At 46.5% G+C, this 226,258-nt stretch overlaps 6 protein-coding genes and 1 long non-coding RNA gene across 14 annotated transcripts; 3 read left to right on the forward strand and 4 right to left on the reverse strand.

Annotated features, from left to right (window-relative positions):
* Positions 1–79,804: 79,804 nt before the first annotated feature.
* SCNN1A (sodium channel epithelial 1 subunit alpha) lies at positions 79,805–107,878 on the forward strand. Of its 3 annotated transcripts, XM_082204863.1 has the most exons (15): positions 79,805–80,040; positions 82,093–82,143; positions 85,677–85,722; positions 87,584–87,971; positions 90,031–90,280; positions 91,733–91,920; positions 97,198–97,298; positions 97,961–98,124; positions 98,856–98,954; positions 99,122–99,239; positions 99,389–99,467; positions 100,710–100,767; positions 102,115–102,170; positions 103,382–103,457; positions 105,663–107,878. In XM_082204863.1, exons 3-15 carry the CDS (start codon positions 85,677–85,679, stop codon positions 105,960–105,962), a joined length of 1,923 nt encoding a protein of 640 aa, XP_082060989.1. In that variant the 5' UTR covers positions 79,805–80,040; positions 82,093–82,143; the 3' UTR covers positions 105,963–107,878. The 3 variants fall into 3 exon arrangements, with proteins under 3 accessions (XP_082060989.1, XP_082060987.1, XP_082060988.1); XM_082204861.1 differs by lacking the exon at positions 82,093–82,143; XM_082204862.1 differs by lacking the exons at positions 79,805–80,040; positions 82,093–82,143 and adding an exon at positions 85,380–85,519 and having other exon boundaries at positions 85,583–85,722.
* Positions 107,879–111,637: 3,759 nt separating this feature from the next.
* Positions 111,638–120,578, reverse strand: VAMP1 (vesicle associated membrane protein 1). Its single transcript, XM_082205314.1, has 5 exons — positions 120,271–120,578; positions 117,040–117,166; positions 116,651–116,809; positions 114,955–115,006; positions 111,638–114,632 (listed from the first exon to the last, which is right to left on the reverse strand). Coding segments are annotated over exons 1-5 (357 nt in total). The 5' UTR covers positions 120,273–120,578; the 3' UTR covers positions 111,638–114,615.
* Positions 120,579–130,041: 9,463 nt separating this feature from the next.
* On the reverse strand, positions 130,042–134,104 carry MRPL51 (mitochondrial ribosomal protein L51). Its single transcript, XM_082205294.1, has 3 exons — positions 133,931–134,104; positions 131,222–131,329; positions 130,042–130,412 (listed from the first exon to the last, which is right to left on the reverse strand). Exons 1-3 carry the CDS (start codon positions 134,016–134,018, stop codon positions 130,216–130,218), a joined length of 393 nt encoding a protein of 130 aa, XP_082061420.1. The 5' UTR covers positions 134,019–134,104; the 3' UTR covers positions 130,042–130,215.
* Positions 134,105–136,155: 2,051 nt separating this feature from the next.
* Positions 136,156–164,840, forward strand: NCAPD2 (non-SMC condensin I complex subunit D2). Of its 2 annotated transcripts, XM_082204566.1 has the most exons (31): positions 136,156–136,434; positions 139,843–139,918; positions 140,710–140,768; positions 141,212–141,393; positions 142,120–142,253; positions 142,535–142,662; positions 142,817–142,940; positions 143,016–143,163; positions 144,131–144,328; positions 146,383–146,517; positions 147,025–147,109; positions 147,778–147,952; positions 148,140–148,264; positions 149,421–149,618; positions 150,695–150,869; positions 151,470–151,554; positions 152,569–152,702; positions 153,164–153,296; positions 154,369–154,453; positions 154,544–154,702; positions 154,912–155,132; positions 155,832–155,943; positions 156,088–156,211; positions 156,352–156,507; positions 156,712–156,889; positions 159,278–159,372; positions 160,167–160,247; positions 161,899–162,085; positions 162,275–162,419; positions 163,924–164,076; positions 164,369–164,840. In XM_082204566.1, the coding sequence occupies exons 1-31, from the start codon at positions 136,290–136,292 to the stop codon at positions 164,452–164,454; spliced, it is 4,221 nt and encodes a 1,406-aa protein (XP_082060692.1). In that variant the 5' UTR covers positions 136,156–136,289; the 3' UTR covers positions 164,455–164,840. The 2 variants fall into 2 exon arrangements, with proteins under 2 accessions (XP_082060692.1, XP_082060693.1); XM_082204567.1 differs by lacking the exons at positions 136,156–136,434; positions 139,843–139,918; positions 140,710–140,768; positions 141,212–141,393 and having other exon boundaries at positions 142,804–142,940.
* Positions 154,882–159,271, reverse strand: LOC309522143. Its single transcript, XR_014214902.1, has 4 exons — positions 158,496–159,271; positions 157,261–157,462; positions 156,767–156,918; positions 154,882–155,100 (listed from the first exon to the last, which is right to left on the reverse strand). It is a non-coding gene; the product is annotated as an uncharacterized lncRNA (long non-coding RNA).
* An 11,582-nt stretch (positions 164,841–176,422) lies between the features above and the next one.
* Positions 176,423–184,011, forward strand: GAPDH (glyceraldehyde-3-phosphate dehydrogenase). The gene is made up of 12 exons (XM_082205661.1): positions 176,423–176,530; positions 177,538–177,583; positions 179,645–179,744; positions 180,358–180,464; positions 180,570–180,660; positions 180,930–181,045; positions 181,183–181,264; positions 181,805–181,956; positions 182,053–182,131; positions 182,921–183,004; positions 183,442–183,539; positions 183,782–184,011. Exons 2-12 carry the CDS (start codon positions 177,561–177,563, stop codon positions 183,849–183,851), a joined length of 1,002 nt encoding a protein of 333 aa, XP_082061787.1. The 5' UTR covers positions 176,423–176,530; positions 177,538–177,560; the 3' UTR covers positions 183,852–184,011.
* A 13,131-nt stretch (positions 184,012–197,142) lies between these two features.
* IFFO1 (intermediate filament family orphan 1) lies at positions 197,143–223,775 on the reverse strand. Of its 5 annotated transcripts, none has more exons than XM_082206090.1 (9): positions 222,912–223,775; positions 207,986–208,046; positions 207,799–207,894; positions 206,579–206,719; positions 205,325–205,485; positions 203,060–203,180; positions 199,776–199,868; positions 198,139–198,269; positions 197,143–197,469 (listed from the first exon to the last, which is right to left on the reverse strand). In XM_082206090.1, the coding sequence occupies exons 1-9, from the start codon at positions 223,721–223,723 to the stop codon at positions 197,367–197,369; spliced, it is 1,719 nt and encodes a 572-aa protein (XP_082062216.1). In that variant the 5' UTR covers positions 223,724–223,775; the 3' UTR covers positions 197,143–197,366. The 5 variants fall into 5 exon arrangements, with proteins under 5 accessions (XP_082062216.1, XP_082062214.1, XP_082062213.1 ...); XM_082206088.1 differs by having other exon boundaries at positions 205,325–205,509; XM_082206087.1 differs by having other exon boundaries at positions 199,776–199,871; positions 205,325–205,509.
* Positions 223,776–226,258: the final 2,483 nt, after the last annotated feature.

Here is a 226,258-nt window from a genome sequence, read left to right on the forward strand (position 1 = left end):
TAAAAGCTTAGGCAGAGCTGCAAAGACCCTAAATATTCAGTCGGCCGCAATATCCTTCTTTTGTAAGGCGGTTCACTCCGCCGACCCTTGTGCGGACTTTGTTGTCCGCAAAGCGCTGGAAGGGTGGTGTAGGCTACAGCCCCCTAGTAATGACAAAGGGAAGCCCATAACATTCGACATCCTAAGCCAAATTCACAGAAAATTGAGAACCATCTGTTGGTCAAAATTTGAAGCCCAACTATTCTTAGCAGCCTATTCCAGCGCAGTTTTTGGAGCGCTCCGGATAGGGGAGGTGGTATGTGAAGGAGGCCAGGACAATGCTCAATGAGGTATTTTGTTGAATGATCTGACCCTTTCGCGCTCAGATTTGATTTTGCAGGTGCGCAGTTCAAAGACCGAGCAGCAGGGAAAAGGGGCCCTCATTAGATTATTGCCAACAAGGAAGGCTGGGCCCTGCCCGGTAAAGGACACCAGGCACTTCCTTTACCTGAGGCCGAGTTTCCCTGGCTTCCTATTAATTCACAGCGATGGGTCACTCCTCACTAGGCACAAATTCACACGTGTGATGCGTATGGCAATCGCGGCTTGTGGCCTCAACGCAGCAGAGTTCGCAACCCATTCCTTCAGGATTGGGGCGGCTACCACGGCCGTACACCTGGGCCTCTCAGCGGAAAGAATTAAGGACATGGAGCGCTGGAAATCTGATGCTTACAAAACCTATGTTAGAAATAATCAATGACTACTTTCTCTATACCTGATCGTATCTTGTCATTTCATTCCCCTTTAGGAAACACGAGAATTCGGATATGGATCGTGGGCCACAGTATTGTTCATTGGGCTGCTAAGCGGGCTGTCGTGACTGGCATGGGGCCAGGGCTGGGTTTACCCCCAAACATAGATGTGACTTGGATGGCTTGGATGGGCTGAATTCATGCCAATGTTAAGGAACAGAGCCGCGATTGAAGGCCCACCAGACGCTTTAATTATACAGCTTGGGGAGAATGACTTAGCCTATAGAAAAGCTGTAGATTTACAGTGGAATATATTCAGAGACTTTGAAGCGCTACTTACCTCTTACCCCAGTGTTAGCATTCTGTGGTCATCTTTGTTGGAAAGGCGCACTTGGAGAGATTGTCACTCCCCCATTGCAGTGAACAGAGCCCGAAAGTCCCTACAATGTACTGTGGCACATAGAGTGGCAGCGCTGGAGGGCAGGGTCATTAACCACCCCAATATCCAGTATGCCAAGGTGGCCCTCTACAGAGATGATGGCATGCATCTTTCTGATGCTGGAAATGATATCACTTTAGGGATTAGGGATTGGTTACAGGCTTGATGGTATTGGAGGCAAGCCTGGGCTCGAGTGGTGGTAGGCATTGGTGGGGGTACAATCTATTGTTATGCAGATGAAGGGGGAGAGGGAGCGCCATCACCTTCTCCCAAATAAAGGGTAGTCCAGTAAAGGATTCCAGGGGGTGTGGCCTTGTCCTAAGCCTATGGAGGTGTGGGCCCACGGCACGCCCCCACGTGGTGACCCCGGGGGAGGTCCTAGTTGACGTACCTCAGCAGGACTCCTCCCACTGGTGGTTAACCCTCACCGGCCAGGCCGGTTAGTAGTAGGACCAATGCCTAAGCCAATATCACTCAATTACTGTAATTAATAAAGTTGTGGCCTAATTTAACCCATTAACTCGAACTCTTGTGTCCTGTGTCTTTATTTCTATGGGGGGAGGCGGGAACTCATCACGCAACTTTGCCCCAGGATGAGAACGGAAATCGTGTGCCGGCAGCACAGCTGAAGCTAGAGTCCCCAGTAGCAAAAGCACACCTCTAGTTAAGAACAGTTTCAGGTTAAGAACGGACCTCCAGAACGAGTTACGTTCGTAACTAGAGGTACCACTGTATCAGCTTTCATACTTGCTGAAGAATGGAACAGAGAAGGTGCCTATGTTAGGATAGAATAATAGCATTGAAACAGGCGTTAAGGAGTTTCCTTCCTGTGTCTGGTCAGCCTGCTCAAGGTCTCTAGTTAGGCTGGTCTGATTACAGCCAGGAGGCCCCGAAAGGAAGGGGGAAAGAGGGAAGGGGGGAAGAAAGAGCTTATACAGTGGTACCCCGGGTTACCTAAGCTACAGGACTTTGCTTCAGGATGAGAACAGAAATCGTGCTCCGGAGGCACGGCAGCAGCAGCATTAGCTAAAGTGGTGCTTCAGGTTAAGAACAGTTTCAGATTAAGAACGGACCTCCGGAACAAATTAAGTACTTAACCCGAGGTACCATGCTAAGGAAATAAGAATCATCTCCTCAGTGCGGCACTTCCATTCCTTTGTTTTGGACGTGTTCTGCCCTCTCTTTTGCTCAGCTGAATAAACGAGTGTTTGTTGGATCTCTTCTGTCTCTGACGATTATTGATTTTCTGTGCCAAAGACAGCTGAGATTTGTATAGTGCAGCAATGAACAGTTTCTTTTTTAAAATTTGTAAACCATACCTATCATCTAGTTCGCTCCCACTCTTCTTGTTGCTTTAAAATATTAATTTGGCTTCTAGGGGGTTTGCTGAGTCAGATATGAAAATAAATATATATACATATATATATAGAATCCATTTTTAGGCTCCCCCCTCCATATACCGTCTTTTGCATTGAATGAAGTCTTCTTTCTAATTCACATCTTAACAACCTTGCAGCTGTTTCAATTCAGTAGCTTGTAACCGTGCCCAGACTGGTCTAGCATGCGTCTATACATTAATCCTAATTAAACTTTTAATGAGCAGAAGAACCTCTGCTTCTTAATGGTGGCAGAGGAGGGTTACCAACAGGCAAAGTGCTTTTGCACTCAGCACCTCCCTGCCTTACGCATTCCATATCGGAGTTAAAGCCAGGTACCGAGACAACCTGCAAGTGAAGTCCGCTCCCCCCTGGCTCGGTGGGGGACAGGACTTGCAAGTATAATTACCTCAATCATCCTTGTTTTCTCCTTCGCCAACGATCTCCCATTGTCATGGGAGCTGTCTCCATTAAGGCAGCCAGAACTGGAAGCCGTGTCTGCAGTGAAGTTAATACCTAACTACTAAAATTCTCCATGCGCTATGGCAAATGGAGAGTGCCATAGTGCTTCTTGTAGTGCTTCTAAATTGATAGGAAGGAGCACAGATTTAGCGTAGTTGATTCGCAATCCTGCTACCCTGTGATACATTTCTAACTGCCGCTTAGGTGGCTAAAGGCTGTTATTGGATTTTGCAAAGATGAAAGGGTGTCATCTGCCAACATACTCACTTTGTGTACCTCATCCAGCACAATGACACCCTCTGTAAAAGGCGTCTTTGCATAGTTGGGTGCCTAGTATCCCCATGAACAATGCAAACAGCAATGGCGACAGAGGGCAGCCCTTCTGGGTGCACCTTAAGAGGTCGATAACCTGAGTATGAAATCCATTGATTTCTTAAAGAGGTGCAAGTACTACAAAAACAATGAATCAATTCTAATAAAAATTCTTCTATTGGCCTGCACAATTAAACACCTTGTTTATTTCTTTGACCAATTAGAACCACGTCCCTCACAAACAGAATAAATTTATGAAATCATTTGATAGACATCTCTGTTTTCAGATGGATGAAAAATAATCATACTGGTGAACAAACATTAATCAAGATAAACAAATCCTAAAAGAATCATGTATCCCTGTTCGTCAAGCCAGATGCAAAGATGATATTTAGCACCACTGTCGAATTTGCGAATATGACAGCAGAATATATGATATAGATTTAGTAATGTGATTTGCATCCAAACAGAATCAACAAATGAAAATAGCTCACTCCCCTCCCTGCAAGTTTCTCTATTCTGGAAAGAAGGCAGAAGTATTCTGTTCTCCACTGGTCATATAAAGAGCAGCATCAGCATCAGCCTGTGCTAATATTACACATTACACTGGAAGAAACGCTTCTACTTCATGCTCAGAAAGATGCCTACCTTATTTGAATTGTTTGGCTTCGTTCTTCTGGTGATTGAAACCCTCACAGGAATGGTGGGAAATGGATTCATTGCTATTGTGAACTGCATTGACTGGCATAGAAGCCGAAAACTATCCCCAGCTGACATGATCCTGAGTTGTCTTAGCTTGTTCAGATTTGCATTTCATGTCGTTTTGATACGGGCTGAAATATCCAACCTCTTTTTCGTGGATGCTGTCATTATGCTGAACCTAAACATTTCGTCTGATTTCTCATGGCTATTTCTTAATACTGCTAGCCTTTGGTTTGCCGCTTGGCTCAGTGTCTTGTACTGTGTAAAAATTTCTAACTTCTCCCACCCTCTCTTCCTGCAAATGAAGCAGAGATTCCCTGGACTGGTGCCTTGGCTGCTTCTGGGGACTGTGGTCTTCTCTGCAATCACCACCACTGTAGCAATAACAGGCAGTAACATTTTTTCTAAATGTAATCTATATGAATCACATTTAAACAAGAACAATAACTCAGCAATTAACACATCCGATTCCTGTGAGTTTCTTATCCTACTATATATTTTTCCAAATCTCTTTCCCTTCACGATGTTTTTGATCTCATCCATTTTATTACTAACTTCTCTGTGGAGGCACAAAAATCTGTTACAAAACAGTGCAAGGGATGTCAGCACAGAAGTTCACCTGAATGCCATCAAAGCCCTGGCTTCTTTCTTCGTTCTCTATGTAACTAACATTTTTGTGGAAATCTTGTCGATAGTTTTCTTTTGGAAGGGCATTAACGACAATGGGGTGCATTTAATTCTTTTTAATGTGATTGCTGCATATTCCTCTGGTCATGCCATTATGCTGATCTTCATGAATCCCAAACTGAAACAGGAATCAATCAAGATGCTACATCAGCTAAGATGCTAAATGAAGCATTGAATGAATGAATGAATGAATGAATGAATGAATGAATGCACTCTCATGTCCAGACTGAACAGCAAGTGTTCTACCAATATAGATTCCTTCTTAGTTCTGTGCTTTCCTTTCATATATCCATATTAACTTCCTCCAAATTATTTACACAGTATTGTGAGGTGGCTGGTATATGGTTAATCAGAGCTCTGAAGATGCTGTTTTTTTCTTAATGGCTGCAGCTCTTTCCATGAATGGTCGATTCACCTGTATGTTATGTGCCTCAGAAAGAGCAAGCAGCATTGAAATGGGAATGAACAGAGACTTGAGAATGAACAAAAGTAAGTCGAAAGTAGAGGATCCAGCTTTTGTGGGGGGAATCTTCTGCCTGCAGTAGGAGATAATCTCCTGCGGCACTTTCCAAACTTGCGGCACTCTCCTGCGGCACTTTCTAATTTCCAAGTCTGGGATCCGCTAAACTGGTTTAACCAGGAGGAATGTTGAAGATTACTTTCATAGACGTATCATTTATTCAAATGTTTGCAAGTAGATAGTAGAGAGTGACTAAGGAATATACAGATATTGTTCCTGAACAGCAAGTGCTGCAAGCAAGGGATCTGTATAAATAACAAAAGCCCGACAGTTTTGACTCAGGCGGTGTACGCATTACCATTTTCCCCCAGCTCTAATTCTAGCGCACTCCCACCACTGGTGTTTGAATCCAAGCGCACGTGACTGAAGCCACAATCCGTATGTGTCCTGCAGCTTCTTGAGAAGTGCTGGTGTTCAATATCTTTGCCCTCAAACCAGCTTCCATCTGATAGAAAGCTGTAAGTTGCGGTATCTTTTTTAATTTTATTCACTTATTATATTTGCTATTCCGTTTCCTTATCAAGTAATTCAGAGAGACCAAAAAAACCCCCTCAAAGGCAGAAGTATTCTGTTCTCCACTGGTCATATAAAGAGCAGCATCAGCATCAGCCTGTGCTAATATTACACATTACACTGGAAGAAACGCTTCTATTTCATGCTCAGAAAGATGCCTACCTTATTTGAATTGTTTGGCTTCATTCTTCTGGTGATTGAAACCCTCACAGGAATGGTGGGAAATGGATTCATTGCTATCGTGAACAGCATTGACTGTTTTAGAAGCCGAATAGTATCCCTGGCAGACATGATACTGAGTTTGCTTGGCTTCTTCAGATTTGCATTTCATGCCATTTTGATACAGGTTGCAATAATAAACGTCTTTTTTGTTGACACCTTTAAGATAATGAATGTATATATTGCATACAATGCCTTGTGGCTATTTCTTAACACGACTAGCCTTTGGTTTGCCTCTTGGCTCAGTGTTTTGTACTGTGTAAAAATCGCTAACTTCTCCCACCCTCTCTTCCTGCAAATGAAGCAGAGATTCCCTGGACTGGTGCCTTGGCTGCTTCTGGGGACTGTGGTCTTCTCTGCACTCACCACCACTATGACAATAACAGGCAGTATCATTGTGTCTAAATGTAATTATAATCTATTTGAATCACATCTAAACAATAACGTCTCAGCAATTAACACGACGAATTCCTGTGAGTTTCTTATCCTACTAGATATTTTATCAAATTTCCTTCCTTTCATGATATTTTTGATCTCATCCATTTTATTACTAACTTCTCTGTGAAGGCACAAAAATCTGTTACAAAACAGCGCAAGGGATGTCAGCACAGAAGTTCACCTGAATGCCATCAAAGCTCTGGCTTCTTTCTCCATTCTCTACGTAACTAACGTTTTTGTGGAAATCTTGTCAATAGTTTTCATTTGGATGGGCCATAACAACAATGGGGTGCATTTAATTCTTCTTAATGTGATTGCTGCATATTCCTCTGGGCATGCCATTATTCTGATCTTCATGAATCCCAAACTGAAACAGGAATCAATCAAGATGCTACATCAACTAAAATGCTGAATGAAGTATTGTCTGAATGAATGCACTTTTATGTCAAAACTGAAAAGCAAGTGTTCTACCAATATGGGTTCCTTCTTAGTTCTGTGCTTTACTTTCATATATCCATATTAACTTCCTCCACATTATTTACACAGCATTGTGTGGTGGCTGGTATACGGTTAATCAGACCTCTGAAGGTGCTGTTTTTTTCTTAATGGCTGCAGCTCTTTCCTTGAATGGTCAATTCACCTGTATGTTATGTACCTCAGAGAGAGCAAGCAGCATTGCAATGGGAATGAACAGAGACAAAATAAGCTGAAAGTAGGAGATGTAGCCTTTGTGGGGAGAATCTTCTGTTTGAAGTAGGAGATAATCTTCTGGGACACTTTCCAATCCTATAATTTTAAATGTGGGGTCTGCTAAACCAGTTTAACTAGGTAGAATGTTGAAGTTTACTTTCGTAGACCTATCATTTGTTACAATGTTTGCAGGTAGATAACAGAGAATGGGACTTCCGGGGTGGCGCCATCGGCAATGGCGGACTCCCTCTGAACTGGAGGGACCAGCTCCGCGTGAAACGGGTCCTTTCCGCTGCGGCGAAGCCGGGACCCTTTTAGAAATCACAGGCGGATGAAACCTGTGACCGTGGGACTCGGCGGGCACCCTTAGCGCCCCCCAACCCACAAAGGAACCCATTAACGGGCTCCAAAGCGAAGAGGGGGAAGTGGCGCGGTGCTGTGAGTCAATTGTTTTTTCCGCGGAGCGAAGCCGCATAGCTGTTGCCGGAGAGCGCTGCCTTTTTCCTGGGACAATTTGGCATCTAAAATAATCACCCGTGAGTACTTAAACATTGAACAATTGGTCTGCGAATAAGAACTGGCGATTAGAAAGGAATTGGACTTAAAAATTTACCTTAATTTGGTACTGAAATGGGAAGGTCTAAAGAGGAAGTCAGCCTTCCGTTTCCTTGTAGTCAGAAGAAAGCAAAGACAACGTAAACTAGAGCTTAGAAAATCACTTTTAAAGGATCGGTTTTCACCATTTAAAATCGTTGAAGCCCCCTTCGGTAGCAGGAGAAGAAGGGGGATCTTTTTTGGACTGTTTAAACCTGCAGAAGTGAGTTTAAAGTAAAGTAACTTTCCACCGTCCTGACCCTGGAGCGGGGTGTCAGAACTGACGTTTTGAAGCTCATTGACCAGAGACAAATGTTTTTGACAGATAGTTAAAAGAAGAGTAACATTGTGATTCCACTGTTTCCTTTCGCATTTTAAAGGAACAAATATTGACAAAATATCTTAAAAAAAGAAACTTTGTTGCTATTGTCCTTAAAAGAAAGAACAACCAGAAGTTTTCCCCCTAGAGGGGGACTGTGAAACTGTAACCAATTCTAGGGAGCTTGCAGCTGCCACAGATTACAACCGTAGGAAAGGACTTGTGACCTTGCAGGACAATGTTTTCAGAAGCACTGTTGGGTGCTTTCTGTAAAATAAATGCCCTATTGGATCAGTTAAGTCAGAAGACGGATTTGATGACTAATGCGGCCAGAGCATTTGAACAGGTAGTGGGAAATTATATGGAGCCCACCCAGGAACTTAAACAGGAGTGTGTCCTGACAGAGCAGATGAGAGAAGAGGATGTTGCAGAATCTTGGGCGCCAGAGATGGAGGGACTTTTGGCCCAGCAGGAAAATGAGCCTTTGGATTTGACAAATGAACTTGGAAAAAACCAGATTTGGAAAGACAAAGTTTGGATTGATTTGGAAATGGGAGTTAGACTGACCCCCCTATGCAGGGATGTTTGGACTTTCCGAGTCTGGCAATGGGCCGTCAGAGGTTTGGAGCTGTTGGGACTTCCAATTTTGGAGGGAATTTGAAACATGTCTTAAAATACCACATGGAGTCTAGTCTGGACTATGGGAAAGGGGCTGATTTGTTGAAAAGGGTCAAAAACACTACCAAGCTGGAGTTCCCACGAGTGAAAGGAAAATATGAAGAAGAGCTGCGGATGGGACATGGAAGAGATTTGAAGGCCTCGGATATAAGATCACCAGGTTAATGTGCCAGACTAATAGGATAAAACGGACTGACAATCCCGGGACCGGGGGGAGGGGACGCTGGAAGAAGATTGGATTGTTTTTATTTTCTTTTTTATCATTAGAAATGTTTTATGAACGTTGGAAAAATGTTGAAATGAAATTACTTGGCTCTTGTAAAAATGTTTAAAGAATTAGGTAAAAAGGTAATGGTTATGAGAAGCTGGTAAAAATAAGATTTAAGTCTTAAGTTTTAAGGTTTTTTATAAGATAAGATGAAAATAGAATAAGGTAATGTAATGACAGAATATTGTGAATTATGGAAAGGATTTGCTGTGACAATTATTAATCAAGATACAAGAGATGGGAGGAGGAGGAGGTCATGGAAAGAAGGTAATGAAAGTGGAGAATTTGAAAATGATGGTTTTATTTTTTCGTTTTATTTTTCTGTTTTTGTCTTTTTTCTTTGTAATTTTTAAAACAAATTCTTTTTTCAATAAATATCATTTTTTTAAAAAAAAGATAACAGAGAATGGCTAAGGAATATACAATGGTACCTCGGGTTAAGACCTTAATTCGTTCTGGAGGTCCGTTCTTAACCTGAAACTGTTCTTAACCGGAGATACCACTTTAGCTAATGGGGCCTCCCACTGCCGCCGCACGATTTCTGTTCTTATCCTGAAGCAAAGTTCTTAACCCGAGGTACTATTTCTGGCTTAGCAAGAGGCCCCATTAGTGAAAGCACACCTCTAGTTAAGAACAGTTTCAGGTTAAGAATGGACCTCCGGAATGAATTAAGTTCATAACTAGAGATACCACTGTATTAGCTTTCGCACTTGCTGAAGAATGGAACAGAGAAGGTGTCTATTGTCAGGGAACTGCCATCGGTGCCGGAGGGAGAGAGCAAGCTCCAGAGGGATTCCAGAGAGCGTCCCGGGATTGGGAGAAGCAGCCCATCTTCTGGGGAAGAGAATCAGCGTACCACCAGTGGAGAAGGGGGGCAGATGGGGGAATCGACGAGGTGGTCCCATGACTCCTTGCCGGGGACCAGCGGGGAGAGTAAGGGTCCTCCGCTGCCTACACCCTCCTTGCACAGAAGGTTTCCGCGCAGGGAGAGTAGGAGGAGACTAGGCGTCAATGAGCTTCTTTGCTGGAAGAAGTTTAAGAAACGCCCACTGATGGATTCGGCCAGCGATTGAGACAGCCACGGGTGAGTGGCTGTCCGGACAGAAAAGGTTCACTTAGGCAACCCACCCAGGTGTCGGCACCGGCTTACGCACAAGCGACCCCTAGAACCATTACACCTATGTTAGGATAGAATAATAGTATTCAAACAGGCATTGAGGAGTTTCCTTCCTGTGTCTGGTCAGCTTGCTCAAGGTCTGTAGTTAGGCTGGTCTGATTACAGCCAGGAGACCCCGAAAGGGAGGGGGAAAGAGGGGAGGGCGAAAAGAAAGGGCTTATAAAGAAATAAGAATCATCTCCTCACTGCGGCACTTCCATTCCTTTGTTTTGGACGTGTTTTGCCCTCTCTTTTGCTCAGCTGATAAACGAGTTGGATCTCCTCTCTCTCTGGCTATTAGTGATTCTCTGTGCCAAAGACAGCTGAGATTCAAATAATTAAACTTTTAATGAGCAGAAGAACCTCTGCTTCTTAATGGTGGCAGAGGAGGGCTACCAACAGGCAAAGTGCTTTTGCACTCAGCATCTCCCTGCCTCTTGCATTCCATATCGGAGTGAAAGCCAGGTACTGAGACGATCTGCATGTGAAGTCTGTTCCCCCCTCTGCCCCAGGGGCTGGGGGACTTGCAAGTATAATTACCCTCAATCATCCTTGTTTTCTCCTTCGCGAACGATCTCCCATTGTCATGGGAGCTCTCTCCATTAAGGCAGCCAGAACTGGAAGCCGTGTCTGCAGTGAAATTAATACCTAACTACTTAAATGGAGAGTGCCATAGTGCTTCTTGTAGTGCTTCTAAATTGATAGGAAGGAGCACAGATTTAGAGTAGTTGATTCGCAATCATGCTACCCTGTAGTACATTTCTAACTGCCGCTTAGGTGGCTAAAGGCTGTTATTGGATTTTGCAAAGATAAAAGGGTGCCATCTGCCAACATACTCACTTTGTGTACCTCATCCAGCACAATGACACCCTCTGTAAAAGGCATCTTTGCATAGTTGGATGCCTAGTATCCCCATGAACAATGCAAACAGCAATGGCGACAGAGGGCAGCCCTGCTGGGTGTCCCTTAAGAGGTCGATAACCTGAGTATGAAATCCATTGATTGCTTAAAGAGGTGCAGGAACTTAGAAAACAATGAATCAATTCTAATAAAAATCCTTCTATTGCCCTACACAATTAAACACCTTGCTTTATTTCTTTGAGCAATTAGAACCACGTGCCTCACAAACAGAATAAATTTATGAAATAAATTTGATAGACATCTCTGTTTTAAGATGGATTAGAAATACTGGTGAACAAACATTAATCAAGATAAGCAAATCCTAAAGGAATCGTGTATCACTGCTTGTTAAGCCAGATGCATAGATGATATTTAGCACCACTGTCGAATTTGCAAAAATGGCAGCAGAATATATAATATAGATTTAGTAATGGAATCTTTCCAGATGTGATTTGCATTTGCACAGAATCAACAAATGAAAATAGCTCACTCCCCTCCCTGCAAGTTTCTCTGTTCTTGAGAGAAGGCAGAAGTATTCTGTTCTCCACTGGTCATATAAAGAGCAGCATCAGCATCAGCCTGTGCTAATATTACACATTACTCTGGAAGAAACGCTTCTATTTCATGCTCAGAAAGATGCTTCCCTTATTTGAATTGTTTGGCTTCATTCTTCTGGTGATTGAAACCCTCATAGGAATGGTGGGAAATGGATTCATTGCTATTGTGAACTGCATTGACTGGTTTAGAAGCCGAAAACTATCCCCGGCTGACATGATCCTGAGTTATCTTAGCTTGTGCAGATTTGCATTTCATGCTGTTACGCTACAGATTGCAATATTCAAACTCTTCTTCGTGGAACCTTTTCTGATGCTGAAGATAAACATTTCATCTGATTCCTCATGGCTATTTCTTAATACGGCTAGCCTTTGGTTTGCCGCTTGGCTCAGTGTCTTGTACTGTGTAAAAATTGCTAACTTCTCCCACCCTGTATTCCTGCAAATGAAGCGGAAATTCCCTGAGTTGGTGCCTTGGCTGCTTCTGGGGACTGTGGGCTTCTCTGCAATCACCACCACTGTAGCAATAACAGGCAGTATCATTGTGTCTAAATGTAATCCTTTTGAATCACATCTAAACAATAGCAGTGACTCAGGAATTAACACGACCAATTCTTGTGAGTTTATTATCCTACTATATATTTTTCCAAATCTCTTTCCCTTCACGATATTTTTGTTCTCATCCATTCTATTGCTAACTTCTCTGTGGAGGCACAAAAATCTTCTACGAAACAGTGCGAGTGATGCCAGCAGAGAAGTTCACCTGAATGCCATCAAAGCCCTGGCTTCTTTCTCCATTCTTTACATAACTAACGTTTTTGTGGGAATTTTGTCAATAGTTTTGTCTCGGATGGGCATTAACGACATTGGAGTGCATTTCATTTTTTTAAATGTGATTGCTGCATATTCCTCTGGTCATGCTCTTATCCTGATCTTCATCAGTCCGAAATTGAAACAGGAATCAGTAAGGATGTTACATCAACTAAGATGCTGAACGAAGCATTGAATGAATGAATGAATGAATGAATGAATGAATGAATGCACTATCTTGTCAAGGCTGAACAGCAAATGTTCTACCAGTATAGGTTCCTTCTTAGTTCTGTGCTTTACTTTCATATATCCATATTAACTTCCTCCCCATTATTTACACAGCATTGTGAGGTGGCTGGTATATGGTTAATCAGAGCTCTGAAGATGCTGATTTTTTATTAATGGCTGCAGCTCTTTCCTTGAATGGTCAATTCACCTGTATGTTATGTGCCTCAGAGAGAGCAAGCAGCATTGAAATGGGAATGAACAGAGACAAAATAAGCTGAAAGTAGAGGATCCAGCCTTTCTGGGGAGAATCTTCTGCCTGAAGTAGGATATAATCTTCTGGGACACTTTCCAATTCTGCAATTTCAAATGTGGGATCTGCTAAAACCAGTCTAACTAGGTAGAATGTTGAAGATTACTTTGTAGATGTATCGTTTGTTACAATGTTTGCAGGTAGATAGCAGAGAATGACTAAGGAATATACAGATAATGTACCTGAAAACCAGGGACAGGCGGGAACACACATCACTCGCGGCTCATCTAAGTACCTGGCTCTCACTCCGGTATGGATTGTGGGAGGCAGGGAGATGCTAAGTGTAAAAGCACTTTGCCTGACAATAATCCTCCCCTGTTGCCATTAAGAAACAGAAGTTCTCCTGTTAATTAGAGCTTCATTTGGACTAATGTACATGCACATGCGAGAATAGATGAGAGCATAAACTGCGGAACTCAACCAGCTGCAAGGTCTTTAAGGTCTGAACTTGAGAGATGATGTCATTAAGTACAAAAGGTGGGGGGAGGGGTACCTATGGCGGCTTTATATGAAGTTTTCTTCTCTACATTTATGATTCGGCAACCCTCCCATGAATGCTAGTTCAGATTGTATATGTGCAAGTGAGGAGGGATGAAACTGGATTGTAGATATGGAATATAACATTAAATGGAACTGTGTGTGTAAAAACAACAACATCAAGGAAAAAGGGAGGGAAGCTCTGGAAACTTGCGATGGAAACTTAGAGCTGACGCTTCCCCATCCTTTATTATTTATGGACTGAACTGAATAATGTTAAAAGGACTTGGAATTCAATATAATTCGAAGTACAACCGCTCAGTTATCTCCAGCCTGGCTGAAGGTGAAAGGAATCTGCAAACTTGCCAAGGAACTGATAAGGTTCATTACTGGGACAGTGTGATTTTTGCAGCTTTTGTCATAGTCGGAAACAACGAAGCATGGGACGGAGCAATGGAGCAATTTCTGACACAACAATGGGATATTAGCTCCACCCAAGGCATAATGGACAACAGCAACAACCGGGAAAAGAGAGACATAACATTTTACAAGGACAGGAAGAAACATCACGGACAGAATAATTGTCACACACGAAGAACAAGGATATAGTTTGAGTGCCTCACTTGTAGTTTCATAAATCATTTAATGTGTCAACATGAATAGAAATAATTAATACTGCAGCTGTTGTATTATTATTTTGATTGGAATGTAATTGAAATTAATAACATCTTGGAAGGCAGAAATGAAGAAAATCATCATACCATCAATTCTAGCATGTTGTGGGGTACCAATCATTTGGTATTTGAATGATTGGTATTAGTAATTGTATTATAATTTGGCATTGTTCTAATGAGGCTATCATTGGACTATAATTGAAAACTAATTAAAATTATTATCAAAAAGAAAGAAAGAAAAGTCTGGTCTCTGCTCTGTTTCCTGTGAAAGCCTGCTAGTGATGGATAGTCTTAATTGCCATTACAGTGGTATCTCAAGTTTCAAATGCCTCAGGTTACAAACTCCACTAACCTGGAAGAGTTACCTTGAGTTGAGAACTTTGCCCCAGGATGAGAACGGAAATTGTGTGCTGGCGGCACAGCGGCAGGAAGAGGCCCCATTAGCGAAAGCACGCCTCTATTTAAGAACAGTTTCTGTCCTGTCTTTTGCTCAGCTGAATAAACAAGTGTTTGTTGGATCTCCTCTGTCTCTGGCTATTATTGATTCTCTGTGCCAAAGACGGATGAGATTCAAATAGCGGAGCCAACAACAGTTTCTTTTTTTTATTCGTAAACCATATCTATAATCTAGTTCACTCCCACTCTTCTTGTTGCTTTAAAATATTAATTTGGCATCTAGGGGGTTTGCTGAGTCAGTTATGAAATTTTTTTTAAAAAATGAAGACCCATTTTTAGGGTCCCCCCCTCCACATACTGACCATTGCACTGAATGAAGTCTTCTTTCTTATTCACATCTTAACAACCTTGCAGCTGTTTCAATTCAGCAGTTTGTAAGCTTCTCCCAACTCTTCTAGCATGCATCTATACATTACTCCTAATTAAAATTTTAATGAGCGGAAGGATCCCTGCTTCTTAATGATGGTGTAGGAGGGTTACCAACAGGCAAAGTGGTTTTGCACTCAGCATCTCCCTGCCTCCCGCATTCCATATTGGAGCGAAAGCCAGGCACCAAGATGATATGCAAGTGAAGTCTGTTCCCCCCTGGCGCTGGGGGGACCTTGCAAGGATAATTACCCACAATCATCCTTGTTTTTTTCTTTGCCAACGATCTCCCATTGCCATGGGAGCTGTCTCCATTAAGGCAGCCGGAACTGGAAGCCGTGTCTGCAGTGAAGTTAATACCTAACTACTTAAATTCTCCATGCACTATGGCAAATGAAGAGTTAACTAGTAACCAGCCTCTTGTAGTGTTTCTAAATTGATAGGAAGGAGCACAGATTTAGAGTAGTTGATTTGCAATCCTGCTACCCTGTGATACATTTCTAACTGCCGCTTAAGTGGTTGAAGGGCTGTAAATGGATTTTGCAAAGATAAGAGGGTGTCATCTGCAAACATACTTTGTGTACCTCATTCTGCACAATAACACTGTCTGTAGATGCGTCTTTGCATAGTTGGATGCCTAGTACCTCCATGAACAATGCAAACAGCAATGGCAACAGAGGGCAGCTCTGCTGGGTGTCCCTTAAGAGGTCAAAACCTGAGCGTCAAATCCATTGATTGCTTAAAGAGGTGCAAGTACTACAAAAACAATGAATCAATTCTAAAAAAAAAATCTTCTATTGGCATGCACAATTGAACACCCTGTTTTATTTCTCTGACCAATTAGAACCACGTTCCTCACAAACACAATAAATTTATGAAATCATTTGATAAACACCTCTGTTTTCAGATGGATTAAAAATAACCATACTGGTGAACCAAAATTAATCAAAATAAACAAATCCTAAAAGAATCATGTATCCCCGTTCGTCAAGCCAGATGCAAAGATGATATTTAGCACCACTGTCGAATTTGCAAATATGACAGCAGAATATATGATATAGATCTAGTAATGGAATCTTCCAGATGTGATTTGCATCTCAACAGAATCAACAAATGAAAATAGCTCGCTCCCCTCCCTGCAAGTTTCTCTATTCTGGAAAGAAGGCAGAAGTATTCTGTTCTCCACTGGTCATATAAAGAGCAGCATCAGCATCAGCCTCTGCTAATCTTACACATTACACTGGAAGGAACACTTCTATTTCATGCTCAGAAAGATGCCTACCTTATTTGAATTGTTTGGCTTCATTCTTCTGGTGATTGAAACCCTCATAGGAATGGTGGGAAATGGATTCATTGCTATCGTTAACTGCATTGACTGGTTTAGAAGACGAAAACTATCCCCGGCTGACATGATCCTGAGTTGTCTAAGTTTGTTCAGATTTGCATTTCTTGCCACTGTGATACAGACTGCAATAATAAACCTCTTTTTTGTGGACCCTTTTCTGATGCTGAAGATAAAAATTGCATATGATTCCTCGTGGGTATTTCTTAATACGGCTAACCTTTGGTTTGCCTCTTGGCTCAGTGTTTTGTACTGTGTAAAAATTGCTAACTTCTCCCACCCTCTCTTCCTGCAAATGAAGCGGAGATTCCCTGGGCTGGTGCCTTGGCTGCTTCTGGGGACTGTGGTCTTCTCTGCAATCACCACCACTGTGGCACAAACAGCCTTTATTATGACTAAATGTAATCGTGATCTATTTGAATCACATCTAAACAATAACAATGTCTCGGCAATTAACACAACCAATTCCTGTGCGTTTTTTATCCTACTTGATATTTTATCAAATTTCCTTCCTTTCATGATACTTTTGATCTCATCCATTTTATTACTAACTTCTCTGTGGAAGGTACTATTTCTGGCTTAGCAAGAGGCCCCAGCTGAATAAACGAGTGTTTGTTGGATCTCCTCTCTCTCTGGCTATTATTGATTCTCTGTGCCAAAGACAGCTGAGATTCGAATAATTAAACTTTTAATGAGCGGAAGAACCTCTGTTTCTTAATGGTGGCAGAGGAGGGCTACCAATAGGCAAAGTGCTTTTGCACTCAGCATCTCCCTGCCTCCTGCATTCCATATCGGAGTGAAAGCCAGGTACTGAGACGATCTGCATGTGAAGTCTGTCCCCCCCCCCCCGCCCCGGGGACGGGGGGACTTGCAAGTATAATTACCCTCAATCATCCTTGTTTTCTCCTTCGCGAACGATCTCCCATTGTCGTGGGAGCTGTCTCCATTAAGGCAGCCAGAACTGGAAGCCGTGTCTGCAGTGAAGTTAATAGCTAACTACTTAAATGGAGAGTGCCATAGTGCTTCTTGTAGTGCTTCTAAATTGATAGGAAGGAGCACAGATTTAGGGTAGTTGATTCTGCTACCCTGTGATCCTGCTACCCTGTGATACATTTCTATCTGCCACTTAGGTGGCTAAAGGCTGTTATTGGATTTTGCAAAGATAAAGGGTGCCATCTGCCACCATACTCACTTTGTGTACCTCATCCTGCACAATGACACCCTCTGTAAAAGGCGTCTTTGCATAGTTGGGTGCCTAGTATCCCCATGAACAATGCAAACAGCAATGGCGACAGAGGGCAGCCCTTCTGGGTGCCCCTTAAGAGGTCGATAACCTGAGTATGAAATCCATTGATTTCTTAAAGAGGTGCAAGTACTACAAAAACAATGAATCAATTCTAATAAAAATTCTTCTATTGTCCTGCACAATTAAAGACCTCACTTCATTTATTTGAGCAATTAGAACCACGTCTCTCACAAACATAATAAATTTATGAAATAAATTTGATAGACATCTCTGTTTTCAGAGGGATTAAAAATAATAATACTGGTGAACAAACATTGATCAAGATAAACAAATCCTAAAAGAATCATGTATCACTCTTTGTTAAGCCAGATGCAAAGATGATATTTAGCACCACTGTCGAATGGCAGCAGAATATATGATATAGATTTAGTAATGGAATCTTTCCAGATGTGATTTGCATGCAAACAGAAATAAAAAATGGAAAAAAACTCGCTCCCTTCCCTGCAAGTTTCTCTATTCTGGAAAGTAGGCAGATCAGTTCTCCACTGGTCATATAAAGAGCAGCATCAGCATCAGCCTGTGCTAATATTACACATTACTCTGGAAGAAATGCTTCTATTTCATGCTTAGAAAGATGCCTACCTTATTTGAATTGTTTGGCTTCGTTCTTCTGGTGATTGAAACCCTCACAGGAATGGTGGGAAATGGATTCATTGCTATCGTTAACTGCATTGACTGGTTTAGAAGACGTAAACTATCCCCGGCTGACATGATCCTAAGTTGTCTTAGCTTGTTCAGATTTGCATTTCATGCCGTTCTGATGCAGGCTGAAATATCCAACCTCTTTTTCGTGGACCCTTTTCTGATGCCGAAGATAAAAATTTCATCTGATTCCTCATGGATGTTTCTAAATACAGCTAGCCTTTGGTTTGCCTCTTGGCTCAGTGTTTTGTACTGTGTAAAAATTGCTAACTTCTCCCACCCTGTCTTCCTGCAAATGAAGCGGAGATTCAGTGGGCTGGTGCCTTGGCTGCTTCTGGGGACTGTGGGCTTCTCTGCAATCACCACCACTATGACAATAACAGGCATTATGACTAAATGTAATATATATGAATCACATCTAAACAATAATGTCTCAGCAATTAACACGACCAATTCCTGTGTGTTTTTTATCCCACTTGATATTTTATCAAATTTCCTTCCTTTCATGATATTTTTGATCTCATCCATTTTATTACTAACTTCTCTGTGGAGGCACAAATACCTTCTACAAAGCAGTGCAAGGGATGTCAGCACAGAAGCTCACCTGAATGCCATCAAAGCCCTGGCTTCTTTCTCCATTCTCTACGTAAGTAATGTTTTTGTGGAAATCTTGTCAATAGTTTTATTTTGGATGGGCATTAACGACAATGGGGTGCATTTAATTCTTTTTAATGTGATTGCTGCATATTCCTCTGGTCATGCTCTTATCCTGCTCTTCATGAGTCCCAAACTGAAACAGGAATTAATCAAGATGCTACATCAACTAAAATACTGAATGAATGAATGAATGAATGAATGAATGCACTATCGTGTCAAGACTGAACAGCAAGTGTTCTACCAATGTAGGTTCCTTCTTAGTTCTGTGCTTTACTTTCATATATCCATATTAACTTCCTCCCCATTATTTACACAGCATTGTGAGGTGGCTGGTATATGGTTAATCAGAGCTCTGAAGATGCTGATTTTTTCTTAATGGCTGCAGCTCTTTCCTTGAATGGTCAATCCACCTGTATGTTATGTGCCTCAGAGAGAGCAAGCAGCATTGAAATGGGAATGAACAGAGACGAAATAAGCTTAAAATAGAGGATCCAGCCTTTCTGGGGATAATCTTCTGCCTGAAGTAGGAGATAATCTTCTGGGAAACTTTCCAATCCTATAATTTTAAATGTGGGATCTGCTAAAACCAGTCTAACTAGGTAGAATGTTGAAGTTTACTTTCATAGATGTATCGTTTGTTACAATGTTTGCAGGTAGATAACAGAGAATGGCTAAAGAATATAAATTGGTACCTCAGGTTAATAACTTAATTCGTTCCGGAGGTCGGTTCTTAACCTGAAACTGTTCTTAACCGGAGGTACCACTTTAGCTAATGGGGCCTCCCACTGCTGCCGCACGATTTCTGTTCTTCACCTGAAGCAAAGTTCTTAACCCGAGGTACTATTTCTGGCTTAGCAAGAGGCCCCATTGACTTCCGGTCGGCGCCAGCGTTAATGGCGGTCCTCTTTCCGAGCTCCGGAGGAGGACTGCTCTGCGAGTTCGGGTCTGACCCGCTACGGCAAGCGGGGGACCCCTAAAATCACAGGCGCGGAAGCCTGTGAACAAGGAGATTTGGTGGGCACCAGAAGCGCCCCCCCTTACCGCAGAAAGAGCCTTTTTAAAGGCTCTGGAACGGCATCGGGAGAGCGCGCTGCTGAGAGTCACTACCCAGCCCGCAGGGTGAAGCCGTGTCGCCATTAACGGAGAGCGCCGATTCCTTCCTGTAAATTTTGGACTGAAAAAAAAACCCCGTGAGTAAGACTGAACGTCTATCTGAAACTAAAGCTTATATTTGAAATTTGGCTGAAACGGGGAAGGTGAAAATTAAGGAAGTCTGCCTTCCCCCGACTGCATGACAGCTAAAGCAACGAAATTTTAAAGCTGCATCCGCAAGAGAAATTTTTTGCTTACTTAAATCTGACATTTGGACTTAGACCTTCCCTCTAGCTAGCAGGGCAGAGGGGAGGAAAAAGGGACTTTAAGAACTGCATGATTTATTTAAAAGAAAAAGAAAAAGTCTTCTGCTGCCTCAATAACCTGAAACGGACTGCTAAATAAGACAATAGGGCACTGAACTGCCTTTAAACTTTTGGGAAGTTACATGGTGGAAGTTTTGTTTGATACAAAGTTCTTGGACCCTGTTGCTACAATATATTAGAGCAGGCTGAAATAGTATCTATCGGAAAAAAGTGTTGTAACATATATTTACAAGCCTCCTGATATACTTGTTTTAAACTTTCTTTGTCTCCGTACTTGGACATTTTGATTTGCTCCCCCTAGAGGGTAAAGTAACGGTTGTTACAACCCAGGACAGTGGAATTTTCCATCAGGAGACTGTTCCCGTGGGAAACGACCTTGGGACATGAGTGGTCCAGCAGAAGAGATAACCACAAGAGCCAAAGCTAAACAACAACAATTTCAGCAACAGCAACAGCAACAAAAGAAGAGAGGCTCGATTACAGGCGTAACTCCTACAGGAACAACAGGACAAGAAAAAGTGACAGCTGCTTCCATGGATGCAGTGACACAAGCGTTACTGAAGATAAACCAATCCCTAGAGACTCTAACAAAGCAGAGTTCAGAAAATACACAGAAATTAACAGAATTAACAGCAAGATTGGATTTGAACACAGAATCTATAAGCTGGTTCAGGAAAATTCTGCAACACGTAAAATTGCAGAAGAAGCCAGAACCATTGCTGGAGAGACTCAAGAGAACTTAGAACCGATTGCTAAAAAGGTGTACGAACATGATGCAACTCTGGCTTTGTGGGAATTACAGAGAAAAGAGAGAAATTTGAAATTGAGACTAATTCCAGAGAACGAAGGAGACAATCTCGTGGAGTTTTTAACACAAGAGTTCACTGATTGCTGGGAAGATTTGGAGGAGGACGAATTTAAAATTACAACAGCATTCAGATTGGGCAAAAGACAGAACAGAAAGACTCTGAGGGATTGTCTGATTATCCTTAGATCTAAGGAAGAAAGAGACAAAATATTAAAACTACATTTCCAAAAGGCCTTGCAAATTGAAAACTCATCTATACAGATTTTTAAAGACATCCCTAAACATATTTTGGAATTGAGAGCCTTCTATAAGGATTTGGTTTATCTGCTAAAGAAGAATACTATCCTCTTCAGGTGGGAATTCCCACAGGGACTGTCTTTTGACTACAAGGGAAAGAAGGTGAAAATAAAGACGATACAAGATAAAGAGAGATTCTTGGAAAGAAACCGAGAGGACTTACAGAAGGGAACTGTGGATCCAATTGCAGAACAGAGGAGAGCATTAGACATTCTGAACCTATCGTTTGGACATAACCCACCACCATCAGAGGAAGAGCAACAACTTGGAGCTGTTGGAGGAGTAACAGAAAAATAACAAGATGGCCCTGCAATTCCTTAGTTGGAATTGTAATGGGCTCAACATGCCTTTGAGGAGACGACAAGTTTTTCATATTCTGAACAGAGAACAACTGGATTTGATATGTTTACAAGAGACTCATATAACCAGAGCTCACAGGAGATTACTCATAAACAAAAGATTAGGACAATAATTCATCTCATCGGACAAAGTTAAAAAAAGAGGAGTTGTGATCTATGTAAAAGAGAAGTGGGTCCCAAAAATGATGTTTAAAGATGAACAAGGAAGATATCTGGCAGTTGAGATACAAGTACAAGGAGAAAAATTTCTGATAGTTGGAATTTATGCACCAAACGAAGGCAAGGCAGAATTCTTCAAGAAACTCCATGAAACTCTGATGGAGTATTTGGATTACAATATGATAATTATGGGAGACATGAATGGTGTGGTCTCCACAAACATGGACAAGGCACAAAGACTGACAGTCACCAAGGAAGGGAGACTCCCGAAGACCTTCTTTGAAATGACGAAAAATATGGACTTAATAGACATATGGAGAACAAGGAACCCTCTTGAGAGAGAGGGAACTTTTTTCTCCCAAGCAATGATGACCTGGACCAGAATTGATCAAATTTGGATTACTAGTGGGATGGCTCCAAAGATTAAGAAAGTAGAAATCTGCCCAAAAACTTGCTCCGACCATAACGCCGTGAAGATGGAAATGAAATTTACAACAACTGGTCAATTTAGATGGAGGATGAATGACACCCTGTTTCGAGATAAGGAGATCCACATGAAGGCCCAAAAAACTGTAAAAGATTATTTTGAAATAAATCTAAAGGCCGATGTGGAAAAAAGAGTGATGCGAAAAAAGTAAAGCTGTGATGCGAGGATTTTTGATTCAACAAAATTCAATAAAGAAGAGAAAGCAGAATGAGAAAAAGGAAAAGATTTTGGAAAAGATAAAGGAAGGAGAGAAAAAATTAAGATCAAAACCAAAGTCCCAGGAGATTTTGAGAGAGATCAAGTTATACCAAACACAATATATGGAATTGATGAATCAAGAGATTGAATGGAAGATAAAGCAAATGAAACAAAAGACATTTGAATCGGCAGATAAATGTGGCAAACTTCTGGCATGGCAATTGAAGAAAAGGCAGAAACTAAATACAGTTACAAGCCTAGAAGTGGATGGAAAGAACATATCTAAACCTAATGAGATTAGAAATTGCTTTCTGAGTTATTTCAAAAAACTTTATTCTCAAGGACCACAAAATGAAGAAGACATAGATAAATTCCTTAATAAATATGGATTACAAAAAATCTCTCATCAAAGTAAGGTGGATTTAAACCAGAGAATAACAGAACAAGAGATAGAGGGTGCCATTCAGAACATGCAATTGGGCAAATCTCCAGGGCCAGACGGACTGACTTCCAGATATTATAAATCTTTGAAGGAATGGTTGGTCCAACCGTTAAAGGAAGTCTGCAACGAGATCCTAGAGGGGGGAAAGGCACCTGAATCGTGGAAAGAAGCGTATATTTCACTCATACCAAAGACAGAGACTGAAAAGACTCAACTGAAGAACTACCGCCCAATATCATTACTTAATGTGGATTACAAAATTTTTGCAGACATTTTGGCAAAAAGATTTAAAACAGTGTTGATGGAGAAGATTCATAAGGACCAAGCAGGCTTTCTCCCAAAAAGGCACCTATCAGACAATGTAAGGAATATAATAGACATTTTGGAAAAGTTAGAGGTGAATAAAAACACTAAAGCAGTGCTGATTTTTGTGGATGCGGAGAAAGCCTTTGACAATATTTCTTTTTTTTTTATAATCATATTTATTGAAATTTCCAATAATAACAGAATAAGAAAAAGAAAAAAAGATAAAGAAAAGAAAGAAAAAGAAAGACAAATTTAAACCCTTATTTTCATAGCCTTCTTTCTGTGACTCCCTCCTTCCCCTCCCGACTGTATTCCCCTTTCCCTAAGTTGGTTCCACAAGCTCTCATTCCGAATTTAAATCTAATATGTTATACCCGTTAGCCAATTTAAATTTATACAATCTCAGCATCACTCCTCATCTTTAACAAACTAAAAAAAGATTTTCCCCCCAAGATCTGCTCCCATTTCCTTCCACGAATTCCCCCTTTTTTATAAAAAAGACATGTTGGGTCAAAATATCAAAGTTATATAAAGAAATAAAAGATAATAGAAATAGAAAGATTCATAAAGTTGGTTACATAGCCTTTGGATTCTAAAATTCCCCATCCCTTCCCCGGTTTGAATTCCCCATGTCCATCAGTCTGTGTGTAGTCGGCCTGGAGATCTCAAGTCCACAGCCAGATTTTTCTCCATCTTGCCGGTTTTCTTTAAGTTTGTTTATTTTGATGATGTTTAACTTCAGTTATCCAGTCTAATAGAGGCCTTTTATTTTTCCTTGATCATTGTTGCTCCTCCCATTATTCTTTCCGTGTCGTAGCTGGTCCTTTGTTCTTTTGTTCTTACTGTCTCAGGTTTCTTGTCTTGTTCAGCTGCTAAAACCTTCTTGTTCCGAGATCTAGTATCTCTACAGAGGTTTGTTGTGCAGGAACTAAAACTTGCGTCCAGTTCCTTCCTTGTTTCAATAGAAGATTCTATTGTAATGTAGTCACCTCTGTAGACAAAATAGCATTCCAGTTTTGCAGCTTTCCCAGAAGATAAGACCTGTACACATCCCAGAGTAGTTTTCCACATACGCCACTTGTAATGTCCCGGAACCCCTCTAGGGGGATTGCAATAACTTTGTATCCTCTAATCCAAAAGTCAAGTTGTTGTTTCTTTTTTTCCCCAACAGTTTATGTCCATATTATATCAAATTGTAACGAAATTAACCAGCAAGATACTTGTAACAAAGTCCTCTTTATATTCTCGGAATTTGACAGCTACTTTGACAGCTGTCAAATTCTCCGTCTCTCTTCGCCAGGTTCTCCGAATCGCCCCGGTTCCCAGGGGGGGGGTTGCCTTTTCCCTCTCACCCTCCACTTTTCTCCTCCAGCACAATTCTTGTAGATTTCCATCGTGGAATTAATAATTTTTGTCAGCAATAAACTTCTAGATCGATCTTGGTTTCCCAGTCCTTGTTTTGGCATGTTTACAATCAGGGGGGGGACTGACTTCCTTTTTAGATCACCCCCGCTCGTACCGAATCCAAAAAATTTCTTTTTTTCCTCCTTTTATACCCATTTGCCAATTACTCACGGGTTGTTGTTAAATGTCCGAATTTCCTTTGGAAGAAGCCAGCGCTCTCCGTCGAATGGCATGCGGCTGCGCTCGGCAGGGGAAGCGGAGGACTCACAGCACCACTCCACTCCCCGGCACCCGATCCGTAGCCTTTAAAAAGGCTCCTTCACGAGCCGGGAGGGCGCTTGTGGTACCAGCCGAGTCACCATGTCCACGGGCTCCGTGCCCGTGGTTTTTAAGGGTCCCCGCGTCGCCGGCGCGGTAGGACCCAGCCCCTGCCGAGCAGACTCCCTCCGGAGCTCGGAGGGAGTCCGCCATTCGGCGATGGCGCCAACCCGGAAGTCTCCTTTGACAATATTTCTTGGAGCTTTTTGAAAAAGAATCTTCATGGGATGGGGGTAGGCCAAGGATTTGAGAACGGTATGGGTGCGATATATTCTGAACAAAAAGCCAAGTTGATTGTAAATAATGTGATAACTGAAGAACTTAAGATAGAAAAAGGAACACGACAGGGGTGCCCAATTTCCCCATTGCTTTTCATTTCGGTTCTGGAGGTGTTGCTGAATATGATTAGAAATGACCAGCAGGTTAAAGGTGTACAGGTCGGAGCTAAACATTACAAATTAAGGGCATTTGCAGATGACCTAGTATTGAATTTACAAGAGCCAAACACTAGTACGAAAAGGGTGTTAGAGATAATTCAACAATTTGGCCAGGTAGCTGGATTTAAACTGAATAAACAAAAAACTAAAGTCTTAGGAAAAAACTTAACAGATATGGAGAAGGAGAAATTTCAAGAAGAGACAGGTTTGACGGTGGTTAAGAAGGTGAAATACCTAGGGGTTTATTTGACATCTAAAAATTTGAATTTGTATAAGGACAACTATGAAAAATGTTGGTTAGAAATTAAAAAAGATCTAGAAATATGGTCAAATTTGAAATTGTCAATGTTAGGCCGAATTGCAGTTATTAAGATGAATGTATTGCCTAGAATGTTATTTCTGTTTCAAACTTTGCAGATTCTTGACAAGATGGACTGTTTCAAGAGGTGGCAGAAAGACATTGCGAAATTTGTCTGGCAGGGCAAAAAGCCCAGAATAAAATTTAAAGTACTTACAGATGCAAAAGAAAGAGGGGGATTTGCCCTGCCGGACTTAAAACTGTACTATGAAGCAGCAGCGTTTTGCTGGTTGAAAGAATGGATGCTCCTCGAGAATACAGATATCTTGGATTTAGAAGGTTTTAATATGTTTGGCTGGCATGCATATTTATGGTATGACAAAGTCAAAGTGCATAGGGCCTTTAAAAATCACATTGTCAGAAAAGTGTTGTTTAATGTTTGGATAAGATATAAAGATTTGTTGGAAAACAAAACCCCTAGATGGTTGTCACCCTTGGAGGCTAAGGCACTGAAGAAACTCAATATGGAGGTTGGATGGCCAAAGTATTGGGAGATTTTGGAACAAGATGGAGACAAATTGAAATTACAGAGTCATGAGAAAATGAAACCTAAAGTACGAGATTGGCTCCATTATTATCAAATAATGGAGGTCTATAAACAAGACAGGAAAATTGGCTTCCAGGTGGAAAAATCAAAATTAGAGACTGAACTGTTAGAACCCAATACTAAGAATTTGTCAAGAATGTATAATTTGCTGTTGAAATGGAATACACAAGATGAAACAGTTAAATCAGCCATGATTAAGTGGGCACAGGACATTGGTCATAACATTATGTTTGCTGACTGGGAAAGGTTGTGGAACACCGGAATCAAATTTACGGCATGTAATGCCTTAAAGGAAAATATTATGAAAATGATTTACAGGTGGTACATGACCCCAGTCAAGCTAGCAAAAATTTACCATTTGCCTGATAATAAATGTTGGAAATGTAAAGAAACTGAAGGTACTTTCTATCATCTTTGGTGGACATGCCCGAAGATTAAGGCTTTCTGGGAAATGATATATAATGAAATGAAAAAGGTACTTAAATGTACTTTCCCTAAGAAACCAGAGGCCTTTCTCTTGGGCATTGTCGGCCCATTGGTGTCAAAGAAAGATAGAACTTTCTTTATGTATGCTACAACAGCAGCAAGAATACTTATTGCAAAGTATTGGAAGACACAAGATCTACCCACCCTGGAAGAATGGCAGATGAAAGTGATGGACTATATGACATTGGCCGAGATGACTGGCAGAATCCGCGACCAGGGAAAAGAGACGGCAGAAGAAGAATGGAAGAAATTTAAAATCTACCTTAAGGACTACTACAAACTTGATGAATGTTAGAATGTCGAGGTTTTGAGAAAGAAAGGGTTACAGTGATATAAGATTAGATTAAAGAAAAGACTAAGAGAACAGAGGTTGGACAGAAATATTTAGAAGTTGCTAAAAAATTTCGGACATTGGGATGCAGAAAGGGGAGGTACGGGGGAGTCTGAGAAAAGAGGTTTATGGAAAAAATGTTATGAAATTATACGTGTTTGTATGTCTTTTTATATTTTGTTTGTCTTAAAAAACTTTGCAAAACCAATAAAAAATTTTATTTAAAAAAAAGCAAGAGGCCCCATTAGTGAAAGCACGCCTCTAGTTAAGAACAGTTTCAGGTTAATAACAGACCTCCGGAATGAATTAAGTTCATAACTAGAGGTACCATTGTACCAGCTTTCATACTTGCTGAAGAATGGAACAGAGAAGGTGCCTATGTTAGGATAGAATAATAGTATTGAAACAGCCGTTGAGGAGTTTCCTTCCTGTGTCTGGTCAGCTTGCTCAAGGTCTCTAGTTAGGCTGGTCTGATTACAGCCAGGAGGCCCTGAAAGGGAGGGGGAAAGAGGGAGGGGGAAAGAAAGAGCTTATAAAGAAATAAGAATCATCTCCTCTATGCGGCACTTCCATTCCTTTGTTTTGGACGTGTTCTGCCCTCTCTTTTGCTCAGCTGAATAAACGAGTGTTTGTTGGATCTCCTCTGTCTCTGGCTATTATTGATTCTCTGTGCCAAAGACAGCTGAGATTCGGATACTTAAACTTTTAATGAGTGGAAGAACCTCTGCTTCTTATTTGTGGTGGAGGAGGATTAACAACAGGCAAAGTGCTTTTGCACTCAGCATCTCCCTGCCTCCCGCATTCCATATTGGAGCAGAAGCCAGGTACCGAGACGATCTGCAAGTGAAGTCAGTTCCCCCCTGGCCCAGGGGGGACAGACTTGCAAGTATAATTACCCACAATCATCCTTGTTTTCTCCTTCGCCAACGATCTCCCATTGTCATGGGAGCTGTCTCCTTTAAGGCAGCCAGAACTGGAAGCCGTGTCTGCAGTGAAGTTAATACGTAACTACTTAAATTCTCCATGAGTAACCCAAGTGGAGAGTTAGCTAGTAACCAGCCTCTTGTAGTGCTTCTAAATTGATAGGAAGGAGCACAGATTTAGAGTAGTTGATTTGCAATCCTGCTACCCTGTGATACATTTCTAACTGCCACTTAGGTGGCTAAAGGCTGTAAATGGATTTTGCAAAGATAAGAGGGTGTCATCTGCCAACATACTCACCCACTGTAGAAGGCGTCTTTGTATAGCTGAATGCCTAGTACCCCCAGCAATGGCGACAGAGGGCAGCCCTGCTGGGTGGCCCTTAAGAGGTCAATAACCTGAGTATGAAATCCATTGATTGCTTAAAGAGGTGCAAGAACTTAGAAAACAAGGAATCAATTCTAATAAAAATTATTCTATTGTCCTGCACAAGTAAACACCTTGCTTTATTTATTTGAGCAATTAGAACCACGTCCCTCACAAACAGAATACGGTAAATTTATGAAATCATTTGATAGAAATCTCTGTTTTCACATGGATGAAAAATAATAATACTGGTGAACAAACATTAATCAAATCCTAAAGGAATTGTGTATCACTGTTTGTTAAGCCAGATGCAAAGATGATATTTAGCACCACTGTCGAATTTGCAAAAATGACAGCAGAATATATGATATAGATTTAGTAATGGAATCTTTCCAGATGTGATTTGCATCTCAACAGAATCAACAAATGAAAATAGCTCACATCCCTCCCTGCAAGTTTCTCTATTCTGGAAAGAAGGCAGAGCAGTTCTCCACTGGTCATATAAAGAGCAGCATCAGCATCAGCCTGTGCTAATATTACACATTACACTGAAAGAAACGCTTCAACTTCATGCTTAGAAAGATGCCTACCTTATTTGAATTGTTTGGCTTCTTTCTTCTGGTGATTGAAACCCTCATAGGAATGGTGGGAAATGGATTCATTGCTATCGTGAACTGCATTGACTGGTTTAGAAGCCGAAAACTATCCCCGGCTGACATGATTCTAAGTTGTCTTAGCTTATGCAGATTTGCATTTCATGCCGTTCTGATGCAGGCTGCAATATTCAAGCTCTTCTTCGTGGACCCTTTTCTTATGCCGAAGATAAAAATTTCATCTGATTCCTCATGGCTGTTTCTAAATACAGCTAGCCTTTGGTTTGCCGCTTGGCTCAGTGTCTTGTACTGTGTAAAAATTGCTAACTTCTCCCACCCTCTCTTCCTGCAAATGAAGCGGAGATTCCCTGGGCTGGTGCCTTGGCTGCTTCTGGGGACAGTGGTCTTCTCTGCAGTCACCACCACTATGACAATAACAGGCATTATGACTAAATGTAATATATATGAATCACATCTAAACAATAACAATGACTCAGCAATTGACACTACCAATTCCTGTGAGTTTCTTATCCTACTAGATGTTTTTCCAAATTTCCCTCCTTTCATGATATTTTTGATCTCATCCATTTTATTACTAACTTCTCTGTGGAGGCACAAAAATCTTCTACGAAACAGTGCGAAGGATGTCAGCACAGAAGCTCACCTGAATGCCATCAAAGCCCTGGCTTCTTTCTTCATTCTCTATGTATCTAACGTTTTTGTGTTAATCTTGTACATAGTTTTCATTTGGATGGGCTTTAACAACAATGGGGTGCATTTAATTCTTCTTAATGTGTTTGCTGCATATTCCTCCGGTCATGCTCTTATCCTGATCTTCATCAGTCCGAAATTGAAACAGGAATCAGTAAGGATGTTACATCAACTAAGATGCTGAACGAAGCATTGAATGAATGAATGAATGAATGCACTATCGTGTCAAGACTGAACAGCAAGTGTTCTACCAATGTAGGTTCCTTCTTAGTTCTGTGCTTTACTTTCATATATACCTATTAACTTCCTCCCCGTTATTTACACAGCATTGTGAGGTGGCTGGTATATGGTTAATCAGAGCTCTGAAGATACTGATTTTTTCTTAATGGCTGCAGCTCTTTCCATGAATGGTCAATTCACCTGTATGTTATGTGCCCCAGCAAGAGCAAGCAGCATTGAAATGGGAATGAACAGAGACAAAATAAGCTGAAAGTAGAATATCCAGCCTTTCTGGGGAGAATCTTCAACCTGAAGTAGGAGATAATCTTCTGGGACACTTTCCAATCCTGTAATTTTAAATGTGGGATCTGCTAAAACCAGTCTAACTAGGTAGAATGTTGAAGATTACTTTCGTAGACGTATCGTTTGTTACAATGTTTGCCGGTAGATAGCAGAGAATGTCTAAGGAATATACAGATATTGTACCTGAAAACTAGGGACAGGCGGGAACACACATCACTTGCAGCTCTCGCTCTGGTATGGATTGTGGGAGACAAAGCACTTTGCCTGCCCATAATCCTCCCATGCTGCCATTAAGAAACAGGTTGTCCTGTTAATTAGAGCTTAATTTGGACTAATGTACATGATTGTGCTGGAAGAGATGAGATCATAAACTGCAGAACTCAACCAGCTGCAAGGTCTTTAAGGTCTGAACTTGAAAGAAGACGTCATTCAGTACAAAAGGCGGTGGGGGGAGGCGAGCCCATGGCTTCAATATATGAAGTTTTCTTCTCTACATTCATGATTTGGCAACCCTCCCTTGAATGCTAATTCAGATTGTATATGTCCAAGTGAGAAGGGATGAAACTGGATTGTAGATATGAAATATAACATTAAATGGAACTGTGTGTGTAAAAAAAAAACCAAGGGAAAAGGGAGGGAAGCTCTATATTGCAAGAGGTTTACGGTGGAAGCTTTGAGCTGACTCTTCCCCATCCTTTATTATTTACAGACTGAACTGAATAATGTTAAAAGGACTTGGAATTCATTTAACTGGAAGTACAACTGCTCCGTTATCTCCAGCCGAACGGAAGGATGAAAGGAATCTGCAAACATGCCAAGGAACTGATAAGGTTCATTACTGGGACAGTGTGATTTTTTGCAGCTGTTGTCATATTTGCACAACAACGAAGTACGGGACGGAGCAATGGAGAAATTTCTGAAACAACAATGGGATATTAGCTCCACCCAAGGCATGAGGGAGAACAGCAACAACCGGGAAAAGAGAAACATAACATTTCCCGGAAGTTCTTCCCAGGAAGAAACATCACGGACAGAATAATTGTCACACACAGGAAGAACAAGGATATAGTTTGAGTGCCTTACTTGTAGTTTCATAAATCATTTAATGTTTCAACACAAAGAGAAATTAATAATGCAGTTATTGTATATGGGATTATTTGGATTGAAATGTAATTGAAATTAATAAGATTTTGGAATGCAGAATTAAAGAAAATCATCAAACCATCAATTCTAGCATGCATTAGACCACCTAAATTATATCATTTGGTATTTGAATGATTGGTACTAGTTATCGTATTATAATTTGGCATTGTTATAATGAGGCTATTATCGGACTGTAATTGAAAACTAATAAAAATTATTATCAAAAAGAAAGAAAGAAAAGAAAAGCAGGTGCTGCAAGCAAGGGATCTGTATAAATAACAAAAGCCTGACAGTTTTGAGTCAGGCTGTGTACACATTACCATTTTCTCCAGCTCTAATTCTAGCGCACTCCCACCACTGGTGTTTGAATCCAAGCACGCGTGACTGAAGCCACAATCCGTATGTGTCCTGCCGCATCTTGAGAAGTGCTGGTGTTCAATGCCTTTCCCCTCAAACCAGCTTCCATTTGATAGAAAGCTTCAAGTTGTGGTTTCTTTTTTAATTTTATTCATTTATTATGTTTGCTAGCCCACTCTCTGGAGGAGGAACGGGGCTATGGAGGGAGTGGACCGCCCCCGGCACCACTATTCCAGTAGGGTGCCATCGGGGCGGCCTTGCTTCCAAACCTGGATTTTCAAACTTTCTGTCTGGGATGGGTGTGGGGGGGGAGAGAGATATCTCTACCACATTATTGCATACATCCAGACAACAATGCCTGCCTACCTACCTACCTGCCTACCTACCTCTCTGTACTGGCGTACGAAGGCAGGGCAGTGGAGCGCACCGACCCAGGCACCATTTGGGGCCGCCATCGCGGCCACCCCCCTGGGACATGTGCCACATGCCACACCCTCCTGGGACGCACGTCACGCCCCCGGGATGTGCGCCAACCACGCCCCCGCCTGTTCTCCGGTCTGGGGGCTGCAGCATGTTGCTCCGCCACTGCCACTCTTCCACCACGGCCTCCTCTTCCACCTCTCGGGTGTCCTTTTTCACCTTGGGGCCTTGGCAAAAATCTCTGCAGAGGGAGCAATTTTGCTGAATCGATAGAAAACTTTTGCAACTTTTTGAAGGAAGCAGCTTTCATGTTTTCCAACAATTTGACTGAAAAATAAAAGTCTCTGAGCTGCCCAAAGATTTCATCCACTTTCCCAATCTGTTCCTTATTTTCTAAATAGACGGGTGCATTGAAATAAGGTACTTTGCTCTCCTGAGTTACACATTTGTAAACTATGTCATCTTCACAGGGGTGCATAAACTCTCCCAGGATGGCTACACTTTCTGGAGGTCTTTGGTCATATGATCTGTTTAAGCCTCCTCGTCCACCACCTCCATGGGAAAATCCACCTCTCCCACCACCCCACCCAACTCTACTGAAGCCCCCACAGCCACGATTGAAGCTTCCGCCACCTATAATGCAAACACATTATCCATCTATAAAACTTGGGGTGGGGTGGGGGGTTTCTTGGAATCCAGCCACAAAATGAATAAAAACAATTTCAAAAAAATCCCCTGATGCTTTATTGGCTTACCCCACTTCCCAGTTCAGAGAACTGGCTGGCCCAGCAAATATGTTCTAGGGATTGAAAAGCTGATTAGCCAAGAAAGCCTTTGAATCAAGCTTAATAATAATAACAACAACAACAATAATAATAATTTATTATTTACACACCCAGCCACTCTGTATGGCTTCCAACAAAATATTAAAAATACAGTAAACCACCCGACATTTAAAATTTCCCTAGACAGCCTTCAGATGTCTTTTAAAAGTCATTTAACATTTTGTGGCAGCAATAAGAACTACAGAAGGAAGGACTGTGTTAAAGGATTTTGTGGGCCCATTCAAAGTGAGTCCTAGATGAGATGGGAAGGGTGATGATGAGACAAATAACAAACACCACAACAGATATTTGGAATTGAAAATGGCCACAATTTTATTGATTACAGATGATGGTAAGTATTGGCGCAGGCACTGGATGTGTATCCTAAACCAGCCTTGTTCCAGAAGGGTGGTGTTAAACAGGGTCATGGCTGGGTTAAGGGTCACCAAAAGATGCAGGTCCACAGTTGTGAACTTCCACCACTGGGAAGATCTATGGCCCGTCTGCTCTGGACAGATTCTTCCGCCCAGACCCCTTTACTAGGGCACCTTGAATATCGTCCTCCTTGTAATGGGAGGAGGGAGATACACCATCTCACCACCCATCCAGGAATAGACTAAGAGTTCCACCCAAAGCCTTAACTGCCAAAGTTGTGACTATTGCTATGAGGAAGATAAAAACCTCCAGACAGGCCCGATTTTTCTGCAGGCGCAATTCCTTCACAGCCCCTAATATGGTGACCAATGATCTCCACAGCAAGGTCTTTAAGACAAGCAACCTACAGAGCCAGAAGGCACAGCCCGCGTACAAGGTGGGTGGGCGGGTTGACCTGCCGCTGACTGCACTGCGGGTGTCCAGCTTAAATACCCCATTAGTGGGCCAGAGTGAAGACTTGCTCCCTCCGGTTGGCCTCTGAAGCCCTGCCTCTCATGTTGCCCCCTCACTGGACAGTTTAAATCTTATATTTTGGCAGCGTATCCTGTCGTCCTCAGCGGCAGGCTGGCGCTTCAAGAAACAGCCAGCCACGAATACGGACGGGCCACCTTCTGTGGGGTGTGCAACACAGAGCGGTCAAATACAACATTACTAGAGTGGACATGTTTAGACATGGGGAGGGATGATTGTTCAGCCAGTAGATAGACTTACTGCTTCCTCCTGGGCTGGGACAAACTTCCTCTACATGTGGCCAGAGGTGGGCGTGACTTCACCTGTGCAGGTAACAAAAGTACAGGACTGGAAAGTACATCTCCCTCTTTTCCATTTTGCTTTCATCGAAGAAACATCAGCCTGAGATGCTGTCTTGGCTTCCAGCCAAGACAGGACAAAGGAACTATCCCATTATGGGATAGATTCCAGGTGTATATATTTTGTAAGTTAAGTCTGCCTTCTGAGATCCTTCTGTGAACAGAATGTGAGTAAACTATTTTATATACTTTTATATTCCTTTTGAGGAGGGAGTAAAGGGGAATTACAAGGAAACTTATTTTAGAAGCATGTACAATCCTGGCAAATACATTATCCGCTGTGCATGTTTAAAAAGGGGGAATGTTACTCTGCTAAATTATAGAACTTGTTAACACATGTTGGGAAAGATATAATTGATCAATATATCCTCTCCTGCCTCCCTGATCATTCCCACACCTTTCCACTCCCCAAACCCAAGAAGCCATGCCAGGTCACAACCATTAACCTCCCCAAGAAGGGTGTAAGTGATTTTTCTCCCCTATCCTGTCTCTCATGGTGCAGACTACGGCCTGTGCTGTCATAGGTAACATGAAACTTCACATCCCTAGATGATGCTATAGGGCAGGGACCTCCAAGGCCACCTTCTGGAATCCATACACCACCACCCCCAACAAAAATGGAACAAAGCACAGTGCTCCCAAAGACGATATTTAGCACCTATGTGGATGTTGCTGTCGCAGTATTTTTAATGTGAGCTATATACAAGTATTTACAAAAGCAGTTCATACAGAGTACCTGCACCTTAAGGCAAATGAATATTCTCCACCACAGCACCACCACACTACAGCACAACCACACCACAAACCACAATTGCTGTTGAACAGGCTTTCCTTTTAAAACAGGTGATAGCCAATCACATTCCTGCTGAGTCACTCTGACCCAGCACTTCAAAGAGTATTGCATCAGCCTGTTGAAGCCTGCAGACTTACTCATCATCCTGCGAATCCCAACAGTTGCAACTATGACATCGGAACACATGATATTGATTTAGTAAAAGAATCTTTCCAGGTGTTGTCTTGGTTGTCTTCAATCCTGCCCTGGTTATATTCTTAAGGGGTTGGGGTTGTGCTAGATGATCTCCTTTGATTTTTAAGAGTGGGATCTGCTAAACCAGTTGAAGCAGTCAGAATGCTGGATGTTACTTTCATAGAAGTATCCCTTTTGTATACAGTTTGCAGGTAGGTAGCAGAGAATGACTAAGGAATGTGTAAATCTGGTCCTCCTCCCACAGATCATCAGGACTGACCTCACCGTTGTGGTTGGGAATGATTGGGCAGCCACAATGACGCAATTGGAAGTCCCAGGTTGCTGTTGCTAAGCAGATCTGGCCAATGGGATTTCTCTGGATTAACTGGGGACCTTTTATATACCGCTGCACTTTGCACTGAGCTTCCTCTTTTCACTTTGTGCACCAGACCTGAGATGGAGCTCAGCGAGAGAGAAAGAGTTCTTAAAAACCGGTTGAATATTTTCCTTTTATTACCCCTGTTCTTAGCTTAGAGACTTTCTTTGCCCTTTCCCCTCTTTTCTGCCTCCCCCCTTTAATCCTCTTTCTCCCCCCTTCCCCTTCCCCTCTCCCCTCTCCCCTATTTCTTAATTCTCCCCCATTTTAGAGCCTCCCTGGGATCGCCTGTTGCCTTGCCCCTCCAGCGCAGATTGCTCCTGTTTTCTGTGGCTGGGAGCCCATTGTTTTAATTCCCCCTTTTAGGAGGGCTGCACCCAGCTCGTTTTCCTTGGCAACACGGGGTTGGGGGGGGCTTTCCCTTCTCAGGAGGATTTGGCTGGCCTGATTGTTAATGGACGTTCTTCCTTAGCCCAGGAGCATTTTTCTGGGTGCATGCATTTATTTTACCTGTCCTCTGAGGAGGTGGGGGTGCCTGTTTAGTGCCTTAACTTTAATTGGAACGCCTATTTCTTGCACAAAGCGGCAGATACCATTTGTGGGAACCCCTGATTTTGGCGGGAGCACCATCTTGGATTGCTTGAGAGTGACAGATGCCATTTTGTGTGCTTCTAGTTTTGGCTCAAGTGCCATTTTGAATCCCCTTTAGGCAGCAGTCGCCATCTTGGGGCCTTGGAATTTTAGCTTCATTGCCTTACTACCAGCCCCTCCTCAATTGCTTAAGCTTAATGCCTCCTAAGAGGATTTCAGTGTCCGCTGATGTTGCCTTGCCTGCTAAAAGAGCCATTAGAGGGCCTTTGAAATCCTTGAGATCGGATTGGTCATCCTTACCACCTGGCCAGGTGTCTAGCCGACTAGAGTCCATTATGTCGTGCTTGGCTGGGGACCCTCGGGCCTTGTCATGTTTTTATGCAGAATTCGATGACCTACTGCAGCGTTTTAGTTCTGCTGGTGATTCTTACCCAGGGCCTTCCTCATCTACGGTCCTTGAGGCCCATGGTCCTTCTGATTCCAGTGAGGAAGGGGAGGGATTTCCACCATCCAGTGCTCTATTTAATGAGTCTCAATTTTCACGTATTCTTGTGCCTCCGCTTTATGCGGGCGCCTTAGGAGCCTGGATGTCCCCAGACAGCAGTGGGATGAGGGGTCTGAGTTGCCCTCCTGTATCTGGAAGGACAGATCCTGAAGCTGAGGCTCCAATACTTTGGCCACCTCATGAGAAGAGAAGACTCCCTGGAAAAGACCCTGATGTTGGGAAAGATGGAGGGCACAAGGAGAAGGGGACGACAGAGAATGAGATGGTTGGATGGTGTTCTTGAAGCTACCAGCATGAGTTTGATCAAACTGCGGGAGGCAGTGGAGGACAGAAGTGCCTGGCGTGCTCTGGTCCATGGGGTCACGAAGAGTCGGACACGACTAAACGTCTAAACAACAACAACAACATCTGTCCCCCAATCCAGGTCTTCGGAGGCTGGGAATTCTGCTGGGCCAGGGCCAGTCAGTCACTCACGCTCTTATAGTTCTTTGCAAACGATGGCTGGATCTTCCGTCCAGGCACCCCCTCTGGCTTCCTCTGAGGAAGACAGTTTGCCAATTTCTAAGCAGCCTTCCACTGTGGGGAAGCATCACCGGAGGAAGCATTAAAAAAGCGTGCCAGGAGGTATCGAGATGGAGACCCCTCTTCTTCCACAGGTTCGTCTTCCTTGAGCACTGAGGAGGAGGAGGAAACCTCCATGAATTTCTAATGGGGCTTTGGAAAGGCCATTCCTGGCCTCCCGAAATGGGCCTTGGACCGCAGGACCAGTTCACATAGGAGCCTGGTTCAGGGCAACTCAGGAGTGCAAAGATGGTGCTCTGGTTGAGGAAGTTGAAATCTTCACCAGCTCTGCCAGCCTAGTCGAACAAATGCCTAAACAAACCACTCACTTTCTGTAATCAATAAAGTTGTGGCAATAAACTTTAAAATTATGCCAATAACCTAAAACTAGATTCCATGTCATGTGTGAATTTATTTATTGAGGTGGCTCCTGGGGGTCTTCACGTGCAAATACTGTTCTGAAAAGAGGACGCTGCAGGCAAGGGGTTTGTATATAGAACAATAGACTGACAGTTCCGAATCTGGCTGCCCATACGTTAGCATTCACTCAGGTTAATGTGGTTTGAATCCCACGATCAAAGGTAGAGGCTGAGACATCTCCCCCAGCCGTTGGGTGCCCAAGAATGGTGGCCGGGCTGTGCCACACTGCAACAGACGCATCACAATTCAGGTCAGGGAGCAGGTGTATGGACTGGAAGGGGAAAGTCATTTTGGACAACAATTGTTGTTCCCTGTTTAGGGAAGCTTTTAATATCTGAAGGACTATCATATTTTAATATTTTGTTGGAAGCTGCCCAGAGTGGCTGGGGTAACCCAGCCAGATGGGCAGGGTATAAATATATTATAACAACAGCAGCAACAACAATTTTTATATGCCTCCCATCTGACTGAGTTGCAATATTTCTCTATAAAAGCAGAAAACCTGGATAAAGTATTTTAATTTCATTAACCATATATTATGTTGCATGTACACATTCAGTTTCGGGGGTTTTAATTCTTCTAGCTTCTGCCTTTTTATGGAATACCACTCTATTGGTCTACATAATGTAACATCCCATTTAATTATCCAGCTAATTAGAACAAATACCCATTTGATAAAGACATATGTTTTCAAATTGATTAATAATAATAATAGTAATACTGGTGGACAAAGATTAATCAAAATCAGCAAAGTGTGTGTGTGTGTGTGTGTGTGTGTGTGTGTGTGTGTAGCCAGATTCAAATATGATAATCAGCATGTCTATGGAATTTGCACACATGACATCAGAAGAGGCAATATCGATTTAGTAATAGAATCCTTCCAGGGGTGATTTGCATCTGAACAGAATCAACAAATGAAAATAACTCCTCAGCTCTCTAAAACCTTTTCTGTCCTAGATAGAAGGCAGAGGTATTGTGCTCCACACAACTCAAATATATACAGTGTGGTGGCAGCAGCAGATGGTGCAAATATTACGCATTACAACAGAGTTGACATTCTCCTTCACGCTCAGAAAGATGCCTACTTTATCTGAATTGTTCGGCTTCATTCTTCTAGTGGTTGTGACCCTCACAGGATTGGCAGGAAATGGATTTATTGCTATCGTTAACTGCATTGACTGGTTTCGAAGCAGAAAACTATCCCCAGCTGACATGATCCTGAGCTGTCTTAGCTTGTTCAGATTTGCATTTCTTGCCATTGTGATACAGACTGCAATTTTTATCCTCTTTTTTGAGGACACTCTTCAGAAGAGGGACCTAAGCATTGCATATGATACCTCATGGCTATTTGTTAATACTGCTGAACTTTGTTTTGCCGCTTTGCTCAGTATTTTGTACTGTGTAAAAATTGCTAACTTCTCCCACTCTCTCTTCCTGCAAATGAAGTGGAGATTCCCTGGGCTGGTGCCTTGGCTGCTTCTGGGGACTGTGGTCTATTCGGCACTCGCCACCATTGTAGGAACAATGGACATTACACTCATATCTGAATGTAGTTCATATGAATCACTTCTCGGCAATAACACTGACTCAGGAATTAAGACGTCTGACTTTTGCAAGTATTCCATCTTTCTATATGTTGTTCCAGATTTATTTCCCTTCATGATATTTTTGTTCTCATCCATCTTACTACTAACTTCTCTGTGGAGGCACAAAAATCTTCTACGAAACACTGCAAAGGATGTCAGCACAGAAGCTCACCTAAATGCCATCAAAGCTCTGGCTTCTTTCTGCATCCTCTACGTATCTAGCTTTTTTGTGGAAATTTTGGATGCTGTCCTGTCCTGGATGGACACTGGGGACCTTTGGGTAACAATATTTTTTTTTAATGTGATTGCTGCATATTCCTCTGGCCATGCCATTATCCTGATCTTCATTAATCCCAGACTAAAACAGGAATCAGTAAGGATTCTACATCACCTAAAAAGCTGCATGAAGACACCATCTTAAAGGCCATCAAGTCATCATGGAAGTGTCATCCACTTTTGCAGGTACAAAATCTTCTGTCTGAGAACCGCCTAGAAGAAGTTCTCCTGCACAAGACTGCCCAACCACTGAAGAGTGGTTTGCATAGGAGAATATTGTACAATATTGTCTGACCCTGGGTTTGCAGGTGCCCACACGCTCTGAGGACACAGCTTAGGAGAGGTTCTCCTTCACAAAAATGCCCAGCTATCGCAAGGAGGGTTGCACAGAAGAACTTTCTGTTGGGTACGCCCTTGAATTCTGTAGTAGTGTATTATACAAACCTCCATAGACTCATGCATGACTATGAAGAGGGCATTTGTCTTCCCTCCAACAGATTCTCCTTTTGTCTGCACTTGACATGTTAAATATTCATAGAATCATAGAGTTGGAAGAGACCACAAGGGCCATCGAGTCCAACCCCCTGCCAAGCAGGAAACACCATCAGAGCACTCCTGACATATGGTTGTCAAGCCTCTGCTTAAAGACCTCCAAAGTAGGAGACTCCACCACACTCCTTGGCAGCAAATTCCACTGTCGAACAGCTCTTACTGTCAGGAAGTTCTTCCTAATGTTTAGGTGGAATCTTCTTTCTTGTAGTTTGGATCCATTGCTCCGTGTCCGCTTCTCCGGAGCAGCAGAAAACAACCTTTCTCCCTCCTCTATGTGACATCCTTTTATATATTTGAACATGGCTATCATATCACCCCTTAACCTCCTCTTCTCCAGGCTAAACATGCCCAGCTCCCTTAGCCGTTCCTCATAAGGCATCGTTTCCAGGCCTTTGACCATTTTGGTTGCCCTCCTCTGGACACCTTCCAGTTTGTCAGTGTCCGTCTTGAATTGTGGTGCCCAAAACTGGACACAGTACTCCAGGTGTGGTCTGACCAGAGCAGAATACAGTGGCACTATTACTTCCCTTGATCTAGATGCTATTGTTCTCCTCCCTAACCAATTGATCATTTTTGCTGTTGTAAATGATGCTTTTGATCTCATTTCTATCTGATGTTGATTTGCAGTTGTAATTGCAATATGAATACATCAGCCTAGGGAAAGAGTTAACTGGCACCCCGACAAAGTCCTGGCAGGTATCCAATTTCTCTTCCTTTGTCCGTCCAGCCTTGCCAAAGCCTTACCATGTCTCCAAACTCCCATCTTGTCCTGCCATCCAAGATAACAACCCCTTTTTCTTCTCCCAAGTAATAATTGACTCAGACCAGCTTATTAATTCCACATCCATTTAAAATTATTCTCTTTGTTTTATATTCCATACACACAGTTCATTTTTTTATTATTTGTAAACCATATCTATAATCTACTTCCCTCCCACTCTGCTTGTTGCTTTAAAATGTTAATTTGGCTTCTAGGGAGTTTGCTGAGTCAGTTATGTAAATAGAAAAAATATAAAGAATCCATTTTTAGGCTCCCCCGCCCCATACCGTCTTTTGCACCAAATGAAGTCTTCTTTCTCATTCAAATCTTAACAACCTGCAGCTGTTTCAATTCAGCAGTTTCAATTGCAGCTGTTTCAATTTCAGCATGCATCTATACATTTATCCTAATTAAACTTTTAATGAGCAGAAGAACCTCTGCTTCTTAATGGTGGTGGAGGTGGGTTACCAACAGGCAAAGTGCTTTTGCACTCAGTGCCTCCCTGCCTCCCACATTCCATATCAGAGCGAAAATCAGGTATCAAGGCAATCTGCAAGTGAAGGATAATTACCCTCAGTCATCCTGGGGAGAACTTGCAAGGATAATTACCCTCAATCATCCTTGGTTTTTTCCTTCGCCAACAATCTCCTGTTGTCATGGGAGCTGTCTCCATTAAGGCAGCTGGAACTGGAAGCCGTGTCTGCAGTGAGGCAGGAACGCGGGTGGCGCTGTGATCTAAACCACTGAGCCCCTTGGGCTTGCTGATCAGAAGGTGGCGGTTCGAATCCCCGCGACGGGGTGAGCTCCCGTTGCTCTGTCCCAGCTCCTGCCAACCTAACAGTTCAAAAGAACAGCAGTGCAAGTACATAAATAGGTACCTTCAATATGGGGTTCCGCAGGGCTCAGTTCTATCCTCCATGTTGTTTAACATCTATATGAAAGTGCTGGATGGGATTATGCGGAGGTTAGGAGTATGTCATCAGCAGTATGCTGATGACACTCAGCGGTGGAAGTGCAGGACCAATGTCTTGCCTCAGTAATGGACTGGATGAGAGCCAACAAACTAAAGTTCAATCCAGATAAGACTGAGACACTGTTCATGGGTGCTTCCTCAGACAGGATGGTTGGGAGGTCGCCTGCTCTTGATGGGGTTACGCTGCCCCTAAAGGAGCAGGTTTGTAGTTTGGGTGTACTCCTGGATCCTTTGCTGTCGCTTGAGGCCCAGGTAGCCTCAGTGGCCCAGAGTGCCTTCCATCAGCTTCGGCTGGTGGCCCAGCTACACCCCTATCTGGACAGGGACCATCTAATTATTGTTGTCTGTGCTCTGGTAACCTCAAGGTTAGATTACTGCAATACATTATACGTAGGGCGGCCTCTGAAGACGGTTCGGAAACTTCAGCTGGTGCAGAACTCAGCGGCCAGATTGCTCACCGGAACTAGACGATTTGAGCATATTGCACCGATCCTGGTCCAACTGCAATGGCTACCAATTAGTTTCCAGGCCCAATTCAAAGTGCTGGTTTTGACCTATAAAGCCTTAGGCTCAGGACCGCAATACTTTAAGGACCGCCTCTTCCCATATGTAGCCACCTGGACCCTGAGGTCATCTTCTGAGGCCCTTCTTCTTGTGCCTCCTCCTCGAGAGGTCAGGATGGTGGCAGCACGAGAACAGGCCTTCTCTTCAGTGGCTCCCCGTCTGTGGAATGCCCTCCCCAGGGAAGTTTGCCTGGTGCCTTCACTATACATCTTTAGGCGCCAGGCAAAAACATTCCTCTTCAACCCGGCCTTTGCCTGACCTGACATCCTATGCCCTTTTTTAAATGCTGGCTCTTTCCTGGGGGGAGATAGTAATCTGGTTTTGGTTTTGATTTTATGTAAGTGGTTTTTAATGAGAACTGCCCTGAGACCTTCAGGGATGGATATAGAAACAAAATAAATATTAATAATAATACCGCTGTGGTGAGAAGGTAAATGGCATTTCCATGTTCTCTGGTTTCCATCACTCTGTTCCATTGCGCCAGAAGTGGTTTCGTCCTGCTGGCCACATGACCCAGAAAGCTAGCTGTGGACAAACGCTGGCTCCTTCTGCCTGAAAGTGAGATGAGTGCTGCAACCCCACAGTGGCCTTTGACTGGACTTAACTGTCCATTGGTCCTTTACCTTTTACCTGCAGTGAGGTTTATACCTAACTACTTAAATCCTCCATGCGCTATGGGAAATGGAGAGTTAGCTAGTAACCAGCCTCTTGTAGTGTTTCTAAATTGATAGGCAGGAGCTCAGATTTAGAGTAGCTGATCTGCAATCCTGCTACCCTGTGATACATTTCTAATTGCCGCTTAGGTGGCTAAAGGCTGTTATTGGATTTTGCAAAGATAAAGGGGTGTCATCTGCAAACATACTCATTTTGTGTACCTCATTCTGCACAATGACACCCTCTGTAGAAGGCATATTTGTATAGTTTGATGCTTAGTACCTCCATGAACAATGCAAACAGCAATGGCAACAGAGGGCAGCTCTGCTGGGTGTCCCTTAAGACGTCAAAACCTGAGCGTCAAATCCATTGATTGCTTAAAGAGGGGCAAGAACATAGAAAACAATGAATAAATTCTTTTTTAAAAATCTTCTATTGGCCTGCACAAGTAAACACCTTGCTTTATTTCTCTGACCGATTAGAACAACGTCCCTCACAAACACAATAAATTTATGAAATCATTTGATAGAAATCTCTGTTTACATATGGATTAAAAATAATCATACTGGTGAACAAACATTAATCAAGATAAACAAATCCTAAAAGAATCATGTATCACTGTTTGTTAAGCCAGATGCAAAGATGATATTTAGCACCACTGTTGAATTTGCAAAAATGACAGCAGAATATATGATATAGATTTAGTAATTGAATCTTTCCAGATGGGATTTGCATCTCAACAGAATCAACAAATGAAAATAGCTCACTCCCCTCCCTGCAAGTTTCTCTATTCTGGAAAGAAGGCAGAAGTATTCTGTTCTCCACTGGTCATATAAAGAGCAGCATCAGCATCAGCCTCTGCTAATCTTACACATTACACTGGAAGGAACGCTTCTATTTCATGCTCAGAAAGATGTCTACCTTATTTGAATTGTTTTGCTTCATTCTTCTGGTGATTGAAACCCTCATAGGAATGGTGGGAAATGGATTCATTGCTATTGTGAACTGCATTGACTGGTTTAGAAGCCGAAAACTATCCCCGGTTGACATTATCCTGAGTTTGCTTGGCTTGTTCAGATTTCCATTTCATGCCGTTTTGATACAGATTGCAATAATAAATGTCTTTTTTGTGGACACCTATCAGAAAATGAACGTATATATTGCATACAATGCCTTGTGGCTATTTCTTAATACGCCTAGCCTTTGGTTTGCAGCTTGGCTCAGTGTTTTGTACTGTGTAAAAATCGCTAACTTCTCCCACCCTCTCTTCCTGCAAATGAAGCGAAGATTCCCTGGGCTGGTGCCTTGGCTGCTTCTGGGGACTGTGGGCTTCTCTGCAATCACCACCACTGTGGCAATAGCAGGCAGTATCATTGTGTCTAAATGTAATCCATTTGAATCACATCTAAACAATAACAATGACTCAGCAATTGACACAACCAGTTCCTGTAAGTTTCTTAGCCTACTATATTTTTTCCCGAATTTCCTTCCTTTCATGATATTTTTGATCTCATCCATTTTATTACTAACTTCTCTGTGGAGGCACAAAAATCTGTTACAAAACAGCGCAAGGGATGTCAGCACAGAAGTTCACCTGAATGCCATCAAAGCCCTGGCTTCTTTCTCCATTCTCTATGTAACTAACGTTTTTGTGGAAATCTTGTCAATAGTTTTGTTTTGGATGGGCATTAACGACAATGGGGTGCATTTAATTCTTTTTAATGTGATAGCTGCATATTCCTCTGGTCATGCCATTATTCTGATCTTCATGAATCCCAAACTGAAACAGGAATCAATCAAGATGCTACATCAGCTAAAATACTGAATGAAATATTGAATAAATGAATGCACTATCATGTCAAAACTGAAAAGCAAGAGTTCTACCAATGTAGGTTCCTTCTTAGTTCTGTGTTTCCTTTCAGATATACCTATTAACTTCCTCCTCATTATTTACACAACATTGTGAGGTGGCTGGTATATGGTTAATCAGAGCTCTGAAGATTTTTTTTCTCTTAATGGCTGAAAACCAGAGACGGGGGAACGGGCAAGTCTCGGTACTCAGCTTGTCCTGGTACCTGGCTCTCACTCCAACATGGATTGTGGGAGACACAGAGGCACTGAGTGCAAAAGTACTTTGCCTGCCGTTAACCCTCTTACACGGTCCTTAAGAAACAGAATAAAAAAAAATTCCTTCCAGTAGCACCTTAAAGACCAACTAAGTTAGTTCTTGGTATGAGCTTTCGTGTGCATGCACACTTCTTCAGAAGGAATTTTTTTTTTATTTTGACTATGGCAGACCAACACGGCTACCTATCTACTACTTAAGAAACAGAGGTTCTCCTGTTAATTAGAGCTTAATTTGGACTAATGGACACGATCGTTCTAGAAGAGATGAGATCATAAACTGTGAAACTGAACCAGCTGCAAGGTCTTTAAGGTCTGAACTTGAGAAAAGATGTCATTCAGTACAAAAGGCGGTTTGGGAAGGGGAGCCTACGGCTTCTTTATATGAAGTTTTCTTCTCTACGTTTATGATTCGGCAACCCTCCCTTGGATTCCAGTTCAGATTGTATATGTGCAAGTGAGGAGGGATGAAACTGGATTGTAGATGTGGAATATAACATTAAATGGAACTGTGTGTGTTAAAAAAAAAGGAAAAAGGGAGGGAAGCTCTATGTTGCAAGATTTTTACGGTGGAAGCTTTGAGCTGACTCTTCCCCATCCTTTATTATTTACGGAATGAACTGAATAATGTTCCAAGGACTTGGAATTCATTTAATTGAAAGTACAACTGCTCCGTTATCTCCATTCAGACGGAAGGATGAAAGGAATCTGCAAACTGGGATAGTGTGATTTTTGCAGCTGTTGTCAAAGTTGCAAAACAATGAAGCATGGGATGGAGTAATGGAGAAATTTCTGAAGCAACAATGGGATATTAGCTCCACCCAAGGCATGAGGGAGAACAGCAACAACTGGGAAAAGAGAGACAAAACATTTTACAAGGGCAGGAAGAAACATCACGGACAGAATAATTGTCACACACAGGAAGAACAAGGATATAGTTTGAGTGCCTCACTTGTAGTTTCATAAATCATTTAATACATCAACATGAATAGAAGTTATTATTACAGTACTGCAGTAGTTGTATATGGGATTATTATTGTGATTGTAATGTAATTGAAATTAATAACATTTTGGAAGGCAGAAATAAAGAAAATCATCAAACCATCAATTCAAGCATGCGGGAGGCCACCTAAATTATATCATTTGGTATTTGAATTATTGGTATTAGTAATTGTATTATAATTTGGCATTATTATTTTCCAAATTTTTTAATTATTTTCCACATTTATAACAGATATAACCTATAAAACACACAAAAGAAAACTTATTACTTCTAAAACCCAATTTAACTTTCATTGTTAACTGACTTCCTCACATCCCCCTCACCTGAATTTCATTGTATCACCTTGTAACAGCTCTCCAAAATCACCTTTCTAATAAAATTAACTACTTCAATTTACTATCTTCTTCTCTTTTCTAAATCCATAATGCTTTACAATTCATTCTTATTCTAATCCTAAGACTTTTTGATACTTTCAACTGACATCTAATTATCTTATGTTGCAATATTTAGCCAAATAATCTTTAAATTTCTTCCAGTCTTTTTGGTATTCCTTTTCCTTCTGATCGTGGATTCTTCCAGTCAGCTGGCCAGCTCCAAAAAGGCCAACATCTTCATCTGCCATTCTTCTACAGTTGGTATTTCTTGAGATTTCCAGTTTTTAGCTAATAGCAGTCTTGCCGCTGTAGTGGCATACAAAAACAATCTAGCATCTTTTGGGGGCAATTCCAATCCTATTATTCCAAGTAGAAAGGCTTCTGGTTTCTTAACAAATGTATTTTTCAACTTTTTTTTTTAATTTGGCATTGTTATAATGAGGCTATTATTGGACTGTAATTGAAAACTAATAAAAATTATTATCAAAAAGAAAGAAAGAAAAGAAAAGCAGGTGCTGCAAGCAAGGGATCTGTATAAATAACAAAAGCCCCAGAGTTTTGAGTCAGGCTGTGTACACATTATCATTTTCCCCAGCTCTAATTCTAGCACACTCCCACCACTGGCGTTTGAATCTGTTATAGGAATTCTAAGGTCTTATATATAAAAAATAAATGTTCATAAATGTACAAGACAAACGCATACATATGTATATAAACCACGTGTCTGAAATAGTACAGGAGAACAATCCTGACGCCATTTTGACTCACCCAAATTGACCTCAAGTATTTCTCTGCAAGGAGGAAGGAAATGGGAAAAGCTTTCCAATTGTCTTTGGACCACCTCTTTCTGTGATGTATGTATGATGTTTTGGGGGGTGGTCTTGAGCTACAGGGTAAGGTAAAGGTAAAGGGACCCCTGACCATTAGGTCCATTCGTGACCGACTCTGGGGTTGCGGCGCTCATCTCGCTTTATTGGCTGAGGGAGCCGGCGTACAGCTTCCGGGTCATGTGGCCAGCATGAATAAACCGCTTCTGGCAAACCAGAGCAGCGCACGGAAATGCTGTTTACCTTCCCGCCAGAGCAGTACCTATTTATCTACTTGCACTTTGATGTGCTTTTGAACTGCTAGGTTGGCAGGAGCAGGGACCGAGCAACAGGAGCTCACCCCGTGGTGGGGTTCCGAACCGCTGACCTTCTGATTGGCAAGTCCTAGGCTCTGTGGTTTAACCCCCAGCACCACCCGCGTCCTTCTGAGCTACAGGGTAGGCAATTTCAAAAGTCTGTATAAGAGCTTGCATACCAATGTTCTGGGTTTCTCCTCCCTCCTGTGTGAGGGGTGAGCACCCTGTTGAAACAGTTTAATAAAGATCAGGCTTACTAGCTGCTTTGCTTTAATATTACTGTTTTGGTCTCTGTTACTCCCGACCAGTAAGAGCCTCAAACGCACTCTACACAGTGTTCCATTCCTCAAAGGAATTGGACTATATTAAAGGGAATTTCCTCTCATAACAATTTGGCAAGCCAGCCAGGAGAATCAGTTTTCCCGGGGTTTGGGGTGCTGAGGGACCAGTTGCCCAGCGTGCACCCAGCCAATTGCAAGGGGGAGCAATCTATCCCCCAGCAGACCCAGATACTGGCATTAACTGGGATTCTCAGCGGAACCAACCAGGAAAAGCAACGCTGATCCAGCCAGCCAGAATTTGTTTCACCTGGCTGCTTCTGGGGACAGTGGTCTCCTCTGCAATCACCACCATTGTGGCATTAACAGGCAGTAGCGTTATGTCTAAATGTAATATATTTGCACCAATTCTACGCAATGGCAGTGACTCAGGAATGAAAACATCCCATTCCTATAAGTATGTTCTACTTTTTTACCTTCTTCTGAATTTCTTTCCCTTTGTGGTATTTTTCTTCTCTTCCATCTTTTTGCTAACTTCTCTGTGGAGGCACAAAAATCTTCAACTAAACAGTGTGAAGGATGTTAGCACAGAAGCTCACCTGAATGCCATCCAAATTCTGGCTTCTTTCTGCATTCTCTACATATCTCATTTTTGTGTTGAGATTTTAGATACATTCGCTCTGGAGGGACATTAAATGCGCTTGGATATATGTAATTGCTTTTAATGTGATAGTTGCATATTCCTCTGGCCATGCCATTATCCTGATCTTCATGAATCCCAAACTGAAACAGGAATCCGTAAGGTTGCTGCATTGGCTAAAATTCTGAATGAAGCCACCATCTTAAAGGCTACCAAGATCTTATGGAAGTGCCTTCCTCTTTTGCAAGAACAAAACTCTCTTCCTGAGAACCGCCTAGAAGATATTCTCCTGCACAAGACCCTAACCACTGCAGACTTGTTTGCACAGGAGAATGGTCTGCTGGATATGCCCATGAAGTCTTCATTTGTTTTGAAACCGTATTTATTTGCTTAACAATTCATCCACTGCAAACAGAATTATTTAGCAATTCGGGTTCCTCCACAATTCTGGGCTTCACTTTCGGAGAGCCATATTCAGTTTCTCCAAAGTATTTACACAACGTTGTAAGGTGGCAGGTGTATGAGGAATCAGAGCTTTAGAAATATTGGTGCTTCTTAATTGTTGTCTCTCTTTCCTTGAATGCACAATTCACCTGTACAGTATGTGCCTCAGACAGAGCAAGCAGCATTAAAATGGGAATGCATAGAGTAAGCTGAAAGTAGGGGGACCAGCCATTGTGGTGGGAATCTTCTGCCTGAATTTGGAGAGTCTGGCTGTCTTCGCTCCTGCCCTGGTTATATTGTTGTGGGGTTGAGGTTGCGCTAATTATCTCCTTTGATTTTTAAGAGTGGGATCTGCTAAACGAGTTGAAGCAGTTGGAATGCTGGATGTTACTTTCATAAAAGTATCTATTTGTACACATTATGAACGTAGGTAGCAGAGAATGACTATGGAAAGTCTAAGTATTGTTCTGAAAAGAGGAGGCTGCAGGCAAGGGATCTGTATAAAGAACAATAGACTGACAGCTCCAAATCTGGCTGTCCACATGTTAGCATTCTCTTCGGTTAACGTGGTTTGAATCCCACGATGAAAGGTAGAAGCTGAGACATCTCCCCCTAGGCTGGTGGCCGGGCTGTGCCACACAGCAACAGACGCATCACAATTCAGGTCAGGGAGCAGGTGCAAGGGAGTAGGAGGGAAAAGTCATTTGGGGGGACAACAACAAGAACAACATTTTTAATATGCCTCCCATCTGACTGAGTTGCAAAATTTCTCTATAGAAACAGAAAACCTGGAGAAAATGTTTTAATTTCATTAACTAAATATTATGTATACACATAATATTTGAATGTACACAATCAGCTTCCTGGTTTTTAATTCTTCTAACTTCTGCCTTTTTATGGAATGCCAATCTATTGGTCTGCATAACAGCTCTATGGGACCTTATGGTCTTCAAACAAAAACATCTTGGAGGTCCCAGGCTACAAGGAGGTTAGGCTAGCCTCACCCAGAGCCAGGGCTTTTTCGGCTGTGGCTCTGATCTGGTGAAACCCTGTCACAAGAGACTAGGGCCCTGCGGGACTTGACATCTTTCCGCAGGGCCTGCAAGACAGAGCTGCTCCACCAGGCCTTTGGCCAAGGCACAGCCTGACCCCCTTCTTTGGTAGTCCTCACAGAACCCAATGGTTGCCATTAATTTGATTTTGAATTAATTTTAGAATGAATTGATTTTAGAATGCTGTATTACTTTTACTGTTGTTAGCTGCTCTGAGCCCGGCCTCAGCTGACGAGGGCAGGATATAGATAAAAAACATTATTATTATTATTATTATTATTATTATTATTATTATTATTATTTATCTAACACCCCACTTCAATTACCCAACTAATTAGAACAAATACCCATTTGATAAAGACATGTTTTCAAATTTATTAATAAGATTAATAGCAATGTTGGTGGACAAAGATTAATCAAAATCAACAAATCCTCTCTCTATATATATAAATATATATAAATCACTTTGTTAAGCCAGATTCAAATGCAATATTCAAAATGTCTGTGGAATTTGCACATATGACATCAGAAGAGGCAATATTGATTTAGTAACAGAATCCTTCCATGGTTGATTTGCATCAGAACAGAATCAATCAACAAATGAAAATAACTCCTCAGCTCTCTAAAACCTTTTCTGTTCTAGATAAAAGGCAGAGGTATTGTGCTCCACACAACTCATATACATAAAGTGCGGTGGTGGCAGCAGATGGTGTAAATATTACACATTACAACAGAGTTGACATTCTCCTTCACGCTCAGAAAGATGCCTAATTTATCTGAATTGTTCTGCTTCATTCTTCTGGTGGTTGTGACCCTCACGGGATTGGCAGGAAATGGATTTATTGCTATCGTTAACTGCATTGACTGGTTTCGAAGCAGAAAACCATCCTCAGCTGACATGATCCTGAGTTGTCTTAGCTTGTTCAGATTTGCATTTCTTGCCATTGTGATACAAACTGCAATTTTTATCCTCTTTTTCAAGGACATTCTTCAGAATAAGGACCTAAGCGCTGTATACAATGCCTCGTGGTTTTTTGTTAATACTACTGAACTTTGGTTTGCCACTTGGCTCAGTGTTTTGTACTGTGTAAAGATTGCCAACTTCTCTCACCCTCTCTTCCTGCGAATGAAGCGGAGATTCCCTGGGCTGGTGCCTTGGCTGCTTCTGGGGACAGTGGTCTTCTCTGCAATCATCACCACCATCAAGGTAATAATGGGCAATAGACTCATTTCTGAATGCAAGGCATTTGAATCACTTCTAAGCAATAACACTGACTCAGGAATGAAGACATCTGACTTTTGTAAGTATTCCATCTTTCTATATGTTGCTCCAGATTTCTTTCCCTTCATGATATTTTTCTCCTCATCCATCTTACTAGTAACTTCTCTGTGGAGGCACAAAACTCTTCTACGAAACACTGTGAGGGATGTCAGCACAGAAGTTCACCTGAATGCCATCAAAGCTCTGGCTTCTTTCTGCATTCTCTACGGATCTAACTTTTTTGTGGAAATTTTGGAAGCCGTCCTGTCCTGGATGGACACTGTGGAGCTTTGGGTAACAATTTTTTTTTTAAATGTGATTGCTGCATGTTCCTCTGGCCATGCCATTATCCTGATCTTCATTAATCCCAAACAAAAAAAGGAATCGGTAAGGATTCTACATCAGCTAAAAAGCTGCATGAAGACACCATCTTAAAGGCCATCAAGACATTATGGAACTGTCATCCTCTTTTGCAGATACAAAACCTTCTGTCTAAGAACCGCCTAGAAGAAGTTCTCCTGGAAAAGACTGCCCAACCACTGCAGAGTGGTTTGCATAGAAGAATATTGTACAATATTGTCTGTCCCTGGGTTTGCAGGTGCCCACACGCTCTGAGGACACAGCTTAGGAGAAGTTCTGAACAAGAGTACCCAGCTGTTGCAAGGAGGGTTGCACGGGAGAACTTTCTGTTGGGTATGCTCTCTAATTCTGTAGTAGTGTATTATTTGTTGTTGTTGTTTAGTCGTTTAGTCGTGTCCGACTCTTCGTGACCCCATGGACTAGGGCATGCCAGGCACTCCTGTCTTCCACTGCCTCCTGCAGTTTGGTCAAACTCATGCTGGTAGCTTCGAGAACACTATCCAACCATCTCGTCCTCTGTCGTCCCCTTCTCCTTGTGCCCTCCATCTTTCCCAACATCAGGGTCTTTTCCAGGGAGTCTTCTCTTCTCATGAGGTGGCCAAAGTATTGGAGCCTCAGCTTCACAATCTGTCCTTCCAGTGAGCACTCAGGGCTGATTTCCTTCAGAATGGAGAGGTTTGATCTTCTTGCAGTCCATGGGACTCTCAAGAGTCTCCTCCAGCGCCATAATTCAAAAGCATCAATTCTTCGGTGATCAGCCTTCTTTGTGGTCCAGCTCTCACTTCCATACATTGCTACTGGGAAAACCATGGCTTTAACTATATGGACCTTTGTTGGCAAGGTGATGTCTCTGCTTTTTAAGATGCTGTCTAGGTTTGTCATTGCTTTTCTCCCAAGAAGCAGGCGTCTTTTAATTTCGTGGCTGCTGTCACCATCTGCAGTGATTATGGAGCCCAAGAAAGTAAAATCTCTCACTGCCTCCATTTCTTCCCCCTCTATTTGCCAGAAGGTGATGGGACCAGTGGCCATGATCTTCATTTTTTTGATGTTGAGCTTCAGACCATATTCTGCGCTCTCTCCCTCATTAAAAGGTTCTTTAATTCCTCCTCACTTTCTGCCATCAGTGTTGTGTCATCTGCATATCTGAGGTTGTTGACTCCTCCCATGAGGATGCGGATTTCCACGCACTCCGAGACCATCACTTTCCACATAGCCACGTTGGCTGGTCCACCCATTATTCTGGGTATGTGTTGGTTGGCCTTGCACGATCCGGTGGTTTCCTGGCACCAGCGGTCCCTGACTTTCAGGTCAGTGCACTGTTTGGAGAACTGCCTGGGAGTAGGGAAACCTCGAGACAGGGGGGCCCAGATGGCGGCAACATGCATGGGAAGCAAAGGCAGAATCCCTCCGCAATACCGAGACTTGGAGGAAGTGTTCAGTGAGAGGGAGGCCAACACATTACCGCCGCACCGGCCATACGATTGCCAGATTAACCTGGTCCCGGGGGCCAGGATGTCGGTGGGGAAGCTGTATTCCATGTCGGATCAAGAGATGCGGGAGTTGAAAGACTTTATTGACAAAAACTTAAAAAGGGGGTTCATCAGGGAATCCAAAGCTGTGGGTGGCAGCCCGGTGTTCTTTGTGGACTAGAAAGTGACGAGTGAGAAGAGGCTGGTCATGGATTTCAGGGCCCTCAAGTCCTTGATGGAACCCGTGGCCTTCCCCATGCCGAGAATTGACGACGTTTTGGCGAGAGTGCGGAAGGGATTTTTTTTTACTAAGCTGGACCTCCAGGGGGCGTACAATCTCACCAGGGTGCGTGAGGGCGACGAGTGGAAAACCACCATGTTTACACCGCTGGGGGCATTCGAATATCTTGCCATGCCTTTCGGCTTGCAATGTGGAAACCCGTGCTTCCAGGCTTTCATGCACCACGTGCTGGGGCCGCTGCTGTATCGTAACTGCGTTTGCTTTTTGGATGATATCCTGGTATTTTCTGACAACGAAAGGCAGCACGTGAAGGACGTGCGTGAAGTCCTGAGCAAGCTAAAGGAGCATCGTCTGTGGGTGAAGCTGGAGAAGTGCCAGTTCCACACGAAGGACGTCGAGTTCCTGGGCTACAGGTTGTTGGATAAGGGCCTGAGAAGGTGAAGGCTGTGATGGAATGGAAAAGCCCTAAGACCAGGAAGGATGTTCAGCGGTTCCTGGGTTTCAGCAACTTCTACAGGAAGTTCATTAAAAACTTTGCGCAGTTGACGGCGCCCATAACGGACCGCCTTAGTGGGAAGAAGTTTATGTGGACTGAAGCGGTGCAAGAGGGATTTGAGAGGCTTAAGAAGGTTTTTGCATCCAAGGAGCAGCTACTGCATGTCAACCCCGACCTGCTGCTGCGGGTGGAGACTGATGCGTCTGACCGGGCCATTGGAGCAGTACTGATGCAACAAGATGGCAAGGGGGATTGGCGGCCGTGTGCCTTTTTCTCCCGGAAGCTGAAGAAATCGGAGCTAAACTACAGTATCTATGACAAAGAATTGCTTGCTATTGTGGCTGCGTTCAAGCAATGGAGACACTTCCTGATTGGTGCGAGCCACCAGATACAGGTGTGCACAGATCAGAAGAACCTGGAGTGCTGGCGTACGGCATGTGTGCTGCGCCAAAGGCAGATACGCTGGGCGGAGTTTTTTGCTAACTTCAACTTTAGGATTTAGTACATGCCAGGGGAGCAGAACGTGAGGGCAGATGTGCTATCTCGCAAGCCCGAGTACCTGGGGGAAGAAGGACCTCCTGTAGCCAGGCTCATGTTTCCCAAGAAAAGGTGGACTTGGGGGGGGGGGCATTGGTGAAGGACGATGAACTGATGCAATTGATCAGAGACGATGCCTTTGCAAGGCGGAAGATGGACGAGCTAAGGGAAAAGGAGGGAGCTGAGGGAGGTTTTGATGAAAAAGGGGGGCTTCTATTCTATCGGGGGCATTGTATATTCCAGGTGAATCCCTAAGGGCCAGAGTCCCAAGCAACTTCACGACAGCTCCACGGCAGGACATTTTGGGCAACACAAAACCATGTTGCTGGTTACTAGGGAATTTTGGTGGCCCAAAGTGAGGGAGGACGTGAGGGAATATGTAAGAGGGTGTGACACCTGTCAGAGGGCCAAAGGGGAGAGGGCTGCTCCAGCAGGGTTGTTGGAGCCTTTGCCCACACCAGGGAGGCCATGGGAGGTGGTATCGGTAGATTTCATCACTGAACTGCCCAGGGCTAAGGGGAAAACAGCAGTCATGGTGGTGGTGGATCTCCTAACCAAGATGCGTCATTTTGTGGCATGTTCACATGCAGTGACGGTGGAGGAAACAGCCAAGCTGTTCATAGATCATGTGTTTAGGTTGCATGGGGTCCCTTCTAAGGTGATTTTGGACAGGGGGACCCAATTTACCTCACGGTTTTGGCGCAAGCTCATGAGTTTGCTGCAAGTAGAGGTGAGCTTGACAACAGCGAGGCACCCCGAAACCAATGGGCAGGTGGAGAGATCAAATGCTGTCTTGCAACAGTATTATGTCAGAGGCAGAATGACTGGGTGGACAAATTAGCACTAGTGGAGTTTGCTTACAATAACGCGGAGAACTTATCCACAGGGATGACTCCTTTCTTTGCCAATCATGGGTGTCACCCTAGGGCTTTCCTGGGAAGGGGGGAGGAGTCGTGGAGTGTGCCTGCCGCGGAACAGTTTGTGGAGGAAATGGAGGTGATTCACCAACAGCTCCAGCTGAACTTGGAAAGGGCCAAAGAAGTATACAAAAGGGAGGCAGACAAGCATCGGAGACCAGGGGAGGTCATCCGGGTTAAGGATAGAGTGTGGTTGTCCATGCAAGGGCTGCCCTGGAAAGGGGGGTGCAAGAAACTCAAACCCAGATGGGTGGGGACCTTTGACACCGGTCTTGAAAGACCTACATTGGCTCCCAGTACGTTTCCGAGCACAATTCAAAGTGTTGGTGCTGACCTTTAAAGCCCTAAACGGCCTCGGCCCAGTATACCTGAAGGAGCGTCTCCACCCCCATCGTTATGCCCGGACGCTGAGGTCCAGCACCGAGGGCCTTCTGGCGGTTCCCTCATTGCGAGAAGCAAAGCTACAGGGAACCAGGCAGAGGGCCTTCTCGGTAGTGGCGCCCGCCCTGTGGAACGCCCTTCCAGCAGATGTCAAAGCAATAAACAACTACCTGACATTCAGAAGACATCTTAAGGCAGCCCTGTTCAGGGGAGTTTTTAACGTGTGATATTTTACTGTATTTTTGGTTTCTGTGGAAGCCGCCCAGAGTGGCTGGGGAGGCCCAGCCAGATGGGCGGGGTATAAATAATAAATTATTATTATTATTATTATTATTATTATTATTATTATTATTATTATTCGAGGTCCTAGAGCAGATCAATCCAGTGGCATTTAAGTTGAGGCTGCCTGAGAGCATGAGGATTCATCCCGTCTTCCACAGGTCGCTGCTGTCGCCCTACAGGGAAGGGGGCATCCGGCAGAGTAGAGGGGAAGGGGAGGCTCCACCGCCTGAAATAGAGGAAAGGGAGCAATGCAACGAGGTGACTGGACTCTCATTGGAAAGGGGAACAACTAGAGTATCTAGTGGCTTGGGAAGGCGCCCAGTTCAGAAAAGGTTGCAGCTCTGAGGAGTACCTGGTGGAGGAGTTCCACGATTTATTTCCCGACAAACCAAAACCCCTGGGTAAGTTCTTTAAACAGGTGTTTGGGCCGACGGATGATGAAGAGGACTTCGGGGGTTTCCCACCATCGGTCGATGGGGGAGGGCAGAAGAAGTCGGTGGAAACTGCCAGGAAAAAGGACATCTCAAGGATCGCCGGGAAACTGTGGGTTTGTTGGAGGGCTGGAGGGATGTTTTTGAGGATACAGAAGATGAGGATGACATTTTCCTAGGTTTCCCTCCCGCGATCCCTGATATGGGCGAAACTGGAACAGTCGTCTCTCTTGAGGAGGAGAGGGGAGCCTTTGGGGAGGAGGTGGATGTCAGGGAATTGGAGGCAGAGAAGGAGGAGAGAATGGGGACTTACAGAGATAATCCTCCGTTACTTAGCAGCTGTACTTCTTCGGACGAGGAGGGTGACGAAGGGTTGTCAGGAAGCAATGAATCAGAGGGGGGAGCCACTTCCGGGGCCCAGCCACTCTCGTGACAGAGGAAGGAAGGGGGTGGGTTCAGGAAGTAGATTTGCTGGCGGAAATCGAAAGCTTCTTCAGTCTCTGCAACTGACTCACCATGATGGAGGCTGACTCTCAGAGCTCTTTGTAAATAGCAAGAAGAAACCAACAAATCTTGTAAATATGGCTGGATTCCCGGACTCTTATCTCTGCTAGCACTCACCAATCACCCCTGACATAAGGTTTCAGGGGAAATGAAAGCTGACATGTATTCTGAGCTGAAAGCTTTTGAAGCAAAACTACACATTTTGTAAAGCAAGTTAATGAAGACAGATTTTCAAACTTTTCACACTGCAATGAACTAAAATTTGGGAAGGAAAAGAATAGGCACTAAAACTATTGCAGAAGGAATTCCAGAACAGATTCCTTTATAATAATAATAATAATTTATTATTTATACCCAGCCCATCTGTCTGGGTTTCCCCAGCCACTCTGGGCGGCTCCCAACAGAATATTAAAAACACAATAAAAGATCAAACATTAAAAACTTCCCAAAACAGGGCTGCTTTCAGATGTCTTCTAAAAGTCAGATAGTTGTTTATTTCCTTGACATCTGACGGGAGGGCGTTCCACAGGGCGGGTGCCACTACCAAGAAGGTCCTCTTACCTGGTTCCCTGTAACCTCACATCTCGCAGAGTGGGAACCGCCAGAAGGCCCTCGGAGCTGGACCTCAGTGTCCGGGCTGAACAATGGAGGTGGAAACACTCCTTCAGGTATACTGGGCCAAGGCCATTTAGGGCTCTAAAGGTCAGCAGCAACACTTGGAATTGTGCTCAGAAACATACCGGGAGCCGAGGTAGGTTTTTCAGGACTGGTGTTATATGGTCTCAGCTGCCACTCCCAGTCACCAGTCTAGGTGCCACATTCTGGATTAGTTGCAGTTTCCAGGTCACCTTCAAAAGTAGCCCCACGTAGAGCGCATTGCAGTAGTCCAAGCGGGAGATAACTTGAGCATGCACCACTCTGGCGAGACAGTCCGCAGGCAGGTAGGGCATCAGCCTGCGTGCCAGATGGAGCTGGTAGACAGCTGCCCTGGACACAGAACTGACCTGTGCCATATGCATAAGAAAGAAATAAGAATGTTTCACAATACACTTGAAGTGGTGCCAGAAGATGCAAGTGGTTTTTTCCCCAGATGGAACTCACTGATTTGCAAGCCACTGATCATCTCAGAGACATATATAAAGAAAATAGGCTGATGAAGTTTTTATTCCAGCCTAAAATATACTTGGGATGCAGGTGGTGCTGTGGGTTAAACCACAGAGCCTAGGACTTACTGATCAGAAGGTCGGCAGTTTGAATCCCTGCGACAGGTGAGCTCCCCTTGCTCGGTCCCTGCTCCTGCCAACCTAGCAGTTCGAAAGCACGTCAAAGTGCAAGTAGATAAATAGGTACCACTCCGGCGGGAAGGTAAACGGCGTTTCCGTGTGCTGCTCTGGTTCGCCAGAAGCGGCTTAATCATGCTGGCCACATGACCCGGAAGCTGTACACCGGCTCCCTTGGCCAATAAAGCGAGATGAGCGCCGCAACCCCAGAGTCAGCCACAACTGGACCAAATGGTCAGGGGTCCCTTTACCTTTAAGATATACTTATCAACTGCAGGTATGTTCACAGTCTTTGGCACCACATGCTTCTGAAAACAAGCTTTTTCAGACAACAACACTAAACACCTCATTGAACAGCATGAAAGATTCTCAAAGTTGCTTGTAAGTAATGGAAAAAATGCAAAGGCTGCATGAAATTCCATTGTTAATTTCACTCATTCTCAGCAGGTGGCAGTGTTGCCATTCTGAGCTCTTTTTAAAAATAAAAAGTACTGTATGGTTTTCTGTGACCTCAAGTCTGCTTTCTGAGAAAATGTTCCCTTAATGAACATATATATTTTAATTTCATACCCTCCAAATGTTCTGATGTTCCAGGGACAGTTCCAGAATTACAGAAGACATCCCTATCTTCATTGGAAAAATGCTGGAGGGCATGTAATTTTGCTTGTTATTAGAAGAGAGGTAGGGGTGCAAATAAATAAAAATGTGCCTGCTTATATCTCTAATGCAAGTACAGTGGTACCTTGGAAGTTGAACGGAATCCATTCCGGAAGTCTATTCAAATTCCAAAACCAAGGCACAGCTTCCGATTGGCTGCAGGAAGCTCCTGCAGTCAATCGGAAGCTGCAGAGGCCGCTTCGGATGTTTGGGTTCCAAAGAAGGTTTGCAAACCAGAACACTCACTTCCAGATTTGCAGCGTTCAGGAGCCAAAATGTTCGACTCTCGAGGCATTTGGGATCCAAGGTACGACTGTACAGTGGACGCTCGGGTTGCAAACGTGATCCGTGTGGGATGCACATTCGCAATCCACAGTTGCGCATCTGTGCACATGCAGGTTGTGATTTGGCCTTTCTGCGCATGCGCAAAGCGCAATTTAGCACTTCTGCGCATGCGCGACTGCCAAAACCCAGAAGTAACCCATTCCAGTACTTCTGGGTTTCGGCGGTCCGCAACCCAAAAAAATGCAACCTGAAGCATCTGTAACCAGAGGTATGACTGTATATCCTCCATCCTGTATACCAGGCAAGCAAGCTGTGGCCCTTAAGATACTATTGGACTCCAACTCCCGTTGACCCCAGCTAACATGGCTGGTGGTTAGGGGCGATGGGAGCTATTGCTGTTGGCATCCGTTTGCCTCGAGAGGCAATGAAGTGCGCCACCAAGGGTGAATTGATTGATTGATTGATTGATTGATATTTATTACGGCCATTGGCCCGTCACACGACAGTTTCCCACCAACATATATATACTTAAACCTCCAAATTTAAAACAGCCAAAAACTTACAGAAAACAGACAAGAACCAAAGCAAAATAAGCAAAAGACCAACAACATACATTACAATAAATTTGCAAGGGTGAAGCCAAACCACTTCACTAGCAACACCGGAGCAACCTTCCTGGAGCGCAAGCTCGGGACACTCAGTACATGTTGTTTGGGGTGCTCGGTGCACACCAAGCATTGCTTATGTGATGTCGCACACATGTGGGACAACAGCTCCCACCCAATTCTCCTTTTAAGTTAGTGCGTGTGAGCAGACCGCTCTCCTGCACATATCTCATGCAGTGAGTTGAAGCTGCACAGGAGCATGACAATGCACAGGCATATGTTCAGGGAGTGTTCCTATACGCCACTGTGCAAGAAGCTGGAAATGGGATTAAATATGAATCTCTCCAGATGGCCTCCTGCAGGACCTAGACTTGTTTGATGAGCACAATTCAAATCTGAAGGATGTCAAGGAAATAAACAACTATCTGACTTTTAGAAGGCATCTGAAGGCAGCCCTGTTTAGGGAAGTTTTTAATGTTAGATGTTTTATTGTGTTTTTAATATTCTGTAGGGAGCCGCCCAGAGTGGCTGGGGAAACCCAGCCAGATGGGTGGGATATAATAATTGTTGTTGTTGTTGTTGTTGTTGTTATTTTATTTTATTTTATTTTATTTTATTTTAATTTTGCATGGCACTGGGGTCATATGACATCCAATAATTGCCAGCATGGCTGAATTTGGACAAATGCAGGTTATCTTTGGCTGGTATCGATATGAGAGAAGTTACAACCACTGAAATTCTCCCTTCATGTCAGCTATGGAAGGCAAAAGAACCTCGCTCAAGAGATGAGAGACTGGGGTAAATATCATGGGTGGTTTGCACGCCATTTGTACTTTGCACTCACCACAAGCCCAGCTCATTTGCAGCTGTTTTGAATTTTGGTCAGCTTTTCAAGCACTGTTATGATGACCTCTGTTGGGTGAACCATTACGGCGCTTTTATAGTTATGACAGCAGCATGCACATCACGCACTCCCTGACACATATTGAGAACTCTGTCACAGGCGAAAGCTGCTCTCTGTGTCATTTGCCAAAGGACCATTTGTGAGCCATTTGGTGGAAATCTGTGCTTCTTCTTTTTAATGTTTGTGTACGCTTCTGAAATGGTTAGGATCACGAGAAAGAGAGCTGAGACGGCTGTGTGCTGCTGGAGAGTTCCCATGCCCTAGATCTCTGAAACCCTAAATGGGAACTCTGCAAACAGTAACTGGTGAAAGAAGCTTCTCACTTCCTGTCCCTCATTCGTGTTTCCAAGCAACCAGGCAGGTTAGCTCTATTGCCAGGCAAAAGATGAGGCTGGAATTCCCAGCTCCTCACTTCTTCTTCCAGTGAGAGTTCAAAAGCAAGTTGAACGATCAGCTTCAATAAGAAGCTGGAGTGAACATGCAGCCCAAAATGAATTAGAAGAGACATATAGAGAATGGAGTATTACTGATGGAACAAAAAAGGGCTTTTAGAAATTAATAAAATAAATATACAGATTGAGCAATGTCCTCAAATTTATTATTGCTAACAAACTGGGAAGGTCAAAACTACGGGGAAGGGATGAAGTTTGGTAGGCCGTTCTGTTGATTGAATTAAGTGAAATCAGACTGACAGATGAGAGAAAGCAGGAAATGGAATTTATGATGGATTGGCAACCTTTTATGGAACTTTGGGAGACTAGATATTAACATTATAGCTACGTTATTGCTTTCCCAGAATGTAATGTTAATTGCTTGTCATCATAAGCTAAAATATTGAAGATTTGATTAAAGGGACTAGATATTTATATTATACATATGATTTACTCTAATCGTTTTCTCATGCAATTGCCATTAACAGTACATTGTGTTTTTGATATGTCTGTGTTGGTATTTTTTTCTTTTAAAAAACCCCCCGAGATTAAGCAATGTCTGTGTCACCTTCTTTCCAAGAACACCGTTGGGAAAAATACAATGTGAGTTTTGTGTTTTAAGAGCTTGAACACGAGCCCATATTCTTGCAAAATCCTGTGCACAACTTCAGAGCAATGATTCTTGGCTCTGGCTTCTCTCTTGAAAAACCACGAGCTCAGTGGTCCAGGGTCCACTGCCTGCGTCCAAAGTAGGTGGCGCCTCAGTACAGGCCGTCCTCTTGGCATCTACAAAGGCCTGCCTAGGAATGCTGCAACTGTGAAGTGTATGGTCATGCCGTTGCCTTTTCAAGTAGGAAAGTATGAACTCTTGTCTCACAAAATGCAAAGGTTACTGTGTTTCTCAGCAGGCTGTCTCTCCCCGGCCCCCTGCACAGATTGATACTGTTATTTCAGGTGGTACAACATCTTACAGAAGCATACTTTTAAAAAAGTTATTAGGTATTACGTTTCTACGCCACTCTTCCTCCCAAAGGACATTACGTTATTCTGCCCCATTCATTTCAGTGCAAGGAAACTCGATACAAAAGCCACCTCTACAACATGTCTCTGTTGCAATAATAGTGCATTAGTGGTAGATTTATACTGAACAGTCCACAAATCGTCCCACTTTATTAGTTGCTATGCAATGCTCCTCCAATAGAATTAGTCTCATTGTTGTCCATTTGGAGGGGCATTATTACACTGTAGTGCAGCCATACAGGGCAATTGGGAATGAGCAGAGGTGCCAGGTTGTCCTCAAGATTGTGATGGCCCAGCGAAAGTGTGAGTGTGACGTCACTCAAGCATTGCATGTCACGGTGTGTGACATCATGCGGCGTTGCGTCACCTGGAGAAGGCTCTGTGGGAGCCAGCACTGAAACTGCAATGTGCCAGGCAGCCTCAACACTGAGGGGGCCTCGCCTGTTTCCAACAAAGATTGAGGGGGCTGGAGACACGTCAGCCCCCTATAGTTGGTGCACCTGGGAATGAGGCGTTATGTCTGCCCCAAAACTTTTGCTGTTTCAAACTGTATTGAAAATAGGATTGCATCAAGAGCACAAGTTGTTGCCTCTCTGAACATATCCACACTTCCTCTTGTTCTTGTTCCCCTGGGGGGGAACTGCTCTTTTGTGCTCCATTGGAGCAAATGGCAATTCAGGTTTTTTTCCACTTTGATGTTTTCTTCAATTTAGCAAACTAAAGAGCAGGCTTTTCCTGCGAAAGGAGCGGGGCAAGCAGAAAACCACTCAGAGCCATGCTTAACGAGCGCAGGTCAAGCGGAGAACCACTCAGACCAGTGCTTCCTAGGCACGGAACATGCAGAAGTGTGGACAAGGCCTTATAATGTATCAACAATGAAAAGGATGTCTGGAGGGGCCTTTACTGAGAACAACAGGCCAGGAACTGTTGCAGCTTCTAATGGACCCTGTCCGTGCCCCCTAACGTAAGAGAAAACGATAACCATGTGATGTTGGATAGCAGCAGGTGTTTTACACAGCAGATTCTGAACAGGAGCAAAACTCCTGGAGAAGTTAACACACTGAATTTCAGGAATAGAACCCTGAAAGGCCCATGAGGTTCCTTAGCTTGCTACAGTGCCAGTTCTCAGGGACAGGCCCAGAACTGGTATCCTGCCCCCAGGCATATAAATGAGCAGTTGCCACGGAAAGAAGAAGAAAGACCTGCATTGGCTCCCAGTACGTTTCTGAGCACAATTCAAAGTGCTGGTGCTGACCTTTAAAGCCCTAAACGGCTTCGGCCCAGTAGACCTGAAGGAGCGTCTCCACCCCCATTGTTCTGCCCAGACGCTGAGGTCCAGCGCCGAGGGCCTTCTGGTGGTTCCCTCATTGCGAGAAGCAAAGCTACAGGGAACCAGGCAGAGGGCCTTCTCGGTAGTGGCACCCGCCCTGTGGAACGCCCTCCCAGCAGATGTCAAAGAGATAAACAACTACCTGACATTCAGGAGACATCTTAAGGCAGCCCTGTTCAGGGAAGTTTTTAACGTGTGATATTTTATTGTATTTTTTTGTTTTTATGGAAGCCGCCCAGAGTGGCTGGGGAGGCCCAGCCAGATGGGCGGGGTATAAATAATAAATTATTATTATTATTATTATTATTATTATTATTATTATTAGAGTTTGGATTTGATATCCCGCCTTTCACTCCCCTTCAGGAGTCTCAAAGCGGCTCACATTCTCCTTTCCCTTCCTCCCCCACAACAAACACTCTGTGAGGTGAGTGGGGCTGAGAGACTTCAAGGAAGTGTGACTGGCCCAAGGTCACCCAGCAGCTGCAGGTGGAGGAGCGGAGACGCGAACCCGGTTCCCCAGATTATGAGTCCACCGCTCTTAACCACTACACCACACTGGCTCTCGTGCAACGAAAGCACTGGATCTGCCCCCCATGGACCTTCTTTGTGATGTTGCTGCTGCTCAAATATTGGGTCAGTCAAGGGCAGTCATTAAGCCCTGTTGTCTTTTTGTTTGCCAAGAAAACTGATTCCACCAGGGCAGGACTTTCTCATGGCGCACTGAGCTGGCAATTTCTGCCTACTGGGAGCTGCTTCCTGGTTCCTGGCTGTGCGACTGCGGCAGAATAATTCATCAATCCCAGACCCACGCCCAGAGATTGCGGCCAGCAAGACCAAGCATGTGCTAAGGCCCAGAGTGATTTAGGGGCCCAACAAGCCGACAGCATATTCAGCATCCCCTGCAAGAACCAGCCTCTACAGAAGAGGACATGGTGATGATGGCTGTAAGCAGTGGCCTTTTCTGCCAGTGTCAACCTTGGCTTGCATTGATGCCTCTTGTTGCAGTATATGCTCCAGACTTATCATTGTGCACCAACAGCTGTCATGGTCTGGTTGGACGCAGAGGAACGGTGGGAGGATCCAGCTGGGAAACCCCTAGTGGACAAAGGCTCAGTGCCCAAGGACAGGTGGTGGGACAATGATGAGTGGTCAGAGGGAAAAGACTGGGAAGAGGTAACAGGGCTTCGTGAGCTGTGAGAGTTGGTGGCAGAGACAAGGCCAGAATCAGAGGCAGAAGCTGAAGCAGGAGAGGAGGGAGGCCAAGAGGCAGAGATGAGTCAGGCTCCCACTGTGACAAGCTCCCTTCCCACCTGGTATCCCAGAACCAGGAGGAGCATGAAACAGGAGGAGCAAAGTCAGGCATAGAATCATAGAATCATAGAGTTGGAAGAGACCACAAGGGCCATCGAGTCCAACCCCCTGCCAAGCAGGAAACACCATCAGAGCACTCCTGACATATGGTTGTCAAGCCTCTGCTTAAAGACCTCCAAAGTAGGAGACTCCACCACACTCCTTGGCAGCAAATTCCACTGTCGAACAGCTCTTACTGTCAGGAAGTTCTTCCTAATGTTCAGGTGGAATCTTCTTTCTTGTAGTTTGGATCCACTGCTCCGTGTCCACTTCTCCGGAGCAGCAGAAAACAACTTTTCTCCCTCCTCTATGTGACATCCTTTTATATATTTGAACATGGCTATCATATCACCCCTTAACCTCCTCTTCTCCAGGCTAAACATGCCCAGCTCCCTTAGTCGTTCCTCATAAGGCATTGTTTCCAGGCCTTTGACCATTTTGGTTGCCCTCCTCTGGACACGTTCCAGTTTGTCAGTGTCCTTCTTGAACTGTGGTGCCCAGAACTGGACACAGTACTCCAGGTGAGGTCTGACCAGAGCAGAATACAGTGGCACTAATTCTTCCCTTGATCTAGATGCTATACTCCTATTGATGCAGCCCAGAATTGCATTGGCTTTTTTAGCTGCCGCGTCACACTGTTGGCTCATGTCAAGTTTGTGGTCAACCAAGACTCCTAGATCCTTTTCACATGTACTGCTCTCAAGCCAGGTGTCACCCATCTTGTATTTGTGCCTCTCATTTTTTTTTGCCCAAGTGCAATACTTTACATTTCTCCCTGTTAAAATTCATCTTGTTTGTTTTTGCCCAGTTCTCTAATCTGTCAAGGTCGTTTTGAAGTGTGATCCTGTCCTCTGGGGTGTTAGCCACCCCAGGGTGTTAGTTATCTCCGATTGCCTGGGAAGGAAGAGACATAGATGGCTGTGGGGTGGTAGGGACTGTTAGTCTTGGCAATTGATCCATGGGGGCAAGATATATAGGGCATGAGTTGCTGTGCTCACTAGACCTGCCACTCATGAGACCTGCCACTCCACCAAGTCAGTGCAGATCCTGTTCTTTCCAATAAAGAGTTAACTCCGACATGCACGGTGTGATTTACTGCTGGCTTGCTCCTGTCAACAGCCAAGTAGTATAGTTAGGTGATTTTGGGGAGCATCCAGCAGGGAAGAGTAGCAGTGCCTATCAGCTTCCTAGCACTGGTTTCCCTGTGGCTTACCAGGAAGAAGAGGAGGAAGGACAAGGCAGGATTTTGTCATAGTGCAGGTGTCCAGGCAGAGACAATTCAGCACTTCCGTCAATGCATTCACACTGTGTCAACCTCCCCACCGCCTTGCACTCCCCCCTCTCCCTCCCTATAAGTCAGAGTGACGTGGGTGCCAGGAGGCCTAGTAAATGTCATTCTCCAGTCTTGACCCATACCTTTAAAAGAAGCCTTGCAGCAGTTTCAGATTTCCTCATCTTCGCAGTGCTTTAGAAAAATGCACTTCTCAGCAAGTTGACAAGTCATGGATGCTCTCCTCCTTTTCCATATTTTAAAATTTTAAATTTTAAAGGATACCTCAAAGTGCATCTAATTTAGTTTTTCATATGAAATTGTTATTGTGAGGCAGCAGTAACACAATTTGAAGGCACATGAGGTGACATGAGGCTAGCACCCTGCTAAAGCTAAGCAGTTTTGAGTCTGTTCTGTGTCTGGGTGGGTGGCTGTTTGGAAACCACATCAACACAGCCTTGCATTCCATGGTGGAAGAAAATAAACAAACAAATAAATTGTTGCCCCCCCCCCCGTGAGGGGGAACTCCACTTCCCAGGATTCTTTGAGGGAAGTCATGTGTTTTACGTATGTGCTGTGGATCTGTCCATACCCTTTTTAAAGAATTGAAAAACGGCTTCCAGGAAGGGAAGTCTATTATGTCGCTGCAGACTCCAGCCCATCAATGCACAGTGCGTAAACACAGTAGCATAGCATGGGTTGCTGGTGCCTGGGACAGAGCAAGTGTTGCACCTCCCTAGTGAACTGGGCAGCCTGAGGGTGGGTGCAGAGCTTGCATGGAGGGATGGGCAAACTGGCCCGACCTCATTGGCCAGCCCAAGGTGGGGCACGCACAGATGTCCCTTCGCTAGCCACATGGAGAAGGAGGCACCACCCTGGCCCCAAAGGCCTGGACCAGGTGTGGCTTGCCTCCCTGCAGAATTTTGTACCCAGGACCACTGCTCCCTGGTCCCCCTACCTGCTACACCACTGCATAAATACAGAGAACCAGTTTTTTCATAAACTCAGTCTTAGGGTGGGAGAGAGAGAGAGAAAGAATGGACACTGTGGTAAGATCGCTTCCAGCATGCTAATTTCATTAGTCATTGGAATTCATTTCTTTAGTAAGGACATTGAACATCCAGCAGTAATTTATGTCTTGTTCCATAGAATACATCTGTAGGGACTCTCTTGCTGGGTCAGACCATGTAGCCCACCATCCATTTCTGATACCAACAGTGGTCAGTCAAAGTCCCCTGAAAAGTTACACACAGATCATCAAGACAAGAAGTCCCCTTCTCCACACTGTTTGCTAGCTTCCAGTCAATTTCCAGCAGTACAGTTAGACAAGGATGCCCAGAGACCCTTGAGGCAAACATTAAAATAGTGCCCCATCTCCTCTCCTCCAAGGGGCAGTGCCAGGCTCCTTGCCAATCCCACCCAGCTTGACCTACTTGTTGCGTGCTGCTTACACCTGCCTGCTAAACAAACTTGTTCATCAGAGGTTCAGGCAGAACAGAGGTATTTGCAAAAGTGTTCCTGCAAATATTTGCAGAACTTAGAAAAGGAGTAGATGGGAACAGTAGCCCTTGGAGCTTAAGATCATTTCCTGGAGCAAGAGCCACAGAACTTGGCCCAGATGGTGCCACCTGTTCCATTCAAGTTCTCATCTGGACGGAGGAGGAGATATTTCTGGGGACAGGTAGCTCTTCACAAAAGTCAAGGCAACCCAGGGAATTCTATGTTGAAACAATAATCAGAATCAGAATCAGAATCATTGTTATTAATACCCCACACATATGGCTGGGTTTCCCAGACAAATGCCTGAAAGTTTCAGGAGTAGTTTCATCAGTGTAGCCACTTAGGCAATGCCAAGGAAGAAGAAATGCAACATATCCCCTCCCAAAAAAAGAAGGCACCAAACTGAATGAAAAACGTGTGTCCACTTTATCAAAACACTGTCTATTCAAGCTTCAAACAGTGACCATACAGCCGTCAAGTCTGCAGTCCGCTTAAGCCATGGGTAGGCAAACTAAGGCCAGGTGACTGGATCTGGCCCAATCGCCTTCCAAATCTGGCCCACGGACGGTCAGGGAATCAGCGTGTTTTTAAATGAGTAGAACATGTCCTTTTATTCAAAATGCATCTCTGGGTTATTTGTGGGGCATAGGAATTCGTTCATTATTATTTTTTTCAAAATATAGTCCAGCCCCCCACAAGGTCTGAGGGACAGTGGACTGGCCCCCTGCTGAAAAAGTTTGCTGACCCCTGGGCATGTAAGTAGAGGTACCACTGTGGTTCAGTTCAACAATTACTTTGAAAAAATACATATTTTGTTACGTGCAAATGGGTTTAGATACCTACTAGGTCCATAAATTACCATATAGCACATACAGTGGTACCTCTGGTTGCAAACAGGATCCGTTCCAGAGCCCCGTTCGCAACCTGAAAGGAACGCAACCCGCGTCTGCGTATCTGCGCAAACGTGGGTCATGATTCGTCACTTCTGCGCGTGCGCGTGATGCCATTTTGCATGCCTGCGCATGTGTGAGTGGCAAAACCTGGAAGTAACCCTTTCTGGTACTTCCGGGTTGCCACAGGAACCAACCTGAAAAAAATGTACCATGAAGCAAATGTAACAAGAGGTATGACTACTCAACACAAAAAACAGCGACAATTTGTTGTTGACAAAGGACAGCTGGGCATATAAAGGACCCCATTACCTTCAGTAGCTTAGGGCCTCATCAAACCTAAATCCGACCCTGACAGCCTAAACGGCCTCAGCCCAGTATACCTGAAGGAGTGTCTCCACCCCTATCGTTCTGCCCAGACGCTGAGGTCCAGCGCTGAGGGCCTTCTGGTGGTTCCCTCATTGCAAGAAGCAAAGCTACAGGGAACCAGGCAGAGGGCCTTATCGGTAGTGGCGCCCACCCTGTGGAACGCCCTCCCATCAGATGTCAAAGCGATAAACATTCAGAAGACATCTTAAGGCAGCCCCGTTCAGGGAAGTTTTTAATGTGTGACATTTTAGTGTATTTTTGGTCTCTGTGGAAGCCGCCCAGAGTGGCTGGGGAAACCCAGCCAGATGGGCGGGGTACAAATAATAATATATTATTATTATTATTATTATTATTATTATTATTATTATTATTATTATTATTGTAGTATATACATTAGCAGCTTAAAACGAAGTGAATTCTCCAGCCCCCCTGCCCACACACCCCTGCATTTCCAATAGCATTTGCATTCTGCTGTACACCCCAGAGACCCGGTGGGGATGTTTTCACCCAATGTGCATTCCTTGCTTGCTTTCCCCATGCCTGCACAGGAGCACACCCAGACTCCTATTCACGAAGCTGTCAGCAGCGCATTCGCAGTGGCTGTCTCGAATTTACACACACCTCGGCTTAACCGCAAAGTGAATGTGGCTTATGTCTGCAAATTGGACTGATGCTGGTTCGAAGGGAAACCCATCAAACTGCAGCGTTTCTCAAGAGAGTGCAGGATAGATATGGGATGTGGTGCAATGCCATGTGCACATGGCATCAAAAACCAATGGTGAGAGCACACTGAAACTGGCGCAAATTGCAATGCGTACAGTTATCAGTTAAGATCATAAGGCCTGCTAAGCTAGATCAGCCTAATTGTCCACTTCAAACACAAGACTGTCCACTGTAAACTACAGCAACAGATTGTTATGAACTTGCACTGTATAGTGGTACCTCGGGTTAAGAGGTTACCGTATTTTTGGCTCTATAAGACTCACTTTTTCCCTCCTAAAAAGTAAGGGGGAATGTGTGTGCGTCTTATGGAGCAAATACAGGCTGCGCAGCTATCCCAGAAGCCAGAACAGCAAGAGGGATTGCAGCTTTCACTGCGCAGCGATCCCTCTTGCTATTCTGGCTTCTGAGATTCAGAATATTTTTTTTCTTGTTTTCCTGCTCCAAAAACTAGGTGCATCTTGTGGTCTGGTGCATCTTATAGAGTGAAAAATATGGTAATTCATTCCGTTCTTAACCTGAAACTGTTCTTAACCTGAGGTACGACTTTAGCTAACGGGGTCTCCCGCCGCTGCCACGCGATTTCTGTTCTCATCCTGAAGCAAAGTTCTTAACCCAAGGTACTATTTCTGGGTTAGCAGAGTCTGTAACCTGAAGTGTCTGTAACCCGAGGCACCACTGTAGTTGAACAAATTCTTATTCACATATTTTCCTATCTGTATCTCACTTTTTTTAAATGTATTCACCTTGGGAGCAATCCAACGTGTTAAGGGGATTGTTCCCCTTGCCTGGCAGCCTGGCAAAATGGTTTCCCCTCTCCTCCCCCTGCACATTGTTGTTCCTGAAGTCTCCAGTACCAATTTTAGGGGTGCAGGTGGGCACATGGGGGGGGGAGAAGGAGGGAAAGTCCAACTGCACAAGCAAATGCCTTTCTGCAGGGCAGCACCGTCTTTAGCCGGGGGTGCAAGGGCGCTGAATTCTGGGGGACGCCAAATGCATTCCGGTGCCTTTCAACTGGCAGCAGTGAAAAGCAACGGAGCGGAAGTCGTCCCGCCCCCCCCCCGGTCGCTCTGTTACAAAAACAAAAGCACCCCCCCCCCCGCTGCATTGTTGTTACGGGTGAGCAATTTCCCTCCCCCAAAAAAACGGTCAACAACTTTGAGTTCGCCCCCCTAAAAAAGGGGTGCTGGGCAGATCTTTGCACCCCAGCAGCGGATATGCTAAAGACTGTCATGAGGAGAATGCTGCCCTGTGTCCTTATTTCTTTTACCAATAATAATAATAATAATAATAATAATAATAATAATAATAATAATTTGTTTATATGCCGCCCTTCTGACTGAGTTTCCCCAGCCACTGGGGGGGGGGGCTTCCAGAATATTAACACATCAAACATCTGATTTACAAGGTGCAAAACAGTTTACAACATTTCAGAATAAACTACACTGCATGCAAAGCAAGAGAAGCGACGAAACCGAAAGCCGTTCAGCAAGCAACAAATCCACAGCTGAGGGATCATTCCTCAATATTTATCAGTAAACAGGAGGCCTTGCAGAACAAAAAATGTTTTTAGCTACCTGTGGCAGGAGGGAAGTGTCAAGGCCAACCATCAAAGTATGTATGTGTCAACTCCCTGCAACGGGGAAAGGCATTGCGCAGTACGGAGGCTGCAACAGCATTTTCATCCTGGGAGTTCGCACACATCTCGGCTAGTTTTCAGGTGAAAACTTGTGTTTTCTCCCTGTTTGGTTCCATGAACAGTGCTGTGGGATATGTCCATACACTGTACATGTAAAATCCGTGGGTTCTGTCTCATAATTCATAGGTACAACCAGTGCTATTTTTCTTGGAAAAAAGAGGTGGTGGAACTCACCACAAACACCTCCCTCGTTCTCTTAGATTGGCTCTGGTGCGCACCTGAGAGGTGCTGGAATTGAGTTCTGGTGAGTTCTGGCTGAAAAGGCCCTAAAGGTAAAGGTAAAGGTACCCCTGCCCATACGGGCCAGTCGTGTCCGACTCTAGGGTTGTGCGCTCATCTCACTTAAGAGGCCGGGAGCCAGCGCTGTCCGCAGACACTTCCGGGTCACGTGGCCAGCGTGACGAAGCTGCTCTGGCGAGCCAGCACCAGCGCAGCACACGGAAACGCCGTTTACCTTCCTGCTATAAAGCGGTACCTATTTATCTACTTACACTTAGGGGTGCTTTCGAACTGCTAGGTGGGCAGGAGCTGGGACCGAATGACGGGAGCTCACCCGCCGTGGGGATTTGAACCACCGACCATGCAATCGGCAAGTCCTAGGCACTGTGGTTTTACCCACAGCGCCACCCGCATCCCCGAAAAGGCCCTAGGTGAGGATAAAATTGATACTATCACACTGGCTGTAGCAAAATTCCTCCCGGAAGCAGTAAAAAATCAGAAATCAGTATGTACAGGCTAAAGCTCCTTTGTTGGCTAGCATGGGCGATCTTACACCTTAATCACTGTTGATATATAGAAGGTGTGACCGGAAAGTTCAGTGAATAGTCACAGAAACTGGACAGCGAGAAATATTCGAACATACAATTGGCATCGGAAACCCACAAAATGCTCACAATTGTGCACAGAGATGAAGCTGTAACTCGAAAGACAGTGTGTGAGTGGTTTAAGCGTTTCCATGAAGGGTGGAAAACTATCAAATATGACCCTTGGTCTTGCAGACCATCGATGAGCAGAACGGCGGCAAATGTCAACAGAGTTCGTGAGTTATTGATGCAGGATCAGAATTTGTCCGTCCAAATGATGGCAGAAGAATTGCATATTTTGTATGAAATTGTTACTGAGGTCACTGAGTTGTCCCATCCTCCATATTCTCCCGATCTGCCCCACCGGAGTTTCTTTGTCCAAAACTGAAATCTGCACTGAAAGGGCACAGATTTTCCAACATTTCACACGTCCAAGCTGCTGTGATGAGGGAACTGAAAGCAGTATTAAAATAGGACTCTCCAGAAGTTTCCAACAGTTCTACAAATGTTGTCAATGGTGCATTGTATCAAAGGGGGCCTACGTTGAAGGCCGGTAAGGTATGTATGTTCGAATATTTCTCGCTGTCCAATTTCTGTGACCATTCACCAAACTTTCCGGTCTCACCTTGTACTATGTTGTATTGTGTATTTGGGGTCATAGTGATGTATGGAAGTGAGAGCTGGACCATAAAGAAGGCTGATCGCCGAAGAATTGATGCTTTTGAATTATGGTGCTGGAGGAGACTCTTGAGAGTCCCATGGACTGCAAGAGGATCAAACCTCTCCATTCTGAAGGAAATCAGCCCTGAGCGCTCACTGGAAGGACAGATCGTGAAGCTGAGGCTCCAAGACTTTGGCAACTTCAGGAGAAGAGAAGACTTGCTGGAAAAGACCTTGATGTTGGGAAAGATGGAGGGCACAAGGAGAAGGGGATGACAGAGGACGAGATGGTTGGGTACTGTTCTTGAAGCTAACAGCATGAGTTTGACCAAACTGTGGGAGGCAGTGGAAGACAGGAGTGCCTGGCGTGCTCTGGTCCGGGGGTCACGAAGAGGCGGACACGACTAAACGACTAAACAACAACAACAACAAATCTCCTATTTTATTTATACCATCAGCAGCTCAGATGCCTGGCAAATGGGCAAACCCTCTTTGGCAATGCCAGTAACCCTGTCATAGCCCTGAGGTGTGTGAATACCATGAGAAACAAAAAGTGGAACAGACAAGGTACAGCTAGCCGAAGGCAAATGTACTGTGAAGCCATGACAATCCACGCCATCCCAGAAGGACAAGATGTAAGCTGGCACACAAGCATCGCTAATGGATACTGATTTATTTTAAACTGTTTTTACTATTCTACTTTTTATTTGCTGTGGCCTGCCCTGGAAGCTTATGGTGAAGGACGAGCAATAAATCAAATGCATTAACAATAGATCTTGAGCCTGGAAAATAGGAACCACTAATCCTGGACGCTTCCTGGTGATCATCACCTGAAGTCTCTGAGAAGCTTCCAACTCACTTTTTTCTTTTTTCTTTCTTAGCTAATTGTTTACCTGCTGATCCCCCCCACCCTCCGCCGCCACCATTCCAGGAACACAATGTTCTTTAAGCAGTGTGCAGTTATAGCCTGGAGCAGAAAGTGTAATTCCTCCCCCTCACCTGTTTCAGGTGACAGGGAGATCGTAATCACATCAAGTAAGACACGAGGCGGAATGCTAGGTCCGCCAAGTTATTTTTTTTACTGGCCTGAGGAAATTGAGCGTGTGAAGCTTTTGATAGAATGGAACTAAGTGGCGGGGAAAGCCTACAGTCCGCTGTGATTCTCTGCATGTCAGGAGTTGTTTAAAAAGCGCAGGAGCAGAGACACCCAAGAAAGGTGGCAACTCTGCCGTTGCCACCAGCAACCCCCCTCATCCTGGTTGTCTCCAACCTGTCCAGTATGATTGATGGCTCATCTAAAAAAGGACTCCTTAGCAGAAAGCAAACTCTGATGTTCTGTAGGCCACCCACGTTCCACAGAAACATGTGCTTTACTCGCTGGAGTGCCCTTTTATGAGCCACAAGGAGCTATGGAGTCAGTTTCATTTTCATTTAAATGCATGTTCGGCAAGTGATTTCTAAAGGTCCGCTTTTTGAACTGAACGGTCGCGGCAGGGGCGCCAACTCCTACAGCAGAGGTCAGCAACCTAAGATCCATGGGCCACAAGCAGCCCACAGGGGTCATAGAATCATAGGATCATAGAGTTGGAAGAGACCACAAGGGCCATCGAGTCCAACCCCCTGCCAAGCAGGAAACACCATCAGAGCACTCCTGACATATGGTTGTCAAGCCTCTGCTTAAAGACCTCCAAAGTAGGAGACTCCACCACACTCCTTGGCAGCAAATTCCACTGTCAAACAGCTCTTACTGTCAGGAAGTTCTTCCTAATGTTTAGGTGGAATCTTCTTTCTTGTAGTTTGGTCGTTTAACTGGCCCACAAGCCGCCCCCAAACTGAGCCGCCCACTCGGCGAGTCCCTGCCCACTGCGCTAAACCGGCGCAACTTGGTGCGGAGACTCGCTTCCGCAGCAACGAAAATTGTGTCTGCACAGATGCTGGAAATCATGGGCAGGCAGGGCTTAATCACTCGTGCGCGATACAGCCCGCGGAGGGATCTCTGCTGGAGTGAACCGGCCCAGGCAAGGTAAACCTTGCTGACCCCTGTCCTAGGGACTGAGGTGACTTCAGCCCCCCCCAAATGTAGTTGATGGAACTGAGTCCCCACCCCCAAAGCTGAGTGCTGCCACTGTCGCGAGGTGTGCCAAGCCACCAGCACGAGACCTACAGGCCACTGGCATGAGGTGCGCCACACTACAGCCACCAGTGTGAGGTCTCCAGGGCATGAGGCTTGCCAGGCCACCACCATTGCAAGGATCGCTAGGCTGCCGGCAGGCTGCCTAGGCCACCAATGGCTATGTACTTCCAGAAGCTGGTGCCAATCATGCTCACAGCGGCTACTCCACCTGCTACTGCAGCCCCTGACCCATGCAGGCCACAGGAGGCAGAGGAGCTGTCTCCGGGGCCACTGGCCATGGAAACCAAGCTGCCACAAGACGCCTGAGCGTCATTCCAGCCCCATCTCCTACCTAAGTCAGCGTACTATATCTGGGTAGCGGAAGAGCCAATCAATAATGGCTCTGCCCATGGGCTCACTCAGATGCAGAGAGAAATTGGAAAGGGCCTGATGGAAAGCTGCTGGGAGCGGGGTCAGTTTGAGCCCCTGGGCCAGAAGTTGCCTAATGTATGCTTTCCTGGGTATTGTGTGGGTTAACTGTTCCACTTCGCCAGACTTCAGTTTATATGACGTTCTCAAGACAACTGCTTTGGATCAGATTGTTCCACCTAACATCGTTAGGAGCAAAATCCCTGGCCTTGGAACGTTCCTTCGAGCAGTTCCCAGAACGGAATCAGCTTACCGCTTAGGAGACAGAATTCGGGTCACGACTGGTTCTGTGCCTCATCTTAGTGTCATGAGCTGGCAGGACTCCGACGGGGAGGAGGGGTGTGGCCACGATTGGTTCATACCAGGGCAAGATGAAGATGGCAAAAGGGAGGTTGGGAACTTAGGACTTACTCATGGGACATCAGGGGATGTCGAGGAGGTAGCAAACAGTTCGCAGAAGCCAGAGGAAGGAGACCCATCACCAGAACCAGAGGTACCCTGATCTCCACAGACACATTGGGCTCTGAGGCATTGGGAACAGCAGGAATTGCACTCCAGGGGACTGAGGCAGGCATGGGCACTCAGCCCAGTTCACTAGTGGACCAGGTGGAGATCATGGGGTTCCTTCCTTAGGTTTGGGAGGAGGTTTGTGGTTGCTGAGATGGATTAGGCTCAGAGCAGGTGATGATCCCATGTTTCGTCAAGTGGAGGAGGACAGCTGCTCAGCTGGAGCAAACTCAGGTGCATCAATCTGTGGCAGTCAGGTACAACATTTCCTGTTTGCCCAGAGGGGACACACAGAGGGGTGTTACGCCAGCCAGGAGGACTTCCTGTCACACCTGTCTGGAGCATCCACCTCCTGCGTGTGACCAGGTGGATGGGCATGACCCTGGAAGACCCCATGAAGGGGCTAGTCACACAGCCATCTTCCCTTCCCCTTCTTCTTGATTCTCCATCTTCCTGGTGTTATTTTGCTGTCTGCTGGCTCTCAGCCAGCAGCACATGGGCTCAGTCCCCATGTGGGAAGAATCCACATCTTTCTCTGTAACTGTAACTACAAGCCAAAGCCTGCCTTCAGGCTCATACTGTGAACAGAATGTAAGTAAACTTCTTATTACCTTTAAAAGAAGACTGTTGTGTCATTATTGTTTTTAAGAGGGAATTAAAGGGGAATTTACCAGGAACAAATCCAATTTGGACAAGCCAGACTGGACTGCTTAACTCAAGAGATTCTAACAAATCTACCAACTAGTTTCCTGCAATGTACAGGGAATATGTTCTGCTGCTAACTCACTAGTGTGAGTGAGGAAGGATAATATTTAATCAATATATCTTCTCCTACTATCCACAACATTCCGACACAATCAAGATTGGGAAGGATGAAAGGGAAGCAAGGCTGAGATTCTGCGTCTGCTCTGGAGGTGGGAACCTGACCTCACAGATTGTCTTCGGACCTTGCTCATTGTATCGGACCTGGACCAGTATTTGACTATTAGGACTGACTTACCGCCAGGTACACTGGGGGTCGGGACATCTAGGTGGCCCTTTCCTGTGGGACTCTGCATCCCTTCCTCCAATCCAGACAGATCCCAAACACAAGTCTAGGACCTCCTTGGGCTGAACCTCGTTTGAAAAAAGGAGCTATGGTTAAGCTGAGGTGTGTACATTTGAGAACGCTGTTGTGCTTGCACAGACGACAACTTTATTGAATTGTTGTTTGAGGCAGGGGGGTTGTACAGTGGTGCCTCGCAAGACAAAATTAATTCGTTCCGCAAGTTTTTTCTTCTTGCGAGTTTTTCGTCTTGCGAAGCACGGTTTCCCATAGGAATGCATTGAAAATCAATCAATGCGTTTCTATGGAGACCGTCCAGGGACAGAGGGGAAGCACCGCGGGCCTTCCCCTCTGTCCCCAGACCTGTTTTAAAGCAAGGGAAGGGGCAGCGGGGAGAATCGCTTCTCCCCGTTGCCGCCCCTTGGTTCAAAAGGGGTCCTTCCCCTCTGTCCCCGGAGATTGCGGGGCTGGCAACGGGGAGAAGCGATCTTCTCCCTGCCGCCCCTTGCTTCAAAAGAGGTCCGGGGTGCGGGGGCAAGCTTCGTTTTGCGAAGCAAGCCCATAGGGAAATTGTCTTGCGAAGCAACTCGAAAACGAAAAAACCTTTCGTCTTGCGAGTTTTTCGTCTCGCGAGGCGTTTGTCTTGCGGGGCACCACTGTAGGTGCAGTGAAACTAACCAGGCAATGCACATCTAGTGAACACATCCCCTCCCCCTCTCTGGTGTGTCCAGCAACAGAAACATGCCACTTGAAACACAGTCCGTGGGACCGGCGATGTCCTCACTGCATTTTAAGCTGCTAATTATTTGTGGCCATTGCAGACATGGTCATCACCTCTATAGCCCTGGGGGATGTTGCTTCCTTGTAAGGCAAGCTCTTCCTGCTTCTTCTCTAGTTTCACTAAAAACTGTGGTACAAACAGGAAACATGAGGGGATCTGAGTCTGCAGCCTGCAGGGGGACAAGATATTACCTGGCGGCCGTTTTAAATTTGAGAAAGATATTGGCAGGCACTAACTGTTATGTACTGAGTTGAATAGGATCCAAAAGGCAGCAGTCTGATTGGTCCTAGAACAATAGGATTCAGAATGCAGCAGTCTGATTGGTCCACAGGAGCCACCCAATCCAGCTCCAGGTGGAAGTGAATCCACAACCTGATTGGCCTACAGGAGAATCCCGGAATTAGCCAATCACATGCGGCCCATTGTGTAAATAATGCATATAAAGCAGACATTCTGGGGGAACCTCCATTCCTCCTCACCACTATGAGCTGAATAAAGAGCATGAAATCCACTCTCGACTCCGAGTATATTTCACTAACAAAGCTTAGTGAATTGGGTGCGAGGGTGGATTTTGGGCTGCCAAAATTATAAGGACTTGATGAAGTAAATTGTGAAGCACTGCATTTCTGAAGGTGAGTCAATCAGAAGCCACGCTTTGGTTTCCGAACGTTTTGTAAGTCGAACGGACTTCCAGAACAGATTCCTTTCAATTTCCAAGGTACGACTGTACTAAAGACCTTCCCCCATGAATGGTACACTCCCTGATACCCACCCCCAGCAATATTCAGTGGCACCCAGTTAATAAATCAGATTGGGGGACATTTACTGTGCAACAAATTTGTGTGTGAATTCAAGTATACTATTATGGCCATTAAACATGAGCAGGGTCCTTGTATACCGTCCCCAACAACTTATTTCTCCCCCCCTTCCCCCATAGTTTTGCATGCTTGTGATGAACATGTACACAACAGCCAACTTTTATTAGACTTCTTCAAAAAGCTGACTCTGGAGGGATAACAGAGACACTTCCAGGCTGTTGCCATTTTCAGGTGGGGTTCAACCACATACAGGCAAAATTCAAGTTGTGCAGCAAATCCGCTTTTCCAAAAGACTGGGCTTTTTGCAATAAGGAAAGTGATGGGGAAATTCACTGGTGGAAAGCACAAGGTAAGACTTGCTTTGACTCAGTGGCTGCATACACATTGCACCTTTAAAGCACATTCAAATGACAGCTTTCTTCAGGGTTGATGGGAGCATAACTCTATAACCTACAGTGCCCAGAATTCTTTGAGGGGTAAATGTGCTCTGAATGTGCTTTGAAGGTATAGTGTGCATGCATCTCATCCAACTTCCCCGCAAATAAAATGAATGAAACAACCAATGCTGTCTAACCTCCCTGCAAACAAATCGGGATGAAAGCACAATAGACCAGTCATTTGGAAGTGTGCCAAATCTCTTCCACTCACCTCAAAGGCCAGTTACACCAGGGGTCAGCAACCTTTTTCAGCCATGGGTCGGTCCACCGTCCCTCAGACCATGTGGTGGGCCGGACTATATTTTTTTGGAAGGGGGGAATGAACGAATTCCTATGCCCCACAAATAACCCAGAGGTGCATTTTAAATAAAAGGACACATTCTACTCATGTAAAAACACGCTGATTCCCGGACCGTCTGTGGGCCAGATTGAGAAGGAGATTGGACCAGATCCGGCTCCCAGGCCTTAGGTTGCCTACCCCTGAGTAACACAGTCACAAGCCGGTGCAGCCCAAACACAGGGGAAACTGAGGTATGTTAGACCGGGGAGACCATGAGATGGAAGAAGTGATGCGACAAACGGGCTGCACACGGAGAAATCAAATTATAAAGCTAGCCGCTGTAATTCAGTATAACATAGAATAAATAGCATCCCTCTCTGAATGTAAAGTAAGATGTCCTGCAGTGGAGACATAGCCTCATCTTTTCCTTCTACTCATATCACCTCCTCCTTTCCATCTTTCTCAACCTCTCTGCTATTATGCAGTAAATTGAGACTCCTGCTGCTGCTGCTGCTGCTGCTGCTGCTGCTGCTGCTGCCTCCGCTGTCTAAACTTTTCTTTCATCCCAGCCCCTTCACATGGGCGGGGAGAAGCAGGGAGGGCCAAAGGAGCAGGACAAGTCGCCAGATTGATCTGGAAAGGAACCAGTTTAATCCCAACCATCAGGAACAAGGAGCTGCCAGCAAAGCAGGGGCCAGCCTCCTGAGATCAGGCAAGAAGAGATCTCTCTCTCTCTCTCCCTCTTCTGCAGCAGAGACAGCAGCTGCTGGGTGGAGCACCCCTCCAGGGAAAACGTAGCAGGACAGAAGCATCATCACCAAAGGCAACATGCGAGAGCCTGGTTTCCCTGCCATCTCTGATTCTAATCAACAGGTAAAGCCTGGGGACTGTGCAGTTGTGGGCAGAGGAGACAAGAGATACAAGTAGATAAGAAGGGGGGAAAGGAGAAAGTCAGCTGTCTCCCACTGGAATTAACCAATTCTACCGTTATTCCAAATCTGTAACGTTGTAAGAAAAAACTGCTCCTTTTCCCTTATGGGGTACCCAAGAGCCCATATAGAGTCCTTTACTTTAGCAACAGCCAGAGATGCATACGTTTAGCAGGTGGAGTTTAATTTTTCCCATCACTTTTATCCCCACGTGGAAAAAAACACCTTGAGTTTTGGCAAGCCAGGCAGCTCTTTAAAGGCACAGCACGGCCCACGACAGTTGGGGGGAGATAACTGTACATGGATCTCTGTTGGGGGACAGCAGGACAGCCCTGTACTTTTATTGCAGGATGAGAAAACAGGCACCTCCGCAAGCCGCTTTATGGCAGGCTCTGCGTTGTGGACGCAGGCAAGCTTTTCACAGCACCCACATACTATCGCCCACATTAAATTGCCGTCCCATATCTAACCCCACCCTCAGTTCAATCCAGATTTGCCATTTCCATGTTCTGGGGTTTCCTGTTTGTTTACCGACGGGTCTTCTGTATAAATGATAAATCTAAATGAAATGGAGAAATAATATGGGGTGGCATTTTGATGGGGGAGGCATTGTGTGGGCACAGCATAAAAACTGAATGTGTGGGGAGCATCGAGGCCACAATAACCTGCTTGGAGGAATTGTTCTCCTGAGCCCACTTTTGGAGTTTGGTTTCCTTCGTCTTGTTTCCACTGTGATGCTGAAGCAGCAGACAGACAGCCGCCAAAGACTCGCCTTCCCTTCCCTTGCCTCTCTGCCATGAAATGATGGAATGTAGCACACTAAAGTATATAATGTTTCTCTCAATCTCTCACGCACAACTCAGTGTCACCTTTGTTTGCCCAGGCACTCCTGTTGGGCTTTACTCTTTGCCTTGGGTCTTCTCAGATTTTTTACCTCTAACAAGAGTTGCCAGAATAATGATGGTGTTGGTGGTGGTGGTGGTGTTTTGCAGTGCTCCCCTCTCTGTGTTGAGGCTGCCATTTGTTGCAAGTGGCCTCGATTTGTTGTTGGAGTCTGGCTGCACGGTTACGTGCTTATTAAAACTCTAGCAGCAGGTTCTTCAAGAGAAAAGCAGCACTGGGAGGGGGAGATTTGCAGCAGAGACAGTGTCAGAGAATGGTGCTTAAACCCCATTGCTTTCCTCATCGCAATTCTCCTCACCTCCAAGCCCTTTCGCTCCTGCAGGTAGCGGTCTCTTTGCAAAGACCCAACAACATGTAATGGTGCAACCCCAGCAATACACAATCGCAGCTCTGGCTTGTTCATGTACCGTATTTTTCGCTCTGTTAGACGCACCGGACGATTTGACGCACCTAGTTTTTAGGGGAGGCTCCCCGCTCCCCTGTGGAGACTTCATCCCGTGGCTAAGCCAGAAGCTAGAACAGCCAGCGGGATCCCGCTCGCTGTCCTGACTGCTTTAGCCACGCGCAGCCTCTCCCGGGCAAGGGGAGCCTTCATCCCCTGCCCGGGAGAGGCTGCACGCGGCTAGGGCTCCCCCAAGAGCCGTGCTCCCTTTAAAGAGCGTGCGGAGTGTGTTGTGGCTCTTGGGGGCTTTTCCCCGAGGAGGGAGAAGTGTAGCCCTTCTTCCCTCCTCGGGGAAAAGCCCCGAAGAGCTGCACACACGCTCCGCACGCTCTTTAAAGGGAGCGCTGACAGAGCCTCCCGCCTGCATTCGCTCCATAAGACGCACACACATTTCCCCTTACTTTTTAGGAGGGGAAAAGTGCGTCTTATAGAGCAAAAAATATGGTACCTACCCCTCTCCACACATCATTGTTACAAGCAGTCTTCTCCTAGACATTCTCTTTTGAACCAAAAAGGTCCAGGTGGCTGAGGGGAGCCGAGCCCTCCCCCCATCTCTCTGCCCTCCATCGTTGCAGACATTTTTCTTCCAGTCCATCTCATTTAATACCAAATGGGGTGAGTGGCCATCGTTGCAGCCTGTCTCTTTTACAGGAAGTGAGCTCCGCTGGCAGGAAAGGTGTGTGAAGTGCAGAGCACTGCAAGGTAAGGAAGAACTGGGAGGTCAGAACCCTCCAAGTGTCCCTATTTTCCAGGGACAGTCCAGGATTTACAAAAGCCGTCCTGGTTTCTGATTTGATCCCGGAAAGCCCCACTTTTCCTTAGGACGTCCCCATTTTCATGGGAGAAATGTTGGAGGGTATGGAGTTATGCGACCCCCCCCAAAGCCAAGGAGATAAGTAACTATACAACCTTTAGAAGACATCTGAAGGCACCCCTGTAATGGATTTGTTTATTTTTTAGTGTTTAATGTTTTATTATGTTTTTATATATGTTGGAAGCTGCCCAGAGTGGCTGGGGAAACCCAGTCAGATAGGCGGGGTATAAATAATAAAATTAATAGTAGTAGTAGTATTGAAAAGGGACTCAACTACATTAGTCAAGAAGCAGAGTTTTGAATGTGTTATAAACATGCAACACCAGATGGCACCAGAGAGCACAGAAAAAAATCTAAGCGATTTTCCATAGCGTTTTTTTTTTTTTTTTTTTTTTTTGTTATAACAATTTAATTCCTGGTGTATTTATAGGTATTTATAGTGAGGGGGTGATTTTCCTGTGTGTAGATCCACCCAAGAATATCCCTATTTCCATTGGCTAAATGTTGGAGGGTATGGACAGTACGCACACCCGCTTTTTCATGTTTAAATAAGGCAGGCAACACTTTTTTACATGACAGGCGCATGACTAAACATCATTTTGCTTAGCCCTTTAGAGATGCCTTTGACAACCTGCTGCTCTGCAAATGTTCTGGACTAAAACCCCTGGTGCCAGCCAGAAGGGCACCAGTTTAGCAAAGGCTATTTTAGAGCATGCTATTTTATTAGAAGTTGCATATAATAGATACAGTGGTGCCTCGCAAGACGAAAAGAATCCGTTCTGTGATTCTCTTCGTCTAGCGGTTTTTTTGTCTTGCGAAGCAAGCCCATTAGAGGATTAGCGCTATTAGCGCTATTAGCGGCTTTTAGCGGCTTATCAGCTTATCGGATCAGCTGATAAGCGGCTTAGCGGCTTAGAAAAAGGGGGGAAGGGGAAAAAACCCGCAGGAACTCGCAAGACATTTTCGTCTTGCGAAGCAAGCCCATAGGAGATTCGTTTTGCGAAGCACCTCCAAAACGGAAAACTCTTTCGTCTAGCGAGTTTTCCGTCTTGCGAGGCATTCGTCTTGCGGGGCACCACTGTATAGTGGTACCTCGGGTTACGTACGCTTCACGTTACAGACTCCGCTAACCCAGAAATAGTACCTCAAGTTAAGAACTTTGCTTCAGGATGAGAACAGAAATCGTGCTCCGGCGGTGCAGCAGCAGCAGGAGGCCCCATTAGCTAAAGTGGTGCTTCAGGTTAAGAAGAGTTTCAGGTTAAGAACGGACCTTCAGAACAAATTAAGTACTTTAACCAAACTGCTAGGTGGGCAGGAGCTAGGACCGAAAGACGGGAGCTCACCCCGCCGCGGGGATTCGAACCGCCGACCATGCGATCGGCAAGTCCTAGGCGCTGAGGTTTTACCCACAGCGCCACCCGCGTCCCATCCTACGTAAGCTACGCAACCATTAAGAACAAAATTTGACTACTAATTATATTTCAGAGTTATATATTCCAGCTTTTCAGATAGAAGCAGTTTACAGGAATGCACCAGCCAAACATCAGTTTTCAAACAATTTTGCCAAGCAGAAGCTAAACTGTGAGGTTAGACTAAAGAATTACAAATAAATGAATAAATACATGTCATCAATGTGAAGAAAGCGATAAAGCCAGCTCAGTTTCTGCTTCTGACCTTCATGCTTCATTAGGCAAACGTAAGCACTTCCTTGAGTAATCTGAAGTGGCACTCTTTCTATCATGGCACAGAAAAAGATTGTCAAATATAATAGAATAGAACTTCATTTTTCACTTTGTTATGTATGGGTGCTGTGTTTTTTTTCTTGTGGTAGACTTTTTTTATAAAAAAAAGTAAATAAATCCTTATTGAAATATTAGCCAGTGTGGACATTTCCTGTTTAGTCTGCTGTTGCAAGGATCTGTCAATGACTCCATTGATTACTCATTACATTATGAGGGCAAAAGAAGCCAAACTAGATGTTACTTGGCAATATGTAGGTAGTTCGCATTGTCATTGTGCCCCCCCCCCCCGCCATGCCAGCTACTTGTGAAATCAAAAACAGCTATGACACATGAAACTATTATTTATTGCATTTATATCCCACCTCCCTCCCCCCCCCCCGGGAGCTCAAGGTGGCGTACATGATTTTCTCCCCCTCCTCATTTAATCCCCACAACAACCCTGTGAGATAGGTTAGGTTGAGAGGCAGTGACCAGCCCAAGGTCACCCCCAAGGAGATTTGTGGCTGAGCAAGGATGTGGGTGGCGCTGTGGGTTAAACCACAGAGCCTAGGGCTGGCCGATCAGAAGGTCGGCGATTCGAATCCCCGTGACGGGGTGAGCTCCCGTTGCTCGGTCCCAGCTCCTGCCCACCTAGCAGTTCAAAAGCACATCAAGTGCAAGTAGATAAATAGGTACTGCTCCGGCGGGAAGGTAAACGGCGTTTCCATGCACTGCTCTGGTTCGCCAGAAGCGGCTTAATAATGCTGGCCACAAGACCCGGAAGTTGTACGCCGGCTCCCTCGGCCAATAAAGCGAGATGAGTGCCGCAACCCCAGAGTCGGCCACGACTGGACCTAATGGTCAGGGGTCCCTTGACCTTTACTGTGGTACCTCAGGTTACATACGCGTCAGGTTACATATGCTTCAGGTTACAGACTCTACGAACCCAGAAATAGTGCTTCAGGTTAAGAGCTTTGCTTCAGGATGAGAATAGAAATCGTGCTTTGGCGGTGCAGCAGCAGCAGGAGGCCCCATTAGCTAAAGTGGTTCTTCAGGTTAAGAACAGTTTCAGGTTAAGTACGGACCTCCGGAACGAATTAAGTACTTAACCCGAGGTACCACTGTACCTTTTAAGGATTCGAAGCCTGGTCTCCCAGGTCCTGGCCTGACAGTCTAACCCAGGGGTCAGCAAACCTTTTCAGCAGGGGGCCGGTCCACTGTTCCTAAGACCTTGTGGGGGCGCTGTACTATATTTGGGGGGGGGATGAACGAATTCCTATGCCCCACAAATAACCCAGAGATGCATTTTAAATAAAAGCACACATTCTACTCATGTAAAAACGCGCTGATACCCACGGGCCGGATTCAGAAGGCGATTGGTCCAGATCCGGCCCCTGGGCCTTAGTTTGCCTACCCATGTTCTAACCACTACACAACACTGCGATAGGATTGGCGTCCAGTTCAGCTCAAACAGGAATGTACTCAAAAAAGACAGGTCTGTGTCCCTAAGCAGCTGACCGTCTAAATTTCTGCAGTGGGTGCAGTGGCAAATTACTTGCCTTGCCCCGGGTGCTGACAACCCACGCTACGCCACTGAGTGGGTGAGACAAAAGAAGAGAAGTGAGGGAATGGGAGAGGTTCAGCTAGTCAAGGGATGCAGATGAGCGGATAGAGTTACATTTTCTTACGTTTTGTTTCAGATGGATATGAGGACCAAGAGCCTGAGCCAAAGACTTCGTGGAAAAGGTAGGCTTCTGGTCACCAAACAAAAGGCACAAGATACACTTCTGTGTGATTTTAAGAATGTAAGCAGATCCCTGTCGGATCAGACCAAAGGGCCATCTTTTTTTAAAAAAATCATTTTTTTTATTTTCCAATAAAAAGCATCCCATTAAAATATCCAATCATAATACTCCAATTAAAATAAAAAACTAAAATAAAAAAGACCAAATTATAATTATTAATTTTTCAGAGCTCCCCACGGTCCAGATTTCTGAAGCATATCTCCACATCTCAGTCCTGCCAGGCCAAAGGACCATCTAATCTCACAATGACCAGTCAGATGCCTCTGGCAAGAGCCTCCGGGAATTGAGACACATGGCTATGACTGAGCATAGCTGTCAACCGTCCCTTATTTGGCGGGAAACTCCCTTATCCCAGCACCATTTCCCGCTGCTGTCCCTTATTGATGATGTCCCTTAAATTTCCCGGGTTTCATGCTCGGCCGGCTCGGGAGGGAGGCAGCGGCTCGGGGCCCTCCGCCGCGAGAGAGCACACGCGCTGGTGTCATCGTCCTGGCGTGAGGAGTTCCATCGGCCCTTCCCTGCCCGAGGGGGGGGGAGAGAGACTCTCGCCCATGCCGCCTGCAAGCCCAGAGGCGGCAGCGGTGATGGCAGCAGCTGAGGAGGCAGCCTGAGGGAGGAGGAAGAGGAGGGGATGGGGAAGGACACAGAAGGGCGTTGCTTCAGCGGCTGCTGCCGCGCCGCAACCACCTCATGCCGGATTGACAGCATCTGTCAATCCTACCAATGTATGTAACTCTTTACAATAGCAAAATCCCTTATTTTGACTGCTGATCCCTTATTTTCGAGGCTGCTGGTCCCTTGTTTTCAAATCTGTAAGTTGACTGCTATGTGACTGAGACAAGGGAGATGGAAAGGAATATGCTTTGAGGACCGAGATCCTTTCTCAGCCTAACAGGGAGCATTCAAGATGTCACAACGTACATTTGAAGCACCTCCAGAGCACCTTTGAAGCCCATGACTTCAACCCCGGAATTCTGGGAACTGCAGCTTTCCCCTCACATAACTACAATTCCCAGTTTCCTTAACAAGCTACAGTTCCCACGATTCTTTGCAGGAAAGCCTTGTATGTTGGATGTGGTTTAAATCTATAATGTGGATCTGTATTAGTAAGGAGGCTAGATTACAATACTATGAACCTGGGAATAAACCCAGTGAGCACAAACAGAAATTATGTGTGTAGGGTATCACTGACTATCACCAAGGCAAGCCTGACTGCTTGAGTAAGACCCTGAGGCAGTTTAGTGAACTAGCCGTCAACTCAAGGCCTGTACTCCATATGAATGAAATGTCAAATTTCATATTTGCCAACATCAAAGCTACCAAGAGATATGGGTGCATTTCTACGTACATTTTCTTCTAAGCCTCTCCCACTGTTACCTCTGTGTAAGCAAGCATTAAACCAGCTGCATGGCAGTCCAATTTCAAACATTTAAGTTAAACTTTCACATTCTAAGTGTGAATTTGCATTTCAGTTTCGAAATTTCCCTTTGAGAAGTTGAATGGAGAAGTTGGAAGTGGTTGATTTTATACAGTGGTACCTTGGGTTACATACGCTTCAGGTTACAGACGCTTCAGGTTACAGACTCCGCTAACCCAGAAATAGTGCTTCAGGTTAAGAACTTTGCTTCAGGTTGAGAACAGAAATCATGCACCGGCGGTGCGGCGGCAGCGGGAGGCCCCATTAGCTAAAGTGGTCTTCAGGTTAAGAACAGTTTCAGGTTAAGTACGGACCTCCAGAACGAATTAAGTTCTTAACCCAAGGTACCACTGTATATATATTTATTTGTGACTGTTCTTTTCAGCTCGAATTGTAACCGTGAAGGCTGAAAACCAGCCTAGACGCAAGAGGGCTGAACAGCTCAAAATGGAGACAAAGCAGGAGAAAAAGGAGGAGAAAAAAGAAGAGAGTTCTGGTCTCATTGAATTCTTTAGTTCCTATCAGGAGCTTTTCCAGTTCTTTTGTAACAACACAACCATCCATGGGGCCATCCGACTGGTTTGTTCTAAGAAGAACAAGATGAAGACGGCCTTCTGGTCAGTTCTTTTCTTCCTCACCTTTGGCCTCATGTACTGGCAGTTTGGAATTATCTACAGAGAGTACTTCAGCTTTCCTGTCAACCTGAACTTGAACCTCAACTCTGATAGGCTGACCTTCCCCGCTGTCACACTGTGTACTCTCAATCCCTACAGGTAAGCCTGATGATGTGCAATATTGCCGGTTGGGGCTGACTTGAGCCTTGCGTGGTCTACTTCCCCTGCCCAGTGTTTTAGGTTGATAAAGGGTGAGTTAGCACTCAGTATCCACAAACAGTTAAGGCATGGCTAACCTGTGTAATAGGGACGCGGGTAGCACTGTGGGTTAAACCACAGAGCCTAGGACTTGCCGATCAGAAGGTCGGCAGTTCGAATCCCCGCAACGGGGGGAGCTCCCACTGCTTGGTCCCTGCTCCTGCCCACCTAGCAGTTTGAAAGCACGTCAAAGTGCAAGTAGATCAATAGGTGAAGGTAAACGGCGTTTCCGTGCGCTGCTCTGGTTCGCCAGAAGCGGCTTAGTCATGCTGGCCACATGACCCAGAAGCTGTACGCCAGCTCCTTCGGCCAATAAAGCGAGATGAGCGCCGCAACCCCAGAGTCGGCCACGACTGGACCTAATGGTCAGGGGTCCCTTTACCTTTACCTTTAACCTGTGTAATATGATCCTGAGTATCTGATCTTGCATTGAAATGTGTTCCATGCCCGATCAGATCAAGGGGTCGGTTCACCTGCATCAGGCATCCATTTGTCTCAAGATGCAATGAAGTGCACCACCGAGAGCAAAGGCACACTGCTGGGGAATCACGGCGCCTGCTGTGGCTGCAGAAACTGGCAGTTCTTAACTGCTGCCTCCTGTGCTGTTTTTGCTGTATTAGCAGCACCACAGTGACCTCCCTGGAGCACAAGCTTGGGTGGTGTGCATGGAGGTCCTGGGCTGCCCAGACAACAAGACCCTTCTCTCAGCCTTGCTATGTGGGCCGAATGAAAGCAGAACAATATGTTTGGCACCAGCTTGGCTGCAGGAGTTGCTGGAAGGAGGCCCAGTAGGCACCATCCAACTATCTTGTGTATTGTTTACTTCTTGGCCCTTTTCTCCTCCTGAAGAGGTCCTGGCAAGGCAGCAGGTATGGATTTTTCCTCAGGGCTTACTCCCAAAGCCTTTCTCACAAATGAGTATAGCCACAACACAGCGGAGGTTTAGGACCATGCAGAAACCACCTTCTTGACCATTGGACCCACTATTGACCTAGTCCACTCATTCCACCTGAGCTTGTCTTTGCACGTAAAGGAAGTCTCCAACTCACTGAGGGTTTGAGACCCATTGGTTGCCCTCGCCTGGTTTAGTTGATCCGTCGAGGCCATTCCCAGGGTGTGGCCGCTGTCACGTGTTGACAACTTCTAGGAGCCACAGATGAGAGCTGAGTACAGGGTGAGGCCCAAAGGTGGACAAAACAACCCCAGAAGGAGCATGGCGTGTCCCTCCCCTAACACCCCATGCACCCCTAACCTGTGGGAATGTTCTGGGGTGCAGGAGACGATATATTGACTAATTATATCCTTATCCAACTTGTGCTAACAAGTTCCCAAAATATCAGCAGAGTTTATAGACATTCCCCTTTTAGTTCGCAACGGTAACGTGTGCACAGGTTCGCTAGAACCTCTATAATAATTACTCTGGTAATTTCCCCTTTGTTCCCTCTTAAAATACAAGACACAACACAGTCTTTATAAAAGTATAAAAGAGTTTACTCACGTTCTGTTCACAACATGGTCCCAGAAGGTAGACAGGCTTAAAAAGGTTACATATATTTAGAATCTATCTTATTGCAAGATAGACCTTATCTCCTCTCTTGGCTGAGAGCCAAGAGGGCATCTTTAGATGTTTCCTCATCGAAAGAAAATGGCAGAGAGAGAGAGACGGCTGCCTGCCCTGTGCTTTTGTCATTACCTGCACAGGTGAGGCCACACCCACCTCTGGTCACATGCGGAGGAAGTCTGTCCCCAGGAAGTTTACCTGCTTGCTGGACAGACATCCCTCCCCATGTTCTAACATGTACACTCTAGGAATGTTGTCATTGACTGCTCCTGTGTTTACATCCCACATAACCGACCATCAAGTAGACCATATTACCTTCTGCCCACCTTTCATGTACTGGATCCCTTGCGGTAAGTGTAGAGAAATGGACCCCTTTAAGCCCCTTCTTCCATCTTTTAGGTACAGTGCGATTCAGGAGCAGCTGCAAGAGCTGGATCAAATCACCCAGCGGACACTGATGGAGCTCTACAAATACAACATGTCCATGGAGCAGAAGAACTGGCAGGCCCAATCCTTGCGGAAACGCAGCTCCAGGAGCCTGTACCGCCACATCCAGCGCCACCCACTCTATAGACACAAGCGTGAGACCAGCATGGAGGAGAACAATCCCCAAGTGGACAAGAGTGACTGGAAGATTGGTTTCATTCTGGTAAGGATGACTTCCTATTCGTTTGGTGGCGCCTCTCTGCTTCTTCCTGCTACCCTCCAACAGGTTTGCCCTGCATGATTCACACACACACACACACACACACACACACACACACACACCAGTATTGTTTCAAAGTCCAATATCTCTGCTGGACTTCAAAAGCTGGAAAGAAAAGAGAACTACTTGAAAATGATTTAGAGATGGTATTTAACTCTGAGTAGACTTGCTAAAATGTATAAATCCTAATCAGATAAGTACTGAAGATGTAATGAAATGGAGGGTACGTTTTATCATATATGGTGGACTTGTAAAAGGGTAAAAGCGTATTGGGAAATAATATAGAATGAATTGAAAAAAATGTTTAAAAGTACCTTTCCAAAAAAAAAAAAAGATTCCTTTCTGTTGGGGATAATTCAAATGGAAATTCCCAAGTATCAAAAGAGGTTATTTATGTATGTTTGCTAGCCCCAAAATGAAAAACGAGCAAGGTCCCAACTAAAGAATGACAACTTAAACTGGTGGAATACGCGCAGCTTGGAGATTTAACATATACAATAAGAGAACAAGAAGAGCATACATTTAAAGAAGACTGGAAAATGTTTACTGAATATATGGGTGAAAACTGTGTACATTTAATAACACTGGTAGCATTAAGGTAAATTCAACAGTGTAAATAAGTTTTGGTGGATGTAACAATGGAATACTGAATGGTTTAGTTTATGCAAAATATGCAGGGATGTCTGGTATGCAAATTGAGCTTTGGAAAAAGAAGGGAAGTCATTGATTTAAAGTTGTTTGGATATTTTGAAATGTAAATTAGAAAAAATAATAATTAAAAATCACACACACACAAGCTGGAAAGGACAGTGACTGAATCTAACTCAGTGTCGCTCATCTACTCAAATGGTGCAGGTTCAGATTACAGTGGTACCTCGGGTTAAGTACTTCATTCGTTCTGGAGGTCCATACTTAACCTGAAACTGTTCTTAACCTGAAGCACCACTTTAGCTCATGGGGCCTCCCGCTGCTGATTTCTGTTCTCATCCTGAAGCAAAGTTCTTAACCTGAAGCACTATTTCTGGGTTAGCGGAGTCTGTAACCTGAAGTGTCTGTAACCCGAGGTACCACTGTACCTGCAACATTTAAATCCCCAGTTCATCAAAGAAACAAACAATGCTTTTCATCAGTAAAGATAATCTCTTTTTACTTTGGACGACGGAATAAATGTTAAATTGATGTATCTGCATCATAGCTATCCTGAACAACCATATGTCTTATGACAATCTTGCTTGTGTGACAACCAAGATTTGAGCCTCTCCTGCTTCCCCACCATTTCGTCCTCGTCAGGCATTTGGAACGACCCTCTTCCTCCATGTCCATTTGATCTTCCCACATTTCATTCTCTATGCCCTGGGGAAGTGGCCTAACGGGGTTGTTGACTTCCTTTTGCAGTGGAATGAAAACAAGACAGACTGCTTCCACCAAATGTACTCCTCGGGTGTGGATGCCGTGCGAGAGTGGTACAGCTTCCATTACATCAACATCCTGGCGAGCATCCCTGACGTCAAAGACCTCGACGAGTCCAACTTCACAAGCTTCATCTATTCCTGCCGTTTCAACGAGGAGACCTGCAACAAAGCGTGAGTCCCCAAATAACTGCTGCTTTATAAACCCACCTTCCCTACCTCGGTACCCGTTGCTGGTGGGGCTGATGGGAATTATAATCCAAAGCATCTTGAGGCCAACAGGCTAGGAAAGGCTCTCAATGATTGACATGGGTCACTCACTGTTCATGGGTATTTTAATTTTGGCCTAGTTTTGGAAAATACATACAGTGGTACCTCAGGTTACATACGCTTCAAGTTACAGACTCCGCTAACCCAGAAATAGTGCTTCAGGTTAAGAACTTTGCTTCAGGATGAGAACAGAAATCGTGCTCCGGTGGCGCGGCGGCAGCAGGAGGCCCCTTTAGCTAAAGTGGTGCTTCAGGTTAAGAACAGTTTCAGGTTAAGTACGGACCTCCAGAACGAATTAAGTACTTAACCCGAGGTACCAGTGTATTTGGTTTTTAAAATGAAAAATAAAAATGCCACCTTTCCATCACTGATTCAAAGTGCCTCAAAAATTCAATTTAAAAAAAACTAAATAGCTGATGAAGTAGTAGATTTCATGTTAAAGAAGACAGTTCACAACATGATCTGTGAACTTCCTTCTAAGAGAAGGGGAAGGAGCACAGAATTTTAACATAAATATCCCCTCCCCAGACACCTGCCTATTTCCTTGCACCCACTTCCATCCCCCAGGTAATCTGGTTTTTTCCACCACCAGACTCTGAAACCAGAAGCCACTCTAAGAGAAAAATTGTCTGAGGAGCATTTTTCTGAGGAGAATTGGTGGGCATTAGCAATGAGGGTAAAGGGGGGGGGATTCAGTGCAGCTCACATTTAAAGCTAAATCTGTCGAATTCAGACTTGCCAAAAGCCATACAAGAAGCAAAACACAACCACCTTTCAAAATGCACATTTATTCAAATTTTGCAATGCAGTTCTCTAGGCAAACAACATGTACGCACATTCGTGGAAATAACACATAAAAGAGCATTATTGAATTCATAAAAAATGGCTTGCAAAAATGTGTGCATTAATCAGAACTGCCTACAAAAATGTGTTCTCATTAGGAGAAATACTAAAATGCTGGCTATTTTTATGAGGATTTTTTATTATTATTGCAAATTGCTTCAGAAATGTGGAGCACTCAATTTAAGATTGGGGGAAAATGTGAAACAGAGAGAACCAAACTGCTAGAACTTTCCATCCCTAGTGGGTGGAAAGTTTGAGGACTTGTTCACACTTCAGTGCATGGGTTTGAGAAATTTTTCATTCACCCCACCGCTTTCCCCAGGAAACCCTGCTGTTTAACAAATACTGATCAGGTTTTCTGCAGATTAGCATTTGTTCCAATTAAACAGTAACTGTGTTTCCCCAGGGAAAACAGTGGGACAAAAGAAAAACTTCTTTGACTCATGTCTAGAAAGCATGGGACAAGCAAAAGTTTGGACAAACCCTGAGTGCCCTTCGGACCCTATATTCCCAGTATCTCTGTGATTTGGGAACATGTTTTTGCTGTGAAACCTTCTAAAAGGTAAAGGTAAAGGACCCCTGACCATTAGGTCCAGTTGTGGCCGACTCTGGGGTTGCAGTGCTCATCTCACTTTATTGGCCGAGGGAGCCGGCATACAGCTTCCAGGTCATGTGGCCAGCAGGACTAAGCCGCTTCTGGCGAACCAGAGCAGCGCACGGAAACGCCGTTTACCTTTCCCACCAGAGTGGTACCTGTTTATCTACTTGCACTTTGTGCTTTCGAACTGCTAGGTTGGCAGGAGCAGGGACCGAGCAACGAGAGCTCACCCCGTCACGGGGATTCGAACCGCCGACCTTCTGATCGGCAAGTCCTAGGCTCTGTGGTTTAACCCACAGCGCCACCCGCATCCCTCTTAGTTGCACTCAAATATGACATCTGAATAAAAAGCAGTCCCACCTTTGCAAAATCCTGCCTGGCAGCTTGGCAACCCCAGTTAAGGACCATTACAAATTATGTCCAGGGGTGCCAACTTGAATAAAATATTGGGGGGTCCAGGTAGGCCCCACCCTGCATAATCAATCACAAGATGCGGTGCACGCTCACCATTTGAATGGCAGTGCCCATCAACTTTGGGGAGGCCTGTCCCCTCAGATATTTTATTGGGGGAGCTGAAGAGACCTCTGTCCCTAGTAGCTGGTTCCTACGGTTATGTCAGTGCAGCCACGCCAGCAAATATCCCCCCTCTCCCACCAAGAAGGAGGTTGACGTCACCCAAATGTTGTGGGGAGTCGCTTCTTTCATCGGAAGGTGTCCACATGATTCATTTGACACCCCTTTCCATGTGATGCTGTGGGAGCTCTGCTCTGCCTGTTAACCCACCAAGCCAAATACAGCCCACTGGCCACGTGTATACCCTCTCTCTGCTGCCAGGTTCTTGGCCCTGTTTTTCCCGGTGCCCCACAAGCAGCAAAACAAGGAAGTGTATCAATTTCCCAGTGGGCTGCATTTCGTGACCACAGGGGTTAGTTACACCAGTTAGATTCCCATCTCTGGAACAAAAATACCATTTTTCCAGTGCTGCCAAGTCTCAGTTGTTTGGGTCTAGCTGGCAGGCTGACAAACCACCATTAGTTCCAGCAATTGTTTGCAGTACTTTGTCAACTCACCTTACTCTGACCTTCCTTTCACAACTTGTGCACGCCGTTTCCACCCCCTTCCAAACCCTGAATCAGCGCTGAATGCTATTTATTCTTGTTTAAATTTGCAATATGTTTAAGCCTTGCTGATTTGCCTCTGGTGCTGAAGACACTATTTATGGTGTCGACACAGCTTGCGCCTGGGTCATGCCCACAGCTTTCACACATCTGTTGTGCCTCTGAATTAGAAAGTGCTGGATCTTCTCTGAGAAGGCTGCTAAGTGCATCAAAGCTGCTCAGGGAAATTTTCAAACCCTGAAATTTGGGGTCCCCTTCAAACTGGTGCCAAAGTTTTGTAGGATTTTGTAGCACGAACCATGTTTGATTTTTTTGTTGTTAAGTACGAACCTCTGTTTGATGTCTCAATTAATCAGTGGGGGGTGGTTCTACAAAACAAGGGGTTCACACTACAAAACCCTACAAAACAACCACAAAACTTTGGCACCGGTTTAGAGGGAATCCGAAACTTTAGGCGTCGTAGTTAAGGAAGCTCTGCTGCAGGGTCATAATCACAGTCACAATTTGGTCACCCCGTGATGGGGTGAGCTCCCGTTGCTCGGTCCCTGCTCCTGTCAACCTAGCAGTTTGAAAGCACGTCAGAGTGCAAGTAGATAAATAGGTACCACTCCGGCGGGAAGGTAAACAGTGTTTCCGTGCGCTGCTCTGGTTTGTCAGAAGCGGCTTAGTCATGCTGGCCACATGACCCGGAAGCTGTTCCCTCGGCCAATAAAGCAAGATGAGCACCGCAACCCCAGAGTCGTTCGCAACTGGACCTAACGGTCAGGGGTCCCTTTACCTTTACTAAGGCTAAGTAAAATGTTATGAGGCAACAAGCAAATCTTTGAATTCACTACAGCGCTTCTGCACACCACATCTTTGGGCAGAGGAAGAAAACAAAATATTGCTGGGCTTGGTTGAAGAGCTGAAGTCAGCAGAGAATAGAATCACAGAATTGTAGAAGTTGGAAGGGACCTCAAGCGTCATCTAATCCGACCCCCTGCAATGCAGGAATTTCAAGTAGCTCAAACATGACAGGTGGCCATTTGTAATAGCCTTCATATGGGATGAAGCAGGTGTTAAGCGCTATTTGACTCTGCTTGTGCAAAAAAGAACTTTGGATGCAGCAAGGCAAACACTGCTTTCACCTAATTAGCCACCCCTTAAGTGATGTCAAAAGTGTCTCAGCAGCGCAGTGGGGAGGGGAGGGTGAAGCGAGTGACTGGCGGCAGAGCTAGGGGGTCAGGCCAGTGGGTGATGAGGCCCTTCTGAGCTCTGGTGCCCTCAGCAGCTGCCCAATCCTGCTGACCCCTGAGGGCACCAAGACAATGCCAAGGTGCCATCTCCGTGGTTGGCAGCAGCAGTGTACTGCATGTAACCAATCTGCCAACCCAACTTGTTCAGTTGTGAAATGCGCTGACTATGCCCAGGCTGCTCAAGTGGTGTATTAAAATTGCAAGGCCCATCAGAGTTGTTGTCGCAGATCTTTCACAATTAATTATCTCTACACTGTTCCGCTTATGTGACTTTTATACTTAACATTAGATGCATGTTAATGGCACAATAATTTGTTTTATGTTATGCTCCATGCACCATCCCTGTGCATGTGTGACTGTACTAATTTGTGTACTAAATACTAATGTGCACCATACTGTTTTACTGGCAAAAGAAAGTTATCAACAAAGGCATGTTAGTTTGGCTTCATTGGCATATAGGTAACGGTAAAGGGACCCCTGACCATTAGGTCCAGTCGCAGATGACTCTGGGGTTGTGGTGCTCATCTCACTTTTTGGCCGAGGGAGCCAGCGTAAAGCGTACAGTCATGTGGCCAGCATGACTAAGCCACTTCAGGCGAACCAGAGCAGCGCACAGAAACACCGTTTACCTTCCCACCGGAGCGGTACCTATTTATCTACTTGCACTTTGACATGCTTTTGAACTGCTAGGTTGGCAGGAACAGGGATCGAGCAACGGGATCCGAACTGCCAACCTTCTGATCGGCAAGCTCTAGGCTCTGTGGCTTCACCCACAGCGCCACCCATGTCCCTCTCATTGGCATATAGTGGCATGCTTAATACCAACCCCAAGGTAGCTTGTTTGTATGGCTTTCTTGGGGTGTATTTGACTCCAAGATTGGACCAATAGTCTTCTTTTTTCTATTGGCAGAATGTTAAATCAGCACAAAACCTTCCATCTTAGGACAGGCAAGCTGCAAGACTTGGGACTTCCACCATGACAGAAACTTCTTTTTCTCTCTTCCTCTCTTCCATTTTTAAAGCAGGAGGTTGATACCTAGGCTGAGTTCTCATACACTATAGCTTGCTGGCTTTTTTCGCTATTGTGTTTACTTGGCCCCAGTACAGAAATTGTGCTACCGTTGATGTTTGTTCATTTCTAATGGGCCAACGCAGTGGCCTGCCTTTTTTCACTTTTGTTCAACTGAATTGTCTTTCTGGATAACTCAGTTGGTTAGAGCGTGGTGCTGATAACGCCAAGGTTGCAGGTTCCATCCCTGCATGGGGCAGCTGCATATCCCTACACTGCAGGGGGTTGGACTGCATGATCCACAGGGTACCTTCCAACTCTTCAATTCTGTGCTTCTTCATTGAGTTGACCTGGACACTTTGCGTTTCTTCTCCTCAGGAACTACACTCATTTCCATCACCCTATTTATGGAAACTGCTACACGTTCAATGACAACAGCAGCACACTCTGGATGTCCTCCCTGCCTGGGATCAATAATGGTGAGCAGGGGATTGGAAGGTGGTGATGGATGTCGGAAGAGGCTTCTTGAGCTATATCCTCATTTCCCTTTCTAATCTGGCACCACATTCATCTCTTTCCTGCAACATTGATTTTTCTTCCTTGCTGAGCTCACTCCTGCCTGTCTTCTTTTCTTCCTTTCTTTGCATTTTTGTGTGTTTCTTTTCTTTCTTTCTTTTTTGATAGTAGTTTTTATTTGGTTTTACAAGTTAAAGTTTACATTCAAAGTCCTAAGTAATAAAAAGGTAAACAGACAAAAGATTCACCCAAATCTCTGGACTCCCCCCCCCCCTTCCATGGGTTCCATCTCTAGTCCTTTTCTGCTGCATATTACTCCAATTTTTTAAGAATCCCAATTATTCCTAGTTCTTTTTACAATACAAGCATTATTCAAATATTGCTAAAGAGTTGTTGTTTACAGTAGTCTCCAAGGTAAATTGTGAATTTCCTCTAGTCTTTGTTGAAATTCTGGTCTTCCTGGTTTCTGATTTTCCCAGTCATTTTCGCCATCTCCGCATAGTCCATCAGTTTGGTCTACCGTTCCTCTCTTGCAGGAACTTCATCTTCTTTCCATCTCTCTTTTGCCCTGTTTTCATCTCTGTGCATGACTGCCATTGGCCTTCCCTGCCCTCTGTCTCCACAGGTCTCTCTCTAGTTGTCCGCACAGAGCAGAACGACTTTATCCCACTTCTCTCCACTGTGACGGGAGCCCGAGTGATGGTGCATGGTCAGAAGGAACCGGCCTTCATGGATGACGGGGGCTTTAATGTGCGCCCCGGCGTTGAAACATCCATCAGTATGAGAAAGGTGAGGTCAGAAGTAGGATATGAGACCTGGCTTCAGTGTGCAGAATTGTGAGGGAATGAGAGGAAAGCACATGGCTCCTGTAAGACCCATTGGATTCGGTCAGAGGTTACAAAAAGAAAATATAAAGAAATGTTGGTTAAAGGTAAAGGTAAAGGGACCCCTGACCATTAGGTCCAGTCGTGACCGACGCTGGGGTTGCGCTGCTCATCTCGCTTTATTGGCCGAGGGAGCCGGCGTACAGCTTCTGGGTCATGTGGCCAGCATGACTAAGCCGCTTCTGGCAAACCAGAGCAGCGCACGGAAATGCCGTTTACCTTCCGGCTGGAGCAGTACCTATTTATCTACTTGCACTTTGACGTGCTTTCGAACTGCTAGGTTGACAGGAGCAGGGACAGAGCAATGGGAGCTCACCCCGTCACAGGGATTCGACCCGCCGACCTTCCAATCGGCAAGCCCTAGGCTCTGTGGCTTTAACCCACAGCGCCACCCATGTCCCATGAGACCTGGCTTCAGCGTGCAGAATTGTGAGGGAATGAGGGGAAGGCACATGGCTCCCGTAAGACCCATTGGATTCAGTCAGAGGTTACAAAAAGAAAATATAAAGAAATGTTGGTTACTTTCCCATAAAACTAGAGATAGAGAGAGCAGCTGATTTGGCCTGTAAAACAGCTGCAAATCAAAGGGAAGGAATGCAACTGTGTTGATCTGACGTATTGTGAATTAACTGTCAGGAAACGACAAACCGTCTTGGGGGCACCTACAGCGACTGCACAGAAAACGGCAGCGATGTACCCGTGAAGATCCTCTACCAATCCCGCTATACTGAGCAGGTATCTACATTTGACTCACCCACTAATCCTTACCCTGTAATTGGCACCAGACCAACCCTGTTATTACGATCCTTATTTTTATTTGCATTCCATGCCTGTCCCCGTAGGTTTCCCAGGGTACTGCTAACATTGCCCTATGGTGACAATTCTCCTTTTACTTCACCTAGGTCTGCATTCGTTCCTGTTTCCAGAATAGCATGGTGGAGCGGTGTGGCTGTGGCCATTTCTTCTACCCCTTGCCCACCGGAGCAGTTTACTGTGACTACAACAAGCATCCCGCCTGGGGTAAGTGGAGACAAAAGGCAGCGGGGGGTGGGGGGAGGAATCCACAACCTCACCTGTTTCCTATCCAAGGTGCAAGGTGCTGGGGCTCCTGTCCTATGCACGCAGCTCACACAACTACTTTATCGACTGTCCCTCTGTCTCTGGACTAGGTTATTGTTATTACAAACTCCAGGCTGAATTCAAAACAGGCACCCTGGGCTGTTTCACCAAATGCCGGAAACCCTGCAAGTAAGTCAGCTTCAAAACCTGTGCAGTTGCATTCCTGGGCCTGGTCAAATTCCACAGAGCTCGCTGGGCAGTAAAAAATATTCAGTAAAATGGAGCGGAACAGGATTTTTGTTTTTTTGTACCCAACTTCTCATTCCATGCTGGTTTCCCAAACTCATGCCTCTCAGCCCCAGGCTTTCTTCAGAAACCCGGTAACGAAGGGTTCTTCCATTGCCTCTTTTCTCCAGCTGATGTCTCACCTGATGTCAGTGGTGTAGCATAAAGGGGGACACCCGGTGCTGCCTCAATACAGCTGCACACTTCCGTCGCTGGGCTCCATTGAAAACTGCTTCTCCATGCAAACCAACGGAACAACTCTTCTTTTCTTACCTCTGTGGCTGCAAACTCCTGGGTGACATGGATGCCGCTAGACCATTGAATTTCCATGCATACTCTATCCGTTTCCCTCCCTCCCACACAGCCCCAGGCACTGGCAACCCACGCTATGCCACTGCCTGATGTAGCGAACATATCTTGTGATTGGCAACTGCTCATATCTTGGAAGGTGATGGTGCCACAGGTGTCCTAGGTGTATGTCTTAGCTGAGCCATGCAAGCTAGGACTGGTTCAGAATGGTACCAACAGAAGAGCACCATTATAAGAACTCGCACCCTTACAGCATACCCCTCAAGTACCCCAATTTTTCCAGGACAGTCTCAGAATTGGGGAAGCCATCACACTTTCTGACTTTGAATTGGCGCATCCCAATTTCAAGGCTTTATCCCACCAGCAGCAGCCACCATCACAATGCTGCCCCAGTAGCGGATTCTGCCTCTCTGCCCCTCGCAACATGGTGGCTGCCTCCGGGCTTGGTGGCGCGGCTTGATGATGTAATTTGCCAAGGCGCTGCAGAGTGCCGGAGGCAGAGAGACAGACCAGGGGTGTGTGGAGAGAAGCATGGGCTTAAAAGGGCCGCAGTGCAGATTGGAGCCGGCAGTGGCAGTTGATGAGTCTTGAGTGACCAGCAGGATGGAGGCAAGGGGGAAAGGGGAAGAGGACTGGAGCCCAGCGCTAGGGTCCCACCCGGAAATGTGTGGTGTAATGAAGAGGTGGCACAAGCGTCTCTGAGGTTGCATCGAGTATTTCCAATTCTGAGGAATGTTGGAAGGTTAGGTTAGAATCCTTGACACCCATGAACATCAGATGTAAATAAGGTTCCCCTGGTAATGTGCCTCTAAGCTTATTGTATGCTTTTCTCTTTAGGGTGACAGAATACCAGTTGTCAGCTGGATATTCACGATGGCCTTCTGCTGTCTCTGAGGTAAGGAGATGATTTCCTGCTTCCATGAGTACACACATGCACACCTAAGAACTGTCACGGGGCAACTGCTCTATATGACGCACCGGACCATAGGACACACCGGACCATAGGAAGGGGAGAACAGGGGTGGGGAATTTCTCCCCCTCTCTGCTCAGCGCCCCTTCAGCGAAGTGGCAGAAGAAACGGAGCCCCTTCGATTTCTCCTCCCACTTCGCTGAAGGGGCGCTGCGCAGAGAGGGAAAACTGTGCAGCGCCTCTCCAGCGAAGCGAAGCCTGGAGAGCAAGAGGGATCGGTGTGCACTGACCCCTCTCACTCTCCAGGCTTCAGGCGGCTATCCACAAGCCTTCGGAGCACAGTGGGAACTCCTGCTGCGCTCTGAAGGCTTGCGGATAGCTGCCTGAAGGCCCCGGAGCGCAGCAGGAGTTCCCTGCGCTCCGGGGGCTTCAGACGGCTTCAGCGAAAGCAACGGGAAGCCTCCGGAGCGTGGGGGGAGCGCTCCCTCTGCGCTTTGGAGGCTTCGCGTTGCTATCGCTGAAGCCAAGGAGCCTGCATTCGCTCCATAGGATGCACACACATTTTCCCTTCATTTTTGGAGGGGGGAAAGTGCGTCCTATAGAGTGAAAAATACGGTACATGTTTTTCAGAAATGCATATAGCAGAGCTGCAGAGCTTTTTAAAAGAAAAAGAAAAGGAAAACCATATCAGAAGGCTTCAGCCTTTCTCTGCAGTATGGAGTCCAAAAGTACGTTTCTATCAAACTCACTTTTTCAGCACACTGGGGTGGGGGGTTGGCAGCCACTTGGGGCAAGCAACCAGAAACAGTGGAAACAGAAAACGAGAAACCAGGAAGAGAAGAACTTTAAGGAGGAATGGGATTACAATGTTTTTAAGAGAACACTGTAAACAACAAAAACCTTTGGCAGGATTTGAGTAACGCTTGTAACGTATTAAAAAACTAAGGTAAAAATGGATTATTTAAGAAAAATAGAGAAAATAAGTGAAGCAGTTGAAAAAAGTTTGATAGTGGCAACCATGGAAAGGCGGAGGGGAATCGAAGAACTCAAGGAATCCTTAATGATGATGTTGATGTTTAATCTTTGAATTTAAATTGGCAAGGTAAACCTCAATTAAAAAGTTTTTAGTAAAGAAAAGAAAAGAAGCAGAGTGGAAACTGTGGGGGGAAAGACTAAGTTTCCCCCCACACACACACACACACACACAGAGAGAGAGAGGTGGGTTATTTTCTTGCTGGGGGCCAGTTACATGCATTTGTGTGCTTCTGGGCTGCCTATAAAGCTTTCGTTTCCATTTTTTTATTTTTTTATTTTGCAAATTTGCCGTTTCAGGCCTGGGTGTTCCACATGCTGTCACGGCAAAACAAGTACAACATCACATCCAAGAGGTAAGAGCTCCACCTACAGTCAGAATAGAAGGTCAGCATCGGAGACGTAACGATCGATGAAAAATAGGGAGAAACAATGAGGATCACAGCGTGCTAAGCTATCTTGGGAGAGGAGAGTGTGGTGAATTCTAGGATCAAGGAAGAAATTAATTAAGGATAGGGCTTAAGGTAGATTGCATGAATTAAATGCATGTTTTCTGAAACTATGGAGATTAATTGGACTGGGGACAATGTGCTGAGATTCCTGAACAGCAGAGGCAAGCTCCAGGGTCCATTCCAACTCTACAATTATATGATTCTGGTGCAAGAAGCAGTGTAGTAATCCATTCCTCTACATAATGTTAGACACTCAATGTGGCTTACAGATACAGTAATAGCTAAAAACACACAAACACACACACACACACACTTTTAAAAATATACACTCCAACAAGTCCTGTTTATCAGCAACCACAAGTTGCTGACTGCCCTAGACCAGAGGTCAGCAAACTTTTTCAACAGGGGGCCGCTCCACTGTCCCTCAGACCTTGTGGGGGGCTGGACTATATTTGGGGGGAGTGATGCAAGAGCACCACAAGCCCCTGTGACTGCTTACCTGTGTCTTGCGAGCGGCAGGGGTTGGCAGCGGCGGCAGAACAATGAGCGGCGCGCAAAAGGGCTCCGGAGAGGGGCTGCTTAAAATGGTGGCCGCTCAACAAAGCCCAGCCCCCTTCCTCCTCTAGGCAGGGCAGGGAGAAGCCAGGAGGCGCCGCCATGTGAGGGAGGGAGAGGGAAAGAATGTGTGTGCTGGCAATCCACGCAGTGATTCCCAGACCATCCGTGGGCCAGATCCAGAAGGCAATTGAGCCTGATCTGGCCCGTGGGCCTTAGTTTGCCTACCCATGTCCTAGACAGATCGTTTGCAGGTTTCAGGAGGTGAAGTAGGAAATTATAGCTTCCAAACAGATGCTCACATTGTTTAAAAACATTTGGCATGTTATGGGGCAGCTTAATTTGAGTTTATGAGATAAAGTTCAGAGAAATGCCGTAGACCTGGGAATGGGGGGTTGTGAATTTGGAAGGAGTGGGCGTTTTGGGAGAGATGTGGGTTATAATCCTATAGGCACTTACCTGGCAAAAAGCCCCATTGCACTGAATAGGATGAATACTCATTTGTAGGACTGTGCTGTAGGATATTGATTGAGCCAGAACTTTCCCTTTTGTATTGCCAGGAATGGAATTGCCAAAGTGAATATATTTTTTGAGGAGTGGAATTATAAAAGCAACGGGGAGTCTCCTGCTTTCACAGTATGTATTCCCTTCGTCGTCACGTATTCCCAACTGCTCCCCCTACCACCATCTGTGACACCAAAAAGCCATCATCCTTTACGGCCTGTCCAGATAGTCAGTTCCTGGAAATAAAAATCTGCCCATTGTTGCTCATTGCATGGGAATCTAGCCTCCTTCTTTCAAATAAGTGCTTTTGTTTCAGGTACATTGCACTTCCCTATTTCTCGGGGGGGGGTCATTTTTGTTGTTGGGAAAATGTGGTTCTCTGCCCCAAGCAGCAACGTAACTGCATTCTGCAACACTTTGGGGAATGTACTCGTTAGAATGTCATGGGCATATGCCAGAATAATGCCCACCCCTTGGCATCAATCAATTATTTTATTTGTTTGCTACCTTTACTACCGTGCTCAAGGCGGCTGTGTGGGACAGGTGGCGCTGTGGGTTAAACCACAGAGCCTAGGACTTGCCGATCAGAAGGTCGGCAGTTCGAATCCCCGTGACGGGGTGAGCTCCCGTTGCTCGGTCCCAGCTCCTGCCAACCTAGCAGTTCAAAAGCACGTCAAACTGCAAGTAGATAAATAGGTACCGCTGTGGCGGGAAGGTAAACGGCGTTTCTGTGCGCTGCTCTGGTTCGCCAGAAGTGGCTTAGTCATGCTGGCCACATGACCCGGAAGCTGTACGCTGGCTCCCTCGGCCAATAAAGCGAGATGAGCGCCGCAACCCCAGAGTCGGTCACGACTGGACCTAATGGTCAGGGGTCCCTTTACCTTTACTTTTACAAGGCAGCTTACAGCATGTGAAAAATTGTGTAACTACAAACATACCAAAAGTAATCATAAACAATAAATAAAACCTCAAAAAGAGCACAACCAAACTGAACAACTTCCACATAAATTGTAAGATCCAATATAAAGAGACAAACATTTACTGCAACAACCTCCCCTAAACCAGTGTTTTTCAACCACTGTTCCGCGGCACACTAGTGTGCCACGAGATGTTGCCTGGTGTGCCGTGGGAAAAATTGAAAAATTCGAAAGATTTTTTTTTTAAAAAAAAGTCAAATTTTTGCCCACTAGGCGGGCGCCAGACTGTGTCCACCCTATTTTCCATCCATCCTGGGTGGGGATCAGATCGGATGGGATCGGATGAGAGCGGACAAGGGGTCCGCTCTCATCCGATTCCCCATAGAGAGCAGCGGGGCTCTGACATCTCCCTCTCCGCACACAGTGGTGGTGTGCCTCGTGATTTTTTTCATGAAACAAGTGCGCCTTTGCCCAAAAAAGGTTGAAAAACACTGCCCTAAACAATACCCCAGTCCAAGATTCTGTTCAGCAGGCTCAGTTTTTTGTAGTTGGAGTCAGTCTGAGCCCCACCCTCTCAGGCCAGGTGGGAGAAGGTCTGCAAGGCAGGGAGCAGGTCTTCCAGGACTCACAGCCAATATGCTGAGCGACACAATTCCCCTGCCCCCATGCCCGCTAACAGCAGCCCCTGCAAAGAACTCTTCCTAAAGAAGCTTAAACTAGCTTGTCTCAAGACAAGTATCCTATTCCCCACATCTCTCTACCCAGCAAGAAGTCTTGAGATTGGTTACTTTCACCATCTGAGAGAGTTCATTTTTAGTAGGCTAAGCACTGTGCACAGGAGCTAGAGGAAAAAGGCATATACAATCCCCAATCTTTTGTGAACGTTTCGATAGTGAGCATTCTCTAGGTTTGCAAAACTTCAGCAAGTAGTTGACAGTCACTGCCGGATTTTGCTGTAGCAGTCAATATTTGACAGCATGTGGTACCGTAGATGGTGTCAAAATTTCACACCAACATGACCTGCATCATAATTTAGTAATTTAGTATATGGACCTCAATTCAATACATCGAAATAGGTGACTGTAAAAGTTTAACAGCAATTTTGATTTTTGAAGCTCAAGTGTCAACATTTGGATCATATGTAGACATTAAAATATAAATGTTCTGGAGTACATCTCCAGCCCCCAGGAGGCAGGAGCAACATAGCTACTCCTCATTGCAGTTAGACTGGATATTGTGATTTCTTCTGAAATGGAGTTCACAGAACAGGTGATCTAGGTGAGTCCCAAGGGAAAAGATGGCGGCCTTACCAATCTCTATCAGTGGCTAAGATGTTTGGGGAGCCAAATTTATTTCTTGAGCATGTTTTTTTAAAAAAATAAAAATAAAATATTCCCCTGTTTTGATCTTCATTCTGCAGGTGGTGACACTGCTTTCACAGCTGGGAAGCCAGTGGAGTCTCTGGTTCGGTTCCTCGGTCCTTTCCGTAGTAGAGCTGGCTGAGTTGATTCTGGATTTTGTCGCCATCACCTGCATCCTGACTTTCCGCCGGCTGTACTTGCACAAATCTTCTGACCTCCATACACCCAACAGCCATGACACCAGCTCCCATGCTGCATCTCCTGCCCCCAAGCATGCCTCTGAAGTTGCTGCGCTACCATCCTACAACAGCTTGGAATCGCTATCCCTGCACAGAGTTTCCTTCAGGAGAACAGAGTGAGGGGCCCAGGCCAGAATGGCTTGCAGAAGCCCTTCTTGAAGCATGGAGGTGGACATTACTGCCAGCAGCTCACTGTACTTCTCATACTTCCATGAGGAGGATTGGACCGAAAGGTCTCCTGGGAAGTTACTGGCAGAAGGAAGTCATAGTCCTTATATATATAGGGCCCAAGCGGCTTGGAATGCCCTCTCTGCCTGCTTTGCAACTTGTGGTGTAGTGGTTAGGAGCAGTAGACTCGTAATCTGGGGAACCGGGTTCGCGTCTCCGCTCCTCCACATGCAGCTGCTGGGTGACCTTGGGCCAGTCTCTCAGCCCCACTCTCAGCCCCACTCACCTCACAGAGTGTTTGTTATGGGGGAGGAAGGGAAAGGAGAATGTTAGCCGCTTTAAGACTCCTTAGGGTAGTGATAAAGCGGGATATCAAATCCAAACTCTTCTTCTTCTTGTTTCAAATTGGGGTCCCCAATGTGGCACCCTCAGTCACACACACACAGAGTTGCCATCTGTCCATGCCTCCCAGTTGTTTAATTGTTTTGTTTTGCCCATGAGTGACATTGGGCCAGGTAGAAAACAAAGCTCATCATCCACCCACCCACCCCTCCCTTCGCCCAGAATGTCTGTGGGCCCATGCATAAATGTTTTGTTTGGGGTCCTCCCCCCCTTCCCTTTGGTGTATATTTTGTTTTTGGTTTTTTACTTTGCTTGGTTTTGGGGTGTTTGGATTGGCTCTTGTTGCTGTTTGGTTGTGGAGAATGTTCTGGCTACTGGGGGGAACTTTTTTGGTCTGTGTTGTGTTTGTTTTTGGAGGGGGGCTGTTGATGGAGAGCAGAAGAGTTCTGAGCATCACCGTTTTTCCCTTCTGTGAAATGGGTTGTTCCCAGGCCCCGAAAGGTGGGAGACCCCTGATCTAAAAGAACAAACCAGAAACGGGCTGTGTATCTGCTAGGTCTTTGTATGCGTGATAAGCATGAGTCTAGCAGGAAAGAAAGCATGTCGAACAGTAAGAGCTGTTCGACAGTGGAATTTGCTGCCAAGGAGTGTGGTGGAGTCTCCTTCTTTGGAGGTTTTTAAGCAGAGGCTTGACAACCATATGTCAGGAGTGCTCTGATGGTGTTTCCTGCTTGGCAGGGGGTTGGACTCGATGGCCCTTGTGGTCTCTTCCAACTCTATGATTCTATGAAGAACAAGGAACCAACCCCTTCAGCTCACGTACAATTAGCACAGTCTTCAAGGGAAAACCCTCTACCCATTTTGCCTTCATTGCTGCCATTTCCAACAGATTCCTTTGCATCTGGAGAGATGCAAGAGTCAGTTTGGCTGGAGTCTTGCCGCCCGTGCAATGTACGCATTTTTTCTGCCTAAAGACAGGAAATGGGCCTCGCTTCTGCAAGCTTGCTAGACAAAGGCTTCCTTGGCAGCATCTTCCTCCATCCCACTAGGAGCCTGGGGATTCCTTTTATTGTGCAGCACAATGTTGGGATGCATAATATGAACCGAGAACAGAAATGCGGTAAACCCGAGAGCTCCCGGTATTAGAACTGTGGCAATACTGCGAGGCCCAGTGTGGGGGTCAAGGAAGGGGCTGAAATGAGAGCCTGTAAAAAACAAGTTCTCCATGTTGGAGGCATCCATCTATGTCCCTCAGAGCTGGGATGCCTCATGCAACACAGATAGGCAGGGAGGCAGGCAAAGGTGACAACTGTAGCATCAGGAAAACAACTGGGAGGGAGGGAGAAGGTAAGGAAGGGAATGCCAGCCCCATTGCAGCTCAGGAGAATCTAAGGAGCATCACATGACCTACCTTCCCAGCCCTAATTAGGCACGCAGCACTCTTGAATGGTGTTATACCACAGCAGGAACACCAAGGAGCTGGTAAAAAAAGGTGTGAATTAAATATTTGAGTGTGAACAATGAAATGTGCCTCCTCATTAATGGGAAACAACCTACCTTGTGGGATCAGATGTTTAGGGGGCTCTAGCTTCTTTCAGTTTCTCTCATCTCACACACGGGGTGTTGTTCTGGTCCATTCAAAGGTAAATCTTCTCGAACAGGCTTCCTCAACCTCGGCCCTCCATATGCTTTTGGCCTACAACTCCCATGATCCCTAGCTAGCAGGACCAGTGGTCGGGGTGATGGGAATTGCAGTCTCAAAACATCTGGAGGGCTGAGGTTGAGGAAGCCTGTTCGAGAACATCAGTTGTTGGTACCCATAGGCCTTGAGAGATCATGGAGTGTGCCTCCAGGGGTGTAGTCCAACCGCTGTAGTCAAGCCTAGGAAGTGTGTATGGAGGTCCTGGACTGCCCAGACCTCCCTCTTGACCTCATTGATGGGGTCCAAAGGAAAGCACAGAACTGTATTTGGCACCAGGTGGGTTAGAGGGCTTGCCAGAAGGCAGCATACAAGGTGGCATCCAACCGTCTTAGGGACCCATCTCTGGATTTGTGTCAGGGTTACTCCTCAACCTTTTCTTCTCCCAAAGATATCCCCCAAGGCAGCAGAGGATTAGGGTCAGAGTTATCTTTCTCCTAGATGGGCTACCTTCCCAAGTTGATGAGCCACAGTCCCTTTCTAAGAATATGAAGAGTCCAAGGCTTGGATTGCTTCAAACTGTGCTGCTTTTACCAACTTCTGTCCATGAATTTGTTAAGACTCAACCCATTAAGCACATCCAAGGGTACCTTATGATGGGTGGCTAACCTGCAGCCCTCTGACTGTTGTTGGGACTCCATCAGTCCCAGCCAGCATGGCCAATGGTCAGGGATGTTGGGAGTTGTAGCCAAGCACCATCTAGAAGGCCAAAGGTTAGCTCCGAAGCTGCTAGAGCTCATGCCAGCTGTGTTATCCCTTTCAGGGGCCTGTTTTACATTCAGCCTCTTTGCAGACTGCCTCTGGGGATCTGGCGTTCAGCAAGAATCTGGGTCCTGCTTGGCTCTTGGCCTCACCACTCTTCTAATGGGTGGGAGGTGCTTTTGCTCACAACATGATTGCTGTTTTATGTGTTTTCCCAAATATGGGTCTCCAGCTGTTTTGGGACTACTAGCTAGCAAGTCAGGGATGATGGGAGTTGTGGTCCAAAATCAGCTGAAGACCCAGGTTTGGGAAACACTGATGTAAGTGCACAATGTAACTCCTAGAAGCCAGGAGGATGAACTTCAGCACCCTTTCCCCATTTCTAATAGTGTGATGCAAACAAAGAACAGAATGGGTGCAGAGGCATTAGCAAAACAGGTCTGCATTCAAGAGGTTTTGTGTGTGTGTGTGTGTGTACACACACAAACATGAACATTAAGTGTACATAATGGTACAAGTCAGAGGTAAAGAACCTGCAGCCCGTCAGCTGTTTGGTGGACTATGCAGGGAGCTTTTTTATACACTCAGACCACTGGATCTGTCTACTGACTGACAGTGACACTTCCCAGCCCTAGCAGGAAACGCTTGGAATTGAAACTGGAACAGCCTGCATTTCGGCTCTACAATTAAATTGCAGCCCCTCCCACTTACAGCCCTCATCAGTCCCAGCCAGCAATGTCCGTAGCCAGGGATGGCTGCAAGCCAACAGCATCTGCAAGGCTCACATGTTCCCCACAGTTGCACTAAAGGGAAGGTGAGCTTACATCCCCTCTGCTTGCGCTCTCACCAATTCTGGTCTTGCACCTGCATTTGTCCTGCAGAGCCAAGGAAGGCAAGGATCTTCTCAGACAGCCCCTCTGATTTTAAAAGTCTAGTGCTTCTTACCCACAGAAAATTGCACTGCCCAGGCTGCAGGAAGTGGTCTGCGTTATTTCTTTCCCGTATCGGCAAGGTGTCCTGCTCTTCTGCCAGGGCTCCCTCTGGCGTTGCAAAGTATTTACTGCCTCAAGGTATTTACTGCTTGCTTGCTGCTGTACTGACACAGCACCACAACAGATTGCAGGTGGACAACTTGGGACCCTGGCACACATACATTTGTTGCAAACTACCCACCCACCCCCGGTAGTTGAAAAGGATGTTTTAGAGATCCCTTTGGTGATCCTATACCCACTTCAGCTGCTCTTGAACAACTGCAGGAGCCAACACAGCGCAAGGAACCCACTGAGCAGATTCCATTTCTCCTGTACTTTTTATTATTATTAAAAAAAACACCTGGTTTTTGTCAACCAACCCTAATGTATCTTCTTGGTGATGTATTCAGCGTTTCGGCAGGAGGCTGCATAGTTACAATGATCGCAGGATTCCATGCACATAATCCAATTATGAGATAGTGATGGTGACTTACCAGGAAAAATATTCAACTATTTGGGTATGCTAGCATACTGCAAGTTGTCGTTTTCCCAGCCCTATCCCTCCATCACTCCAGTATTTAAATAATTGCCCAAGGTCAGATGCTGATTGGATTTGCTAAACATGCCCACACTAAGATGGAACCGGCCATTTCATACACTGCAGCTAGGGATCGTGACATCGAGCTGTTTAATATATTGTAGGACAGTTCTGCTTTTCCAGCGTCATCTGTAGCAAAACAAACACACTCCTTGCATTTAAATCAGGACAGATTGTAGAGAAAACGAATACATCCGACAGCAGAGACAGAAGATCCTTCAGCAACGTGTGACAATGAGAGGAGGGGATTTAGGCAGCAATCCTTTGAGTAAGACCACGAACAATGCAAGTACGCAGGAAACAGTCCTATTTCCATAGGCCACAATATCTATGTGACAGGGACAAAGTACAGTCGTACCTTGGAAGACATTCCGGAAGTCTGCTCCACTTCCAAACATTCGGAAACCAAGGTGCAGCTTCCGATTGGCTGCAGGAAGCTCCTGCAGCCAATCGGAAACCGCACCGGATGTTCGGGTTCCAAAGAACATTCGCAAACCCGAACACTCACTTCCAGGGTTGCGGCATTTGGGATCCAAAACATTTGACTCGCAAGGCGTCAGTCAACCATGGTACAACTGCATTGCCTAGATTTTTGTACCCTCAAATGTATACATTTATGTTACATGTCTGCTGTGTAGGACCTTCATGTGCGACTTCCATGTCATCAGCAGCACCAGCACCGGGGAAGCCTCCAAGTGTCATTTGACAACTCCTTTCAACCCCTACGCAGTAAGGCCCAATGGTCAAGGATGATGGAAGCTAGATGTCTGCCAGACATGATCAACATACTACGAAGATAGCAATGGCATGAGTTGTGGCATATGGCATAACATCCCTGAAGTGCTTTTCTCATTTCCTTCTGCAACAGCCCGGTTTTCTTCTTGGAACAGACATGGTACAAAAATTAAGTTACCAATTATGTAGTGCAAATGGAGCTTCTTCCACTACTTCGAGTTACACTTGTACCCAAGACTCTGCCCTGGAAGCATAAACGTTGTGTTTAGGTCTCCTCTCGTCTCATGCAGGAGATGCGGTTTGGCCTCCTACATGTCACTTCAGGGGAAAGCGCCTCATTTTTCACAGAGTGAGGGACCACCGCTGATTCTCTCTCTCTCTCTCTCTCTCTCTCTCTCTCTCACACACACACACACACACACACACACACACACACACACCAATGCAGCCTCCAGATAGTCTAGTCTGGGCTTTCCTGCTCAGACCTCTCAACTGCAGTATCCCAGGTGGTCGTTCTACAAGACTTGACTTCCACGGTGCCAGAAAGAGATCCCAATTAGGAAAATTACAAGGCCAGGTGTTTGGTTTATCTTGACACACTTTATTCTGCTCATATTGATGGTTTCAGTGAATTTAGCTCGTTTATGCAAAGGAAACAGAAGGTGCATTATGCCCGTTAAGATAAGGGAAGGCAGGACAAGGAGGAACAAAGCACGGTATGGCTATCTGAGGTCCCGGTCAGGAGCTGCCCTGGCTTAGGCCATTTCTCACTATAGCAAGCCTCCCGGCCTCTGCTGGCTGCTCATAAGCCCTTCATGATGGAAGAGTCGACACCAGCTGTGGCCAACCCCTTGACAAACGTGCTCCACCCACAAGTGCAAAGCATGAGAGAGAACCACGCAGACACCAGCTAGGCTGCATATGAAGGTTCCTTCTAGCAGGGTGCAGGTTTGACCGCAGTCTACTGAGCAAAGGATCTGCATGAGCACAGCATGGCTGCTGCTGCAGGCAGGCAGGGACGTGGACCCGGCTGTGCTGTAAACTAGTCCTGCAAGATCTCCTGCTCCTGTCTAGGTGCTACATTCTTCACCTACGATCTACAGCGTTAAAGGTAGGGTACCTTTCCAGGGGGTGCTATGGCCTACGTTTTAAGTACAGCGGTACCTTGGTTCTTGAACTTAATTCGTTCCAGGAGTCCGTTTGACTCCCAAAACCAAGGCGCGGCTTCCTGCACTCACGAGAAAGCCGTGTCGGATGTTCGGCTTCCGGAAAACATTCACAAACCGGAACACATTTACTTCCGGGTTTGCGGCGTTTGGGAGCCAAGCCGTTCGAGAACACTGTACCTGGGCTCTTCTCCCTTCCCACTTTAAAAGCAGCAACCCCCTTCTCACTAACACTCAAGACAGAGGACGCAGACTCATTCTGGGTGGCAGAGGAGTGTTTGTTGGCGGAGATTAAAGAGTACATGTGCTGGTAAATCGACACATGCCAGAGGGAAAAAATATTACGGCTGTGTTCCTTACAAAGACAGAAACCACACGTGCGTGAGAAAGCGGCTGAAGTCCTCTGCATAGAGAAAGAAAGTCCCTTGCTTTAGGCACAGAGGGCCTAGGGGTAAACTTTTTTGCCCATGCATAAAGAGATGGAGCAAGTGGAGAGGTAACAAGGGGGCGGGGGGGAGAGAGAGAGAGAGGCAAAACATACAACATCCATGAGAACAGACAAGGAAAGCAAAAGAAAGCAGCCGGGAAGGCTTTCCTCTCAACACAGACGGCAGCAGATCAAAACCAAGATCTTGTCCGGAAGAGATCAAGAGGCCTCTTTAAACACCTTACTGTGTTTCCTCCCCAAAGTGGCAGCAGCGTCACAAAACACGGACCCCGGATCCTCTTCAGGTGTGTTGCGCTTCCGCCAGCACAGCTCCGCTGAGACAGGAGAGGTTTATCCAAACCAGCAGAGAGCTTCGGCGTTCCTGTTCTCCTCGAAGCATCCCCCGAGGTGGGGGGAGGTGGGGGGAGATCAAGGAGATGGGCTCTGCAAATGAAATGCTGGTGCGTGGCAGTGGGCATGCAAAAAGAGTCAGCACCTTCACAGCATGCTATGGGGAGAGTATTCCTGGGTCAAAACATTGAAGGGCCCAGATCATATTGCTTTGTCCGAGGCCGCAATGGAGCCCCCAGTCGCTAGTTGACCATTCCTGTCCTAGAGCATTGCAGTCTCTAGATCTCCTTCCACCCTTCAACACTGTTCTCTTTCTGGCCAAACTCTGATTGGAGCCATATTGGGACACCCAAACGCCTCTCTCTTTCCCACCCCTCTCTGTGATTGTGCTTCATAGCTATGCCACTTCCTGTGTCTTCGACTGGCAGGCATGGCTGAACCCACTCTAAAGCAGATTTAAAACCCATTTGCACTGGGCTTCTCTTCCAATCAGGATCAATACAGCACCTCCATAGCATGTCAGGTGGCAAAATAAGCATGAATTCATACACACATGCTCACCACTGGGAGCATCATTAAGTGATGGCCAAAAACAGGAGTGATGAAAGGCATGTATGTGAATCTGCATTCAAGCGGTCCCTGGAAACCCTGGCATTCTGCGTGACCACCTCTGACCCAAGAAGCCTAAAAACTAGGTAAGAATTCAGGCCTGTCATTGCACAGCAGGCCTGCTTTTTAGAAGGAAACCCTTCTACGACTCCCTAAGAGCAAAGAGGGACATGCTGATACTGTTTTGCAGCAGGACTTGGGCTCCAGCTAAGAAGCAAGTAGCCTGGGACTTGCTGTTTGAACAGCAAGCTCCATCTAAGTGCCGGAGTGTTCCAGCAAACCACATGGCCACAGAACTGCAAGATGCGCATATCTGACCCTACTTCTGACTATCCTGGGAATGCAAGCCTCCAGGAACGGTGCGCTTGCTCCCCGGAGCAGAGGAGACTGGGTCAAACCAACATCTTTCCTGCTAGGGTTCATGAGGCCAAGTGTTGCTCGAGGATTGCAAAGAGATGTCCCGTCTTCATAGGACCAGAATTTCTGCAGACAGAGCAAACACCATGAGCTTATGCCTCACATTAAGGGAACACTATCCTGGGGTCACAATATCCAAATCTTCTCCCTGGTGCTGGGGGGGGGCTCGCCCCTCCTCTCTCCTCCCGCCACCTGTAGAGATGTAAGTAATGCTGTCCCAAAGCAAACACACGGCAAGAGAAGCGGACACCTAGAGTAGGCCTCAAACCCGCGAGCGTCACTCAACCACCCCACACATTTCCTCCTCTCGTCCCGCTGCCACCCTCCAAGGCAAGGTGGCCTGCTCAGAGTCTGATGCAGCAGCAGCTGTGAAGGGGGAATCAACTCAAATCTGGAAACAGTGCGTTAAAGTCTCGTATGGAAGGCAAACAGAACCAAAAGGAAAACTGATGACTAAGCCAGAATGAAGGGAGAAAGGAAAGGAAAGGAGGAGGAGGAGGAGGAGGGAGGAGGAACACCTGGGACTGGAAAGGGAGATGGGGAAAGGAGGCTGCAGACTGGGGAGGGAGGGGGGAAGGGACCACATTCTCAGGTAAAAAAGTAGACTGGGGACAGGAAGCAACAGAAGGAAGAGAGGGGAGAGAACAAGAGGGCATGTTACACCAAGCCTCCCACACTGAACACAGGCTGAACATCCAAGGAAAGGAAGGCCCACCCTTATTGCCATGCCTCTGCCCTCATCCAGCAGGCAAAACAACCCCATTATCCTAGAAGGCACCAGGGTCACAGGTCTGCTGGTCTTCAGCATCACTCAGAGGAGAGAGGTAGCAGGTAGAGTTTTTCACACCCACAGGCCGGTGCTGTTTATCCGGTGCTCAGGGAGGGGTCACAAGCCCAGTCCCCCCTGGCTCCCCCCTTGGTACTTACGTGCAATTGCGATGACCACAATGGCACAGATCACTCCCAGCATGATCATCATCTGGGGAGAAGAGTCACCGTGAGCTCACACATTCTTCAACACAGCACCCCGCGCAGACAGACATCTCACCAAGGTGGGCATTTTAAAAGATGCCTCGTACCAAGTGAGACCGCACATCCGCTAAGCCTCTTACCACCAACCTCTTGCCCCCGCCCCCGGCACTGTAAGTACCTGTCAGGGTTGCTTTCAGATCCTAGCTCACAGAGGATCACGCCAACCAGCGATCATTAAATAAAAGTCTTTATTGAGTTACAGTCTCCATTCTCAAGCTGCTGCGCGCAACCCTACGTCTTATGCTTAGATCGGCGCAGCTCCGTCTGAGTCTCCGCCCCTTGTGCACCAACTTAATATCCTAGCCCTGCTCCACCTTTTCCGCCTGACAGTTCTCCTCTGGGTCCCTCTGCCCCCCGGGGTCTCTTCCTTCCGGGATTCTTCTGACGCTGACCCCCCGGACCCTTCTGTCTCCTTGCGCCGGGCTTTAGGACCTGGCTCCCTTTCCGGGCTGCCTACTGCGCCACTTTCCTGTGCATTTGAACTTGGTGCGCGCGCCCAACCTTCCACCTTCCGTCTAACCGTCTCCTCGCTCCCCGATGGAGGTGTGGCCACTCCTGACTCGTGCCCTCCCTCCTGTTGTGAGCTGCCAGCGCTTGATCCCTGGCGCCCTTCCTCATCCCTGCTCTCTGGCGGTGACGCTGGTCCCGATTTCCAACTGCTCCCCTCTGAGTCCCCTCTGGCTCTATCTTCCTGGGGTGTCCCCCTAGTCTCCCCCCTTGCCCTGGCCACTGGTGCTCCTTTTTGTGAATCTTCTGATTCACTGGAAAGACTCGGAGATCTCAGGTCGTCGTCATCACTCATCTTTTCTTCTGCCTCCTCCCCCTCGCTCTCTGTTTCCTCCCTTTCCCTCGCCTCTGCTCCTGAACCCCTGACAGTACCCATCATCCCTAAGCACTAGATCTGCTGGCTGGGGCTGAAGAGAGCTTAGGAGCCCAGAACATCAGGGAGAACATCAGGTTGATTAAGGATGGTTTATTATAGCTGCCAGGGATGCAGGTGGCACTGTGGGTTAAACCACAGAGCCTAGGACTTGCCGATCAGAAGGTCGGCAGTTCGAATCCCCACGATGGGGTGAGCTCCCGTTGCTCGGTCCCAGCTCCTGCCAACCTAGCAGTTCAAAAGCACGTCAAAGTGCAAGTAGATAAATAGGTACCACTCAGACGGGAAGGTAAACGGTGTTTCCGTGTACTGCTCTGGTTCGCCAGAAGCGGCTTGGTCATGCTGGCCACATGACCCGGAAGCTGTACGCCAGCTCCCTCAGCCAATAAAGCAAGATGAGTGCCACAACCCCAGAGTCGGTCACGACTGGACCTAATGGTCAGTGGTCCCTTTACCTTTACCTTATTACAACTACCAGCAACTCTCTAGTCTCAGGCACAGATTTTTTTATTCCCCAGCCCTGCTACCCATACATATATTTTCTCTGGAAATTCTAGACATTGAACCTGGAATCTCAGAGCATTCATTCTACTTCCAATAGATGGGCCCTCCCCCTCCACTTCAGGGAACAGCAGCACAATAGGACTGTGACTGTTGTCTCAATCTACCAGTGTAAAATTGCTGTGCTCTCCCCCTCCCTCCAAAGCTCACCTTACAGTTCTTCCACCAATACTTTCTCTTGAGCGCTGCTGCACTGCTTTCGAATACTTGAGCACCAGCTTGGAGCGCATCTGCTCTTTCATCTAATTCCGATAGCTTCTGGTCTCGCTCCAAGACTTTGTCCACATTCACACGCATAATATCCACCACCTGAATGAGAGGGATGGAGGCGGGGGGGGGGGAGAGAGAGAGAGAGAGAGAGAGAGAGAGAGAGAGAGAGAAGGAAGGGAAGGGAAGGGAAGGGAAGGGAAGGGAAAAGAAGAGAAGAGAAGAGAAGAGAAGAGAAGAGAAGAGAAGAGAAGAGGGACAGCTGAATTCACCTGGAAACGAAGAATGCATGAAGACCCAACGAGAACAGCTCAGGAGGTTAAGCAACTTACTTCTTCCACCTGCGCTTGGGTCTGTTGCAGGCGGCGATTGCTGGTCAAATTTGGGGGTGCTCCAGGGGGGCCTCCAGCATTTTCTTCCCCTTCTTGCCCCGTCCCTGGTTGCTGAGCTGGATCAGACCTGTGGAGGCAAATTAGGTGCAAGAAGTGGTCACACTAATATTAAAGATATGCAACCACTTGAAAGAAACAATTAGGCCTAGGATTAAAATGAAATTAAATTTATAAGTAAGAAAATGTACAATAAGGAAAGCTATGTAATATGATTAAGACTGTGATATGGTCTTTTGAAACACTGATACAGTATTGGAAACTGCTACATATAATTACTAAGAAATTCGGATGGAAGAGATTTGAGGAAGTCAATTACTATGTTTATGAAGATGGATGGTACTTAATTTTAATTAATTAAGTGGTAATATGCTGTATGTATCTTTTTTCTCTTTTTCTTTTATTTATTGCTTGTCTTTATGTTAATCTTTTTTTCTATACTATGTTTATCTACTGAAAATAATAAATATTATTGGGGGGGGGAGAGAAGTGGTCACACGTGTCCGGTGCTCGCCCCAAAGAGATGTCCCCAACCTATGGGGGAATAGGGGCACTTCTGGAGAGCTGAATGACTGCTGTGGGCACGACAGAAGAAAAACTGTTGGTGCTCAGAACATTCCCATCAGCCTCACAACAAGCAAAAGATTAACACATCCCTCCCGACAGATAAGACACAGACAGAAGAAAGCAGGAAACACCCCACAAAAACAGGAAAGTCCCCAAAACAATACCCCCACCCAGGAAAAAAAATTAAAAATTTGGAAACTTGGAGAGGCAATGTGCCTTGGTGGGCGGCAAGGGCGTGGCTGAGGACACCCAGATACCCACAGTGGCACATTGGGGCCCTCAGCCACAGAGATAAGCAACTAAACTGCAACTAGAAACGACAGCCCCAAATGTTGTATTCCTAGCAGAACAGAAGGCAGCCAAGGGCATTCTAAAGCTGGAAAAGACACAGAAGAGGGTAACCAAAAATGATCAAAGAGTTGGGCTACTTTCCCCATGAAGGAAAGTGAAGAGCACCCAACTGCTTTTCCTTAAGCTAAAAGAAAGACTCAAAACAGATGATTGTGCACAGGAGAAGCTTTTCTCTTCGCCCAGCCATGGAACTCAAGGTCACCCAAGAAGAACCTCAAGCAAAGGGTTGTACAAGACGCAGTGAAGACCACTAGCTTAGATGGCTTGGAGCACAGATGGAGGACCTGTGGTCCTCCAACAGTTGTAAGACTACAACTCCCATATGCCTAACTACTGGCTATGCTGACTGGGATGGATCTACACGATTCGCTAATCTACATCTGGAAGACCACAGGTCCCCCATTTCTGGCTTAGAAGACAGGTCTCCACATCCACATGCCATGACAGCCAAAGTAGACCTCTAGGCTCATAGGAAACATCTCTCTCAAGACCAGCTTGCTAGGGGACAAACAGAGGCAGGAACCTTTGCCTCTATACCCTTCTTACAACTTCCCAGATGCATGTGGCTGGGTTGCCGCTGGCCTGATCTAGTGTGGCTCATCTAATGCTCTTAAGCTAGGAAATGCTACAGAGATTGCAACTGAAGCTAAACACGCCAAGTGAGATAGAAATCAAGAATACAAACAGCTGATAATAAGCAACAATGCTGTGAGATCTTACTGCTCCTCAACTGGTTTTTGACCTGCCAGGGACACCTGTCCATGAGGGATAAAATCAGGGCGACACAGAAGGTATCATGGGCAAGTATGAGCTATGAGCCCAGGACGTCACCTCAGCAACAGTCTAGGCAGTTGTAGGCAATCCACTATCCGCCTAAGCATCCCCAACCTGCAATATGGGAGGACTGGCTTCCCTTACAGGGCTGTTGTAAGGATTCCTAGGATGTCTATGTGTGAAGCTCTGTAATACTGTGGCTGCGATTACACCGCCAGAGCAAACGTCGCAGCAAACAAGGTCAAACGGCTTCTTCAGCATCCAGGGAAACCTAGCAAGCTCCCAGGTCTGTTAAGGTGTGGGCAAACACAAAATAACTGCTGTGTCACAAGGCTGGACCATTGCTGTTCTTTGCCACAGGAGAAATTTGCTACCAATATCCTTGGGTTTTTGCTGCCATAATAATTCCTTCCTGCAGTGAGAGAGGAGAGGTCAGGGGAACTAGCAGTTAAGCCCCAGTTTTGAGAGAAAGCTGGGCTTCTTGCATGGCAACTGTGGGCATGGAACGAAGGTACCAGGATATCCTAGACCAATGACTAGTCTAGCACAATCTGCCATAAGGTGTTTGGGGCAGCACCACTGGGCAGCCATTGGCTGGCCCATAGATAAAAGGACATGGATAGAGGCATGCTTTCACGGAAGACGGCAAAGACTTCATAGTTGCAGAAGTCCAAAGGAAAGCAGAGACAAAACTGAGTGTTTCTACTCTAAGTCACCCTTCTGTCTCAAAACCACAGGTCTCTCTTCTCTCCCATCCCTCAATATCTGCTACCCAGATCTCTAGGGTCAGCTTAATATAATTTTGCTGAGCTCTGACGGATTCCTCCACACACAAGCTCATGCAAAGGAGGTTTCCGCACTCCCTTCCCCCGCTCCTAGTGGCACATGCCAGGCAGAACCGCCTCGGTCACACATGACACCCAACCCAAAGGTTTGGGCGACTTTCTGCTTTACCCCAACCGCAAAACCCGCATTGGCTTGACCACCGTCCTTTCGACCGTTCCCGCATATTTACATTCACACGTGCAGGCACCGTCACGTGCGAAAAAGCCCCCCATAGCCATCCCCGCGCATCGATTGCCTTTTTCCTAGCCCACACACACACAACGGAGCCGCCCTTAGCTTCGCTACGAGCAGCCGGTGTTTCGAACGGGAAGCGATGCTGCGGGACACGGGAGACAGAGGGGAGAGCCGGACAACTGCTGCGGGCAAAAAATACAGGAGGAAAGCGCAGCTGGCCGGAGAGCCGCGGCCACCTGGGGCGGGAGGCTGCGCCATCCGCGCCCCATCTGACTTCAGTCTCGGGCAGCCGGGAAGGGACGGCGGGAAGGAGATCGGGGGCGGGGGCGGGAGCGGGTGCTGCAATGCGCAACTCGGCAGGTGCCGCAGCCGCGCAGGGGAAGGCGGCAGCGCAGCGCAGGACGGACCGCGGCAGGGCAGGGCGGGCTTCCTCACCCAACACCCAGCCCGGCGGCTACTCACATGGCCGGCTTCGGCTCGGGGACACCCCTTTCCTCCGGAGCGCTGGACGGAGCGTGCGGAGCGAGGATCGACGGCCCAGCCGGGGGAGCGTCCGCGCCAATGAACCTCTCCCGCCGGCGCTCGGAGAACGACTGCTGCAGAAGGAGCCGCGCTGCTGCCCCGCGCGCTTTATAGGCGGCCCGAGGGGGCGGTCCCTCTGGCCCTGGCCACGCCCCCCATTGTTGCCGGCCCAGCTCGGCGAGCCAATAGGCGCTCACGCCGGACCTTCTCTCGGCCGCCGAAAGAGACACTCCCCCGCCCGGCAGCCAATCAGCGCCCTACTCCATCTGCATACTTCGACGGTGCTCTCCCAGACCTGCCTGAATTATTAGACGGGAGCATGAAATCTCAGCTTCCGTTTCTCTGATGCTTTGGGGGTTTTCTTTTGGCCCCCAGGGCGGAAGCGGGAGAGTTGCGTGTCGAGGTCACTGGAGAGAGCCAGGATTTGACCAGGGGCGAAAGGATGGAGTGATGTATGGAGGTGAGAGCTGGACCATCAAGAAGGCTGGTCGCCGAAGAATGGATGCTTTTGAATTCTGGTGCTGGAGGAGAGTCCCATGGACTGCAAGAAGATCCAACCTCTCCATTCTGAAGGAAATCAGCCCTGAGTGCTCACTGGAAGGACAGATCCTGAAGCTGAGACTCCAAGACTTTGGCCACCTCATGAGAAGAGAAGACTCCCTGGAAAAGACCCTGATGTTGGGAAAGATGGAGGGCACAAGGAGAAGGGGATGACAGAGGACGAGATGGTTGGACAGTGTTCTCGAAGCTACCAGCATGAGTTTGACCAAACTGCGGGAGGCAGTGGAAGACAGGAGTGCCTGGCGTGCTCTGGTCCAGGGGGTCACAAAGAGTCGGACACGACTAAACGACTAAACAACAACAAAAGGAAGAACACTGCTCCATCTGGTCAGCAGTGAGTCTTCCGGGTTTCAGGCGGGCGTTTGTTATTGCATTCAGTTGAGCGCTGGATTTGGGCTGGAAAGAGGTAGACTAGATAAACGCGTCTTTTGCTGCAACCTGAAGAATTGTAGAGTTGGAAGGGCCCACGAGGGTCATCTAGTCCAGCCCCCTGCTGTGCAGGAGCCTTTTTGCCCCCTGTGGGGCTTGAACTCACATCCTGCTGCCATGCTGAGCTGCAGATTCATCAAGTCTTCTGGCTTTTTCTGCTTTTTAGCTTCTCAGACAGATCTGGCAAGCCAATCTGATGTGATGCAACAGAACCGGTCATCTGGCAGAGTTGGGAGTTCAAAGGGCAACAACTCTCTGCCAGTTCCAATTAGGCGGCTCATATGCGTGAATGAATGTCCCCAGTCTTGAAGAAGCCATTGTAAGTCAATTCCCACCCGTTAGGATGGCCGTAGTATTAGCACTGGCAGACAAGTAATTTTTAACACACTGATAAAAGAAGCAGATACAACTACAGCACAACATTAGTGAATTATGTGTGTGCAATTGTAATATACAATATAAAATACTATAATATAGAAATAATAAAATATTTATATATACGTTACTGCAAATACTAGGCAAATGTTTTTAATTATTTTTATGCAATTTTAAAAGAATAATAAGACAAGTTTTAAATGACTGGAAATTCCTCAGAAATTTAGGGGACTTCCAGGGTTGGCGCGATCTGGAAATGGCGGATTCCCTCCGAGCTCCGGAGGGAATCGGCTCAGCGGTGGATGGGTCTTTGCCGTGCCGGCGACACGGGGACCCTTAAAAACCGCAGGCGCGGAAGCCTGCGGACTGAAGACTCGGTGGGCACCTCAAGCACCCCCCCTGATTCGCGAAGAGCCTTTTTAAAGGCTGCGGAGGGGATACGGGGGACGGCGCGGTGCTGAGAGTCGATCGCTACCGCCGCTGAGTGAAGCCGCGAGCCATGACTGGAGAGCGCTGACTTCCTTCCTTGAAATTTGGACTGAAAAGAAGAACCTGTGAGTAAATTGGAATTGGACTTTTAAGAATTTTACCTTTTGAATTTGAGACGATCAGGGGGTGTGCTAAAAGGAAGTCCGCACCCCCCCCTTGCAGACGATCCAGAGCAACGATATAAGAACTAAGCTGGAGTGCCTACCCTGTAAAGGGTGAGTTTAAAAAGACAGTAACTTCCAAGATTTGGAAAAGTAACTTTGAGCAGGAGAGTGGAGTGTTGGAAGTCGTTTGTTTTGCTGTAAACAACCCCCCCTCCCGGGCCCGGGAGCGTCCTGTTTTGGAGCTTGTGTAAGAGGTACAGAGTTTGACAGCTGTCAAAGCTGTCAAACGGACTGTTAATAGTGAAAAATTGCAACTTAAGATTCCTCTGGATTAAAAGGAGTTACATTTGAACTAAAATTGTTGGAAATAAAGAAACAATAACAAGATACAGGATTGTTGGAGAAAAGAACACTAAGTAACCAGATTCCCTCTAGGGGGAATTCTGTGGAATTACAATGGCTGTGGATGGAAAGATACTGGGGGAAATCGAAAGGATGTTCCATTTGGTGGGAATCTTACAAGAGCAGACTATGGCTATGAGCAAACAATTGATGACCTTGACTTCTGAAACAAGTAGTTCTGCTGAATGTAATGAGGACCCGAGTGAGAAAGAATCCACAGCTGAACTCGAAATGATAACTAAAGAAGAGGAGAAGACAAAACAAGAAAGAGAAAAAGTGAAGTGGGAAAACACTAACCAGAAGCTGACACCTGGGGAATATAAGCAAGGAGACTATTGGATTAAATCTACTACAGGTCTACGAAAGATGCAGAAGATGAAAGTGGAGGCCCTGGGAGTTTATGAAATTCAGGACTTTGGAATAAAGAAATATAATTGGGGCCTCCACATAGACTCTGACCTTGATTACTTTCAAGATTCATGCCTTGTGGAAATTATCCAGCAGCTGTTTTTAAATATGGGAAGAGACTATGGACTGATTGTAAAAGAACTCTTTCGAGATTCGATGACCAACATAAAGGATTACCAACAAGACCGGCGGAGAGGGACTGAAAGAGACTTGAGAGCCTCGGACGTGAGGAACCCGGGCTAAGAACTGTCATTTTAGACATGTTTCGGGAAGGGACGCAAATCGGGGATGGGAGGGAGGGAAGGAACTAATTATAACAACACTCAAGACCAGGGGGTTTAGATAATAAGATTATCATTCAAGACAAAATGGGAAATCGATGGAAGGGAATTGGGGTCCAACTTAGAAAAATTTATTTTTGCTTTTTTTTTTCTTTATAAAAGGACTAATATCAAGATGGACAAGAGAATGCCAATTTGCTGACATAAATTTGGGAATAGGGATGCAAGGAAGGGGGTGGGGGGAAGTCAAGGACCAGGGTTAGAAAATAAGTTTTTCGGAAATTATACATGTTTGTTGTTTTTTGTGTTTGTTTTTGTGTTTTGTTGTTGTCTATATAAAATGTGAAAACCTAATAAAAAAAAATTTTTTTTTTAAAAAAAAGAAATTCCTCAGAAATTTAAAAAGTCGGTATTTTTGATGTAATTTACCGAGCAAAACTGAATTATATTAATTTAACCCAAATTTCTTTTGAATTCCCAAGTCACGTTGCAACTTTTTAGCATCCCTTATTTTGGGAATTTGAAAGGTTAAAAAAAATTCAACACGTCCTAGCAGGGCGTAGTCAAACTATGGGATTCTCTCCCCAAGGTACGTAAAAAAGTAAAGGACCCCTGGACGGTTAAGTCCAGTTCAATTTGACTTTGAGGTTGCGGCACTCATCTTGCTTTCAGGCTGAAGGAGCCGGCATTTGTCCATAGACAGCTTTCCGGGTCATGTGGCCAGCATGACTAAACCGCTTCTGGTGCAATGGAAGGGCAAGCCCAAGAGGCTCAGTGGTTTAGACCACAGAGCCACCCACATCTCTTCTCCCCGAGGAGGCAGTGATGGCCCCCAACCTGGATGGCTTTCAAAGACAATTAGACAAATTCATGGAGAAGGCTATCAATGGCTACTAGCCATGATAACTGTGCTCTGTCTCTACAGCAATACTTCTGAATACCAGTGGCTGCAAACCATGGGAGAGGAGAGTCTCTTGTGCTCTCATGTTCTGCTCGCTGGTTTCCCACAAGAATCTGGACGACCACCATGAGATGAGGATGGTTGTAGGTCTGGGCAACGTATCAATACATCGTCCAAAATCGGTTTGAAGTCTGCATCCCTCCCCCTTTCCTTTTTCCTTCTATGATGGAACTCCTAATTGGGGACTTCCCTGACTGTTTTTTTCTGGCCCACGTAGGACCAGTCTGGACAGTAGGCCTTGGTAAAGATTTGACGTTTTCATCCCCAAAAAGTTTTTTGATTTGAGTTCTACTGAAATGAGGCTGCATTTTAATGTTCTATTTTAATATTGTTTTTAAGTTGTATTTTAATCAATTGTTTCATACTTGGTGTTAGCCGACCTGAGTCTCGGCTGGGGAGGGCGGGGTATAAATAGAATTTATTTTTTTATCATTATTATTATTATCATCATCATCATCGTGATAATGGTTCCATAATATTTGACATGGCGATAATATCACAAAACACAATATGTGTGTGTGCTATGGGAAAAACTGTGATATGGGAAAAACCGTGATGCCAGCCATCACTTCTCTCATGATTCCTGCTGCCCTGTTGCTCTGTACTATAAAATAGCAGGTGGAACAATACATTATACGTAAGTAAAAATGCATCAGTTTTGGACCCCTAAGTAGTAGCAGTTGCCAGGACATTACCTCAGTCGCCTCTACATGCTTATTTCAGACATCATGATATATTGGTCTATCACAATGTTTAGGTAAAGGTAAAGTGACCCCTGACCATTAGGTCCAGTCGTGACCAATTCTGGCGTTGTGGCGCTCATCTCGCTTTACTGGCCGAGGGAGCTGGCGTACAGCTTCCTGGTCACGTGGCCAGCATGACTAAGCCACTTCTGGCAAACCAGAGCAGCGCACGGAAATGCCGTTTACCTTCCAGCCAGAGTGGTACCTATTTATCTACTTGTACTTTGATGTGCTTTCGAACTGCTAGGTTGGCAGGAGCAGGGACCAAGCAACGGGAGCTCACCCCGTTGCAGGGATTCGAACCGCCGACCTTCTGATCGGCAAGTCCTAGGATCTGTGGTTTAACCCACAGCGCCACCCGCGTCCCTTCACAATGTTTAGCTGGTGATATATCACGATGTTACGATATGATAATCTTTATTGTCATTGTCCCATACAGAACAACGAAATTGAAAATATCTACATCAGACATTCAAAAACCCACAATCCTGCTATCCCAGCCTGGTTAGCCCCTAAAAACTCTGATACCCCATAACTGAATACAATATGCTCACATAAAGGCTACCTTACACTGCGTTTAAAACCAAAATCGCATTTGAATAGAAAACAGGCGGCTAGTCCTAGTCTTTATAATCCTGTACCTTCTTCCAGAAGGCAGAAGCTGAAAGAGATCATTTCCGGGGTGTGCCCTATCCTGCACTATCTCTGCAGCTTTCTTATGGTACCTGTAAGTATAGGTTTGATGCAAGGTGGGAAGAGTGCACCCAATTATTCTCTCCACAGTCTTTACAACCCTGGAAAGCTGTGTGGAATGCTCTCCCCACAGGGAAGCTTGCGTGATGGTGGATGCATGATGGGGACGAGGGTGGTACTGTGGTCTAAACCACTGAGCCTCTTGGGCTTGCCGATCAGCAGGTCAGCGGTTTGAATCCCCATGACAGAGTGAGCTCCCGTTGATCTGTCCCAGCTCCTACCAACCTAGCAGTTCGAAAACACGCCAGTGCAAGTAGATAAATAGGTACCGCTGCGGTGGGAAAGTAAACGGCGTTTCCATGCGCTCTGGTTTCCATCACGGTGTTCCGTTGTGCCAGAAGCGATTTAGTCATGCTGGCCACATGACCCAAAAAGCTGTCTGTGGACAAACACCGGTTCCCTCAGCCTGAAAGCGAGATGAGCGCTGCAACCCCATAGTCGCCTTTGTCTGGGCTTAACCGTCCAGGGGTCCTTTACTCTTACCTTGGATGTTATTTCAACACCAGGAAAAGACCTTTTTATGTTCCCAAACTGTGTTACTCTCATGCTGCTTGGTGTTTGTTTTTATTTCTGCTGCTTTTATATGTTCTTTTATACCGTATTAACGTTTCAATTTTTGTTGTTGTCATTTTAGGTTTCTAAAAGCTGGCTTAGGAACCTGTTGAAGGGTCCGTATGAAAATTGTAATGCAGAAAAATAACTGTCGCCTTGCCCACGTAGTTTGTAATGCCATCTCCAAAATTCGCAATAGCCAGAAAGCAAGAATATGCCTGTGAGAAAAGCTGAGCCCTTTTCCTGTTTTTTCTTAGGCATAGAACATCTACCAGACAGACGAGAGGCAGTCACAGGCTAAATTTAAAGAGAGGAGCAATTGCATAACAGCCTAAGATATTTTCAGGACCTCCTCCGTCTATAATTGCCTTCTCTATATGAACCTTCTTGAGCCAGTGTGCTCTCTGGCACACTGACCTCTGAAATATTGTTGACAAGGACAGGGCCTTCTCTCTAGTGGTGCCGTGGTTTTGGAATACATGCTTGAGTCTGAACAGTGCTAAATCAGACATTATATTTTTATTCAGACAGACTCAATTTCATTTCTTTTCTATAGCTGATGATTCATTTCACCTAGTACAGTGGTACCTCGGGTTACATACGCTTCAGGTTACATACGCTTCGGGTTACACACTCCGCTAACCCAGAAATAGTGCTTCAGGTTAAGAACTTTGCTTCAGGATAAGAACAGAAATCGGGCTCCGGCGGCGCAGCGGCAGCAGGAGGCCCCATTAGCTAAAGTGGTGCTTCAGGTTAAGAACAGTTTCAGGTTAAGAACGGACCTCCGGAATGAATTAAGTACTTAACTCGAGGTACCACTGTAATATTATTGATTGTGCACTTAATTTTGTTACACTCAAAATAATGGTTAAAAATTGTGATTATTTAAATGCAGAAAAGTGGCTTATAAAATATTAAATATATAAACTACCTTGATGACCAGTTTACTATTTATATTATTTATTGTGTTATTAATATTGTATTATTTAAAAAATAATGGCTGGCTTCAGGTTTATTATTCCTCTCACCTTTGGCGACCATTGACAGAAATATGTATTCTAATCTCAAACAAAAGAAAAGGCTGACTTCTTTGGCAGGGCATTGTTTTTTGACACTGGTCTTCTGGACGCATTAGAGCTTAATTCTGTTTCCCTCCTGAAGTGCTTTTAAGTAACACGGCAGCCAGTATTGCATCTGGAATGGTTCTGTACTTTATGCAGCCAAATTAGTTTGCCATTTTATTAATGCTCCCTGCATGTTTGAATTTCCTTCCCTGATTCCTTGTGAAGATTGCTACTGCTCGGTATCACATTTTTGAGAATAGCCTTGCCTATTCCCAAGTCCATCTTAAGACTGATGACAGAAACCCTGACAGAAAAGTGCTTACAACACAATCACATCCTGTCAAACAGGGTGATATGCAAAGATTTCATGAAGCACTTTGATGTGATCAGTAATGCTATTATTGCAACTTACAAGCAATTCACACTTTATGCGACAGACATGTCCAGCATTCCTCTTAAAGACAATGACAATCTATTGTTATGAAAGGCGCTCACAAGAATGAAAAGTGGAAGAGGGATTTGACTCATTCTGCCCCCCCCCTTTCCAGGACTTCAGCTGTGAATTAAATTGGCTGCTGTTGCATTGCACGACTCAAAGGGCACCACTGCTGATCACTCACATGGCTTTTACTGCAGCCCTAAACCCTCTCCTAGGGTGTATGGGGTGCTAAGGGAGGGATAGTACCTCTGGTGGGGACACACTGTGCTCCTTCTGGGATAGTTTTCCACCTTTGGTCCCCACCTTGCACTCAGCTCTCACCTGTGGCTCCTATAAGCTGTCAGCATGCAACAGCGGCCACACCCCAGGAATGATGGGGTTGAGCCAGGCAAAAGCTACGGTCAGGCAAAGAATCATAGACACCGAGAGACAACAGGGCTGCTCTAGATGCCCCGACTATAAAATTGGAGAAATAAAGAGAGATCTAGCCGCACTGGCAGCATATCTCTTCTTTCTCGTATCTAAACATGCAAGGGCCTTTACACTTGCCAGAAGCTCGGCTCTGCCCTCGCCGGTCCTGGAAGGAGCCTTTAAAAATGTCCCATATGCTCAGAGACTTTGCGTCTGTTCTTTGGGAGAGATAGGAAGCCCAGATCACTTGTTCTTTAGATGTCCCTTTTATGAAGAGGCACGTAGTGAGACCATTGATCCCCTACTGGTGAGGCTCGCTGACCTCCCGGAAATGCAAAAAATCAACCTTTTCCTGTTAGGCAAAGATCAGAAGACGACATGAATGGTCGCCAGATTCTGTGTACAGATCTGTAGGTACAGACCATCTCCCAACTCAAACTAGTTCGTTATGAAAATCCCCAAACTCGGCTCCATGTGTGACTCTGGATCAACTCCCTGCAGTAGTTTTTTGTTGTACATTGTTTTTAAATTTATTGTTGTACATTGTTTTAATTGTTTGTTTTTCTTCTGTGACTGTACCCCCAAGTGTGTTTTATAAGTTGGTCTCCGACCGTAATAAATTATCTGTCTATCCCAGGAATGACTTAGACTGGCTGGCTAAACCAGGTGAGGGCAGTTGATGGGTCTCAAACCCTCAGTGAGTTATGGAGATCCCCTGCATTTGAAAACAGGCTCCGGCAGATTGAGCGGACAAGACCAAGAGTGGATCCAATGGTCAAGAAGGCAGTTTCTGCACATGTTGTTGTGGGAAGTGAGGGGCAGATGGGGCCTGTCAACCTGGGAAAGTAGCCCATCTAGAAGGAAAACTCTGATCCTAAAACTAAGCTTCCTTGTGGGATATCTTCGAGAGAAGAAAGGGCTAAGGAGTAAACCCTACACAGATCCTTAGTGGAGTCCCTAAGGCAGTTGGATGGCGCCTTGTACACCTCCTTCCCGCAAGTCCTACAGCCATGCTGGTGCAAGTCCCAGGACCTCCATATACGCTGCCCAGGCTTGAGGTGCTAGTTTGACACACTAACCCCTACAGTCATACCTTGGAAGTCAAACGGAATCCATGCCAGAAGTCCGTTCAACTTCCAAAACCTTCCTGCAGCCAACTGGAAGCTGCAGAAGCCCCGTTGGACGTTCGGGTTCCAAAGAACGTTCGCAAACCGGAACACTCACTTCTGGGTTTGCGGAGTTCGTGAGCCAAAACGTCCAAGGCATTTGGAATCCAAGGGACGACTATACACCACATTGGCTTCCTAGAGTACTTCTGCTATGGGGCAGCTATATAAATTAAGTAGGTAAATAAATAGGAGGAAAGCAAGATGCCACTTACAGAAGGATCTGAAATGTTTTCCTTGAAGCTTGAATTCGTTTTATTCTGGATTGTTCTATTTTATGTTCTAATGTGTTGTAAACTGCTTTGAGATGATTTTCTCTTTAATGGAATAAAATAATAATAATAATTCATTGGAGGGGAAAGGCACCTAAACATTCCATTGTGATGACCATATGACAGATGGGGGGAAATGTGTGTAGCAACCTCTGGTTTTTGCATGGTTGGAATGTAGCCCACATTACAAAGTGGTGCCACCCATCACTAGCTTGTATGGCCCTTCCCAATATCTCTACTAGGACATGTAGCCCTTGGACCAAAAAAAAGTCACAGCAGTACACTCACAATGGGACATTAGTACATTGTACAAGAATATATTGGTAGACGAAGTGGCATACAATGGAAACATAATCAGAATAAGATCATTAGAACAACTTTACACATCCACAGTTCTCTTTAGAGCCCTAAGAACGTGAGCAAATATTTTGCACCATGTTCTTCGGGACAGATGCTAGCGAACGAGGAGCTGCTCTCAGCGATGCTTCCCAGTGCGGTTATAACGCCTGTACAAATATCTAATCCTCTTGTTCAGGTTGTGGAAATCATCCACGAACATTCGGTCACCCACCATTTTCTTTTTGCGGATGCATCTCTGAAGTTCATTCCCCCGCCAGCCACGTAACCATTTGGGGCCGTTAATCAGGTCCCTGGGGTGTGCCTTAAAGTCCCCTAAAAAGAGAGAGAGAGAGAGAGAGAGAGAGAGAGAGAGAGACAACAGACATAAAAAAGAGGTCAGCCTTGGGGCTGTAGGCCGAAAAGCCAGACATTGTCCTTTTCCTCTTTTGCACACGCCTCCCAAGGCACCTATGCTGCCCTGCCAACCTCCTGAGCATGAAAGTAATAATAAAAATGCTGTCAGCGATTGGCAGGAGCTGGAGTCTGACCCGGGGCAGAGGGGTCAGTGATTTTTGGGGAACTATATCGGCTAGGGGGCAAGAGTCGGAGGCAGGGGAAGCTTCGGAGCTGCAGGATGGAGCACAGGATGGGTTGAAAGAACAAGAGGAAGAGGCAGGTCAGGTAAGTGTAGGGCCCATGTGTTTCTCCACCCTCTCCACCACCAGGAGAGGACTGAAAAGGGAGGAGCAGAGGCAGTTGCCATGCAGGCAGAGTCTTGGGCTGTGACGGGGGTAGGTACATAAAGTGGTGGAGGGGGAGTGTTAATAAAGAGTTAACTATCTGCCACGTGCATTCCTTTGGTTGGGACACACTCCTAACAAATACCTATTAACAGATAAACATGTCTTTCCCTTACTGCTTGTCACCAAATGCCGGCACATCTCCCCGAGAGTGAGGCTTAATGTCAGCTGCCTTCCTCCTCCCTCAAAAAGCAATGGGTTGAGGGATCCTCTAGAGCAGATTGGGGAACTATGGAGGGCTGCAGGGTGGGGAGGAAAGGAAGAGAAAGCCTGTGTTTGCTGACATAAAGTTGCACGCTACCCGATTTATCTGTTCAGTAACTCTGCATTCCCAATATTTACCCAGAATGCCAATATTGTCATAGACCCCAAACAGTGCTCGTTTCTCTGTCCATCGATCAACTGGTTTGGGGCGGGGGGGCTCCCGCACACGCATTTGGTCAGGGATTCCTGAAAGAGAAAAAGTGACCAGAAATGGTAGATCTGTCATTGTAAAAACTCCACCTTTGGGATCTGTTCTTTAGGCACTCACCTTGGAAATTCTCACATTGCATATGTCCAAAAATACTACTTACTCAGATTTAGATGTGGGCAACTTGGGATCAAGGCCTACCCATGCTAATAAAATAATAATAATAATAATTTATTATTTATACCCCGCCCATCTGGCTGGGTTTCCCCAGCCACTCTGGGCGGCTCTCAATCGAATATGAAAAACACAATACAGCATTAAACATTAAAAACTTCCCTAAAAAGGGCTGCCTTCAGATGTCTTTTAAAAGTAGGATAGTGGCTTATTTCTTTGACATCTGATGGGATTGCATTCCATGGGGCAGGCGCCACTATCAGTAAGTCACTCTGCCTGGTTCCCTGTAACCTCACTTCTCACAGTGAGGGAACCGCCAGAAGGCCCTTGGAGCTGGACCTCAGTGAATGATTGGGATGGAGATGCTCCTTCAGGTATACTGGACCGAGGCCAGCCTAACAGTTACAGCATAACGGTTACAGCTGAGGAGCAGAAATTTCAGAAGGTGTACAATATTGCAGCCAGAGTTCTTAGAGAAGGGCTTCTGCTGATAAGCTCATGGGACTTACGGAAAAAAGTGTTCCTTCAGGTACTGAAGTCTGAGGACCCATGTGGCACTTTACAGGAGGGAAAATTGGCATCTTAAACTGGGTCCAGAAACAAAGCAGAACATAGTTATGACCCTTAAAGGATTAGCCGCCACTGGTATTAAACAGGGACACCCCACAAGCACCCCTCACGAGAAGGGTTGACTCCACCCCTCTGCAGGAGTGTTCCCCACTGAAGTCAAATCTACATGCGCCAGGCAGAGATGAACGCTAACTAGGAATTGTTTCTAGGGATTAAGTCACCAGGAAGCAAGCAGCATTAAAATCAATAGGATTTGCTTCTGATCTGAGTGAACAAGCTCACAGAAGCTAGCGTGACTCAAAAGTTGGGTCCCCAGATGCTGACATGAAAAATCCCAAACCAGCATCATCAAGTATTCCAAAAGGACTGGAGTAAATTTATATATTTGAAAGATTATTGTAATCAAGGAACATCACTAGCAGGGTTGTCTGAAGACTTGTAATGAGAAATTCTCTCCCTTTTTATATTTATTTAACTTTTGAGGTGTTTTGTAATGAGCATAATTAGAACTGGAAAACGTATAAAATGCAGTGATATAAAGGTTAATTTTGAAAGCCATGAGGCAGGAGGGAAGGAAGTTGAGGGGCTCTAAGGAGAGATAAAGTTGATAATAAGGATGTGGTACATTATTAAATGGAAAACTAATTTATATGTGTGTTTTCCATTTATATATATATAGATACAGTGGCACCTCAGGTTAAGTACTTAATTCGTTCTGGAGGTCCGTACTTAACCTGAAACTGTTCTTAACCTGAAGCACCACTTTAGCTAATGGGGCCTCCTGCTGCTGCCGCACCGCCGGAGCACGATTTCTGTTTTCATCCTGAAGCAAAGTTCTTAACCCAAGGTACATTTCTGGATTAGCAGAGTCTGTAACCTGAAGTGTATGTAACCTGAAGCGTATGTAACCCGAGGTACCACTGTATAGATACAGTGGTACCTCTAGAAGCGAACGGGATCCGTTCCGGAGCCCTGTTTGTATCTAGAAGCAAACGTAACCCGTGTCTGCGCGTCTAAGCGTGCGTGGGTCACGTTTTGGCGCTTCTGCGCATGACGTCATTTTGAGCGTCTGCGCAAGCAGCGAAACCCGGAAGCATTGCGCTCCGTTACTTCCGGGTTGCCGCAGAGTGCAACTTGGACGCGCTCATCCCAAAGCACATTCAGCCCGAGGTATGACTGTACAGTGGTATCTCAAGGTTACATACACTTCGGGTTACAGACTCCGCTAACCCAGAAATAGTACCTCAGGTTAAGAACTTTGCTTCAGGATGAGAACAGAAATCGTGCTCCGGCGGCGCGGCAGCAGCAGCAGCAGGAGGCCCCATTAGCTTAAGTGGTGCTTCAGGTTAAGAACAGTTTCAGGTTAAGTACGGACCTCCAGAACAAATTAAGGTCTTAACCTGAGGTATCACTGTATAGATAAAATAAAAAAATTCCTTCCAGTAGCACCTTAAAGACCAACTAAGTTAGTTCTTGGTATGAGCTTTCGTGTGCATGCACACTTCTTCAGAACTAACTTAGTTGGTCTTTAAGGTGCTACTGGAAGGAATTTTTTTATTTTGACTATGGCAGACCAACACGGCTACCTATCTGTCACTGTATAGATAGATAGTTTTCCATTTAATAATATACAATCACATCATTATTATCCACTTTACCTCCCTGGCTCCTTACAGCCCATCGACTTCCTTCCCTGGAGACTGTGGTCCAACAGCAGCTGGAGACCCAAGTTTGCGTAACCCTGAAGACACGATACACGAGGTCGGCTTTCTAAGCATTCAAATACTGTAATGGGAACTACGGAGACATGACTCCGGTGACGTCATCGCCAGGCGACTTTTCCCCCCCAGCCCCAGCCCCAGCTACTTCTCCTCCGCGCAGACGGGCTGACTCACCCGTACTGAATGGCCGGCTTACTCCGGGAGCGAGGAAACTGCGGCCCAACAAGCCCCGCGAGGCTGACAAGAGCAGCGCCGCCGCCATCGAGATCCCGAGTTCCTAAACCGCTTCCCTCACGAGTCAACTTCCGCCATCTTGGGACCTTCCCAGAATGCATCGCTTCCTCACAACTTCCGGTCAAGGATTTTCTTTTCTTTTTTTAACGGGAAGTGAATGAAATTACCATAGAGCTAGAAAGAGGGGGGAAATTCAAGACAATCTGGAATGCTTGGTTAGGGCTGAATAAAAGGGGCTAAAAAAAAACAAAGAAAGAAACTTTAAATAAATTAATTGGGGGGGTGAGCTGCTTAAAGAAATCAGTGAAGAAATTCGGGATTTTATCATGACTTCGAATGGATTACAGCATCTCCCTACCTAGAAGGAAAAGGTAGCAGAGAAAATCAGAGCTCACCCTTTTTTCAAACGTGCGGCATATTTTGCGTGCTTAATTGCTTGTTGCTTACAAACATTCATTGAAATGTTATGATAATTCAACTGCGATCGGGGAGGGGCGTTTTAACTGACACTGTGGATATAGAAGGTTAAAAGGTGGGCTGGTAGTGAGACTATTTGGGACTCTTACGAACCAAAAACCCTCCAGGTACCCGTAACTGTCCCGTCCTTAATTTGCAATCCATCAGATCCAGAGCTTAGTTCTATGCAGAAACATTGAGCTTTACTGATTTGCATGGAGCCGTATTATACTTTTAAGATGTTTTAAAAACTCTCTTTTAAAAAATCCATGAGCTCTTGTTTAGCTTATTTTTAAAAAAATGTATTTCATTGATTTTAAATGGCAAATAGCAATACAGTGCAGAAAAAACTTAATAAATAATTGTCGAAATGGAATGCAGAGCCTTAACAAAAAGAAGAAAGAAAATATTGACGAAAGAGTTGTGGTGACTTATATTCCAATGAAAGCTGTCAAATAAAAGTTTCGTTCCATAATGTTTCCATGCGGTGATGGTGGACGGAAAGAAACCATGTTCAGTCGATTTTGCAGAGTCTAAGTTGTCAACTGTCAACTTTTCCCTTTTCTTGCGAGGAATCCTATTCGGAATAAAGGAATTTCCCTTTTTAAAAAGGGAAACGTTGACATCTACGTGTACAGAAAGTATTGGGGGTCCATATAGGAACGATGCCCGTATTTGCGAGATCCAGGTTCGAAAAGGTTTGCTCCCCAGAGATTTCCCGTATTTTGCTGCCACTAATTTAGCCAGTTACAGATAGGTAGCCGTGTTGGTCTGCCATAGTCAAAATAAAAAATTCCTTCCAGTAGCACCTTAAAGACCAACTAAGTTAGTTCTTGGTATGAGCTTTTGTGTGCATGCACACTTCTTCAGATACACTGAAACAGAAGTTGCCAGAGTCGTCAACAGGCTCATCTCAGCTATCTGCCAATCTCCCATTCCCACCACCCTTCTGAGTAATACCCCTCCCCACCTTCTCACTATATAGAATGGTCTGGCAACTTCTGTTTCAGTGTATCTGAAGAAGTGTGCATGCACACGAAAGCTCATACCAAGAACTAACTTAGTTGGTCTTTAAGGTGCTACTGGAAGGAATTTTTTATTTTGACTAATTTAGCTAGTTGACTATAAGTGCGGAATGACACCTTTATAGGTTACATACCTCGATTCTGTGGGGCAAAGTAGGATCAACAAGGCCGGTTTCGTTCCTCATTTGAACGTAATCTGATTAATTGTGTCCAGTGCTTTTTTCCCCCTTTTAAAATGTTTAGAGCTGCTCTCATTTTCCTACTGATATTGAAATATACTGCCCCTCAATGAGGCCAAACTTAGATTCACAAAATGTTTAGGGGTACGCGTCCCCCCCCCCGAGAAAAAAAGCACTGATTGTGTCACTTAATAAGGGAACCGGAGGAACGACTATATTTCAGTAGTCCTAAAAAGAAAAGACAACTCTCCTCCGCTGAAGAAACTAACGCCAAAGGCAACCAAAAAGTTCCGTCTCGGAAGTATCGGGTACTTTCACATCTCTATACTTTTTGCTAAGCTCTAATTGGAATTTTGGGCCGTTAGAGAACCTCGCCCTCTGCACGTGATTGGGGCGGCCGGGATCAGCGTCGTGATTGGGCGAGCGGGCGGCGTTCGAAGTGGCGGCGCGCATTTCGTCTTCTCCGTCTCTTATTGGGCGGCGGGTGTGTGTGTGCGCGCGCGCGCTGGGGTGCTTGGTTCGGTGCTTCCCGCGCTTTCCCCCCCATTCGCTGAGGCGCCGCCGGCGGGCCGGTCGTGTTCCGAGGTCTGCTCTGCGGGTCTCTCTCCTCCTGTGAGGGGATTCTTTTCCGGAGCGGCCATGGCCGACGCTCCTCCGCCCGCGGCCCCCTCGTGGGAGTTCAGCCTGCCCTTGTCGCCCGGCGACCTGCTCCGCGGCGCGGGGCCCTCGCAGTACGTGGTGCAGGAGGTGCTGCCCCCGAAGCAGCTCCCGGGGCAGCTGGCAGGTGGGTCGGAGGCGGGCTCGGGGCATGCCTACTCGGGAGTAAGGCTCCTTCCCCGCCTCCATCTGAGCCGGGCTTACTCCCGAGTAACCGTAGCAGCTTGAGAGGCGGTGAGATATATGTGTGTGTGTGTGTGTGTGTGTGTGTGTGGAGGTCTGTTCCCAGATACAGCAGGCGGGCTGCACGAGAATCACAGAAATGTGAGTGTGATTAGAGTGTAATTAGAATAGGAAAACGTACAAAATGCAATGATATAAAGGTTAATTTTGAAAGCCATGAGGCCGGAAGGAAGTTGATAGGCTCTAAAGAGCCAGGACGGTAAAGTGGACATCGAGGATGTGAATGTATATAACTAAATGGAAAATAAAAAAAATTTATATATATATATGCTTTCGTAGATTTTCACGGGTACAGGAATGCAGGTTTTGGTGTCTTCGGGTGTCTTCCCGTGTAAGAGTCGGGGTGTCTGTGCGACGTTTCGACGAGGTCTCACTCGTCATCTTCAGGCTGGTGCTTTCGGCTTCTTGTTACTGGAACACAATTTTATAGTTCAAATCGGGAAAAATAAATACAGTAAATGAACAGAAGTACAAAGATTCACAAAATGTTTAGGGGTATGCGTACTTATGCATCACCCCCAGAAAAAAAGCACTGATTACCTGACTGCGACCCCCTTGTCACATATAAAACAGCCTTGGAAAAAGCCACTAAAATTATTTGCTAGTCACATAAAAGACAGCATAGATTGTGCAGGGGATTCATTAATCTGATTTATTGTAAATGGTTGCTTGTTTCTGGATCTTAATGGGTTTTATTGGGTTTGGTGCTTTTGTAACTGGATTTGTAATGCCTTTTAGTCAAATACAATAAATGACTGATTGATTAAAGAGAGAGAGAGAATCACAGAATTGTAGACCAGTGTTTCCCAACCAGTGTTCCGTGGCACACTAGTGTGCCGCGAGATGTTGCCTGGTGTGCCGCAGGAAAAATTTAAAAAATTGAAAGATTTTTTTTAAAAGTCAAATTTTCGATTGGGGCGCATCACTAGATGACCCCTGGGGTTCCCTCCCGCTCTGCGCCTCCCTCCTCCTCCTCCGGGGAGGCCCTTCCTGGCTCTCGGCCAAGGCTTGGCGGCTGCCACTCACTCACTCGCTCGCCCACCCGTCCCTGCACCCGGCCTCTCCCCCTCCGTCCCCGGCGCGGGGGCTGCCGGGATCCGTAGTCCCCTCGCCCTTGGGCTCCGCGCCCACGCAGGGTGCGCAAACTACGTTTCCCAGCGTGGCCTGGCGGGCCGGGCGTTTTGTTTGAAGTGCTCTTCTCCCGGCCATGGAATGAGCGCAGCGGCGGCCGGGCGGGCGGGCAGGGGCTCTTCCGCGCAGACCCCGCGCAGCCTGCCTGCGCCCCCGCGGAGATTGGGCGGCAGGATGGAGCCCGGGGATCCCCGCGGAGGCGGAGCGGTGGAGGCGGAGGCTGCCCCCCAGGTAGGGCTGCGTAGGGGGGGGGTTATTTTTGCAGTGCTGCATCCGCGCCGGAGGGGACACATCGGACCGCGGGGAGACCCCTTGGCGGGTGTGCAAGGCAATGCAGGCGTGCAGGCGTTGCATGGAGTGCAGGGCAATGCAATGGCAACGCGGCGCCCTGCATGCATGCATGCAACTTCCACCGGCGCTCCGGACTTGGCAGGTGAGGGGGGTCCCCAGTGGGCGGCAGAGAGAGCCGGGAGGGCAAAGGGGAGACAGGGGGAGCAGCGCTGCTCCCCGAGCCAAGCCCGGGGGGAAACTTCGGCGTCGTTGCGCCGGGTGTTGGAAGCGGAGGCTGGCGAGGGCCCCTCACCTGCAAAACCTGGTCGCCTCTCATATATTTCGTGCATTGCATTCATCGCCCGCTTTCTCCTCCAAGGAGCTCCTGGGGGCGCGCGTGGTTCTCCCCGTGTTATCCTCGCAACAACAGCCCTGCGAGGTGGGTCAGGCGAGTGGCCCAAGGGAGCACCCAGGGATTGTCCTGGCCAGGTGGGGTGATTTGAACCCTGCTCTCTGCCCGGTCTTCGTCCTCATTTAGCCCCCACATGTGCATGACTGTGCATGACTGAGGTTTTCCCCCCTCGTCTTGGCTATGGTGTGAGTCTGTGCTGTTAATTAATGGGGTTCTGCCTTCGGAGAAGATGAGCCAGTCCTCAAGGAGGTGATTATGTAATTTGCTAGCAATTCATGTCCCTCCCGGCGTGATGCTGCGCGCTGACGTCACGGGGCTGTAATGGTGGTGTGCCTCGAGATTTTTTTCATGAAACAAGTGTGCCTTTGCCCAAAAAAGGTTGGGAAACACTGTTGTAGACAACCCCGACCAGACAAGAATGGGAAACTAAGTTGATGGACTGTGCTGAAATGGTAAAATTAACTGGGAAGCTCAGAAACCAAGAAGACAATTTTTGTCTGCCTCCCCACCCCCATGCAGAGGATTTCCTATGAGAAGTGCCAATACTACCACCACTAAATCAATAGGACACACATACACACCATCCACTGTTCTGTAAAAACACCTTAATCCTGATTTTATTTTATTCTTTAGTAGATTTACAAAAAGAAAAACACCAATAAATAAATTAGAAGGGGGCAATATTAGACGTGGATGCGCAAAGCATTTTTTAAAAACAAAAAAACAAGACTCCTTGCGCTCCGCTCCCCTTTTATTCTTGCCCCTCAGAGTTGGCACATCACATAGGCCGGGGCCTTGGTAGTGGCAGCCTCTCCTCACCTGCTCTCCAGCAGCCGCTGTGAGCTGCCTAGGGGAGGAAACTCAGCGGCAGCCATGGAGAGGCAACAGGATGCTCCCTCGCAGCCACCGCTCTGGACAAGGGTTGGCTCATCATCCACTCTGAGCTCAGTGGCAGCAGCTGACATCCATCTGTCTTGGGAGACAGTGGAGGAGTTTGCCTTTGGGGGTGAGGTCAAGCTATTGGAAAGTTGCAGCGTCTGCAGTGGCTGTGGAGACCAATATGGGAAAGACATGCTTTGTGGCAGGTGAAGGCATCCAGTTATTTTGCTGCAGATGCACCATGGTGTTTCTTATCACTGTGCTGCAGCACTGGCAGGGGAAATAGGGACATTCCAGGATCAAATCAAGCTGCGATGGCCGTCCCTGGAAAATTGGGACACATGACGGGTATGCTTTTGTGGCTAATAGCTGTTAATAGATCTTTCTTACGTGAATGAGTCCAATCCCTTTTTAAAGCTATCAGAGTTAGAGCTGAACCAGCTTTGCTCCGTTGTTTACTTTCAACATTATTCTGACGCTGAACAGCATTAAGGGCAGTATTTGGAAGTATACTGATTTAAGTCACAATGAGTCATAGCCTAGTCAGCTATATAAAATTTGGCTCTCACGTGTGGTCTCTCTCTCTCTCTCTCTCTGCAGCATTTCAGACAGTTTTCCGCACACAAGGAGCTCTTGCTATCCTGCAGCATTTCGATACCGTGTACAGTATCCTACAGTGAGTTTGCATGCTCAGAAGCACTATTGCTATTATTTGAAAGAGTTCAGCCTTTTGGGGTTGAGAGTCCCTGGGGCCCTTTCCTTAATGGTAATGCAACTCCTCAGTATACCAAGGAACAAAGTGGACTGCACAGCATAGGAGAGGGCTGTCAAGAGTGATCATGTCAATGGCCCTACAAGTCTCACCATTGCATCATAAGACTAGTGCCTCAGTAGGATCACCTGCTCTATCCGCTGGGGAGGAAACCTAGAGCAGTTAGGAATAAGATACCTTCCGTCTGCAGGGGTGGGCTATCCTAACTAGTCCCCCACCCTTGCAGGGGAGAATTGTCACTGTAAATCCAAACCTCACCTGTAAGTGGACTGCCCATCGCAACAAGGTGATAACCGCTCCACCTATTTTCAGGCTGCCACCCTCCCCAAAGTGCACGGATTAAATGGAAGGTGTGCTCTGCTCTGTGCTTTGGACCAATGACCATTTGAGAAAGACCATTGGAGGCTGTGAACTCCCAAGCTGGGTCCTAAGTGAAGTCATCCAAAACCCCTGTTCCTGGGTTTCTCCAGCATCACACCTGAGACGACCTCAGTCAGGGAAGCTGTAAAGCAGTAGTGTGGGTGGTACACCAATAGCATTCCTAAAATGTCTCTGACCCAACAGCAGATCCAGGCCTTGCATTACATAATGTACTTTGAAAGTATGTCTTAGGAGCTGGGGTCACTGAATGCAGTTCTGAACTGAACCTGGCTCTTGCTTTTCCCTTCTTTGAACTTAACATCTTTGCCCTGCAGCCACTTCAGAACTGTTGATGCTGCTCTTAAAGAAGATGCCCTAGAACTGATGATGAAAGGTGAGTGAGGCCCCTTGAGGCCATGGAAAGTGTGACTTCTTTTTTGGCAGCTTTATGATGCTATCAAGGCAAATGTGACCCCATTGGCAGGCTGCTCCCTCAGCCCATTCCCCTAATAGAGGTCTGTAATCTTGGTGGTCAGTGCAAAGCTATGTGTTTCCGCTGTAAGGGCAGACCTACAGGATATCCCATTCCTTCTGGCTTCCTCTCTAGAGGAGGCATCCATCTCTTGCAAAGTGTTGCAAGGAGTGGTCAGGGGCATGGACACAAGACAAGCCTAGCGTGCCTGGGTTATGGGTTGCTGGGTGTTGCCAGAGTTATGGCTTTTGAGGCAACATGATCACAAGTCTTTGGTAATCTGAAAGCTGAAGTGGGTTTGTATTTAAGGCAAAACATGTGCCAAGAGCATGCCTGGTGATCCGTCTTCCCACTTCTCTCTACAGTTGTTGCCAGTCACTCCAGTGCCCTGACAGCCATCATGAACAATGTTGACCTAGCACCTTCACTTCGTGCTCTTCACCATAATGCTCTCAAGATGAACTGCTACCTACTAGCACGGCTGGTGGAGGCTTTTGAAATAGAGTGTGGCAAAAGCAACCTGGTGGGGCTGGATTCCAAGAAGAAGGTAGAAGGCTGAATCTGAAAACTTGCTGGGCTTAAGATGACCCTTTAGCGTCTCCACCTCCGTCGTTCTGCCCGGACACTGAGGTCCAGCGCCAAGGGCCTTCTGGTGGTTCCCTCGCTGCGAGAAGCCAAATTACAGGGAACCAGGCAGAGGGCCTTCTTCGTAGTGGCGCCCGCCCTGTGGAACACCCTCCCACCAGATGTTAAAGAGAAAAATAACTACCAGACTTTTAGAAGACATCTGAAGGCAGCCCTGTTTAGGAAGCTTTTAATGTTTAATAGGTTATTGTATTTTAGTGTTTTGTTGGAAGCCGCCCAGAGTGGCTGGGGAAACCTAGCCAGATGGACGGGGTATAAATAATAAATTATTATTATTATTATTACTATTACTATGATGATGATGATGATGTTGATGAAGACAGTTGCCCCAAAGTCAAATTAAAATCAAGTCTTTCAAGTTGTATGATAAAAATAATTGATACATAAAATGTAAGCTGAGAACTTAAATAGGGACACAGCTTTCCACTGCAAGCTCCACCCACTACCACCTTCATGTGTTGTGTGGAACATCTGAAGGGCGAAAGACACACACATTCAGCTGCCCAATGTGCATTGATCTTGGGAGTGCAGTTTGAACATGTGGAACCTAATTCGTGAAGGGGTGCTGTGTGTGCTCATTTTTATCTTCCACTCACCTGAAGTTGATGCCTTGCATTTACGTTAACAGGGTAAGAAGAGCCAGGCTAAAGGCTTTCTCTGGGAGGAGGAAAGGCAACACGTCGTGCAGCTGCTCACGCAGTTACTTCAGCTGGACCTTCATCGCCTGTGGAACAGTTTTGTAGTGGAGGAAGAGTTTATCAGGTGTGAATGTTGGAAGGGTTGAACAGGAAGCTGTTTCTGGGCAAGGTCTCTGAAAGCATGCTTTCTTACATTGTGGAAGAGTGGCAAGGATCAGTCTGTTTGCGAGGAGGAAGGATTGATTAGGGCAACAAGGTAAACTTGAACTAAGGAAAAAAAATTCAGGGATTTGTCATCGGTAATATGTGTGCCTTCAAGGCTTACAGTGTTGTGAGTATCTGATATCCCTCCCATTTCTCTGTTCTCCCCAATATAATCCATATCTTTTCTGACTTTCCCTCCAGTTTAGTGACTGGCTGCTGCTACCGCATCCTGGAGAACCCTAGCATTGGCCACCACAGACATCGGCCTACACGAAATGCAGTGATTCATCTGCTAGGTGTCGTTTTACTGCGTTATGGCCATATGCTCAGTAAGTCTGCTCTTTTCTTTTAGAGCTACCCTAGTGTTCGACATGATATGGGTCCAGCTGCTGTTGCTGGTGCACCATAAACCCCTAACCTAAACTTCCCTACCTGTCTTCTTATTGAAAATGAGTCTTCTCTTACCGCAGCTATCTTTGGTAGGTGCCACTCTGAAGGTCGTGCAGATGCTGCAGCACTTTGAACACGTAGCTCCCGTGTTTGTGGAGGCTGTGGGTGTGTGGATCAAGGAATATGGAATGAAGAGCATTGTGGGGGAGCTGCTAAGGTGAGAGGGGCTCTTGCCCTTGTTCCCACCCTGTTCTCGGCAGCTTCAGCCACTGACTCTTGGTTCATTGTTCAGGGAAATCGGACAGAAGTGCCATCAGGAGCTGTCCCGAGATGCCTCAGGGGTGAAGGGCTATGCTGCCTTCCTTGTAGAACTGGCTGGACAAGCACCAGCCATAGTGCTGGCCAACATAAGTGTCCTCCTGCATCACCTGGACGGAGAGGTACTCAATATGGAAGCATGTGAAATGTTAAGACTGCACAACTCTCCTTTTCTTTGACCTGAGATCTTGAGCATATATGGGACGGTGTAGTTGTAATGGCTTATTTAAAGCAAAGAAAGTCACCACCCCCACCTGCCCAGCCTGCCTCTTGCATCTGTCAAGGCTCTGTTATTTTGTCTGCATCTCTTTGTTTTAGTTGCACCTCAGTAGATTCAGAACCAGTAGCTGGCATCTTTTCCTCTGCCGCCGCCCCCCCCCTCCCTTCATATGCCTGCTTTATAACTACACTCAGGTTTTCAGGCAAAACGTATCGAGCACCCAGACCAACCTTGTAATTCAGAACCTGCTTTAGAATGGATTGCCAGCTTTCCTGAGGCTGCAGACAAATCATAGAGAGCTGCCCAGAAGAGTTTGGTTCAAATACAAGAATCGGCTCTGTGGTTCTTAATTCGTGAAATCCTCCCTTCTGTGGCATCAGTCCTGCTCATGGTTGCTTGGTAATGAGTGGTGTTGGACTCTTGAGACTTTCTTCGGAGAAAACCTTGTTTGGATCAATGTGCAAGTCGGCCACAACCCTGTGCTGCAGCTGGAACACTAGGGGCACACATGTGCCAGCCCAGAAAAGTCTTTCCAGCTATACGAAATGGGATGTGTGTATGGCATCTTAATTCTGTGTCTCTCTCGTTCTGACTCATCAATCATGTCCAAGTATTGCATCAGGATATTCTGGTTTTGGATTGCCTTTCCCTGCAGCTTCTAGCAGTCAATGATAAATAGGCTCAGGCTGGGCTGGCACAGAGCTGCTGCTGTGGTGGGCATCTGGCCTACAAGTGCTGCAGAGATAAAGCAATTCAACCTGCTTCGTATTGGAAGTTTCCTTGGGACGTTTGCCTCCTCGACCCCTTGTTTGTGAGATTTTGAAAGCGCCAGGAGAAATGCCCTTCTAAACAATATTGTCGTCCTGCAGAGCTATGGGATGCGCAATGCCATTTTGACTGCTATGGCAGAGGTGCTGCTGCAGGTGCTGAATGGAGAGCAGCTGGAAGAAGCTTCCAGAAACACAAGGGATCAATTCCTGGACACCCTGCAGGCGCACACATGTGATGTCAATAGCTTTGTGCGCAGTCGTGTGCTGCAACTCTTCACCCGAATTGTGCAGCAAAAAGTGAGTTGTGAGGGAGTTGAGCATCCTTTATCAATTCCATACCTCCAAGGGTAGGAGGGTACTTTGCATTGGGAAGTGCCATCTCTCTTGGAGGCTTTTGATAATTGTAGATTGCTGGGGCTTTGTTCTAGTTTTCCTGTCCTGCCAAGTTTAATTGGCTTGTTTAGGGTTAATTTTTCCTCCCCTCTGCACACCTGCGAGTGGGATTGTGTCTGCTGAGCATCTACTCCCCTCCAGCCTTTGGTTCACCGTATTTTGTCCATCCTCTGCAGTTGAAGAAAGCAGGAAATGGGCAGCCATGTATTCTAGCTGGACCTCCAGGTCCCCTCCTTATGGAAGAGGCTATGAGAATATCCACACCGTTTGTAATCACGGGCATCCCCCCCACTTACGCACAATGGGCTTGCGCATGACCACACATATGTGCGGTGCCAGGAAAAATATAAATAATTCAATTCAAACCTGGACATAGAATCATAGAGTTGGAAGAGACCACAAGGGCCATCGAGTCCAACCCCCTGCCAAGCAGGAAACACCATCAGAGCACTCCTGACATATGGTTGTCAAGCCTCTGCTTAAAGACCTCCAAAGAAGGAGACTCCACCACACTCCTTGGCAGCAAATTCCACTGTCCAACAGCTCTTACTGTCAGGAAGTTCTTCCTAATGTTTAGGTGGAATCTTCTTTCTTGTAGTTTGGATCCATTGCTCCGTGTCCGCTTCTCTGGAGCAGCAGAAAACAACCTTTCTCCCTCCTCTATGTGACATCCTTTTATATATTTGAACATGGCTATCATATCACCCCTTAACCTCCTCTTCTCCAGGCTAAACATGCCCAGCTCCCTTAGCCGTTCCTCATAAGGCATCGTTTCCAGGCCTTTGACCATTTTGGTTGCCCTCCTCTGGACACGTTCCAGTTTGTCAGTGTCCTTCTTGAATTGTGGTGCCCAGAACTGGACACAGTACTCCAGGTGTGGTCTGACCAGAGCAGAATACAGTGGCACTATTACTTCCCTTGATCTAGATGCTATACTCCTATTGATGCAGCCCAGAATTGCATTGGCTTTTTTAGCTGCCGCGTCACACTGTTGGCTCATGTCAAGTTTGTGGTCAACCAAGACTCCTAGATCCTTTTCACATGTACTGCTCTCAAGCCAGGTGTCACCCATCTTGTATTTGTGCCTCTCATTTTTTTTGCCCAAGTGCAATACTTTACATTTCTCCCTGTTAAAATTCATCTTGTTTGTTTTTGCCCAGTTCTCTAATGTGTCAAGGTCGTTTTGAAGTGTGATCCTGTCCTCTGGGGTGTTAGCCACCCCTCCCAATTTGGTGTCATCTGAAATTTGATCAGGATGCCCTTGAGTCCATCATCCAAGTCGTTGATAAAGATGTTGAATAAGACCGGGCCCAAGACAGAACCCTGTGGCACCCCACTAGTCACTCTTCTCCAGGATGAAGAGGAACCATGGCGGGAGAGAGCTGGGGAGTTTTTGTGGCTCATGGGGAGACCCTCCTTGGAGCCCGAAGAGGATGTTGGTGTGGGTGGAGGAAGCCCTGAGGATACTGGAGGCACAGTAGTGCTTTGTTTAGTCTGCTCAGCCTCCCCGCCTAACAGCTGATGCATGTGGTAGCGCAGCAGCCACTTGTCCTACAGCCTCTTGCTGGCCCAAGAGCTTCAGTTCTAGTTGTGGATATTTATTGATACAGGTTTTTGGTCTGGATTGGAGAGACAGTGGCAGAGAGGGCATTTAAAAGGTGCTTAGAGGGTCTCCCCACTTAGACGATTTTCACCCAGAACATAACCCCCACATACTGAACACTGAAACAATACATGTGATGGCTGGAGAGAGCTGTAGGCCTTCAAGGGAACAGTGCAAGTAGGAACCAGTCTATATTTCAAGGGCAATTATAAACATACACATGTTTAGGACCAAAAGCAAAATACAGGTTTCTAGTACCACTTAATCAAGGTAACATGGCATTGGTGCCACTTACTGCTTCTACAGTTGTACCTGTTTATAGCCTCTCATCTCTCTCTTTCCTCCCTGCTTGTAGGCTTTGCCCTTAACTCAGTTCCAGTCTGTAGCATGCTTAGCTGTGGGTCGCCTACAGGATAAATCTGTAAATGTGGTTAAGAATGCAATTCAGCTGCTGGCTGCCTTCCTTTCCAACAATCCTTTCTCCTGTAAGGTAAGCTCTTTATCTCACATTTTGCTTGGTACGCTAACACCCTTTCCTGCCACTGTAGGCACCCCCCTTCCCCAAACTTTGGTTCCTACTCATACACAATTGGATGGAAAAGAAGAGGTAACTCGGTAGATAAATCTTAAACTCAAACTGCATGAAATGTAACATGTGCAAGATAGATCAGAGCATCAAGTGTTTTGTCATTATTCCCCGCCCCCAATTTCATAAAATACAGGGGGCCACACAGCAGGGGCAGTAACTCTTCATTAGTTAGTTTGGAAGGACTCTTCCTCTGAGTAGTTTATGGGAGCTAACTATCTTTAAAAAACTATTATAAGTTACTTACATCGACATTTGCTCAGGTAACTCGAACACAATCTAACTTTTGGATCACATTCCCTTAGATCTCACAAGATTTGGATATGAAATTTGGTGATAGCGGGGGAAGAAGGGGGTTTGGTGGGAGGAGCATGAAATTAGCTGCGTTAACAAGAATTCTTATGTTCACAGTTGAGCTGCACAGACTTAACTGAGCTGCTTGAGAAAGAGAAGCAGAAACTTCAGGAAATGAAGAGCAAAGGCAGAACCAAAACTGGTAATGTACTTTCCCCTGTGCCGCAGCTCAACATTTGAGGTGCCCCTGGCTGGGGAGGTGTGGGAAAAGGCAGAAATGGAAAAGGGAAAGGCATGGAGAATAGAAAGGCAAAGTTTGAGACCAGTGGCGAGAGTGGAACACAGGAGAAAAGGCAGAAATTCCTGGAGACTCGAACATAATTCAAAATTGTACCTTCAGCTCCAACAAAGCCTGTATGAGGGGATGTCTTAGAGAACACACCTTAAGACATTTGCAGTTGGTACGTAGTTGTGTGTTGTCTCCTTTATTAAGGAGACTTAAGCCCAATTCATAAGTCCATGGCTGCTTTATATTCAGGAATGTTTCCCATTTCAAGCAGTTTTCTATGGCAGGGTGAAAACCAGTTAATCAGCTGGAAAAGATCTACCCCAAATCCTAACCCAGCACTCTTAACCACTACACCGCTGGCTCTGTACAGAAGTAACATCTCCATTCATTGGTCCACCCACTTTTGCCTCTAGCCCCGTACATCACTGTCATGTAGCTCTTGAAAGGTTGCCTAGAAGGGAATGCAGCCCTTGGGCTGAAAAGGGTTCCCCCACCCCTTGCTCTATAGAGCACTAACTTCCCATTAACTGCTGTTCATCGCGATGGTGATGAAGGCTTAATCTGACTCTTCCGCCTCGCAGCTGTGGTGATCCCTCCAGAGGAGGAGTGGGAAGCCATGCAGCCAGAGCTTCAAGCAACCTTGAAGAGTTGCCTTTGCTCGCGAAAGCAGGAAGAAGAGGTGGGTGAGCTTGAGACGGAGGATCCAGCACAATTATTTGAGAGCATTGTCCAGCTGTTAAGGAAATCCAATTACAAGTGAGTAAACCCAGAAAGGATTTGTGTGCTTCTCATCGCAGTAGGATGGGGTTTTGTCTTGGGAGCTACGTGTCCCAATATTCCCCCGCAAGTAATTCTAAGGGGACGCTGCATCGCTCAGATGAGCTGGATGAATGTGCGAAGGGCAGCTGGATCACATATTTTGCCACACGTGCTTTCAATGCAGGGGTGCCATTCATCTGACACAACAAGGTATGCGCCAGTTCCAGGCAGTGGAGCCCTTCAGCGGAGCAAGAACAGAGGGTGATGAGGAAGACTTTATCCTGAGCGTGTTGAGAACACTTTACATAGGTTTGTCATTGAAATTCTACTCAATATTGATCCAGCACACGAGAAGGAAAAAAGATAGAAAGAGAAAGTGAAGCACACGTTCCTACTGGCCTTACTTTCATAGTCAGCATGACCTTGACAGAGATAAGAGAACCAGTTTAAGCCAGCTGTACTCAGGTTCTCTGAAGGAATAACCCAAACATCATTGTCAAAATAAAAAAATTCCTTCCAGTAGCACCTTAAAGACCAACTAAGTTAGTTCTTGGTATGACCTTTCGTGTGCATGCACACTTCTTCAGATACACACTTCTTCAGCTACCTATCTGTAACCCAAACATCATGAACCTTTTGCTTGTTTCTTTCACACAGAGAAGCTTCCAGAACCTTCTTGAATTACCATATTTTTTGCACCATAACACTCACTTTTTTCCTCCTAGAAAGTAAGGGGAAATATCTGTGCGTGTTATGGAGGAAATGCCTACGGGTGGCATGCCTACGGATTTTCCTCCTCTAAAAACTACGTGCGTGTTATGGTCGGGTGCGTGTTATAGAGCGAAAAATACGGTAATTAGAATAGGAAAGATCACATCAGATCAATACTTTCTGCAAACTGACACTGTTGGTGCTCCACCTCACTTTGCTGCTTCGTTGGCTCCAGTATCCCCTCTTTACAAACATGGATGCCACTATTGCATCTAACTGTGTATCTTTTCTCACACGAAGTGAGTAGTGGAAGGTACCAAAATCAAAAAGGGTTTGTGGATGTGGAAGCTGAACTCGTTCTTCTTCACCATACCTCTCAGCAGTCAGGCACCCAAACATGACCCCATCGCGCTCCCGATCTTGAAGCAGGATCTAAGAAAAGCACACAAAGCAATCAAGCACAGTGGGAGGGGAGAATGTGATGGATTCAGTTCTCCCACCCATGTTTACTGAAATTTAGTCTACCCATCCACTCCCATTTTATACATCATAGTGGCTGCAGCTATCGTTAGATTGACACTAGTTCCCTGCCACACTAGACATTTGTCTGGAAACATGGAAAACGCTTGTCTTTCATCAGACTCTGCATGCATTGAAAAATTCACCATTGCAATATAGGTCTCTATGCAATTGTATTTAGACCTCCTCTATGATAGTGTGTTGGAGCTGCATGGATCTTCTTTCTGTGTTTCAGGGTCCCAGGCTGAAGGTGGTGCCCAAGAAGCTACAGATGGGGAGGAAGAACAAGACCAGGAAATGAAGCAGCCTCCAGAAGAGCTAGTAAAGCAGGAGATGCTGGTGCAGTACTTACAGGATGCCTACAACTTCTCTGCAAAAATCACAGAAGCCTTGAGCTTGGTCTCCAGACTAATGTATGAAAGCTCAGTCTCCGGTACGTGTAATCTCCTACTCCTGGTTTATCTTTTCCTGATAATGCTAGTCTTATATAATGTTGTTTTTTAGTTTGTGGAGCCCAAGGAAGTGGACAGAATTTTTGGTGAAGTAATGTCTTTTGCAGGATAGTTCATTTACCCTCCTTTGCTTATAAAAGCCCTACCAGAAGAGGGGACTGGTTGAGTGAGTAAGGGGAATGGTCATTGTCTCCGAGACAGAGCTGTTTCCATCAGGCTCAAAAGAGGCACGGTTAAGATCTTTGTTTAAAAAGTAAAACCCTCCATGAATCGCATCTTGTTGAAGAATTGCCAGATGGTCTTCAGTATTACATTTTTTTTGGGGGGGGGGGAGAAGTTTAAGGATGTTATGGCATCTCAACTCTGCCATTTCAGTCCAGTTTCAGCCTTGGTTCTGGGACAGAGACAACTCTAGTCACCTTAGGTGATCTACAGCAGGAACTAGGCTAGGGAAGAGCACCCCAGTTGGTTCTGAGCCACTTTCAATACCATGGTACCCTGGGTCATTGGACTGGGTGGCACTGTTTTGTGGTGGTTCCAGTCTTTCCTGGAAGGGGTTTCAGAAGATGGTTGTGGGTCCTATACAACACTTTGGGCTCTATCCTATGGGGTCCGACAGGATTCTATTCTGTCCCCTATCTTGTTGAACATCTACGTTGACGTGTTCCTCATGGGGCCGCCTTTGAAGACTGCTTAGCTGCTGACGTAGCTGCCTATAAAGCCCCAAACAACTTTGGTCCAATATTGGAGGAGGAGTGGAGCACTCTATCCCTCCTCTGTGTCTAACGAGGTCTACTGCCATAGGACGAAAGCACCATCCTCTCCTTAGGATAGAGATGCAGCAGGCAGGATGGAGCCCTCGGTCCTTCTGCCACCCTTCAGGAGGCCAATAACATGTTTTGACTAGTCACTTTTCTTGTGGCTCATTTACAAGGCTGCCTAACAGAAATGTAACATGAACATTGCAGTGTTTAAGGCATCTGAATTTTGTTTTTTTAAAGATGCAGTAGAAAACCAAGTGCCCTCACCATCCTTTTCTCTTCTTTCCTCCCCCCAGTTATGCAGGAAGCTATTGAATTCTTTGTGATAGTCTCTCAGTTTGGTGTCCCTCAGGCTGTTCTTGGAGTACGCCGAATGCTTCCGCTTGTATGGTCCAAAGAGCCAGGAATCAGAGATGCTGTGTTGGATGCTTACAGGACGCTCTACCTGAATCCTAGTGGAGACTCTGAGAGGTTTGGCTGACGCCCTTCCACCTGCCATGACAAGAGTAGATTGTGCTTTATCTTAACTGGGAGTTCCGGGGAGGGGTGGAGAAGATGCAGTTACAATCAAGTACAGTGGTACCTCGGGTTACATACGCTTCAGGTTACAGACGCTGCTAACCCAGAAATATTACCTTGGGTTAAGAACTTTGCTTCAGGATGAGAACGGAAATTGTGCGGCGGTGGCACAGCCACCGCAGGAGGCCCCATTAGCTAAAGTAGTGCTTCAGGTTAAGAACAGACCTCCGGAACGTATTAAGTACGTAACCAGAGGTACCACTGTATACTATTTCTATGTGGCCAGTCCTGAGGTCTGTTTTACACCTTCAGATTGAAATCCAGTGTCCTCCTTGGGTGCACTCGGGGTTTCACATAACAAGGAATGCATCTCTCAAACTGCCTTTTCCCTCTAAATGAATACACTGGTTATGGACTATGTCAAGTTACTTCTTTTGGTGTAGTCCCTATTCACCTTTTTAATCTAGGTTTGCAATCATGACAGCTGTTAAGTGGAATCTCTAGGCTATTCTTTTTCTTTTAATTCTCTTCCTGCTTCTCTTCAATACACAGGGCTCGAGCCCAGCACTTGGTGAAGTCTCTCTCCCTGCTCCTGGTGGATGCGTCACTGGGGACCACTCAGTGTCTCGGAGAAATTGTGAGTGTGCTTTCCCCTGTAACAGGCCACCTCTCACAAACCCAGTCACACTTGACTCAGAGTATAAGCCTGTTTTGAAGGTTTTTTTCTTGTGTTTTTTGAGCTCTTGAGGAACTTACTAATATAGGCAGACCTGGCAGTACAATTTCTGATTGGTCAAATTTACTGGCATTGGATGGTAATTTGGTTGAAGCAAGTTAAGCTGACACTGGCTTGGGCTTCTTTAGTTTAGGAAAGGACGCAACTGCCGGGGGGGGGGGGGAAGGTTTCTTGAGAATGGAATATTATTGGGCATATGAAGATAGAACTTTTCCCTCCGCAGTACTGGCTGTCGGGGTCATTCAAGTTTGAAGGGCAGTAGATTTAGAAGAAAAGAGTACTTCCCTGGACACATAATTTGTAGAATTTGCTATGCTGGTGAGATCCCATCTCAAAGGGAGGGATAAGACAAATTTGCAGATCAAATTGTACCTTTGTTCAGAGACTGTGGTCCTCTGAATCCTTGCTATTGGGGGGCAAGTGCTAGGCAAAGGGTAGCTGCTTCTGTGCCCTGCTTATATAAGCATCATGCTGGATATTGTTGGGAAGAGAATGATGAACTATTGGCCTGTTGTTACTGGGGTCTTGTGTATCGTAATGTGTTTTTAGTCCTTGTTTAATTATTGTGTTAGGGTGGAAAAGTGAAATTGGCCAGCCAGATGATAGTCTCTTAACCCACACTCCCAATAGTAGCTTTGTAAAGTTGGAATAGGCATTTAACACTGTGTGTGTGTGTGTGTGTGTGTGTGTGTGTGTGTGTGTCTTTTAGTATAACTCACCCAAATTTCTGCAGCATGAAAGCACTCCTCTGCTCCAAGTTGCAGCTTCTTTATTCCAGCCATTTAATCTGCACAGAATTGACCTCACTTGCTTGGGGGCGGGGGGGGGGGAATAACTTACATGCTTTTTATTTAAAATTTAAAAAATTAACAATTGATTGCTGTATCTTCCCTGATAATCTTTGTGGTTCCCTAGATCTCTGAGTTTGTGCAAAAAGATGAAATAAAACCTGCTGTGGTCCAGCTGCTCTGGGAACAGTTTACAGAGAAATTGCAGTGTTCAGCATTGGAGCGCCATGCTGCCATCATGCTTCTTGGGATGATGGCACGGTGAGTCTTTAATTTAGCCTCCTGTGTCCTGACTCTTTCAAAGCAACAGATTTTCTGCCCGCCCGCCCGCCCCCCCCCCAAGCTCCTGCTCTTTTCTACCCTCACTCTCTTGGGTTAGGTAGGTGAGGGGAAGCCCAAGTAATCTTGAAATTTGGTTGGTTTGGCTGTATTGCCCTTTTTGCCATAGGTATGTGGTCCTCATCAGAGTTCAAAGGTGTTGCATTTTGTGTGGGCCAATGGGTTTCAGAAGTCAGATATCAGCCACGGTGTTCTTACTGTTGTGGTACCCCAGTGAAATAATTTCTCTCGTCTCCCACTAGCTGAGGCTTAATGCATAACTAAGCATGGGGAATGATCTCTTAGGTTGTTTTGCTTCTGTGGTATATTTGGATTTTAGTGGCTTGAGTCCTTCAGAGTCACTCTCATGTGGTTCTAACGAAATGTGTTTTTGCCTTCACCAGAGGGAAGCCTGAGATTGTGGGGAGCAACCTGGATGTTCTGGTAACAGTGGGGCTGGATGAGAGAGTGCATGGAGATTATCGCCTTGCCCGAGAAGTGTGCAATGCCATCTCCAAAATTGCCAGTAGCCAGAAGGTCAGAATCTGCCTGTGATGGGTGTAAAGTTATTTTCTTGTGTTATCTGCCACAACAGGTGGCAGCCAACTTCGATAAGTCTGGGTCTTGGGAGTTTTATCAGTAATGAATATTGCATGTATTCTTTGCCCCAAACTGTAATAATATTCAATGTAACTATACAGCATGTTTTTGAGTACTCTCCTCCTTCACCTTGCATCTTTTACAGCAGCCCTACTGTGCCTGGTGTTCTAAGTGTTCTAAGTTTTAATTGGCATTTGGAAGCCACTTTCAGCTATGGGGCAATTCATGCTCTTTTAGTCACTTCACAATATTGCACTATGCTGTAGATCACTGGTCTGCAACTGGTGCGTTGGGACCTGCTAGTGCAGGCATCCCCAAACTCGGCCCTCCGGATGTTTTGGGGCTACAATTCCCGTCATCCCTGCCCATTGGTCCTGTTAGCTAGGGATTATGGGAGTTGTAGTCCCAAAACATCTGGAGGGCAAAGTTTGGGGATGCCTGTGCTATTGGGTTGTGGCTTGATCGAAAATGGATCGCAACAGGATAACTACCACTATGCAAATACATATGGTAAAATATTAAAAAATGGGTATGTTTGGGCTAAAAGTGGGCCCTGCATCTGAGAAGGTTGAATATACCTGCTCTAGATCAGGTGTGAGGAACCTTTGTCCCTCCAGATGTTGCTGAACTACAGCTCACATTATCCCTGGTCATTGGCTATGCTTGCTGTAGCTGATGGGACTTGTAGTTCAACAGCATCTGGAGGGTGAAAGTTTCCCCATTCCAGTTCCAGATCATTGTCGAAAAGCCAGGGCTCTCCCCTGCCCTTTAAGTGCCACAGCCCAATCTGACCAAGCATGTGTCATTTAACCGTTGTTGTGAATAGAGGACAGAGTTCTGATGCGAAAATCTCAAGCTGCTGTGCTTGGCCAAACTCACGGAGCAGTTGCGAGGGTAGCTTTAAAGTAGAACTGTTTATTTTTGCTACATTTAATCAGTTTATTGCTGAAAGGCAAACAGGGCAAGGTTTTGATGGACAAAACCTGATGCGCTGTCTTTCTACTTACAGCCTGGCCTTGAGAAAAGGAGTCATCCCTTCCGGCTTCCTCAGGCACATCAGCTCTTTGAACGCCTGCGCGAAGTGATAACTGTGGGTGAGTTACTGAAGCTGCAATACGATGGGTGAGTCTGTATGCAAGCTGGTTGCCTTACCTGATATAAGTAGTCCTTCTGTTCTCCTTCAGGCTTTGCTAGATCAAGTGCATACTGGATCCCTTTCACAGAGACAGCAATTGCCCTCATCTATCAGTTGGCAGAAGGGCCTGAGGAAGTATGTGCTCAGATCTTGCAGTGCTGTAGCCAGCAGGCCCTGGAGAAGTTGGAGTCTGAGGGGACTGAGGCAGGTGAGTTGGAGATGGGAAATGCCCCCATTCCTTTTGGTTTACTCTTATGTGGCTGTGAGGAGAAAGGGTGAAATGGAAAAGAGCTGACCAAGAACCTAATAGATGAGCAGGTACAGGGCAACAAGGACTCTTTGGGTAGTAAATGTGCAGCGCTGAAAACTAAGGGCAAACTGCAGATGCGTCATGGAACAGTTTTTATTTGCTTCCAGAGCCTGGCCCACCTTCTCCCAACAAGGCTGCTGACGAGCTTAGCACTATTGACACCATGGTGTTGACACATCTGATCTCTCTGGCTGGGGACGTGGCGTTGCAGCAGCTTGTACACCTGGAGTTGTCAGTGAGCGCAGAGCTACGCAGGCGCCGAGTCCTTGGGGAAGAACGGGAAGCGAAAGAAAAGGCTGCAAGCAAAACGAAGGGGCAGAATGACAAGGTGAGGGGGCTGGATTTCTATCACTGCTGCTTCATTGGCCTCCTGGCACTTTTGACACCGTAGCAGGAACTGATCTCTGTTTCCTATCTGGCCATAAAATTCTGCAGGTCCCTCTGCTGTTCAGGAGCTCGCTCGCTCTCTATTTAAAAACAGCCAAACCTTTCTGAGCAAATCCTTCTGTGTAAGTCCCTTGCTAAGTGTGCTTGCTTGTCACTACTTCATCTGGAAGAGTGAGGAGAAGCAGAGTGTTGCTAGGGCCTTAGATATTTATACAAGTTGATCATACCTGGTTTGACACTGTTTTTACAAAGGTAATTCTTTGCTATCTCATTAGGACTAGTGGGATACTTTTCCTTGACATCTCATGCTGCAAACATGCTACTTGCTAGAATTGCTTGGTATTCAAATTTTTTTAAGTTTGTTTGTAAACCATTGACCTCTGCTCTGCTCCTATAAAAACAAATGAATCTGATCTGCAGAGTAGATCCCCAATACTTGAGTTAGAGACAGAGCCCCAATTTTCTGGAAGTGCTTCCTCAGTTGGAATTAGGGGTGCAGGGAATACAGCCTGACAAGAGTTATCTGTGTCCTGCCTTTCTTTGCACTTAACTCTCTCCTGCTTTTAAGCTGGGCAGTCTGTGCTGGAGGGGAAGAGTTTAGAAAGTGCTAACTTCTGGTGGCTTCCTTCTCTCTGCTCAGAGTACTGGGAATGATACCACCATGGAGGAGGACCTTGGCTTGGTTGGGGCTTCTGCTGACGACACAGAAGCAGAGCTCATCCGCACCATTACTGAAGCAGAGCTGCTGGATGGTGAGTGTTGCTGTTTGAGTAGGAATGCAGGCTGTAGGCTACTTTGCTGAGTTTGTGAGACACCGTTGCACAAATGAAGCCCAGTTGTAGGCTTCTAATTTGGACTGATCTGCTGCAACCTCTCTACCGCCTCTTTCTGTATAGGAAAACAGCTGCTTTCAACCTTTATTCCCCTGGTACTCAAGATTTGCAACAACCCAGGACTCTACAGTGATCCAGCACTCTCAGCCGCTGCCACATTGGCCCTTGGGAAATTTTGCATGGTCAGGTATTTATCTTTTTGTGTTCCTCCCCTTCCTGCTCCTCTGGAACCCCTCTTGCGTGGTTCTGTATTCCATTCCAAATTCAACAAATTGTAGCCACCACTCTGACATACTTGGCACTGATTCCCTTTCCGTTCGCATTCAGTTCAGAGTTTTGTGACTCTCAGTTGCGGCTCTTCTTCACCATGATGGAAAAATCCGCCCTCCCCAGCGTGCGCGCCAACCTCATGATTGCAGCCGGTGACCTGGCCATTCGCTTCCCCAACTTGGTGGAGCCTTGGACACCCCACCTCTATGCTAGGTAAATCTTTGGTAAGGAAGATTGGGAGGGGTGTAGGGCTTGAATCTGGGCGATGGAGGGCTGTAATAGCATGCAACAGTGCTTGGAGCAGGAGCAGGACTTCTCCAGACGGGGGAAGCCTGCAGGAGTCCAATGGAAGCATCAGGTTATAATGGCCTGGCTGCTTACTGCTGTTGTTTGGGGGGGGCATGCTTTGCTCCTCAGGCTGCGGGACCCTTGTCGGAGCGTGAGGCAGACAGCTGCTTTGGTTATGACTCACCTGATCCTCAAGGACATGGTGAAAGTGAAGGGGCAGGTGAGCGAAATGGCAGCTCTTCTGATCGACCCAGAGGAGGACATAGTGGGACTCGCTCGGAACTTCTTCACAGAACTCTCTGGCAAGGTGAGGCGAAAGGGCATGGTGCAAAACTTCTGGAGTGCAAAGCATTAATCTTGCTCACTTTACTATGCTTTTAAAATGTTATATGAAGCAGGTCAGCAAAGTATAGTTGCCATATAAAAGCTTCAGTCCCTTTTTTAAAAAAAGCAGCACAGGACAATTCAAAACGGAAATGGGCTTAAGCACTTTGGTTTGGGATGTGCCTGTTCAGGACAGGGGAAGATGCAAACTGGATTTCACCTCAAAGTTAACCTGTAAATCTGAAACTCCCCTTTATGTTGAAACTTCCTAGGGATTTGTGATGGTGACACTCTCATTCACTGTTGGCCAATGCCTATATTTCCCAAGGTTTCACTTCCTCCACTAGGACTTACATAAGCTTGAGGTTCAATTCCTATTTCATCACAGGAATGCAAAATAACGAGGACAGCAGCACACCCGGCAGAGGAAGCAGGAAGGACAGTGCAGATGTGTCAAAATCAAGCTGTGATGCTGTTCTTTGTTGGTAGGCGCTAGACAGTCTGGCAGCACCATTCTGTAACCAGTTGAAGTCTCCAAATATTTTATGTGTGCATCCTATATAGAGAGCAGTTTACAGTAGTCAAGTCTAGAGCTTCCTAAGGCTTGAATGTCCATCGCCAAGTCTGACTTCTTTGGAACAGACACAGTTGATATATTAGCCAGAGCTAGTGGAAAGCACTTGGTTCGAATCCACATGATGGAGTGAGCTCCCGTTGCTCTGTCCCAGCTCCTGCCAATCTAGCAGCTCAAAAGCACGCCAGTGCAAGTAGATAAATGGATATTGCTGCGACAGAAAGGTAAACGGCGTTTCTGTGCACTCTAGCTTCCGTCACGGTGTCCCGTTGTGCCAGAAGCAGTTTAGTCATGCTGGCCTCATGACCCAGAAAGCTGTCTGTAGATAAACGCCGGTTCCCTTGGCCTGAAAGCAAGATGAGCGCCGCAACCCCATAGTCGCCTTTGACTGGACTTAACCGTCTAGGGGTCCTTTACCTTTACTCCTAGTGATCTCTCGTGTCTGACAAAGGAGCACACCCCCAAGCTGCACAACTAATTTTTTTCAGGGGGGATGCAACCCCAGCCAAAGCAGGGCTGTACACCTAATCATCAGTCAGGCAACACCACCCAACAATATCCCAGTCTCAAATGGATTGAGTTTCAAACAGTTCTCGGATTCTACTGCCTTCCTCAGATCCGTTGAGAGTGAGAGAGAGAGCTGGGTGTTGCCCAAATCTCTGGACAACTGTAGCTTCATATAGATGTTGAAAAGCGTGAGTGATCAGATGGTACCTCACCTGGTCAGAAAGTAAAGCATTAATCCCTCAAAACCTTCTCAGACCTGGAGCACATCTTTGACCACAGTGCTTTCCCAAACTATCTGAAAGCCAACCCAGACGGATAGCATGGTTGATTACAGAGAAGCCCCAGCGAATGAAGCATAATAACATATCCCTGTCCCTCTCCTGCCACAACTCATCCACTAGCAAAGGGATGCAGAACCCTTTCAGCCAGGGGGCGCATTCCCTGGGTTACGTGTCAGCGGTAGGCAGGGCAGAGGCAAACATGGATGAGCAGCAAATGTAAACATTACCTTTGTGCCGAAGACAAGTGTCTGCACACACTTACGCACTCTTCTGTCCTCCATCCAGACACACGAGGCATTATCAAGAGTTCAAGGACACATTCCAGCCAGGCAAAGACACTCCGCGAGGGTGTGAAACAGGGCCACTTAGAGCGGCCTGGGGGGCCGCAAATGGCCCTTGGGCCTGAGCTTCCCCACCCCTGCATTAGGACAGCCAATGCAGTTTCAGTCGCAAAACCCAATCAAAAGGCCAGTTGGGAGGAATCCAGGCAACCAAGGTCAGCCAAACTTTGTGAATCCCTGTTCAGTGGTCACCAGAACTAAATGTTCTTAATCGTGAACTGTTAGAACATTTTCCGGTGTGTTGCTTTGATTGTATATTTAAATGTTCCAAAACAGATCAAATTGCTGCTTTCTCCACCAAGAAGACAAAACAAAACTATTTTGCTTGATATTCTGATGTTAGGCAGTATCCTCCTCCTTTTCTCCCATTCCCTGAAAGTATCCTTCTGTACTTCATGCTAAAAGTGGCACCTGCTTATCCCAAGGAGAGAAAGAGTCCTTATGCTCTTTCTAGGCTTGTTTGCAGGTGGCTGTGCTTGCACTCGGTCAAAAGTGCTTCTCTCTGTATCCCTAGCTAAAAAACAAAAAGGCAGTCTCTGGGTCAGACTCCTGTCTTGGTTTTAGTGTGTATCTTAACCAAGAATCCCCCAAAATCCAGGGGCCCATCTTCAGGGCACAAATAATGGACTGGGGCAACGGTTCAACAACTTCTGCTCCTTTCCATGCAGGATAACGCTGTGTACAACTTGCTCCCGGACATCATCAGTCGTCTCTCAGATCCAGACTCCGGCATAGAGGAGCAGCCTTTCCGCATCGTTATGAGGTAGCCTTGTTTTGTGTTTCCCTCCCACCCCACCTTTGAGGCACAGAACTTCCTATGTGCCCAGACTGACAGAAGGGTGCAGCTGTGGTACCAGGCCAAATTTGCAAATGGCTGTCCTGAAACGCTTGCTAAATATAAAACGGAAAACAGAACAGTGTGTCAGGTTGGGGAGGGACTGGGTAAATTGAATCTCCTGGTTCAGAGACGCCAGTTTCTGGGAGGCAAATCGGTGAAGGCATGTTGCTTCCTTCCTTGCTTGTGGGTTTCCCAGAGATATTTGGCTGGCCACTGTTTGGATCCTTGGTCTTATCCAGGTAAGCTGTATTAAGGGGTCACAATGGGAGCCAAACTTTCCCTAAAGGCCTGTCCTGTTTTAAGGCTCCTGCAGGCTGCAGCAGCCTTTTGGGATCCCAAGTCTATTCAAGTTTGCAGAGAGGGCTTGGTGAGACTCTTACACCTTTGTTTAGAGGAGGCCTGAATCTCTTCTCATCATACGGGTCCCTGTGAGGCTCGGTGATACACTTTTAATTTCAATATTATATGTTAACATTCCTGATTCCCTCCACTGCTAAAGACTGTTTTCAGAGAGGGAAGCTGCCATTCTTGGTAACAATGCTCTTGTATAGTCAACTAGCATTGTAAATTCCGGCGTCGGATGTTTGGATAGTCTTCTCTCCTTTTGGTTCCTTCCGACTGTAGCTCCTGCTGCAATAGGAGAGTCTGTGTGAAACTATGGAGCCCTGGGGGCCAGCAACAACTGCCTCCTTCATTCCTCTTTTTACTCTCCTCTACAGGCAGCTCTTCTCTTATATCACAAAGGAGAAGCAGACAGAGAGCTTGGTGGAAAAGCTTTGTCAGCGGTTCCGGACTTCTCGGTGAGTGAGGAATTGCTAGGGAAATGTGCTATCTGGGAACAACCTATCTCAGTCTGCTAGATCCTGAAATTAGAGGCCGTAGGCTCTGGAATGAGGAACTTGGTGGGTGAGAATTGGATGGAAAGGGTGTGCTTGCTTCACTGAAGTATGGTAACGAGTCATGGAGAGCAAAAGCTCACTGTTACTACTGTCTTACGAAGTTACAAATGGATGATGAAGAGCACTTGGCTTGCCTGTGAGACAGTTCAGTGGGCAAGACTGTCTGGGCTCATCTGTTGACCAGTGGACCAATAGCTATAGAAGCCTGTAGTGCTTCTGGGTGTGGAGGGATTGATCCTGCCAGACTGTATTCTCTCCCTGGCAGGGAGAAAGTCCGTCAGAACTGCACCCTGTCTCTCTGAAGTCACTGCATAGTGTCCTTGCAGGAATTATTAAGGGCAGGCAAAAAAAAAACACAGAACTAGTCGTCATTTCCTTATTTGCCATACTTGCAAGGTTGCTAGGGTGGAGTATATATATATTTTGTTTTGAAGCTAGTGAAGGCACAGTTTCCTGAGGGTTTTTCCCCTGAAATTAAAAAGGGTGTTTTCCTAGTTTTAAGTGGAGAGGCAATGACTAGGGCATAGAAATCCTTTACAGTGCTATAAAAGAGGTGTGCCTAAATGGCAGTGTCTGCAGCCTTTTTTTTTCTCTAGGTTGTGTGCTGATTATTTAGAAAGAAGCTCTTTGTCCAGTTTGAATACTTGCCAGAAACTGAGGCGGCAGCTACAGCCAGCCAAGATTTTCTGCAGTGCTTCAACAAAGCGAATTAGCAACCCAAGCATAGCTTTAGTAAAATCTTGTGTTCAGTGTGCTTTGCTGCGCTACTGGATAATGTTTCCTTTAGTTGTTTCTGTGTTTAAAATCTCTCATTCCGCCTTCCATGAATGGCCCCAAATCCTTGTACTACCAATTTCCAACTACTCTTGCACAGGCTGTTATGGAAAATAGTATGAAATGCTCGTGCAAGTCTGTACTTTGGCCCGTGTGTCTGATTGTCTCTCCGCTTCCTGATCTCTGCATACAACAGGCAGGCCTAGTTCTGGGTGAAGTGGTAAACCTTTGTCTGGGCTGGGCTGCAGGGGCTTACAGGATGTCAAGCACTCCTCAGGACATTCCACAGCAAAGTCGTTTTTCTGGAGCTCCTTCTTTGTTCACTGTCACTTGAAAGCTTATCTGCCAAAGCAGCCCTAGTTACAGGTAAAGAAGCAATGTCAGTAGTGATGGTGCTTGCAATCAGAAAAGGTCCAGCCCGGGCACAAATTTCTCAGCTCTTATCAGAGCTAGGCATTAGTATCTCCTTAGTGTTGTAAACCTTGAACCAGGGTTTGATAGCGTTCCTCACCATGGCAAGGGAAAGGCAAGGCTCAGGGGAGCGAGATGAGCTTTGGCGCTACAAAGGAGAATGGATGAAACCCAACCCTCATTTTCAGTCTGGGATCTGTTTGGGCTCTGTGCTTTGCAGGCTCCTAGCCCAGGGCAAACCAGGGCACTTCCACCTAGAGCAGAATCCCCTGGCCACTGTGGCAAAGACAAGACACCCTCCCTTGTTTCAACTGGTTTGCAATCCCTGAAGCTGAAGGCAGGTTGCTTTTTTGCCTCTCTCCTGCAGAATGGAGCGTCAGCACCATGATCTGGCATACTGCCTCACCTTGCTTCCTCTCACAGAACGAGGTCTTCGCAAGATGCAAGACAACTTTGATTGCTTTGCTGACAAGCTTCAGGATGCAGCTGTCTACAACTGCTTCCTGACTGTGTTGGGCCGGCTTCGCAGGATGTCCACGAAGCCTGAGATGAAGGTGAGGGCCATTGTTGTGTTTTGTGTGTCCCCCCCCCCCCCCCGGTAGGGCAGGGAAGAGGTTGCCATTTTTCTCCCGAAACAAAGAAAAGTGAAAGCTTCTTCAACTGCTGGCATCCGGACATGCAATATTTTCCTTGCTTTGTGATATGTGTTGATTTCTGCTTTTGCATGGGGTGTCATTTATCAGGCTCTTGCTGAAGAATTCGAGCAGAAGCTCCGCACGTGCCACAACAGGGGCCTGGACTCTCTCGCTGAAGATCCTCCTGGGGAGTCAGTAGACCCCAAAGTCAGAAATACTCCTGCGCCCCGGACGACAAAGAAAGCAGCAGCAAGTATGTCCACAGTTTAAGAGTTTGCACTAAAACCTTTCAGCAGCATGAACGCTCAGGGTTGCCTACTAAAGCGAAGTGCCAAATCTTCATCAGCTTGATGTTTTTTTTAAAACTCCTTGAATATTTTCTAAACTCTTGAGGGGTTAGGAGGAATTGAACTAAAGGCCACTATGGTGCAACAGGTGCAAAGAGGGTACAGCAAGAGACACTGGGAATTATACACAATGAATAGGACTTCCATCCGTCACCCATTGTATTATTTGTCTTTTCCACAGAAAAATCATGCTCAAAGCGGCTTACAGCAAAGAGAAATGCATTTCAAAATCAAATACTGCCAAACAGTTTAATAATAACGTAATAAAATAGCAATAGCAAATTTAACAATATGAAACAACAATTCAAATCTAACAAAATTACATTAGGTAAAGGGACCCCTGACCATTAGGTCGAGTCGTGGCAGACTCTGAGGTTGCGGCGCTCATCTCGCTTTACTGGCTGAGGGAGCCGGCGTACAGCTTCCGGGTCATGTGGGCAGCAGGACTAAGCCGCTTCTGGCGAACCAGAGCAGCGTACGGAAACGCCGTTTACCTTCCCACCGGAGCGGTCCCTATTTATCTACTTGCACTTTGAGGTGCTTTCGAGCTGCTAGGTTGGCAGGAGCAGGGACCGAGCAACGGGAGCTCACCCCGTCGTGGGGATTTGAACCGCCGACCTTCTGATTAGCAAGTCCTAGGCTCTGTGGTTTAACCCACAGCGCCACCCGCATCCCTTAAAATTACATTAACAGCATCCAAAAGCAAAAATAGCAAGGAAGCTTGACAGTTTCACCTCAGTTGTAGACACACCTCTGCCATGATGTTCACAGTCTCTCTCTTGTAGCAGCAGCTTATAAGGCTTGTAAAGGCAAGTCCTGGGGTAGCTTATCACGGTTGATTAAAGAATGCCCGTCCTTATTCCATGATTTTTGTAGACCTGTTGTAGAAAAACATTCGTGTTTTCTTTGAAACGGGGAAAACTTGACCTGCAGCCTTTTTTTCTTTTAACAAAAGCACACAAAAAACTCAGGATACTGGGGGGAAAACTTTCAGCGATTTGGCAGTATAACTTAACTTGCAGATTTCTGTTAGCTTCCAGAGCTTGTAGCTTCCATCTCAGCTATGGGGCGGCACACTTGGAGATGGTATGTAAAGCACCTTGTGACCCGGAATTGTCCCTTGTAGAAGCAGGCTTAGGAAAACTTTAGGAATCAAAATTGTAAAAATGGGAGGGGACCCTGAGGGACATCTAGTCCAACCCCTGCAATGCAGGGATCTCGACTGAAACATCCATGACAGGCTAGGAAAAGGTATGTGAGGTTTTAGGTGTGGTTTTTTAACATTGCCCAATAATAGAACCTTTAAAAAGTGTCCCACTTTGGCTTTATGAAGAATGTAGTATCTACTTAATCCTTTGCACGTTCAGTCTGTGTTCTTGTAGCTTCTTCAAACTCCCCCTTCTTACGCAGGCTCCCGACGACGACCCTTGCGTGCAGCCAACAGAGAAGCAGACTCGTCCTTCACCACTCCAGAGCCCCGTGTTTCCAAACCCCGCAGAAAGACTTCAAGGCTCAAAATTTCTGTTGTCTTCTCTAGCGATGAGGAGAACGCCCCAGAGGAAGGTGAGGTTATGTTCTGTATGTGCCTGAACATTGAGATGGAGGGGGTCTCATTTTGGAATGGTCTTTCTCCCCCCCCCCCCCCCCCCGTGGAAACATGAACACATAAAGCCACCTCTTGGGTGTTTCCTTCATTTCCTGTTTGGTCCGATAGCCACCCTGGAAATGTTTTTATATTGAAAAGTGGGTTAGAATTTCATTAAACGGGAGATTGTTGCTTGAAGCTTGCTGCAGCTGTCACCCAGCGCACAGGCCATTTGCCTCCAAAGCCAGCTGTTGCTTTCTTCTGTTTCAGAACTCTCTGCCGAACTGACGGATGCGGAGACACCAAGCAAAACTACTCCCATTTTACGTGCTTCATCCCGCCGCGCTCGGCGATGAAGACACCCTGCATAGACTCTCCTGGTTAATTTGGGAGTAAAGCTCTCTGGGTTTTGGAAGTATTGCTTCTCCAGGTTTTTGTATATGCTAAAGCAACGCAGAATGCAAGCTTGGACTTTGTGTTCTTGCATCACAACATGGAGATTGCGCAGCCTCTCTGCCCCATGGGCTTTCAAAGGAGGTGAAGGTGCCGGTACACACAGGCAAAAAAGATATTTAAAAAGGCAGCGTAGGCCTTGAGAAAATATGTGCCATTCGCTCGTAAGAACTATCCTTGCATTTTTAATGGGTCCCGGATTTTCAGAATTGGCCTTTGAAAAGCCACTCATGTGCATCACTTTTTAAAAGGTAAAAAATGTAATCACAATAAATGCAATTAATACAAACATGCTCCTGTCCAAAGTTATGTGACCACAGTGCCTATTCCAGCATTGAATAAAGTGTGTTCACTTGTCAGCTGAACCATCCATTGCATACCCATTTGTGTGTGTGTTATATCAATCATCTCTGCCAAATTTAAACATTGAGTATCTTGGGGTCTCTACATTGTCTAGACCGGGGTTTGTCAGCCTGGTCCTTACCGCCCACTAGTGGGTGTTTGAGGATTCTAGGTGGGCGGTAGGGGGTTCTATTTCACAAGCTGAATCCTCCTTCCATCCAGCACTGGTGGGCGGTAAGGAAATTTTACCATCAAGAAAGATACATTAGTGGGCGGTAGGTATAAAAAGGTTGACTACCCTTGGTCAACCATGCAATTAACAAATCTAGACCTACATGCATAACATTAAATACAACTAACAAGGATCTAAAGCAAATATGGACCCTGTAAAAGTATTGCATGCAGATCATATGAGTTGACAGTTCCACCACATATAAAAAATACCTGTTTATAGTAATAATAATAAATTATTATTTATACCCCGTCCATCTGGCTGGGTTTCCCCAGCCACTCTGGGCGGCTTCCAACAGAATATTAAAATACAATAGTCTGTTAAACATTAAAAGCTTCCCTAAACAAGGCTGCCTTCAGATGTCTTCTAAAAGTCTGGTAGTTGTTTTTCTCTTTGACATCTGGTATAGAGCCTTATCTCTCCAGTATTTGAAACCTGGTGACAAAACGCTTTATTAAATCAACCTTAGTGTTAAATACCGTTACAGCATCAATTCATACTGGCTCTTGCTTACAGGCATAGAAAATTACTTAGCAGAGCAACCATGTATCTAAAGCGTATAACAAAATGGCTTAGAGAGGGGGAAACTTGCTAATTATAGGGGAGTTACAGAAAATATGTGAGATGGGGTTGCAAGCTATTGCCAGCAGATGGCAGCACAACCCCCAGTATCTCAGCGACAGCATTTCTCAGGAAGCTCCAAGTTAATCTTGAGTCTCATTTTCCAAGCTATGGTCAGAAGGCAGGGAAGGGTGTCAGAAATGTTTTTGGCCTTTGAAAAGCTCTAATGCCAAAGTGTTCCCTACAGCTGCCACCACTGCATTTAAGGATGATAGGCCTGGCCAAAGCCTAGGCTGGCTGACATGCTACAACGGTGGATATTCTCTCGCATAACCTCATAGAAAGAGCAGCTCCTGCTCAGCCTGATGGCTGCTGCCACAGACACCTGACCCATTAACACCATTTCTTTATCGCAGCTTTTGTCAGACTTGAACAGATCTCCAAAGTCATAGATGCATGTGTGCGTGGCTCCATCTGCAATGCACTTTTAAAGCAGTATCCTACCACTTTAAACAGCTGAGCCTTCCCACTGCCAGGATCCCACCAGATTTTTTTTCATTAGTCAGCACTTGAAGTTGAGGAGGTGGCATGAGCTTTTTACTGCATTTGTGCTTGTGGGGTTTTTTTAATTTTATTTTTTATTTAACAATTGTTGCCAAATATAAGCAAAATATTGCAAATGCATACATATATATTTCAAATAAGCACATACATATTAAAAAAGAACAAAAGAGGAAAAAGAAGATGAAAAAATAAAGAGAACAAAAGTTGGAAAAAAATTTGTAAAAAAAGTTTACAAATATCTCAATATGAAAATAGTAAGATTTCATTGATTGACTTCCATTGCTTACACTGCACTTCCTATATACATTTTAAGCAAGATTGTATCTGTTACGCCGTATTTTTCCCATACAATCTCACACTAATATTCTGATCAATATGTTTTCTAAATCTATTCTAAACACAACCAATACCTTACATTTAATCCTTGTCTACATAAATAATTTAAGCATTTCCATTGTTTCAGGATTATATTTTTGGGTTTTTGTCTTATCAAATCAGTCAACTTTGCTAATTCCAAGTATTTGCATAATTTATTCAACCATTCTTTGGTTGGAATGCAATTTCCTTTTTAATTATTGGCATTTGTGCATGTTCAGCTATTGCCTCTTGAATATTTTTTCATGTTAAGTGGCAGAAATTGTAAGAGCTTTTCCTAGCATGGCACACATGCTATAACATATTGCTGCAACTGACAAGGTGCTGCAAGATTGTGGGGTGCTATGAAAGAGAAAATGCTCAAAAAAAGTGTAGCATATTGCGCTCTTCCTATGGCAGAGACACAGCTCTCACTGCTGCACCTTATCAATCTCGCCTTTCAACTTTATCCACTTGCTGCCATGTTTCTTCCCCACCCACTCCGGCTTCAAGTCCTAAAATATACCACAGGGGTCAACTATGAGCCATAACTAAACGAGTGAGAGTTTAGTGGTTGGGAAACAGGCATAGCTCAATGACAGAGGACGTGTTTTGTAAGCAAAAGGTCCCAGGTCCAGCCCTCAGCCTCCCCAGGTGTTGCTGAGAAAGACTCTGCCTACAAGGCCGATGCCAGTCTGACTCGGTGTAAAGCAACTTCCTATGTTCCTAATAAATGGGTGTTTTCCCAGCTGGCACCTCCCACCACAAAGTACTAGGGTGTTCTGGTGATAGTACAAACTTCAGGCGAACGTTAGCATTTGATGTGCCTGTGTCATTTGTCCTCTGGCCCCTGCAAGCAGAGTCCTTGCTGGCAATTGTTTGCTCATCAAACAGAACATTCGGATTGTGCAAATGCTTTGAGACTCTTTAAACCACTTTCCTTCGTAGTAGCCCAGAGCATGTTGCCATCAAAGTCTCAATGCTACAATTCTACTACAGTGGTACCTCGGGTTACATATGCTTCAGGTTACAGACTCTGCTAACCCAGAAATAGCGCCTCGGGTTAAGAACTTTGCTTCAGGATGAGAACAGAAATCGTGCTCTGGCGGTGCGGCGGCAGCAGGAGGCCCCATTAGCTAAAGTGGTGCTTCAGGTTAAGAACAGTTTCAGGTTAAGTACGGACCTCCTGAATGAATTAAGTACTTAACCCGAGGTATCACTGTATGGCTTTCTTTACGCACGTATTCAAGCCATAGCTCTGAATTCAGGAAAGAGAGCAAGTAGATAATGTGTTTCTTTCTAGCTCAACTTATTACATTGGCCCCAGGACTTCCTATTCTTTTCTTTGTCACTCACAGATGGTATCGCCTCCAGCCAGGGGAGTAGGGAGAAGGCCTCACCATTCAGCCCACTTTTTCAAAAGCAGCTGCAGCTAGTAGTAGTTTACGTGGCCCACCAACTACATGTACTCTTCAGTCTTGCAAAAGAGGCAAGACTTGATTAAGGGTGAGGATTTGCTGAATTAAATATTTGAAATTGGAATGCAGAAAGGGGAGGTATGAGGAGGTCGGTGAAGTAAGTTTTAAGAGAATAAGGATTTGAAATTATATTTGTTTGTCTTTGTGTGTGTGTGTTTGTATTGTGTTTGATTTTATAATTTGTGAAAATTTAATAAATATCTTTAAAAAAAAAAAGAGGCAAGACTTTGCAGATGGATTCAACCATTTTAGAAGCCTCTCTGCGGAATCCCATCTTCCAGATATAAAAATGCAGGCTTTGAGGGGACCCCAAAGATTATACCCAGCGCACCATCCCTAATCCTATGACAGTCTTGTGCCTTCTCAGAGCCTCTGTGCACCTGCTCCTTTTGCTGCCTGCCGGAGATTAAAGGCCACAATCCACACTCCGCCTGGTGCCTCACCGTTTCTGCTGGCTTGCCACATAGTCGCCCATATCCAATAGAGGGATTTATCATCCTAGGGCAGACCGTGGCAACGGGGTCTTTCCTGCCTTCCTTGGCATCCTTTTAGTATCAAGTTATAAACCGTCCCCCTGGCCTTTCGTTAAAGGTCATAACCTCAGCCAGGGCTAAACTTAGTGACTTGGTCCTCCAGTAGTATTGGGAACAGCAGCTGGGTGATGAGAATCGGGTTACCTCCTGAGCCAAATGAACTTTCTCCAGCGTCTCTTGAAGACGGCACCTCCCACCATCTCTTCAGCCTTTTTTTGTCCTGTTTTGCAGAGCCACATAGGTCAAGGAACAAGTCAAGAGTTTGTCTGCAAAAGCTACAAAAGATCGATCTTTCGATCTGTGGTTCTGCTCAGAATCCCATTGAGAGTGCAACCTTGATTTTTTAAACTGGCATTTGGAGAAATGTGTGTGTGCATGCAAGGGTTTGTGCGCAGCTGGGGGGCTAGTTAAAAACTTGTGGGCACTAATCACAGAGGACCTCATCTCCCAGGTGTTTTTACATAACTGCAAGAGCTATACACCAATATGTTAAATCCTGGTGGTGTTGAGCCCGTTTTGGTTCTCCTATCACTAGCTTAGGACTTTGGATTTCCTGGAATTCAGTGCTAGGAGAACAATAATGATGATGCAATTGTTGTCAATTGGATTCATTCATCTATTAAAAGCAGAGTCTTTTTGTCCATCATAATTGCAAAATCTCACTATTGCTGAGACTCCTGATTCAGCTATCTGAGTGTTGTCTGCACTGGCTAGAAGTGTCTCTTCAGGGAGTGAGACAGAACATTCCCAACACCACCTGGAAATCCCAGGGACTGGACCTGAGGCCTTCTGCATGCAGAAGAGATGCTCTACCGCTGAATGTCTTTCCTATACACACAGTAAGAGTGACATCTCTGCCTCTCAGAGGCCACAAGTCTGGAACACACAGTTTCAGATTCTGCTAGTATTCCTTGGCCCCTATCAGCATCAAATGTCCTACTCAGTTAAGAGACCATTGGATATTGTCTGCAGACATTTTACTCTGGTGCTCATGGTGCAAGGATGGTAAGAAGTCCCATTGGAAGATATATTTTGCCTTATTGTCTTTTAATTAATGCTTTTGAATTATGGTGCTGGAGGAGACTCTTGAGAGTCCCATGGACTGCAAGAAGATCAAACCTATCCATTCTTAAGGAAATCAGCCCTGAGTGCTCACTGGAAGGACAGATCCTGAAGCTGAGACTCCAATAAGTTTGGCCACCTCATGCGAAGACAAGACTCCTTGGAAAAGACCCTGATGTTGGGAAAGATGGAGAGCACAAGGAGAAGGGGATGACAGAGGACGAGATGGTGGGACAGTGTTCTCGAAGCTACGAACATGAGTTTGACCAAACTGTGGGAGGCAGTGGAAGACAGGAGTGCCTGGCGTGCTCTGGTCCATGGGGTCACAAAGAGTCGGACACGCCTAAATGACTAAACAACAACAACTTTTTATTCAGCAGGGCAGCCATTTTAAAACTCAAAGTATTATCGGCCAAATCACATGTAGGCTTCTCAAGACTATGTCAAGTGACACATTTGAATTCATCATCTGAATTCATCACAGTGCCCTATGGCAAACTGCAACTCGGCTAAATGTCAACTCTCTCATGTTTTCCACACCATGTCTTTGATGCCAGATGTTTCTGCACTCCATGCCACTATGAAGAAGGAGGAAGTTACATCAGCAGGTGCCAGGTGGGCCCACTGGAAATTAGGCAGTGGTCTCTCCAATAAACCATAGCCTACCTCAGCAGTGGAAGGGACGTGGGTGGCGCTGTGAGTTAAACCACAGAGCCTAGGACTTGCCGATCAGAAGATCGGTGGTTCGAATCCCCGTGACGGGGTGAGCTCCCGTTGCTCGGTCCCTGTTCCTGCCAACCTAGCAGCTCGAAAGCACGTCAAAGTGCAAGTAGATAAATAGGTACCGCTCTTGCGGGAAGGTAAACGCCGTTTCCGTGCGCTGCTCTGGTTCGCCAGAAGCGGCTTAATAATGCTGGCTACATGACCCAGAAGTTGTATGTCAGCTCCCTCAGTCAATAAAGTGAGATGAGTGCCACAACTCCAGAGTCGGCCACGACTGGACCTAATGGTCATGGGTCCCTTTACCTTTACCTTTACCTTTACCTTTACTCTTCAATAAACCATAGCCTACCTCAGCGGTGGGGAACCCTTTTCAGCCCAACGGTTGCATTCCCTTCCGAGTAACTTTGAGGGAGGGGGCACAAGCTAGTGGGGGTGGGGCCAGAGGCAAAAGTGAGAGAAGAAATAAATGTACCTTTTACCTTTGTACCCTAGGCTAGTTTCTGCACACACACATACCCCTCTGTAGTGTTGTAAATAGCCTCCATCCAGACAAGCAAATGACAACAGAGGTCAAGGCCAAATTCTAGCTGGGTAGATGCACTTGGGGTGCAAAGCAAGGCTAGCGAGCTGTGCAGCCTGGGGAAGAGTTCTGAGGGCCAGAGACAGGATGGCCTGGAAGGTCACCTTGGGCCCTTAGTCTGTCCAACTCTGGCCTAGATGGTGCCTTTCCCCTGCAGCATCCCTTTGTCACACATCCTCTTTCCTCTAGATATGGTGCACTTTGCACTTTGAAGCTCTTTTGTTGCTTGCCTTCTTGCTGCTGTACTCAGCTAGTAATTTGCTTTTTGGTGAGAGTCTGTTTACGTTTTGCACATTTCACTACGGTGGTGGTAGCGGTGCTGTGCCACCACCGCTGCTGCTGCTGCTTCGGCCTAGATCCATTGCCTAGGTTTGAGACGTTTCCTTCCCAGCACGTTGCCCAGTCTTGCACTAAGTAGGCGGGCGCTGCCCGTTCCACCGCTGCAACCTCACCCTGCTCAGTCTCCTGGCACGCTTGCGCCCAAACACTACCTGCAGGCTCCCTCCCTGCTTCTCGGGCTTGCGCCTTCCGGGAGCTGCTCGGGGGAAAGTGCTTCTTCTCGGACCTTCCTTCCAAACCCGCTGCCCCTCTCGCGCCTGTTGCATCCAGCGACGACTGGCAGGCCGCCCTTGGCTCCTGTTTGCGCATGCAACCCCAAACTGCAAAGGGGAAGGCGGGATTTCCGCTGTCACGTCCCTCGGGTAGAGCCCTGGGGGAGACTTCCCCTCGCCTGGCCTTATTAGAGATGCGGGTCACGCTGCTGCCGCTGCTGCTGTTACGGGGAAGAAGCGGGTCGGCGGGGGTTGCTGGGTCAATGAGCAATCGCAGCGCGGCCGCAGCAGAGCCAACAAAGAGCCCCAATCGGGGGCGAGGGAAATGGGGAGAGCTGCCCTTGTAGGGAGAGGGAGCCTTTTGCAAAAGTTGGCCCATTGTCTTTGGAACTTTCTGCCCTGATTCACACAGGGAATGGGTAAAACGCGGATCTACACGGATCCTCCACTTTTTAAAAAATTACTCCCAACAAAGCCAGTGTCATCCCCAAACCGACCCAACTATTCCCCATGATATGAGGACTGCTTCTAAGAGTTTGCAGACTTGTTTAAATTGAATTTAAGGTCTGCAGAAATTAACGGGACTTCCTCCTCGGTAAACGCGGATAAGACTCGATTGCAACGGCTAGACGTTTCCCAGACATGCATATTTGGGAGCCCAGCTGATGCAATCCAGTCCTCTTCCTACCCAGGCTTGTTCATCGGTATGTCTCATCGATTTCAACATAATTCCAATTAACGACGCGTAACCTCTTAGATTATTTAACTGTATTATTTAAGGCTAGGGAGTCTAGCTTCGCGAGAGTTAAGAAAGGTGTGTCCTTCATCCTTTTGGCGCAGCCTAATTTGTTCTAATTTTCAGGGTTTTTACCATGTTCTGCGTTACTCAGTATAGCTACAGCGTTACGGTTTGCTGCATTTTGTAAAGGTTTGTGTTAAAACTTCCATTAAATCTTCAGTTACAAAAAGGACACACACTTTTTTCCTGGCCGCCAAGAAATCACAGTGCTGGCCTTCCTCGTATGCATCTGGGGCGTTGAATCCGAAGCAAGAAAACTCAGTCACTAGGCAGGATGGAACACCATGTTATAAGAGAATAGAACACTTTTCACACAAAAAACGGAGCGGGGGGTGGGGAGCGGGGCTTGGCCCTCTTGTAAAATGAAATCGGGAAAGCAATGTTCGTTGGTTTTAGCCCAGAAGCTGCCGCCGGAGTTTGGCGTGCCGGATACAAATGTAGCGCAAACGGCAAGCGATACATTGCATCGCAATGTCTTCCTCTTTTCTTTTCTTTTTGCAATAATGTTTATTAAGTTTCTTATAAATATAACGCATACTGTAAAAACAAATGAAACAGAGAATGAAACGAAAAAAACCAACATAAAACAAGTACAGCAAATAACAACAAATAAAAAATATATAACAACTAACACATAAACAATAGAAATTGATTGAATAGTTAAACTTCCAACGTCATAAACATGTTGCTTGACTTCCTCCGGTCCCTTCCATCTGAATTTCCCTTGTAACTAAATGTAGCCGTTTTCCAGTACCATGATTTCTTCCTCTTTTTACGCAGTTGCGCGCAGCTTGGTCCCTCCGAACTTAGCGGGACACAGATGAGCTTTAAGAGTTCTGAAAGATCCATGCTAACCCTATTCCAAGCACATTTCCCCTGAACTGGTGTCTGTACGTTGCTCTCTCTTATTGATTTTATTTCCCATCCTGGAGATATAAAATCAATAAAAGGTTACAATATGTGCAAGACTGGGAAATAACAAATCTAAGGGAAACATTTCCCAGAAAAAAACCCCGCGGGGGGGGGGGAGCTTGTTGCTTGGGAAACGAGCTGTTAATTATTCGGGGGGGGGGATGGGAGAGCCTGGAAGGAAACCTATTTCTCCCAACCCCCCTGCATGCCTGGGTTGGAAGGCTGGATTTCGCTTTGCGTCCTCTTACCGTATTAACTGTGATATATGCGTTCCTTAATAGCCGCCAAGGACGAGGTGGTGGGACAGTGTTCTCGAAGCTACCAGCATGAGTTTGACCAGACTGCAGAGGCAGTGGAAGACAGGAGTGCCTGGCGTGCTCTAGTCCAGGGGGTCACGAAGAGTCAGACACAACTAAGCGACTAAACAACAATTGACAGATAGCAACACCTAGTCCAGAAGGGTTTCCTTTCTGAGAGATAAATATCCACCCAGAACTGCTCTTTCATGTAGGTGTGTTTTTATATCATTTTATTTCACCTTGAGCGGGAGGCAGTGAAAAACAGGAGTGCCTGGCATGCTCTGGTCACAAAGAATCGGACACGACTAAACGACTAAACAGCAACAACAACAACAAATTAGCCACCGAGGTGGGGAGAGGAATGAAGGAATTGGGCAGTTCTTGTTTAGTCGTTTAGTTGTGTCCGACTCTTTGTGACCCCCTGGACCAGAGCACGCCAGGCACTCCTGTCTTCCATTGCCTCCTTCAGCTTGGTCAAACTCATGCTTGGTAGCTTCGAGAACACTGTCCAACCATCTCGTCCTCCGTCGTCCCCTTCTCCTTGTGCCCTCCATCTTTCCCAACATGAAGGTCTTTTCCAGGGAGTCTTCTCTTCTCATGAGGTGGCCAAAGTCTTGGAGCCTCAGCTTCAGGATCTGTCCTTCCAGTGAGCACTCAGGGCTGATTTCCTTCAGAATGGAGAGGTTTGATCTTCTTGCAGTCCATGGGACTCTCAAGAGTCTCCTCCAGCGCCATAATTCAAAAGCATCAATTCTTCGGCGATCAGCCTTCTTTATGGTCCAGTTCTCACTTCCATACATCACTACTGGGAAAACCATAGCTTTAACTATACGGACCTTTGTTGGCAAAGTGATGTCTCTGCTAGAGCAGCACAATGATGGGGTGTCTGTGAACCAGATCTGAGTCCTCTGCATCTTGCTTACAAAGGCCTAATGTCCATGTGTCATCCACCTGCATTCTCTGTTCCTGTCCTTCCAGGGCCGACCCACGCATGAGTTAAGGTGAGGCAACTGCCTAAGGCTGCAGGATTTACAGGAGCAGTGTATTGATCTTTCCTCCCCCTCTTGTTCCCGCTGTAGATCTTCACTCAACCCTTCTTCCCTGGTGGGGAGGTGGGGGTGCCCTTTTGTGGGTTGACTCAGAGGCCGGCCTTGTGTCCCTTCCCCCACTGTATCCTCTGCTTCTCATCCCCTCCTGAACTTCCTTGGGGCTCACCAAATGGAATTCTCCCCAGGGAACCAGATACCCTCCTTCCAGCATCTCTCTGTTAGGTAAAGGTAAAGGGACCCCTGACTATTAGGTCCAGTCGTGGCCGACTTGGGGTTGCGGTGCTCATCTCGCTTTATTGGCCGAGGGAGCCGGCGTACAGCTTCCGGGTCATGTGGCCAGCATGACTAAGCCGCTTCTGGCGAACCAGAGCAGCGCACGGAAACGCCGTTTACCTTCCCGCCGGAGTGGTACCTATTTATCTACTTGCACTTTGATGTGCTTTCAAACTGCTAGGTTGGCAGGAGCAGGGACCGAGCAATGGGAGCTCACCCCGTCACGGGGATTCGAACCTCCAACCTTCTGATCGGCAAGTCCTAGGCTCTGTGGTTTAACCCACAGCGCCACCCGTGTCCCAAAACCGCATCTCTCTGCTAAAACCCAACAAATCCGCAATGTTTGCAGCTCACATCTCTCCGCCCATCCCCATCAGCCCCAGTGATGGCTGATCATCTTGCTGGCATCCTGCTAAGGAGAAATGCTGCCTCGGGGTCCCTTTACTGCTGATCTGTGGCAGCAGCAGCAGCGTGGAGCTGGTCAGCTAGGACACATGCACAAAACATCTTAGGGATGCAAAATAAAATAGTTATTTTAAAAAAAAACCCAGAAAGGGTTCTTTGGCATGATGAGGGTTGTTGTTTTTTTAAAGAACCATTTTGGACGAAAGGACAAGCACTACCGTATCCTGCAGAAAGAAGCATCTGTGGACCTTATGGCCACTCTGTCTTCCAAAGACAGCTCTCCAAAACAGCCTTCTGTTTCCAGCAGTGGAGGGCCGGTGGCTTGGAAGCAGTGGCGTAGCGTGGGTTGTCAGCACCCGGGGCAAGGCAAGTAATTTGTGCCCCCTAACCCGTGGATTTGTGCCCCCTAACCCGTGGATTTGCGCCTCCTAACCGTAACCCCCAGATGTTGCGCCCGGTGCGGCCAGCCGCCCCTGCACCCCCCACGCTACGCCACTGCTTGGAAGGTAGACTGCCTCCAGCATGGAGGTTCCATGCCACCTTTATGGCTAATGTGGGCCCCCAAAAATCCCTGACCAATGGCTGGCATTTAGGTGGCGAGGCAGGTATCTCCAGGAATCCATGAAGGCCTATCCAGCTTCGGAGCTTTGAAAATGGCAGCAAGCTGTCATGGCAGGTTCAGGGCCTCAGTTCAGCACCAAAAAAAAGCCCCTTTTGTTGGAATGGTACTATTCCAGCACAGGTGCTGTTAACCGAGGTCAGAAGGAAGGGCGCATTCCAGACGTGAAGAGTGCAAATGGGAAGGGCATTTATTCCACCAGGAAGGCCTGACTTGCTGGCGCTTGTTCATCCCTTCCTGGACGGGGGAAAGCGCTTATAGTAGCGAATCCACTCCGTGGCCTTCGCTTGAGCTAGGTCGAATAATGGGGAAGTCACGAAAATTCGGCCCACTTTGCCGGCCTCTGAGGTGCCCTGGGGTTTTTTTGGCGGTATCCCTCCGCCCCCAGACAAAAGCTTGGCGGTGAGGCGATTTGGCGGGAAGGAGCCAGGGCGATTTCCATCTGAATGGGGGCAGGAAGCGAGGGCCGGCGGGGAGCCTCCCCTCGCGCCATCCGGGCCGCCCCTCGCCTCCCCTCGGGCTGTGATTCGGCGCCGGGCCTGGTCATTACCATACGGGGCGGTATAAAAGGCCGGGCGGCGGGGCCCTTCCTCCTCACCTCCTCACTGCACGGCGGAGCTGAGTTAGGCCAGGGACCCCTCGGGTAAGACGAGGCGGCGGAGGGGCGCGCCGAGCGAAGGCGGCAGGGGTCGCCATTTCGGGGAAGGCGCAGGAGGGGAGACGGCGCTGCTGCTTGGGAAAAGTTTATTTGGGGCCGGGAAGGGCGGCCGCGGGGCTGGCTGTGGGGCAAAGAGCCCCCCCCCCGCCAAAGAGCCCCCCGCGTCTCCTCAGCGAAGGGGCTTGGGCCAGGCTGCCGGCGCTGGTTTGTGGAGAAGTCCCATAGAACTCACTTGGGGGGGGCTTTACTTCTGAGTAGGCGCGCCGTGGGGTGGAGGGGGGGGCTCGCTCTGGGAAGCGGGGAGCTTTTCTCCTCTTCGCCCCCCACCTCGCCCAGCCTTCGGGGCTCCGCGCCCTCGGGCTGCGACGGGAACAAAGTCTCCCCGGCCGACTTCCGTGAGGGGGGAGCCTCGCTGGAAAGGCGGCCGCGGAAGCGCCTTCTGATCGTGGCCGTGGCGTAGCGTGGGGGGGGTGCAGGGGGGCCGGCCGCACCGGGCGCAACATCTGGGGGTTAGGGGGCTCAAATCCACAGGTTAGGGGGGCACAAATCCACGGGTTAGGGGGCGCAAATCCACGGGTTAGGGAGCGCAAATTAACTTGCCTTGCCCCGGGTGCTGACAACCCACGCTACGCCACTGTATCGCGGGGCGAAGTTGGGGTGGGAGAGGTTGGCGGAAGGAAATGTAGCCTGGCAGCGTTTATTTAGTACACTGATCCCCCCCAAAAAAGATTAGAAGCAACTTCCGTTGCCTCTTGGATCCTGAGCTTCGCTTCCCTCCGCTCCGCCGGGTGTGGGGCGGCGGTGCTCTCCTCCTAAGGGGACATTATCCTGATGGGGGGGAGGGCAGAGACAAGTACCCCTTTGAGCTTGGGGGTTCCTCTGGCATGAATCGGGGTGGGGTTACTGGAGTGGCGGGGCTGGGGAGCCCTCCTTGAGTTTTGGCGCAAGATAAGCAACCTTGTAATTTCTGGAAATATATATTTTTCTCCCAGGATCACAATTTCCAGAGACGAAAATGGTGAAAATCGGAGTTAACGGGTGAGTTTTCGCAGGGGGCGGACGTGCGGCGAGGCTGCCTTTGCATGGCAGGGAGGGAGGGGCGTGTAAAGTGGGGAGGAGGAGGAGGAGATCTGGTTGCTGGGAGAAGCAGGGGGGTGGCTGCCCCCTGGGAGAACTTGGAGAACTTTCCAGCCAATGGGAGAGCGCTGGCGCCTGGCTGCCTGTTGCTGTCTCTTGTGGCAGTTCTTGGGGCGACCCGGCTCGCATTCCTGTCCTTTGCAAGGACATCTGAAGGTCACTCTCTGCTCCTCTGCCTCCGCCCAGCAGCTGCTCCTCTCCAAAAAGGATCTTCTTGTGTCCTTGTCAGCCCAGCTGCTCCTTAAAACAGGTGGCACCCAAAAGGGTTTTCTCCCCATCTTTGAGCTCCGCGTGCAGCAGCGAAAGCACATGGGGCAAGCCAGTGGCCAGGATGTGCCTAGGCAGGAGAGGAGTGGTGGTGGTGTGACTCACTTCCTTGAGCATTGAACTGCTGAATCACTTGTGGCAGGAAGCAGCAGCAGCAGTGGGGCTCCCTGGTCCTCCTCTCCCCACTTTTCTTTTATTCCCATCTTTTGCAACTCTGGCTGCTTTTTCCCCGCCCTGCAAATCAAAGTGAAACTGTGCCTTTTGGTCTGAAGGGCCCACAAAGAATGTGACCTTCTGCACTACCACCCCGTGGAGGCAGAAAACTGTAACCAGATAACTTGCAGCTTGGTACCGGAGGGTGGGGGGAGCTGGCGCTAAAGTTAGTGCCTGACCTTTCTGCAGCGGCGGGATGGTTCTGTAAAGGAAGGGGAGAGGTGTCTGGATGCAACATGAGAGAGGGAGCCTGTCTAAGCAATACCTTTCCCATCTCAAGGCTGCTAATTAAATAGTAGCAGTGTCCTGTAAGAATTCCCATAGAGCTGAGTGGCAGACTGCATGCTTTGCATTCAGAGAGCTTCGGACTCAGATAAGGGAAAGCTGCTTATTGGTTTATTCCCACAAGTTGGTTGGGAATAAACCATGTGAGCCAAGTGGAATTCACCAGAGCAGCTTCACGGGGAGGGTAGGACTTGCATTTCTTCATGGCGGTTTAATATCTTATCTAACACCCTCGCAGTAGCCATGAGCAGCGAATCTCGGCAAATCAGGCAGTAACTTTTCAAGCACATGCACTTGCTGAGCAGTGATTTGAGGTTCGTGATGAAAGTGGAGAGATCAGAGCCTCTTCCGCCCACATTTTTCTTGCCCCTTAGATTAGCTGGCTGCCGGTTCCAAGCATTTTAGAGCTAATAAAATGGTGGCTTGGCCTCTCATGCAAAAGATGCCCTTTGTCTCAAACACAAAGCCTTCATCACGTGACCCCAAAAAGCTGCTGCAGTTGTAGGGCTCTGGAAGGTTTGCAGAGGTGAAGTTGCATGCCCTCAGTTGGTGTCCTTGCTGCAGTTGTTCTACTTACCTTGCATCTCTCTCACTGGTCCTTGACTTGCTGCCACAGGAGAAACTGAGAAAGGCCAGAACTCAGCAGAGCAGATGATGGCTCTGTGTTGGGAGATGCCCCGAACTTAAGGCAATATCATGCAGCTCTCTTGGGCATCAGACCCTGGCTTGCTGGTTCAGGGTGCCAGAATAGGATTTGAACAGGTCTAGGATGTGGGGCACAATCTACTCGGAAGGCTTTGGCAATAAGCCTAATTTGAAACGAACTGGGAATGTGCATTTTAGTGATGCTTGCACAGGGTATTTAGATAACAGGAGATGTTGGCTACATTTCTTGTGTGCCTAAGGCAGAAAATATTTATAGAATAAGCCTGATTTTATCTTAATATGGTTAGGTTCAGATCTAAGCCCTTGTCTAGTTAGCGCCCTCCAGCCGATTGCCAAGTTATCACAAGCTGCAATGTGGTGTGCCTGATCACTGCTGCTTCTCCCCATGCCCCAATTACTTGATTTTTAATACTTTCTCAAAGTACTATTCTCTGTTTTGGGGTTTTTGGTTTGTTTTTTGCTTTTAGAACAATTAGATAGAGAGAATTCTGTTTTTGCTTCCTTGTGACGGTTGCTCTTCTCTTTCTCTAGATTTGGCCGCATTGGCCGTCTGGTCACCAGAGCTGCAATTATGTCTGGAAAAGCTGAGGTTGTGGCCATCAACGACCCTTTCATTGATCTGAACTACATGGTGAGAATCCAGTATTTTTTCTAAAGTCAAAAAGCAGGCTATGGCCTTACCTTGTGAACATGTATTTGTGTTACTAAACAGTATTCTTAGTATTTTTCCAGAGATCTGGCAAATGGTAGCAGTTTCATTTGGGGAAGACAGTCTATAAGCTGAAAGCAGCATTGGGTGGTTAGGGAGCAAGTGCCTCTTGAGATTTTAGAATAAAGCCCACCCCCCAACTGAAGACTACAGAGTATGAGCCAAATTGGCACATAACCCATAATAATCACATTGTCCCTAGTGAGATGCTGAAAGTCCAAACGCAACTTTCAAAGGACCAGGTGCAGAGAGAGAGGTGTTCACGGTTCTGAAGAGAAAATATTGCATGAAGCGGCACATAAGAGTTTTGTGACCACAGCAGTACTTAGCATTCTCCCCACGACCATAACACACAAACAGCAACAGCAACAAACCCGCCTTTCTACTTTCAGTTCACACAGCCCTTTTCCCATGGAGTTGTGTATTTGAGAGCAGCTTGGGATGGGGGGAAATTGCTTTGGGGATAGAGAGGCAGTATGAGGGATTAATGTGGAACCAGAGTACAAAACTCACGTTTTGAATGTCTCACTCTTAGGTCTACATGTTCAAGTATGACTCCACTCATGGCCGTTTCCGTGGTGATGTGAAGGCCGAAAATGGGAAACTTGTGATCAATGGACATGCCATCACTGTCTTCCAGGAGTGAGTAATATCTCTCACTCTTCTCTTTCCTTGCTGGTTGGGCAGGATCTGGCTCTGTCAGAAACTTGCAGAGTCTAAAACTGTGATTCCTTTTCTCCTCATCAGGCGTGACCCTGCCAACATAAAGTGGGGCGATGCTGGTGCACAATACGTTGTTGAATCCACTGGTGTTTTCACCACCCTAGAAAAGGCCGGCGTAAGTATCTTCTGTGCAGATGAGACCATGCATCTCTCCCGGGCAGGAGGAGACGTGTCACAAATTGGTGCAGGAGTTTTCTGTTTTCCACTCCCGTTTCTCCCCCTAGCTGAGCAATGATAAAAGTCAGAAGGATAACATAGTTTGCCTCATCCACATGGCTGTAGCCTTCCTTAGCAACAAGATTCTTGTTCATAGTTCTTAAATAACACATGCTCTGTCAGTCTTGGAGCAGATTGCTACAGTTCTTGCTTCCTTTCCCCTTTCAGGCTCACTTGAAGGGCGGTGCCAAGCGTGTTGTAATCTCTGCCCCATCAGCGGATGCTCCCATGTTTGTGATGGGTGTCAATCATGAGAAGTATGACAACTCTCTGAAAATCGTCAGGTGAATATGCAAGCGAAACTCTGGTACTGTAATAGTAACCGGAGCAGTGTTGCTCGCTGGCCTATTAACATTGGAGCACAATATGGATTGGGTTAAGATTTGTGGTGCTCAATATAAATACCCTCATTTCCTTCCAGCAATGCTTCTTGCACCACCAACTGCCTGGCACCCCTGGCCAAGGTCATCAATGACAACTACGGCATTGTGGAAGGCCTTATGGTAAGTGAATGGCATGCTCCTAATGCACTCCTCATTACCAAGGTCCTTTACTGTGGAGGGGAAGGCCTAGCCCCCCCCCAACAGATACCCCAAGTCCCTTCACATATTGTTGGGCTCCAGCCCCCTTCAGCCAGCATGGTCAGTGGTCAGGGATGATGGAAGCTGCTGTCCAGCAACAAATTTATCCATCCTTAGTGTAGCCAAATTTGCAGCTTTTCAGAATGTGTCTATCCTTACCCTTGTGGGTGCACAAGGGGAAAAGTGCATAGAGTATTCTGTCCAATTACTTGCAAAGATTTTGACTCTTTCCATTATTGCGTCATACTTTTAAACCCTTTCTGCTTCACTGCAACCATTTCTCCTCATGCTGAAATGCTGTTCAAAGCTTAACCTCAATGATCAAAGGCAGTCTAGGATAAAAGTTGGCTGAGAGGAACTATACAGTTCAGAGCCCTTCCTCTCAGTAGTGTACATGGAGGGGACACACATCTTGTGTTTGGGGGTGAAAAATTGATCTCTCTTGCCCCTTCTCTACCCCAGACCACAGTCCATGCCATTACAGCCACACAGAAGACTGTGGATGGTCCCTCTGGGAAACTGTGGCGAGATGGCAGAGGAGCTGCTCAGAACATCATCCCAGCTTCCACAGGTGCAGCGAAGGCTGTTGGCAAGGTCATCCCTGAGCTGAATGGGTAAGTCCTCTTGTCTCTCTGGGTGGTGTCTGAGGGAAGGGTATGAAAGTGAGGAATGCTTTGCACCCTAACCAGAGTAATCTTCTACACCCTCAGAAAACTCACAGGGATGGCTTTCCGCGTCCCAACTCCCAATGTTTCTGTCGTGGACTTAACATGCCGCTTGGAGAAACCAGTGAGTATTTTGGAACTTGCAGCGCCTTTCCCTCTGGCCTCATGTAGAAATTCACCTTTGTAGCTCTTGGTAATATTTTTGTAACGCTTGCCTGTACGGAAACCACAAAAGGGGCTTGCACCACCTTACAGTGCACCATGAGCTGTGCATTTATGTCTAAACAAGCACAGCTAGGGCTGGACTTCTTGTTTGAAGCCCAGTCCCCTCTCTATGACCCCCCCCAAAAGTGGCAGGTGATGGTGGCAGAAGCCAAGATCAATACCTGAATCTTGCCCATTGTGGTTGGCACTGGTCACTCTAGTCCTTCCTTCCTCATGCTTAAAAATATATACTTTGGGACAATCCTAATTATTATTTTTTGCTTTAAAAATATATTATTATTTTCTACAAGTAAATGTGTTTAGCACCAGGGCAGTAGACGTAAACTCCCATTTTATTCCTACAGCCATGATAGTGAGTTTTTTTGTTTGTGCACACACACACACACACACACACACACAGAGAGAGAGAGAGAGGTTTGGTTTGTTCTACTATATAAGGAATGTAGAAATAGTTGCAAATCACAGACTGGTGGGGGGAGGAGGGGAAGAGAAATGTTAATTGTGTCCACGTGGCCATCTAGAGCCCAGTCTCCTCATCAAGACCATTTGAATCCAGGGTCTAAATTTATATAACTGCCTCTCCTTTCCCCAGCCTTCTCTGGCCTGTGTCTTAAGTAATTTCCATAAGCTCCTGCACAGCTCTGGCAGGTGGGACCATTTTTAACCTTTCCCATCCTTTTTCACACAGGCCAAGTATGATGACATTAAGAAGGTTGTGAAGGCAGCCTCCGAAGGCCCTATGAAGGGTATCCTGGGATACACAGAGGACCAGGTAAGCCACTGTGGCTGCTTCAGCAGACTGTCAAATCTGGATTTTCTCTTCATGTATACACACAATTTGTATGGAGAAAGCACATTGGTACATTTTGTAGCAATTTCTGATAGTGGCAGTAAAGATAATTTATGGACATTGAATGTATCTATATGACACATTTTCTTTCCTCCATCTTCTTCCTTGCCCTATGTGACTGGCGGCATGTGGTTTCATCCTGCATTTCTTCCATATTGGAACCCAAGGTGTACATGTTTCACCCAAGCAGTGACCTGGGTGCTTAACTTCAACAAGGTGATGGCCCCATGCACCTTTAGACCAGACCAGTTTTGCTTCAAGTTTATACACACCATGTTGCCCTCTGTTGGATAAAATGTGAGATCATCTTTTGAGACTTGTGTTGCCTTGTATTGTGAGCGTCCCTTCTTCTCTCAAAGGTTGTCTCCTGTGACTTCAATGGTGATACCCACTCCTCCATCTTTGATGCTGCTGCTGGCATTGCTCTCAACGACCACTTCGTGAAGCTGGTCTCCTGGTAAGAGATCAAGCTTAGATAAAATCTAGACTTGAGTAGGAGCAAGGAACTTCTTCCTGTTTGAATTGCTATGGTAATCCAGTGGCCTGCTAAAATTTGGGAAGGGGGACAAAGTGTGTGCACACGTGTGTAGCAGCATAGACTTCCTGCTCTCTTCCTACCACTTGTCAAATAGAGGAAGGCTATTTTATGATGAGAGGATACTGTAGGTAACCCTACTGTTCCCCTGCCTTCTTTTCCAGGTACGACAATGAATATGGATACAGCAACCGCGTGGTAGACCTGTTGGTTCACATGGCATCAAAGGAGTAAAGGCAGAGTTCCATTTCTTATTTTCTTACAACTCGGCTCTGTATCTTGCAGTAAGAGGCCTTCTCTTGTTCCACCTGCCTCTGAGGAAGTGGAGAGGCTGGAAGAAACTTGACTGTTTCCGTAACATCTCCCCTCTCAATAAAGTCATCACTGTCTCAAATCCTTGTTCTCTTCCTTCTTGCTGCTGTTGTGGGGGAAGTGAGGGTGTGAGCACAAAGGCTGTGCTTTCCTCCCAAAAGAACTGGGCTGCCTTGAAAGTTGATAAGCCTGCAGGACAGAGTTTCTGCATGAAAATGCCCCACTTGATGGCTGCATTGCTGAACAGCAGTTGTACTGCTGTATGGACCAGCAGGCATGGTGGTGGAGGCTGCCTGGATTGGAGTTTCGAGGGTTCAGAATGCCTGCAGCTGAGGGGTTAAGCTGAATGTGCCGCTGCTTAAAGAATGAGCAACAGAAGATAACCAAGAACAGTTGCAGCTTCATTGGAGGGGGGGGGACGGACACCTTGACTTGCTGGTAATATAAAACACAAAACAATGTGATGGTGCTTAGCCAAGGGACCCATCAGGTTTGTCTTAATTTTTACTGTAAAGCTGACACAATTGCACTCCACCTGGCTCCATCTGCTGCTGAATGCTGGAAACCAAAACCAGGGCATCATCACCCAGATCTTCACTAGATCACCACCTAGCTAGCTAAATTGTTCCATTGTGTCGGAATGGCTGTTGCTAGCAAGAAGTTTTGACATCTCTACTCCTCGAAACTGAAGCCCATGTAAGATCCAGTGTCCAGAAGTGGACACGGCATGCCAACAGCTTAATTAGTACAGAGTAGAGTGGAACTATTCCTTAAGGGTGCTGGAAAATAATAAGTTCTGTTAATGCAGCTTAAAAATTGTGTGAGTTTTCCAGCAGCATCACATTGCTAACTCAAGTTCAGATTGTGATTGTCCACAGTCCTGAGACTGTTTTGCCTACACGGAGAACTTCACATTTGTCTCTGTTGTCTTTGAATGGAAAACTGCTGACACTACACTACTGAGGCAATTTTAAATAAGTATTCTTGAGGTGTTCGCTACCTCTGCCAAGTTTCTTACCATGATTTACCTCTACCCCGTTTCTCCAAGTTGTTGATAAAATGTGGAAGGAATATAGGCTCTGCATCACTTCACTCAATTTCCTCAGTTTCCAGTCTTTTAAAACTTTTATGCTGGTTAAGGCAAGGAGCCCCAAATCTTTCATGGGGGTGAACGCAGCCAGGAAGGAAACAAAACACAGCGTGAGAATGTTCAATAGATGACAGCTATATTAGTAATTTGCTTCCTCTAGTATGGAACTGAAAATGTGGAATCTATTTAGTAAAGCATGTACTTCGTTCTCTTTCATTATACGATGTATAAGAATCATTAACCAGCTGTACAATGGCAGTGAAGTAGATGAATAGTTTGGAGTTCCACAATGGGAGAGTAGCCATGACTCGTACTGCAGTACCAGCTGCTAGCAGAAACACATACAGGCTATTTAGCCTAAGGAGAGCACGACCACCCTTAGTTTTCTCTGATAGGCAGCTGTGGAATTCACAGAATTGTGGAGTTGGAAGGGACCCCAAGGGTCATCTAGTCCAACCCCCTTGCAATGCAGGAATCTCAACTAAAGCATCCATGACAGATAGCCATCCAACCTCTGCTTTAAAACCGCCAAGGAAACAGTGCACCATCTTTCAGTGGCACCTGTCAAACAGCGCTTACAATTTGCTGAGATCTTCCCTGCTCGCTCTGCTTTGTGTGTGGACAGGCTGTGTTTTACTCCCTTTAGACTCAAACTCTTGGCTTGAGCCTAAGTCCTCTGCCTTCAGCTGAGTCGGACTTTCAGGATGTGTGGGGAACAGCCGGTTCATTTATTCTGCTTTGGTTTCTGCCTCCTTATGGCACACACACAAGGCTGAAGGATGCATCTCTGTCCCTCATGAACAGGTGTCACATTTAGCATCACACAATTACCAGCCGCAGAAGCCGCAACAGCTCGGACTCTGTGCAACTGGATTTTGCAAGGCCGCTTCCTGGAGCGTCCCCATCTCAAGTTAATGGGATGTGACAGCCGTTTGGATTTTTAGCCTTGGACACTGTGAAGTATTTGGGGTGGGCAGGAGCTATTTTAGAGGTGCCAAATTCCTTGCTGAAGGAAACTTTTTTGAATGGGGAAGAGGGGGCGATGCGTGGTTATTTCTTTTGCTGAACTGTGTACAAGAACTATATGAGACAGTCAAATGCACTTAAGGATAAAGACTGCCACAGGACCCTCATACCTATGGGACCGCCTCTCCTGGCATGTCTCACGGAGGAACTTACGCAGTGGCGTAGCATGGGTTGTCAGCACCCGGGGCAAGGCAAGTAATTTGCGCCCCCTAACCCATGGATTTGCGCCCCCTAACCCTAACCCCCAGATGTTGCGCCCGGTGCGGCCGGGCCCCCCTGCACCCCCCACGCTACGCCACTGAACTTACGATCTTCAAACAAAAACATCTTGGAGGTCCCAGGCCACAGAGAGGTTAGGCTGGCCTCAACCAGAGCCAGGGCTTTTTCGGCTGTGGCTCCGTTCTGGTGTAACGCTCTGTCACAAGAGACTAGGACCCTGCGGGACTTGACATCTTTCCGCAGGGCCTGCAAGACAGAGCTGTTCCGCCAAGCCTTTGGCCAGGGCATAGCCTGACCACCTCCTTTGGCAATCCTCACAGAATTCTAGCCCAATGGTTGCCATCAATTTGATTTGAATTAATTTTATAATGAAATGATTTTAGAATGTATTATTTTATTGTTGTTAGCCGCCCTGAGCCCGGCCTCGGCTGGGGAGGGATATAAATAAAAATTATTATTATTATTATTATTTTCCTAGTTCGTCCCTTGCAGGCGATGAGTAATTAAGACAGATGATGTAGGACTGAAGAACCTATCCTGCAGAGGGCACTGCTGCCATGCTTTATGGTTATTCATGGCACTTTCCTTTCTCCTTGTCTCTGTTGGCAGAATGAGTCCACAGGCCTACAGCAACACAAACTAATTTTTAAGCTGAGAAATTCTGAGATTGGTTGGGCAGTTTAAGTAACATTAGCAGGCTTTCCGCCCCAGGCAAAATCAAGGTTTAAAGTCCTATTTTGCTTTCGTTTTCATTCATGCAGCATGGAGTCCTCTCCAAGCAGAGACAAAAACTGCCCTCATCCAGCCCCCAAATCTGCCAACGTTGACAGATCAAAGTATTGTCCTTGCTAGAAAAGCCTGGGCCTCACTGAAGCTCTCCATTTCTATTTGAGAGCTGGCGGTGTGTATGGTTAGAATGCTGGACTAGGACCTGGGAGACCAGAGTTCAAATCACCCTTCAGGCCAGGAAGCTTCCTGGGTGACCTTGGGCCAGTTTGGGCCTAATCTACCTCTCAGGTTATTGTGAGGATAAAATGGGGAGGAGGAGAACCATGTATTCCCCTTGGGCAACTTGCAGAAAAGGTGGGATGAACGTAATAAATAATAAAATAATAACCATATTTCTAACCCAAAGGATCTTGGTGCCAGAGGGCAGAAATTCTAGGCTTCGTCTGCCAGCGCTTGGCGCATAACCTATGTTTCGGCAGAACAAGTTGGAGATCTAATTCATTGTTTCCCACACCTCTGACTGTAGAGGTGCACCCTCCCACATCGCCTTTATAAAATAGGGGGACGTGGGTGGCACTGTGGTCTAAACCACTGAGCCTCTTGGGCTTGCCAATCAGAAGGTTGGCAGTTCAAATCCCCGTGACACGGTGAGCTCCCGTTGCTCTGTCCCAGCTCCTGCCAACCTAGTAGTTCAAATAGCATGCCAGTGCAAGTAGATAAATAGGTACCGCTCTGGCGGGAAGGCAAACAGCGTTTCCGTGCGCTCTGGTTTCCGTCACGGTGTTCTGTTGCGCCAGAAGCTGTTTAGTCATGCTGCCACATGACCCAGAAAGCTGTCTGCGGACAAACGGCAGCTCCCTCGGCCTAAAAGTGAGATGAGCGCTGCAACCCCATAGTGGCCTTTGACTGGACTTAACTGTCCAGGGGTCCTTTACCATAAATAGTATGAGGTCCAGGCACTTTACTTGTCTACCTTGAAATGTTTTGCATCTCTGGACTCTAGAACAGTAAGTATTCCCATGTGGGTAAGTGATATGCATGCAGCAAAACGAGAGACAACTTAGCTCCTGGAGAGACAACTTGCTGGCATTTCTCCGAACAGGCAATATCTTTTACCTGCCTGATTCCAGGAAGACAGAATGATCTTGCTTCACGGATTTGAGATGTCTTGCCACTTCGTTCCAAAGATGAGATGAAACTACACTGGGATTGCACATCCTTCGAGGAGCAGTAAAACTTTTTTAAAAAGAGGTTGTGATCTATCTTTCTGTTACGAGTTTTAAACAAGCCCCTTGTGTGAAACTAACTAACTAACTAACCTAGAAGTTTCCACTTTTAAAGAGCGAGCAACAAAAGGGGAGGGTTGTAACTCTGGGGAAAAACCTAAGTAGAACAAAGTTATAAAATAGGTCACAAAATAGTGGAGCCGTGGTGTGTTTGCGCAAGTAACTGTTCTGTTTCGCATTCGTCAAGACAAAAGCAACATCAAATAGGACCTCGTGACGTATCTCTAACCAAATTCCACTTAGCAGTGATTATGGGTGTGTTACCAAGAGGAAGAATAACATCATCCTTAAAACTCAGCCACCAAAGTGGGGCACAGTGCGTGGGCTGTGCAGTAAAAGTGAGAGAACTGCTGTGCATTCCTTGAGCTACTAAAAATGGTATTAAAAAGAGACTTCTGGTTGAACACCAGTGTGCCAGCCGCTGGGGAGGAGGCGAGCCCTGCTGGATGTCCTCAGGAGAAAGATCACCCTGGTGATCCCAAATGCACACACAGCAACCGCAAATATTTCTGCTGTGTCTGGAGGCTGAAAACAATGCTCAACCTGTCCGAGAGGAAGTTCTGCTAGTCCCCGCTCCCCATGCACACAAAACAAGTTCTATTTACTTTATCATTAAAGAAGAAGAAATACTGATGTTGCACTCAGTGCGTTGCTCTGCATAGCACCCAGACAAGATGCCCCTCTAACCGCTAGGCAGCAATATCCAATTTGGTTTCTGTCACCACAGAGACTATTGGGAAACCTGATGTCTCCCACTTATCTCTCTTTTGTGGGAGGGTTCTGCTTGTGTACTTTTTTTTGGAAATCATTTTCATTTGATTTTACAAATATAATTTTCTAACAGTCCAAATGCATATCCATATATAGAGATTACTCTGAATCTTGAGACTTTCCGTCACCCCCTTCATGGTTCCTATTGTCAACATATAAAACTGCATATTATTCCATTATCAATCCATATTATCCATAAAGTTTGTTACATTACAGGTGAGATTAAAATGCTGCTAATATTTTCATCTACTTGCAGTTGTCTCCTAAACAGATTATAATTTTCCCCCATTCTTTAAAAAAGTTTTTGTCCTCTTGGTTCCTGAGCTTTCCGGTCAGCTTTGCCATTTCTGCCTAGTCCATCAGCTTAGTTTGCCATTCCTCTCTGGTAGGGACTTTCTTCTTTCCATCTCTGGGCTAGTAGCATCCGAGCGGCTGTTGTCCCGTACATGAAAAGCCTTTTCTGCTCCTTTGGGATGTCAGTACCCCACTTACCTCTTTAAAGTTATGTTCTCAAGAGGAAGAGGATGATTTCTTTTGCTAAAGATAACCCAGGTACTTTCCTGGAATAATAGATAATATTATTTCTGTGAAGAATAGAATCATAGAACTGTTGGAAGGGACCACGAGGGTCATCCAGTCCAACCACCCGGCAGTGCAGGAATCTTTTGCCTAAAAGGGACTCAAATCCACAACCCTGAGATTAAGAGACATGCTCGACTGACAGAGCTATCCTAACAGCATGTGTATACCCAAGAATACAGGTTTCTCACTGAGGCAACAGAAATCCCGAGGCAACAGAAAAAAAGCACAGGTTGCCTCACTGAGGCAACAGAAATCCTTTCAGTCCTGTGGTCTGAATCCAACATTATGTCCTTGGAAAAGTAGGTTGGAACTCAGATAGTCGGATCTTCCAAATTTGCCAAATTGCCATGTTTTCTGCCTAAACCCAGCCCTAAATTCACATGGAAAGAGGGGTCTGGGGTTTGCGGTGATTATGTGCTGGGACCATATACTTGCTGACGCTTTGTGAAACTGACTGGGTCTACTGTTTTAAACAATGATTATTATTTGGGGAGCTGCCTGATTCATTTGAGGTCTGTTGCTAAGCGAGTGAAACACACAATGGCTTAGAAAGTGTGTGTGTGTGTGTGTGTGTGTGTGTGTGTGTGTGTGTGTGTGTTATAGTCCAGGGTACCTTTAATGCTTGAAAAATCTTCACCTTTACATTAAACTCATGCTTGGCTGCAATAGACACACACCTGAATGTTTATTTTGCTTCTGTACCTAGAACGCCACCAAAATTTAATCTGCAGCTCTGCTGTAACAGGTCTCTATCTCTCCCTTCCAGGTGACTTCTGGTTCCCAATGCGTGTGGTTTTTTTTAATATAGCTCCTATTGGGTGGTTAAGATATTTCTGCCTAGCTGAGATTTTTAAAAGGCATATTTCTGCTGACTCAGCTCTAGTGATTTAACTACCTGCCTCTTTTAATTCTTAGCGGGTTTGGTTTTTGCCCTTGATTTTATCATTGCTGTTGGTTTTTGGTCTACTTGGATTATTTTATTTTTACGTATGCCTCCTTGGTTGCCTTGAGCTCTATATTTTAAATGCAAAGGTGGGATAAAAGCACTAGAAGATCCTGCTGGGTTGAGACAATGGCCCTTTCAGTCCCGCATCCTCACAAGGCAGAATGAGCCCTTTCCCCTCCTGTGGTTTCCTGCAACTGGTATTCAGAAGCTGTGGAGGCAGCGCATAGCCATTAGGCCAATAGTCATTGATGGCTCTCTTCCCCCATGGATTTTTCTAATCCTCTTTCAAACTCATTTAAATTGACAGCCATCACTGCTTCCTGCATCAGAAGCATTTTCTTTTATCTGTCCCGAATCTTCCACCCAGCATACAGGGGTGTAGCCACGATTTAATTGGGGGGGGGGCACGACACCCACCTTTCATCCTCCTCTGTCTGTCTCTGTCTCGCAGATTCAGAATGAAATGTCTCAACAACAGTTGCTTTAAATTACTTTCCTTTGACCCCCCCCCCCAAGTGCTGAGAAAAACCTGTCAACGTCTTTGTACAATTTTTTTTTGTTATTATTTATTTACTTGATGGGGGGCAGCTCCCCCCCCCCCCCGCTATGCTCATGCCAGTATATTTTTCTAGGAAGGTAAAAGGTAAAGGTAAATGACCCCTGGATGGTTAAGTCCAGTCAAAGGTGACTATGGGGTTGTGGCACTCATCTCGCTTTCAGGCCAAGGGAGCTGGTGTTTGTCCACAGACAGCTTTCCGGGTCATGTGGCCAGCAGGATTAAACCACTTCTGCCGCAAAAGGGACACCGTGACGAGTGCCAGAATGCAAGGAAATGCTGTTTACCTTCTTGCCACAGCGGTACCTATTTATCTACTTGCACTGGCGTGCTTTCAAATTGCTAGGTTGGCAGGAGCTGGGACAGAGCAATGGGAGCTCATTCCATCGTGGGGATTCGAACTCCCAACCTTCTGATCAGCAGGCCTAAGAGGCTCAGTGGTTTAGACCACAGTGCCACCCGCTGAGCCCAAGACATGGTTTACATCCATGTAACACCTCCTTGCTCCCGTTTCCGACTGCCACAACACAGAGTGCAGATTTTCGCTTCTCATAATGCCGAGCAAACAGCTGCATGTTTCTTTAAAAAAAATTATTAAAGATTTCTTGGTTTACAAAAGTATGTGCAGTGTCTCTTTTTTCAAGTTTAATTTTCTACAGATCAGTTTCATTTGTTGAGACATTAGTGTTACATTAGGAAGAAAATGGGGAAAGAGGTGGAGGGGGTATGGTGAGTGTGGGTGGGGTCGGGTAGCGATGCTTCTATTTTACTTAATGTATGTGTGGGGTTTTGTGTTAGTGTCACTTGTGCAGGTTCTCTTTACTATTCGCTTGTGTTCCTTTGGTAGTGAGAGAGGTTGAGGTTGGCCGAGGGTGTGGTTGTGTGTTTGTGATTGGCTGTGGTGGTCTTTGTTTTCATGTGTGAGTGGGGTGGGTGGGTGTTTTGGATCAGGTTAGCCATATTGATTCGTATGCTGTTGGTGGATTCTTGTCGCTGTCTTGTTAGGCTGTGTTGGACTGTGCCTTTTGCCAAGGCACAGTCTGACCCCCTCCGTCGGTAATCCTCACAGAACTCTAGCCCAATGGTTGCCATTAATTTGATTTTGAATTGATTTTAGAATGAATTGATTTTAATTAATTGATTGTGATTTTATGTAAACTGTGTTACTTTTATTGTTGTTAGCCACTTTGAGCCCGGCTTCGGCTAGGGAGGGCGGGATATAAACAAATTATTATTATTATTATTATTATTATTATTATTATTATTATTATTATTATTATTTGATAAAGGGGAGCCGTATCAGAGTGAAGGCATCTTCTTCTATTTGTCCCTGTGTCAGTTTCAGTTTACTGGTTAATTTTTCTAATAAAGCTGTTTCCCAAACTATTTGATACCACTGATCCATGCTTACTCCTGACAGGTCTCTCCAGTGTCCGGCTACTATATTTCTGGCTGCTGAGAGTAGGTGGGTTATGAGCTCTTTATGATGGGAGTGGGAAACAGCTGTATGTTTCCTACCCCCAACACCTGTGGAATATTGACAGAAATGGAGTAAGGGAAACCGCTGGACATAACAGGGGACGGAAACACGTACCCACATACACTTACGATTGCTGGCTGACCTTTGCTTGCAAACAACCCCTTATCAACAGCTTGGTGCTTAGCAACTGGAAGTCTTGCCAGCCCCACCTGCCCTTCTCTCTGCTTCCATGAATTCTCTATCAGGCATTCCAGCAAGTGTGGCCGGACCTGTTTCATGACATGAACCCGAGAGCAGCTTCTAATTTAAACAGAGCCAAAAAACTTTGCGCAGATGCCACACGGGACAAGTGCCACATAATGGCACATATGGCGGCCTCTTCAAAACCACAGGCTCTACTATTTCCTGAATGCTTCCCTATGAGCTGGGTGTGAAAATGCAACCAGTTCAAAAGCTGTAAATTGACCAAGGGTGGGAGAAGTCCAGCCCAGAGGTGGAGGATGGAGCCGAGCATTGGGCATAACCATGATTTATGTTGGGGGGGGGGGCAGGACACCATCCTCTGTCTGGCTCTGTCTAGCAGATTCGGAATGAAATGTCTCAATGACAGATTGCTTCCTTTTGACCCCCAAGCGCTCAGAAAAGTATGTCAAAATCATCAGTCATTTGAAAGCTAAATAAAAAATTAACACCTGGGAGTACATTTCACGCAGTGAATATTTTGCAAAATTACAAAGAACACACCTTATTTATTTTAGTTTTTTAAAAAAACTAAACTAAAACAAGTTTTATTGGATATATATGTGTGTGTCTCCCCAGTAGCACCTTAGATTCCAACTAAGTTTGTTCTTGGTATAAGCTTTCGTGTGCATGCACACTTATTCAGAAGTTCAGATGGGAAGCGGGTGGCACTGTGGGTTAAGCCACAGAGCCTACGACTTGCCGATCAGAATGTCGGCGGTTCGAATCCCCGTGACGGGGTGAGCGCCTGTTGCTCGGTCCCTGCTCCTGCCCACCTAGCAGTTCAAAAGCGCATCAAAGTGCAAGTAGATAAATAGGTACCGCTCTGGCGGGAAGGTAAACGGCGTTTCCGTGGGCTGCTCTGGTTCGCCAGAAGCGGCTTAGTCCTGCTGGCCACGTGACCCGGAAGCTGTACGCCGGCTCCCTTGGCCAGTAAAACGAGATGAGCGCCGCAACCCCAGAGTCAGTCACGACTGGACCTAATGGTCAGGGGCCCCTTTACCTTTAAGGTGCTACTGGACATTTGTATTTATTTATTTAGTTACATTTCAACTTCGTCAGACCAACACGGCTACCTACCTGAATCTAGAAGTTTTAATGGATTTGCTGAAAACCATTTCAGCACTTCCTTCTCAAATTCCAATGGGGATTTTCTGTGCACGCTCAGTAAGCCAAACCCATTGAGATGCTCCCCTGTCATCGATGACCTTAGCCAGGTCTATTACCCTCTGCAAGCTACTGAATGACTGCTCTGTGGTACGAAAGGCGCATGGCTGAGCAAGAGAGATGAGCAGTGCCTTTTTCTGTGGTCGGGTAAAAGATTTTCCTCTGTTCATGTAAGCCACACCTATCTCTCAGTTGGGTTGCCAGTTGCGTCACTAGAATGCGCCACAACATCATCCAAGCGACCTCAGCAAACTTTTCAGTTTCACATATTCCAATTATTTCTACTTTTGGTTAAGTATTTTTATTTATTGACTTGATGGGAAGGGGAACAGCTGCCCTCCCTGCTATGCCCATAGCGCTGAGCTCTTCTCCTGCTTCTGCTCCCCGCTTATCTCCTAGCTGGGATCCCAAAGCCCGTGGTGGTGTAGTACTTTGGGTGCTGGCCTAAGACCTGAGAGACCCGGGTTCAAATCCCCACCCAGCTGCGAAGCTCACCGGGTGACTGTGGGCCAGTCGCCCACCCACTGCTTGGAGGAACGGTGGGGTAGAAATGTGAAGAGAAGAAAATAAACAAAAAACATACACAGCTGTTGTGTGGAGGGACTCAATGCTTCAGAACTTCCAAGTGTGGGCCTTCCATTAACCCACACACCTGCCGTACGATTGGAAATGACAACTTCCTTCCTCTCTCTTTTTTTAGGACTGCAGGGACACCCTCCCTGCAACATATAAATCAGGGGTAGGCAACCTAAGGCCCGGGGGCCGTATCCGGCTCAATTGCTTTCTAAATCTGGCCCACAGACGGTCCGGGAATCAGAGTGTTTTTACATGAGTAGAAGGTGTCCTTTTATTTAAAATGCATCTCTGGGTTATTTGTGGAGCATAGGAATTCCTTCATTTCCCCCCCTTCAAAATATAGTCCGGGCCCCCACAAGGTCTGAGGGACAGTGGACTGGCCCACTGCTGAAAAATTTTGCTGACCCCTGATATAGATATTAGATGCTCAGCCCTGGGGTTACCGGGCAGCCGTCTTGCAGTATCTAGCACAGCTGGAGGAAGTGTGGTGGCTTCTGAAACTACCACCCAAAAATTGGAATGAAGGAATATTTAAGGACCTATCAAAAATTGGAGTTATAAACGAGATGCGGGGGGGGGGGGGGATGATAACATAAGGATCCACAAAAGGGGGAGGGAAATCAAAGGGGATATGTGTATTATTATTTTTTGTTTTTATTTGATGTATGTAAAACTGAATAATTCAAAAATGAAATTCTATATAAAGAAACTACCACCCCACCCTGCTCAAGGCCTAAAATGCTCCCGCTGCAACCTGACCTAAATGCACATAGCGCTCCCCATAAATTCATATAACTGAGCATCCCCAAACATACATTATTTTAATATGAGAGGTCTTACGCAAAGCTGTTTTTAAGAGGAGCAAATGGGGGCAGGGGGTGTGGCAGTAGAGACCACCCCCTGAAATGTCACCACACATGTAACAAACATGTTTCCAATGGGCTCATCCACACTTGTCCTGTGCCTGAGTCCAAGCAGTTTCCCACATGTCCTGGGCTTTCTAAGCACAGCTCCAAGAGGTTTAGCTTTTGCCCTGCTGCTTTTGCCTGGAAAATGCACTCTTTAGCTCTAAATGGGAACAAACAGCCATCTGCGGAAAACTTGATGGCTCTTTGTTCTGATTCAGCGCTAAAGCATGGGTTTCCCACAAGGAAAACAGTGGGGAAACAAAGCTGTGGGCAATCCCTTAGTTACATTGATCTGTAGTTACCATTTTATTGCCTATTCACCCAGGGTGGAGCAATCCTTCAGGAGCGTTCCAAATCCCTCTTTGATTTTCGCCACTGAATAAATTTGGGGTGATCTGAAAACTTGGCCATTCACTTAGCAGACAGCAGAAAGCTGCAGCTGGGAGTTATTATGGAGTGTTTATGCCAAATATTGGAAATATCTGTATTCTATACAATTGGACGGTAGAAGAGTGGAAGTACCCCCCCTCTCTCTTATTTAGTTTTGGATCATTCTTTATTAATATTAAAATTACTTATAAAAATGATATGAAGATACATACAGAGAAAAGATGGCTAGAAAACTATGTGAGTGACAGCATAGTGGTTTTTCTCAGAGTGTGAGCCCAAGAAAGATGGGAGCTGCCCCAGGTGGGAACTGGGAAGATGTGGATCACTGTTTGTGAATTGAAGATTAGGACAGAAAGTTGATAGAATATAAAAATTTGTGTTTGTGTAGGTTTGTTTCTTTTCTTTTCCTTTTTTATTATTTAGCTTTCTCTAGATATTAACTTCGTTATGTTTTTATTGCATTATATGTTGAAAACCTTTAATAAAATTGTTTTTTTTAAAGAAAGAACAGACCGTGGCTTCCCCTAATACCTGCACCAAGAGCTCCCGCGTCCGCAGCACCCGCCGCGCAGCTCACAAAATCTCACGCGCACAACAGCCCGTAGAAAAGGACGTCAAATCCATTTAATGTTCCTCGTTTCCAGACATAGCACATCGCAGACATGGTTTGCGCCGCGGGAGCGCGACTAAGCAGAACGCAAGGGCGGAGAGGTGGAGGCGAAGGAGACCGCGGCTCGTTCTTCATCCCCGCACGAGGAGAGGCTCTTGCTGTCGGGGGGCAACGTGGTCTTGGGATGGGAGGGGGGCGCGCTGCCCAAATGCACTTCTGCCTGTTCAGAGAACAGAGTCCAGTCTTTAAGCCCACTTGGCACCGAGATGAGGTTCAAGTTTTGCAGAGAGGAACGGATCCAGTTTGGCTTGTGTGTGTGTAGCATGGGGAGGCAAGTCACATATACTAGGTGGCGAGGTGGGGGGGGCCTTCCTGAGGCAGAACCCAGGAGTAGAGGATGCAATAAGGCGGGTGCTGCCCCAGTGGCGTAGCGTGGGGGGTGCAGGGGGGCCCGGCCGCACCGGGCACAACATCTGGGGGTTAGGGTTAGGGGGCGCAAATCCATGGGTTAGGGGGCGCAAATTACTTGCCTTGCCCCGGGTGCTGACAACCCACGCTACACCACTGTGCTGCCCCACTAAAGCCCACATAAGTACAGAGGGGCAGAAGAGGAGAGGAGGAGGAGGAGGAGGAGGAGGAGGAGGAGGAGGAAGGAACAGGCTCCCGATGGCCGACTTATCTAGCTGCACCTCCAGATTGCGGAGGCAGGATTGTGTGGCAGGACTCTAGCGGGGTGGGGCTCCTGGTTCCCTTCCGTCCGGCACAGCCACAGCGAGGGCATGGCTTCTCCCCACCCCCCCAACGGCACGTCACAACTCCTGGGCCAGGAGAGAGATGCAGAGGGGGCAGATTCCCCCCTCATTATCTTATGGAGGCATCGCTTGGGAGGTCACGATCGGACTCCTCCTTTTCCTCGCTTGGAGCCGATTCACTTTTCGAGACCGGAGTGAAAGCAGGAGATTTTCTGAAAGAAAAAAAGGGCGGGGGTCACATGCGCACTAGGGCTGTGGGGGGGGGACACACATGGCGGGAGGGTCCAGTGGGCGCCTGTAACAAAGGCTCGCGGCGGGCAGAGAAGGAAGCACAAGAGAGCGCTCTGGAACGGAGAGGGAGTCAGATTCTGGCTACACTAGATGCAATTGCAGGGCACAGAGAGAGGGGGGGCATGGGGGGGCGTGAGGGAGCTTCCTTAGGAATCTTGCCAAGCCCAGGGTTGAGAGGGAATGGGGGCACAGCACGGACATCCTCCCCAAGCCCAGCGCTGCACTGAATTTATTGTCCCATGAACCAGTGCCAAAAAAGCCCAGCGGGTCGGCGATGCTTCTCTTTCTCCGGCCGAAGCTCTCTTTCGACGGCGACTGCGCCTGTCGGAACTGCGTCACCTTCTAGAGACACATGGCACGAAACACAACTCCTGTAAGTCTGCAAGGGGGGGTTACAGCCAATCACTCAGAATCCAGCCCAAATTTGCCTCCGCCTCCCGCCCGCCCCCCACGGACACACACACACTCCCCTCCCCTCCCACAACAGGGAAGACAACCGACAAGGCTCTGCAGACGCCCCCCTCCCACCGGTGTACCCTTCCCACAGCAAGGACTAGGGTCTGGCCTAGATCTCCGCTAGAGGAGCTCACCTGTCACCTGACTGGGTGATGAGGCGGCGGCAAGTCTCCATTTGCACGTCCAGGCCTCGCTTCATGCTACACATCTCCATGTACTCGTGCAGGTGCCGGTTCATGTCGTTCTTTGCTGTGGCCAACTCCAGCTGAGGAAGAGAGGAGTTTCAGAGGCACATCATTTCATCATGCCAATAGCAATTCAGATCCACCCCCTCTCAAAAAAAAAAAAGCCCTTTCCCATGTCTGCTGGATGCAACTCTTAACTTTGTGTGATAGGTAAAAGGTAAAGGTAAACATAAGGGACACGGGTGGCGCTGTGGGTTAAGCCACTGAGCCTAGGACTTGCCGATCAGAAGGTCGGCAGTTCGAATACCTGCAACGGGGTGAGCTCCTGTTGCTCAGTCCCTGCTCCTGCCAACCTAGCAGTTCGAAAGCACATCAAAGTGCAAGTAGATAAATAGGTACTGCTCCGGCGGGAAGGTAAACGGCGTTTCCGTGCGCTGCTCTGGTTCACCAGAAGCGGCTTAGTCATGCTGGCCACATGACCCGGAAGCTGTACGCCGGCTCCCTCGGCCAATAAAGCAAGATGAGTGCCGCAACCCCAGAGTCGCGACTGGACCTAATGCTCAGGGGTCCCTTTACCTTTTTAAAGGTAAACATAGCTGTCAACTTTTCCCTTTTCTTGCGAGGAATCCTATTCGGAATAAGGGAATTTCCATTTAAAAAAGGAAAATGTTGACAGCTATGAAGGTAAGGGCCCCTGGACTGTTAAGTCCAGTAGAAGGTGACTATGGGGTTGCAGCACTCATCTCGCTTTCAGGCTGAGGCAGCCGGCTTTTGTCCGCAGACAGCTTTCTGGGTCATGAGGCCAGCAAGACTAAACCACTTCTGGCGCAACTGCAGTGGTACCTATTTATCTACTTGCACTGGCGTGCTTTGAACTGCTAGGTTGGCAGGAGCTGGGAAGGAGCAACGGGAGTTCACCCCATTGCAGACTTGAACTGCCGACCTTCCTATTGGCAAGAACAAAACAATTCCAAACTACAATTTAGAGCTGAATTGAGAAGCAGGAAGCCTTTTGGGAGGGAGACCTGTCTGCCCCTCCCTGTATAATCCCTGAGATATACAAGCCCTTTCTTCCATTCTGTACTATCAAATGCAGTGAGGATAAGGGGTGTTAAATGGGAAAAACATTTAAAGACCTGAGTAGATACATAGAACAAAGCTCCCCCTTTCCCCGGACTCCATTATTCACCCAAGAACTTGTGAGGGAGGCAATGGGATTCCCTCTGCCCATTGATCTTTGCAATTTGCCAGATGTTGGGACGGGCTTTGGTATAATATTTCACAATATAGCCCCGTGTGTGAGGCCAAAATTTGGCTCCCCCAAATGGATCTTTTCAATTGCGAATCTTCTCAATTTTGTACACCTTCGGCTTGGTGCCCTGTGAGGGTGAACCACCCTAAATCCGGCGCTGCAAGATGCCACCGGTGCCCCCCCTTAGGTGCCCCCCTGAGCTGAGCCAGCCCCCACCAAGCCATGTGACCATCTAACCCTGATCCCCATGGGTCTCCTTCCTTTTCGGGCGGTGGCAGGGAGCTAATAGTTCATCTCCAGCATTTATTTCCTTGCACACTCTTCTTTCCCCCACCTCAATTTGGTCGATGGTTTCCTGATATTCCTTCTCCCTGCTTTTGAAGAGCGATTCCGTGTCCTTGATTACTTTCTCCAAGCTGTCGTCTGGCTGCTGGCAAGGAAGGTGGCAGTGACCCCAAAAAGAAAGAAAGAGAGCGGTTGCCGCCCATCAGTGACACAAAACGACACGGCCTCCATCACCACAGAAGGACAACAGGCTACAAAGCGCATGATGTTCACAGCCTCACTTACAGTGTGTTGACAGAGTTCATCACTCCACCTGAGAATCAGGGGGGCCATCTGGGGAGGGGGGGGCCCAAGGGGCCTCGTCTCCTCGCCTAAATTTTCAAGGAGGGGACCGGGCCCCCTCAATATCCAGCGACGTGCGCACACCACACAACATGCTCACGTCATGCGTGCAAGCAGCGCAGTGCGTGTGCATGGCGTGAGCACCTCTCACGGTGCGGCCCCCTCCATTGCGGAGGCAAGCCGGCACATCAGCTGAGAGCACATAGTGGCATAGAAGGCAGGAGCCAGACAACCCATGGTATTAGCTGAAGGAAGCTTCATTGGGTGTCAGGGAATGGTGGGAACAGGAGGAGTGGGAAGGGTATCCTCAGCCAGATCAGCTTCTCTCAGAGGAGGAGGAGGAGGCGAACGATTTGCCCCCCTTCTCCCCAGCAGTTTCAGTAGGAGAGAGGGGAGAATACTGCACAGCCTCCCCAGGAGTTGCCGAGCTACGAGATAGTGGAAGAAGAGGGGGAAAGGAGGGAACAGCCAGCAGAGACTTCCCTAGGGAGCCTGGGCCATCCCCGCTCCTCTCAGGCTCGCAGGTCCAGCCGTATAAGAGAACAGAGAATGCAGAGGGGTGGAACTTCGCGTTGGCGCCTGGGATGTTGCTGGGGACAGAAGGGGAAGGGCTCAGAGTAGCCAACACCTCTCTTTGTGGAGAGACATGGATTCTTGCTTTGCAACCAGATGACTCAATTCAAAGGACTATAAAATACAAACTGCTTGTGGTTCTTGCCTATGAAGCTACTGGGGGAGGAGAGAACTCTCCACGCCTGACACTGGGTTTCTTTTAATCTGGAGGGAATTGCTCCCAATCCAGATCAGGGACATTTCTGGGGAGAGAAATTGCGAGAAGAAATTGCGAGAAGTGAGGTTACAGGGAACCAGGGAGAGGGCCTTCTCGGTAGTGGCGCCCGCCCTGTGGAAGACCCTCCCATCAGATGTCAAGGAAATAAACAACTATCCTACTTTTAAAAGACATCTGAAGGCAGCCCTGTTTAGGGAAGTTTTTAATACTTAATGCTGTATTGTTTTTAACGCTTTATTGGGAGCTGCCCAAGTGTGGCTGGGGAAACTCAGTCAGATGGGCGGGGTATAAATAATAAATTATTCTTATTCTTATTCTTACACATGCGCACAGGCAAATCCCATGCCTGCGGTTTGCAATGGAAGAAAAAGAGGTCCAATAGGCCTTTTTTTTGCAAAGGGCCCAAACTGGATCAGGGTTTTTGACCCTCTCCTCTACTGTGGTCCTGATCCAGAAAGCATTTCCTGTGCTTGCAACTTGCATTGCAAAACAGGCCTCTTTGCTTTAATGGCAACTTTTCCTAATGCATGTTGCCCGAGAAATGGGCTTGGTCTGGATCAGGACCATACTTTGAAGCAAAGAGATAACCCCCCCCCCCCCATCTTTCATGGTGAGGTCTCATTCTGGATTGGCTGGCAAGTTGTGAACGAAAACTACCCCCTACCCATGGCACACCCTCTGCTGCCCCCTTTCTGTGTACCAGCAGTGATGGAGACTGTTCCTTTCTCCTTTTCTTCCTTCATTTTTAGGGCAGCTTGGGCTTTTGGCCTGCTGGGAAACCTCTTCCCTTGCTGTGAATGGCCTTAGGCCCGTTTTGGGGGCACAGAGGAATTAGGCAGAAAAGAAGGAAATAGAGGTTGAAAAGGGAAAAAAGTGTGAAGGGGGAACCAAATTGGGAGATGCACAAAAGGTAGAGGCTGCCACAGCAGTGTGCATTGCATGAGGCAAATTGTACTCTACAACGTAAGAGTGCAGTGCTTTTTTCCTGGACGAAGGATTACTTGTACCCCTAAACATTTTGTGAATCTAACAGAAGAAGAAACTATTTTTTTTTTAAAAAAGTGTTTCTTTTCTAGCACGGTGAATTGTCAGTTCCATTGCTACCCCTGATGGCGGCTTCATTTCCTTTCCCGGTGTTTCCCGAGTCTCAGACAGAAGTGAGCGTTTAATGTGTGAAGCAGTGTGGAATGTGGATGTGTGGTGTTTTACTGATGAAATGTTGGCCTCATTGAGGACCAGTATTTCAGTATGAGTAGGAAAATTACTATTTTTCATCATCACAGCCAGCAAAGAAGTGTAAAGTTAATGGTGACTCTGTAAAAACAAAAGATGAGACGACGGTGTTGTGTGATACAGCGTCATTTGTGGACAAAGTGGAGATTTGTACTATAAAATGGTGATTTTTCTTGAGTACCCCTCAACATTTTTTTAGAGGAAAAAAATCGTGAGAAGGGCAACCGTTATTCCAGCATGGAGTGCGCTTCTGATATTGTGTACCTTCAGCCTTAGTGGGTCAGATTTCGACAGCACCCGCTTCAAGATCTGTGGGCAAAACCTCTAAACGCAAGGCTTTGCCCTGTGGCCGGGCCTCACACCCTGCTTAGCTCACTGTTTAGGGAAGCTTTTAATGTTTAATAGATTCTTGTATTTTAATATTCTGTTGGAAGCCGCCCAGAGTGGCTGGGGAAACCCAGCCAGATGGGCGGGGTATAAATAATAAATAATAATTATTGTTATGTACTGAAGTTCTCACCCTGGGCCAGCAGGGGGATACTGTAGATAGTTATGCAAATAAGGGATCGAGACGTTCAGTGATTGGATAGTTTTAGAAAATTGTTACAGTTACGTTGTACTGGAGCTCTATATAAGCAGGCTGACTGAACCCTTCAGTTCACTTCTGTTCTGAATAAACAAGAGCTGTTTGAAGAATCGCTGTGTCGTCTGATACGTTCACCCACAACTTAACAATTATAATAATTATTATTATTACTGCCCCTTCCTTAAGAAGCAAAACAAGGACACCTTCTTCTGCAAACCAAGGAAACCTATGAATCCCTTGGCCAATAATTCTGACTGGTTTGGGTTTGGTTTTGTGCCCAACCTCCAAGCACGACTCAAAGCACCCACTCAACAGTGGAGAAGGTCTTGCGTGGAAATGTGCACTGACAAGAGGAGGAGCTCCAAAGAGGCCACTCGCTTACCTCCCCCTGTGCTTCAGCTGCAGCGATAGCATAGCCAGAGAAATCCTCCCACAGCTGCAGCGTTTCCTCAGTCTCCTCCCAGGTGAGGCTGTCGCAGTCATCTTCAAAGTCATACTCCCTCCTGGGGGCAAAGGAACCGCATTATCAGCAAAGAGATGGTGGGCAGGCAAGCCCAGAAGCAATAGGAGGAGAGACTTTGCTACGTTTCTGTACTGGGACTGACTTGCGAGGGACCAGCCCGGCAACTTCAGTTCTGGGAGTTGCCGTCTTAGATGTTCTCGATCGAATCCCCAAGAAAGATGTTAAAAAAAATTTGTATGCCACAACTGCTGCTCGCATTTTGTTAGCTAAAAAGTGGAAAACCCAAGAATTACCAATGATAGAAGAATGGCAGATGAAGATGATGGCTTTTTCGGAGCTGGCCGACCTAACTGGAAGAGTCCGTGACCAGAAGGAGGAGGAGTATCAGGAAGAGTGGAATAAATTTAATGATTATCTAGTTAAATTTGTTAAGTTAAATTAACTGAAAATAGCTTGCAGATACTTAATTGGCTTAGGATTTTATTTATGTTAAGTGATGAATTAATATGTTTAATTCCATAAGGTGAAGATTTAAGGATGTTAATGTGTAAGTTAAATTTCATAAGAATTGGGATTTGGAAAACCGTTAAAAGGACATGCAATGAAATTCAACCAAGGGGAAGCGAGGAAGTCACTTAACAAAGTTAATAAGTGTAATTTTCAATAAGGCTATGATTTATGTTTGTTTGTCTTGTGCGTTCATTTGTTTGTTTATAATACTGTGAAAACTAATAATTTTTTTTTTTGGGGGGGGGGGAAAGATGTTCTCGATCGGATGCTAGGTCCAGCGGCCAGGACAGCTGCACCACCACCCTTCCTCCTTCAGGCAGTCCTTCATGCGAGAAAGCTGGCTTCATCTAGCAAATGAAGGCTTCATAAATGTGACATTTGGATGGCATTTAGTCACTAATTTAGGGCAGGTGTCCCAAGAATGATTGTGACGATAAGGCAGACTGCAAGGAAGTCCTTTGCCTTTTTTGAAAGCACATGAGACAACTAAACAACAACAACAACAAATTTTTTTATACCCCACCTATCTGTCTGGGTTTCCCCAGCCACTCTGGGTGGCTCCCGACAAAATATTAAAAACACAATAAAACATCAAACACTAAAAACTTCCCTAAACAGGGTTGCCTTCAGATGTCTTCTAAAAGTCAGACAGTTGTTTATTTCCTCGACATCTGATGGGAAAGCGTTCCACATAGGGTTGCCAATACCAAGAAGGCCCTCTGCCTGGTTCCCTGTAACCTCACTTCCTGCAGTGAGGGAACTGCCAAAAGGCCCTCGGAGCTGGACCTCAGTGTCTGGGCTGAATGATGAGGGTGGAGATGCTCCTTCAGGTATACTGGGCTGAGGCCATTTAGGGTTTTAAAGGTCAGCACCAACACTTTGAATTGTGCTTGGAAACGTACTGGGAGCCAATGTAGGTCTTTCAGGACCGGTGTAATATGGTCTCAGTGGCCACTCCCAGTCACCAGTCTAGCTGCCGCATTCTGGAGTTTCCGGGTCACCTTCAATGGTAGCCCCACGTAATGCTCTTATAAGACCTATCCCCAGGATTATTCCTCCTTTAAATTAAAGAAAGGGAGCAAAACGTAATCACAAGGGTAGCACAATGTGGTGATGTTGAGATGTTGTCGGACTCCCAACTCCCATCAGCCACGGACAGGCCTGATGGGAGTTGTGGTCTGGCAATCTCAGTGGACAAAAGGGACGCGGGTGGCGCTGTGGGTTAAACCACAGAGCCTAGGGCTTGCTGATCAGAAGGTCGGTGGTTCGAATCCCCGCGATGGGGTGAGCTCCCATTACTCGGTCCCTGCTCCTGCCAACCTAGCAGTTCGAAAGCACATCCAAGTGCAAGTAGATAAATAGGTACCACTCCGGTGGGAAGGTAAATGGCATTTCCGTGCGCTGCTCTGGTTCACCAGAAGCGGCTTAGTCATGCTGGCCACATGACCCGGAAGCTGTACGCCGGCTCCCTCGGCCAATAAAGCGAGATGAGTGCCGCAACCCCAGAGTCAGCCACGACTGGACCTAATGGTCAGGGGTCCCTTTACCTATTACCTTTAATCTCAGCCACGGAGGATTCTGTTTTGTCCCGTCCCCCAAAGGCTGGATTGGCAATCCCTAACCAGTAACTTGGCCCTACTTGAAGGTAACTCCAGAAGCAAGGGATAAACTCACAGCTGATTCAGCATCCTCTGCATCTCCTCATTGATGCTCATGGCGGTGGTCTCATCCTCTTCCTCCTCCTCGAGTTTTTTGGAAGTCTCGCTCTCGGAGAGGGAGGTGTCCTCGTCGCTGACCAGCTTCCTCTCCCGCTTCCGCCCCATCGTGGCTGGGACCTTAATGGGAGACAAGTGCAGAGACTACAGAACGAGGTCGGGTTGGAGGTTGGAGGTGGGTGGGTGGAAAGAGATGGGAGAGGGAATGGGGTGGTGTAGGGTGATGTGGAGAAAGAGAGAGAGAAAGAAGGAAGGAAGAGAGCAAAAGAGAGAAACAGAGAGATCGAGAGAGAGGAGAGAGAGAGAGAGAGAGACGGGCTTATTATGACCAGGTTAAAGATGGTGCGATGGCTAAAATGCAATTTTTAGAAACTTCTATTTTTTAAAAAATTAAAAACTAAGCAATGGAAAGATGGAATCTGATGAGGGTTCACAGTAAAGGGAACTCCAATCACACCCCAAAGATGGCGTTGGGAAGACAAGATTAAGACAGAGGTGTCCAGAAGGAAAAAGAGGAAAATGCCGGGAATTACAGTTATATTTTTTAATTTATTTTTTTTTACAGAAAAGCTTCTAACTCGCATAGTTTTCCAGCTCAATGAAGAACAGAAACAAACAACAACTAACCAACTGATTCTATAGGGGAAGCAAGAGAAAGAAGAGTGAGTGAGTGAATAAGACAAAGAAAGAGAGAGAGAAAGGGGGCGGGGAGGAGAGGGGAGAGACGGTGTTAGAGAGACACACACACAAACACTTCCACCATGTCTCCCTCTCCGGCTGCTTCCCTGACGGGGGCTGCCAAGAGACTGAGGTGGGGGGCCCTGAAGAGATGATGACAGGCAGTGGCGTAGCGTGGGTTGTCAGCACCCGGGGCAAGGCAAGTAATTTGTGCCCCCTAACCCGTGGATTTGCGCCCCCTAACCCTAACCCCCAGATGTTGCGCCCGGTGCGGCCGGCCCCCCCTGTGCCCCCCACGCTACGCCACTGATGACAGGGACCAGGGGTGGGGTGGGGGTACAGGGTTCCTACCGCACATCCTCACAGAGGGTCTCGTGAAGGCTAGCCTCAAACTGCCTGCCGGTTTTCCCCCGGGGACTGAGGTGAATACATGGAATGAGGTTTGGGTGGCAGGGGGGTTCCGTTCCCCCTGGGAAAGGTGGGGGGGCGCTGTGGCCCTTCCCCACAGGTGGGAAATGGGGCCGGTGCCTCTCACCTGAAACATTTTGATCATGTCCTCGCAGTTGCGCTGCTGGGCGACGTCACACAGTTTAGCCGTGATGTCGATGCGCCGGCAGATATCCATGTCCACTTTCATGGCTTTCTCTTGGATTTTGGTATCGAGCTCGGTAAGATTCTGGCTCAGCGCACAAGAAAAAGAGGAGGGGGGGAAGAAAGGAAAGTTAGGCATCGTTACGTAAGGTCCTCTGTACCCTTATGAACGGACTGCTTGCAGACATAGGCTTTGTTTGGATTAATGTGACAATACAGTGGACCCTCTGGATACGAATTACAGTGGTGCCTCGCAAGACGAAATTAATCCGTTCCGCGAGCCTCTTTGTCTAGCGGTTTTTTCGTCTTGCGAAGCAACCCTATTAGCGGCTTTGCGGATTAGCGCTATTAGCGGTTTAGCGGCTATTAGCGGTTTAGCGGCTATTAAAGGCTTAGCGGATTAGCGGCTAAAAGGCTATTAGCGGCTTAGCGGATTAGAAAAGGGGGGGGAGCAAAAAAAAATCGGAACACTTGCAAGACGTTTTCGTCTTGCAAAGCAAGCCCATAGGGAAAATCGTCTTGCGAAGCAGCTCAAAAACGGAAAACCCTTTCGTCTAGCGGGTTTTCCGTCTTGCGAGGCATTCATCTTGCGGGGCACCACTGTAAATTCATTCTGGGGGTCCGTCCGCAACCCAAAAAGTCCGTAGGCAGAGGCATTGCTTCTGCAAATGTGCATGGTGCAATTGAGCACTTCTCAATTCGGGTTCCTTTTGCTGAAGCCGGGAGAGCAAGACTCTCCTGGCTTCAGCAGAGAGGGAGAGCTGTGCAGCGCCCCTTCAGCCAAGCAGGAGGAGAAATGGAAGGGGCTCCGTTTCTCCTGCCGCTTCGTTGAAGGGGCGCTAAGCAGAGAGGGGGAGAATTATTTTTTTCCTCCAAAAGCATTTTATTTTAAAAATCCGATTCAAATTTAAATATTTTTTTTTTTTAAATCTGATATATATATATTTTAAAGCATTTATTTTTATCCACTCTGCCTGGTTGTCAAGATGATACCAGCAAGAATTAGTCTTTCTGTTAAAAAAAATAAAATGATTTGAAACAATTTGATTCTAATCAAATCCACCCTGCTGTGGACTATGCCAGTTTGCACGTCTTCACTTGCCAGCCGTCTGTGGTCCAAAATAAACCAGGGTGCACATTTGGGGATGCAGTACGTAGACTCACATTGCTCATCAGCCCCTTGAAAACGACCAGCTCTGCTTTAAGCTGCTCCACCTTCATCGCCAGCTCTTCCTGACACGCTTCTGCTTCTTGGGCCTCCTAGGGGAGAGGTAGACATATAGACAGGTCAGCGCTTGGAGAGACCCAGGGCCAGGATGCAGGGAGTCGGAGGGGAAGGGGTAATTCTCACCTCGTGTAGCTCAGTTACTCGGTCTTGCAGTTGAACGCGCAACGTATACTCCTCTTCCCACCTGCCGAGACAAACAGACCAAAGACATGGCAATTTGTTTTTGCACCAGGCTCTGCTGGGAGGAGGGATGCGGGTGGCACTGTGGGTTAAACCACAGAGCCTAGGACTTGCCGATCGGAAGGTCGGCGGTTCGAATCTCTGCGACGGGGTGAACTCCCGTTGCTCGGTCCCTGCTCCTGCCAACCTAGCAGTTCGAAAGCACATCAAAGTGCAAGTAGATAAATAGTTACCGCTCCGGCGGGAAGGTAAACAGCGTTTCCATGCGCTGCTCTGGTTTGCCAGAAGTGGCTTAGTCATGCTGGCCACATGACCCGGAAGCTGTACGCCGGCTCCCTCGGCCAATAAAGCGAGATGAGCGCCGCAACCCCAGAGTCGGCCATGACTGGACCTAATGGTCAGGGGTCCCTTTACCTTTAGTATTCCTACACTGGGGACGTGGGCGGCGCTGTGGGTTAAACCACAGAGCCTAGAACTTGCCAATCAGAAGGTCGGTGGTTCAAATCCCAGCGACAGGGGCCCCATTGCTCGGCCCCTGCTCCTGCCAACCTAGCAGTTCGAAAGCATGTCAAAGTGCAAGTAGATAAATAGGTACCACTCCAGTGGGAAGGTAAGCGGTGTTTCCGTGCGCTGCTCTGGACCCAACGGTCAGGGGTCCCTTTATCTTTACTGCTGAGAGGACAGGTGCAACCCTCCCTCTGGCGAAACCGGTGCTGGCACAGGAAGTTTTGCACGGGATTTGTGCTACGCGGGAGGGACTGGCACGGAAGCAGAGGCACCCCCTGGAATGTGCCGCAGTGACAGCTGGTAGGCTTTGCCACACAGGCTTTTAACCCTGCTGCTCTGAATTCACATCCCACCGGCCGAAAACCGAAGAGAGCGACCACAAACTATGTTTAGCAACTGCAAGAGACAGAATAAACCACATCGACAGATGAGCCCTGCCTCTCCTTCCTTTGCTCTGCAGGATCAGGCCGCTGGGTATGTCTAACCTCATCAGTTTTTGGGCAGCCCAAGGCTTGCATTCCCTCTTCCTTCCTTCACAACTATAGCTGGCACTCAGCTGTCCCCCGGCCTACCGAGTGGCATTTTACTGCTGCCAGATAGCTATGCATGGACGTGCACTACACAGGGATTCATATAGCTATGGGGATATATTTGAACAGGTAATGACAGAAGATACATGGGAAAACAAATGTCAAAAGATTTTGAATAAATGGACAAGTTATAGGAATTGGATAGCACGGGGGGAAGCCAACCCAAGCATCCAAACTAGAATGAATACCGTATTTTTTCACTCTATAAGACGCACCGGACCACAAGACGCACCTAGTTTTTGGAGGAGGAAAACAAGAAAAAAAATATTCTGAATCTCAGAAGCCAGAACAGCAAGAGGGATGGCTGCGCAGTGAAAGCAGCAATCCCTCTTGCTGTTCCTGGCTTCTGGGATAGCTGCGCAGCCTGCATTCGCTCCATAAGGCGCACACACATTTCCCCATACTTTTTAGGAGGGAAAAAGTGAGTCTTATAGAGCAAAAAATACAGTAATCTGTGCACATGGTTAAAGATCTGAAGAGAGAATAAGTTTTGGGGAAAGGGGTTAAAGGGGAGGGAGGAAGGGGAAGGGAAAAAATTAGGATAAATGAGTAGGGACGAAAGTATATACTGTTATGCATAACTAATAGGAGGATGATTTTGATGCATGCTATTGTTACGATTTTCGACTGAATGATATATTTTTTTTGCTAAGTTATTCGACATCCCTGGATGAAAGTGTGATCATAAAGAATGGGGAGAGGGATAAATAAATAAATAAATAATACATAGCTATGGGTTCAAGTTCTAGGCCCCCCCAGACTCAACCAACTTGGGCAGCAGCGGGGGGAGGGGGGAGGGGAGGTGGGAATCCAACTAACACGCAGTCCTACTGGGAGAAAAGCCCAGCGCCCTGTTGGTGATGCAAACTGTCCTCCCCAGTCACAATATCAAACATTTGAGGAGCAAAGAGGGTGTGTGTTTGTGTGTGTGCTGGTAACTCCCTGATCAGCGGATCCGCATGGATCAACTGTGGGAAGTGTGTGTCTGCAAGCATATTTGAAAGAGAGAATGCATGTGGACTGGGCGATATATCGTCCAAAACCGGTTTGAAGTCCGTACCTGTCATTTAAATTTGACTCAGTATTGATCCAAAGTAGATTCCAATGTATAGTTAGTGGAGTAAAGACTTAAACACGTTGCAGGATTTCCCCCAAAATAGACCAGATAAATAAATGTATAAAGGTGGTATCTTTGCATTGCAAGTAACAGAACCTTGCTTTTCTTGTTGCAGAATGTGGCTTACCTGGTCCAAAATTTTAAGAAAACAGGAGCTTGGATGCTGTTGCAATATTTTGAAAATAAAATTGGGGCGGCGATGGGGTGGAGAGAAATTAACATCAAACATATTTCCATAGTAAAAATTGATCATTTCAGCATAAAACGGCCCAGTTTGCACAAAATGCCAAACCAAACTATGGCTTAGCAGAAATGAAACAGGTTCCAAGAGAAAATATTGCTGTTGCTTTGCTAGTCCAGCTGCTGCCGCACTACTGTTTCTTAAACCATTATTATTATTATTATTATTATTATTATTATTATTATTATTATTATTATTACGACTACTACTACTATTTATTAGCATTGCACCCAAACTGAGCTCATGACTTATCTCATTCCAGATAAATCAAGAGCTGTAGCCCAGGTTTGTTCTATGGTTTACTGTTCCTGGGGAACATAAACCAGGAATCTGGGTTGACACAAAGCAGTGCAACAGCAGGACAAGAGAAGGAGCAACGTGGCCACAATCCTCCCTCCAGAGGCCCATATCTCATGTGCAACAAGAAAGAGCAGTAGAAGTATTACATTTCTGGATCATTTCGTTTGAGGGAAGTAGGTTGGTTTAAAAGCAGGAGGAACACAAAATGTTCAGATTTCCACAAAAACAGTCTGGTTGTAAATCTTTGGCTGCTGTTATAGAAACCATCTGTCCACAGCTGCACTGGCCTGGACCGCTCTAGCAAGCCTACTGAGGTTTATCATTGCAAGAGGTTTTGCAATATTGCAGTTGAGTGGGACAGCTCACGTTGCTGTCATGCTAAAGAGCCGCTCTGGGGCTTCACTGCAAACTGAACTGCAGGGCATACCTTAAATAAACACCCTTATGCTTTGCTAACTTGAGCCGCTCCGGCAAAGATATGCTAGTTCATTCTATGCCCTTCAGATCTACTCAGCCACTGATGCTCAACATGTTGCATGCGGTTGGTGAAAAGAAGGTTGCACTTAGTGCATGGATAGCTCAGTTGGTTAGAGCATGGTGCTGATAACACCAAGGTTGCAGGTTCGATCCTTGCGTGGGACAGCTGCATATTCCTGCCTTGCCGGGGCTTGGACTAGATGACCCTCAGCTTCCTTTCCAACTCTAAAACTCATAAAGTCCAGAGTGGAAAGGAAACTGATAGGTCATCTATGTGGGAATGTTCTGGGGTGCAGGAGAGGATATATTGACTAATTATATCCTTATCCAACTTGTGCTAACAAGTTCCCAAAATATCAGCAGAGTTTATAGACATTCCCCTTTAAGTTCGCAACGGTAACGTGTGCACAGGTTCGCTAGAACCTCTATAATAATTTCTCTGGTAATTTCCCCTTTGTTCCCTCTTAAAATACAAGACACAACACAGTCTTTATAAAAGTATAAAAGAGTTTACTCACGTTCTGTTCACAACATGATCCCAGAAGGCTTAAAAAGGTTACATACATTCAGAATCTATCTTGTAGCAAGATAGTCCTTATCTCCTCTCTTGGCTGGGAGCCAAGAGAGCATCCTTAGATGTTTCCTCATCGAAGGAAGATGGCAGAGAGAGAGAGATGGCTGCCTGCCCTGTGCTTTTGTCATTACCTGCACAGGTGAGGCCACACCCACCTCTGGTCACATGCGGAGGAAGTCCATCCCCAGGAAGTTTACCTGCTTGCTGGACAGACATCCCTCCCCATGTTCTAACATGTACACTCTAGGAATGTTGTCATTGACTGCTCCTGTGTTTACATCCCACAATCTAGACTGAGATGCCCTCAAAGGCCTTAGAAGCACAGAACAGGATTGTCAACATTTTTTCTTCAAATAGAAGACACAGCTACATCCAATCCCCCTCTATCACAAACCGCTTTTGGAGTTCCTTGGTTCTTTGTATCGAAAGCATACCTGGCCAGTGTCTTACGGTCTAGGCAAGCAGCTTAAAGGTCTAGCTGAGGGGTCAGCAAACTTTTTCAGCAAGGGGCTGGTCCACTGTCCCTCAGACCTTGTGGGGCGCCAGACTATATTTTGAAAAAATAAAATAAAATGAACGAATTCCTATGCCCCACAAATAACCCAGAGATGCATTTTAAATAAAAGGACACATTCTACTCGTGTAAAAACACGCTGATTCCCGGACCGTCCGCGGGCCGGATTGAGAAGGCGATGGGGCTGGATCCGGCCCCTGGGCCTCAGTTTACCTACCCATGGTCTAGCTGATATGAAGGGAATTTCTTGATATAGGTTTGCTGATGTGGAATTGACTCCAGTACCTTTGCATTTTACTAAGGGGTGAGCTAAAAATATTTAAAATAATAATAACTCCTTCCTCCAGCCCATTAATAAATGGTTTCAGAGGCAAAGGTTTTCCTGCCTTCCAAATCAGCTTTTCTCTTGCAAGATTCCCACATAAAAGCAGGTTATTACACACACACAGCCAGGGGAGGTACAAGTGCATCTCATATATCTCATAACTAGATCAGCATCTGTGTTGTAATGCTTTGTGGTGCCCCACTAAACTGGCTGGAGAGATAGTCTTCTATCTGTGGAAACTGGGAGGAGAAAGAATCTGCTCAGACGTCGATTTGATCTTTATCTCCAGGGGCTTTCGTGAAAGCTTGTTCTTCCCCTCTCCCAGAAACCTTTTAGTACTTCCCATAACCAGCTTGAAAAGTCTCCTTCCTTCCAGAAGCAACAGCCTGCGCTGGCATTTCTCATTGCCTAAAATAAGTGGAATTCTTTTCTGGCAAACCTCTAGCCAAATGCTTCATATGCCATAAGAGTTTGCCTGCTCACCCACCCATTTAGGACAAAAACAAACAGGCGATTACTCATGGTTTGGGGAGGAGCACAGAAAATGAGGCAGAATATGAGAAAGGAAGGGTGACTCAGGCAGGCGAAATGTGGAAGAAGAGACAGGCAGAGAGCTTGCGTCTCCAGAGAAGAAAACATGTCGTTTCTGCAAAATTTGTTTAAGGATACTTCATTCTCCTGTCCTAGGAAAAATAAACCCGAATCCATGGCCTGCTATCTATAGCATGCTATCAAAACAAATGGCAGCACAAAAGATATCTAGGTACAGGCTGCCTTTCTATGTTTAAAAAAGCATGAGAGAGCTGCTTTTTGAGATTATGTGTTATAAATAAAGCTTAATAATAACTATAGCACATGCTTGTTATTAGAGGGTGGGGACTAGTAATCTTGAGATATTCCAATTCAGGTTGCAATCCTGCTTTCAGACATGTGGTGATTATTTCACCTAATAATCATTGCTATTTGGCCGTAAGCTATAATTGACCGTCCACATTATCAGGAGTATTGCATTTTTTTCTGCTTGCACATCTTGCTATGTTCCATCTATGTGGTGAGTACAACATAGCTGCCATAGGTAGAGGAAGATCCAGGCGCATACCCTCCAATATTTCTCCAATGAAAATAGGGATGTCCTATTTAATCATCATAATAATAATATTTATACCCCACACATCTGACTGGGTTGCCCCTGCCACTTTGGGCAGCTTCCAACATATACAGAAACATAATATAACATTAAACATTAAAAAAAAAAACCTTTCCTATACAGGACTGTCTTCAGATGCCTTCTAAAGGTTGCATCTCCTTGGCTTGGGGGGTTGCATAACTCCATACCCTCCAACATTTCTCTGAAGAAAAGAGGGATGTCCTAAGGGACATTCTGGGATCAAATCAGAAACCGGAGCGGCTCCTGTAAATCTGGGACAGTCCCTGGAAAATAGGGGTACTTGGGAGGGTCTATACTCTTGTCCTCCCTCTTGATATTATGTTTTTATATATGTTGGAAGCCCCCTCCCCAGGGTGGCAGGGACAACCCAGTCCAATGGGCAGGGTATTATTATTACCATCGTTAGTATCATGGAATAGTATACCCCTATTTCATCAGATGAACATTGGAGGATATGAGCATCCCAGAATGTGCTGCTTTACTCCCCCACTTCCTCTTTAACAAAGGGTCTAGCAGTCATTTGTACAGTCAAAACACTCATAATAATAAAGTAGACGTAGTCAGAGATACCAGCAGAGTCTGTACCCATTTCCTGCCCACAAAGAGCAACACTTTGAGAGAGGAATCTCTCTCCACATCCTGAGTTCTGTTGGTTGGCCCCAGCACTGAGGAGCAGAATGCTAGGAATTGGTTTCAGTATTGAAAACTATTATTTCAGTTCTTTTATCTCGGCTATTTCCACCCTGGCCCTTCCGAAATGATCTCCTGTTCGCTCTCTACTGGTTCTTCGGATCTGGGACGAGAGGACACACTTCCTGTCCTGCCTTGACCCAACGTTAGGAATGGTACCTTAAGCTTCCTTTGCTGAAAATGGGAGTAAACGCTTCCTAGGTAGCAACACTGATCTGACTGGAATCAGAAGGCGACTCTTAAGCCTCCTTCACATCCGGCCTCGTCTCCTGATCCCCATCCCGCAGCGCCCGCCTCCACCTCCCCATTCGCACTCTCATCTGCAATGCACCATTTCCTAATAATAGTCTCGACTGCAACGTTCCCTCCTCCCCCCTCAGCCCAGCCCAGGCGAAGCAGAGCAGCCCAGGCAAGCAGACGTTTCCTTGAGTGACCCCACATCTCCCTCCTTCCCAGGAAGATGCTTTTGAAGCTGCAAGACGAAAGGGAGGGGCGAAAGAGGTGCAGGGAACCATTCCCCAAAGAGACCAAGCCGCTGAAACAACAGGAGGCCTTTCTGCCAACGAACCTTCATTCCCTCAAGACATGATCAACTCAGAGCAACAAGGGAAAGGATGGAACAGGAACCCTAATAGAAAACAGCTGACTCCAGTCCGGGACGTTGAGTCTGAACAGCTTTCAGCTCTTAGCTAGCTCCAGATTTAGAGTTTATCCACTCAGAATCATAGAATTGGAAGGGGCGACGAGGGCTGTCTAGTCCAACACCCTACAATGCAGGAATTTTTTTGCCCAATGTGGGGTTCAAACCCGTGATCCTGAGATTAAGAGTCTTGTCTCTCATGAGCTATCCTATAGGTGAAGGATGCAAGGTACTTGTAATGTAACTCTGAGAGCAGCAAATTTCAGAGAGCTAGTTTGGAGGCAACAATAGCTATCATGTAATATGTCTACAGGGACACGGGTGGCGCTGTGGGTTATACCACAGAGCCTAGGACTTGCTGATCAGAAGGTCGGCAGTTCAAATCCCTGTGATGGGGTGAGCTCCCGTTCCTCGGTCCCTGCTCCTGCCAACCTAGCAGTATGAAAGCATGTCAAAGTGCAAGTAGATAAATAGGTACCGCTCCAGTGGGAAGGTAAATGGCGTTTCCGTGCACTGCTCTGGTTCGCCAGAAGCGGCTTAGTCATGCTGGCCACATGACCCGGAAGCTGTACGCCGGCTCCCTCGGCCGATAAAGTGAGATGAGCGTCGCAACCCCAGAGTCGGCCACGACTGGACCTAATGGTCAGGGGTCCCTTTACCTTTAAAATGTCTACAGGGCAGCTTAAAGTCTCCTATAAAGCTTTCATCTGGGGCATTTCCCAGATACCTCTGATGTTCCTCACTCACATGCCTGTGTTAGACTATAAGAATCCCTTTGGTACATCATATTCGGGGCCACTTCGGTTTCCAGCCGTGGCTGGTGGCTCAGAGAAGCTCACCAGCAAAGCATGGAAGTATCAGCTCTTTCTCCTTTGTCTCCAGTCCCTGGTATTTCAGATGCACACACAGATCGACAAGTGGGTAAGGGGCAACAGATCTCCCTAGGGACTCCTGAGAATACTATTACTATGAGAGGCAGGGGCTGTTAAAGATCTCCCACAGATTTTCAGTGAATACTAAAGCTGCAATTATGGTGCAATTTTGAATTCTGGTGCTGGAGGAGACTTTTGAGAGTCCCATGGACTGCAAGAAGATCCAACCTCTCCATTCTTAAGGAAATCAGCCCTGAGTGCTCACTGGAAGGACAGATCCTGAAGCTGAGGCTCCAATACTTTGGCCATCTCATGAGAAGAGAAGACTCCCTGGAAAAGACCCTGATGTTGGGAAAGATGGAGGGCACAAGGAGAAGGGGACGACAGAGGACGAGATGGTGGGACAGTGTTCTCGAAGCTACCAGCATGAGTTTGACCAAACTGCGGGAGGCAGTGGAAGACAGGAGTGCCTGGCATGCTCTGGTCCAGGGGGTCACGAAGAGTCGGACACGACTAAATGACTAAACAACAACAACTAAAGCTGCAATTCTCGGGATCCTCTGAAAGAATCCGTGGTAGTTCAAAATTGTATCAATCAATACAAAGTTCAGAGGTGTCCTCCTTTCTGTCAAAAAAAGTCAGGGGGGGGGAACTGCTCCTCTTCACCATTGCTATTCTCAGGCTGAATGAAATACAAAGGAATTAAGTCACAAAAGAGTGGTCAAATTTAGTGGGGGGAAGCACACATCTAATAAGTCTTAATTTTGTAATGAACTTTAATGAAGTTAGGGAGACTGAGCAGATGGCCTTTTAAAATCCCTCCCTGTTCCAAAAATGTTTATTCTGCTGGCATTGATGGTGCTCAGCCATTCTGCACAGTCATCTCGGTTCTCTGCATTGGACCCTTTGCCAGCTTTGCAGCTTTGCAAATTCCAACGCACACACAGAGAGAAATCTCCAAACACCAAGGCATTTAGTGAATTCACTTTTCCCTTAGGATATCACAAGTGAGGGGAAGGAAGGGAAGGAGGGAGTAGTTCAATTATTAGGCCGCTCTTTCAGTAACTGGTTGGCTCCTGGATGATGCCGCATGTCAGCATATTTTCCTAGTGTTTATTTAGTGCTTTCCCTAATTGCACAAAGCTCTTTGCAATTATCATCTCGCTATGAGAGACGCGAGCATCGTACAGCTCCGCACAAACATTCTCTCTCACGTGCACAGCCCATGTGTCCGAATTCCCCATGTACCCAGTGCAGTTCAGTGTTTCCAGCTGCTCTTCTCACTGGTCCTTCCCCTCTGTTTTTAACAACAGCATGGCTGAGATCGTTTAAGCAGGTGAACGGTTTGCCATCACTTCCTCTCTGTTACCAGGACAGCTGCCCTCAGCAGATCACCTTGCGTCAGGCTGTCGCTAAGGACACAGGAAACAGGCAGAATATGTGCGTGCAGAGATATTGCAACCCTCTCTGTAGCTCCTCCTCTCTGGAGCAGAAAAAGGCATCCTGGTAAATTGTACTGTGCATTAGTTAATGGAAAGAAGATGCCGTTTTGGTTTTCTGCCTCAGGTCCATGTGTCATAGGCTGGTCTTGTCTCCAGGAATTTACCCCAAAAGCATCACAGGCACCTAGGCTAAGTACACATCATGGACTCACAGAAGAGGAGGAAGGGACCACGAGGGTCATCTAGTCCAACCCCATGCAATGCAGGAATCTTTTGCCTAACGTGGGGCTCAAACCCACAATCCTTGTATTAAGAGTCTCATGCTCTACGAACATGAACATATGAAACATGAATGAGTGGGGAATCTGTAATGGAAGCAGGGCCAGGATGCTTTCCTCTTCTCACCTGCCACATTCACACACATAAACAGAATAGGATCCCAAACAATACGTTTGCAAGGGTGAATGTGCATTTGGAGCAGAGAAGGAGACGAGGGAATGGCTAAGGACCAGAATCTGCTGCTTCTGAAATGGCCCGTCCCAAAGCTGTTTTTTCTTAACACATGTATGAATATTTAACTGCTGCCTTTCCACCAGAAACAGCTCTCAAAGGTTGATCATGTAAATCCTAACAAGGATGACCTTCGGAAAAGCGATCCGGGCTTTATGTGGGGGGAAATATGGGGGTGAGGGAGGCTCAGTGAGCGGCAATTGGCTCCATCCCATCAAAGCACTCGCTTCTGATCCAGCTATGCCAGGATTATCATCAGCTTGCCTCTAATCTTGTCTGGATAAGTAAGGAGGCCGTGCAAGGGAGTTTCACAGCCTTTCTGGCAAGAGAGGCAAACAATATATTGCAAGGAGTAATGTCCAGTTCTGGGAAGGAAGAAGATGAATCAGAGCCTGGCCAAAGGTGGGCATGAACAACGCTGATGAACGCAGAGATGGAGTCCTTTCCGGAGAGGATGCCTAGGCCTGGCAAAGAGTTGATTGAGCAGTGCCATGACAGCCAACTATCTGAAGGGCTGTGGCACAAGCATTGGAGCTAACTTGTTTTCTGTTGCCCCAGAGGGTCAGGACCCCGAACAATGCATTCAATTTTCAAGACAATGGATTTGGATGAAATGCTAGGAAGAACTTGCTGGTGGTGCAAGCTGCTTGACAACAGAATGGACTGCCTCAAAAGGAGGTGGACTCTTTTTTAAAAAGTACAGCCAGGATGGGCACCTATCAGGGCTGTTGTAGTCTGAAGTAGCTTTCCCATAGTGGACAGGGGGGTTAGCCTATATGATCTCTGAGGTGCCTTCCAACCTAATGATTCTGTGATTGTGCAGCTGTAACAATTAGGCACAGGGATTGTTAAATAGCAACACTATCAATGAAGACCAGGCAGGGATATTTCACAGGAAAGGCTCTGATTTAGCACTATGTATGCTCAGCACTTTAATAATAATAATAATAATAATTACAAAACCTGTCCTAAACTGACTTCTGCATTGTGGAGGAGAAGAATAATTCCTCTATTAACTTTCTCTACACTACTCATAACTCTTCTTCGCTTTCCTTCCCCAACCACAGTAAACAAAAAAGATAGGATATGGGAGCTTCAAGGCTGAACTATTTAAAAGAAAAAGTGGGACAGGAAGAGAAGGGCGTTACTTGACCCTTTCTGCCCTTGTTATTTATCCAAATGAATGTGATGCGGGTGGTGCTGTGGTCTAAACCACTGAGCCTCTTGGGCTTGCTGATCAGAGGGTTGGCGGTTTGAATCCCTGCGATGGGGTGAACTCCCGTTGCTCTGTCCCAGCTCCTGCCAACCTAGCAATTCGAAAGCACACCAGTGCAAGTAGATAAACAGGTACCACTGCGGCGGGAAGGTAAACAGTGTTTCTGTGCGCTCTGGTTTCCATCCAAAAGCAGTTTAGTCTTGCTGGCCACATGACCAGGAAAACTGTCTGTGGATAAACACCGGCTCCCTCAGTCTGAAAGCGAGATGAGCGCCGCAACCCCACAGTCGCCTTCGACTGGACTTAACCATCCAGGGGTCCTTGACCTTCACCTTATTTATCCAAGTTAAATCATCCTCTGCATCCTGTCAAAGCTGCATTTAGTCCCATTGGGGGAGTGGGCAAAGGTTTTCCCCCCTCCTAAGTTTAAAAGCCACAAGGCAAGGGATGATTTCAGCTGCGAATGTAGCAGAATGAAAAGAGTTAAAACACCCCTTCCTCTGGAGCTTTAACATTTTATTCCATGTTCTCCCATGGATCTGCTACTACAGTTTAGGAGCAAAGGTTGCATGTTGCAAAGAAGTGGAGATGGTAGAAACGTGCACGACTTGTGCATCTTCTGCCTCACACTTCTTGAGAAACGTGCGAAGAGGGAGCTGGCACTTCTCCCTTGCAGCAGCATGAGGGAACATCGCCACATCCACAGGGAAATTTCACAACTGGTCACAATACGGAGCTAGGAGGCAGAGGCACAAATACTTCTTGGCCAATTATAATGCAACCATCCTGGTATCTTTCATGCTTAAAGCCAACAAAAGTAGCAGTAGCCCCATTGAAAGAAAGAAAAATACTGTTTCTGAGCAGCTGCTCCTATGTTGTCCCTCTTACTCTTTTAAAGGATGCTTTGACAGGGATCTCTCTATCTCTCCCATGATCACAGACATTCATCAGCCTCTGTGCGATGTACCTTCCCTAGTGTACAAAAGTGCATTGCAATTCATCGTTCCTCTTCCCAGCAACCCAATTGCCTGGAAAAGAGCAGCAGGCACAGATTTTTAACCTGGTTCCCCTCACTGAAGCCCAGCTAGAGGCACCTGCAGTTCTGGCATATTTAAACACCCTGGAACTTAGCCAACCCTGCAAATCTTTCTACCTCTTTAAAAGTACCTATGTTTTCTTTTAAGCATCTGGTGCTCTGCTTTACTAGCTCAAAGGACTCACAAGGCAGCTTACAAGTTTGTTTGTTTAAACATGGGTTTAATAAATAAAATGGGACAGAATATACCATCATTATAGCACAGAACAGAAATGTCGTATCGGAAAGAGTCTTCTTAGCAGGCTGGGCAAAATAAGAAGCTCTTCTTTGCCTGGTGCCAAAAGGGCAACAGAGTCGGCCCCAGGCAAGCCTCCCTTGGGAGTGAGCATTCAATGTGTGGGCACCGCGAGGTCCTTGATTCTGGTCACTGATGGTGGCCTTCCTTGGAGAATGTCTGAGAATGATCTTAGTAGCTGGCAGGTTTGAGTGAGACAAGCTTAACTCAAAACTCCCCACATTTACGAAAAGAGAAGTTGCTTACCTCTTGCTTGTGTGTCTGTGTGCACGCATGCGCGCGCACACACACACATGCTCAAAACATCACAACTCAGGAAAAAGTTATGGGTACCTGCCAGGAGCTGGGAGAGCAGGGTTCGAATCCCCACTCAGCCGTGAAGCTCACTGGGTGACCTTGGGCCAGCCACCATCTATTAGCCTTACCTAGCTGAGGCTCCAAGACTTTGGCTACCTCATGAGAAGAGAAGACTCCCTGGAAAAGACCCTGATGTTGGGAAAGATGGAGGGCACAAGGAGAAGGGGACGACGGAGGACGAGATGGTGGGACGGTGTTCTCGAAGCTAACAGCATGAGTTTGACCAAACTGCGGGAGGCAGTGGAAGACAGGAGGGCCTGGCGTGCTCTGGTCCAGGGGGTCATGAAGAGTCGGACATGACTAAATGACTAAACAACAACAACCTCCCAGGGTTGTTGTGAGGATGAAAAGGGGAAGAGGAGAACCATGTGACCATCTTGAGATCCTTGAAAGATAAAGGTGGCATATAAATGCAGTAAATAAACAATAAATAAATAAATGAGCCTTTTCAAGTTGTGTGCTCTTTCCCAATCTGCACCTGCACTGGAATAGTTTTTAATGTGTTTGTATGGTTTTTCCCTTGTTATTTGCCGCCCTGGGTTCCTTTGGGAGGAGCAGGAGGAGGAGAAGAGAGAAACAAAACCTCTCTGATTCATTTGCCATAGCTTTCTCTACCTTGGATGCTGCTCTCAGTAAAAGGGAATAAAGTTTTCAGAGAAAGGATATACCGGCATGTCGTGTGCAGCTTGGCTCCTTCAGTCTTCGCCACCAAGCAAAATGAAGCATCAGGACGTATAAAAATGCATTTGTTCACATCCATCCCTTGTCACTCCCAGCCAGCGTCTAAATGCAGACCGCAAGTTCCTCCGGCCACGAAGCCGACATCTGCCGTTTACATTTGCAGAGTGCTATGTGCACTGATGGCACTATATAAATAATATGCGGCTACTGCAAATAATAGTAAGAATTCTGCACACACAGAAGATCTTTAAAGGCTTGGGTTTCTGTGCCTTCTCTCCGCAGCAAGTCAGCTGAGTGACCATCTGCGACACAGAACTCGCCCAACATTGGCTTTCTATACAAGATGGGGATGTTTAGGTACAAACTGGTAAAAAGGTGGTAGAGCTTTGAAGGGTTAGGCTGGCGTCACACCTTAGTTATAGAAATCTGAAGTAGACGGGACTCACAAAATGCTTCAGTGTGGCAGGGAAGAGTTGGGCATAGCTCTTGGCCTAATTTCGCTTTTCTCTCCCTTCTTCTAAAAAGGAAAAAAGGGCAGCAGCAACCGGGACAGATAATATAACTTCTTTATAACTCTGTCCTGCCACACAGAGGAACCAATTGCTGGGAGCCGAGGTCCTTTCTGCCCACCCGCCTAAAATATTTGAGGGGGCTGCTGGGCCCCCCTAAAGTTGATGGGCACTGCCATTCCAATGGTGTGCATGCAAATTTGAAAGAAAGAAAGATATTAAGTGATTAAGTTAATTTTATAAGAATATTGGTTTGGGAAAACTGTTAGCATGATATACATGGAAATTCAACCGGGGGATACGAGGAAGTCACTTAACAATGTTACTAAGATTGGTTCAAATAAGGTTGAGATGTTTGTTTGTCTAATTTTTTTTGAAAATTAATGTTAAAAATTGGGGGGGGGGAATCAAATGGTGTGCCTGCTCTGCATCTTGTGATCGATTATGTGGGGTGGAGCTTACCTCTCCCCCCCCCAATATTTTATTCAAGTTGGCATGTTTGCTGACATGTGTGGAAAAAGTGGATCACGATGACTTGCACCGCATCACAATGTCGGGAACTGACGAATTCAGCAAAGATGAAAAGGAGAAGGAAGTCGTCCAACAAAAGCTGGCCTGGCCCCGGAACAAAAACAAAAACAGTGGCAAAATAAGAGGCTCCTGCGACGGCAGCCGTCTTTCGTCGCCTCTTTTCCTAGTGCTCCCACCAGCCCATCGCTTTCCCCCTCCCTGGCACTGGCCTCCTTGCCGGCTGGCGCCCACCCACCCACCGCGACGATGCCTTCGCCCGCCCCGTCGAGCCCCTCACCTGCGCTTGTACTCATCGCGTTCCCTCTTCACCTTGGCCAGGACGTTGTAGAGCGCCCGGATCTCGGGGGTGATGGTGTCGATCTGCACCCCGACGCCGTCAGGGTGCACCCAGGAGACCCCCGGCCCCTGCACCAAGGTGGTCTCCAGGCCGGGCCCCAGCCGTCGAGCCTGCGAGAAGGACCAGATGGTGCCCGGCAAGAAGCGAGAGGAGGACGAGAAAGTGCCGCCCGGCAGCGAGGGCGACTGCGAGGAGGTGGGCGTCAGCGGGGCCCCCGGGGGGTGGCAGCTGGGCGAGCTCAGCACCCTCGACGGCGTGCCCAGCCCCACCGAGCGGGGGCTGCTGCAGCTGCTGCCGCCGCCTCCGACGCCCCCGGCCAGCGGCAGCCCCAGAGGGCGTATGGGGCCCACGAAGCCCGTCTGCACGGCTTGGTCCCGGCGCTGCAGGCTGCCCCGACGGGCGCCGCCTTCCTCGAGCGCCTGCTGCAGCTGCTTCTCCAGCTGCCGGTTGCGGCGCTCCAGCTCGTGCACCTTGGCCAGGAAGCATCGGAAGCGCAGGTTGAGGGTCTTGAGGACGTGGATGTTGGAGCCCAGGTCGTTGCGGAGCGCCATGGCGGCCGGCGGGGCCGGGAAGGCAGAGCCGGCGGCGAGGGAGGCCGGCGGGGCCAGCTCCCCGTCGAAGAAGTCCCGCGGGGGCTCGCCGGGAAGGAAGAAAAGCTCCGGGAACGGGTGCTGCTCTTCGGGCCCCGACGCCGCCAAGCCCTGCTGCTCTTGCTGCAGGAGGAAGAGGTTGGGGCCGAATAACGGGTTCATGGCTGCGGCGGCCGTCCAGGGGGGCTGCGGCGGCGCCGGGGAAGCGCGGGCTGGGCGGGCACACGCGCCCGCCGCGGCCAATCGCGGCCGGAGGCGCCCGCCGGGCTGGCACAGAAGGGGCGGGATCCGCCCGCCCGCCCGCCTCCCGCCGCTGCAGAAGGGAGGCGCCTCGACGGGGAGGGAGGGAGGGAGGGGAGCTGCAGCGCGGCGATGCGGCGCCCTCCAGACGGGCCGGGGGATGGAGGCGCGCCGCACGTCCAGGGGGGAGCTGAGGACGCACAGCCGCGCGCCTGGCTGCGCCCCCGACGCCGGGAGACCGCGGCGCGCAGGAGGAGCGAGGCGCTCCTTTGCCAAACGGAGCTGCGTTCATCTGCTGGCCGGAAACGGCCCTTTTGCCTGCAGATCAGAACAAGACTGGATGTTGGACAAGCTGCCTCTGTGTGCCAATAATAATAATAATAATAATAATAATAATAATAATAATAATAATAATAATAATAATAATAATAATAATATATTTATTTATACCCCGCCCATCTGGCTGAGTTTCCCCAGCCACTCTGGGCGGCTTCCAATCAAGTGTTAAAAACAATACAGCATTAAATATTGAAAACTTGCCTAAAAAGGGTTGCCTTCAGATGTCTTTTAAAAAGAAGATAGCTGCTTATTTCCTTCACATCTGAAGGGAGGGCGTTCCACAGGGAGGGAGCCACTACCGAGAAGGCCCTCTGTCTGGTTCCTTGTAACTTGGCTTCTTGCAATGAGGGAACCGCTAGAAGGCCCTCGGCGCTGGACCTCAGTGTCCGGGTAGAACGATGGGGGTGGAGACGCTCCTTCAGAGATACTGGGCTGAGGCCATTTAGGGCTTTAAAGGTCAGCACCAGCACTTTGAATTGTGCTCGGAAACGTACTGGGAGCCAATGTAGGTCTTTCAAGACCGGTGTTATGTGGTCTCGGCGGCCGCCCCCGGTCACCAGTCTAGCTGCCGCATTCTGGATTAGTTGTAGTTTCCGGGTCACTTTCAAAGGTAGCCCCACGTAGAGCGCATTGCAGTAATCCAAGCAATGAACCACAGAATTGTAGAGTTGGAAGGGACCACGAGGATCATCTATTCCAACCCCCTGCAGTGCCCAGTGTGCTGGTCAAACCCACAACCCTGAGATTATAAGGGCTTCATGCTCTACCAAGTTACCCCAGCCTTCCGAAAGTAGGGGTGCAAGACCTTTAAAATAGCTGTAGCACTGTGTGTGTGTGTGTGTGTTTTTGCAGGCAGACTTTGCTAATCTGGCGCAAAGGACAAATCTGAGTGCCCCATTATTATTATTTTTCCACAATAATTTCTTTTGGTACAGTTGCCTTTTAATGGCTCTTCTCAGTAAAGGGACCCCTGACCATTAGGTCCAGTCGTGACCGACTCTGGGGTTGCAGCGCTCATCTCGCTTTATTGGCCGAGGGAGCCAATGTACAGCTTCCAGGTCGTGTGGCCAGCAGGACTAAGCCGCTTCTGGCGAACCAGAGCAGCGCATGGAAACGCCGTTTACCTTCCCTATTTATCTACTTGCACTTTGAGGTGCTTTCGAACTGCTAGGTGGGCAGGAGCAGGGACCGAGCAATGGGAGCTCACCCCGTCGCAGGGATTCGAACCACTGACCTTCTGATTGGCGAGCCCAGAGGCTCTGTGCTTTAGACCACAGCACCACCCAGATCTTCTCAGTAGATGTCCATATAAATATAGCTTTTATTATAGTTCTCATTTTGCACCTCCTCAGGAGTAAACCCTACACAAATCTGGAGTGGAGTCCCCAAGACGGTTGGATGGTGTCTTGTCCGCCTCCTTCCAGCAACTCCTGCAGCCAAACTGGTGTCAAACGCATTGCTCTGCTTTCCTTTGGACCCCACCAGCGTGGGGTCTTGTCATTTGAGCAGCCCACAACTTCGATACACACTCTGTGCAGCTAACAGTGGTTTGACTTCACCCCCCCCAGAGTTGCCTACCATCATCTCTTGAGACAGACAGATGCCAACAAGAAGTGTCAGCTGATTTAAATCAAAATTTGTGCTTCTTGATGTGCTGCCCATCCATGCTCATTATAAGAATTTCCAATTGTGTCCCACTGAACTAACTTATCTGGGAATTCTCATTCTCAAGGATACTGGTAGCACTGGACAACCGGACTCTTACACATATTATCAAGAAAACACAGTCCAACTGTGTATCTGAAGAAGTGTGCATGCACATGAAAGCTCATACCAAGAACTAACTTAGTTGGTCTTTAAGGTGCTACTGGAAGGAATTTTTTTATTTTGACTATGGCAGACCAACACGGCTACCTACCTGTAACTAAGTCCAACTTGGAACAGTGGACACTCCTCTGAGTCCGTGGGGCAAGGTTCATGTGATGAAAATGAATGGGCTACCCAGACTGAGCTAGGTGCTGTGGGGTGCCCCACTCTACATCACCCATCTCTACTTTAAGAAAGCCCCTCTGGAACCCAGTGTGGGAGGACCTGGTGGCCTTGGTGAACTATACAAAA

The sequence above is a fragment of the Podarcis vaucheri genome (assembly GCF_965113315.1).
Source record: "Podarcis vaucheri genome assembly, chromosome: 17".
NCBI classification, from domain to species: domain Eukaryota; kingdom Metazoa; phylum Chordata; class Lepidosauria; order Squamata; family Lacertidae; genus Podarcis; species Podarcis vaucheri.

Coding starts and splice junctions, on each gene's coding strand:
- GAPDH (XM_082205661.1), top strand. CDS start 177,561: ATGGTGAAAATCGGAGTTAACGG. Junction 181,957..182,052: donor GTCATCCCTGAGCTGAATGG/GTAAGTCCTCTT, acceptor CTACACCCTCAG/AAAACTCACAGGGATGGCTT. Junction 182,132..182,920: donor CATGCCGCTTGGAGAAACCA/GTGAGTATTTTG, acceptor TTTTTCACACAG/GCCAAGTATGATGACATTAA.
- MRPL51 (XM_082205294.1), bottom strand. CDS start 134,018: ATGGCGGCGGCGCTGCTCTTGTCAGCCTCGCGGGGCTTGTTGGGCCGC. Junction 131,330..133,930: donor AAGCCGGCCATTCAGTACGG/GTGAGTCAGCCC, acceptor TTTCTCTTTCAG/GAATCCCTGACCAAATGCGT. Junction 130,413..131,221: donor TGACAATATTGGCATTCTGG/GTAAATATTGGG, acceptor CTCTCTTTTTAG/GGGACTTTAAGGCACACCCC.
- IFFO1 (XM_082206087.1), bottom strand. CDS start 223,723: ATGAACCCGTTATTCGGCCCCAACCTCTTCCTCCTGCAGCAAGAGCAG. Junction 208,047..222,911: donor CGCGATGAGTACAAGCGCAG/GTGAGGGGCTCG, acceptor TTGTCTCGGCAG/GTGGGAAGAGGAGTATACGT. Junction 205,510..206,578: donor ACATGATCAAAATGTTTCAG/GTGAGAGGCACC, acceptor CTCGTTCTGTAG/TCTCTGCACTTGTCTCCCAT.
- SCNN1A (XM_082204861.1), top strand. CDS start 79,996: ATGCGAGAGCCTGGTTTCCCTGCCATCTCTGATTCTAATCAACAG. Junction 98,125..98,855: donor CATCCATCAGTATGAGAAAG/GTGAGGTCAGAA, acceptor ATTAACTGTCAG/GAAACGACAAACCGTCTTGG. Junction 102,171..103,381: donor TACAACATCACATCCAAGAG/GTAAGAGCTCCA, acceptor TTGTATTGCCAG/GAATGGAATTGCCAAAGTGA.
- VAMP1 (XM_082205314.1), bottom strand. Junction 116,810..117,039: donor CCCAAGCGCAGGTGGAAGAA/GTAAGTTGCTTA, acceptor CCTCTCATTCAG/GTGGTGGATATTATGCGTGT. Junction 115,007..116,650: donor ATTGGTGGAAGAACTGTAAG/GTGAGCTTTGGA, acceptor TCTTCTCCCCAG/ATGATGATCATGCTGGGAGT.
- NCAPD2 (XM_082204566.1), top strand. CDS start 136,290: ATGGCCGACGCTCCTCCGCCCGCGGCCCCCTCGTGGGAGTTCAGCCTG. Junction 156,508..156,711: donor ACACCCCACCTCTATGCTAG/GTAAATCTTTGG, acceptor TTTGCTCCTCAG/GCTGCGGGACCCTTGTCGGA. Junction 160,248..161,898: donor CAGCGGTTCCGGACTTCTCG/GTGAGTGAGGAA, acceptor TCTCTCCTGCAG/AATGGAGCGTCAGCACCATG.